At 39.7% G+C, this 275,518-nt stretch overlaps 49 protein-coding genes and 1 long non-coding RNA gene across 71 annotated transcripts in view; 31 read left to right on the plus strand and 19 right to left on the minus strand.

Moving 5' to 3' along the window:
- The first annotated feature begins 6,964 nt into the window (after window positions 1-6,964).
- On the plus strand, window positions 6,965-11,653 carry LOC128258054 (peptidoglycan-recognition protein LA). Of its 3 annotated transcripts, XM_052989426.1 has the most exons (6): window positions 6,965-7,148; window positions 7,618-7,923; window positions 10,159-10,380; window positions 10,433-10,668; window positions 11,173-11,379; window positions 11,449-11,653. In XM_052989426.1, exons 2-6 carry the CDS (start codon window positions 7,632-7,634, stop codon window positions 11,590-11,592), a joined length of 1,101 nt encoding a protein of 366 aa, XP_052845386.1. In that variant the 5' UTR covers window positions 6,965-7,148; window positions 7,618-7,631; the 3' UTR covers window positions 11,593-11,653. The 3 variants fall into 3 exon arrangements, with proteins under 3 accessions (XP_052845386.1, XP_052845387.1, XP_052845388.1); XM_052989427.1 differs by lacking the exons at window positions 6,965-7,148; window positions 7,618-7,923 and adding an exon at window positions 8,912-9,471; XM_052989428.1 differs by lacking the exons at window positions 6,965-7,148; window positions 7,618-7,923 and having other exon boundaries at window positions 10,241-10,380; window positions 10,445-10,668.
- Window positions 11,654-14,188: 2,535 nt separating this feature from the next.
- Window positions 14,189-23,801, plus strand: LOC128258052 (peptidoglycan-recognition protein LC). Its single transcript, XM_052989425.1, is given in 6 exon segments — window positions 14,189-14,348; window positions 15,928-16,439; window positions 16,441-16,909; window positions 19,816-19,983; window positions 23,101-23,429; window positions 23,431-23,801. Coding segments are annotated over 5 exon segments (1,512 nt in total). The 5' UTR covers window positions 14,189-14,348; window positions 15,928-16,094; the 3' UTR covers window positions 23,632-23,801.
- LOC128258055 (peptidoglycan-recognition protein SD-like) lies at window positions 22,095-22,664 on the plus strand. The gene has a single exon (XM_052989429.1). The coding sequence runs from the start codon at window positions 22,241-22,243 to the stop codon at window positions 22,607-22,609; it is 369 nt and encodes a 122-aa protein (XP_052845389.1). The 5' UTR covers window positions 22,095-22,240; the 3' UTR covers window positions 22,610-22,664.
- A 463-nt stretch (window positions 23,802-24,264) lies between the features above and the next one.
- On the plus strand, window positions 24,265-25,474 carry LOC128258260 (peptidoglycan-recognition protein LF-like). 2 transcript variants are annotated; one of them, XM_052989784.1, is made up of 3 exons: window positions 24,265-24,403; window positions 24,461-24,594; window positions 24,664-25,474. In XM_052989784.1, the coding sequence occupies exons 2-3, from the start codon at window positions 24,481-24,483 to the stop codon at window positions 25,054-25,056; spliced, it is 507 nt and encodes a 168-aa protein (XP_052845744.1). In that variant the 5' UTR covers window positions 24,265-24,403; window positions 24,461-24,480; the 3' UTR covers window positions 25,057-25,474. The 2 variants fall into 2 exon arrangements, with proteins under 2 accessions (XP_052845744.1, XP_052845745.1); XM_052989785.1 differs by lacking the exon at window positions 24,265-24,403 and having other exon boundaries at window positions 24,444-24,594.
- A 452-nt stretch (window positions 25,475-25,926) lies between these two features.
- Window positions 25,927-27,973, plus strand: LOC128258208 (peptidoglycan-recognition protein LF-like). Its single transcript, XM_052989715.1, has 4 exons — window positions 25,927-26,270; window positions 26,340-26,491; window positions 26,913-27,297; window positions 27,358-27,973. The coding sequence occupies exons 1-4, from the start codon at window positions 25,934-25,936 to the stop codon at window positions 27,807-27,809; spliced, it is 1,326 nt and encodes a 441-aa protein (XP_052845675.1). The 5' UTR covers window positions 25,927-25,933; the 3' UTR covers window positions 27,810-27,973.
- On the minus strand, window positions 27,940-36,047 carry LOC128258207 (UTP--glucose-1-phosphate uridylyltransferase). Of its 2 annotated transcripts, none has more exons than XM_052989714.1 (8): window positions 35,837-36,047; window positions 30,862-31,048; window positions 30,706-30,797; window positions 29,799-30,145; window positions 29,508-29,733; window positions 28,877-29,015; window positions 28,404-28,813; window positions 27,940-28,336 (listed from the first exon to the last, which is right to left on the minus strand). In XM_052989714.1, exons 1-8 carry the CDS (start codon window positions 35,861-35,863, stop codon window positions 28,229-28,231), a joined length of 1,536 nt encoding a protein of 511 aa, XP_052845674.1. In that variant the 5' UTR covers window positions 35,864-36,047; the 3' UTR covers window positions 27,940-28,228. The 2 variants fall into 2 exon arrangements, with proteins under 2 accessions (XP_052845674.1, XP_052845673.1); XM_052989713.1 differs by lacking the exon at window positions 35,837-36,047 and adding an exon at window positions 34,532-34,808.
- LOC128258209 (uncharacterized) lies at window positions 31,045-32,692 on the plus strand. The gene is given in 3 exon segments (XM_052989716.1): window positions 31,045-31,451; window positions 31,453-31,758; window positions 31,816-32,692. Coding segments are annotated over 3 exon segments (927 nt in total). The 5' UTR covers window positions 31,045-31,319; the 3' UTR covers window positions 32,305-32,692.
- A 100-nt stretch (window positions 36,048-36,147) lies between the features above and the next one.
- LOC128258210 (small VCP/p97-interacting protein) lies at window positions 36,148-37,081 on the plus strand. Its single transcript, XM_052989717.1, has 3 exons — window positions 36,148-36,350; window positions 36,426-36,596; window positions 36,659-37,081. The coding sequence occupies exons 1-3, from the start codon at window positions 36,288-36,290 to the stop codon at window positions 36,671-36,673; spliced, it is 249 nt and encodes an 82-aa protein (XP_052845677.1). The 5' UTR covers window positions 36,148-36,287; the 3' UTR covers window positions 36,674-37,081.
- A 731-nt stretch (window positions 37,082-37,812) lies between these two features.
- Window positions 37,813-39,579, plus strand: LOC128258278 (pyridoxal kinase; the record flags this gene model as incomplete). Its single annotated transcript, XM_052989827.1, has 3 exons — window positions 37,813-37,962; window positions 38,032-38,131; window positions 38,550-39,579. Coding segments are annotated over 3 exons (963 nt in total), but the record flags the coding sequence as incomplete, so codon positions are not given.
- A 127-nt stretch (window positions 39,580-39,706) lies between these two features.
- LOC128258277 (uncharacterized) lies at window positions 39,707-40,310 on the plus strand. Its single transcript, XM_052989825.1, has one exon. It carries the CDS (start codon window positions 39,707-39,709, stop codon window positions 40,214-40,216), a length of 510 nt encoding a protein of 169 aa, XP_052845785.1. The 3' UTR covers window positions 40,217-40,310.
- LOC128258275 (kinesin-like protein KIF18A) lies at window positions 40,186-45,375 on the minus strand. The gene is given in 6 exon segments (XM_052989823.1): window positions 40,186-40,576; window positions 40,646-40,777; window positions 41,167-41,297; window positions 41,299-41,957; window positions 43,727-44,807; window positions 44,866-45,375. Coding segments are annotated over 6 exon segments (2,415 nt in total). The 5' UTR covers window positions 45,171-45,375; the 3' UTR covers window positions 40,186-40,469.
- LOC128258276 (ribosome-recycling factor, mitochondrial) lies at window positions 42,547-43,516 on the plus strand. The gene has a single exon (XM_052989824.1). It carries the CDS (start codon window positions 42,616-42,618, stop codon window positions 43,381-43,383), a length of 768 nt encoding a protein of 255 aa, XP_052845784.1. The 5' UTR covers window positions 42,547-42,615; the 3' UTR covers window positions 43,384-43,516.
- A 705-nt stretch (window positions 45,376-46,080) lies between the features above and the next one.
- LOC128258576 (protein FAM76A) lies at window positions 46,081-49,032 on the plus strand. 3 transcript variants are annotated; one of them, XM_052990267.1, is made up of 6 exons: window positions 46,081-46,298; window positions 46,603-46,667; window positions 46,751-46,864; window positions 47,213-47,306; window positions 47,551-47,964; window positions 48,278-49,032. In XM_052990267.1, exons 1-6 carry the CDS (start codon window positions 46,212-46,214, stop codon window positions 48,668-48,670), a joined length of 1,167 nt encoding a protein of 388 aa, XP_052846227.1. In that variant the 5' UTR covers window positions 46,081-46,211; the 3' UTR covers window positions 48,671-49,032. The 3 variants fall into 3 exon arrangements, with proteins under 3 accessions (XP_052846227.1, XP_052846229.1, XP_052846228.1); XM_052990268.1 differs by lacking the exon at window positions 47,213-47,306 and having other exon boundaries at window positions 46,140-46,298; XM_052990269.1 differs by lacking the exons at window positions 47,213-47,306; window positions 48,278-49,032 and having other exon boundaries at window positions 47,551-47,897.
- Window positions 49,033-49,047: 15 nt separating this feature from the next.
- Window positions 49,048-49,854, minus strand: LOC128258577 (adrenodoxin-like protein 1, mitochondrial). The gene is made up of 3 exons (XM_052990270.1): window positions 49,622-49,854; window positions 49,483-49,534; window positions 49,048-49,421 (listed from the first exon to the last, which is right to left on the minus strand). The coding sequence occupies exons 1-3, from the start codon at window positions 49,734-49,736 to the stop codon at window positions 49,070-49,072; spliced, it is 519 nt and encodes a 172-aa protein (XP_052846230.1). The 5' UTR covers window positions 49,737-49,854; the 3' UTR covers window positions 49,048-49,069.
- Window positions 49,855-50,229: 375 nt separating this feature from the next.
- On the minus strand, window positions 50,230-51,206 carry LOC128258232 (heat shock protein 67B3). The gene has a single exon (XM_052989742.1). The coding sequence runs from the start codon at window positions 51,028-51,030 to the stop codon at window positions 50,431-50,433; it is 600 nt and encodes a 199-aa protein (XP_052845702.1). The 5' UTR covers window positions 51,031-51,206; the 3' UTR covers window positions 50,230-50,430.
- A 674-nt stretch (window positions 51,207-51,880) lies between these two features.
- LOC128258234 (rhodanese domain-containing protein CG4456) lies at window positions 51,881-52,795 on the plus strand. Its single transcript, XM_052989744.1, is given in 4 exon segments — window positions 51,881-52,362; window positions 52,422-52,523; window positions 52,526-52,580; window positions 52,646-52,795. Coding segments are annotated over 4 exon segments (417 nt in total). The 5' UTR covers window positions 51,881-52,157; the 3' UTR covers window positions 52,701-52,795.
- An 813-nt stretch (window positions 52,796-53,608) lies between these two features.
- Window positions 53,609-54,559, plus strand: LOC128258233 (heat shock protein 22). Its single transcript, XM_052989743.1, has one exon. The coding sequence runs from the start codon at window positions 53,857-53,859 to the stop codon at window positions 54,379-54,381; it is 525 nt and encodes a 174-aa protein (XP_052845703.1). The 5' UTR covers window positions 53,609-53,856; the 3' UTR covers window positions 54,382-54,559.
- Window positions 54,560-54,803: 244 nt separating this feature from the next.
- Window positions 54,804-55,927, plus strand: LOC128258231 (heat shock protein 27). Its single transcript, XM_052989741.1, has one exon. The coding sequence runs from the start codon at window positions 55,114-55,116 to the stop codon at window positions 55,714-55,716; it is 603 nt and encodes a 200-aa protein (XP_052845701.1). The 5' UTR covers window positions 54,804-55,113; the 3' UTR covers window positions 55,717-55,927.
- Window positions 55,928-56,292: 365 nt separating this feature from the next.
- On the minus strand, window positions 56,293-57,623 carry LOC128258230 (heat shock protein 26). Its single transcript, XM_052989740.1, has one exon. It carries the CDS (start codon window positions 57,088-57,090, stop codon window positions 56,455-56,457), a length of 636 nt encoding a protein of 211 aa, XP_052845700.1. The 5' UTR covers window positions 57,091-57,623; the 3' UTR covers window positions 56,293-56,454.
- Window positions 57,624-58,512: 889 nt separating this feature from the next.
- On the minus strand, window positions 58,513-60,515 carry LOC128258380 (heat shock protein 67B1). Its single transcript, XM_052989967.1, has one exon. It carries the CDS (start codon window positions 60,110-60,112, stop codon window positions 58,781-58,783), a length of 1,332 nt encoding a protein of 443 aa, XP_052845927.1. The 5' UTR covers window positions 60,113-60,515; the 3' UTR covers window positions 58,513-58,780.
- Window positions 60,516-62,479: 1,964 nt separating this feature from the next.
- LOC128258381 (heat shock protein 23) lies at window positions 62,480-63,337 on the plus strand. The gene has a single exon (XM_052989968.1). The coding sequence runs from the start codon at window positions 62,588-62,590 to the stop codon at window positions 63,146-63,148; it is 561 nt and encodes a 186-aa protein (XP_052845928.1). The 5' UTR covers window positions 62,480-62,587; the 3' UTR covers window positions 63,149-63,337.
- Window positions 63,338-65,593: 2,256 nt separating this feature from the next.
- LOC128258398 (heat shock protein 27) lies at window positions 65,594-66,621 on the plus strand (the record flags this gene model as incomplete). Its single annotated transcript, XM_052989994.1, is given in 3 exon segments — window positions 65,594-65,906; window positions 65,909-66,051; window positions 66,053-66,621. Coding segments are annotated over 3 exon segments (654 nt in total), but the record flags the coding sequence as incomplete, so codon positions are not given.
- Window positions 66,622-67,089: 468 nt separating this feature from the next.
- On the minus strand, window positions 67,090-78,342 carry LOC128258368 (uncharacterized). 2 transcript variants are annotated; one of them, XM_052989953.1, is made up of 6 exons: window positions 77,684-78,342; window positions 71,368-71,599; window positions 71,035-71,188; window positions 70,761-70,881; window positions 68,760-69,436; window positions 67,090-68,611 (listed from the first exon to the last, which is right to left on the minus strand). In XM_052989953.1, exons 1-6 carry the CDS (start codon window positions 77,761-77,763, stop codon window positions 68,010-68,012), a joined length of 1,866 nt encoding a protein of 621 aa, XP_052845913.1. In that variant the 5' UTR covers window positions 77,764-78,342; the 3' UTR covers window positions 67,090-68,009. The 2 variants fall into 2 exon arrangements, with proteins under 2 accessions (XP_052845913.1, XP_052845914.1); XM_052989954.1 differs by having other exon boundaries at window positions 71,044-71,188; window positions 77,684-78,341.
- A 709-nt stretch (window positions 78,343-79,051) lies between these two features.
- On the minus strand, window positions 79,052-91,209 carry LOC128258399 (uncharacterized). Its single transcript, XM_052989995.1, has 11 exons — window positions 90,916-91,209; window positions 89,964-90,828; window positions 89,068-89,237; window positions 87,989-88,957; window positions 85,123-85,949; window positions 81,471-81,629; window positions 80,337-80,638; window positions 79,871-80,250; window positions 79,702-79,801; window positions 79,509-79,596; window positions 79,052-79,446 (listed from the first exon to the last, which is right to left on the minus strand). Exons 2-11 carry the CDS (start codon window positions 90,402-90,404, stop codon window positions 79,283-79,285), a joined length of 3,600 nt encoding a protein of 1,199 aa, XP_052845955.1. The 5' UTR covers window positions 90,405-90,828; window positions 90,916-91,209; the 3' UTR covers window positions 79,052-79,282.
- On the plus strand, window positions 84,612-86,010 carry LOC128258916 (uncharacterized). Its single transcript, XM_052990924.1, has 2 exons — window positions 84,612-84,760; window positions 85,118-86,010. The coding sequence occupies exons 1-2, from the start codon at window positions 84,728-84,730 to the stop codon at window positions 85,865-85,867; spliced, it is 783 nt and encodes a 260-aa protein (XP_052846884.1). The 5' UTR covers window positions 84,612-84,727; the 3' UTR covers window positions 85,868-86,010.
- Window positions 91,210-91,452: 243 nt separating the features above from the next.
- On the plus strand, window positions 91,453-94,227 carry LOC128258910 (cleavage and polyadenylation specificity factor subunit 5). Of its 2 annotated transcripts, XM_052990908.1 has the most exons (5): window positions 91,453-91,818; window positions 91,878-92,142; window positions 92,440-92,605; window positions 93,816-93,930; window positions 93,995-94,227. In XM_052990908.1, exons 1-5 carry the CDS (start codon window positions 91,673-91,675, stop codon window positions 94,014-94,016), a joined length of 714 nt encoding a protein of 237 aa, XP_052846868.1. In that variant the 5' UTR covers window positions 91,453-91,672; the 3' UTR covers window positions 94,017-94,227. The 2 variants fall into 2 exon arrangements, with proteins under 2 accessions (XP_052846868.1, XP_052846869.1); XM_052990909.1 differs by lacking the exons at window positions 93,816-93,930; window positions 93,995-94,227 and adding an exon at window positions 92,775-93,758.
- Window positions 94,224-109,005, minus strand: LOC128258906 (alpha-tubulin N-acetyltransferase 1). 2 transcript variants are annotated; one of them, XM_052990904.1, is made up of 7 exons: window positions 108,462-109,005; window positions 99,740-99,917; window positions 99,497-99,652; window positions 98,756-99,151; window positions 98,095-98,257; window positions 95,959-96,017; window positions 94,224-95,343 (listed from the first exon to the last, which is right to left on the minus strand). In XM_052990904.1, exons 2-7 carry the CDS (start codon window positions 99,844-99,846, stop codon window positions 94,830-94,832), a joined length of 1,395 nt encoding a protein of 464 aa, XP_052846864.1. In that variant the 5' UTR covers window positions 99,847-99,917; window positions 108,462-109,005; the 3' UTR covers window positions 94,224-94,829. The 2 variants fall into 2 exon arrangements, with proteins under 2 accessions (XP_052846864.1, XP_052846865.1); XM_052990905.1 differs by lacking the exon at window positions 94,224-95,343 and adding an exon at window positions 95,412-95,854 and having other exon boundaries at window positions 108,462-109,002.
- On the minus strand, window positions 96,293-97,851 carry LOC128258907 (mediator of RNA polymerase II transcription subunit 15). Its single transcript, XM_052990906.1, has 4 exons — window positions 97,545-97,851; window positions 97,392-97,487; window positions 96,773-97,336; window positions 96,293-96,710 (listed from the first exon to the last, which is right to left on the minus strand). The coding sequence occupies exons 1-4, from the start codon at window positions 97,623-97,625 to the stop codon at window positions 96,480-96,482; spliced, it is 972 nt and encodes a 323-aa protein (XP_052846866.1). The 5' UTR covers window positions 97,626-97,851; the 3' UTR covers window positions 96,293-96,479.
- Window positions 104,796-106,474, plus strand: LOC128258909 (phosphoserine phosphatase). Its single transcript, XM_052990907.1, is given in 2 exon segments — window positions 104,796-105,160; window positions 105,162-106,474. Coding segments are annotated over 2 exon segments (813 nt in total). The 5' UTR covers window positions 104,796-105,097; the 3' UTR covers window positions 105,912-106,474.
- An 883-nt stretch (window positions 109,006-109,888) lies between the features above and the next one.
- LOC128258627 (SHC-transforming protein 3) lies at window positions 109,889-111,533 on the plus strand. Its single transcript, XM_052990335.1, has 2 exons — window positions 109,889-110,212; window positions 110,274-111,533. Exons 1-2 carry the CDS (start codon window positions 110,031-110,033, stop codon window positions 111,295-111,297), a joined length of 1,206 nt encoding a protein of 401 aa, XP_052846295.1. The 5' UTR covers window positions 109,889-110,030; the 3' UTR covers window positions 111,298-111,533.
- A 1,554-nt stretch (window positions 111,534-113,087) lies between these two features.
- LOC128258645 (40S ribosomal protein S17) lies at window positions 113,088-114,460 on the minus strand. The gene is made up of 3 exons (XM_052990364.1): window positions 114,355-114,460; window positions 113,861-114,012; window positions 113,088-113,413 (listed from the first exon to the last, which is right to left on the minus strand). The coding sequence occupies exons 1-3, from the start codon at window positions 114,355-114,357 to the stop codon at window positions 113,173-113,175; spliced, it is 396 nt and encodes a 131-aa protein (XP_052846324.1). The 5' UTR covers window positions 114,358-114,460; the 3' UTR covers window positions 113,088-113,172.
- A 681-nt stretch (window positions 114,461-115,141) lies between these two features.
- LOC128258550 (uncharacterized) lies at window positions 115,142-116,763 on the plus strand. Its single transcript, XM_052990212.1, has 2 exons — window positions 115,142-115,860; window positions 115,931-116,763. The coding sequence occupies exons 1-2, from the start codon at window positions 115,216-115,218 to the stop codon at window positions 116,678-116,680; spliced, it is 1,395 nt and encodes a 464-aa protein (XP_052846172.1). The 5' UTR covers window positions 115,142-115,215; the 3' UTR covers window positions 116,681-116,763.
- On the minus strand, window positions 116,764-118,212 carry LOC128258551 (60S ribosomal protein L10a-2). Of its 2 annotated transcripts, XM_052990213.1 has the most exons (3): window positions 118,093-118,212; window positions 117,627-117,782; window positions 116,764-117,323 (listed from the first exon to the last, which is right to left on the minus strand). In XM_052990213.1, the coding sequence occupies exons 1-3, from the start codon at window positions 118,095-118,097 to the stop codon at window positions 116,831-116,833; spliced, it is 654 nt and encodes a 217-aa protein (XP_052846173.1). In that variant the 5' UTR covers window positions 118,098-118,212; the 3' UTR covers window positions 116,764-116,830. The 2 variants fall into 2 exon arrangements, with proteins under 2 accessions (XP_052846173.1, XP_052846174.1); XM_052990214.1 differs by lacking the exons at window positions 117,627-117,782; window positions 118,093-118,212 and adding an exon at window positions 117,416-117,579.
- Window positions 118,213-119,183: 971 nt separating this feature from the next.
- On the plus strand, window positions 119,184-120,928 carry LOC128258342 (serine/threonine-protein phosphatase 4 catalytic subunit). Its single transcript, XM_052989927.1, is given in 4 exon segments — window positions 119,184-119,325; window positions 119,456-119,557; window positions 119,828-120,849; window positions 120,851-120,928. Coding segments are annotated over 2 exon segments (954 nt in total). The 5' UTR covers window positions 119,184-119,325; window positions 119,456-119,557; window positions 119,828-119,973.
- On the plus strand, window positions 119,184-124,904 carry LOC128258549 (NADH-cytochrome b5 reductase 3). Of its 4 annotated transcripts, none has more exons than XR_008267974.1 (5): window positions 119,184-119,325; window positions 122,650-123,303; window positions 123,381-123,480; window positions 124,158-124,423; window positions 124,497-124,636. XR_008267974.1 is itself a non-coding variant. In XM_052990210.1 (4 exons), the coding sequence occupies exons 1-4, from the start codon at window positions 119,302-119,304 to the stop codon at window positions 124,667-124,669; spliced, it is 951 nt and encodes a 316-aa protein (XP_052846170.1). In that variant the 5' UTR covers window positions 119,184-119,301; the 3' UTR covers window positions 124,670-124,904. The 4 variants fall into 4 exon arrangements, 2 of the variants coding, with proteins under 2 accessions (XP_052846170.1, XP_052846171.1); XR_008267975.1 differs by lacking the exon at window positions 119,184-119,325 and adding an exon at window positions 121,491-121,650; XM_052990210.1 differs by lacking the exon at window positions 124,158-124,423 and having other exon boundaries at window positions 124,497-124,904.
- A 1,802-nt stretch (window positions 124,905-126,706) lies between these two features.
- Window positions 126,707-134,662, minus strand: LOC128258713 (G2/mitotic-specific cyclin-A). Of its 2 annotated transcripts, none has more exons than XM_052990515.1 (7): window positions 134,032-134,662; window positions 133,132-133,325; window positions 132,821-133,067; window positions 128,182-128,405; window positions 127,866-128,070; window positions 127,558-127,805; window positions 126,707-127,495 (listed from the first exon to the last, which is right to left on the minus strand). In XM_052990515.1, exons 1-7 carry the CDS (start codon window positions 134,221-134,223, stop codon window positions 127,336-127,338), a joined length of 1,470 nt encoding a protein of 489 aa, XP_052846475.1. In that variant the 5' UTR covers window positions 134,224-134,662; the 3' UTR covers window positions 126,707-127,335. The 2 variants fall into 2 exon arrangements, with proteins under 2 accessions (XP_052846475.1, XP_052846474.1); XM_052990514.1 differs by having other exon boundaries at window positions 133,132-133,328; window positions 134,032-134,661.
- On the plus strand, window positions 129,142-131,128 carry LOC128258716 (RIB43A-like with coiled-coils protein 2). Of its 2 annotated transcripts, XM_052990520.1 has the most exons (3): window positions 129,142-129,160; window positions 129,490-129,705; window positions 129,767-131,128. In XM_052990520.1, the coding sequence occupies exons 2-3, from the start codon at window positions 129,580-129,582 to the stop codon at window positions 130,784-130,786; spliced, it is 1,146 nt and encodes a 381-aa protein (XP_052846480.1). In that variant the 5' UTR covers window positions 129,142-129,160; window positions 129,490-129,579; the 3' UTR covers window positions 130,787-131,128. The 2 variants fall into 2 exon arrangements, with proteins under 2 accessions (XP_052846480.1, XP_052846479.1); XM_052990519.1 differs by lacking the exon at window positions 129,142-129,160 and having other exon boundaries at window positions 129,405-129,705.
- Window positions 134,663-144,403: 9,741 nt separating the features above from the next.
- LOC128258724 (alpha-ketoglutarate-dependent dioxygenase alkB homolog 7, mitochondrial) lies at window positions 144,404-146,201 on the minus strand. Its single transcript, XM_052990535.1, has 4 exons — window positions 146,042-146,201; window positions 145,778-145,971; window positions 145,548-145,715; window positions 144,404-144,972 (listed from the first exon to the last, which is right to left on the minus strand). Exons 1-4 carry the CDS (start codon window positions 146,100-146,102, stop codon window positions 144,613-144,615), a joined length of 783 nt encoding a protein of 260 aa, XP_052846495.1. The 5' UTR covers window positions 146,103-146,201; the 3' UTR covers window positions 144,404-144,612.
- Window positions 146,202-149,506: 3,305 nt separating this feature from the next.
- Window positions 149,507-150,955, plus strand: LOC128258723 (uncharacterized). Its single transcript, XM_052990534.1, has 3 exons — window positions 149,507-149,811; window positions 149,879-149,914; window positions 150,115-150,955. Exons 1-3 carry the CDS (start codon window positions 149,587-149,589, stop codon window positions 150,694-150,696), a joined length of 843 nt encoding a protein of 280 aa, XP_052846494.1. The 5' UTR covers window positions 149,507-149,586; the 3' UTR covers window positions 150,697-150,955.
- Window positions 150,956-151,100: 145 nt separating this feature from the next.
- Window positions 151,101-152,270, minus strand: LOC128258722 (uncharacterized). The gene is made up of 2 exons (XM_052990533.1): window positions 152,252-152,270; window positions 151,101-152,186 (listed from the first exon to the last, which is right to left on the minus strand). Exon 2 carries the CDS (start codon window positions 152,180-152,182, stop codon window positions 151,319-151,321), a length of 864 nt encoding a protein of 287 aa, XP_052846493.1. The 5' UTR covers window positions 152,183-152,186; window positions 152,252-152,270; the 3' UTR covers window positions 151,101-151,318.
- Window positions 152,271-154,588: 2,318 nt separating this feature from the next.
- Window positions 154,589-155,071, plus strand: LOC128258726 (uncharacterized). Its single transcript, XR_008267989.1, has 2 exons — window positions 154,589-154,719; window positions 154,788-155,071. It is a non-coding gene; the product is annotated as an uncharacterized LOC128258726 (long non-coding RNA).
- A 534-nt stretch (window positions 155,072-155,605) lies between these two features.
- LOC128258719 (uncharacterized) lies at window positions 155,606-158,937 on the plus strand. Of its 6 annotated transcripts, XM_052990527.1 has the most exons (3): window positions 155,606-155,912; window positions 155,966-156,062; window positions 157,513-158,937. In XM_052990527.1, the coding sequence occupies exon 3, from the start codon at window positions 157,519-157,521 to the stop codon at window positions 158,518-158,520; it is 1,002 nt and encodes a 333-aa protein (XP_052846487.1). In that variant the 5' UTR covers window positions 155,606-155,912; window positions 155,966-156,062; window positions 157,513-157,518; the 3' UTR covers window positions 158,521-158,937. The 6 variants fall into 6 exon arrangements, with proteins under 6 accessions (XP_052846487.1, XP_052846484.1, XP_052846488.1 ...); XM_052990524.1 differs by lacking the exons at window positions 155,606-155,912; window positions 155,966-156,062 and adding an exon at window positions 156,994-157,045; XM_052990528.1 differs by lacking the exons at window positions 155,606-155,912; window positions 155,966-156,062 and adding an exon at window positions 156,999-157,038.
- An 8,892-nt stretch (window positions 158,938-167,829) lies between these two features.
- On the plus strand, window positions 167,830-169,931 carry LOC128258720 (kelch-like protein 40). The gene is made up of 4 exons (XM_052990531.1): window positions 167,830-167,926; window positions 168,257-168,301; window positions 168,374-168,809; window positions 169,116-169,931. The coding sequence occupies exons 2-4, from the start codon at window positions 168,291-168,293 to the stop codon at window positions 169,647-169,649; spliced, it is 981 nt and encodes a 326-aa protein (XP_052846491.1). The 5' UTR covers window positions 167,830-167,926; window positions 168,257-168,290; the 3' UTR covers window positions 169,650-169,931.
- A 2,176-nt stretch (window positions 169,932-172,107) lies between these two features.
- The window catches only part of LOC128258709 (uncharacterized), a 103,644-nt gene continuing 233 nt past the window's right edge, over window positions 172,108-275,518 (minus strand). Inside the window, 4 exon segments of the mRNA XM_052990509.1 lie at window positions 172,108-174,498; window positions 177,048-177,676; window positions 273,821-273,841; window positions 273,843-275,369. Coding sequence (XP_052846469.1) covers window positions 173,601-174,498; window positions 177,048-177,676; window positions 273,821-273,841; window positions 273,843-275,234 — 2,940 coding nt within the window. The 5' untranslated portion in view covers window positions 275,235-275,369 and the 3' untranslated portion in view covers window positions 172,108-173,600.
- On the minus strand, window positions 195,445-196,122 carry LOC128258725 (mpv17-like protein 2). The gene has a single exon (XM_052990536.1). It carries the CDS (start codon window positions 196,032-196,034, stop codon window positions 195,447-195,449), a length of 588 nt encoding a protein of 195 aa, XP_052846496.1. The 5' UTR covers window positions 196,035-196,122; the 3' UTR covers window positions 195,445-195,446.
- LOC128258714 (uncharacterized) lies at window positions 206,287-208,385 on the plus strand. 2 transcript variants are annotated; one of them, XM_052990516.1, is made up of 3 exons: window positions 206,287-206,301; window positions 206,364-207,377; window positions 207,432-208,385. In XM_052990516.1, exons 2-3 carry the CDS (start codon window positions 206,774-206,776, stop codon window positions 208,199-208,201), a joined length of 1,374 nt encoding a protein of 457 aa, XP_052846476.1. In that variant the 5' UTR covers window positions 206,287-206,301; window positions 206,364-206,773; the 3' UTR covers window positions 208,202-208,385. The 2 variants fall into 2 exon arrangements, with proteins under 2 accessions (XP_052846476.1, XP_052846477.1); XM_052990517.1 differs by lacking the exon at window positions 206,287-206,301 and having other exon boundaries at window positions 206,329-207,377; window positions 207,432-207,869; window positions 207,921-208,385.
- Window positions 208,743-211,777, plus strand: LOC128258712 (stage VI sporulation protein D-like). The gene is given in 7 exon segments (XM_052990513.1): window positions 208,743-208,837; window positions 208,896-208,918; window positions 208,920-209,339; window positions 209,873-210,567; window positions 210,995-211,247; window positions 211,307-211,568; window positions 211,633-211,777. Coding segments are annotated over 7 exon segments (1,851 nt in total). The 5' UTR covers window positions 208,743-208,767; the 3' UTR covers window positions 211,761-211,777.
- Window positions 216,617-218,299, minus strand: LOC128258717 (peritrophin-44-like). The gene is given in 3 exon segments (XM_052990522.1): window positions 216,617-217,087; window positions 217,090-217,811; window positions 217,864-218,299. Coding segments are annotated over 3 exon segments (1,032 nt in total). The 5' UTR covers window positions 217,871-218,299; the 3' UTR covers window positions 216,617-216,784.
- On the minus strand, window positions 256,341-258,408 carry LOC128258711 (succinate dehydrogenase [ubiquinone] flavoprotein subunit, mitochondrial-like). The gene is given in 3 exon segments (XM_052990511.1): window positions 256,341-256,534; window positions 256,536-256,604; window positions 256,606-258,408. Coding segments are annotated over 3 exon segments (1,956 nt in total). The 5' UTR covers window positions 258,340-258,408; the 3' UTR covers window positions 256,341-256,381.
- On the plus strand, window positions 262,167-272,512 carry LOC128258710 (T-related protein-like). The gene is given in 9 exon segments (XM_052990510.1): window positions 262,167-262,509; window positions 267,955-268,303; window positions 269,408-269,528; window positions 269,872-270,015; window positions 270,078-270,087; window positions 270,090-270,872; window positions 271,336-271,667; window positions 271,669-271,733; window positions 271,813-272,512. Coding segments are annotated over 8 exon segments (2,109 nt in total). The 5' UTR covers window positions 262,167-262,509; window positions 267,955-267,959; the 3' UTR covers window positions 272,123-272,512.

Here is a 275,518-nt window from a genome sequence, read left to right on the forward strand (position 1 = left end):
TATATTATGGTTAAAAATATCTAGAATGAACTTTTAAATTACAAATAAGTGGTGTCTCGCTCGGTATATATAAAAAACAGTATGATAAGATGACAGTTTCTTAGCCAAACAATCATCGACTTAAGCTAAAAAAAATATTAAAATTTCTCCATGTGCATCCCATGTTTTTGTCTGCCCTTGTTGTGGTTTTCATTTTCAATATGCACAAAAAAAGAGCCCGGAGAGTTCCGGATGTTCATCAGCCAAATGAGGGGATAGCTGGCCAAGAAAAAGACCCAGAAGGCCAGTGGAAAAGCGGAAAATGCTTTCACTCCGACTCTGGGCCGGGGTCAGGGGTCGCAGAGAGTCGAGAAGGTCGCTGCGCTTACAAATTTCAATTTGACTAAAATTGGTTGACACACATTGCAGCAACTGCAATGCACTCTCTTTTTTTCCTTTCACTGTCCCAGTGTTACTGGTATGTGTATGTGTGTGTGTGTGTGTGTGTGCCTCCAAAATATTCATGCAAATGCACTTAAAACATTTTAAAAGCGTTTCTGCGGTTCAATTTGCATAATTCCAGCCACACTCACACTGTAAAAATGCACAACATTTTACCACTAATGGTGCATACACCAATGAGCCAGTGTGTGTGTGTGTGTGTGTGAGCCTGCACTCTCGCACACATGTGCATACATTTAATTATCGAAATGGCAACTGCCCCGCCCTCTGCCCCTTTTTGCCGACTTGAACTACATTTCAGTGAAATTGACCAGAAGCAGACATTAAATTGCACGTGGCAAGTAAGCGGAGAAAGGCGCCTTGTTGTCCTAGTTGTCGGGATTGCGAGAAGGACACACGATATCCTGACGGAATCGGCCGAATCGTAAACAGTTTATGCAAAATCCAATTAGGCATATTACCAAAATATTCAGCACTGCTCTGGCTTGAAAATCAAATGGAATATACATCTTGACAATAGCTTGCACATTTGAATGTATTTCCAGACGAAAAGTAACTTAAACTTAAGCTTTAACTAATTAGAAATCATAGGACTGAACAGAAACTGATAAAATGCTCAAGATTGGTATTTTTAACAGATCGAAGGGAACTTTTTTAAAAAGCACCAGTAGCAAAAATTGGTATATGTCAAGTACAGCAAATTTTCGGAAGATTAACATAACTACATCGTTATAAGCAAATTATTTTTAATAGATCAAAGGGATCTGTTTTAGAATTCACCTGTAAAAAAATTGGTATAAGACTTGTACAGCAACTAGTCTGTAGATTAACATAACTACATTGCCATAAGCCACCCCTCAGACCTTGTGGATCCAAATAAATAAAATAATAAAGCATACTATAAAACTGCAGGGGTTTTGCATAGCATTTTTTTAACATAACATTTTTTTGTGGATCCAAACAGATAACATTACATAGCTGCTTATGAAACAGAAGTTTTTTAAATGGCTTTAGCATCTGCAAAAAATTACATTGATGTTAGTATGCCATAAACTACCCCTTCTGTACTTTCACATAACAGCTGCAGAGCCGCACTACATAGCAAACTACATTCCTTTTTAAAAGTAACCATAATCCACCCCTTCTGTACATGTGGAACAAAAGATATAAAATAACATTTCTGTTAGCATTCTACAAACATTCGTTCCACTTTTGCCCCCTGGGAACAGATAAGAAACGCATGCGTTACCAAAAGTGTTCTCATTTTGTATTTAAGGGGAAGCCAGTGCTGTTAAGAATAACATTTTAAACCTAACATTTATTATATATTTTATCTTTTAAGGAGCTCAAAAATTATACATAATCATTCGACAAAATACCCAGTAAGTTAACCAAAGTCACGCTCCAAAGTCTGCAAGTACTTGCGATAATTGTGAGAAAATGCTGCCCGAGAAATTGACTTCGACACGCAGTGCATTTGGAAAACATTTGCTTAAATGCCGCAAACCAAAACTCAGATAGCTTAAGAATGAAATAGGCACATATACTATCCCGTCATGGTGCAGCTGCGTTACGTGCACGTTTGTGCCACATTTGCAACCCACCCCGCCCCAAATTCCATCCACTCGCGGGCTCCAACTCAATGGTGCACCACAAAACGCGCAGCCAATACGCCCGCGGCTCCCTGGTAACTTGGGATCAGGGGGGTATTGGGATATGAGAATTGGTATCGTTGTTGGTACTCCACAGAGAAATGAGAATGTTCAAAGTTTGCATACATATTAAAAAATGTTTCAGGGAGAAAAGCTTTTTAAATTTTATAATATTTAATATTATAACACTATAAATTTGTAACGATATAATGTTTTAGGAATTTAGGATCAATACTAATTTTTCTCATTTTATTTCTTCATTTTCCACCAAAACTAATTTTGTGTTTTCAATCAGTGAAATAGTGTAAAGCATACAAAAAATTATAGAAACATATAAAATAAAATTAAAAGAATATATATGAAAATATGTTACGATAATATTTAAACGGTAATCCAATGTGCATTTCCTTATATACAAAATTATAAGACTCGAAATTTAATTTAATTTTAATTTTGTTATGCGAATAATATCTGTATGTTCCATTTAAATATATAAATCCTGCAAAGTCAATACATCTAAACTTAAGTGTATTAAATGAGTATAATTTCAATATTGTAAGAAAGAAAATATGATGATATTAATTAGGATGATTAGATTTTTTTTTTCTCTGTAGGGCAACGGTATTGGTATTGGAATGGATGCCAACTAGCACGCGAGATATTGATGTGCACAAAATATGCCAAATATCAGCGTAGAGGAAGGCCCATACATTATACAATACATACATGGGCACGAGTGTGAGCTGCCAAATCAAGCGCAAGCCCAAAAGTAGCAACAAATAAAATTTTATGCGCTGTGCGAAAAGTTTTCCTTTTGCATAACGCCCAGCAAATACGACGGCCACAACAGGAGCATCATTGGGGAAGGCAATGGCAATTTACATGTACAATGCAAAAGTTTCGATTTTATTGTGTGGGTTGTGCTGGGAAGGATAAGGGAAGGGGGACGGGGAGGGGTAGCGGATTGATTTTTTTGAAAATGGGTTGGTTGAGATGTCTGCTTGTTTTCACTCTGACAGTCATAGGAGATCGAAACGTTCTCCGCTCCACGAGCCACGATAAACACAAAGGGCGGCAACATCGAGCGATTGCCGCCGCTGGCGATGGCCAAAAAGTCAAAAATAGTTTCGAAACGCCATTTGTTGTACTTATTTTCGGGAATGGCAGTTAAGTGGAGGGACTTCATTTGCCAGCACATACTCGAACAGGAGCTGAACGAACTTTTCGTTTTCAGTTTTAAATGGTTAACCAACTTAAAGTGGAACATTTTCTGTGAAACTGCTGCTCTTTGGACATTAAATACTGATGCAGATAAAATATGGAGTTCTGAAATAATTATAATGCGTTATATAACAAATGATAATCTAAACCTGAGCTTGTATTTGCAATCTCCGTTTGCTATGAATTGAAACCTAATACACGATATGAACATTTATTAATTTCACTAAAATTTTGTAAGATATCCTAGTTGGATAAGTAATTTTCCATCCTGTATCTGAAAGTCACCCCTGGGCGAGTAGAATTTTTCCCTTGAAACAGATCGTGTGTCATTTTTAAGCGAATTACGTATCCTAAAATGGTTGCAAAGCACGTTTAAAAGACTTAGCTGGGATAAATTGTTGGCATATTCAATTGTGCCAGACATTGCTTTCTACTTATCCGCATTAACTCAACCCGAACAATGAATGAGATGGACGTATATACACATATATGCGCTCTAATGTAGTTTATACCCACAATTTAACATGACCAGCTACCGCAGATGCAAATGCAGATGCCGTGCAGTGCAGTGCTTGGCTATAGCTAATTTGCATATTGTGTGGGTCAATTGCATTACAGACGCAGGATTCCGGGCGAGTCCTAATCAATTGGACTGTTGTGTGTTCATAAACCGAAGACTAATAAGTCGGACTAGCCTTGGGATACTCAAAAATTAAGGAACTGGTTCCACTACGAAAACAAGATATTTGACAGAATATTTTGTGGGTAGCTGAGGCACACAAATCCTTGCAATCCTTTTCAAATCTGATTAGATGAAGCTGTGCGAAGCTGTAAGGCTCTGTTGAAGGGGAACGAGTCAAGGCCTCTAACGTATTAGCGCACCCATGACAGCTTAAATTTCCACAGGGCCATTTTTTGTGCAGCCTTTTTGTTGCATATTTCAGGGCGCCGTTGCCCATTGCACTTGTTCGCCAGGAAACACAACGAACTGCCAAATGGCCTGCACAAAGCGGAAGAAAAACTAAAACAAATGTCAGTCTTAGTTGACGCGTTGCCACCGAGCACCGGCCACCGGAGCGGTCCCAAAGCGCCCCCTTCTCGCCGGGAAAACCCCTGCCCCTGCCTCCATCTCCATCCCCATCCACATTCCCGCTGGCTGCCTGGGAAATGCAAATGTCATTTGCAGTTGACACTTGACTCAGCACTTCGCACTGTCCTAGGGCACTTTGGGGTTTTCACCTGCGTCTTCGCGCCCGCTTTCGCCACCCCACTCCACCCCATTTACTGCATTTGGTGGCACAATGGCTGCATCCCCCACACTCCCGCAGACACCCCGCAAATAAAAGAAAGTGGAATTAAACAAAAGTTGGGGGGGCAGCTACAAAAAAAAAAGTAGAGCTTAGCGCGAGGAAAAGGGGGGAAACTAATGCCAACTGTACATGAATAAAGTCGTGGCCCTTTGGGAAGCTGCTACCACTGCCATGTCGTCGTTAGTCTCGTGGTCGTCATTAGGAGGGCAGACGTCAAAGTATGCGCTTTGTTTTTGCTGCGTGCCATGCAGCGTGTTAATAGCCAGGACACCGGGCTCCGCCAGGCAATACACAGAGAGAAAAACGCCAAAGTTATGCAGCAATTATAGATGTTGCCTATCTAACAGATTGAAAATAACTCAACTATTTTTTGAACAATATAATTCTCAAGTTTCCTTAATTACTCTAGTAATACAAGCTTTTCTAAGCTAAAACTGGAAAGCTATTGCAAAAATTTAATATTATTGAAAACAATTCAATTTCGATTTATATGCGTATATGTTTAACAAGAAAGGAAGCAAACTTCGGCAAGCCGAAGTTCATATACCCTTGCACCTATTGCATAAATTAAATATTCTTGAAAACATTAAAATTATGATTTACTTGCATTTATGTTTAAAAACATTGAAGCAATGATGATTTGCAGCTCAGTTATCAGAAAGACAACTTCTGAAAAACTTTCATGCAGATAGCTTTAAAACTGAGAGACTAGTTTGCGTTTAAACTGACGGACGGGTGGACAAACGGACAGACGGACATGGCTAGGGTACACTTTTTGGTTGCAAATGGTTTTACTCAAAAAGCTGAAATGCAGAAAGTATAATATTTTATGATCAAACTTAACTTAACCAAGTAATAATGTGCAGATGACAAAGTTTGGTGATTTCAATACGCATTAAAAAATACCTGATTTTTGTTTGATTAACTATTAAAAAAAATATAAATAAAAATGTTTACAGAAAAATTGTCTGCTTTCAATAATAAAAACATTTTAAAATGTAACAAAATCTTTAAAAACTTCGAAATATATATTTTTCTAGAATTATTTGGCAAACTCTGTTATAACTTCTCTGTGTGCAGCACCGTGAGGCATGAAACCGCTTCCCGCTTAACAGCCAGAAGCCGAAGTTGACAGAATCTGGGAGGGGGCGTGGCGAAGGGCAGGGCGGCCCACGTGGACCTGGAGCCACGGCAAAGTCAAGTGCTGCAGTCGCCGTCGTGTGGCGAAAGTGAAGCTTACACAGCGTGCAGCGAGTGGCTGACATCTCGTGTGGCTGTTGGCTGAACGTTGAACACATTTAATTGATGCGCTTGATGCGGATTACAAAGAATATCGAGCTTAAAGTTAGAAAGTAATTGAGAAAAAAGTGTAAAACACAAATAGTTAAGCTCAAACAACATAGACCTTATTTTAATTAAATATATTTTGTAATTAATAAGATTATTAATTCTGAAGGCAATCAAATAAATGGGCAAGTCCAATGGTGCGTATGCGTTATTAAAACGCCATCTAAACGGATTTTTGGCGAACAATACGAAAGCTTTTTTATTAACTCACATTAAAAGCCACTAGATGGGGGTACTAAAGCTTTGTTTAAATTTTGAATTTAATGGGTTCCTTTCATAAAAATAGTAATTTAAATACTATAATGGCCTTATTATTGAAAATAATTACGATTTTTTGGAGTTTAAATTTCTTTATTATTTTGTTTTATTTTATATATTATTTTAGTATAACATAAATTATTTCATTAATTAGTTAATTTTTAAGTCCTCCAGCAAGTCCAATCGAATTTTTTCTTTCAAAGAAAAATCGCTATTAATATAAGAAAGGTTGCACTAAAAAATAAAAAGGCATTAAAACTATTATACAAATATCTATATTTTACAAAATTTTAAAAAAATTGGGAAAGTCGCCTTGGGATGACTTTAAAGTTGAGAAAAATGGCTTAAAATGTAGAAAAAATTTGCCCTTAAATAACTGGCCAATAGTTCAAATCCATTTAAAGGCGAAAATTTGTATCAGTGTAGGTAAGCCAACTTTCCCAAGAGAACAATTTTACGCTGAGTTAATATTCACCTAGAATATTTTAATGATTTTTTTTCAGATTAGCTACAGTACTGTTCCACAAATATTCCATTCTCTATGCAAATCAGTGCCAGTCATAGGCTTGCAATTAAATATCGAAATATGCATGATTAACTAAAAAATTTCCCCGTTCAACTGATTTTCATCCCATGACAATAAAAAGACCAACGCAAAACTTCTGCTCAGAGAGTGAGTGGCAATGGAATCGCAAACACTGTAGGGCCGAGCAAATAAGCCAAGAGAGAGGACTCGATATTTTTGTTTAATTTTCAAATCCATCCTCACCCGGGGGAATGCAACGTTGAGCAGTTCTCGTTTGGCTGGCATGCAAGCGGTACATAAAGCTTCGCACTCCGGAAACGATCGCGTACTTTCTCGGATTTGATCACCCACACTTATAGAGGAAATATATCCCTCAGATCATCACTCAAATCGGTAATCCTTTATTGCAAAACGAGTCATTATATATGACATTTACTAGGACTTTCAAAGTGTAATAATATTTGCACTTCAGCTTTTCTTTTGACCTATCTCAATAAATAAAATAGTCGGGCATATTCCAAACATTCAAATAACTTGTTGTTCTTAAAAAAGCGCTTTTAAAATTAACTGTACATGGTTTTGCATTTGGTAAGAAACAAACTTTTATCGCTTAACGATAACGATTAAAAGATTACTGTAATTAAAAAAGTACTTAAAAATTAATGTGTTCATGGTTTTGCATTTTTAAAACGCATTTGCATAAAGTGAGAAACCAATTTTATAACCATTAAGATTTAAAGGTTTCTGTGATTTTAGAATAAACGGAATGCAAAAATAAAATAATACGTTTTTAATAAAAAAAAATTGTTTTACATATTTGCTTAGAATTTGTTCTAATAATAAAGTTTTTTTATTTTCGAAGTAATATAAATAGTCATGGATAACAGCAACCCAACGACCGATAATGCGCTGTGGACACTTCAGGGTCGGGAAAGACCAAGTCCCGCCCAGAGGCTGCACAACCTTACCTCGGCCGCCGCATCGAACTCAACTGCCGGCCTGCCCCTGCCCCAGAATATCTTCACCAACCCAGCCATCCAGCCGTCCAGCGTTATCAACCTCAATCACTCCACCGACGTGGTGATCGGTCCCATGACCCAATACCAGGGACCGGTATCCATATACTATATGGACTATATGGAGGCACACGCCATGCAAACGGCGGCAGGTAAGTCCCCAATCCTGAATGTAGTCGGTAACAATAAATACAGTTGGCAATCGACAAACTCAATAAACAGTAAATTGATCATTCGAAATCTACAATTATTTTTGTGTAGCCGTTATGATTTTATAAACAATCATTATAAACAAAAGTATTTTATAAAATTTTTTAATTTGCTACATTATTGAAATTTACAAATATTTTTAACTTTTGTGTTACTTCCATTTTAAATGTAATTTTGTACTTTGAAATTATGTTTTAACTAGTCAAATAGTGCTGGTCGCGGTACCTTACCTAATTTTATGTACCAATAATAACTTTGAAATCACATTTTTCACAATTTACAATAGCATAGTTTATGGAATCCAGTAAATTTTGTATATATTTTCAGTTTTAATTTAATCGTTAGAATATTAATATTAATATAAAAAGTTTTGTATTTATATTATGTGTAAAAAGTGCATTTATCTCGAACATTTTTATTGACAATTGTAAATTCCTGGTCTGATCTGGTCTTAAACCAGCTTGGAGTGAAAGATTTCATGATGATTTAAGTTGGTGTGAAAACAGTTGGTGGCAATTAAATTCAAAACTCGATCCACTATGACATGGGGGATATGGGGTCAATAATTTATCGGGAAGAACAAAACAGATTAGTGAATAACCAAGCTAATTGAAATGCAAATCGTGTGTCGGGATTCGTGGAATCCCCATTAAAATGATTGCGGGAATTCGAGCAGAAAGAGAGCACTCGCTCAGTTGCACTCAAATATAGAGGGAGATACGGCTACGGCTATCCAGTGTTTTGTGGATCAATCTTTAGCTTTTGCGATGCATAGCGCATATTGCGCATACGTCACGTAGTACGGAAGAGAGAGGTAGAGAGAAATACGATAAGTAAGAGTGCAAAGCGTAAGTCTGTAAAATGTGATATGGCAAAAAAAAAAAAAAAACAACAATAACAATAAAAGGCCGGCGGTACCATGACGCACCCCCACCAACCCCCTCCCTCTGCCCCTCCCGCTGCCCCTTGGCCTTCCTTCCATCACACAAACAAACACGAAACATGTCAACCAAGGGTAGAGCGAGATGGCTGCTTTTCAGCGCTTTTGCCATTTCAGTTTCTGTTTCTGTTTCTGTTCCATCGACAGCTGCGCCGCATTTCAGTTGTTTGTGCGACGGGTTCAGGTGCGGTGGCGGTACTAGTGGCACTCCGTCCGATTATCGGTCAAACCCATTATAAAACAATAAATATCCAGACCGCTTCTGTTTCCAGTTTCCAGTTTTCAGTTTCCAGTGTCCAGTATTTGAGTATTTGTGCAGCGCCCATTTAGTTATGTCGATTCCGATGATTCAACAACGGATAATTACTCATGGCAGATAGCTCCCTTATAATGCCCAGTGTTACGAGTGCCAAGAAGTTGTGATAACCAAGTGTGTCCGCCACCGTGGAACAAAGTGCCATGAAACTGCTGCTGAAAGTGCACTCGGAGCGCACGGCGCGCAGGCGACGAACTCCAGAGCCCAATGTGACCCCCTCCCGGGACTCATCAAGTATATAAAAACAATCGATCACATCATATAATCACCGACTTTCAACTGCAAAAAATTATATTTAGTTGTAGCCATAAAGGGTGTCAGGCAAATCTTAATAATACCAAAAAAAAAAATTTTACCCAAGAAATTTTTTAGATAGATTTACCGTTTCTAAAAAGGAGTTTTTGAAATATTACAAATCTGTAAAAATATATATTAAACCGATAATTTTAAAATAAAAGAAATTATAATTTAAGCCAAGCAAATAAGCTAAATGACTTAAATATAATAATAATATAATGATATTTATATTATCTAAATTTTCATCTATATTTTTGTTAAAATAAAATTAGTCGAATCATTTATTATTTTAAACGATGAAACTTCAAGATTAAATGTAATAAGCAAAAGATATTAAAATATTTTATATTTAGAGGTTTAGACAATATCAATGCAGATGCATGACAGACAGATAACAATAACGAATTAAAACAACATGTTAATATATTTCTCAAAAGATTTACATACGTACTGTTCGACTTTAGATTAAATAATTAATATATTGTTATTTCTTAATATTAAAAAGATTCCCTCTTTTAATATGTAAATCCAAAATACTTTTTTAAATAAGTCATATCCATTGAATTGATGCCATTTTAACACTGTCTATACCAAATTTTAATTTATTGACTTTCGCTTATTTAGGAATCAATAGCCACAATGCCAATGGCAATGGCAACGTAAATCGCGGTCGCGATAAATCGCCATCGAAGCGCGTCACGCGGAACACCATCCTGCTGATCACGCTGATCCTGCTGGTCCTGGCCACCGCACTGGTGGTGCTCTACGTGGAGCTGAATCGCTCACGGACCGAGTTGCCCAGAAAAAAAAAAATCTACTTTGGCAACAACTACGACCACGACACGTGTAAGTGGGCCGGACTCGGATTGTCCTCTCAGCCAATTCATCAATTTTGCAGTTCCGAATCTAGGAAACGGCCACCTGGTCATCGACAGGAAGCAGTGGGGCGCCGCCAAGACCTCGCGAGACTTGACCATTCCGCTTAAGTCGCCCATTCCCTACGTCCTGATCACCCACATCGGAGTGCAATCGCTGCCCTGCGAAAACGTCTACAAGTGCTCCATTAAGATGCGCACCATCCAGGATTCCGCCGTTGCCGAGAAGCATTTGCCGGACATCCAGTCAAATTTTTATGTAAGTATTTTAACAAGGTATACGAGTTTAGGGTTATTTGTTCACTACTTTCACTTGGTCGATTAACAATGTTTTTTTTTAATGGAAAACCAATTGTATTTTCAATTTCCACTGATATTTTAGATTCAACCTTTAGATAAAAGTGAAATAAAAAATTTTTAGATAATAGTTTAAAGACTTTTATTTGCCAATACTCCCCTTGATATTTTAAAACACGCTCTTGGTGCGTATCGTTACTACAAGCAATAAACGTAAAAATTCTTCATTTAAATAAAAAGTTCCTATTTTCAATAATTAATTTAACCTTTGACAAATAAATTTTACACAAAGTAGTACAACCATTTTTTTTTTATTTTGGGAAACTAAAATAATTATTATTCAAGTGTGGTAGAAAAAAGAAATACCGGCGCGTGCATTTGTGTTCCCGGCACGTTCACGTGCCATTTTGGGCATTTTGCTTTCCGCTTACGCAAATTGTCAAATTTCCGAATTCGTTTCGACCAGGTTTCGGATGAGGGCAACATCTACGTAGGCCGCGGCTGGGACTGGGCCAACACGTATGCTAACCAGACGTTAGCCGTTACCTTTATGGGCGACTACGGCCGGTTTAGGCCCTCGGCCAAGCAATTGGAAGGTGTCCAGTTTCTGCTGGCCCATGCAGTGGCCAACGGAAATCTAGAGGTGGACTACAAACTAGTGGCCCAAAATCAGGTAAGAAAATAAACTGAAATGATACTCTTAAAATATAATTTTTAATTCATTAATTTTGTTGACTAACAGACCAAGTCGAGCAAAAGTCCGGGCGCCTATGTCTTTGAAGAGATCCGGAACTGGCCGCACTTCTACGGCTGCAACATGGACGGAGCACCGGCCTGCGGCATCGAACTGGGAATGAAACCGGAATCGTGGGATAGCAAGCAATAGCGACAGACTTCTTACCACCTATGTGTATCCAAGCACAAATTATATTTAATACTTATACTAAGGCGAAACGGGCTTTCTTTTAATCGGTTATGCTGGCTCGAAAACGCAGTAAACCGGTTGGGAGCGGGCGGTTTATTTATAGAGCACCTATCTCCCTCTCTTTCTCTGAAGCTGTTTGTTTGTTAAGTGTCGCTCAAAAAGCTGGAAATTTCCAAGCGGCAGTCAACCTATCAGTACCAGTACCGGTGCCAGTGCCAGTGCCAGTGCCAGAACCCCTCCGCATACCCCTATAGACGGGCTTTAACACTCAGCCTTTGTGCCCCAGTACAACATCATTATCGGTAGCCTCTCTTCACTTGAGTTAATGGTGTTGCGATCACTGGGGCTGCCTTTGTCATTTATCTGGTTTTTAAGTTAATTAATATGCAATAAAATAGAGAGATTGTTTCTCGTTTGGAATGAGTACTTTCTTTACTTAATGGGAAATTGCACAGAATCTTATTAATATATTGAATATTCCCGAGTTGTGGGTGTTAAGATATCATCACTGACCTTTAGTTTAAAGGCCTCAAGGAGTTGCGTGCATATGTACCCCCAACATTGTAGCACATGTACATTAAATTGAAAATAAAAATATTGGATATTTCCCAATTGTGGGTGTGTACTCTAACCCCCTTATCACCACCGACCGTCTGTTCAACCCCCTTCAAGAGTGACGTACATCCATTGACTAATTAAAACCACAACGCCTTGAGAAAAAGTTACACCTACTCTCCGTATCGTATTTTTGGCTATAAACAATGACAAGAGTGCGGCACGTGTAGCTACCAAAAAAAAAGGCGAAGATTGAACCAAGCAAAGAGAAATAATGAATAATAATTAAGGACGGAAAATGTATAAAGCTAGGTATATACAAATAGCTATGGTGATTGATTTTGCAGCCGATGCAAAGATATTGTTAACTGCTTCATCGGAAATGATTTACAATAATTACTGACGTTTTTCGCAATAAAATGGGTCAACAAAGAATAGATTGCCTGGCTACAAAGGGCATAAATCATTAGATGATGTTTAAGTAAGAACTTGAACTGCAGTCATAAAACAATAAATTTAACAGGTCTCTCAAAAGCTTATCAGTATTTCAAAAAACACTTAGAAATGAGACATTGTTTACATTTATTAGCGATACAATTTTGTCAAGCTTTCTATTTATTATTATATATTTTTTTATTTATAAAAAAAAGAGTATTTTGATATCGTTCCGCCAATTTATAGCTCTTTACGATTTATCCATTAACAGTTTCCCGGCGCCCTTTTTGGACTATCAACGATTTGTTCATAATTACATTAAATATTTTTCAACGCATGTACAATGGGTCAAGCTGGAGTTGGGAGAGAAAAGGCCTGTACCACAAAGTGAAATAGCCAAAACCGATTGCGGGCCACAAACAAAACAATTCTCGGAAATGGTAGCGCAATTTAAAATGTTCAAATTTTAGCCCTCATTGCACTGTCTGTGCCAAAAGTGTTCGGAGCCGGGAGAGAGCCGGAGATTTGTGTTGTTTATTGGTTGAACAAATAAAAAAGTATAATACATATACACCGCTAATATCTGTCGGTGTGGTGTGGACGACTAAACAAAAACAAACAGTCATCGTCAGGTGGAGAACTGGAGAGCCCGATCCCCAGCCAAGGGGCGTAGCTAGAAGTATCATTATAAATTTGACTAATATCTGGAATATATAAAAAAACCCGAAATAGAGAACAGGTTCCTCAACTTAGTGACGCACCGAAATACCGAAAAACGCAGCTCTGAAAATGCAGCTTCGGAATCGTTTCAGATTCTTAAGATCACTAACTTTCCGCTACAAACCCGTTTCGATCGGGGAAAAGCTCCTAAGTAACTCGATTGCACCAAATTCGAAGAACGAAATGAAAATCAATATCACTATCTGGCATATTAAGATCATTATTTTCATTGTTTATTGTTTAGCTCGTGCTTTTTAGTGAAACAATTTTTAAAGATTATTTAATACCGATAATTTTTTTTTAAACAAAACCATACGTCTTAAATAGCTAAAGTCTGCGGTTGAATTGCTAGCAGCAAAAACAACTTCCCCTTTTTGCCTCGTTTTTTTTTTTTTGAATTTATCTTTAAAACAAAAAAATTGACAAAATACAACAATTCACAAAATACCGGGCTAGAGAGGTGTATTGGCATAATTAAAATCATTTTTATTATGACTTTTTAACGCCTTTAATTGCAGTTCAACCATTTTTTATATACTCCATTAATGTTAATACAGATTTATTCTGAAAACTGCATCCATACTTTAATTTTTTTTAATTTTGTAGGACAAGGTTTTCCAGATGCTTTATGAAAATCTTTTCAAAAAACTTATATTAAAATGCAAATCTGTAGCGAGACGTGTTGGACTGCCTTAAAATCGGACTCAAATCAAACAACTTTGGTTAAATAATAAAAAGCGGATCGCTCTCCCGTTCTCACTCTCGTTTTTCTCAGCGCTCTACTCTCCCTATCGCGCTCCCACACGCAGCCATTATGGACGCTCCAGCTTTTCAGGCCGCTGCGATTTAATCGCCGCTCAGTTGATCAGAGTCACTCGAACGCGCCGCTGCTCAACGATTCCGAATTGGCGCGAAAACAAATACAAAAAAAATAAAGTTACAAGTTTTGTATATAGTATAAACGCTCAAATATTTACGTGCTGCATCGGATTCGTCGGCGATTGGAAGTGCGTAAAAAATAAAACATATATAGAGCATTATACACCTCAGAATATCCAAGTTTTATATGGTTAAAGCACTTAAAAATATGACCACAAATATAAATCATTATTATTAACCAATTAAAAATGTGCCAAAGTGTAAACTAGTTCATTTGAAATGTATGCAGTTTACAAAACGTGATTTTTCTTTGGAATGTTAATAACCCTTTCGTAAAACCCCAAAGGAAACGGAATATTTCCTGGGAAAAACAAGCTATCGAAACACCGATCAAAAATCAATTAATTTGCACATAGGCCATATTTAATGATAATTTTAAAAACACGTAAAACACCAGAGTTGTTAATTATTATCGATTCTCCAGGCAGAACGAATTCAAACAACAAAGAGACACCCATATTGCGCTGTTTTTGTGAGTGTATAAGTGGCAATGGCCGCCGCTCAAATGGCAGTGTATTGGTGCGCTCAGTAATGGCACTCAATGTGCCATACGGTTCCTCATTTTTGTAGCCGTTGTCGTTGCTCGGCATTCCATTCCGTGTTATCTCAAAAGTGCGCTCTGTGCCAACTCTGGCACATCGATACTAACATATAGTATACAGTCAATATTCTTTCGGGTTTATCAGAGTTCTGAGAGTTCTGGGAATTATATCAAAGAGAGTTACTGTCTTGCATTTGGGCAACCTCTTGGGGAAATTGAAAAACTTCCACCAAGACGTCTTGCCATAAATATGACGATCTTTGATCTATCGATAGACTTGCATATATCCCCGAATTGAGTAACAAGTGTGTTTTGTGTTTCGTATTTCTCGGAATCCACTTAAGTAAATTTACTACGTCAATGATTATAGCTAATTTGCATAAGCCTTGCTTTCGTGAGACCTTATTGACGAACTTTATGAATCGAATTGAGCGTTATACTATATTGTATTGTACCTATGTGTGCTGAGCAGTAAACTAAATATGGCCGTGCACTATTCGAAAACCCGCATGTCTGAATTACACAAACTTCATTGCTACACAGCAGCCACACAGCAGCCTCACAGCTTTTCATTCGCGTTTTATAAACTGTATAGACGGGCCCTCAGGCAATCGAGCTTATCAACAATCGTGTATACATGAACTGGAAGCGTTGATTATACGTATAAAGCACTAGGAAACTGGAAAATAGTATGCCCTAATGGACTGTGATAACAATAAAACAATTGTTTAAAGCATTTAAAGATCGTAAAACGAAATTACAAAAATCATATTTTATATATTTACATTAAAGAGATAAAAAAAACCAAAATTAATTTGATTAATAAATTAGTAATAAAATATATTTCATTCTGACTTTAATTCAGAAATGGTGTTTTCGAAAAATGTTATCAACCAAATATAACATAAGATAATGTTTGTTAAACTTCATAAATAAATTGTATTTAATATAAAACATTAGGTAAATTTAAAGTGAACCCAGAGTGAAGCCACAGTAAAACTCATTTAAACTCAGTACAAACAATGACTTTCTTCGAAATTTATCATTTGACTTGCTCATTATCAAGCAGTTAACCGGGAACAAAAAAAACGTATACTTATTTGCAGATGCTCACGATGTGATGTTTGCCCAGAGCTGCGCCCAGTCAGCCGATCTGCCATATAATAATCTAATCCCTGGCGAAAATGTTCTACCCAATCTGCTAAGTAGGAAGGCCAACACATAACACAGAGGAAATTGAAATCTGGTTACGTGACTGTTTCGATCGGTCGACATGCATTTAAGCAATGAAACGGAAATGAACCAATGTCCCAAGACGAAACGTAGACTCATAGATCCTTCTGCCCCCAAAAACTGCAGTACTTCGTCGACGGACTCGGGTGTTATACTGAACGATAATGCGGCAACATTCCGGCCGGAGAAGGAGACGAAGAAGGAGACCAAAGACGGGGGGTCGGACGAAGGGCAGTTCCAATCAAAATCGGATGCGAAAACGGAACCCAAGCGTATCAGCATCGAGCACACTGTGAATATAACAAAGGAAAATGCTGGAAAGTCATCTTCGCCGACGGTTTCCATACGGAGCACCACCATTTCCATTGTGTCCATCGATGAGAACTGCGATCGACTCCAGTTGTATTGATAGTGATTCGGAGGCCGACGATGCCGAGGATTACACGGTCCAGAAGCTGGGTCACCAGGTCACCTACCCGCCCAACAGTTCCCACCTGCGCGACCTCAATCAGGGTCTGACGGTGATCAGTCACCAGGTGGGTCCCGGCCAGGCGTCAGTCCCACCTCCGAATCCCATGGAGGCTGGTGTCGTGGCCAAGCAAATATTGAACGGCAGTCTGGCCGTGGCCACGCCCACTTCTCCGCCGGGCGGAGCAGCCCAGGGAATCGGGAGCATCGCGCTGACCAACTCCACGGACGTGACCTTCGGCGACAAGCATTTCTACGAGGGACCCGTCACGATACAGCAGTTTCTCATCGACAATCGGGACAAGTGGAAAGCGGGCGAGGGCCCAGGAGGCGGTCAGGATAATCCCGCCTTTAATGGTGGCGCTACAGTGAATGGGAGTGCGCCGGGTAAGTTATCATGTCACAATCAAACCAAACTAAATGTATACGAATGAATCAGTGAACTTAATAATATTATTTGATGATGATTTTGATAATACCAATGACTTTGTGAAACACGATATTTATATTTTTATAATTTTTGAATGGTAAAAAACGTTTTATATTAATACACCCAGACAAAAAACATGACAAATCCATATATTTTCACTTCGAAGTAAACATTTTCGGTAGTGACTTTTATTTTTAAGTGAGAAAAAATGTAGTTTTAAAATGAAAAAATACCATGTTTTTAGTTTATTTTAGTATATATTTTGAAAAACAATGCTAAATTCAAACATTTTAATGTTTAATTTTACTATTCCGTTTTTCTCTGGTTGTACAACAATAACAATCTTACATTAAATAAATATTAATTTTGATTCTTAGGAAAAATAATTCTTGAAATAAATTGAAGTGGTACGATGTTAATTTTATAATTACTTACTGCATATCAAATTCGACGAAATAATATTAATAATATTTTAACAAATGTGGAAAATTATTAGATTTAAATAGTTCCCATTTGATTAGGCTGAATTTTAATTGACATTAATTAACATGGTTTAATTTCAAACTAAATTTACATATTAATATCAATTCTGAAAATAGTCAAATGAAAAATGTTTAAAAATTTAGTACGCATTTTAATATTTAAAATCACTAAAAGCAACACCGGATAAAAATAAAAATTAAAAATATTTAAGTTTAGTGCAAAATATTTGTAATGTTATAAGAATATTAAAAATATTTTACTGAACACGTTTGCACATACATCTTGATACCTTTTCTTCGATGCATGTCCTTAATATATTATCGTTCCTATTTCCTGCTGCTTTTGTGAACATTCCTATTCTGTCTTCACTTTGCCTCGGTTTTATTTGCTTAATTGGGCGATACGAAGCGCATGTGGGGATTTGTTTACCCAACTCAGGCAGACAGTTGGCCTGGTCTAACGACCGTTCTGCGAATGGTAGATTAGCAGATGGCCCACAAATCGCTTGAATTTATGAGATACGCATAGAACAAATGCTACATTGTGCTAGAATAACAAAATAAGTGCATTTTAGTGCTCAAGTTCACAGAGTCCCAGAAATGTGCTCAGGAATTTTTTTAAGCAATAACAAAATAAATAAATTAAACCAGGGGTTAACTTCAAATATATTTTGAACTTATTAAGTAAACCAATTCCGCCATATCTTTAATATAAGGAAAATACCATTAAATTTATTTATAAAACTAGGATTCTCAATCCATTTTTTTGTCGAATCTGTTTTTTTTAAATTATTTTTTAAGTGGCTTTTAATTTTCCAAATATTTGTATGCAAGTTTTTTTATACATCAAATCGTTAAAATTAATTTAATTATTTAAAGTCAAACAACTCAAGCTTAATATTATGGCAACACACGAACTAAATCGTTCTCCCATATAATCTTCATATTCATGAGAAAAGTTTTGACAACAAGAGTATTGGAAATTGTTCAAGTTAACACACTTTTTGTTACCCCTGTAATAAAAAAATATAAGAATAAGCCAATTTAACCCGTTATGCTGTATTTATGCTAATGATTAGAATCTATTTACAATGAAGACGCAAAGAACAAATTCATTCACAAATAGAAAATGTATCTCAGTTGATCCAAGGTCCCTTAGGCCATAAATCAAAGCGGTGAAAACTCGCGATAAATACTAGAACAACAATAGCAGCTGCCCACATGCAATTGTTTACTTGAATGATTTTCACAATTACCATAATTAAAGCGGAAGAAAAAAATCAAAATCCCATTGGATTTTAACTAGGCGACTGCGTGTAAATTTAGTTAGCTGTATTTAGGTTCTGGTATTATATAGACGGGTTATTCCCCTGGATCTGGCAATAAATACGATCGTGCCTGTGTAGAGTAGGGGATTTTTTTTGTTGTCTACTTGTGTGCCTTAAATACTTGCTAAATGAAAAAATTAAAAAACAAGAATGAAACAAGCATACGCACGAGTCGGGAAAAGTACCCACCGATCGGCTTCAGTTGTTCATATGGAGCGATCGGACAATGTCGAGGAACGCGCTTGAAATTTGCCTAAAGTGTCACGAGATAATCGTGGATAATGGCAGTCGAATCGAGTGTGATAATGGGCTGTGCGGACGGTTTTGCCATCGCAAATGCTCGGAATTAAGTGAGGATCAGCTTAAAGTGCTTGATACGGTGTCCAATTTAAGGTGGAAGTGTGACTCCTGTCTGGGCAGGTTGAAAAATGGAGCGAAAATGAGCCAGTGGTTAGAGAACGCCTTGCGAGAGCACGAAAAACGATTGGAGATCCTAGAGCAAGGCCTAGAAAAGAGTAAGAAAAACCTTTTTATCTTTTCAAAATTTTTAAAATTTTTGTTTCCTTTAAAAACGATAATTTATTTTATTGAAACCAAATTTTGTACTTTTAAGTACAAAATATAGATATCCTTGCGATGATGTTTTAAAGATTTTTAGAAAAATGGTATTTTAAAATTATTGTTATTATTTTCTAGCCTTGCATATCAATTAAATAGTTACTTAAACGAATACTTGAAGGAAAGTTTTCCAAAGTACAATCCAAAAAAAAGGAAAAACCATAAAATAATAAAACATTTAGTTTAGTTTTTACCTTTTCGCAAAAATATCTTTATATAAAGAGTCCTTACTATTGAAAAATCTAATATCACCTTTTTTTACATTGAGCAAATGTTTGAGAAAAGGTTTATCGGAAAAAATTTTAAATTAAAGAACATGTAAGCAGAACTCATAGGAATCTTAAGGCATTTTATTATTTAATTTTTAAAGAGAGAAGACCTTTAACTTCCTCTAACGACCCTTTACTAACCCACATTTTCACGCGCATTTTGCAGGTTCCAAATTGGATGATCCGGCGCAGACGCCACCTCTCTGCCCCTTTCTACCCAACACTATTGGGCGCAAGGCCGTCACAATAACGGTGGTTTTCGTGCTATTGACCACTCTGCTGGGCATTGTTCTGGCCACAACAACCAACATCTTCGGCAAGACGTTGAACCAAAGTAAGATCGGCGATGTCGACGATTCCAGACCAAATATTCCAATCAATTCAACAATAGGTACAGTTTTGTCCCCCACTAAGTGTGCAAAAGTGCTTCCGACTTATCCAGAATCGAATTGGCGACTGTGCTCTAACATATCCTATCTCACCAACCCAACCAGCATGTAAATAACCCATCCTGTTGTCATCCTGTATATAACAAGTCATTGGGAAAATGTGTGTCTATGTGTGTCGGTGCATTATACATCTAGCTGTTCGAATTGCGCGTTTCTGATCGCTGGATCAGTGTTGTGAAGTGAAACATGAATCAAAAGTGTGGCCTACAGTTCAATTGAATGGAATATGCCAGTGAATCCAATTTTACCACCAAACAATGGTAGTTTGACCAAATTTTGAAAATGAAGAACTTTTTTTAATGTTGAGCGCAAAATGTTCTTGCAATGGGTAATTCTAAAGAGGTATTTTTGTAATACACTTCCGAAACAAAAGTGTAAGCTTTAACTTCTCATACTCACTTTAATTTACTTGCAGTTTAACGATGGCAGATTAGAGTTAGTTACAAAAAATATACTTTCTTAACACGAAAGTCTCGTAGATTTTGTTGATCAATCGTTTTAAAATTGTTTCTTTTAAATATGAACAGTATTTTAAAATAATAAATTGGTAACTTTCAAGCATTTAAAATCCCCAATATTTTGAAGTCAGCTAAAGTCTTATTAAAAGTCTTTGCTTTTGGAAAGGGTCACTACCATTGTTTTGACGGCTTCTGTGCCATGCTAATCCCAAACTTTAAATGCAGCCAACTCGGATGTCGTCGAAAATGGCACCTTGGAACTCTTGAAGGTGGCCCAGTGGGGCGGCAGGCCGGCCAAGAAAAAGCTCGATGAGCAGGCGCTGCCTGTAAGCCGGGTTGTCATCTTGCACACAGCCGCCGAGGGCTGCGAGTCGAGGGTAAGTTGGTCCCCCATCCCATGTCCCGCCCATTCATCCTGTTAATTATGTTAACACTCACATTCCCCATCGAAGGAAGTCTGCTCCGCGCGGGCTAAAGTAGTCCAGGACTTTCACATGGACAGCTGGAACTGGGATCATGTCGGCTACAACTTTCTGGTGGGCGGCGATGGCGTGTGTACGAGGGGCGTGGCTGGGACTATGTGGGCGCCCACACTAAGGGCTATAATGTTGGCAGCATTGGGATATCCTTTATTGGAACCTTCACAAAGCGGAAGCCCGACGAGCGGCAACTCAAGGCCTGTCAACTGCTGTTGGAGGAGGGTGTTCGGCTCAAGAAACTGGCACCCGACTACCGGCTCTATGGCCATCGCCAACTTAGCGCCACGGAAAGTCCCGGAGAGGAGCTCTACAAGATCATCCAAAAGTGGCCGCACTGGTCGCACACAATCTAATAAGTCATGTATTATATAATATGTATCAAGTAAATAGAGTCTGTAGAAATATGACCAACAGATGCACTTTATTTAATCTCATTCCCTCACCTATCCCCCTCAAAAATTTCAAAAGGAAGCAAATATGTTCTAGTGGTTGAGTTGAATGGAATATCGAGCTGTTCGTGATGCATTAACCTTTTTAGGAGACATATAAAGCAGGCATGCAAGCCATTAGGAAAATTACAAAAAAAAAATAGTTGTTATTTCCTATTTCATACTTAAAGTTTACAACTTCATCATTACTTTACTTTTATTTGATATACAAATAATTCAAAAGTTTCTAGTCTACTTTTTTCTAGAATGTAGATTTAACTGCGGATAAGATCGCCAGGAAATCTATTTTGTATGAGACATAAAGGTTTTATTATGTTTTTTTTTATTGATTAAGTTTTTTTTTTGTTTGCCGTTTTAAATTGTTATAGTTGTATTCTGGCATTAAGTGAATTCCTTATTAAAAACTGTTTCCTAAACGGTTTCGCATTCATTCCTTTGGAAAACTCCCAAGGCTAACTAAAACAGCTGATTTTTTTAAACCAGCCGATGATTCCGAAGTCCATGTTGACGGAAAACTAGTCGTGATCGGGATAAAGAGTTGGAATGGCTTGGCCACTAGGGGAACACTATCCCCTCTCAATCTCCCGGTCTCCAGGATTATAATCTCCGATACTCAGACCGAAATTTGTGAGACAAGGGTATGTAAATGGAATATACATATTTTATTTTAGGGAACCACTTAACAACCGAAGAACGTTCTTATTTTCCATTTAGGAGTCCTGCTCCTATTGGGCCCGAGTCACCCAGAGCAGGCACATGGACAACTTTAACTGGCCTCAATTGGGATACAACTTCCTAGTGGGCGGGGATGGACGTATTTACGAGGGGCGTGGCTGGAACTACGAGGGCGCCCATACGCGGGACAACAACAACAACAGCATCGGTATTAGCTTTATGGGAAAATTTCAACGCAACGAACCATCGCAGAAATCATTGGACGCCTGTCAGTTGCTCATTGATCAAGGTGTCCGCCTTAAAAAACTAAGTCTCGACTACCAACTTTTGGGACATCGGCAGATAACAGGCACCTTAATGCCTGGCGAGGCGCTCTACAGGATCATCCAGACTTGGCCGCACTGGCTCAACTTGACAAAGACGGGACCCGACCTACATATGACCCAGTAGATTAGATATTTAGATTTAATCAAATTAAGATTGAATAAAGGTGCCAAAAATTACACTTTCTGAACCTTTTTTATTCAACAAATTATTCATTGATTGGGCTTAGACTTTAATCTCTAACAATAGCACCAAACGACTCATAAAAACAAAAGTTTATGGCATAATTTAATTGTTACTAATAAAAATGTTCAAGATTATGCTGGGACAAGAATTAAAATATAAAGGGAAGCTCGATATTTATAACAAAAAGGGGGTTATTGGTCATAAAAGTTTTTGGAAGAATTGGTATAAGTTCAAAATAATACAAATAACTTGGTAAATGGCCTAATAAAATTCATATAACAAATATGTTTTAAATTATTTAATTATTATTATTATTATTATTATTTCCTTTTAACAAATGCCGCTTTAAATGACCTAACCAAAATTAAAAATTGATGTTAAATCAAAGATTATATAACTAAAAACTAAACATAGCCCTGAATAATCCACAGATCTGGACAACATTGGTGGCGGCTTGATACTGCGGTTTGTGGAGCGTCAACAATGGCTCGCCCAGCCGCCGCAGAGGACGGTACCGGATCTGGTGCAGCCGGTGAAAATGGTCATCGTCCTGCCCACCAACTCGGACAATTGCACCACCCAGGCGCAGTGTGTGTTCCGAGTGCGCCTGCGTCAGTCCTTCGACATTGAGTCGGTGCAGGAGGACGATATAGTCTTCAACTTCCTGATCGGCGGCGATGGCAATGTGTACGTGGGACGTGGCTGGGATCAGGTGGGCGCCCACATGCCCGGCTATAACTCGAAGAGTCTTAGCCTGGCCTTACATAGGATCGTTTCAGACCCTCAAGCCGTCGGACAAGCAGCTCAGCGTCACACGTCTTTTGTTGGCCAAGGGAGTGAAGCTGGGCAAACTCGACCCCAACTACCGACTCACAGCGGCCAGTAAGTTAGAGCCAAGTTTGACCCAGTACAAGGCGGATGCCCTCTACCAAAGCTTCGGCAATTGGACTCATTGGTCGTAAATAGTTTTCTATAGTACATATATGCGCAGCTTCAATTTATGGATGTTCTCATTCATTTTCGTCTTGATATTGTAGCATAGGTGTTCTCTCTTTAATGTGTGGCATATTTGATTTAGCTAGAATTACGATTCGTTTGAAAAAATGTGATATTAAATAAAGAAAAATAATAATCAAGTCACTGGGTCAAAATCTAGCTGATAACTGGAATCGGGGATTTTTCTTAGGTGCCGCCGTCTGAAGCTGTTCGAAACGGGAAAAGGTGACTTACAAACCACACATGTAAGATGCCGTGCTAACTAGGTTTTTGGTCTTTCATTTCGTTGATTAAGTATTTTCGGGGGACTCCCCACTTTTTTAAATTCTACCTGTTATCTATTATTTGCTGCTGCTCGTTTGCTTTGTGCGATTACGCCAAAAAAAAATTCTTTAGAGATTAAATAATATATAAAACCGTAAGTAAACAATTCTGAAATAAATGAAAACACTGATGCTGAATGAATATACATAGAAAATAAAGAAATGTAAAGCTTTTTGCAAGGTAAATACATATACATACATACATTATCAATTTACGGCAGACTGATCTCAGTGCGCATTCTGCTGTCGTTTTGAATAGGTTTCAGCCTGTTATTGCAATAATGGCAGATCTTGAGTTGAACGGCCTTGAAGAAAATCGGGAAAAGGGAGTGAAAATCAAGCGGCTTTACCTGGTAATTTTCCTGTTTCTTTTCATAACCATTCCAGTTGGCTACTACTTTTGAATAGAATAGAAGTAAGTGTGAATCAATAATTTAGTTTAGTATCACAAATACTTATCAGTTTAGCTTAGGTCACAGAAACGATCTTTATATGATCGATCGTGAAGAGTGGGGAGCTAAGGAACCCATATCCAGGGACTATTTAAATCTGCCAGCTCAAAACGTGGTTATTCATCACACAGCAACTGAGCAGTGCCAATCGAAGGTACTATGCATAGAAAGACAACTTCAAGTTGATAAAAATTCGATTACATATTATATATTCTGTTCCTAGGATGATTGCATACACCGCGTGCATACTCTGCAAGACTTCCACATAAGGATCAGGGATTGGCATGATATTGGCCTAAATTTCCTTGTGGGCGGCGATGGAGAGATTTATGAGGGGCGTGGCTGGGATGTACGAGGTCAGCCATTGAGGGGTTTCGAATCCGTATCCATTAGCATTGCATTTATTGGAACTTTTACAAATGTGGAGCCACCAGAGCAACAAGTGGAGGCTTTGAAACGACTCATGCACGACGGAGTTCGGCGAAAGAAGTTGCAGCCAAATTACATGATCTACGCTCAGCGTCAATTTGAGCCCACTGAAAGTCCTGGCCAGAAACTTTACGAGCTTATGAAGCAGTGGCCCCGCTGGTCAACCATTATGAAGCACATTCATTAAATGCCTAACTAACTTTAATATAATTGTTACTAAATTTTTAGAAAAAATTAAGAGAAACGCATTTTTGGTGTATTAAAAAAAATACATTCTTTTGGAAAAATTACTTTGCCTCCTGACAGGCAAATACAGTAACATTTAACAATTAAAGACACTAAAAATAAGATTAATTGCATAATATTTTCAGACTTAAAGATTTTCGCTGCCGGATTACATGTCAATACTGACCTTCAGAGGAATATCATTTTTTTTCAAATAAAATTGACATAAACATCATAAAGAAAGAATATATATCAGCTGCCATTAAACAATTTTCACTTTTATTTAAGAATTTAAGCCTGCTTCGAAAGGCGTTCAGGTCTCCTTCTTAAGATAAAGTTACTTAACATGTTTTCATTATTTCAGCAACCAAAATCAAATAATAGATTAAAAAAATACAAGATACAATCAAATGAATTTTAAAATAAACATAAATATGTGTTTGAAGGTTAAATACATAATAACCAGTGAATCTCAGCCACCAGAAATGATCTGTACTATTGTATTTACATATATATCGAGCGTGACGTGTGGGATGCAAAGGGTCCTAAGGCAAAGGACTTTCTGAATCAGCCACTCAAAACTGAGATTGTTTAGCATTAGATGTAGATCACTCGAATTCTTAAGCGACGTTTGTTCCTATAAACCGGAAAACAACAACAACAACCGTCTTTTAAGTCTGCTTAAGAGACCTAAAAGCAAGTATACGCCCCCTTGGCAAAAGATCTAAGAATCTCTTTTAATCTCAATTGGGCGCGTTTAGAGATCACCCACCCTGCTGGCAAAATAGGCACCCTGTATAAAGCTTTTAAAGCTCAAAAATATAAACTTATTTATAGGCATGAATATGTCTTATCGGAGAGCTTACGAACTGCGCTGCCACTGCGCAGTTTTGAGTGTCGGGGGATTTTTTTCAGACGCCAACAGAAATAAGCAACAATTAGGCCAGCTTTTTAATGGGTCCGGCTCAAATCAGTTGGCATCGGATTTTCGTCTGGAGAGGTTCGTTGGTAGCAGGGTTCAATCAATACAGTTCAAGATGCAGAAAACCGTGGTAAATGATCTCCCAGAAGAGCCGAGAATTAACGTGAAAAGATTCCCCCGCGAGCTTCTCTATCTCTGTGCAATTCTCCTGATTTTGGTGGCACTGGTAGCCGGATATTCCCTGTGGATGATGAGTGAGTTGTCTTAGTTGATCGGAAATGGATGGAAACTTAATTCCCAATTCAATTGTTAACCTGGCTTAGCCCAATCCACGAGTTCTTCGAACAAAGGTTTGCACATATTAGACCGCAGCGAATGGCAGGGGGAACCACCGAGCGGAAAATACCCGCACCTAAAGCTGCCCGTATCCAATGTGATTATCCACCACACGGCAACCGAAGGATGCGAACGGGAGGTGAGTCTGGAAGTCTGGTTTAATATTAATTTTAATTTTAACTGATTGAAACTTGTTATTATCCTTGGCTCACTACCATAATTCCCTATTTAACAAGATCATTTTTAAATACATACTCTTTAACTGATAATTTCTTTAAATTGAAAAGTTTCTTTAAAAATGTTCTCATCTGTATAAGTATTTAGTCAATATTCCACTGGGAAACCCCAATTAAAAAAGCTAAATTATTTAAGCTTAAAAAAACCCAGTTTGGTTAATTTTGTATGCCATGAGCCGACAGAGTTTTTCCCCTTTTCTCCCTTCTATCTTAAACTAATTCTCATATTTAAAGTGCTTTGGCAAATATTTACCAACCTAAAAAGCAAGTCATAGCCACTGACTTACATACTTATGTGTTTTTCATTATTTTATATTTTCTTAGGACGTTTGCATATACCGCATGCAGGTCATCCAGGCATTCCACATGAAATCCTTGGGCTGGGTCGACATCGGGTATAACTTCCTGGTGGGCGGAGATGGTCAGATCTACGTGGGTCGCGGCTGGCACATCCAAGGTCAGCACGTCAAGGGATATGGCGCCATATCGATCAGCATCGCCTTCATCGGAACTTTTGTGAATATGGAGCCACCTGCTCTTCAAATTGAAGCAGCCAAGCGACTGATGGACGAGGGTGTACGACTGCATAGGTTACAACCGGACTATCACATCTACGCCCATCGCCAAGTTAGTCCCACCGAGAGTCCTGGCCAGAAACTATTCGAGCTGATGAAGCACTGGCCCCGCTTTGCGCCCGATGTAACTTCATGTAAGGAAACTGAAAGATAGAAACGATTTGAAGGTGTTTAATTTTATATACTCTTTTTAGTGCGCCTCCTAAGCAATTCCAGCTTGAAGTTCGTTACCCGACCTTACTGGCTAGCCCAGCCACCCACGGTGCCACTCAATCCACTTCAACTGCCCGTTCAGAGCGTGAGATTCGTGGCCACCAATACTCAACCTTGCTCCACCCAAGCGGAGTGCATTTTTCGAGTACGCTTGCTGCAAAGTCTTCACATCGAGAGCATTGGATATAAGGATATTAACTATAATTTCGTGGCGGCTGGAGACGGCAACATCTACGAGGGCAGGGGCTGGGATCACAGCTGCCAATCCCCGAAAGATGCAGATCATCATCAGGATTCCAAAGAACTTGTCGTGGCCTTCGTTGGCCCTTCAGCTAGCAATAAAAAGCTAGCCCTAGAACTAATACAACAGGGCATTAAACTGGGCCACATAAGTAAGGATTATAGTCTAATAGACGACTCAGAAGAATCTTAGAAAAGCGGAAGCAGAGGGAAGAAGCTGAACCAGTGCCATCCCTGTGCCATCTTTCAAAGTGATACTAGTTTAAGAACAATTAAGGACTTCGAACATATCTCATATCGAATACGTCACAATTTATCCAGCATTAGAAATAAACATGCCTTTATTGAGTTTCAACAGCTGCTATCTTTTATATCTCATTTGAACGACTACGACTAACATTTTTGAAAACATATTGCGATTCGTTTTTGATTTAAAAAACCCTGACTGGCTTCTACTTAACGATATATACAGATGACACACTTTGTGCTTACAACAATTGGCTAAATGAAATTCGTAATTGGAAATTGGGAACGCGAACATGGCTACTACATAAAACTTAGAAAATTAGGCTACAGTTAGTGAGACGATCATCCAATTGCAGAGGATTTGGTTTAGTGGTCCAAGATGCGCATGTTGCCGGACACGATCTTGTTCTCCAGAATGGCACCGGCCGGGATATCGATACGGTCGCCATGGTTGGCAATGATGATCACAGTGCCCTGCGGAGTCGAGTTAATAAAGTAAATTAAAATAGAAGACATCAAATACAAGGCATTTGACACATACGCGCAGGGAAACACCACGACCGAAGGTCACATCTCCGCTCACGGTCAAGTGATCCAGCTCAATGATGTCCGGGATGTTGGCGAAGCGACCCAGGAACTCCTTCACCTTGGAGAAGTGGTTCTCGCCCAGCTTGACGAGCGGCGTGGTGGGGAACATGCGCTGCGGCGACATCACCAGGCTGCCGTTCTTCAGGGTGTACAGATTGGACATGACCAGCAGCAGATCAGACGATTTCTTAACGGGCAAGAAACGCGAGCGGGGCACATTGCAGCCGATGGCGCCGTCGAAGCACTTCATGGCCGCACCCACAGCAGTCTCCAACTGAATGACACGAGTTCCATTCTCGAGCGTCTTGTTGTTCACAATGATCTCCATGTTCAGGGTGCGCTCACGCAAAACGCGATCAATTGCTAAGGGAGGCAAAAGGAATGCGGAATTTTAGGCTTTTCCTTAGCATGAATTACATTACTCACCTGCCAGGTTGGCCCAAATGTTGTTGGTGTTGAAGAACTTGAAGGTCTTCACGGACTTGAAGTCATCCACATGCTCTGGGGGCACCTGGGCGATTTCCAGCAAGCGCAGCTTGTTCTCCATTTGGATGAGAGTACCACCCTGGATAGAGATAAACATAAATTTTTACAATAAACATAGTGCTTTCTAATGTTGTTTAGAGAATATGTACAATTTATTTAACAGCTAACAATATTTTGGTAATTAAAATATTTCTTTTGGTTTTCACTTTGAAATTTTTCACTCGATTTGGGTACCTGTTCCTGTTTTCACAATACGAATGACTTTTGGTGCTACTACGCAATTTCTTAAAAATAATTGTTGAGAAATTTATCTCACATTACATTTTACAATCAAAACTTGAACTCAAATCTAAGGTGAGTTTGGAATGTAATGAGACACAAAATTCTCCAACTTAATTCTTCCAGCTTTAATTAGTTCTAGATTTTCAGCTTCAGATAAAAAGAAATATATATATTTATATAGAGACAACTAAATTTGTATAAGAATCAATTTCTGGAGAAAAAAAGGAAATTATTTTGTATGTTCTTCTCCGTTAACGCTATTACTTCATCTAATTTAATCATATCTCACCTTAACGTCAGCACGGGTCTTGTCGGTGACCTCCATGACAAACTCCACTGGAGTAGTGGCCCGCTCCTCGCCGACCAGTTTGTTGAGGATGCTCAGGTCGACGGTGGCGCCCAGGTTATCGATGTTGGACAAGAAGCAGTACTCGCGGCCCTCCTCGATGAACTTCTTCAGCAGACCAGAGTTGCGGAAGGTGTCGTAGAAGTCACCGTGACCAGGTGGATACCAACTAAGAGCAGGAATTTATATCATAAATTTAAGACATTAATCATTCCAAAGTTAGTAAGAACTCACGCCTCCATATCCTTTTCGATCTCAAAGTCCTTGGCCACCGGCAGGTAGTGCTCGCGACTGATGCGCGGGAAGCAGCTCTGGTTGAAGGTGTGAATCTGAACCCGGAAGCCCTTGTACTTGCGCACAATCTTCTCGGTATCCTCGTCGGTGTTGAAGGAGTTCATCAGGACCAGCGGCACATTGGCATCGTAGGTCTTGTTTAGGTGCTCAATTTGCTGCACGGTCAGATCGAGGAAGGTCAAATCCGATCGCACGGGAATCACACTCTTGGGACCATGGCAACCCATCGAGGTGCCCAGACCGCCATTCAGCTTGATGACCACCAACTTGTCCAGCATGTTGCGGATCTAAATTCAAATCGAAAGCATTAGTACATGTCCTTTAAACATTAAACGGGATGGTATGTTAGAGAGAAGAGGAATGGATTAAGCAGCAGTGATAGCCGAATTTCATTAGGGTTTTATACTACAGCGCAGTGCTTACAAACTAAGGCAAAACTAATAACAAAACAAGGTCCAAAATCTAAACAAAGCGTCCAAAGCCCAATTAGGTTAGATTCGAGCCATGTTCTCAAGAGACACAGAGCAGAAGCGAGAAATATACTGAGAGTGAGAGTAAGAGTGAGAGCCGTGAAGCATAGACGTTTAGGTAAGGGAAAACGCTTTACCTCATTCTAGGTGCGAGACACACGATTATGCATAGTATTTATAGGCAGACATAGCCATATTCAGTATTCAGTATTCAAATCAAAGAACATGAAAGTATGCAAAGTTGGTAAAACAAATTAAGAGAGTTGTAATATCATCAGGATGAGTTCGATTCGGTTTTTGATTCGGTATCGAGATGTGATTCTTTGGCGGGATAACTTGGAGTTTTGTTGGGGTCTGAAGACAGGCCCTCTGCATACCTGCTCGTTCTTGGGCGCCTTAAGGTTCGAGTAGTTCATCACGGCGTTTTCGGGCAGCTTCTGGATCTTGTTCCAGTCCAATGCGGGACCCTCTGCAATCGAGAAATACTTATTAGGTTGTGTCTGCCATGAATGTTATGCTCTAATAGGACTTACCCTCCTGGATAAAGCGTCCGAACAGATCGGCAAAGCGTCCCATCTCAGCCTTGAGAGCAGGCTGGCGGGCCAGCTCCGTGGTCTCCAGCAGACGGTCCACATCGTGCTCCAGCAGGCGCAGGGCATCTCGCTTGGTCACCTCGTGAAACTCCTTGGAGTCCGATGGTGCTCGCTGGTGGCCGCGCACCTGTAAAAATCATCACATCACACATAAATGCCATGAGTTACACTTGGAGAAACTTTAGAGCCGCATCGGCCATTAGCGTGGCCAGCAAAGCGCATCTGCCAGATGCACTCAAGTGACAAAATTAGTGGAGGAAACGCTGACAAAATTGTTGCTATTGCTTGAGCTGTCGTAAGTCCAATTACAAGCTTGGGCTGTCACCCAGACGAGGGCGTTTCCAAAACACCAACAAGACACTGGCGACGTCGGCGACAGTTTTTCCCCAAGCCTTGCGATGACAAGTCGCTGGCTGCTACTGAGTTTGCTACTCTATTTGGGTGGCCAAGAGGCCTCCACGGGTGTGGTTGAAAACTTCAGTGATGGCCTGAAAATGGCCGGACAAATGTTTGGCATCAATACGGCCGCAGGATGTGGCCAATCTGGTGGCCAAAGCCTTTGCCGGCAATTCGATGACTAAAGTACCCAATCTCGTGGGCTATGTACAGAAAACTTTTCAGGGTGCGCAGGAAAACAACGATGATGAGGACCAAGCGGAGGAATTGGAAACGGAAAGTGCCCAGGAAGAGCCACCGGTGGAGAACAGCACCCGCAGACCTCCTCCACTCTCCTTCGACTCCGGGCAAATATTCACGAATATGCTGAGGATGGTGGGATTTGACACCCGCAAAATTGGAGCTCTAGCTTTGAATGCCTTGATCATGATTGCCCAGGCGGTAAGCTTTGTCTTTCCAAATTCAATTGCTTAACTTTAACGATGATACTCTCTTTAGATTGGCGGCTCCCTAATGCAGGTCACCCGAGGAGGCGGTGGATCCTTGGTAGATGCCTCGGCATCGCTGTTCGAGCCCAGCGACCATCGACCGCGTTCTCTGTCCATGGGTTCGCCAATCGATTGGTTTATGCAACGCAATGACCGACATAGCAAAGGACTAATCAAGGATATCATGGATCGGGATCTGCCTGAATACATTGTGGACATGATCGAGGCAAAGGAGAAGCCGGAGGAGGGACAGAATGCTGGCTGTTTGAAGCTTCTCATGTGCAAGGGCAAACCCATAATTTGGGGAATGCAGGAATCGCTGAAGAAACGTCTGGCTGGTGAACCCGAACCACAAGAGGAATTCGATAGCTACTTAAACAAAAGAATTTTCTTTAAGTATCTGCCCAGCCTTGAGGATTTCAGGGTGCATAGTGCTAACTGTGAAACTAAATACCATGAGGAATGCCCTAAGAACGCAACGACCGGAAGTTTTTTTTAAAATAAATAAATAATTTGTTTTAATTTATCTTGGGGGAGGATAACAAAAAATAGAATAGTTTTTCGTTACCTCTACTATTTGGTATTCTATTTTAAATTTTTCTTTAATTGATTTGATACCAAAGAAGTTATCCACAAAAGTATTGCTTTTAATAGTTTCTTTGAAAATAAATATTGTGAAAAATTTTTACTTTTTATTCAACAAATATTTATAAAATACAGAAATCCTATGTATATTTAAGAATGTTTAAAATTAGTCAGAACGATTTTCCACTAATCACAATCAGTGAACCGAACAATCCCCGACTGTTTAACCGTTTAATGATGAATTTGACATTACAATGTAGTCAAGGATGATTATGGAGATAAGTTTCAATCCGATAATCAAATTCCAGCCTAATGTACCATGAAACGACCTCTAAAGATGCAACTGCCCTGGCAAGTTGTGTAATAATTTGCAAAATGGCAATGTTGACAACTACCGGCTCCTTTATTATCACCCTTGGCTGATAACTAATCTTGAGGCATTATAAAACCTCACCGCGGCTTTACTATTTCAAGTTCTAATCACTTAATCTGGGCGTTCCTACAGTCATGTACCAATAATTTCTATGTCACATTAATATCTCGAAAGCGTGCCCTGATAATCCAATTTAGATTTTACCATCAAGAAAGTACTGAGGGCGATGAAATATGGGTCAATCAACTTTGGTAACTTGCTAAAAAAAATACTGTTCTTGGACGTTTCGTAGTAAGGTACCTGCTTATCGATGATTGGCTTGGTAATAATGACTTGGTCAATATTCAATGATAAAAAAGGCTATTATTGTTGCGTAAATATTTACAATTTATGTATGGTTTTGACATTGAAATTCAGACAAGGTTGTGGCATAAGCATTTGCGGATGGCAAAGCCAACATTTTAGTGGTAAACAAAGCTAAAACCCAAACCAAAACATTGGGAAGCAAAGAGACTCCACAAGACAGGTGACGAAAAGCGCCACCTACCGTTCGGATTGGCTTCAAGCCTTGTCAATCAAGGCAGACAAATGCATTTGGCTTATGCAAAATAATTGCCGTAATCGCTTTTATTTTTGCTATTTACTTTTCGAAATCATTACGCAAAAGGCGGTATAATGAGCAGAGGGTAGAGTGAAAAACACGTGCCACGCCCACGGCGCCTACGACTATGCCAGACGATTGCATGTGGGTTATTTATAAAGCAACCGCACTTGCCGCCGATGAGCCATTCGAGCCCCATTCGAGATAAGCCAAAGTCAGAGGGCAGGTGTTTGAACTTCGGCAAGGTCAACATGCTCAAGATAATTTGCTAACTTTTCATTGATGCTTCTTTTGGCGCCGTTTTGTATTTTGGTAAAAGGCTTATGCAATTCATTATGAATTCATAACTGAGATATCTCAAAGATTTTATTTTTATACCATGTACTCGTAGTATGTACGGGTATATTGTGTTCCCACTGAAGTATGAAATAGGAAGCAAAAATAAATGGTAAGAGATAAAAGAATACTATTTTTCAAATCGCTATAGCTTGCCACATAATACATTTTATACAGATCGGATGACATTTAGTTATTTCCAAAAAGTTGAAATTTCTATACTTATTCCAAAACCATCGCAATTGTTCTTATATTTTGGAGTCTGTCTGAATCCGGTAATTAAAGAAAATTAAATAATTTTTGCCTGTGTTTTATTTGGTTTCTCAGATAAGATACGAATTCAGTTCCAGGTAAGGAAGTGCAGAACGATTGGCAGAACATCTCAAATTAATGAAATCTGATTGTTACAAATAAAAAAAATTTTCTTGGTGAAATCAGTTGTTCTTTCGAAACAAATGAAATTTTGTGATTACCGGACATTAGAAACACGTCTCAAAAGAGATAGAGCAAACACAAATATGTTTTTGTTTAATTGTAGGTCGCAAAAACTGATAACATTTCGAATTTACGCGTTAAATATATTACATGATACGAAGTTATATACAGACAGAGGTGTGTTTGGCATACATATTTTTTGGAAATCCAAAAATTTGCAATTACACTTCCTGGTTCAGTGGAATTGGTAGGAAGCAATTAGCTGGTTCTTAAAGAATTTTCCGATTTAAAACACATTGATTTTGCTGCAGTTTTTAGAGGCATAAAGTTAACCCATTGAACTTGGCCCAAATATCGTATTACGAAGGTAGTCTCGGTAGAATTTAGAGAACTTACGCCGGCGCGCTCCAGCAGCACATCGATGGGTCTTATACCGGAGGGCATTGTGAACTATGGAGCACTACTATAAAAATATATCTCACAGCAAAAATCGGAATCTTAACTTTTTAAGTGTTTCGCGAAGCACTCGCGGCAAGAACGAGAGAAAAGAACGCTAAGAGCGGAGAGACGCGAAACAAAAAACGAAGCTCGCTGGTCGAGTGTGCAATTGAAAATAAAGCTGGGATCCAAACGAATTTTGAATTTCAATACAACATTTTTCCAACACGCGGCGACGCCGACGTTGGCGTCGGCAGCGACAGAACAGCAATGAAAACGCGGCGACAAGTGAAGTGAAGCCAGCAGCAACAAGTGATAGCGAAATACAAAAAAAAACTAAAGAGGGAGCTTCTTAGCTTTGGCTAGCCGAAGATTAAATACCTTTGCTTAGTAAATATTTACATGAATATTTAATAAATGTCGAAGTTATGCTAAATCAATCTAGGTTTGATAATTATAAAAGTAAAAAAGCAATTCTTGAATCGCTTAAAACTACTATAACCTGCCAGTCACATACAATTATTTTCAAAAAATGTTGAGGAATTTCAATTTTAATTCTATTATTCCTAGATCATTTGTTCAAATAAATTTAGGAAAAAAATAAGGCTAGGTTTGTGTTCAGCGGAATTTAAAAGCAACAAAGTTACTGTTAATTTTTTTAATGTCCAAAATAATAACATCCTTTGATAGGGTATTTAAAATACAACGGCTGATGCGGCAGAGTGTTTGTGTAAGTGTTGAGCACAACAAAAATTAAACAAAAGAAACAAGTGGGAACAACAAGCGGCAGAGAGTCGCGGGTGCTTATCACTAAAATAAAAACAAACCGTTCACTGATTCCACAACTACATTTCTATGGGCATGTTCCAGTGATAAGAGCCCAGCAGATATATTCCATGATTATTCCAACTGACAACAAATACTAAGCTAATTTTTGGCTTCCCAAAAAGAAACACACGCACACTTACAAACACATCGCGATGAAGGCGACACACGCCCGTACTTAGAGGTCAAATGAAGGTTAGCGCTGAGCAAGTGCAATACATAAAGCAAAGAAAAAAGCAAAAAACCAGTCAAGAGGGCAACTATAACTAAGGAAATTGGCCAATAAACAGAGCCCGACTGGAACCGGCAAAATGCGTTGCATACAATACACTGGAATGTGCAAGCTGCACTCACACTAACGCAGCAAGAGAGACTTGGAATGAGAGACCGGAAGTTTTCTTTTTACACCAATTTATAACTGTAAACTAAAAAGCTCACCTTGGCTTCGTGTGGAACATCCAACATTTTTAAAGTTTTTTAATCAATTTGTAATTTGTCACTTAGTAGAAGTAGCTTAACAATTAAGCTTCACTAATTTTTCCGCACACACACACAGAGAGAGAAACCACACTAAGCCCGCAGTTGTATTTGATTAAATAGGATTTCCCAAGTTGATTTGGCACTGCCCCGAGCCCACGATACCAACAACAAGAACGCTACGATAATAATTTATTGGACCAATTTTGAAAGATCTCAGCGTTCTCGGCTGCTTCTTCTTCTTCGCCACTCAAAACAGCTGTTGTGTTGCGCCCAACAGCTCAGGAATTCAACATAACAGCACGCTGTTAACCAATCAGCTGTGACAGCAAAACAAAGGGTGAAACAGAGACCGACAAGCTACGAAAAATTCTAAAAGAAGCCCTACTTACTCTAAAAAAAAGTGAACAATATGGGTATCTGTCTATCCTGCTGCGGCCAAAGTGCCGAGGAAACCAACCTAATGCCATCGCCTGTAAGTTTGGATACCTCAAAAAAAACCCTCTGAAATAAGGAGCAAATCTTTGGAACACCCCTTTGATTTTTTCAGGATGAGCGCCGCCAGCAACAGTTGGATGCGGCGGAAAAGCGTCGCCAGGAGAATGAAAATCGGGGCATTAAAAATCCGGAGAGCGTAAGACGCCAGCAACAAAAAGCGGAGGAACTGCAGCGGCGGGAAGAGGAGGCCGCCCGCCAGGGTCAAGGACAATCCAATCTAAGGGTGATTCACCAAAAGACCTTAATATCAACAGTTCCCAATACTAACTAATCGTCTATTTTCAGTGGCAAACGAGCTAAAAGGAGGAGGATCCACATCCTGGTATTGCTTATAAAGCATATCCACCTATTTCCCTCTATGTTAACTGCCCTTTGTCCAGCCCTCTTTATACTACTCCGTATTTGTACTGTCTATATACCCCCCGTATTCCGATCTTTATATACACCTTCGTCCGAGAACTTTTAGCTGGCGACCAAAAATGTACAACCAAAAATAAAATTAAAACCAAATTGTTATCAGTGATTAGAAAATTTGAAAGAAAACTTGAATACTTTTTACACGGATTAGTTTGACTATGTCCGGAAAGAAATATAAATATTCCTTAATGGTTCAAGTCTATTTTGTCATTCCTGTTTTAAAAACTTTACTATTGTGTTGTACATAGCACTTAAATCTTGGAATAAACTCGTTTTACATATCAAAATCAAGAGTAAAATTTTAAATTCTTAAGAAACAAAATCAGAATTTGAAAATTTGTGTCACAGAAATGTTTTTCGTAGTATCAAGGTGTATCCTGTCTATATTTTCTTGTTTTTGACTATATTTGCTTTTAAAGGAATTTTTACTATAACATTGTCAATTTGTCGAAATGGCATTATTTTGGAAGTGCAATGTTTGTAATATTCAAAAGTAAGTCAAATCAGGCAATTCGAATTATGTTAGTAACTTTTGGTTTTTTAAATTAATTTATTTTTACCCCCATCTAAACTGATAGTATTATATATATAATAATTAATGTTATTTTTTGAGTGATTTTAACCAGTGACCAATCCAGATACATTTTCTGGCTAGGGCGATAGTTTTGTACGATGTTTTTTTCCCATTTGGTGGTTTCCATCTGGCTACCTGGTAACACTGCATCATGGGGGTGGCGATAAAAGGGGGTGTTGTAATGGATTTGATTGCATTCCAAGGCCGGCCAATGGCGACTTGTTAACCAATCTCTCTTATAATTTGTTTACGCGAAGTCATCCACTCCCTGTTTACACCCGTAATCCCCGCCCGAGAGTTTGGACCACTCATCGGATACCAGTTATCAGTTATCAGCTAGAGCTAGAGAAGCTATGAATTCCCGCTCCCTCGCTGATAACATGGTTACGCTTATCTCTGTGTGCGTGCGCGACTTGTAGGACCAGAGGTAGCTCCGTTCGCTCATTGATCGCCGGTCACTCGACGCGGAAAGTTCCACGGAAAAGCACTGAGAAAATGGCAGAGGCAGCTACTCCGGGACATCAAGCGGGTTCTATCCATCCAGAGCCATGTGGTCCACGGCTATGTGGGCAACAAAGTGGCCACCTATCCGCTGCAGGTCTGCCATCCAAATGAATTAACTACCGGAAAATTCCACTCACTTCTGCTAACTACTTTCTATCACTAGTTGCTGGGCTTCGATGTGGACCCGCTGAACTCGGTGCAGTTTTCCAATCATACCGGCTATAAGACCTTCAAGGGTCCCGTCTCCAACGAGAAAGAATTGGGTAAGGTCAAATATAGTCAGTGTATTTATACATACATACAACGGTTCAAATATATTTAAGGGATTTCTGAGAACTACCTTAAAAAACTCAAAATTTGTTTACCATAACTTCAAATAAAAATATGTCCTATCAAAATTACTTTTATCTTGATTATCCATGTATGAGTCAAATAAAATACTATCATGAAGTCTCTAAAGAGGCTTCCAACTTCAATTCTCCTTAAGTTCTTAAAGTTTGTTAGCTGATGGTGACTTGAGATTTATAAGTGTTATATACATATTTAAAAAAAGAAAATGTGTATTAAAACAATACATAGTGATACTTTTATCTGAATCAGACCCTTTTTAGCTTTACTGTATTATTAAAACCATAACTGTTACATCAATCTACGATCATTACTAACCTTAATCTCTTACAGCTACCATTTTCGAGGGTCTGGAGGAGAACGAGCTGCTGCCGTTGTACTCGCACCTGTTGACCGGTTATATCGGAAATCCCCTGTTCCTGCGACAGGTGGGCCACATTGTTAAGAGGCTGCGACAGGCGAATCCCAATCTGGTGTACGTCTGTGATCCTGTGATGGGTGACAACGGGGAGCTGTATGTGCCCAAGGAGCTGCTTCCCGTGTATCGGGACGAGATCATTCCCCTGGCGGACATCCTCACCCCCAACCAGTACGAGGTGGAGCTGCTCACGGAGAAGGAGGTTCGCAGCGAGGCGGCCGTTTGGGAGGCCATGGATTGGTTCCACAAGCGCGGCATCAAGACGGTGGTCATCTCCAGCAGTGACCTGGGCCAGCCAGGCGTTCTGCGGGCCTTCCTTAGCCAGCTGAATGGACCCCGCCTGGCCATCGATATACCGAAGCAGGGCGGCAAGGATCTGGTCTTCACCGGCACTGGGGATCTCTTCGCCTCGCTTTTTCTGGCCCACAGCCATGTCAGCAAGGACGTGGCCAGTGTCTTCGAGAAAACCATCGCCAGTCTGCAGGCGGTGATCAAGCGCACGGTGGCCGCCCTGCCAAATGGAGGAAACGGTCCCGTGAAGGCTGCCGAGCGGGAACTGAAGTTGGTGCAGTCCAAAGTGGAGATCGAAAAGCCTCAGGTGCTGCTGAAGGCGCAGCGACTAAACTAAACCTGGAGGGAAGCCAATCAGATCAACGATTACCTTAAATATATGTGCTCATTGTACTTGTTCACGGACAATAACCTTTTGATACCTTAAGATCGGCATTTGTATGCATTGTTATAACGATATATTATCATCTTAAACCGGGAGAGTGACAAGTTAAGTACCATAAACAATTGATAAACAGTTGAGAACAAATATATGCCTATTGTGCTCATGATGCGGACAAGCTTTGATACCTTAAGTTAAACATTTATATGCATTATTATAACTATCTATTAACTATACAAATATATATGTGTGTGACCATTGTAAAACTAAAACTGACAGTCTGTTGACATCTTAAAAATCCCAAATGATACGGTTGTTGCCCTTGGCGATCAACAAGTGCCTATATAAGATTGCAGTCGGCCGGCGAGAAAAACAAACCCGAACTAGCAAACAGAAGATATGTGGCTGCCGCTTATCTTTATTGCCTGTCTAGCCGGCGTGAGTGGATCCGTGGGTGGCGAGGGTAAGCCACCAGTGGAGCAGTCCTTTATGCCCCGCTACACGCCGGTGGCCGAGGGCAAGCGACAGGATCTGGATTTACCCGCTGAAGGAAGCCTTGACCAGCAGCAGAGACCTCCTGCGGGCGACAAGAAACCCTGGCGGAGAGTGGAGTACGGCTACGATGGCGTTTCTACGGCTTCCTGGGCGGCTCCCTCGCCTTCGGCGGCCATCCTGTCCATCCTGAATCCCCTGCTGGCACCGGGAATGCTGCTCTTGGGCGTTAACCTAGGAGCCCTTCTCTATATGCTGCTGGGCCTCCTGGGACTGGCTCCCCATCGAAGCGGCGGCTCCAGCCGGGTGGCCCCGCATCCGGATGCCAATAACCACTTCTGGCCCGACGATCCAAACTTCTACCGCCGAGACAGGCACAATCTGGGTGAGGGCAAGGAAACGGCTGTATATTTTTAGATATAGCGCGTAACGCAAAGCTTTCTTTCAACTTTCTTTATCAAAAAGTATATAGGAAACGTACATAAATAAATTCAAAGGTTAAGAACTGAAAGCGAACTGGCGTAAGGTTGGAGGGGTTAGTGTACTATCTATAAATATGGTTATAGCTATGGTTAACTTGGACATGAACATATGTCTCGGTCCTTCCAGAAGGAGTGGTAAATCAAGGCAAACGCAAGTTGCAACTAACTAAACGATTGGGTGTCCCTTCCTACTTCTTCAGGCGAAACGAGGCTGCCCGATTGAATTTTACCAGAGGCGGCTCCTTACTCGAAGATCCGAGCGGCTTTCGCGTCAGCGTAGAGGTGCCTGCAAGGGCTGTCAGAGAAGAGGAGGAGGGAGATTATTTTCATCATCGATTGAACCATTCACGTCTGTAAAACTCACCTTTGGCCATCAGCGCTCGAGGACTCTTGCGCACATAGTTGGTGTTGTATTTGACGTTCTCCTTGGCCAAAGAAGCCGCTGCCAGCGTTCTCTGAAGGCCTTGGGCGGTAAAGTGATTCGACTTGAGCAGAGCTGCAATAAAACAACATAGTTATAAAGTTGAAAGTATGAAAAAAATATATAAATATAACTTAACAAATTAATATTACTCGAAGATGTAGAGTTCTCAAATTACCAAGTAAAATAGTTTACCATCGACAAAATTATTATAACGAGCATAGAAATTTTAAAACTGTTATTTAATAAACTTGCCCTTTCAAAAAGAAAAATGGTTTTTAAAAAGTTTCCAAAATATTTTGAAACCAAAACTACCGAATTGGTAATGCAAAGTGAACAACAAGTTTTTGAATTTGTGTTAGTCATAAGAAGCCTTATTAAATCAGTTTTAGTCAAAATAAAATAAAGTTTTCCCAAAATGATTTATGAATACTTTCTAATACATTTAAAGAGCAAAACCCTACCCTTCTTGATCTTCTCGTTGCCGCCGCGAACATTCTGCTCGGATAGCAGATCGCTGACCAGGCGCTGGTGGCTGTTTTTCGGCTTGGTGACCGTCGCTGTGAGAGGTTTCCTGGCACTACTGCTGCTGGGGGGGGCCAAGGACCTGCGTCTCGTTTAGATTGCGCGGCCTCTTAAAGGTCAAGTGCAGATCCTCTGTGTCCGATTCGGTGTCCTGGCTGTCGAATTCCTCCATGCTCAAATGCAGATCGTCGTCGCTGTGGGCGGCCTGCCTCTGTCGCTTTTTGGCACTGGCCGTCAGGCTGCAGGATTGCTCCTCCTGCTCTTGGCCGCTGCACAGCTCCTGCGGCACCACCAGCGTATCCATCACGGCCATTTTAGTGTTGGCCTCCGAGTCGGCGAAGCGCATCTTCCGGTGCAACCTTTCGAACACCGCCTCAATCTCCGGCGTCAGCTTTTGTCCGTCCTCCAAACGGTCGTAGGTCTGATTGAGCACCTCACAGGCTGCTCGGAAGGACTTCCGCATCAGGTCCAAGTTCTCCACCAGTTCCTGGTTAATGGCGTTCACGTGGCTGTTGAAGATATTCTGCTTGGTCAGCTGCAGTTCGAGATCCTTGTACTTTACGTATACGATGAGGATCTGGTAGGCCTTCGACTTGTTAACCTCTCGCTTCAGACTCTCCAGATTCTGGTAGGCACTCTCCATTTTACTCAGCCAGGCGGGTAACTCCTCCTTGTACTTCTCCATCTGGCTGGTCAGCGTGCTTATGTAGTTCGCAAAGCGCCGATAGTCCTGGAAAATATATTTAAAATATTAAGCATAAAATATATTAAATATTAAATGTCCACTGCAATGTAGAATACAAAGTGAGACACAAATGCTCCAATTAAAAATGCCTTAAGTGAAAAATAAATTAATAAATAAATACACAATAAATAAAAACAATATAACATTTAAATATCAATTTTAATTATAACGGACATTTTTATTTGAAGTTCGATAAGTTCTTAAAAATTGATTTTCCTTAAAACTTTCGTTTTAATGCCTTTAAAGGTTGGGTTATATTTAATTCAAACTTACATAATTTTCAATTCACAAAAATAAATAAATCCAGAAATTGAGGTATGACACTTTATTCGAAATTAGGCATTTTAATACACTGTCAATAAAACACAAAAAATTACAACCGTAAGAAAATCTTGGTTTTCAAAAAAAATCTTTAAATTAAATAAACACATTTAAAAGAAATTTAATATAACATTGAAATAAACTTTTCGATTAGATTATTGATGACTTAATGACTTTTAAACAGCCCGCCAACGTAAGCCTTACGTAACGTAAGCAACACAACGTAATAGGCATTGATACGAGTATCAAAAACAGCTGATGCTGTCCCATCGAAAATCACTGCCGCATTTAATCCAAACAAAATAGCTTAAATTTAAATAAAATGCTGCGAAATGCGGTGCATTTAGCCACCCTAGGGGTGCGCCAGACGCGAGTGACGAACTGCTTGCCAAGATTACCACTAATCCTGCAGAATAATCCACAAAACGCGATAAATGTGCAAGTGGCGCGCGATTATGCAAAGGGCAAGGACAAAAAGAAGGAAAAAGGCGGCAAGGGAAAACCCGGTGGCAAGGTGGAAATCAACGAGCAGCAGCTGCGCGAGATCCTCAACCTGGATGGCCTGAACAGCCAGATGCAGAAGTCCGTGATGCAGATGAAGGACGACTTTGTGAAGCACCTGTCGCTGCGTTCCACCAGCGGCGCCATCGACACGCTGCGCATTAAAGTCGATGGCCAGGAGCACGAGCTGCAGGAACTGGCACAGATCTCACGGAAAAACCCCAAGACGATTATAGTTAACATGATTGGCTTCCCGCAAACGATTCCCGATGTCCTGAAGGCCATCGAAAAGAGCGGCATGAACCTGAATCCGCAGCAGGATGGCACCACTCTGTTCATACCCATCCCGAAGGTCACCAAGGAGCACAGGGAGAATCTGTCCAAGAATGCCAAGGCTCTGTTTGTCAAATACCGCGATGCCATTCGTGGCGTCCAGAACGAGCACATCCGCAAGCTGAAGAAGCAGCCAGAACTGGGCAAGGATGATGCATTTGCCGCCCAGGCTCAGGTCACCGCCATTGCGGATCGCTTCATCTCGGAGGCGGACAAGCTGCTGGCCAGCAAGCAGAAGGAGCTGCTGGGCGAATAGAACTAAGACCAAGACTGATCCTACTCCAAAAGCCTTAATAAATCTAAATACTTATGGAAACTGGCTCGTTTTGATTCTGAGAAACCGATCCCGCTTTTACTGACTAGAAACTTAACTTTCATGTTTAAATTGTCCTAGTTTTCTTAACACAAATCAGGGTGATACATGCATTAACTAGACAGTTTAAATTATAAACATATCTCATATTTTTTCTATGAACTTGAAAACTAAAGAAAACCTCTAAGGACCAGTTTAAATAGTTGTTAATTGTTAATAAATCACCAATATAAATCTGTTCTTCATGCTCAAACCGAAAATTCTAAATGTGAAGACGTTAACTCACCTCCTGACACACTCGCTGGTCCACGCACATCAGCTTCCTGAACTCCTCCAGTTCATTTTTCAGCGTCTGCCTGTAGTTGATGTTCTTGATCTTGCTGCGCATACCGAGGACGTGCTCCTGCAGCTGCCTGGCGGCCGCATATACAGCGTCTATCTTGCTGTACCACGACTTGAGCTCCTTGGGATCGAAGCCATTGCTGCCGGCGCGCTCCAGCTGGTTGGCCTTGGCCTCCAGCGCCTTGTTGCGCTCCTTGAGTCGCTCGTTTTCGGCCACCACCTCGTCGATCTTCTTCACATAGAACTCGGTGGGCATCTTGGACTTCAGGACATTCTGCTTCAGCGTGGTGCGTATCTTTTTGGCCCGACTGGCATACTTGAGGGTGTTGTAGGTGTCCTCGTAGGTCAGCGAGCTCATCGAGACATTGGCCACCATCAGGGTGCGGCAGTTGCCGCCCAGCGAGTCCTTCAGAATGCGTGTCAGGTTCGAGTCGCGGTAGGGAATGTGCTTCAGGCCATCGGCTAGCTTATTGATGCAGTTTCCCAGCGCCAGGAGACTTTTGTTGATGCTGGCGCCCTCCTTGAACCGCACTCCAATGCCCTTTGTGCTGGCTGCCCTTTCACTGCCCGCCAGATCGATCATGGAAAGTTTTACCGTCCTTTTTGTGTCCGTCTTGCGCTCTGTGATCCGGATGTGCACCTGGAAGATGGCATGTGACCGGGAGCTCTCTGCATTCGCATCTGTTGGGTGCTGGGTGCGATGGGAGTTGCCCAGCATCAGCATCTTTAGCAGCTCCTCGGCACTGTAGATGGGTGTCAGGCAAAGGCCACTCACTACCACACCATTGCTGTCCTCGCGAAGTTTCAAAGGACCCGTTTTGGTCAGCAGGTTCATAACATGCTCGTTGTAGACCTCTAGATACGTGACACCCACATCGAACTTGCGCACATCGCTCTGGGCCTGGATCTTGTCGAAGAGATCTCGCATGGTGAGGAAGGTCAGACCCGGATGAGCTTCGCTGCCCAGCATGGTGAAGGTTTTCCCGGCGCCTGTAGCTCCATAAACGAACACTGAACAGTTGTACCTAAGCACAGTTATCAAAGGATTAATGTGAGTTTAAACAGGTATAAAGTGTTACTAACCCATTTAGCACTGAGTCGACCAGCGGCGCGGTGCACTCCTCGAACAAATCCTGGTTGGAATTGTCTATGTCGAAGACTCTATCAAACTCCATGGTCAGCTTCTTGTTCATCCGCTTGGTGATGTCGCGATACGGCTGTTTGGCGCCCTGGAAGAAAAACTCGTCGTCCTCCTCGTCAGGATCGAAAAGTATTGCCGATCGATCCATCACCTTGATGATACTCCGCTGTTTTTGCTCCATTTCCCGGACATTATACGGCCGTACACGCACCGCCACTTTTATATTTGTATGCTGCTCCGAAGGCATTTTAATTTAATTCTCCCAGTCTGTTATTTTTCTCTGTCTTTTATTTATTTTTGTTTTCGTCTTTTATTCCGAGATTTGAGCCCTCGCACAAATAATTTTCTCGTACAGCCTGAAGTGATCGTTGTTGTTTGAATCGGGGCTATTGGCGCTTGCGCTTTAGGGGCATCTTTATCAAATTTGCTTTGCGCGTTCGTTCTCGACTTCGAACTGTATTTCCAGGGTTGCTTGGCGGTAATCGATAGTCTTGGCAGGGCTGCAATATTAGTTATGAATGGGGAATTTCTTCAAATGGTTTTCAACCGTCGTATGCGACACACTGAGCTTCTCTGACATCTGAAAGCCTGAATTTGTTCGTCACAAACGGCCGATGGTCGACCAGAACATGGGGCGTCTTTAACTCCAAAATCTCCAAGCCTGAATTTGGAAAACCAGCGCTGACATTGGCGATCACTTTTGGCATCTTTACCATACACTTCGCACAATTTTTCGCGAGCTTCGACCGCTTTTTTCCCTTTTCGGAAGTAAAAAAAGCAAAATATCCCGAAAATGCTCACATTGGTCTTCCATGTTTAATTTGCTATAGCTTCCACAAATGTTATCGAATAATTACCAAATTTTCGTCGGTAGTACCTAAGACAATAAATAACTTATAAATAGAAAATTACATACATAAATTAATGTATTTGCATTTATATATATGATTTTATGAACAAGCTAGTTTATAAGTGAGTTGAAAGCAACTAATTTAAGCTCACATATTTATTTAATTTTACAAATAAAGCAATGATTGAATGCTTATCAACAAAATGGAAACAATTTCAAATTAGGTAGACTTCCCTGAAAGTGCAGCAAAGGTAACGATTGCTAAGCTACTCAATCGTTATCGATATGATGCCTATCGCTTCGACCATTGCCTCCCCTACCATCTCTAGCAAAAAGAACCATTTTATTTAAAGCAGCAGAAACAACAAGTTTTTTTAGGATCCAGCACAAAATAGAAACAGCCAGAATCGAAAACAAAGCCGCCGAACGCCCAACAGAATGAGTGCAAAAGTATTATTCGCCTGCTCCAAATGTTTTTCGCGCCATCCGTACGAGGAGCTCTCCTCCGGCCAACAACTATGCAAGGTTCGCATTTCACCCAAAGAAAATAAAATAAACTAAAAGAATGTACACCATTCCAAGCCGACGCCAAACAAAGTGCAATGTCAGCATTCAGTTCAGTGTGTGTTTTTGTTGGTTTGTTTGTTTGTCAGCGAGAAAAATGACGCGGCGTTGGCCAACAAAAATTGCTGCGCAAAACCAGGGAAAATGCAAAAGGCAAGAAGAAGCAGCCAGGCGTCGCGTCTAAAAATGAGTTAAACAACAAACAAACAGAGAAAAGCATATAAAAACAATCAATTAACCCACGGATAACCTTGATTTTTTTCAGGGCTGCCGCGGTTCTACCTCAGTCGGTAAATGTACTTACTGCCGCTCGGAGTTTCAACCCGCCACGTAAGTACGATAATGCTGGAGGCTATAGCTAATGCCAAACCTTATACCCTATATACATATATATATTTATATATATTCCGCAGCAAATCACAGAGTGCCTGCAAGAAGTGCGAACATTATCTGGGGAAGTACGGAAAGCCCAGTGCCTGCGAGTGCTGCAAGATTGTGGCCGCCTTCGGGGGCTCCAAATGCATGCGGTGAGTTGTGCCGACATCGGCAGATCAGGTTCTATATAATCCGTAAGCAGATCGAATAGACATTTCCCATGGTAGTCTTTTCCGCCGAACCACAACGGCCGTGTAACTTGAATGCACAATGGAAGAGCTTCGTTATTTGATTACTCTCAAATGGAAAAACAACAAACAGCTACCCCAAACCCAAATTGTGCCTTCAAAGTACATGACTCCGCAGATACTGCGGCCCGATCTCTATCCTCGGAACACCAAGCAATTCAACCGTCTCTTATGAACGCAAAACATTTCTCTTCTTCTCTTTTCTGCCTGCCAAACAAATACAAACCATAACCCTATCGCATCGAAATATAGATGCGCCAGCTACGAGGCAAAGTACGGACCGCCGGTGCAGTGCGATGAATGCAAGCTGCGATCAGCCTTTGACAGGCGCGACGAGAACAAAAAGGTCAGCTCACAGCTCAAAGACAAGCTAACTGGAGAGGATTGCTCGCCACGGAAGCAGCCCCTAATGTTAAAACCCTAAAATTAAGCCAAACGAATGTAGAAACTTGAGCATGGGTGAACTGTACCCGAGAATCATGTACTTGCGTTCATAAGAGACCGTGTTTAGTCTAAGATTGTACTACCTAAGCCTTTGCTGTGACCGCTCGTAAAATTGAAAATTTTGATTTACCTTTTGTCGCCGGCAGGTCAATGGCAAACTCCTTTGCTGGCTGTGTACCTGCGCCTACAAGCGAGCGCTGCTCAAGGCCCAGCAGGAGGGCAGAATACCCATGTCTAAGAAAAGGCCACACGAGAAGACCTCGTCCTCGCACAGAGACAGTGCCGCGGCCAAGAAGCCATCGCGCAGCGAGCTGGGCAAGAGTGGCAGTGGTGCCAATAGCTCCGGCGTGAACCCGGTCAGCGGAGCCGGACTGGATCTACCCGACAAGATATCGCGCGGAAATGGGGGGAACGGGACCATCGCAGCTCCCGCTGCCATCACCGTGGACACCAACTCGTCCGATCATGTGGTAGCCATCACATACTTAAAGGAGCGCATCGCCAGCCTGGAGAAACGCCTGAATCAAAAAGACAAAGAGCTGCTCGAGAAGGATAAGCAGGTGGGTGTTGCAAAGGAAGGGTGTGACAAAGGTTCTGGAAAGTTTTTCACCCTATGAACTTAATTCCTACAATCTTAAACTGGATTTTTTTTTAATCTGAAAAATGCCATCTGCCATTTTCAGTAATCACTTTGCTAGATTTAAGCAAATTTTCTACTATTGTTCGTTATTATTGGAGCAGTTGAATGTGAAAGCTTCTTGTACGTATTAAAGATACAAGAGGTTTTTACTTGACTTAACTACATTTCAAGTCAGGCTTCTTTGAAGAAAAAGACAAAATAATGTTTACAATAACTTATACTCTCTTCCCCAGCTGACCGAACTGAAGGGCAAGAACTTCGAGAAGGAGAATGACATGCGCAACCGGCTGAAGGAGGTGGAGCGCCTGCACGACATGAAGGTGGACAACTTGAACCGCAAGATTGCCAGTGTGCTTAAGGAATTGGCGGTACTCAAGAAGAGCAGCAACAAGAAGAGCGCTGCCCTCACCAAGGCCGAGAAGGAAGCCATCAAGCGGGAGAACCTGTCGCCCAAAGAGGAGATCCTCGCGGCGGCGGTGCCAGAGAAACTGAGCAAGGCGGAGCCGGCCGATCTGGACAAGGACGAGAAGAGTCGCGATCGCGACGAGGAGCGCAGCGAGCAGGAGGATCGGGCCAGTGTGCGTTCTCGTTCCGGCTCCAGCAGCCCCACGCCCTCGTCCAACTGAGAGGCAACGACTTCCAGCTGCAGAAGCGGCAGGCCAGGATTCAGGATCTAGGGAGTCTGGATGCCGCGCCCTTTTAGTTTTTCGCTATACAAATTAATATTTTTGTACTTCTGCTTTAATTGTAATATAGTTTTACAAGATTGTTTCATATCACACCTTTTTTATGAAGCTCATCCCTGCCGCCCGAGCCCTGTCCTTCCCCTTCAAATGTACCCCCAATCATCAGTTAGAAAATGTAATTTGATAGGCTCAACTTAACGAATTCTTCTTAGTTTAATTCACGATGGAACAACAAAAAAACCGAAGCATTGTTTATATCTTAAGAAATATACAAGTTGGGAAAGAACCAAGTGGTATTTCAACAGTCGTTAGAACTAATAATATGTGATAACAATGGTGTTAGTGGGGCTTGGGCTTGTGCCCATCGACGTAGAAATTCCTGGTGGCCTTGGGCAGCTCCAGTTCCATGCCCTCCATGCTCTTGTCCAGTAGAATCTGGCAACCGAGGCGGGAGTTCTCGCGCAAAAAAGGCGCCATGTCCAGCAGGTCGTCCTCCTTTTCCTCTGCCTCATTTAGCTTCTGGAGGAAATCGTAGTGGACATAAACGTGGCAGGTGGTGCAGGCCAGCGAAGCCTCACAGGCGCCCTCCATTTCGATGCCATGGCGATGGGCCAAGTACAAGACATTGTCGCCCACTTTGCCCTGCACCCTGGTGCGTTTTCCATCCTTGTCCACATACGTGATGTTTACGCTGGGTTTTTAGAGTATTCTCTGGTTATTGGGTGTACACTTAATAACTTTAAAGGACTCACATTTCCTCCGGGGATTTGGGATCCTGCCATTCGAACTCGCCATGCCGCCGTGCTGCAAAGTCATACGAATTTCATAATCTCAGTGGAGGTTTTAATATCAAAACAACAATGATTCTACGGGTTTATAGGCTCTACTTACGTATTGTGGTGTGAAGAGCATTTCGGGGTGTGTAAAACGCGGGCTTGGCTATCTGTTTACTAATTAATTTGCAGGAATTATGAACTGCGGATCGCCGCAAAAGTAAACAAAACATTTTTTGAGGTTACAGTGCCAGTGGAGATGGGCAACTTGCGATATGTCACGGGTTCTTATAAAGTAGATTATAATCAGATCAGTCAAAAATTTAGATGTTTTGCAACCCAATAAATTTTATTGAGTATATTAACTTTATTTCATAGGTTTTTTTATACAACACATTATACTAGAGACTTTTTAATTTTTTTTAACTGTGACTGTTATAATCGTTTTTGGGGAACTGTGACTAAAACCTATCGAACAATCGTTATCGGAGCTTTTGGCGGGCTTTAATTTAGAATTCAAGACGTTTATCTGATTACACCTGGGAAAAGTCAAGCCAAAGCTTTATTAAATAGGATTAACATCTGGGGACCTAATTTAAATATGCACAGCTTTTAATGCCCGCATAATTGAACAAAAGAAGTTGAAGGATAACAATATTTTCTTTATGCCATTTAAAATAATGTCTCAATGATACTCCAATAAATAAATAAAAGACGTTTAATAACTGATACATTCATATTCCTTTATTAGTACTGGTTTTGGTAAGTCTAAAAATTGAATTGGACTTTTAAAATGTAGCTATTAATAAATAAATTAATAAATATAGTAGGATGCGTGCGTAATTTACGTGACTTTTTTTAGTGCAACGATGAACGAGAGTCTTGGGAAATCACTTGGCTGCTAATGCTGCTATTTTTAGGGGATCTTTACTTGGCTTCCGGAACTGGAGCGGAAGCTGGAGCGGCTGGCTCCTTGTGGCCATTTCCGTTCTGGAAGAGATCCGATGGACCCACATGCTTGATGGGTATAATCCGCTCCTTGAGCTCCTCCTTGGCAACCAATGGGGGAACTGTTATATTGAGCACTCCATCCTCCGACAAACTGGAGACGATGGCATCCGAATCGTACTCCTTGGACAGCGGATAACGGCGGACAAAGTGCCGGGAGACATGACCATGGTCGTCCTCTCGCTCCTCGTGCTTTCCCTCGACCACGATGCAATCGTTCACCAGTTTGACCGTCAATTCACCTGGTTGAAAGAGACCCACGTCTAGGTGAATCTCGAAGTTTCCCTTCTTATCACGGGCACCAGCACCACCCAAAGCAGCCAGGTCGCCAATCCTCTTATTGGCCACCAGGTGATGAGCATGGGCACCCATACGGGCAATTAAGCCCAGGGTGTGCAAATCCAAATCATGGTGCTGCCGGGAATGCAATCGTCTGTACATACGATTCGGGAACATGTCGTGTCCATAGTATATGGAGTCCGGCGAGTCCAAATTTAAGACAAAGGGAATATCTGGCATTTTTCCTTGTAGCTTCTCTGTGTATCTGGCGGAAGTTCGATGAACCGACGACCTGTTTTCCTTTTCAAAAAGTGCCCAAGGGTTAGTTTGCCAGCGGGGGGTAGAATCTACTGTTTCTGCTGCAATTTGGCGCACAATTCACCTTGACTTTTCCGACTCGAATGTGGAGTTTTAAGGGTTCGCTGCACCCTTTTATAGGAGCAGGAAGAGCTTTCTCCACCGTCGCCGAGCTTTTCTGGAGCAGCAACTGGATGTTTCGGTGATTTGATTCTGGGGCGACATCTGGGAACCTTCTGGTGGCCAAGCTTTCGGATGTGTCGCGGGCCAAACCGCAGACAGCATTCGAATTTGATCTGCCATAGCGTATACGCTCCTACAGTGGAACGCCTGTATATTAAACCCTTTGGGGACAAAGCCAAAAGACATTGTTTGATTTATTTTATCCATAAATTTTGGTATAGGTTGTTTGATATTTTTCCTAGCTTCTTTGCTATTTGGGTTACATAAATATATTGCATAGGTAAAATAAGTAATATTAAAAAAAAATTAATTTATTAAACTAAACCCGAATATAATTAAATAAAATAAAAATAGTGCTGAAATTATTATTTTTTTAACTAAACTCGAATAAAAATTTTTTTGGTTCCACGTTTGATACACTTTTTTAAATATTTTACGGTATGCTTAATTATTAATAAACGATTCCCTTTTTTTGTATATGAAAAGTACCAAAAAATCATAAAACATTCGGGGATTTTGATTTTTTTTAACCATTTTATGTTTATAACAATATATGGATAATTTTAATGACATAAGAAATTTAATTTTTGTTTGACAAAAGAAAAAAGTATTTACTCTTGCAATTTTCACAAAATTTAGTTTGCTGTAGAGCAATTCCAGATAGCAAGCTCCGTCTGGGGGACTATCCCAACCGATTTGAATTTGAAATTCAAAGTGAAATCGGATCGAGAGACCCGACCGGCGCCGCATCCAGCGGAGAATTAGCGGCACCTCCAGTGGCGACGTCAAGAAAACTAACTAAATAAACAAGGCGACACCACAATAATCAGACAGCGATAAGCCGGCGTGGGCAAATACACCCGAATCGCGAATCTCGCGCCCCATAAATGGATCTTCTGGGGCCGGCTGGCAAGTCAGTTGTTATTCAGCTGGCGAACCGGATGAAATTCGTGCTGCGTCCCATAACCACTATGGCCACCTACGAGCAGGTTAAGGATGTGCCCAACCATCCCGAAATCTATCTGATCGACGTTCGACGCAAGGAGGAGCTCCAGCAGACGGGTTGCATTCCAGCCAGTATCAATATACCCTGTAATCCATCACTTTCATCTTATTTTTAGAAAATTATAAACAATTCATGTCTTTTTTAGTGGATGAGCTAGACAAAGCCCTAAATCTGGATGGTGCTGCATTCAAGAACAAATACGGCCGATCCAAGCCGGAAAAGGAATCTAAGATCATATTCTCCTGCCGGTCGGGAATCGTGTTTTGGAAGCTGAGAAAATTGCCAAGGGCCAGGGATATTGCAAGTGAGTTTTCACAACACATTACAGTTGAAGTGTTCTAAATGGTTTAACTATCGAATTATTTTCAGCGTGGTAATCTACAAAGGATCCTGGAATGAGTGGGCCCAGAAGGAAGGACTTTGAACTCGTCCGTTTTTATTACATTTTGGATTTTAAATTATTGCGTAAACGAAATAGCACATGAGAAATAGGTTTGGGAATAAAGACACATTAGCCAACTTTCTAAGATCATTTTTATTTAAGTAGAATTTACTTAAAGATTTATTAAAAAAATTTTGAATGGATATTTAAAGATTCGAGGATTTTTAAACACTTGTTTATTGTTTTTTGTAGTGTTCAATTAATTATATAATTCCTAAAAATCTAACAAGTTATTTATTTATTTCAATCATCCAAATTTTATAAAGACACATTTGCCAGCTTTCTAAGATAATTTTTATTTATTCTTTGTTTATTATAATCAAAATATATATGATTTCTAATAGCCTAACACTCTTACAAATAATTAGGGATTATTTATTTCAATAAGCTACTTTTTAAACATTCCAAATAAAATACTAAATTTTCAGCTTTGTGCTAGTGAGTCTTAAACTCTGCAAAACCTTTCCAATCTAGGTATAACCTTTTTGACTACACCCATGGCCATGCTTTAATAACACATATAAACGTACAAATACACCAGCACTAGAAAGCTAGACACTCTCCGAAAATTGCTCTCTTTTGGAGCTCTCTCCATCTCTTTCTTTCTCCCGTCATAAAAACTGACCTTCCCCAAGGCGCCAACGGGAGAGAACTTCGTTAAGCGTTAAAAAAAAATGTAAATACTGAATACCCAGAGTACCCGAAACTTCTACCATGTTCTCTAAATGCCAAACAACCACCCCTGTTTAAATGCCATTGGCCGATTTCAGGCAAAGCGGAAAATTGCATCAGCAAAGGGCGAAGAAAATTCGAGAGAGTGCCGGTGGTTTCTAGATTATGTGGACTCGCTCACTGCCGAGAGTATAAATAGCAACCGGTGGAGCGCCTATCTTCTCAGTTCAAAAAAACCAAATCAAAAGTAAACACCTCGCAAAAAAAAAAAAACAAAATTAAATTTCATCAGCTAAAAAACGGATTGCAAAGTAAAAAATTAAAAATTTTCGATATTTGGAAAGATAATACATCAAATTCAAAGAATATTTTAAATAATATATTTTTATAAATAAGTGAATATTTTAAAACACAAAAAGTGCATTAAAAATAAAAAAAGTCAAAACTTTATCACTTAAATTCAATAATGCGTTCCCTACCGATGTTCTTGCGTATGGCCGAGGAAATGACCCGGATGCCACGCCTCACCTCGCCCTTTCAAGCCTTCTTCCACGAGCCGCAGGTTTGGAGTGTGGCCCTTCCGAGGAACTGGCAGCAAATCGCCCGCTGGCAGGAGCAGGAGTTCGCCCCACCGGCAACCGTTAGCAAGGATGGCTACAAACTCACCCTGGACGTCAAGGACTACAGCGAGCTGAAGGTGAAAGTGCTGGACGAGAGCGTCGTCCTGGTGGAGGGTAAATCGGAGCAGCAGGAGGGCGACCAAGGAGGCTATTCGTCCAGGCACTTTCTCCGACGCTTCGTCCTGCCTGAGGGATACGAGGCCGACAAGGTGACCTCCAGCCTGAGCAGCGATGGCGTCCTGACCATCAGTGTACCCAATCCTCCGGCTGTGCAGGAGACACTCAAGGAGCGAGTGGTGCCCATTGAGCAGACTGGCGAACCGTCAAAAAAACCTGCAGATGAGCCCAAGAACGAGACCAGTCAGCAATAATACCCTTACTTGCGAATGGAAAAAAATAAATGCTAGTGAAACCCTTATGTTTAGATTTCCCCATCCTTACCAAATTCAAAGACTTAAATAATAAGTTTATTCCTAAAAGTTTTAGAAATTTAATCCCCTAGTTTTTATTTAGAAGAAAATAAATGTTACATGATTTGTAAACAAAGTATTCGAATTTTTTTTAGATATTGTATTCCAAACGATGATGCACAAAAATAAAATATGTTGCTTTAAAAATTAGACAGTTTTGTATATTAAGTTTAAGCACCTGCGTGTGAGCAGATACAAAAACAATTTTTTTAATAAATACAAATTAAAAAAACTATTCCTTAGATGGAAATACTTTTAATAAGCGCCAAAAATACTTTCTGTTTTCTTTTGGCACCTTGGACCCATGCATTGGCCATTTCGCCTACCTTTTTCCGCTTCCTTCGTTGATTCCGGTGACGTAGCCACTTGACGCGGGTCCAACTGGCCATAGTATTGGCGTGTGCACCTCGTTGGCCTCGCCTTCGCCGCTGCACTTGGCCAATCCGATTCGTTTCGATCCCGTCCGATGCGCCTCGTCCGTGCAGCATGAGTCATCCATCGTCTCCGCCATCCGCAATCCGCATCCGGCGAGGCCAGCCGACCATCTATAAAAGAACTGACGGCGGCGGCGACAATTTTATAAGAATTTCGGACTCGAACGCAAGCGAATCGTTGCCCTAATCCCGGCGAGAAATGTCTCTGGTGCCCACCACATATCGCGATCTGGCGCGCGAATTTGATCGACCACGACCGCGCTACCAGCCACCGTATGATTTCCAACTTTATCCGTATTTGTGGGACGATCCGCGAGTCTGGTGGCCAGCACATCATACCAACAGGAGTGAGTTTTTCCGACCCCTGGATGAACTGGTGACGAGACGCGTGAAGAATCAGTTGATCCAATCGACGCCCTACGAATGGGCCCATCCCATGAGGTGGGATAACTACTATTCCGGCGAGCGAGTCCACGTGGATGAGAAGGGTTTCCGGATTGACATAGATGTCCGGCAGTTTCATCCCCACGAAATTGTGGTCAAGACCAACGACGACTATGTCATCGTCCAGGGCAATCACAATCGCCGGGACGAAGGCTCCAATGGACTGGTGGAAAGGCACTTTGTGAGAAAGTACCTCCTACCCCGCGGTTACAACGCCAACGAGGTCATTTCGGATATATCCAGCGATGGAATCCTCACCATCAAGGCTCCACCTCCTCCGCCAGCCAAGTATTATACTCCCGGGGAGCGATTGGTCCGAGTCCATGAAACCGGAAAGCTGGCCCTGCCCTGGAAATAGATAATCTGTTCAAAACCAGGAAACCAAACAGTGAATGTTTAGCAAACCAAAAACGCCACCCATCACAAGCGCCTTACTCAAGGTGAACTATTTTCGGACGGCAAGCAAGTGCAGCCGAACATTGGATTTAAATTGGATTCAAACATAAATAAAATACAAATTGTACTCGTAGGTAATATATAAAATGCGCAATAAATATTTAGTAGAAACATTGGGGTGAGCGGAGGGGTCTTGGTCTGGTCGCGCCCAAATGCAAGCGTCAATGTTATAGATGGTGGAAAAATATTTTCTCATTACCCATTGCCACTGTTCTTTAATTTATTTTGTTAAAAATTCTATGACTGAAACTGAATCCATGGCAGTATACAAAAGAACATTTTTAATTAAAGAAGTGTAATCCTCAACAAGTAAAACACTTGCTACCCACATACTTTCCATATTGATATAAAACCTTCTGTTTTTTTGTTTTACAAAAAATATTCCTAAATAAGAAATATTTGGGGTTGCTTAACCACACAAGTTTCTTAAAATATTCCCCTCAGCCCAACATCCAGCAATCAAAAGACACAAAAATCGTTTAAATTTTTCACACCAGGTGTACAAATGGTTTAATAAGTTTTCTTCAAGTCTTTAGCTCGTTACAAATGCAATGCAATAAATAAGGAACATACATATATGTGGGGGAATGATGGGTGACTTGGAGAGTACAATGCTAAGATGATCCTGGCAAAGGTTCCTCTATTTCTTGGCTGCTCCGTTCTCCTTGGCGGCTCCATTTTCCTTGCCCTTCGTCTCGCTGTCATTCGACTTTACATTGAGATGAGCGGGACCCACTTGCTGGATCTGAATGACCCGCTCCTTGGACTTATCTTCGATGGCCTGCGGTTTGGGAATGCTGACGGTCAGGACGCCATCGGAGGAGAGCTGGGAGACCACCTGGTCCGGCTTGTAGCCCTCGGGAACCTTGTAGCGCCGGACAAAGTGGCGCATGATATGGCCATGGTCATCCTGGCGCTCCTCGTGCTTGCCCTCGACCAGAATCGAGTCGTCCACCACCTTGACGTTAAGTTCACTCGGCTTGAACTGGGCCACGTCCATGCACACCTGGAAGCCATCCTTGCCCACATGGGCGGTGGCTGGCCAGTGTATGTCGTTGTGCTTGGACATCTCGCGACGCAGGGCCATCACCTGGCCGGCGGGCGACGAAGGGCAAATGGGCGAGGCGCAAGGACACCCGTTGATCGAGCGGCGATGTTGATGTCCATGCGGCAGGAGCAAGCTGGACTGCGGATGCATTCCCAATCCAAATTCGTAGATGGGGGTGCGTGACTCCTGGAGTTCGTCCACCAGCGAAAGAAGTGTGGATAGCGCCATTTTGACTTTGACTTTTTAGGTTAGATTTTCGACAGGGTTAAAATATTTCTTTCTTTTGGTTAGGTTGAATGAACTTGTGTGTCTTGCAAAGGTCTTCCTTTTCTTTATTCCTTTTCTTTTTTTAAGTTCTGCCTTTAAGGCTGACTTGCGACATAGAGTAAGAAATGTATAGAGGCACCATTTGCTCTGCCGGACCTCTGCCCAAGCTCTGCTGAGAGCCATGTTCGAAGCTAACCTTGATTTCCCACCCCACTTTTCAGTTTTTGGATCGAACTTGCAATTCGGTCCCATGGTGAATTTGCAACTGCACTGCTCGCACCAGCCCTTGGCAATGGGAGCGAGCAGTTCAGATGCAGAAACTCACCGCGGGACCGAATTACAAGTTCGAATCGAACCGTGAGAGACTGAAAATTTCCCCTGTTTTAGTCTAGGTGGCATCACTGGAAAAGTCACTCGAGAGAGCGGCAGAGCAAATGGTGCCTCTATACATTTCTTACTCTATGCTTGCGATGCGACTCTGTTGACTTTTAAATTCGATCTGTGCTCCCTTTGCAAAGCAGCGCTGCTTTTATAGGCGCTGAGCTTTTCTAGAAGAGTCCAGAAAGCGGTGGAGAGAGCACAGGAGAGCAAAAGATAGAGAGATAGAAAATACGATAGGCGAGAGAGAGAAGAAAGAGAACACCCAATATGAAAAGTGTATACACAGAAAACAAATACTTTTGTATTATCGGCCCTTTTCCAGTTTTTACTTCCGAAAAATTCGAACGGATTCCAACATTCCAGACTTGTTTCAAGTTTTCAATTTCGCCAGCAAAGAAATCAATTGTTTTAAAATAAGTTAAGTCCCCTCTGTTCATTTTCATGGTACGAAATAAAGTATTTTCCCTTTCCCTACCAGAAGTTTACAGCACTGGTTAAGTAGCGACTGATTACATTACAAATGTTTGAAAATTTATATTTCTGGCAGCCTTAAGGCAACAATACTCTGACAAATATCGGACAACTGCCAGTCAGCTGATTTTGTGTTTGAACAAAAGGGGCCAAAAGGGAAATTGAGTGGCAAACCCCCAAATGGGAAGGGGAATTCGATAACGTAAAGGGAAATCCAAAAATATTATCAAATTAACTTCCGAATGAAATCTGGAACAGGCCTGTTTGTATAATTTGCATTTCAAAATTCGACAACTAGAAAATTTGAAATTTGTTTGTTACCATTTGTTGTGATACGTGTGAACGTGAGCGTAAAAAATGAGTGAGATATAAAAAGTGAGAGAAATAAACTTCTAGAAGAGTCTAGAAAATGTGAGACAATCATCAACCACGAACTAAAGAGAAAGTCCAAGAGAGCTGTCATTTCCTATGTCGATTAAAGAGAGAGCTCTAAAGAGAATCTAAAGAGGGGCAATGAAGACAAAACGCCAATTTCTTTTATTTTGTTTTTCCTCTTTATTGTTAAGTACATTATTTTGTGTTTCTGTCTTTAAGTTTTACTGGAATACTTGTAGTTGTTGTCACATATGTTTTTAGGAAATCATATATCGTTCGCTATCTTCCACGCATAGTAATTGAGTGCTTTCCCATCAGCTTTTCTCTAGCTCAAAAAAACAAGAAACATTTATGGAATAAAACGCACGCGTACTCGTGCAGGTTATTATTTGTTCTTAGTTATTATATTTTTTTTATTCAGTCTTCACTTGGCCAGTTCCTCGGTTTTGGCAGCAGTGGCACCGTTTTCGCCCTGGTTTTTGGCCATGAGTATGGCGGCATCCACGGCGGCCAGCTCCTCGCCGCCTTTCTCCTCAACCTTCTCTACTTTTTCCACCTTCTCCGCCTTCTCCACTTTGCTGTCTTCTGTGGGAGCTTCGGGTTTTTTGACCAGCGGCATTTCCACATCCTCGGGGGCTATGACAGCTCCATTACCGTTATTGGAGGCTATGGCCACTTCGTTGGCATTGGCATCCTCTGTTTTCTGCTCGCCTTCGTTGCTCTCTACGGGATCGGGTGTGGGGTCCTCCTCCTTGGCAGGCTCTTCGTTTTTGGCAACCACTTCCATGGACTCCGGCTCTGGAACGCCATTGTTGGCGCTGGAAGTGTTTACTGCAGTGGAAGGGGTTTCCACTGCAACAGCGGCAGTGGCAGCAGCCTCGTTGGAAATAGAGGGAGAGAGAGCAGTTGTTTCTATCTCCTCCTGACCATTACCGTTGCTCTCGACGAGAGTGAGCGAGAGCGTGGCAGTGGGAGTGAGAGTGGGAGTGGGTGCAGCAGCATTGGGAGTGGGAGCACTAGCTGCCGTCTGCTGCTCTGCCTCTGCTGGTTTCGGCGGCTGCGCATCCTTTTGCTGCTGCGACGATATCTGCTGGATGTCCACGATGCGCTCCTGTCGTTCCAGGCCGCCTTTGGAAACGGGAAGCGGAGGCGGCGCCTTGACCGTTAGAATCCCGTCCGAGGAAAGAGTGGAGTGCACCTCGTTGGGATCATAGCCCTTGGGCAGGATGTACTTGCGGATGAAGTGGCGCGAGATCACCCCGTGGCCATCCTCCTTCTCGTCGTGCTGTCCCTCGACCACGATGCAGTTGTCGATGGTCTTGACGGTCAGCTCTCTGGCCGCGAATTGCTTCACATTCATGCTCACCTGGAAGCCATTCCTGTTGACCACGGAGTAGGCCGATTTGCTGGCCGTCGGCTGGCTGCCACTGCCGGAACTTCCGCCGGAAGTGCCCTTATCGCCCAGCTCCTTTTCCAGTTCCAGCAGCGACTTATTGCAGCACATGGTTTTGGCTCCAGCCACACGATTGTACGGATGATGACGATGCTGCTGCTGCTGCACCGGGGACTGACCCTTAATGGGCACCCACATCATGGCATTTCCACGCCCCAGGCCACGACTTATCTGTGGCGTATGTGTAGTGGCATCCAGAGGATACAGCCCAAATCCTGCCGAGTCGTCTATATCCATGGCCAGACTGCGATTAAAGTCATGCAGCTCCTCGGCCAAATCGAGTATGAACGGTATCAGCGACATTCTCACTTTTATCTTCACTGTCTTTCAGAGGTTTAAATACAATTTTTTATGTTTTTTAGGGGATTAGTTTCTTCTGGGAACCGGCGGCGATCCGTTCTGGCCTCCAACTGGACTGCGTTTGAGCCCTTATGGCTGAATGCCGGCGCTTTTAAGCGGCCGTGCAGCGCTGAATGGAAAACCTGGTCGCCGCTTCCAGTCAGTCCAGCCTTCCAACCCAGCTCCCAGGCGAAAAACTATAAAACTTCTCCAGAGAACTCGAGAAGGGGGAGGGATACCCATAAAAACAGTCAGGCAAACCATGTACTATTCCATTTTCTGGTATATAAACCGAAATAAGAGATACTTTTACTATATCACAGATAGCCAGAGAACAAAGAAAGTACTCGTATTCCAGGGCGAAACCAGATAAACTGCAGCGCTGCAAAAAATAAAAGAGGCAAACCGGCTTGTAACCGAGGGATATATGCACGAAAAACCCCCCAAGAGATGCCATCTCCCTTATAGTATATAAAACTGTATATATATATATATATATATGTATGTACGGATGGGGTGTATGTAAAGTGGTCGTGTTGCAGCTGAATTCCCATTGCCGGCATGGAGCGAACAGCTGAGAGTCTCGTGCCGGTTGCCGAGTCGCCGGCTATAAACAACTACAACAACAGCTGAGGCCGGCTGGAAGCGTAAAATCCGCTGGAGTCGCTGGAGCTGGAGAATTGGCAATCGCAAACCGGCGTCGCGTAAACATGCGCAGTGTCAGCGTCTGGAGGAATACATATGGTCTGGCCGCATATACATACATATATACCCTGCCACACAGATGATGATATGCTGGATTGTATTCGTTACATACAACCGGTTGAAAAGCTCCAAAGAGCAACAACATCATCCAGACGAGGGCCAGACAGTGGAGACTTGCTAAATTTTGGTGGGGCCCCGAACTTAACTCTTGGGATACATGTACATATCCCAGCTGCAGTTGGAAAAGAGCAAAAACCTTCTGGGATTGCTGCGTATGAGATGTGCCCCTCGATATGATATACCTACATATTACATACCACACAATCCCGCAATGTACTTGCTTTCATTTACTCAAACGAGGGGAAGAAATCCGCCAGACGAGCATTCTGGTACATTATGTGACCACCTTTCGAATAGACAACTTCCATTGCGTTGGCGTTGGATTGTGTAAACCCCGGGCACATACCACACGTACTTCTGGGATGAACACAAACAGAACAAAAAAAATGGGGCCATAAATTAAAACTTGAATGATATAACAAACAAGGATCGGGTTTTGTAGGAATCCATATATATATATATTAAGGCTCAATAAGCTCGTTATATTAATAATTTTACATAGGTAATGCACCGTAGTAGACCTAAGTAAACAAATAGTAAACAAAGTAAAATATCTGGATAAAAGTATGTGGACATCAAACCAATAGATAAACTGTTCTTATTTTAACTTAATTACTTCCATTTAATTTATTGAATTGAGACTATAATAGCGGTACAAGTACATCACTTAAATTTTACTGTGATATGCATTTCTAATAAAGTGATTAATAATCAGATTAAAACCTATTCAAGAAAATGCAATTATCTTGAAGATTTTAGAAATTTGTAAATTGCTACAAACATTTTCTTCTTTTAATTCGTAACTTAACTTATAACATTTATTTACTATCACATCACATGTTTATAAACTAATTGTAATAAATTAGTAGGGACATTAATCAACAACTGCGTTAAATTCTATTTGAAATAAAATATATTTTAAAACTTAAAAAACCCCAATCTTCTTTCTTTAAATGTTGTAAATGTTAAATTTAAACTTTATACAAATAAGAAAACTTATTTACACTGGCACTAATAATATATTCATGTCTTTTAATTACTTACCCCTGCCTTTAGAAATAACTTCATTAAATGTCATTAATTAAAGTAAATAGCTTGCCATAAAAGTACTGCTATGCAGTCTCGATGTTTCGCGAATATTCTCCATCCTCCGAGGTCTATTCTCCCATTTATCTGGTATACATACATATACACACAATATTTGTTTGTGCCGCCGAATTATCACTCCACCTCGGCCCACCCATCCCACTCTCCTCCAGTTTCCTCATTTTCCGTAGCGATACTCTCACTTTCAATGGCAGATAATGCGTAATTCCTGCAAATTCGAGAACTTTTTGCGATATTTTCAGCCCGAGAAGTTTCGTGGCTCTTCTAGATGTTTGTGCCCCAATGCACACAGATACGACACACACACACACACACACACACACCAGTGACGACACTAGCACAGATACAAAAATCACGCACACAGCCAGAGCGGGTGGTTGTATAAATAGCCGGCACTTTCATTCAACCGGCGTCAGTTGAATTCAAAAAGCCAAAGCGATAACAGCTAAAGCAAAAGTTCTACATCAAAAAGAAACATTTACAAAAGTAATCTTAAAGTGTTTAAAAATGGCAAACCTACCATTGTTGTTGAGCCTGGCCGACGATTTGGGCCGCATGTCGGTGGTGCCCTTCTACGAGCCGTATTACTGCCAGCGCCAGAGGAATCCCTACTTTGCCCTCGCCGGTCCCATGGAGCAGCAGTTGCGCCAGCTGGAGAAACAGGTGGGCTGTTCGTCGGGAGCCTCGGGGGCCGTTTCGAAAATTGGAAAGGATGGCTTCCAGGTCTGCATGGATGTGTCGCACTTTAAGCCCAGCGAACTGTCCGTCAAGGTGCAGGATAATTCCGTGCTGGTAGAGGGTACTCATGAGGAACGCGAAGATGACCACGGCTTTATTACCCGGCACTTCATACGGCGCTACGCACTTCCCGAGGGCTACGAAGCGGATAAGGTGGCCTCCACTTTGTCCTCGGACGGAGTCCTTACTGTGAAGGTTCCCAAGCCGCCGGCCATCGAGGACAAGGCCAACGAGCGCATCGTTCAGATCCAACAGGTGGGTCCCGCCCACCTCAATGTCAAGGAAAATCCTAAGGAGCAGCTGGAGAAGGATAATGGCAACGAGAAGTAGGACCATTCGTTGCTAAGGAGACACTGTATTTAACCATTATCAAAGTCATATATCTGTTTTATAAAAAGTAGTTAACCAGGGGCACTCTACCCATACATACATATAAGACTTAAGGGAGTGTCCTGCTTTAATCATAGTTTGAAATATGCATTCTGTAATTGGCTGATTAAATATAAATAATAATAATAATAAATTAAAAACATACATTTTTGACGTGTTTTTTTAAATTGAATTGGGGGCTGTTGAGATTACGGATTTCTTAAACTGAATTAAGAATGCTACGGCCGTTTTCAGTACATTATCCAATTTTTGTTATACTTCTTCTTCCAGAAATAGAAAAAAACGACCAGAAAAGTACTTTGCGTAGGAAATATTTTTTAAAAATTTTGCTTGTTGGATTAAGTGTTTTTTTGCTTTCATGAAAAATAAATATATTGTTGTATATATACATAGTTGTATATAGATATGTAGTTATATATAACATTTTTTCCTAAACTTTTTTTTGGTCTTTTTGATCTGATCTGATCCTTTCTTAAAATATTTATGCCAGAGACGAAAAATCCTCAATCATTTAATTTTAGCTTAAATTAAAACCAATTCTTTGTGTTCCACAAATGACGTCTTAAAGCGTTTGCCCTTACTGACCATAATTTCAAATATTTTTTTAATGGTTTGTGTTGAACATTTTGTTGTGCTTCTGCACACCTCCCTTTAAGCTACCTACATACATATGTACATATGTATATTTGGTAATTCCATAAAACTGAACCTTTTGATAAGAGATTTATGTCAGAGTAGAAAAAATAAAGAATATACATATATCCTGATTCATTTAACTCTAGCCTAAAAATGTTTGTAGCAAACAAAAGAGCGGCAAACATGGAAACAGCACAAAACAGACCAGGCAAAACGAAAGTTCAATGCACCTTGCCAATGAAATATCAGCTTGGTTGCACTCCGAACAGAAGTCCGATAAGAGAAGAAAATGCTTTAAATAAATATTGCACTGCTGTTTTACTTTTTTTTTTTTTTTGCAGAGGAACTCCGAATGCGTTAAGAACTTTCGAGCTCTTTCTTGCTCTCTCTATAAAATGCCGGCTGTGCTAGAAAGAGCGAGAAGATGCGAGAGAGTGTGCTTTGAATTCAGGGGCGTATTAAAAGGGTATCAGTTGATATGTAGTTCCCTCACAAGGTTTTCGTAGCACAGGCTATAATTTAGCATATCACTTCTGTCGAAACATATTTTATATTTATGTTTTTGTTTTTTGTTAGATCTAATAATATTTAATTAATTAAATGCTGTACGAGAAGAACGAATAAATAAAAGGGCAAAAAAATGAACCCCCTTTAACGTTGCTTTTGACCCGCCCCTGATTGCGTTACTCTAGGTGTGTGACCCGGCGTCGGTATAAAAAGCGTGCGTCGACGTCGACAGAGCACAGTCGAAATTCGGAAGTTAATTTGATAATATTTTTGGATTTCCCTTTAACGTTATCGAATTCCCCTTCCCATTTGGGGGTTTGCCACTCAATTTCCCTTTTGGCCCCTTTTGTTCAAACACAAAATCAGCTGACTGGCAGTTGTCCGATATTTGTCAGAGTATTGTTGCCTTAAGGCTGCCAGAAATATAAATTTTCAAACATTTGTAATGTAATCAGTCGCTACTTAACCAGTGCTGTAAACTTCTGGTAGGGAAAGGGAAAATACTTTATTTCGTACCATGAAAATGAACAGAGGGGACTTAACTATTTAAAACAATTGATTTCTTTGCTGGCGAAATTGAAAACTTGAAACAAGTCTGGAATGTTGGAATCCGTTCGAATTTTTCGGAAGTAAAAACTGGAAAAGGGCCGATAATACAAAAGTATTTGTTTTCTGTGTATACACTTTTCATATTGGGTGTTCTCTTTCTTCTCTCTCTCGCCTATCGTATTTTTCTATCTCTCTATCTTTTGCTCTCCTGTGCTCTCTCCACCGCTTTCTGGACTCTTCTAGAAAAGCTCAGCGCCTATAAAAGCAGCGCTGCTTTGCAAAGGGAGCACAGATCGAATTTAAAAGTCAACAGAGTCGCATCGCAAGCATAGAGTAAGAAATGTATAGAGGCACCATTTGCTCTGCCGCTCTTCGAGTGACTTTTCCAGTGATGCCACCTAGACTAAAACAGGGGAAATTTCAGTCTCTCACGGTTCGATTCGAACTTGTAATTCGGTCCCGCGGTGAGTTTCTGCATCTGAACTGCTCGCTCCCATTGCCAAGGGCTGGTCGAGCAGTGCAGTTGCAAATTCACCAGGGACCGAATTGCAAGTTCGATCCAAAAAACTGAAAAGTGGGGTGGGAAATCAAGGTTAGCTTCGAACATGGCTCTCACGCAGAGCTTGGGCAGAGGTCCGGCAGAGCAAATGGTGCCTCTATACATTTCTTACTCTATGGACAGGCTTGTGAACAAAAAAAAATAAAATAGTCGATTGTACCCTGTTGCACTTGGCCCGGGAGTTGGATCATGATTACCGCAGCGACTGGGAACATTTGCTGGAGGATGACTTTGGATTTGGCGTCCATGCCCACGATCTGTTTCATCCGCGTCGTCTGATGTTGCCCCACGGCTCGCTGGGTCGTCGTCGCTTTTTGCCCTATGAGCGGAGCCTTCATGGCCATGGCCACCATCATCAGTTGATGCCACGTCGTTCGTCGGGAGGTAAAAATTCCCTGCTTCCCGCGGTGGGCAAAGATGGCTTCCAGGTCTGCATGGATGTGTCCCAGTTAAGCCGAACGAACTGACGGTCAAGGTGGTGGACAAGACCGTTGTGGTGGAGGGCAAGCACGAGGAGCGCGAGGATGGACACGGGATGATCCAGCGCCACTTCGTGCGCAAGTATACCCTGCCCAAGGACTTTGACCCGAACTGATGTGGTCTCCACCGTCTCCTCCGACGGGGTGTTGACCCTCAAGGCTCCACCGCCGCCCAGCAAGGAGCAGGCCAAGTCGGAGCGCATTGTCCAGATCCAGCAAACTGGCCCTGCCCACCTGAGCGTCAAGGCTCCCGAAACTTCCGAGGGAAAAGCCGAAAATGGCGGCGGCGAGAAAATGGAGACTGGCAAGTAAGAGAGAGAGGGGTGCTGAAACCAAGATTCGCTGGCGAAGAATGAGAAGAAGAATTTAAAGGAGAAACGGGAGTGTTGCAGCGCTGCTCGGAGAGTGCAAGACTAAAAAGGAAACACCACAAACACACACCCATTGTATTACTCTCTCACAAACACACACACACATCATCACATCCTAGACTTAAGCGATTTTAAACTCCATTTATTATAAAGGAAAAAAAAATAACATTTTAGTCTGTATGATTAGGGTAAAAATTGGAGAATTCAATGCTCCCTTTTAGTTCATACTTTTTGTAACATGAACAGGCGCAACACTCGGAGGAATTATGCATTTCATTTGTGAATAAAAGAAAAAATATACAGAAAAAATCAGCTGGCAGTTTTTGATTGTTTTCCCCTTTGGCTGCTCGTTCATTTTCCCAATCTGCAAAATTTGCATATCAGGTAAACTGGTTTTACTGGGTGTTGTTCTTTTTACAGAGGGCCTTTGTTCTTGATTTGCAGTGAAGGAAAAATGAAATGGTTCTAGTCATTCTTGTGATTTTTTAAGTTTTCTTGAACCAATTACAAATGCAACTGCAATGCAAAATGGATTCAGTTGACAAACAATAAATAATACTTTGGCATTTTCTAAATTGCCTTATGCAAAAATGTCATAAGTTTGCGTTTTTCATTTATTTTATTTTTTTTGTTTTAATTTGTAAATCCCAGTAATAAATTATATTTAATTGTTTTTTAGATGTAAACCAACCCCTGGTAATTTATAAAAAAAACATTTTGAATTGGTCGCAAGTAAAGTCCTCGATAGTAGCAAGCCCCAATAAAAACACTTCTTTCAACTAATTTGATCAATTGTTTGCACATATTTATTTAAATATTTAATACATAATAAAAAATTTAGTTGCCCGTTTTTGTTTATGCTCGTAACTTGTAGCGATCATAAGTATGTTACTGTTTATGCTATGTCTATATCTAAAACGGCTTTCATTCATATTTCTCAGCGGGGTCTTGAGATACATATATATCCCGATTTCTTGGCTCCGTGGAGCTTTCGCTGTTAACCGCGAAAAGCTTTTAGTGGTTGTCATGTTGCTGTTGTTGGTTTTATCTTAATTGTTGTTAAGTAAAAATTTTATTTTTTTTCTACTGCTGCGGCTGCTGTCAATATGTTTTTGCTTGCATTTATGCATGTTATGTATGTATATTCAATGACGCTTAATCACAGATCAATTTTTTAAAATTTCATTTGACTTAGAAGTTAAGAAACAAAACACACATCCTACACTTGGACTAAATAATTAATGTCTCTGGTTGGTTTTTGGGCTTTTTGGTTTGGACAACTTAGTGGACATACACATGTGGGATCGGAGGCTGGATGATACACGAATACAGGATAAATTATACATCGATTTAGCGACTAAATCTAGATTCGCCAACTGCCTTGCTCTAAACATTACAATATTCATTTCTCTTAAGTTTTGTCGTTTGTGTTTTGTTTTAATCATTGCAGTCTCAAATTGTTTATGGGCTTTGCTTTATAAAGAGGAGAACATAGGGATTGTTTGGCCGCCGGCCACGATCTGGCTTTTGAAGCCCCTTGGTGTGCGGTATAAAAAATAGTATTTCGTTTTTACGTTCTATGTGGATCTGGGGTCTCCGTCGACCAGCGGTGAATACTTGAGAGCAGAGGGTCAAAGGTTAAGAGGGCAGAGAGAGAGCGCGCAGATCATAGTGGATCACATCAGACCAAGACTAGTCCCTCACTTCTGGATGAGACTTTCGCAACTGCTGCTGAGATTTGGCAACGACTTGAAACTGAGCCGCGATCGATCCATGTGCGCGTCCGAAGCACCATTTCCCCTGCTGCTCCTGCTGTTGCTAACCTTATTCACGCCTCTGTCGAAGGAGGAGGAGTTGACCAGCGGGTGCGGATGCGGATGCGAATGCTTCTGTTGACTGGCATAGGCGGCAGGTGGCGAGAGCGGCGATGTGGGCAGATCGATATCCAGTACGGTATCCGCCTCGCCGGGCTTCAGCTTGGGATCCGAGTAGCGGCGCAGCTCCTCCTTCGACTGCTGACCACCCAAACAGTCGGTGGTGCAGCAGCCAATGGGCAAGTCCACGCCCATCATGCCCGAATGGCGGTAGTCGATCTTTGGCGGTGTGCTGTAATCGTACGGATGCACGGCAGTGTCCGGACCCACGCTGGTCTGGTCGCTCAGCACATCGCGGTTCTCCAGAAAGATGGACGAGTTGGAGTAGCGCTTTGTCTGGTGCGGCTTGTACACGAATCCACCGAGTCCATTGGCCACCGCATGCGACACTCCGGAGCTGATCGAGGGCGCCTTGTGTTCGCCACTGCCTGCAAACAAATATTGCTGATGAGTGAAATGCAGGAATATAATATATATAATAATAGGCAGTCAGATCACTTAAAAGGTAGTACTGTGAAATGTATTTTTTTTTTTTTAGTGACTTGTAGGGCTGCCCATCGGTGATTCTCCACTCACCACTGAAGCTGCTTAGCTGCAGGGCATGCTCGCGACCTGTGTCCGTGGAGATGCCGCTGGCACTGAGATCCTGCCGTGATCCGGCACACAGATCCGTGGCCGAGCCGCGACTAGAGCCCTCCGAGTGCTCCAGCACGTTGTGTATGGAGTCGTGGAAGGGTGTCATGCTGCCCGATCCCTGGGGGCAGGGCCGGAATGAGGAGATCTGAGAGACGACGTCGTCGAGGGCCCAGTCACGATCGTAATTGTGCTGTGACTGCGAGCACTCGATGTTGGCGGCCACCGCCACCTGACCCAGTTGCTGGCCGCCTTGCTGCATCTGCTGGTGCCGCTGATGGCCATGGCCATCCTCTGTTTGCGTGCAGGCACTGCTACTGCTGTGGGGCACCTCCAGTTCAGCGGCCAATTGCAGCATATGATGCGGCGAGGCATTCAGCAGCCGCTGCATCTGCTGGTGTAGGCCCAAACCCGCACCGCCGCCTCCGTTCTCCATGGACGCACAGCTAGCTTCGTGGACACAGTGTCCTCCGGCCGCACCGCCGGCATTGATCTCCACCGCTCCGCTGGCCGATCCGGCATGGGCCAGCGGCTCGCTGAAGTGCTGATGATGGGCGGCCACTGGGGATGGAGGTGCCAAGGGATGGATCTTTTCCGGGGCATTCTGAATCAGCAGAATTCTGCAAAAGATAAAATAGATGGTCAGCATCATTTCCTGAATTCAAAATCAATTTTTAGTATGAAAACCCTAAGAATTCTTATTAAGAACCACTGACAAAATTCTATTGCTAATTCATTTTTTGGATTACTGTGGAATGCCAATTCTTAATGCAATTTAAACAAAGCATTAGATCATTCATTGCCACATTGCCTCTTAGTCAGATATAATTGATTATTTTTGATAAAATGCTTTAAAACCTATGATTTCATTATTTAATTTATTAGTGACTCAAAATTATTGTATTTCCCCCACAACTTAAATGGAGGAAAATTAAATCTCACTATAGAATAGCCTCTTAAAAGTTAAGTTTCTCTAATAAATGATAAAATACCTAATTTAAAAATGTTTATAAATTTAATATCAAAGTTTACTAATATAAACACGTAACTATAACATTAATCATTATTTAAATTGCATTTAATTACAGATTACTTGTTTACTACTTTAGTGAACATTGATTTACAACTTGTCGAAAAATGTTAAATCAAAAAGCGGAAAAGATTTTTAATTGTTTATGTGAGAGTGTTCACTATTTTAAGATTTACAAGGAACTAACAATGTTAGCAATCTAATAAATAAAATCCAAATCTGGCATATGAAAGCATCAGCTATATTAATCACGAACGCATACAAATACGTTTCCAATTAAATATTCGACTACTACTAACAAGACTTTAAACAATGGGCTCATTCAAATGGATAATTTGGATTTTGTAATAATTTATGATTGTCTCCGCTGAACAGAAATGCGATTTTTCTTTGTCTGTTGCACACAAAGCGACATAAAACATCAATCGTTTGTATGGGATAAAATAAGACAAAAAATAAGGAATTATTCCAGACTGTGAAATTGCATGTTGGTTATGATTTCGTTGAATTATATTAACTTCCCAAAGCGCATAACAGAATACTTTACACATTTTTAGGATTTGAAATAGAATAGTTTATAGAAAATGTATACATAATGTATAATTTTAACTAATGTTCGACTATAGTTTCTGAATATAAGGAATTTTATTATTAGTAAGACTTAATGTTCGACTATAGTTTCTGAATATAAGGAATTTTATTATTAGTAAGACTTATTGTTTGTATTATATAAGGGACATTATGTTACTAACTGCAATCTGACTATATTATCTAATTGCAATCCTTAGTTTAAGCATTCAATTATTTAATTCTTGTTCCCAACTAATTCGAATCTAAAATTTCTTCTGAATGAGCCGAATGATCCCATTTTTTAACATTTTCGAATATACAATCGTATAACCCATGATCTTAACCTGTTGCGTGCCTTCCAGCGGTGGCAAAGATGCAGATACGCCTTGCACTGGATGTACATAAAGACTATTCCGCCGGTAAGGCCCACGGTGACAACGGCCAGTTTCGTCCAGAAGGGCCAATCTGAAATGGCGAGGGAAGGGGTAATTAGAATCCGTTAAGAGTAAACAGTTGCTATAATAACAGCCCAGGTTCAGGCTGGTCAAGCAATTATATAATTACTATTTTCGCTGAGCGGTTATTTGACCTGCCCGAACCCGAGACTCGAGTACTAACACCCCGCACCTATTAGGCCACGTTGGACATCGTCGGCGGCCCGCTCGATAAGCACACACAGCGACCAGATGACGCACAGGGCGGCGGCACAATGGAACAGCACGGAGCAGCACAATCGCCGCCTTTCAATGCCGGAGATGTCAAGGCTGCGCCACTGCAATTGCCAATGCAATGCACAACCCACCCATCCCAATTCAATTCAATCCAATCCAATCCAATCCAATACAACCGCAATCCAATCGATTCCGAAGCCAAACAATGCAAAGACAAAATAAAATAAATTAGCTGAATTTCGACTTTCGGTTATGAAATGTGACAATGCAAAGTACCCACCTCGTTGAAGGGCTTGATCTTGGTGTGCATGATGAAGGGGAACTTGCAGAGCTCGCAGGAGTTCGTCTCGGAGGCGGTGAGCCATTGCTGCAGGCAGGCCTGGTGCACGTACTTCAGACTTCCGGAGCAGTAGCACGGCGTGAGCAGCGGGTTCTGCGGATCACTCTCGCAGTGGCAGATGCGGCAGATGTCGCCGCTGTTTTGGGAGGCCTGGCTGCTACCCGAACCGAACCTGGAAGAGATTAGGGGAGGATTAGACTCTTCTTAAAGCACATTAATAAATTTTTGACATTTTGATAATTTTTAACTAGATATTTTACAGCACAATAATTAAAATGCATTTAAAGCTCTATTTTGTTAAGTTATAGTACGGATCTGAAGTCCTCATTCGTTCACAAATGCACGAACATAAGTGATAAATCAAATCATTTGTTAAACATTATATTTAAGGTATGAATAAAATAATATAACATTTGGTCTTTCTATATTTCTTGAATGATTATAAATGCGATAATGTTTTAAAGAAGAGAAAAAAAAATAAACCCAAGATATCGCACAAATATTTTGACATCTACAATTCAGAATCACAGATTTGTAGATAAAGAAAGCAATTCAGACAAATAGTAATAAATGTCAATAAAAAATATGTGAAAATTAGGTCCTTGTGTTGTGTGACGTCTCTGTTTCGATCCCATAACTGAAATTTGAGGCTATTTGTGCGCGTTTAGGTATAATTGTGGCTTAGAATGTTAGCTCTTTCGTCAGCAACTCTGGAAGCATCACGAAAGCAGTAAATCAAATAAATTGTCAGAAATCAAATAGTAAAATAGAGAGCCTTTTCACCCAAATTTTGTATTTATTAAACCCATTAGTATCCATGCATGCTGAAAACCATTAATCAATTCCAATCGATGCAGATAATGAGATGTAATTGAATTATTACATCATTATTTATGGGAAAATCGATTGAAATTACTAACTAGCTAGCTAACAAACGCAGTCAATGAATATGTATTATTCGTCGTATTGACAATGCAATTATTCTTACTATTCCCGCTGTAATCAAAACACCAATTAAAAATGTAATCGAATTAGGCAAGTCATCAAATGTGTGATAATCGTGTAAGCTGAGTACTGCACTTATCCTAACGACATTTTTAATTTTCTTAAACTAATAGTTAATATACTTTGAGTCAGGAAGAAATCACATGATGCAAGATGCCATTCCACATTTTCCATTAATTATTAAGCATGAATTTAAATAAATGATAAGGCAGATGCAGTTGGATGCGAGTGAAATTTTAAAGAAGTCATTGACATTTGTTGATTTAATGGGATGTGAAGCGTGGGCGAAAATGAGTGTATACATTGAATCAATGATTCAGACGTATTTATCAGACTTTTTACAAACACCCAATCTCACGATCTTCTGTTGAATGTATGTACATATTGGGATTTATATGTTAAACACAATAAAAGTTAGTTCACTAATACACGTAGTAAAAAAAATCTTTGGAACGTTTTGTAAACAATTAGCTTACCAAATGGATGTTAACTATTTAAAATTATTAACTCGACTATTAATTTTAATTTAATTTAGGAAGTTATATCCTCAAATTAAGAGTTTTGATTTTGTGGTTTTAATACGTTTTTACGTTTTAGTTGAGAAATATTGTAAACATTTTTAAACGGATTTCTTTAATAAACGCTGCAGTTTTTTTTCGTTTGCCAGTTTTCAAATAGTGTTTTATTTTTTTTTAATTTAGAAATGAACAATTATAATTCTTGGTACATACAGTGTTTACTCGGTTTTATTAAAATAGATGGACACTTCCAAGAAAATAAACATTCAAGATTTTTGGGTTTTCAATGTGACTGGTAAACATTATAGAGCTGATACACTTTGGCCGCAAACAGTTATTCAGCTTTAAAAAATAAATCAATTTCTTAGAAAAATATAGTTTTGAAAATCCGGTTTGCGATTATCACTAAATGCCCACTGCATTTTGCAGCTATATCCAGCTGTGAGCAAATGCATATTTTTATGGAGAATGATTGGATGTATACTGTGAGAAACTAATTCTTTCGCCATAAAAAAGAGTATTCACTTTCGCACCCCTCCCCAAATAGTACACACATATCAATTAAGTTGTGATGTGGTTCCCTTTGGACTGCGGCAATCTGGTGCTGGTTTATGGCGCAGGCAATTAGCTCCGCTGGCCGCCCTATCATTATGGCTGGCGAACGCCCACTCAGCACCTGCGAGGGGTTTTTGGGGGAGGGGTCCGGAGGAGGGAGCCCGTGTTTCTAATCAAACTAGCGAGCAGTGGGTGGTGAAAAACTTTTACTTTCTACCACAATGCACGGGAGAAAACGTCGATATTTATAAAAGTGTGTCGAACAGAAATTACTTTCCAAAATATTACAAAAATAACATGCTCAATAAGCCAAAAATTAATTTAATAATGTTAAAATTAAAACTTTTATAACTTCAAATATAATATACAAATATATCTATAAAATATTAAAAACATAACATTTCAATCGTTTTTAAAAATTCTTTTTTAAATCTTACTGATTAAGTAGATTAATAATTATTTATTAAGTAGTAAATTTAATTTAAACATTGTGATTATGTGTCGTAAATAGGGTGTTTTTGTTGCCAAATTGATGATAAAGATTTTGAAATATTAATCTCGTTGTCTTAGGACAAAATGTATTGATGGCTTAAATCCGTAAATTAAGCTTCAGTGTACTATGGCTTTCCCCTGCCAATCTGCACTGTCTCGATTACCACTGTACTTGTGTGTGTCTGTCTGTCTCTGTGTCCTTTTTAGAGTTCAGGCAGTCAGTGCGTGATTGAGGCGAAGGACAGGCCAGTCAAAGGGTCTGCCAGCACATTTGTTGTGGCTGTCGGCATGGTCATGAACATGGACATGGAACTGGACACGTCCTCTCTTCTCCTGCCATGTTTTTTTGGGCCAATCGACTGGCCTTGGATCGATGGAGCGCGTTTGTGGCCTACACCGCAGAAAGAGGTTCATAAAGTACACAACCGCAAGTACACATGCTTGTCTATCCCCGGGATGGCGAACGTTATCCTTTCTTGGCGCTTCTAAGAAGTTAAGGACATGCGTAAGTCTCAAGTTCTACGACTTCATTAGACGGCAGACAGTCGCCGGTTGGCCATTTCCACACCTCTTGGAGCCACTCAAATGAAACAGCCTTATGACTTGTCATTTATGGATCTTTGGGGAAGGCAAGTTGCCTTTTTCGACATTGAACACAACAAATTTCAACTCAATTAGAACGGAAATGTCGATTCAAATCCATAAATTCACGCTGTACATATGTAAATTCCAGTCGATCACAAAAACAGAACCTCTCGCAAAGATCTCTCACATTATTGATCGGCCTTTTTGTTTGTTTTGTTTGTTTTTGCCCTCCACAATTTGATTAAGCGATATCAAAGGGTATATACTATATACACACACATACCAAACGCTATCGCATTACCAGGTGAAAGAGAGAACGCGAGACAGGTGCTTTATTTCAGCGAAACTAAAAATAAAAAACGTTTTCGCTCTCGAGTTTAGGGTTTCAAGTGCAAGCTGCAGTTAAGCATTCAGTGCTCATTATACCATTTTTTTAATGGCATTTGTTGCCCCTGATAAAGTGCTTCCGTTGGAAATCAGTAAGTTCCGCGAAATTAAACTTTTCGGAATCCAAATATTTTTGGTCGTTAATCTGGTCGTTAATGAGAATTTCCAAATTTCTTATCAATGAAAAATGTATTTAAATGATGACTAGTTCCCTGTTTTAATCTACGTATTAGAGCTAATAAAAAGCCCGAACAATAAAGAGGGGATTACTTCTTTCCGTGAATGAAAAATTTATTTTAATGATGACTAGTTCCCTCTTTTAATCTACGTATTAGAGCTACTTAAAAACCCGAACAATAAAAAGAGGATTACTTCTCTCCGTGAAATGGACTTTTAAAATCGTTGGGCTAAAATAAATTTAATCAAATGTACTTTAAAGTCAAAAAAGCTTTAAAAAATTTTTTTTTGGGCATTTAAAAAGACGTTTTGCTATAATACAACGAAGAAATAAATTGTATTTATGAATCACTAAATTCAAAACATTTGTTCCATTTTAAATTAAAAATTTAGAAATGATATAATTCAGAAAATCATGTTGATAAGTATTGACCTAAGTACTTCTGAATGATTACAAAAAACTAAGCTCATTATTCTATTGTGTCCAACATAAGGTTTGACCCAAAAAGAGAGCATTATATCACAATAATCCAAGGGTCGGTCGGTCGGGAATTCAGCTTTGAATCGTTTTATATATCAAGGGCTCTTCATGTTTTTTGCGAAAGATTTAAGTAATTTTGAGCACTTGATTCTCCGCCGTGCCCTCTTTTAATTACAACTAAATTAGCGTATTTTAATAAATTCCACAACAGCGCAACGAAACAGGGCACGCCTCTCTTTCTCAATGGGACCAGATGAAACAAGTAATCTTCACATGGCGCAAAGCACCGGGTGAGTCCGGCGGATTTGGAGGGGTACGGATGGAGAAATCAGAGTCAGCCGGGGTCCAATTCAACTGTTTTACGCTTTGTTTTCGCTGCTCCGCTTTGTTCCAAAGCTTTTTCGATATTTTGCGCATTATTTTTTGTGTGCTGTGTAAAACTTATTTTTAAGTCCCAACTGGTTTAAGTTCGAGGCAATAAATGCTTAAGTTACGATGGCGGCGCCAAATATGCACGTTTCGCCTTTGTTTGAAAAAACCTATGCGAACTGCGGGTTGCCAATACTTGGGAAAAACCACATCTTATCAGTGGTATATTTTCCGCCTCGCTCCATTTTACATTTTCATTATACTTGGCAAATATTTGATCGTAATTGCCCAAGCCGCCACACATAAACAGCAACAATGCCAATGTTTATTTAACAACGACACCTGAAATAACAAAAACACCATCCACAGACACATTTACACACTCCGATGACAGATTAGATTTGCAATGGTCGACGGATGATAAGCTTCATCAGGGTGTTATCTAGGGTGTTGACTGGTCCGTATAAGTTATATATAAGTACATTCACAAATATTTTTGAAGCATCGCAAACGTAAAACATATATTTGTGTACATTAAAAATACACATTTCATATTGGTGCACACGAAAGCAATTAATAACTGGTTATCAATTGGCAAAATTAAAATACATTGCTTGTTATAAATAAACATTTTAAATAGGATATAAAGAAACATGTTTTAAATATGTATTGGTCATTTGTTTATTTTGATCTGCGTATAAATACATTTAGAAATTATTTTTAGATATTAAAGCAATGGGTTTGTTTACTGAATAGAATGTCACAATCAAATAAACAATGATACTATTTAACAAAACATATTTATATTATTTTTCAAATGCAAAATCAAATTTTTAATATCGGACAGGAAGTTTAACTTTAGCATGCCCGATTTTTAATGAAGATTTAATTTGCCCTAATAAAATATTTAAAATCGAAGTCATTGCCCCGCAATCTTGTCGGATTTAATTATAAATAAATCGCGAGTAATTTATAAATTGTCAAACAGATAACAACAGGCGCCGGTGCTTTGTGTCAAGACCTGACACTTGCCCAGCATCGTTCAGCCCATATTTGCATTTTAATAGGCTTAGAACAAGTATGGTAAGTACAAGTCAATGTTGTTAAGTGATGCTTAATGGTTGTAATTAACTGGCGTTGAGTACGGATTATAAAGATAAAGATCGGAACTGCTTGTAGTGCGCATAAAATCAAAATGAAATATGTATTTTAATTGGAACAGACAAAAGTGGTATCGTCTTGGGATGAATCATTTTCAGCTTTAGAGAAGTGTTTTCGGTTTTGCTCAATGGCTTATCTTATCTGCTTTTGGCTCTTTCTTGGGGGTGTTGTGATCAAAGTATGGACAGCTGGATTTGGGTATTGTGAGCCAATAACAGACTCTACTTTTTAGCAATTACTTGTGCGTAGTCTGCGTTGCAAATTAAATTATTTTATTATTATTTTCCCCAAGCGACAGAGTATCAAACATTTAAATCATGTCCGTTTCCTGGCTATAAATAAACAATGTTGTCCATTGCCAAGAAGAATGGCAACCATCCCACGATTTTTCAATTGCGTGCTTTGCACTTGTTTTCTTTTTATTTTGTGTGGTGTACTTGAATAATTTATAGGGTTCTCTTTTTTTTTTTGGCCATGTCAAGGGCATTTAAGACCTCAATAAAACAAAACAAAAATTAAAACTCACCTGACATTTGCATAGTGCTGGCCCGAGTTCCAGTCCACATGCTCGATATCCGACGAGGTTTTGGCGTTGTCGCAAGGCATTTTGTTCGTAGCTCTCTCTCTCTCTGTGAACTAAATTTCAGGGTATTGCATAGTCGTTGCGATCCGGCATCCGCTATTCGAAGAGGGGTTTTCAACCCCAAAAAGGGGGGCCTTTGTCTTTTATGCTGGTAGTCTTGCGCTTTTGTTATGATTTCTCCGCTGGTTATTTGTTTATTTCCAACGATAAGCAGAGGCTGTCGCCCGTCTTTATTTTTAGAGACCCTGTTGGCAGGGGCTACTTCGATTTTTTGCACAATGTTAACCGAATCTATTGCACTTTTATTTTCCTTTCCTTTATTTTTCCTTTCAACGCCAACGAACTTCTGGCCGTGTGTTTGTTTGTGTTGGTAGGTCTATTATTATATATTTTTGCATATGAGCGACGAACGGCGACGTGAACGTTGTCGACTTATGTTTTTTACCCAGCACCGCGCCCAGTAACTACTCTACGCCTTATATATATACTTTTAAGAATTACACATATATTTTATGTATTTTAACAAATTAAACACGGAGACATATCCCTTCCCGACTTTCATTTTCCGACGCGACAAGCAGTGTGTAGGGGTGACAAAGCAGTGTGTAGGGATGGGAAAACATCGATGCCAACATCGATTGGTCGAGTGGTTGAAAACCTCGATGGTTGAGAACTTAGCTATTCGAAAGTTAGCCGATGTTTTTTCCCCCCACTCCATACCTAAAAAAACGTTGGGATTATGTGAAAATGTGAAACTAATATTTATACAAAGCACATACACCATCCGAAAACAGCTGACCTGAACAGCTGTGACGATTTAAAACCCATACAAAGTCAACATTTTTTGTATGTTTTGATGAGCCACAGCTGCTCAGATCACCTGTTATGGAATGGCGGATGTGCTCTGTGGGAATTGAACTTATCGGACTTATCGATACATCGATAACGTGAAACTTGTGGTCACGTTAGTAACGTATTTTTTGCAGGAAAAATAATTCCAAATTAGGATTCCTAATTTAGGAAGTATGGCAATATGAGCCTATTATAGGCTGACCAACGGCCCAAAAGGAATTTTTTCAAAACTAATAACACCACTTTTACACTGTATGAACATTGTCGAAGACAAAAATTACCTATTTTTAACATGAAATGAAAGTTTTAGCATATGTACGTTATTAACTGAACACCAGGTAGTTAAAGCACGATACATCGCTATTATATTTAGTATAGGTCACCCTGTAGTGATTAGAATTAAATTAAATATATATTGGCAGCCAATAGATTAACGATTCCAATTCAAAGACAATAATATCCGGTTTTATTATATGTTTTTTATTATACTTTTCCGTTAAATCCAATATTGACAATGACTACAAAAAGCAGATATTATGCTTGCCGATTTTTGATAACAAGGGGTCTATTCCGGATTCGTTACGCAAGTCTTGGACAAGAGTTACGATCATTCGCTGATGTTTATAACCATAAATAAAGGCGACACAAACTAAACTCTGAGGGATCGGATGGCGGGCGAGGTGCGGAAGCCTACAAGGTGTAGATCGATTTGACGTTGGAGCCCTGCTTGACCATTGTGTCCTTGTGCAACTGGTATTGCAGCGAGTTGTTGCGTCCCAGACGCAGGGCATCGCGCAATTTGTGGCCAATCTCCAGGGCAGCTTCCTCGTTGTTGCCGTTGGCAGTCCAGATGGCTGAAAAGCAGGAGACGTTGAAGAAAGGAATTTAAAAAAAAATTGGAGGTGTGGAAACGTACATATCTTGTTGCTCTTGGCGCGAATATTTACGACAGCACCACAAATCTGATCGGAGTGATCGAAGGCCTCGCCAATCAAGCAAAGCAGCTGCAAAAAAAATTCAGATAGTTAGTCATGCAGAACACAATAGTAACCTCCTTATTCTATTAAAATATGACTATTATCTCAAGCCATATTATTTTCTATACTTACCACATCAAGCCATAGGTTATCCAGGTCGCTCTTGGAGCTTTTGTTGAGGGTAATGACCCACCGACCGCCCTGCTTGTTGGCAGCATCCTCCCACATGGGACTGCATATAATAAAAGTCAATAATTAGACAATGACTATGACGACACTAAAGAGACAAACCCAAACCCACCGAATGTTCTTCTTAAAAAGCGAGTAGTCACTGCCCACTTTAATCTCTGATGGCGGCTTGATGTGGTTGTACAGACTCCAAAAGTCCTCGACGGTGTCGAAGCTGGTGATCTCGTTCTGCATATCTTCCCAGGACTTGGATCGATCGTTTTCGAGGTACCACAGGGTCCACACATTCATGAGCGGGTGTTTGAACAGGTGCTCGGTGCGCACGGCATCGTCGCCAGCTGGGGCGGTGGTCGATGCAGTGCCTCCAACGGCCGGCTCACCAGCCTCCTGCGGATCCTCCTTGGGCTTGACATCCTTAACCTCGGCGATCTTCGCGGGAGCAGCCGGAGTGGGTGGTTCCGGACGACCCTGCTCGGTGCTTGGGGCGCTGGTCTGCGGGGGAAGATAGCGGAAGAGACCGGGGGGATGTTCACGATTAGATTAGCTTGGCTTGGCGACAGGCGCACTGAGAGTATTACTTTGAACATGGACTTGGGATTGGCAAAGTTCTTCATTCTGTGAAAGTCGCTCTGCATGTTGGCGGCCGTGTTTTTGGATGCGTTTGATGGTAGGATCAGTTCCGGAGAGGATTCGGATTCGCCGTGATTCACTTGCCGCTCTCTCTGTCGTGGTGTTTGTGATAGTTGTGGTGGTGGTGGTGCGTGTGTGTGTGCGAGAGAGCGAAGCTTTTGATTTCTGTTCGAGTGTGTGTGGATTTTGGATTGTTTCTTGATATCTTCCCTGCAGTTCGCTTTTTCCTTGCGTATTATTAACCAAAAAACTAAGTAATGATAATACAAAAATCTCGTTAAACTTGTATGTTGAGTGGGGTGTTTAGTATAGTGAGTATGTGAAGTATCCTGTTTCACTTTGGGGACTACTGGTAAGTAAAAAAAGAACAACTGTCCCTAGCGAACTCCGAATCGAAAGTGACGATGGAATTACAGCACACACACACACGCGCACGTATTTGACATAAAAACACAGATTGCCTGTTGAAAGAATTGGAATTGTTGATTTATATTTGAATTAAAGAGTTTTTTCTTGTATTGTTGCGGCTAAAATTCGAGTCTGCGAGTGCGAGTTCAAAGCAGCGGCGCGTTTAACTGAAAAAATTGAAAGAAAGGAGGTGGAAAGTGGAGTAGGAGAGATTAACCAACGGTTCTCGGGCTGCAATGGCCGACAAAATTATGATTTAACTGTTGTTCGCGACTGCTTAATTGCAGTAATTCACTCTTTTTTAATTTTTCGTCTCTCTGCTTCGCCTATTTATGTAGCAAAAAGAAACAGAAACCCACACACACATCGAGCGATTTCTTGACAAATTCCAGCCACAGAGAGAAAGAGCGAGCGAGAGAGAGAGAGCAGTAAAAACGTGTGGTATGCAAATGCGAGAGAAGGATAGAGAGCGAGTGACCGCGAAAGCGAGATAGATTGACAGAGACAGAGAGAGCGATAGCTATGACGTAGACAACAGCGTGCAAGTATAATATTTAGCAATAATTGTGCGAGAAATTACGGCTGCTGATTTTGGGGAAAAACGGGTGAACAATAATGAGATGAAGCCACGCCAACTGCACACTTTTTTCTGCTCGACTGTCTTGTGCAACAACCCTGTTTTTGTTGTTCCTGCCACGGCTCAGTCGAAATCGAAATCGAATCGAAACCATGCGGCTCGATTTTTCTCCTTTTCGCCTTACCTTCTCCGTCTCCAACACTACCATGATTTCGCTGTCGCCGTGTGGAATCCTTTTCTCTGTTACGCACTCGCACTGCGTAGGTTATTCGGCTTAATTATTATAAGAATTATTTAATTCTTTAATTAAGTTTGGGCTTTTGGTGGCCAGACACGGTGTGACCAGAGCCAGAAGGGTTTAATTTACCAAATTAAACCGAAATCTAGTACTGACAGGCACAGAGCAGTTATCAAACAATCGGTAAAACAGCTCAGAGCTTGGCTGTCGCAGGCTGCTTGCTCTGAAACTTCGATGACCGTCAATTTAAAATAGTTGTCGTTGATTTAAAAAAATGTAAGAGTTTTAACAAATCCTCTGAAATGGAATTAATTTTTGATGTGGAACTCAAATAAATAAGACAAATATTTTCTGTTCAGAAATTACTTGGAAAGAATTCTATTAAAATGTGAAAATTTGTATAATAAAATTTTGTTTGTGTTTTTTATAGATTGTGTGATAGAATTTATAATTTTTTACAAATAAACAAATAAATTAATCTTGCCAATTATAGTATAGTTCACTTCCGAATATTATACAAGAAGTTAAGGCAAACAATTTTATGTTTCAGGGGTATAAAGCATGCTTCCACACCACGGTGTAGAATTTATTTTTAAAAAGATACAGAACCATTTATTATAAATATAATCCTGAAAATATTATTCAGAAAAACAATGATAATTTAAAAAATTGATAAAACTTCAAGACAGGTTTGGTATTAAAATAAAAATAAAAGCGCATAATTTAAATAGAAAAAAATTAAAAATAACAGTAAAATCTTAATCTTGAACTTTTATTGGTCATATAAAACCCGAAGGGAATTTTAGTTTAAATAAACGTTAAATTTTATTTCTTCTTGTTGTGCCTTTGGCTAAGACATTTAAATTACTAGGTTTAATAATTTCTAAGTCAATTATACCATTTTAATGAAGCGGTTTGGAAGAACTTCTTACTTCTTATTGTTCACACATAACTTTCAAAAACTAAATAAATTGCTTCCATAGACACTCTTTGATTTATTAATTTAAAAACCATAAGGAAGTTAGATAGTCTGATAAAATTTATCTTGGAGTTTATCTCAAAAATATTAATGCAAATTAAATTGACATTTCATCTGTTACCAACATCACGATCGCCATCAACAACAGCGTCAGCGTCATTTATCAAACGCAATTATTTGATATTTTAAAGGCAGCAAAAAATAACAATGTATTATAAATAATTATCAACCAAATTTAAGGCGGAGAGGCCCAAAAACCTGATTCTTGGTTGGAAATTAGGTCTTCGTTTTTATTTAGACTTGGCATCATCATTTGGAATTCAATAACAAAATAACAAACTTAAGAATGAATCAATGAGTTTTCCATATAATAAGATGCTAGTTTGTTTATTTGTTTTTAAAGCGGATTCCAGAAATTGCCAGAATAATAAAGTAAATTTATGAAGTGACAAAGTAACCAAATTACTTTAGCTAGAACTTTTACGTCAGAGTTTATGATTTTGCCACATAACGTATACTAACCTGTTAGTGAATCATAAATAAGCTAGAACCTTAGTTGTTTCTAAAGTTGTTTAGTATTTGGAACCACCTAAATTCTTCCTCGATATTGGCTCGCCTTTGTCTGCTTTAAAAATAGCCAAAAGACCCCAAAACAGTGGGAAACACTCGGCAATGGATGATGATGATATGATACTACTTATGAGGATGGATGATGGCGATGATACTACCGAGATGATGTGGCGCTTTGGATACGCTTGACTTTCAAAATAGACTGTTGCAGTAGTCGCCATCCGTAGATTCAAGATGTTTACGGACCCAGCCTGGAACGTGAAGCGGGCTTATTATTTAAATAGTTAAGTCATTTTGTAAGCGAACAACTGCGCAGTTGCCCTTGTAAGCGCCTAATAAACGCCTTTCAAGAGTTTGGCACGATCGCTGCTTCGAAAACCCTTCCCAAAACCCAAGATCCATGGTCTCTAATTACACTTGAGCCGGGCTTATTGAACTGACATTTGATCGCCTGGCCGAGTGACGTGTATAGCCATCGCATCCTCTATTGAACTCGCATCGCATCTAATTATGCAGCAGTCAATTGGACTTCAAGTGCTTGGCGCATGTCTAAACAAAAAACTTCCGCCGATCTACAGGAAACCCGGAGCCAAAGTTAAACCTAAAGCGGTAAAATTTGCATTAATTCAAAGTAAAAAGTGATTGGGGCGCTCAAAGATGCTTAATTGTAAATAAATCATAGCCAAGCGGTTGGAGTAAAAAGGTAAAAATGTACGGCTTCGACGACTGGGTACCTTGTACATTTTTAAATCTCTCTAAAATAACAAAATAAGTAATAATTAAATTGCTTTGGTTTTTAAAACATTCAAATTAGCAGCACGACTCTTATACACAGATATAATAATTATAAATGATATCATAAAATATTTACAAACTCATCAAAAATGTTTAATTCAAAGTTGGCACCCATAAAATGTAGATTTCTTGCGAATTTAATAACAAACATGAGCTAAACAATCAAGATAAGGTAGGCCAAACCAGATTTGAAACATTCAACCACCTTATATGCCTGCCAGATCAATTTCTAGAGGCAAAAACAAGAGTATCTTTGCGATACTCGCCACCGACAGCCAATGAGGTCTGAAAATGCCACTTGAATCGCGGCTAAAAGGGTTCTGAAAATGCCAACAAAAGATGGGTAAGCCACATAGCTATTAGATAACTAATTGACCAAGCGGCATACTTACAATTGATGATGTTTTCATAGTTGTTGTTCCAGCATCTCTCTGAATATATCCGTAGTTTGAGTGTGAGAAGTGCGAATTTGAGCGACGTTGATAATGAACTTCAAATTGCCGCCACTGGCTGTGGGATGCGAGATTCTAAGTAAGCTGAGTAAGAAACCGGACAGATGAAGCTCAGTCTGCTGGTCAGTGAAACACACCAGCACATCTTCATTCAGACTTATGCAAAACGCAAAAAACAACAATACCGCGTTGCCAAGTTAAAAGTTAGTATATAAGCAGTGGCTTTCGATATTCAGTTATTAGTAGCCCGCCAACTGCAGAACAGCGAAAACGTAGTGATACCTGGATATATATAACTCAAAATTCGATCGGAATCCATAATGAAGTGCTTCATCTTGGCTGCCCTGTTGCTGGTAAATGCAGAGAATTTGCATAATTAAGCTGATATTTACGGTCATCTCTGAATAGATCCATCCGAACCATTCAATTAAAATCCGGGTTGTGACTCTATAAATGTCAACTTGAACGGTGTGCGGATTGCAAAGTGCAAATACGAAAAGATATACAATGTGCAAAAGTTAAGCAAACCCTGGGTTACATGCCAGATGAGACTTAACTTAAATCAATGATATGACATCATCATCTTTTTTTGTGATCTCCTCCTCCAGAATTGTGTAGCGTGTTAAATTGGCCATAAAGTCTGCCTTAATTGTATGCTTATCTTAGTTTTTTTTTTGCTAATTATTTTATCGCTTGACTTATAATTTTAGGCCACCCTCGCCAGCGGCGAGAACATCTTCAAGATCAACATAACCCCCGAGGAAGCTCAGCAGTTTTTGAATAGCGCCCAACTGCGCGGCATTGGCGACATCGAGTATGCACCCAAGACCGGAGAGAACCCGCTGCCCGAGGCCCGCAACGAGCAGGGACAATTCGTGTACATGGGTCGGGTGATCGAGCACCCAGAGGATTATGTGGAGGAGCACTACGATGCCCATCAGTACCATGGCCAGGACGGATTGGGTCAGTTCGCCTATGGCTACAAGGACTGGAACCAGGGCAAGAACGAGAGGCGCGATGAGACGGGCAAGGTCACTGGATCGTACAAGTACGTTCAGCCACATGGCCGTGACTTTGTGGCCAACTACTATGCGGATAAGACCGGTTTCCATGTGGAGGACAACCGGCCAGCGCACCTGAAACTGCCGGCGACCAAAACTCCGGCTGTACTGAAGGCCGAGGAGGAGCATTTCAAGCTGTGGGGTGAACTGGCCGCCGCCGCTGGTCACAATCCCGATCCCTATGCCGCCGAGTACCAGCAGGAGGGTCGCTATCAGCCCGCTGAGCCAGAGTACCAGCCCTACGTCCACGAGGAGCAGCCATATGTTCCCGGACCGGAGGAGACCGGTGAGCCCAAGGGCTTCTTCTACGCCTTCGACTACAATGTCCCATTGTTGCGCAACAAGGAGGAGCGCGCCGAGCTGGAACGTCTGCGGGCCGTCAACAACAAGGATGAGTAGGATGATCCAGATCCTTGCGGATTTAGGAGATCCATCGCATCCATGGATCGCGTTGTATAGTAGGTCGTTCTGTAGAAAGTAGCTAAAAAACATTCCACATATTTATTGAATACTTCGCAAAATAAATCGCAGCTTCGAATACACTTTTGTCAAATACGATCTTTTATTATTACATACATATACATATAAAAATGTGTGTTTTTTGTGTGTTGGCTTTTTATCTGCAAACGCGTGTTTGTTTGTTTGCTTGTAGAAGTTTTTCCGGGGTGATCCGGAAAACACTAGATATTTCAGAGGCTAGGATAACCAAAATTGGTAAAATTGGTAGGTAAAGATTACTAAATAAATATATAAAGTATTTGAAGACACATCTCTACAACTCAAAATTCTAGAGTGTTCCAGTACCACCCCTATTGCTGTCAACTCGCCACACGCATTTTCATTATAATTTTCTTGCCCAGTTTCTCTTTTCAAGTAAAATTATTGCTTTTTGTTCTTCGCTTAGAAGACTTGAATCTTAAACTAGTTTAATTTGTAATTATAGTGTTATGTTGTTGCCGTTTTTGTTGTTGGTTTCGTGCTTTAAATTAATACAAATTTTACACGAGCATTTATCATTTACAACCAGTTAAAAACTAGTATTTACTTTAGGGTTTTCGATACTCATTTCAACTTTCAATTAAGGAAACTCGGGGCTTATATATAATACCAATTGGATGCAATCAATTTTGATTAATTCTCATACACTCCTGCTGTATGGCACCTTAAAAAAAAACAAAACACAAAAAGAAAGTTCCTTATGTTGGGATTTCCACGTACGTGGGGTTTTTCCTAGCAAACAAAATTATATTTTATTCGGTATACGTTGTGTATGTGTTTTCAGATCTTCAATAAAATTCTTCGATGTGGAAACAAAATTAGATTTTCGATTGAATCACAATTGAAATTTCGTTCTTTTATGGAAATATGTAGCTAACTTTATATACAAAGTCATTACATGTATATACTTTTATATGGCAGCATTGTTCAGTCCGATATTGCAGTTGAAACTATTTGTTTTCCCTTTTTTTTTCTAAGGAGTTTCCCGAATATTTATTCGAATTCTAAGTGATTTACTCGCTTTAATATATATGATTCGTGAGTGATATCGTTTGAAGTTGAGGGAATTGGGTTAGCACAAACAATAAACACAGTATAAGGTTAAACATTCCAACAGTATCAATTACAACACAACAAGCACGCACGGAAAATAAATAGAAGGAGAAGTAGGTTTCCCATTCGGTATTCAATAAGAGGAACTAAAAGTTAAACTTTAAAAAATAAAATATAATAGCGACATTGCGGATTTGTATACTGTTTTCGCATTCGGGTATACTAAGGTACATAAGTTAGTTGTGGCACTACAGAGCCGGCTTCAAAACACACCCATTTGTACTGCCCCTCAACTTCAAAGCGTGGAGATCAATCGATCCAGGGTCAGGGTGCTTGGATCAGCGAAGATTTGTAATACTTTTTCACGGATATGGACTGGGAAATGTATGGTGGGTGGTTGCCGATGAAGTGATAGGACAATTTGGGAATGGAGCTAGTAGTTAGTCTACGATGTGGGTGAGTGCTGGGATGTTCATTTGGCGCATGAGTTTCATTCGACGATTGGGTGTTAAATACATTAATTCTCGAGCTTATCAACTGGTTCTTGCTAGGTTCTTGTCGCTTGGGCTTCTTGTTGTATATAAGGCAAACTGTATGCGAATCATACATATATTGAACTATGTAAATACGTTTATCAGTGTGTCAGTTAAATGCCGGGGAAGATCCTGGGAGAAGCGCTGTCGTCTATGAATGTCAATGAGCTGGAGCATGGCACAACTGTTAGTTCATCTAGTCCTGACTTTGAGTGGCTATCCAAAAAATTGACCAACGGTGTAAACGGGTGTGTGAGTGTATATATATTCTGTATATATAAATCTTGTATATGCTACACGAGTCTATCCACGACTCTAAGCCCTAAATGCTGACTCAGTGACTCACTGGTTCACTGGCGAGTGCCGCCTCCTAATCTTTCGTTCTACCTCTCACTTACCTACGAGATTTTTGTGTGTGTAAATTCAGGATTATCTCTACTTGGCCGCCGCTGCCGCTGCTGTGGCATTGGCCGGCGACACTTTCAGCTTGATAAACATGCTGTTGTCGCCATTGCTGCCGCTGTTCAGATCCAGCTTTTGCACCTCGCACTCCAGATTGTTGATGCAGTTCTTCTCGTACTGCGTGGTTCCATTGTCCGAGACGGCTGCCTTCTCTGGGGGCTGCTCACTGGGCGCCACCTTCTTCTCCTTGCTCTTTTTCAGTGCGTTCAGAAGGGTCTTCTCTTTGCTCTTGCCCTCTTTGTGGCTGCTATCCTTGTCTTTATTCTTGTTGTTCTTAAAGCGCGGGAAGATGCAGCCATTGGGCAAGAAACCACCCAGTTTTTCCTTCTTGGCGGGAGCAGCAGGTGGAGGAGTTGGTGTAGCAACAGGAGCAGGAGCTGGAGTTGGACTGGAAGTGGATGTGGCTGTTGCGGGAGGAGTTGAGTTGCTGGATGTGGGCGTGCTGGCTCCATTGGTGGCTGCCGGTGAAGCAACCTTCGCCTCTGATTCGGTCTCCACCACCGTTTGATTGTCCAGCACCGACGCTGATCCATTCGCTGAGTTGCCCGCATCCGTTTGATCCACACAGGCTTCCTCCAGTAATGCTGATTGCTCCTGCTGTTCTGCATGCTCGCTGGCCACCTTGTTGTCCAGTTGCTGCGCAAATACGGCCAAAGTGATACCATTCCCGTTCCCATTAGCGTTTCCGTGCTCTGCCAGCAGCGGCTCAGACAGGTGAGCCGGTGGCGGGCTGGCCTCGTTCATGGCAGCACCACCACTAGCTGCCCGCACTGCATCTGGCGACTTGGGAAACATCTGTTGGGTGGTGATGTTCTGGTAGTGCTGTTGCTGGCGCTGCTGCATCATCTGCTCCTCTCGCTCACGATCGCGCTGCGCCTGCACTGCGTTCCACACGTCCTTCAGTTCGCCTGAAATGTCGCGATCCTTGAGTATTACGGCGTTTCTGGGGATTAAAAGTAAAGTATTAGTTGCCAGATTATTTAATCATTGTTTAGCTCAAACATATTCAGTAACTGCATAAATTTAAATTACAGACATGTGTACAAATAATACCTGACTAGTTTCACGCCTGGATTCATAGCCTCCACAAAGTCACACATAAGCTCCACCATGGCACGTCGCTCCTCGGGATCTTTGCTATGGCGACCGGAGTCCTTGAGCACTTCCGGATTAGCCATGACGGCAAAGACGATGGGAGGACTCCTGGGGCTGCCAGGCGGAACCTGGAAGAAAGATTCGGTTAATTTAATGTGTTTAGTTCGTTTTCCCTTAAGGGGTTATACCTATAAAGTTATAGGTACGAAAAAAATTTAATTGGACTGGATCCTCCGAAATTAAAAAATCAAAAAAATGTCGTTAAAGTATAGTCTTATCTTAGTAATCGAAGGAATAAACAAAATTAAATGTTTTGACAAAACGGCGGTTTCTCTTAAAACCAAAAATTGCTTTTTGAGCAAAATTTCGGTCTTAAACTGCTTAAAAAAATATATATGTACATTAACAAAATAAAATAATAATAATAATAACAATAATAATAATAATAATAATAATAATAATAATAATAATAATAATAATAATAATAATAATAATAATAATAATAATAATAATAATAATAATAATAATAATAATAATAATAATAATAATAAAATTTTTTTTTTAATTCTAACTGTTTAACCCCCTTAGACAAGATTTTAGAATTTGAAAGTTTTTTACGTAAAATGTGCAATCAATTTCTCTAGTAAGCTAAACAAATTTAGTTCCTTTTTTAGAATATAAATTACAGAGAGTTGAGACAAATTGCCCTTAAATATTAAAAAAAAAACATTTAAAATTGGTAAAAATTAAAATTAAACCAGAATTTGTCAATAAATATCGCTTAACTTTAGTAAAAAATCCTGTCTAATATAATATATTTCTTATTATTTTGGGAAAAATTTATAAAAACTTACCCGCATACCCCCGTAAAGAGGGATGGGATCACTGGGCTCCTGCGGTATCACAATGCGCGTCCAGCTTAGGACGTTGATGAAAAGCTCCTCGCCGGATTCTGTGGTGGTGCGGATGCACATGTGCGGCTGGGGAGGATTCTTGAAGTGGCGATAGGCCCGCGAGTGCCGGTAGCTGTGCGGCGGCGGTGAGGAGTTCATCAGGCTGATTCCGAGTCCTGAGAGCCCATTGTTGCTGTTGCCCTCGATTTCCAGTTGCTGCGGTTCGTGGTGCATTTGTAGCTGGGTTTCCGTATCCAGATTATTGTTGTAATTGTTTGTTGTGGTTGTGTTTTCATCGATGGCAGTGGAGTTTGTATTTGTTTCTTCGCCCTGCGATTGTTGTTGTTGTTGGGGTTGTTGCTCCTGGGCGGCAGCCTCTGCCTCAAGTTCCGCAGCAGACATAGTTTCGGATTATATATAGCTTAGCAGTCTTTATTTTTAATCAGTTTTAAAAGGATATCCTTTTGTTTTTCTTTCAATTTCTGCCGGCGAATTCGTGTTGCGGCGAATTCGTTTAGCCGTGTTTTTCGTCCTCTTTGTTCTACCACGCACTCACACCAAAACACCAGACCTCTCTCTTTCTCTCTTATACAGGCTCGCCGCCTTCTTACAACATTATTATTGCTCCTTAGGTCCTGGCTGCGGGCCTAACTTTGACCTCTGGCATAACTAATGGACTTGCCTGCATATTAGGGGCTTTTGCCGTGCTTATACCACTCGGATGACACTATAGTATCCTCCAGAAAGTCAAAGTCTTTTATCTGGCACGCACACCCAGGCAAAACACCCTTTTGCCGTTACACACGTACAAGTGGGAGTTGGTTGTCTGCGGGAGAGAGGGAGGGGGAGAACAAAAAACGAGGTGAAAACATGAAAATGGAAAAGTTCAAAGCGTTTGCAGTGCCACACTTACACATTTCACTGCTTTTCATTTATAATAATCACTTTTCCATTGCACCATGCACACAAAAACACACACACGTACACGGGCACAATTACATACTTATATATATATACACACACAAGATGCGTTTTTCTGACTCGCACTCACATAATTTTCCATTAAAATGGGAAAACAATGCAGCCAGCCAACGTATGCGCTGCGCTGATTTTTATATTTAGCTTTTTAGCAGCTTTTCATAGCAGACGGACACACGGAAAAACAGCCGATTTTTCCGACAACGTCCCAACATAAACAAAAAACTAATGGACAGGTGTGGCCAGATGGTTTTGAAAGAAAATGTCAGCATTGCCAGATGACAACAAAAAAAACCAGGGCAGTTATTACTTACAAAGTATATTTAGTTTTTAAAGGAGATAAAACATATGTTAAAAAAAAATATGTTATAAAAATTCAACACAGAACAATTATCTTAAACTTAATTTTATTAGAAAAAGTCACAAATCGATAGATTCCATGAACCAGTTCCGTCGATAAGAACTTAATCAATACATTTGCAGCCCTGGTCCAGCCGGTTAATTTTTTGCAGAAGCGCTGGACAGAAAACTGAAAGAAAACGGCCTAAAGCAAAGTTTAATTAATAACTACAATTGTAAATAATCAGTTAAACTCAGAACCATTGTTGAAAAATCAGCTTTCAACGTGTAAACAACAGATTTGGGAGATTGGATAGTCGACCAGATTTCTCTCGGGCTGTGTGTATAACAAAATGGCGTCCTCGCAAGTCTCAAACAAATCGGGCTCCGGATGGCCGCGCCGCGGAAGCCAAGGCCAAGCGGATGCAGTCAGCAGCAACAACAACGGCACCCAAAAGTACACCAACCAGGCGCTGACCATCAATCGCACCATCAACCTGTGGGTATAACCATATACATGGAAGATATAATAGATTATTGGTGGATCGTTCTTTCTAGATATCCCTTGACCAACTACACATTCGGCACCAAGGAGCCGCTCTTCGAGAAGGACCCATCGGTGCCATCGCGATTCCAGCGAATGCGAGAGGAGTTTGATCGGATCGGAATGCGCCGATCCGTCGAGGGAGTGCTTCTTGTCCACGAGCACGGACTGCCACATGTCCTGCTCCTACAGCTGGGCACCACATTCTTCAAACTGCCCGGTGGAGAGCTAAACGCTGGAGAGGATGAGGTCGAGGGTCTAAAGCGACTGCTCTCCGAGGTGAGCGGAATATATAATTACCTAATAGAGTCCCCAAATGTGTATTAAGAATGGGTTATTCAGAAGGGCTTGAACAAAATTCGGTTTATTAAGCAAGTGTTTAACAGTACGACCAAAATTAAGTTAAGACAAATAAGTAATTTGCTATATTTTAAGGGTTTTATGAGTACTGTTTTTTTTTTTTGTAACTAACATTTCGCATTACGTTTACTGCTTTTAGTTTCAGAAGTTTATTTATTAGAAATCTAAAATGAATTTAGCACATAACTTATTACAGTGCTCAATTGTTTTTTATAGACGCTGGGTCGTCAGGACGGCGTGAAGCAGGAGTGGATTGTCGAGGACACCATTGGGAACTGGTGGCGGCCGAACTTTGAGCCACCGCAATATCCGTACATTCCGCCGCACATCACCAAGCCCAAGGAGCACAAGCGGCTCTTCCTTGTCCAGCTACATGAAAAGGGTAAATATCCGCAAGGGGTTTCTATGCCCTACGCGCAGGTATATCGAGCACACCGTGTATCCAGAATATCCATCTCTTCATGTATTTTATATAACCTATAGAATTTTTTTGTTTGCCAAAGACGAATACGCTAACAAACCTCATGTCATATCTTTTCAATGCTGTTTAGATACGGACGGGAACGCCAGTTACGATGTACCCTGAGCTGTTCCATTAGCGCCGTGTGTGTCGTATCTACCCAACTCAACTCTCAAGAGTGCAATGCCATAGAACAACAATCGAGCAAACAGAACATATCAAACAGAAAAGAAACAAGCAGATCGCAAAGCGGGCGCAGGCGACCATCTTAGATAGTTTTGATTCTAGTCCAATTGTACAACATGTCTCAAGTTTAAATTCAAATTGTATTTTTGCTCAGGACTGCGTGTTGGCATATTTTGTTGTTTCCGACTCTTGTCATTCGAAATTCTATGATTGTTCTTGTATTTAATTTTGTAAATATGTCGACATTATTGTGAGACTGAGCGCAGACATGTTATCCTTCTATTTACATATTTATTTATCTCCTAGCTTCTACTCTTACTTTTGTCAAGTGTCATGTGTTGTTCATCTTAAGGTTGTTGTGTATTTACTCAATTCAATCCTCCGGGCAGGCAGCAGAGAGCATTGTAACGTTGCTGGCTGTCGCAGTTATGCGCCCAAATCTCGCGTGTTTTGCAGATTTGCGTGCATGAAGGACAGCCAAGTCGCCAGACGGTACTTAAATTAAGCACTCGTTTATGTAAACACAAGCAAAATACTCTGTTTATACTTTCCATTGGCCCATATTTCCTAATGCTTACCTCTTTGTTGTGCGTTGAACTGAATTGAAGCATTTCAGCGCACAAATCAAACCGCACATATCATGTATAATGTTGCTCTTAATTGAAATTATGTTCATATCTGAAATTAGGAGACTTCGCTGGTCCAGCAAAGTCAAGTTTTCTTTGCAGGTCGCAGCGAACTCTAGTAATTAGTCTAACGAATCCAACTATGAATGTATAACATAACGCATACGTCTCTTTTTATAACATACGACAGCGAAATGATTTTGAATATGTAATTTGTACAACCGATTGTAATACCCTTAGATAATATATTCTAAGAACTTGAATGCTTGTTGCTATATCTACATACATGAATTCTGTCTCTATCGTTTTCTGTAATCTAGCACTATTTGCTGTACCCAAAAATTATAAACTTGTTGCTGCGCCATTGTTCGAGCTATACGACAACTCGCAAGGCTACGGACCGATCATCTCATCCCTGCCGCAGGCCCTCTGCAGGTAAGTCCAGCGCTTTCGGTTCTCTGTTCCCAGTTCTCCCATTAATATATTCATTCCCCTATAGATTCAACTTCATCTACATGTAAAGGCAAACAGACGGAGGGATCCACGTCCAGCAATAATTAAGCAACAGCAGCAGCGTCACCAACGATAGCTCTACCTTATAGATTTCAGCACCCCAGATCAGCCCGTAGATTTCCATTTCATGTGTGTGTGTGTAAACGTACATAATTGTATTGCAGATAAAATGGAAAGCCAGGCCCTTATACTTGGCAAATAGAGTCGACAAAAAATGTGCTTTATTTGTATATCTTCATCTTTAATCTATTTGCTTTTGGGGAGTGTGTTATAGAAACTAAATGTTAGACAATGTTTGAGAAATATTTAGTATAGTTATGAAGTTGGGTTCTGGCCAACTGGCCCTGTCCCTATAGCATGTACTCGCCGTAGATTTGTTCGAAATATTCGCGTTTTCTGTAATTGGAAGATACATACGGTTTGGGTTACAATAAGGTGTTTTGAGATTCCACGGTACAAAGCAAAATCGTAAAATAAAAGGATTTGCTTAACCCAAATTAAAAGTTTTGAAAATTAACTAGCTCAGTACCGACGGTAATTACTCTACGTACATTTTAATTAGCTATTGTTAACATTACTTCGTGAGGCTCTACGTTTACAGTTGCTCTTCGGAGTGCGTGGCTTGTAACAAATGAACGAATTAACAAAAGTCTGAGAAGAAGCTCACAACAAAACCATCGAACTGAAGTACAGGAACCGTTTGGTGTGTGGTTTTGATTGGGTAATACATTCTTAGTGTCTAGATTAATTTTGTTAATTATGCTTATGCCACACGTACAAAAGATGCTAGCAAATATTGCGTGCTTGTCGGTTTGTGGTCTTTACCACAACTTATTATGATAGAATTTGAGATCGTAGTAGCCCTGATCAGTGAGCCCGCCACCACCGCCGCCGGAGGAAGCGGTGGACATGGCATCCGTGTTGTCCTGGCCGGGCGAGGTAACGTCATGACCGGGTGGACGGTTGATCTTTACCACGCCGAAATCTTCGCGCTCCATCTGGTCGAACTCCATTTTGCTGCTGGGCATTACGGCCATTCCGACGCCGAACGAGCGATTCTTCATGCCCGTGTGCTGCTTGCTCAGTTGGAAAGCCGGAGCTCTTCGGTTGTCCCCCACGATGCTCTCGGCCACCTCCGGGGATCGCACGGAAGGAGGTGTCGGGGTGTGGCTCTTTGGCGGCGGTGATGGGGGAGTAATGACCTCCGGTTCGGGTTCGGGCACAATCTCCGGCTCGATTTCAGGCTCCGGTTCAAAGCTGTTGGCCTCCAAGTCGTCCAAACTCTGCCGCTGCAGTTGCTCGGCAATCTCTGCAAGATCATGGTTACCATTTCCGCTGTTGGGAGAGTTTTTTAAAGCGGTTAAAACTAGACTATATTATAGATACTACGAAAACAACAACACTCAATTATATCATTGATTTTATTGCTCGAGAAAAACAACGAAAATAAGTTACGACCAACAATTATGTAGTTAAATGATAAGTTAATATGTTGTAATCACAATTTGTCAGGTATTTTTGAATGTTTTGTGTAACATTTCCGATTTAGAGGGTTGATACTCTTTTCAGGTTTTTTGTTTTCTTGTGTTGTGGGTGGTGGTGTTGGTTTTGGTGGTGGGTGGTGGCATGCGGCAAGTGCAGCTTCTTCTGCTTGTACTCGTACATTAAGTAAATTCATCGATTGTATAAATTAACTAGGCGAAAATATAAATAATTTGCTAAAATCAAAGCTTTGTACAATGGTTGTAAATGTTAATATTTCAGTTTATCTAGTTTTAATTTATATTTCTTTTGTATGTGAAGCAGCCGTGTGCAATTTTTGTGGGTTGGCTTTTTCTATTTGATTCTGAAAGACAAACGAAAAGAACAAAATGATACCCAAATGAAGACCATACATAAAATGATATTGCTTGGACAGTTGGTATTAGGTGTAAATGGTTGGTGTTATACCTGTTCGATTCTGCACTGCCGTTGCCCTTGCCGCCCTTCGAGCTGCCAGCATGAATTATCTGAAAATAGAGAAATTTATTAGGCCAAATTCGGGGTGAAAATAATTAGAGATAAGATCGGTCTATTAACTTATATTAATAGCCACTTCGTGGGCCATACAATTCAATGAATTTCTCTATTAATTGCCAGCTACACAACTTAATACAAGCCTAGGTACAAAACGCAAACTAGTTTATGTTCCCCCAAAAAACAACCACTTGGCACGCAGCCAAAACACCACGATTTTGGGTTGGATTTCACCCCTGTTGACCCACTGGAAGTGAAATCCAAAGTATTACTTTCGATTTTCCTTTATTTTGATACAATTTAGAGATTTGGCCACAAGACGATTGTGTGAAGACTAGTAGGTTTTAACCAGGTCTTAAAAACATTTAAACATTGACGTCGCTACGTTAAAACTAAACATGGAAGAGTAATGCACTCGAAATTTGGTGCATTTCACTCGGTCTTGATTTTATATTTTACTGAACAGGCATGCCGGCATCTCCGTGTCCAAGCTCTGCGGTTCGCACTAGATAAATGGTGGTCTGGCAGTTGGGGCAAGTGGTGCACATCTCGGCATCCGGTGGTGCTGCGCCACCACCGTTTTCTCTTGGCACATTGCCACCGGCTGCTCCACCTGGAGTTGCTGCTACTCCTCCGGCTGCTGGTGGAGCTGCATGCGGAGCACCGGTTGCTGGTGGCTGCGTGGGCTGTGGGTCAGGTCGGTGTTAAATATCTTCAAAAGGTTCTCCATAACCCTAGTCATATTTACATATCCATGCTGGGGCATTTGATGTTGCGGTTGCAACTGATGCTGCTGCTGGGTTGCATATTTATTCTGCATTTGAGCATCTGGCTGGGCTACTTGCTGCTGCTGCTGCTGATCGTAGCCCCCTTGTTGTGGCATTTGCTGCTGTTGCTGCATCTGCTGTTGCATCTGCTGCTGATGGACATGAGCTCGTCCCGAGGGTGCTGGCTCCAGACGAGTTGGCTGTCCAGCAGCCGGTTGCATGTATTGCTGCGATGGTACAGCCCCGGGCGAAGGCATTTGCTGCTGTTGCCCAGCATCCGGTGGAGGCATTTGCTGATACTGCTGCTGGTTAATAATGGGAGCCCCTGCTGCCAAACCTGGCTGCCCTGCAGATGCTCCTCCGGCAGCTGCCTGCGCCATGTTTTCTTTATCCAGGCCGGAGTGACGAACCCTGAGCGGCCGGGCAAAGGCATTCGAAGCCAGGAATGCATCGTCCACATCCTGCAAGCCAGAACGACGCTGGAAGGGATTTTGGTTGCGTACAATGCCGCTTCGACTTAAAGCATCCAATGGACTCTTGCGAGGCTGTGATTGGGTTTATCATTCGGATTTAACACGCCTTATCAGCAAGGTGTCTTACATTTTCCGGATTCCTGGCCTGGCTGGGCGTCAGACTGACCTGACTAGGCTGCTTGTGACCCACGGCTACGCCTCCACCACCACCTCCATGGCGTGACTATAAACCAAGCTAGTCAGTCATCATTTTAAGGAGAGTATTATTTGACCAACTTACAGCCACGCTCGTCTTGGAGGCATGATAGCCACCACCACCACCTTGGCGTGCCCCGGAGGCATTACCACGTTTGGGATCCATAAATTAAATCACTGGAAATTAGTAAGCCGCACGAAAAACTTGGCACAAATCGCGACGAAACTAGTTGATGATTTCTTTCGGTTAAAAAAAAAAGGTATAAAATACAAATATATTTTTGTACACAGGAAGTCGAAAAAGATATCCGACTAGTATCGAGTATAAATTTGAACTGAAGTAAGGCTGGAGCTATGTGGGGCTTTACAATCGACCATTTGAGAACTTCAACCCAGCCAACTAGGGCTGTGATTTTATAAATTCCGATTTAACACAATATGTTTGAACTTTTGTTTAAGGTGTTCAATGGCTTTAAATTAGTCCCTGTATATTATAACAATTTTTGGATATCTAATTTTTACAAGGTATATTCATCCAAAATGCTATTGAACAAGTCAATAATATCAATTTAAAACCCCCATTGCTCAAGAAAATGGGTCTTGAATCTTGGCAGTCAATAAAAGTGTTTCAGTACCTCGGCCATGCTGCAGGTGGGACGAGGGGCTCCATATCGTCCGGACGGAGAGATCTGTGTTATCTGCTGAATCAGCGAGTTTGGGGTTGTCTGCTGCTGGGAACCACGCCGCCGGTTAGAATCCTCGCCCAGGTAAGTAGCACCAAAGAGCTGTGTGTTAGGACTGTTGACGATGTGTTGTGATCGTTAGTTATCATTGGTTAGCAATTAGCGCATCATGTGGAAAAAGATTAAAGCGTCATTAATGACTTAGTATAAGCAATGATATAAGTAATTTTAAATATCTGTATTCTTTGGAAGCATTTTCAGTTAATGAGTTATTTTATTTTGGTGTCTTAAGAAAAAAGAGCTAAGCTTTTCCAAACAAGTTTTCTTAAGTAACCAAACATGTATCTGACAGGGATTAAAAAAGCAAAGCAAGCAACAGGCCACCATTAAAGTTATTAATCAACTCGGACCGAGTTTTATCGATCAGCGGGCTTCCTTTGGCAAACAAACAAACAAATCTAGGGTCCGATTTGCATACGATATGCAAATGGGGCCAAAAGAAATGGCCAACAGAGGCCGAAAGTGAAATGTTTCCTGCAGCGGCGAAAGCAACGCCTTAATTGCCACGGACTGCGCCAGGTGGGGAAATCAGAAAAAAGCGACGCCTCCTCACCTGTTTGTGATGTGCAGGCCATTCTGGGTGCGCTGCGGCGACTGGGCGTGGCCGTGGGCATTACCATGTCCATTTGCGGAGGCCGCATCGTTAAAGAATCCCTCGTAGAGTACAAAATTGTTCGCCTGCGGAATGATGCGCTGCAAGCCGTAATGCTTGCTGAGGAAACCCAGAAGCTTTTCCGACGGCCTGTCCACGGAGCACTTGAGTGGCGTCCACTGCTCTTCGCTTAGCATTGTCTGGAAAAGACGCTTTCCCAAGCCGGCGCGTTGGCGGGACTCGTGGACATAGAAGTCTAGAATGGATGGAGCCTGCTCCACCTTGCGCGTCTGCCCGGACTCGTCGAACAAATAGAGATCCTTGGTGCCCACTTTAAGCAGACCCGTCACGGCACCACTGAAAAAGGTTATATTTTTTTTTTAATTAACATTTATCGGGTTTATTGTGTTTATACAAAAAATAGATTAAACTAAAATCATAACATTTCAGTAAGAATGGTAATACCTTAGTTTCATTAAATGCAATAGAGAATAAAAAGCTATTTGATGAATAAATTATTTGTTTATTGTGTTAAAATGCCTTTATAAAAAACGATTTGATGAACATTGCTTAAAAATGGGTTTATTTGAAAAGGGTTTTTAACTACAAGTAAAAGAATCCCAACAGATACAAAATATTAGCTTTAGTAGCTTTAGTATAAGGTATGTTTGATATTAGTGATCCTCGATCAGGACTACTTACTTGTGACCCGCTTCACTATCCGCCAGCAGATAGATGGTCTGGTTGTCGGACATCCGCAGACGTTGAGCCGTGGTCACCGGCTTGCTGAGACCCTGCGAGGTGGCCGAGAGCTGGCCCAGCCGGTCGATGATCTCCGACATCTTGGAGGTGGCATCTCTGCGCGCGTGGGTGAGTGTGGAAAGCGTATCGGTTAGTCGGATCGGGAAATTTAGATCACACTCCGCGTACAATTTCAATACTCACAAACACTGACGCCGATCACCGCGAAATGTGTGCGGCAGGAGGTTCGATGTCACCTTGATAATTGGCTGCGGAAACAGCGGCTTGATATCGAAGCGGAACTCCACCATTATGTTGCCCCTCGATTGCTCTTTTAGTCTCTAGTTGGTGTACTAAATGTGTGTGTCTCTGTGCACAGCCCCTGCAATTGAGAAATGAGAATTGCGAATTTAATGGAGCGTTGCGAAAGCGGTGCGCAAACAATTTGATTATCAGATGCCGCACGAATCAGCCCGACCCGGCTCACAGCTTTGTCTATTTCGCTGTGGGAAACGCTGCACATGCAATCAATCCAATCATTGTTGCTTTTGCCCGCGTCCCGCCTTCATCAATGATTCAGCAGATGCAAGCAAGCCCACACGTGTACACTAAGGAAAAACACAAAAATCAAATTTGTAAAAGTGCCTTAAAATCAAACAAGAGATAGTTTTAATACAAAAAAATCGTTTTTGGATGCTCCGTAAATTTTATTGAGGAGTTTAAGCGGAATAACTGAAAATTAATTAGGAAATTAGGAGATTTTAAAAATAAATATTTAAATAATTATTAACGTGGCTTAACACAATTAATTATTATTATTTTTTAAAGGTCATTAGAAAACTAAGAACTCCTAAACGTTTTAACACTGATACAAGTTTTTTTTTATAAATAAAAAGAGCTAGGAAGGTAAAGAGAACTTAACTAGAAATGTTATTTGTAAATAAGTAAAGGAAGAATTTTTTAATACATAATTTCCATTTTATTGCGATATTCCTCACCGTGTTTTGACCTAAATCTAAAACTTTAAATAACAACCTTATTTATCCCTAACTTTTTAGGTTACAATTTAATTCTTAGGTCATACTGTAGACCCACAATGAAGAACCAAGACTTTAACCAATTTGTAAAATTTAAAAATGTAAAAAAAAATATATCTCTGACTATATTTCGCGAGTGTAAATTTGGGGGCAAAGCCTTAAAATCAGCATTTATTTTGTTTAGGTTACCGACTCCGCCTGTTGACCCAAATCATCGCATTAGGCTCGGATTACTATAGAAACTGTTGCGTTCGGCGGGGATTCCTTTGCGACAGGACTAGGGATATATTTAGCTTCCGTTTCGGGGGCGTGTCTGTCAGGACGAAACGTTAGTCGCTTGCATGCCACTACCGCCTTTGTTAATATGCGGAGTGCAACGAACCCTGAGAACTCAGAGAATGACGATAACGCAGAGCAAGAGCTTTCAATTGTAATTACCTTTGATGGGGCGGGCAGCAAAACTTTTTCCCTTTGTTACCGTTTTGTCAGGGGAAAAGTTAAACAACTCTCTGCCAGCTTCGCAGCAAGCAGCGCTGCCCGAGTTTCCAAAGCGATAGCAACAGAAAAGCCGTTCTCGACAAATGACGTGTTTTCATTTCATTTCTACATATCAACAACACCCACAGCTGTGTTTATAGTAATAGTACTACAGAAGTTTTAAACCGTTTGTGATAAGTCACTGAAATCATAAACATTAATACATAAACACACAAACAGAAAATCCTAGCTTAAAAAAATTCCTGCAAATGTTTGTTCGAGAGAACCCCCTGAAAATATTGTTAAGAACATTAAGTTAAAAGTAATTTAATATTTTTCACTAAGGAAGAATTTGGAATACTGATTTTTTGACCTCGGCTGTGAGTTGCACATCTATGTATGTATATGGCCCCCAGCAAAGGGGACTACCTTGTTGTTGTTATTGCAAAGGCTGTTTATTTTCCAGTGCATAACCGTTGACGTTGCCATACACAAAATCAGCCCACTTTGTAACTGTTTATAAGCATTCAGCAAGCGATGCAATAAAAAAAAAAAAAAACGACAAAAAACGAGAACAACAAAGAAAATCCACGCACCGCATAAGGAGTGAGAGCGAGAGCAATTCTTGAGCTCCCCTTTTTGCTCCACTTGTAAATGTGTCAAGTGAGCATGTCTCTCTCTGGCTTACATACATGAAGGTGTATAGTTAATGTGAGAGCGTGAGAGATTTAATCAGCGGAATTAAAATCGCGTGCAGCCGTAAACAAGTCGAGTGTTAGAAAGGAAAGGGGGATCGTCACCTGCAATCTTACGGTTAATCAGTAGACGGCACAAAAACAACTCGGCATGGAAACAACAGCTGAAAAACAAATCAATCGAGAGGTGTAGACAATTGGCAACCAAATATAAAAATAGTAATTTCTCTATTAATCTGCCTGGTGATGAAAATTAATACATCAATTTCACACAGCCTTCTGTCTAGAGCTATAGCTATTAGCCTAGCCTATCAGCTTTCGGCTGGAAAAACAATCCCTCAAAATGTCGTGTCATTATGCAAGCCTCGAGCGTTCCGATTCAAAGTGGGCGGTAACAGTTGAGGGTGTGGCCTGGGGGCACAATTACGGGACAGCTGACAGCTGCCTCACTAAATTTCATGTTGCTGTTAATGGATGAGCAGTAGACATTCTATAAACGTAACTTCTACAAGAAGTTTTTTTAAACATAATAATTTACTGGCTTGTTTTCTTAAAACCAATTATCTTTATATCATATATCATAGGTTTGAACATAGTTTAAAAGATATTTATATATTTGGTTGACATATTCTCCAAAAATCTTCCAAATAAAAAAATGTCTTTCTTTAAAATTATTATATGTAAATATCTTTGAAATATAATTTTTGAAAACATCTTTGATATAAGACTTTTAACAGAAAGTTAATTCTGAATTGTCAGACGAAATAACTTTTTCATATCCTTATAACTCTGTTGTTGTCTAAAATCCACTCTTTCTAAGAAACAAATTGTTTAAAATGGTATTAAAGGGCCTGACTTAATAATAAATGGAATCCTCAATGAATTTTTCGTAAATTAGAAACCATTATCGCGTCAGGCACTCGATGGGCATAATAAATTAGCCAGCTCAGGTACTTTGCCATGCGTTTCGGATCAGGTGACGAGCCTACCTCTATACTTTGAATGCCCATGGAAAGTATACAAAATGGAAACGGACTTGGTTGAAAATTTATGCAGCAACAAGGTCAATCAATAAATGCAGACCCAAGGAACACCCAAAACCCAAGACGAGTTGCCAAGGCAAGGAAAACCTTAGACTTAAAATAAAAACAAAATAACGGTAAACGACAGGTGCCGCAGCCGCTGACAGGCTCAGGTAAAGGTACAGGTGTGGTTTCTTCCGCTCTTGCCCCGCGTTTTCTTTTTCCTTTTAGGGTCTTTGGTCGCTCAAGGCAACGGCAATTAAAAACAGTCAACTGTATACGGTTTTGTTTAGTGTAAGTCGTTGGCCGAAGTAAGCTTTAAATATGCATGAGTACATGCTCAGGCATGCACATGCACGCACAGCACGCAATAAATTGTTTATCGTTATCGATAACATGTCATCGCTGGCAATGAAATACTTTTTGCGGTCTCGCTGCCTGATATAATGTTGTTTTTGCCCTGTTTACCACAAACGAACGATCGCGAACGGTCAAAACAACTTGTTATTCTACAATTGCAAAAAAAAAAAATTACCATAGCAACGATAATAACAACAATAAACCGCAGGGGGAATTGCATTTTCAGAAGTTTTTGTTGTTTTTGTCGCTTGCATTGCAGGCTTCTTTGTTGTTGATTTGTATCTAATTACTGGAGACCAAAACAAGAATCGTGAGTTTTTATGAAAGAACAAATTAGAGAAGATTCTCCATCTTGCGTTACAGCTTACATATGTATGACGTTGCAATACTAGCTTTAAATTGCATCAGAATGTCAGACAGTTTAAATATAATTCCCGCCGTTTTAAAAATACTGAGAGTTTATACCAGCTTTAATCTGCTGAGATTTCGGTTATTTTCCACATCAATGATTAAGCATAAATGCAAAAAGAAAGTATTGAAAACAGGGGGATCAACCTGACAAAAAAGTACACTGCCCCTTAAAACTGATAAGCGCCATTAAAAATACAGACGAATTCCGAGAACTACCGATTAAATAACTATTTTTTTTATGATAAGCCTGATAATACAATTTGTATTAAGGGATAAATAAATTGGAATTTGTTTTACATGATACTTGTTTGCTATTTTAGTGCACTTTAACCAAACTTTTAAAAAATTAATACAAAATTGGAAGTTAATGAAGGGATGTGTAATGAAAAAGGAGTTCGGATTGGGAAGGTTCGTGCTAGAAAGGTCCAACCGTGATTACAATTTTGCAAGACCAATTTCAAGAATCAGGGTCATAAATGCCACACTTGTTATTTGTTTTCCGACAATTTTTGAGGTAGTCTTCCGATGCGTAGTCTTAATACCCGTCTCCTGCCAATCGCCCAGTGTTAAATGGTGCCAGAAAAGATAAGGCATGATGGTCTGCTGCTGGAAAATCCAGTTCTAGGCGGCTCTCCTAAGCACTCGAGTGTCGCGAGTTTAATGACAGCTAAATCATAATTGTTTCTATAGTTTCATTTTTTTGTGATAAGCAGACATTGTCGCATTCATGCAGCACATGTTGGGTTCAAAGGTTCATGTCTACCCAAAGCTATTCTCTTTCAATTGAAACTGATTAAATAAGAATTGAGCGTAATTCGAGGATAAAAAACGAAAAAAGTGTAATCTAAAAGTCGTGGTGAAAATAAAAAGTTGTAAATTCGTTACATACAAACATGTGTCACGCACACTTGTAAGCTTATCGTTCGATCGTTGCACACAAAAAAATAATACAAATTTAAATCAATTTCATGTTGATATTACAAAAGTAATTGAAACTATTGTATAACATTTTGAGATGCAAATTTCTTGCAAAGGATAATTTAATCGACCGAAATCAGATTAGATGCTTTTGTTAAAAGAAGACCGAGTATTTTGAATCAAATTTTTATGGGTATATACTAAAGCTGGACTTCATCATGAAACTGACCGCCTTATCATGTCAATTTTCTTTCTGTGTGGTCAGTGAGAAAAGAGAGAACGACAGAGAGAGAAACCTGCTTTTGTGTGCGTTGAGCGGGTTTTCTTAAAAGGGCGATCGAGTGTTTTTGAGTCACTTGTGAAAAATCAGTCATCGTGAGCAGTTCGACTAAGAAAAACTCCGCTAGCAAGCAAAGCAAAACCACTTATCAAACAAAAACAAATAACAGCTGGGCAGCAACGCGAAGCGCGTGTGCAAAAAGAAACGAGAAAACATACACAAAAAAAGCACAAGATATAGAGATACACAAAAAAAGAAGCAGCGGAAAATTTTGGGGCCCAAACAAAGCCGAAGCTTTTACGTCGAGCGGTATATACAAATACAAGAAATTCCCAAAAATCACAACGTGTTCGCCGGTCAAGATGAGCGGTTCCGTTTTGAGTTTGGCGCGTCCTGCAGCAGCCACAAATGGCCACCATCTTCTAGGCCAAACAGATAAATTGCAATGGCAATGGCACCTCGGGAGGAGCGGCCAAAACCACTGTGGCCTCGGCCATAACACCACCCAAACAGCCCCAATTGGCGGCCAAGGTCATCCAGCAGTCGCAGATCGTCTGTTTCGATGTGGATTCCACGGTGATTTGTGAGGAAGGCATCGACGAGCTGGCCGAATATTGCGGCAAGGGAAGCGAGGTGGCACGTGTCACAAAGGAGGCGATGGGTGGCGCCATGACCTTTCAGGATGCCCTCAAAATAAGATTGAATATCATACGGCCCACTCAACAGCAAGTAAGGGATTTTATCCATGAACGACCCAGTACACTGAGCAAAAATGTGAAGCGTTTCGTGGCCCACTTAAAGGCGGAGGGCAAGCAGGTGTACTTGATCTCCGGCGGATTCGATTGCCTCATAGCTCCAGTGGCCAACGAACTGGGAATTCCCCTCAACAATGTCTATGCCAACAAGATGCTGTTCGATTATTTGGGCGAATACGATAGCTTTGACATTACTCAGCCCACTTCGCGTTCCGGAGGAAAAGCAGAAGCCATCGCCCTGATAAAGAAGGAGAATAGTGAGGGTTCTATCATCACAATGATCGGCGATGGAGCCACCGATCTGGAGGCCGTGCCGCCAGCCAACTATTTTATTGGTTTTGGTGGCAATGTCGTTCGACCAGAGGTCTATCGCCGGGCCCAGTATTACGTAACGGACTTTGAGCAGCTGATGGGGCAATGAGATATAACGACAGCGGTGGAGTGGCGAATTTAGTATTTGAAATCAACGTGTTATAGCTCTTAGTGATGCACATGCTATAGTCAAAGTATGAGAATGTGTATAATATATGTACTATAGTTTGTAATTAAATAACAATAAAAAGCGATAGTAAAAATAATGGAAAACGAATGAGTGAAATCGCACGAGGTGAATTTGTTACAGAAAATGTTAGCCGTGCGCTGTTAATGACGCAGCACAAGTTGTAAAAATACAGGGTGTGCCATAATCTAAGCAATTTTTATCGTAAAAACAAAATTTAAGTTTTTAAGAATTAGCAAATATTTAGAATGAAAAAATTTCAAGCAAATAAAATATATATAAAATAGTTTTATTGTTTTTTGGTGAATGAAGTATTGTTTTTTATTTAAAGGGATTAAAAAAATTAAAAAAGTTTTTAAAGAACTATCAAAAAAGTTTTATTTCGATTTTAAATGTTTCATTTAAAAATGTTAGTGTTATGGCAACACAACAAATAAGTCATAAAATAGAACAAAATAAAAAAGGTTACATGTAGAAAAAAAAAATATTTTATTAAAGTTTTTTTTGCTGGAATTTAGTTTATTGTCCTTTCTGTTATTTATGACTAGAAAGGGGTTTGACTAATTACGTACGTATACGAATGTTATACCAAATATGCACTAAATGCTAAAAGCTGTTAACGCTTGTTATGAACGTTCAGTAGGTTAAAAAAATAAAACCAGCATTTTGTTGTTTTGTGGCTCAATGGTTTTAGAAAGCAGTTTTTTCTTGTAAACAAAGTTAAACCATAAAATCGATAAAGCATAGATCACTCAAGTCTATTAAAAACGGGAAGCCCTTTTAATCCTAGTCTTTAATTATACGCCCTTTAATCACAAATAGAAAAGTTAGAAAACAGGGTGATGTTGAAGATCTATCATAGGAACACAAAAGCGAGGGAAAGTCTTCATAAAGAAAAATTATAAAGGTCACTGCTACCCAGAGAAATTTCTACAGCTAAACATAAACTGTAATGTCTTTTGGTTCGCCTATGTCACAATAGTGCTAGCACTTTATTTTTAATTACTTTAAACTGTTTTTCTAAAGTCGAACTAATGAATTTTGTGGATAAATAAGCCGATAATGTGGATTTTCAGTTGAGAGATTCGCACATAAAATTAAACTTATAGTATTGTCCCTCATCATTGACCCATTGCATAAACAGCTTATTTCTTCATTTACCATTAAAGACCAAGCCCTTAATTGTCCAAGCTTAATTTCCTTTCGACTTTAGCACGAAGGTGTTAGCAATTGGCGGCTCAAAGGCCGTAAAAACCAGAAAACTACACCTTCTGCAGCAATTATCAATTGCTGTAATCGACGCCCGCAGAGTTGAAACAGTTGGTTAGCTAAAAAAAAAAAAGCAAGGCCGAAACGTGGGTGTCAGCAGCGAGCAGTAAACCATGAATGGAACGGGTGGTTTGGCGGTCAACGTCATCGTGTTTAATTGGCGGCGGGAAACGCTTTGAGCCAGTTGAAATGTGGACCATATTAGGCGTGATTGGACTGCCGTTTGAACGGCATAGGGGCGTGAGTTTAGGCCAGGCTGCAGTCGGACGCAGAACGGGAAGAAAGCAGCCGCCGATGAGATCACCTACCTAATGAATGCGGCTTAAATGGGATCTGTTATGCCCTGCAGCCCTAATGAATCAACTTTTTTGGAAACTACAGTAAAATATCTGTAAAGAAGACTTCAAGAAGTTACAACTTTTTTATGCTTCACATTTTTTCGAAAGGATCGTGGTTTTAAAAAGGCAAAACTTATAATTATAAAATTCTTGATGTCAGGTCATAAACTAACCATTTTTTGTGAAGATTTTCTTTGAAATAGGTTTTAGATCTGTTTCATCATCTATAAACTTGTAGTGTCATAAAGGATATATTTGATTTGAAGTCAGGTCCTTAACGAGTTGGTTAACGACTTTTTATCTCTATGACTTCTGCTTTTGTTTAAGTAACGACCAAACAACTTCAAGATTATTCAAATTCAAGAAACCAAAATAGAATGTTGTGAGATTTATTGAAGGTAACGCCACTGCAGATACTTTTATAGAAATTTCGTAGTATTTTGGTATTGACATCAGAAGCTCCAAACAGAGCACAATACATATTCAAAATTCCCACCAAATAGTGGTTTCACTTGCAGAATTTCCACTGTGGATGCAAATGACGCACTTTTTACCCCAACTTCAGTGTCCGTTAATGTGTCTTTTAGTTATGACATTTTAGAAGTAACTTAGTGGATTGATTGATTTATCTAAGCTCTACTGTAGATGCCATGCAAATGAAACACTTTATGCTCATATCGGAGTGGCCGCTGCTGTCTTTTGGTAATGACTTCAGAGCTCCGTCGCATGACGTAAAGATGTTTTATTTATGTGCCCACTGAGCCACAAGGCAGCGGCACGAACGCGAAAGCGGTGGGCAGCGGAATGGAAATGGATTTGAAAATGGCATAAACGTAAACAGAAAGCTTGACGAAGGCAGACTTACCGCAACGGTGAAACAGTAAAACAGCAACCTCGGAGGGATTGGGCTTGAAAATCTGTCTCACGGCTATACGAATGCTCGTTCCAGTTTCCAGTGGGGCTATGGATGCACTGCTCCGGCTTTTCTGGTGCACTTTTCGCTTACGGATGCTGCGCGTTGAGATGCGGGCGTATCTGTGTATCTCTCTGTTACCCACACACTTGCGTTGGAGAAGGGGTCTTATATTGATTTTGAATTTTGTTTCAATCCGGCCAAAAAATGTACACAAGGGCTGTGTCTCTTGTATTTTCGTATTTGTTTTGCTCTAACACATAATTCCACACCTGGTGATTCGCCGCTGGTTTGTTGCTTTTGTTTGTTTGTGTATGTATACGCGGCGTGGTAACTCGGGAAATCAGAGCAAAGAGCCGGATGGCCGTAGCGTGGAAATTGCACGAAAGTCGGTTAAAAACTGAGCAGCGTTTGCGGCGAGCACAGATTTTTGGGGGTGAAGTACTTTGGAGCCAGATGCGAAGCTTTGGCTTGCCACACAGAGATGGCAAGCTGTTGATCGACCAATCGATAGTTTGGCGATGGGAGTTTTGGAATTTGTTTTATTATTTTTTTCATTGGCAAATTTAAATAAAAAATAATACAAAACAAAAGTCATTAATTAGCGTTTATTTACAGTATAGCTATAAAATGTATTGAAAGTCAGTTTTTTGAGTACCCAGAATGAGTCTGCAGTCTATTTTTTTAAATCTGTAATATGTTTAATCCAACCAAATTAGCTGTGAAATATCTTTGTTTTTCTTAATCTGGCTTCAAAAACCAGCGTAAAAAGTTTATTCTTTCTAGTGTGATTGATTTTAGTCTTACGGTCTTACTTTCAGTTTGCAAATATCTTTAATCAAAACAGAAAAAAAAATCTAGCATATAAATGGATTGGGAATATCTTGTCGTAAGCTTTGTATTACTTTAGTACATTTTTCTGATTTTTTTGGGGTGCTCCGTCTATTATTTAGTCCGACAAATACTTAGCTTTGCCAACTCCAGCCTCCAAAGATTAAATATTTTATTCTTAACGCATGGGCCTGGCGTTCGTTCACCCAGAGAAATCTGCCAACGCCTGTTATTTGCCTCTCGCTTTCTCTCATAGCTGGCGTACCGATTTCGCCGATCTGAGCACTAGGATTTAACAGAGACTTTAACTGTCCGACAAATTTCAACAAACACAACAAATAAGCTCAATGGTGCTTAAAAACTAATGTATAACAGTTTACAGTATATTAATATATAACATTTTTAATTTGAGTAAAGTTAATTTATAATGTTTTGTTTTCGTTCACGACCGAAATTTCTCATACACTGGAAAACGCTTTTCATAAAACCCTGGCTGTTAAGGCCCCCACAAAAACATTTTCCAGCTCCACCTCTGATTAACTATCGATATGCATGCATCAGCGGTCACACTTCGCCAATACGGTCCCACCTTGAGTAATATACGAATTACTAATAACAAAGGCTGCTTCCGCGGAAAAAGGACCATCGAGGACGCCCGATCGCTGCCACACGCCGAGAGCCTCCGCACAAATGCCGAAGAATGGTGACGCCGGCAACCGGAGCGGTTCCGGGACAACCAGCGACGGCTGCATCTACCAGGACGACGTCATTATGGGCGTGGGTGTTGCTTTCAACGTCAGATACACGGGCTGCGTGGAGGTCAAGACCTCTATGAAATCGCTGGATTTTGAAACCCGAACGCAGCTGGCCCGGTAAGTAAGCCTATCCATGAATCACCATCGGAATTATCATGTGTTTTCCACGATCAAACAGGGAGTGCATCAATCGGGTTTGCGAGGCGGCTGGCTTAAAGTCTGCTGGCAAGCGGAGATTAACCAGCTTCATATCGGACCGCCCCAGCATGCAGCACGCCGGCACCAACATCATCATCAATGTTTCCAGTCGAGCTTTGACCCTCAGCAATGTGGAATCGGGCGAGGTTATAGCCAATCACAACATGCCGCGTATATCATTTGCCTCAGGCGGTGATAATGATACCCTCGACTTTCTGGCCTACATAGCCAAGAACGAGGATGAGTGGCGGGCCTGTTATGTTCTGGAATGTGCTGGTGGCCAGAGCGAGGATCTAATAGTGACCATTGGCAAGGCCTTTGCCTTGCGCTTCAACGCTCTCAGTCGGCTGAATGATGCTTCAGGGGATTGCAACACCAACCAGAGCTGCAAGGAGAATGTGAAGGAGTACTACAACGATTTGCCCAACAAGTTGCCGCCAGAATTGCCGGAACAACAGCCGGTGCATCAGCATCGTGTAGCACAGCTGAACCTAAAGAAGCCACGCGATCGCTTGAGCAGCAACCTCATCGACCTCAACTCCCCGCCTCCCGATCAGACGACCAATAAGCTGGGCCACTTTGATCCCCTCCAAGCGACCTCGGCTGCCAGCTCCGTTTTGGCCACAGTGCGCGATGTGTTCGATGGACCACAGTGTCCACTCACGGCGGAGGTGTGGTTCCATGCGGGCATTTCCAGACCAATTTCGGAGCGCTTGCTGCAGCAGGATGGTGACTTCCTGGTGCGCGAGTCACAGGGAAAGCGGGGCCAGTACGTGCTTACTGGACTGGAGGGCAAGACGCCCAAGCATCTGCTGCTCATCGATCCCGAGGGCGTAGTCCGTACCAAAGATCGCATCTTCGACAGCATAAGCCACCTGATAAACTACCACTGGGCGCATGCACTGCCCATCATATCTGAGGATTCCGAGCTGGTCTTGCGTAACCCGGTGCGAAGACCTCAGCAAGATCCAGTTGTGGGCCCCATTACAACAGCATCTTCCTGAACAATCATACGTATACTTACCACAATTCATATACCTAACATAAAAATATATATACTGGCATCTGCATACACACTTAGATTTAAATATTGTGCACTCGTAGAGAATATCTTTTATATATCGTCTGTATAGCAACGAACCCATATACTTATGAATCGAATCTTAGATATTTACAAATATGTGCATGTCTACAGTATTTTCCATTCGAATGTGAATAAAGAAGAGAAACTGAAACCGAAGCTTGGGGTTCTTAAAATTCTTAAAATACGACTAAAAAGATTTCCTCTACTCCAATTGGAAATGATTTTGGCAAAGAAGTTTAATGAAATACTTTTAAGTCTAATTTGGTCTGTGCTCACTTATGCTGTTCACCAATATTTCTCGCTTTTTAGGCTTTTACTAATTAGGCTTACAAATCGACCAAGTCCTCCAGGGATTCAACCTTGATTTCCCGTGCAGTTGGACTCCCTGATTTAGAAAATAACACTCCAAATTTTTTGGAACTAGTGTCACTTCTGATGTTATTAAAGATATACAACCAAGACTTGAAAGTTTTTGGATCACGTGTTTGGTTTGGGCCCTCATATAGGGCCTGAGAAACCCCATCTGCTCCACAAGGTCTCCACTCGAATTTTGTCGCCTGATTGTTCGCAAAAACCTCGCCCGCAATGACTTCCACTTTGAAATGCAATCTACAACTGTATAATTTCATATTGAGATTGCTTCTAATTTATTTATTTCCTGACCCTTCCTCACATCTGCGATCAATTTAACTTCTCCCATGTTTAACTAAAGATGTGTTGATGATCGGGGTAAGTAAGGCGAACAGCTGACAAACGCTGTCTTTGTCGGGTCAAAGCCTTTTAATTAGCCTTTTAATATAATTAACTCGCAGGTAAGCGCAAGCACAACCCCTTAGGTTTTTATGCTTTTTTCGTATTTTTGTAAACCTTTGTGGGTCAATTTTCAATATCAGACTTATCATATTGATTAACAAGAAAGGAAGAAAACCAAATATTCTTTTAAAAAAATCAACATTTGAAAGTGTTTAACAACATTATTGAGAAGCTATGATGACTTTTTGATAAATATTCAATCGTTATTTTAGCAATATTAATACCGTCATTCGGAATAATATTTCTATGTATCGAAGTATATTTAAATTCATTGAAAAATAGTCGTCCAATTTTAACAAATTTTATAACGCAATTTTAAAATTTTTTCAGTATTTATTGTTTAGATGGGAGCTTTATGATTTAGTCGTCCGATCCAGTTCGTTATAATAATAACAGCGGCACAAAGACAACTTTGGGTAAGTTTTTTGAAAAATAGCTTTAAAACTAAGAGACAAACGGACATAACTAGGTGGGCTTTCCTGGTGAGAGCATATATATATGTTATAGCGTGGGAAATGTCTTCTGCACTGATTGCAAAGCTTTGACTGAAATTATAATAGCCACTGCAAGAGTATAAAACGGAGCCCTAACAATAGTAAAACACTGTTTAGAAGCTCATCTTTTTGTGCGCAGGGATAAATTTATAATCTTCTATTCATATCCTACACTGAGAAGTTTAAGAATGTCCTTTTTAGTAAATATATCTGAATAACTGCAGATTACTTTGATAACGACACTACATTGAAAAAAAACTGCGAGTGGTTTTGTATATTCTTCTTATAAACGTATCACCTACTTATGAAACGAAAAATGTCACCCAATATTAAGTTTACTAAGGGGAGGAGCTCTACTTTTATCATTCAATAGGAACCGATATTAAGGGATAACACACATATGCACACTTCAAATGCACTTCACACAAGCTGGTTTATTGTGATTCCATGCAAATAAGAACATCATCGTCTACGCGCTATAAAAAATCTTAGTTGCGACGTCCAAAGTTGTTGGTGTTGGGCTGGGTGAGCTGCAGGCCACGGATGTTGTGGAAGTCCAGCAGCTTCAACATCTCCTTGGTGTCGGCGTCGACCTCGATGATGTCCTGCTCCAGAGCGGAGACGGCCGGGACGTAGTTGTCGCGACGCTCACGCTCCTCCTCCTGCAGCTTGATGGAGATGCCACGCACCTGGGAGTGACGCAGACGGCCCATCAAATGGGTGACATAGCTGAAAAGGAATCAAAGGGTCATTAGCTACTCATTAATTATTCCTCTTCTAGCCAGTGATGTAATGTAAAAAAAAAAAACCTAGCGGAAGACAAAAGCTTAATTCTTTTATGCAAACCATTAACAGAATGTGGATATAAAGCAATATTGAGATATAATTCAGTTATATTAGCTTAAAACTATCCATAGAACTAAGAGTCTCTTATTTATGCTAGGCAAAAGAGTAAATTTAAGCCTACTTCTAGCTCTCAATTCAAGACAAGCCACTAGCCACTTAGACACTTGAACCAATTATACAATTTAAAATTTTAAAAAAATATTTCAGAAAATTTGTTTGGAACTTAATAAAATCATAATTTTTAAATTCTAGAATGTACAATCGGCAGCATAAGCATTATTTTGATAAGCATTCACATCACTGAGCTTAGATTTTCGCTGCGAAACTCACCCGGCAATCTTGTTGCGGAGGGGCTTGGTGGGGATGATGGCCACCTCCTCGCAGATTCGCTTGTTGGTGTGGAAGTCCAACGTCAGGCGAGTGTAGTACTTCTCGATGATGACCTTAGCGGCCTTCTTCACCGTTTTGGTTCGTACGCGACCCTGTTTGCGGAGGTAAACAATAAGGGTTAATCCTTGAAATCATATTTGGTTTGTCCCTTATTTGATGCCAGAAATAAAGCGTTCGCTCTTCACTTTTTTCCGGCATCTTTCTGTGCACTTTCACTTGGCAACAACTTGTTAGTTGCTTGCAAACGATTTTTCTTAATTATTGCTGCGATCCGATGGGAATACAGAAGTCACAGACAGACACCGCACACAAATTTTTGTTTTTAGGGTAGTAATATTTTTTAATGCACGTGGGCTGCTGCTGCCGCAGTTGATGTTTTTGGTTATTTCCCGGTTCTCCAAAATATTTTTTCCCGATGTCTTGTTGAAACCTACCATTATGTTGCTTGATGGTTATTTTAATCACCGCTAAAATGAGAAATTATCAATTATTTTCTAGAAAAACGTGGATAAACGAAATTTGTGCACATACCTCGCCGGAAACGAAAGAAAAAGAAGGATGCAGTGTGACCGGGATTGGGGTGTGAAAAATATACTAAAATATACCGCAAATATACCATACGTGTAAAAATCCCAAAGTTTTATAACTGCGATACTGGGGAACATAACTGGATAACTCGGAACTTAAAATGATTCTTATAGATAACAATAAAAATATATGTATATATATGAAAAAAATAGCAAAACCTAGAGTATCCCAAGTGTAGACGGTCGGTCATTGCGTTAGCTCTGATATCGATTGGCGTAAGTGTGAATAGAATGTGATGGATCAGTTATCAGTGATCAAGTTTGTTCTGCTGAACGCTTTAATTAATTAATTTTTGCTTGTTTTGTTTGTTTTTTATTTTTGAATTGCTTACACTCTGATTTTTCTGTGTATTCTAATTGATATTTACACAATCGATATAGGCCAGCAATAAAAGGTAGCGTACTATTTGTTGTTTTTTGCTGATCATAATGGAATAATTTTTGCAACATGCTGAATACGACCAATGTTACCGACGCCATTAAGTCGCACATATAAAAATATATTTTCGTTCATATTTAAGATGTTCTTTCCTCTTTTTTTTTATTTAATTCACTACAAATTTTTTTTTTCGTATTGTAATCGAAACATAAGCAGCTCATGCTTAACTCGATATATCAAGTTTGCCAAGTGTGAACATTTATTCGGAACTGTGAAATGTTCATGCACCAAAAACTGTACGGTCCATCTCTATTAAAAATAGAAACAAAATGAACGAGGAATTGGAATTAATTAACAGCAACCTAAACAATGCCCTGGCCAAGTTGAAAAACAGCAATGGCGAAGGTCCTCAGGACCGCAAGGAGAAGATGGCCCAGCTGATTCGCTTGCACCTGAAACACGTACAAAGCACGGTGGTCACCCACAGGCGGAGGGCGCAGCAAAGGACCAGGAGGCAATTCCGGAAGTTGCGCTCCTTTTTCATGCAGCAGATGATGGAGATGCACTCGAACTACCTGCAGATGTACGCCATGCTGCGCCTGAAGCATGCCCGCTCCGAGGACACGGACTCCGAGCCCAGTGATGTGGATGTGGAGGAAGAGCCGCAGGAGGAGGTGGGCATGCCGACGGACTTCTTCAACTTCGATTCGCATTTTTTCGAGCATGTGATCCCAGAGCTGAGCGAGGAGGAGTTTCTCAACACGCTCCACGTGACCCGGGGCACCTTCGATACACTGTGCAAGCAGTTGGCCCCCACTCTGCGGACAGCGGATGAACTGGCTCGACGATTGCCAGCCATCTCGCCCGAGAAGTGTGTGGCCTTGGCCCTTTACTTCCTGGCCAGCGGCGAGCGGCTATCCTTGATCGCCGAGCGGTTTTCCCTGCCCCGTCCAAGGACCATCAAATGCCTGAAAGTAAGTGGATCCCCCAAAAACTGCTAGAAAAGGCAACTTTACACAACAACAACTATGATTCGATTCGAAGGTATTCTGCAACGCCGTGATGTCCACTTTGGGACGAGCCCTGCGCCAGTTGCCGCAGCATCCGGTGGACTGCAATAGTGTAGCGGAGGGCTTTCAGCGCGAGAGTAACATGCCCGCCGCCCTTGTAGGCGTCCTGGGAGTCTGCTCCATTCCCATCCGTGCCAATGGCGATGTCAAGCACTCGGTGCTACGCATGGAGTATCTCCTAGACGACCGGATGCTCTTTCGAGAGCTACAATTGGGTTGTGGCCAGCGGGCCACGCTGATGCCCATGTTTTCGCACACACCCAATACCCTCTCCTCGCTGCCCAAATTCCGCATCAATTCCCGCCCAGTCCCGGCATTCGTCTTGGCCCCGGTGTACCAGAACTATCCACTGCGTCCTTGGCTGCTGCAGCGCTACGCCGATCCGATTGCCCCGCACGAGCACGACTTCAACGAGGTGGCCGAGCACCTGCAGGAGTTGAGTGACTGCGCCCTGCATCGCCTCATGTCCCGCTGGAGTTTCCTTAGCCAGCCGTTGGACATTAGCTTCCAGACAGCATCCTGCATCATCACAGCCGCTGCCGTGCTGCACAATCTGCTCGAGGAACTGAGCGAACCACACATGTTAGAATGGGGCAACTCGGTGGATGTTGCCAAGTTCAGAGCAGAACCGCTGGAAGATATGCCCAATGATGAGACACCGTCCCATTCTGCACTTGAGGTGCGCGATTTTCTAGCCAGAACTATCAGCTCCACTGAAATATAATTCCAATAGTTTGTAACAGATTAACCTTAACCAAAACAATACGCTCGTACCGAATAGCAATCACAATAAAAATAACAGACAAATAAGTTACACTATGAAAATGTAAGGTCTCATTTATTTCAAGATGTTAAAAAAGATAAGCAGCCGCATTTAGTAGAGGCGCTGGGGTGGGCCCATGGAGGACTTGACGTGCAGGGAACGCACGTTCTGCCAGTTCTTCTTCAGCAGGGACACCAAGAAGTTGATCGACAGGTTAACGTTCTGGGCCAGCTCGTCGGACTTCATGCCAACGTGGCCAACGGCGACGGACAGGCAGAGCACCTTCTTCATCTGGAACTTGATGGTCGACTTGACCTCCTCGATCTTGCCGATCATGGACTCCTGATGCGACAGCAGGGCAGGGAACTTGCCGGCCTTGTTCAGACCAGGGCCGAGCAGACGGGGAATCTGCTTGATCAGGGACTCGGAGGCCAGGAAGGCATCATAGGACTTGGCCAGCTTCTTCACCAGCTTCTTGTTCTTGTTCAGCTTCTTCAGAGCCTCGGCATCCATGAAGTCGACGTTGTTGGCCTTGGCCTCGTCGCAATGCTGCTGATCGCCAAGGATGCACACCTTCATCTTGGGACGGGGGATGTGCTTCAACCTGCGGATTGCAAGAAAGTAACCTTTAGTTAGCCTAGGTTTCAATAGTTCAAATGGAAGTCGAGAATGGTTGGGGGCAGGGGGAAAACTTACAAAGCTCACGGGGGAGCACGTTTTCAATTTGTTTTAAAAAGGGGGACGGTGTCCATTGCTGGAGACCTACTCAAATTTTAAAGACCCTGAGTGCAGGTCCGCCGAGATGTGTCAGCCACAGATGCTCGACTACCTGATGCCGTGGTGGACGACTCCACTCCCGGGGGAGTTGGTCTCCAAAACACGTGCGCAGGTGATTTAGCCAACGTACTTGACGGTGCCGGAGAAACGCTTGTCCTTCTGGGGATCGTAGTTCTTCAGGCCGATCTGCAATTCCACCGTCTCGAGGAAGCCGCGCTTCTTCTTGGCCGAAGCGTCCAGGAGTCCATTGACGCCCTCGTAAAGCGTATCACGCGAAACTTTCGATCTGCAAGTTGGAATACATTGTTAGCCATTTTACGGAAATTTCACTTCACAACTATTTTGACTGGCTGTTTTAAATGTCGAACTAATGCGCAAATGATGACAGCCCACATATTAGTTGCATATTTAGCACAAGAATCACGTTTTCTTTTGCAATCATTTCCAAACTGATATGGACATGGAAAGGTCTAAAAAGCTGGTTTCTGATTGCAAATAATAAGAGCTGACTTAATGAACAATTAAGGTTTTGATTTAAATTACAAAATAAAATAAAACTTTTGAGATGCCTAGTAATTTCGAGGATTAACACTTACGCCATCTCAACTGTTCAACGTGCAATTTTAGAAAGAAAGAAAGAAGAGGAAGAGGAACGGGGGTTATAGGGATGACACGCCTGTCACGATAGTGCCGATATGCTGGTGATGTGTTTTCAGTATTGAGGTGCTTTCGATAGTAGAGGTAGAGGTATTCTTGAAACTAATAAGGGGACCCTTAAAAATAATTTTAGACATTTGGGTATTTCCTAAACGACGTTATCTCTGAATTGTTGAAATTAAGTAAGTAAGCTGTTACATAGAAATGAAAATTTCGTTGGGGTAGTCACTATTAAACTTGGAAAGCATCCCACAACTGACTGACAGCAGTTTAAACGGAAAAATCTTAATAAGCATAGAATACTTTTAATCTCTAAGTTTAAACTTTTAAGCAAGAGAGTTTAAGTTTAAACAAGCTAGAATGACGATTAAAATTTTCACTACAAAAACTTTTGCATTGAATTTCTTACAATATAATATTTACTTATGTTAGTTTTTAAAAATCAAACTTTTTTAGATGGGTTTAGCCCCCCTAACTAGTACAACAGAACAAGTTAGGTAAAAATATATTAGTAAACATTTTTATTACTCATATACAATTATTGGTTTGAGATCTTAAACTATGTAAATAGGAAGTGTTTTTGAAGAAGAAACTATAAAAGGTTAAAATAAATTGACCAACTAAAATAAACAAAGTTTTGACTTCCCCTACTAAATCTAACAGCTGTTAGGTTTGTTGCGATGTTTTCTGTGCTGCCAACTTGTATTTATATCATTTAGTATAGCAGCCCTGGAATTGCGGCTTTGTTTGGAGCTGAGAAAATTGTTAATAAGTATTATTATTTAAAAGTGCCCTACTTACGGCTCACGTGCCTGTGAAAGCACAACGACTGGTGCTGCACAATCGGTGGGTAAATATCTTGATCTCTACTTTTAAGTAGCTCGTGAAAATAACGTATTTTCTTTCAGCAAAGAGAGGGTAAAGAGGCCCAAAGAGAGTATTTTCGACGACAGAGAGCTCAATTTTACGCTCTCATCAACTGAGAGTGCGTGGAAATAAAAACATTGCTTTCACTATCTCCGCGATTTAGTCTGCATATTAGTTTAGTCGGCGTTTCTGGTAGATATTAAATAAGTGCGTGCTGCCGTTGCAATTGACGGATTATATAAGGCGTTTGAGCCGCGGCTGCATTGATTTTCCATTGACAAATGGCGCGTCTCGTCGAGAGCAATGTAAGTTAATTGCAATCTATTCGCTTCACTGCTGTTTTTACATAACTCCTGTTTCGCATCTGCTGCCCCGCCCCCATCTTTCTCCACTTTCTTCTGTTCTTCTCGCCTTCTGCCATTTCATAATTGTCAGCGGAAGATCTTTTGCTATTCTCTTGGCCAAATGCCTCGGTGGTTTTGCATTGCCGTTCATCGTTGGTCAACAGTGATGGATACTATTTATTCATGTTCTTAGGTATTATATGTGAGAAACATTTTATTTCTGTTTGGTCTAAATTGGTACATTTTCATGGACAAAAAAATGTTCTAAGTATTAGGTGAATGTTATCTTAGTACTTTCTGTCAGTATTAGGGAGTTGTACACAGATTAATATAAAAATCTTTTCATTTTATAGTTGTACCAAATTTACATACTATTATGTACATAAAAACTCTGTAAAACAGAGGGAAAGTAGGCCAATACATTTTTTCAATAGTTTCGAGTTTGACTATTCACTCTTTACAGAGAGCTCTGAATATGGCAAGTACCTTTCCACAGCAAAGATGTGGCGTACATTTTACTAGCAGCATTTGTACCTTGCCTAGTTATAGCCAAAACTTGTATCATTCCCATCACTGTTGGCCAGTGACGTCGACGGTTTAAGAATAGAGATGATGTCGGCCTGGTGACTGAAGAAGATGAGTGATGCGGATCGTCTGGTGGCCAATCTGCGCCGGGTGCCCGTCCGTCTGCCGAAGGAAATGGAGGTTCGCCAGCTGTGCCGCTCCCTGAGTGACTTGCTTGCCGGAGAGTCCAATCTGCTGAGCCTGCAGAGTCCGCAGATCGTGTGCGGCGACATCCACGGACAGTTCCAAGATCTGCTGCACCTGCTGGATCTGGGCGGTTCGGTTGGCGAACATAGCTACTTGTTCCTGGGTGATCTGGTGGATCGAGGCAAGAACAGCGTGGAGACCTTCCTGCTGCTGGCTGCCCTCAAAGTCAAAAATCCCGGGCAAGTGAGCCTGCTAAGGGGCAACCACGAGTGCCGCAGTGCCACTCGGTCCTACGGATTCTACGAGGAGTGCCTGGCCCAGTATGGTTCTGCAAATGTCTGGAGGATGTGCTGCCGAGTCTTCGATCTCTTGCCCCTGGCGGCGATTATCGATGGGAAAATCTTTTGCGTACATGGCGGACTGTCGCCCCAAATCCAGCAGTTGGATGAGTTTCACAAGCTGGATCGCTTTCACGAGATCCCCGAAAGCGGCTGTATAGCGGATCTTCTTTGGAGCGATCCCCATGAAGCATCCGGGTGGACTGCATCGCCACGCGGACATGGACAGCTCTTTGGCAGGGATGTGGTGGAGGAGTTTAACCGGAGGAATGGAATCTCTCTCATATGCAGGGCACATCAGTTGGCAGCTGAAGGCTTTCGCTGGCATTTTGGCCAACAGCTGGTTACCATCTGGTCGGCACCCAACTATTGCTATCGCTGCGGCAACAAGGCGGCCATTCTGCGTCTCAATTCAGTCGGGGATTACGGTTTTGTAGGTGTTCGAGGCGCAGGCGCTGCACACCAAACCGCAGCCAAAGAGACCGAAAAAGCGGTGCCGTCAGTTTTTCCTATGATGCAATCTACCCGTGAATCTTATCCCAAGATACAATACAATGTCAAGTTCGCAGAGAGGGAGAATCAGCTAGTTGCAACTAGTCGTACTCGTACACCCCATCTCTCCCTTAAAAAAACTCTGCCATTCCACATTACTCTTAAGCTCATAATCAATAAATAAATACTCAGTAAAACATTCAGGTAGATTTCCCTTAACCGTAGTTGGCTCTGGCAATGGGTCTCTTAAGCTATTTATCTTATCTATACTCTTTTTTAACCCTGTAGCTTTATCTGGCCGACAGCAGCGCTTAAAATTATAGCACTTTTTGGTTAGCTATGAATTTATCTTTAGCTTTATCTGGAAGATTTTTTTTCAAACTAATCTTTTGAGAAAATATAATGAAGGGGTTTGACCAACGGCTTGCTTGTCATAAATTTTTTAAAAAGTTAAATTAGTTTTTATTACCAGCTACTTTCTAAGTACTGAACCAATACTTTTTGCAACCACAGTGCTGACTCGAGCTGACTCTGCATTTTAATCTGAGAGAGAAAGAGATTGGAAGGGAGATTGTTTTGTATCGGCGGCTCTTCCACGCGACGACTTCACTTCATTTCAATTGGAAATTGGAATCGGCAGCACGCGGTCACACGTTTTCGCTCGCTTTCAAGTTCGGTGTGCAATTCAAATAGCAAATTAGCCAGTTTACAACAAGTGTTTTGTATTTAAATGACGGAATTCGATGTAAGTTCAGGTGAAAGCTTTCTCTCTGTACCCCAATTCGCTCTCCAGTTTTTTTATGGGCCGGCTCTCTGTTTATCTAGGCAGTGGTTGTGACGTCATGGATAATTCGTTTCGCATATGTTTGCCAAAGCAAAAATATATAAATATGTATAACCCAAGGTCGACTGTGATATGGGGCCAAAGTTTGATGTCACAAGCTAGTAACCCCAATTAGCTGCCGGTTTTTAAGGGGCTTCGCAAACCAAACTAAAATCTGTCTGAAATACGAGTGGTTTGGTATTACTTATTTTCTTATCACCACAGCTGACTGGTGGAGGTTTCCGCTCGTCATCGTGACCTTTTATTAGGAATCAGCCCATCAAAAGACCAACAATAATATCAAGTGCTTACTCCTTTTTTAAAATTAGTTTGGATGGCAAATATCTCAAATATCTCGGCCAAGTTAAATGTGTTAGCTTATGAAAAGTACATTACGATAAGTAACGATTTATATATGTTCATTCGTGGGTTATCATTTAGCCGATTATTAATTGAATTAGGATGTTCATTAACTTAACATTATAAAAGTGTAGTGCTTTTACGTGACAACGTTTAAATAATATATTTGTTCATACGCTTTAATTTTCTAACCGTGCATTTACCTTTTTCTCACGGTAGTGTTTTTTATTGCCCCTTTAAAAATTCAACTACTGTGCATTTATATTTTACTTGCGTAACATACATGATTATTTTTAGTAAAAATCAAAGATTAAGCGATTAACAAGCTTTTTCACAATCAATTTGCCATTTGCTTAGAATGAAATTATAATCAGATAAAGGTAAACCTTCAATTTAAAGTCTTCCTGGTTTAATCTACTTATTACTATAATATTGGGAGTTATTTAACAATGTAAACAGTAATTCTGATTTCATTTTTAAATCTGATTTGGAAAAGGAGTTGCTATTTATTTGTTGATCAAAGTCACTTACTTATCTCATTTCTGCTCTATACTTTTTCAGTTTGTTCCCATCGCCGTGGGCGTAGTTGCAGTGGTTGCCGGCGCCCTGATCGTTCACTATCTGCTGAACAAGAAGTCGACAAAGCCACGGAGGGAACCCAATCGCACCGCCCGCCTAAGGACACTGGTGGACCCCAATGACAAGTATCTGCTGCCACTCATCGAAAAGGAAAATCTCAGCCACGACACCAGGCGACTACGGTTCGGGTTGCCCTCCAAGCAGCATGTCCTTGGTCTGCCCGTTGGTCAGCACATCCACCTGATCGCCACCATCGATAATGAGCTCGTCATTCGGCCGTACACGCCGATTTCATCTGACGAAGATGTGGGCTACGTGGACCTGGTGGTCAAGGTGTACTTCAAGGACTCGCATCCCAAGTTCCCCGCCGGCGGCAAGATGACCCAGCACCTGGAGCAGCTCGAATTGGGCGACAAGATCTCGTTCCGCGGCCCATCTGGCCGCCTTCAGTATCTCGGCAACGGCACATTCTCCATCAAGAAGCTGCGCAAGGATCCGCCCAAGCACGTGTCCGCCAAGCGGGTGAACATGATTGCCGGCGGTACTGGCATCACTCCCATGCTTCAACTGGCCAGAGAAGTGCTCAAGCGCAGCGACAAGGACAAGACCGAACTGGCGCTGCTGTTCGCCAACCAGGTGGGTTATTCATCAACATTCTTGCTAACCAAGTTTTTAATTTCGAAATTTATATTATTTGTTTTATTCCTTCACAGAGTGAGAAGGACATTCTACTGCGCACTGAGCTTGACGAACTGGCCCAGAAGCATCCCGATCAATTCAAGGTCTGGTACACCGTCGATAAGGCCGGCGAAGGTGAGTTGCAGTCTTAATGGAGCAGAGGCAGCCTAAACCACATGATCGTGCTCATCAGATCGCATCATTTGTTCATACAAGTTTCTTTTAAAGTTATACAATTTTGTGTAGAAAATGATTATTAATCAGAACAGTGATCAAATGAGTTTGAGTAAGGCAAAGATATATTTAATTCAGATATTAAGATAATTAAAATTTAATAATAGGAAGAACATTATTGCAAATGTGTGTGAGTGAGTGTATTCAAAATGCTTAAAGAGCTAACAAAAAAATAACAAAATTAATATTAAATTGATCTGGACAAATTGAACTATAAAGAACAAAATTCACATCTAAGATGAGTTGAGATGTTAAAAATTGCCTGAGAAAAAAAGAAATTGCTTCGCTTTACGCGACAACAAAAACTAAAGCCAAATCATAACTTAGACTATAACATAAATACTTAGACCAGAATATACTCTTTTAGACTGCACCAATCTTTCCCTTGACTCGAAAATTGACAGCCACCTTAGATAGCATCATTCGCATGCAGCATCTTCATCCGCATCCAACACCAACTGTTAGGCGATCCACTAAGCCATGTGCCAAGCATCTATTATGTTAAGAATCTTGTGTCTGCCCCTTTGTCCATGCTGCTCATAAACGGATGCCGCGAACGGGGAACGCGCGGTTTGTAGCCTGGTCCTACAACACCGGACACGTTAACGACGACATGATGCAGCAGCATCTGTATCCGCCGGATGTGGATACGTTGTGCCTGCTGTGTGGTCCTCCACCCATGGTCAACTACACGTGTATTCCGGGCCTGGAGCGACTTGGTCACCGGGCCGAACAGCGTTTCAGCTATTAAGATTAGCAGCTTCAGCTGGCAAACTAGAATCTATCCCTGAGTTTTGCTTTCATTTCACAATGCCAAGCCAGTGGGAAAGATTGCGTGCAGCAGGTCTCACACTCTGAGTATTATTCCGTGAAAATTAAGGCTAATTATATATTTTTGTTTAAAACTCTTCTTCTAGGATGGCCGTACAGCGTTGGCTTCATCAATGAGGACATGATCGCCGCCCACCTGATTCCTGCCAAGGACGATACCATCGTGCTGCTCTGCGGCCCACCGCCCATGATCAACTTTGCCTGCAATCCGGCGCTGGACAAGCTTGGCTATCATCCGGACACCCGATTTGCCTACTAGAAACGATCGCCCGGGGCGTATTCCTGCGAAGCGGAACAAAAATTGCATTTCGGTTTTGTCATTTTCCATATTTATCTGTTGCCCCATACCAGCTCATCCGAATCCTACGAAATTCTACGAAATCGCGGCCTGAGATCGATGGGAGTGAACGCAAAGCGAATGAAAATAACATCGATGCTAATTGTTGAAATTCTTTTTTATGATTTGTGAATAAATAAGTGTTCAAGAAAAGTAAGCGGGTTGAAATTCCATTAATGCTTGAGCAATTTGCTGGAATTCACCTTTTTGATCCCTTAGCTACCATTTTGGTTCAAATCGATGAATGGGTATTTATGGTAATCCTACTAATTATACATTATACACATTGTCGCGAACTCAACAATTACCGCCCTGTGTTAACGAAAGAAAAAATTGATGAGATGATTAAATCCTAAAGTAAAATTAAAGTATTTGAAATATAATTTAACAGACCAGCAAACTTGAATGAGTATGTTAATTTCTATAAGCTAAGCTACTTGTCTCAGCAATGCTTTCAAGTTTATAATGTTAAACTTTTTTTGTTTATATTGGCTCCATGAATGAGCACTAAAATGTCATTTCTGTTCTATTATCCACGAATTATTCGGTAGAAGCGGGTAAAAATGTTTTTTAACCTATTGTGCGGTGTTACTTCAATAGTAAAGCAATAATAAATTTGTGTTTCAGTTATTTATTATTATTATTAGAATCTTAATGCTTAGTTCTTCCTGTGGGTCAATTTTACGACAGTCTTGTGGCACCTTTTCGGATACTTCAGGAACTACCTATCTAAGTGATTTGAATCCATGTCGAGTTATGTTTTGCTAGAACAATAGCACCTTATTTTATAGTAATCCGCTAGGTTCAGCACCAAATACGTTCCTCATTGGGTTTCATTGGGCACATTTGCCAAACAATAATTCTCGAAAAGATTTCCTCAATGTAGGGGGAATACGGTTATTAAACATGTATCAATATAAGATTGCTGCCGAACAATCGAATATTTGCCATACACAAATAACGCCATATTGTATACTTAATTTTAAAACCTTATATACATTGACTGGCCCACATTGAATTAAAACACCCAAATAAGCAACAATATCTACATTAAGCAATTTAATTTTTTTAATCAAAAATTTAAATTGAAAAATACTTTTACTTGTAGTGACTTGTTTCTAACAACTTTATCGCATGACTTTTACTGGGAAGACTTGAACGTAGTTTCATATAATGGTTTGAGTATTCGCTAATGCGTAAAGTAAAATATGAGTGCATGTAGAATGTATGTATTGTTGAAAGTATTGAAAATAAAAAAAAATAAATCTGTAGATAGAAATAAAAAAAAAGGAATGGAAACTTTTTAACTCAGTTTTTTTTTTTACAAATGTAATACAAAATTAAGATTAAATAGTCGCAAAGTTGATTTTTTAAAAACAAGTTAAAAGTAGTATTTTAATACTACAAAGTTTATGTATTATTTCTATCTACAGAATTAAACTTATTTTGTTTTTCAATATATTCTTGAATGATTTTCTAAATCTTCTGGTTCATTTAGTTTGAAATCCAATTTATTCAATAGTCTGGCAAGCAAATACAAAACCCTCAATAACTCCAAATAACAATTAAACCAAATCAGCAATTTTTTGTTGTGCATGTCTTTCACAATTTTATTAAATACAATAGGTATATGGAATATACGGCTTGCGAGCACGACGCACTCGGCAATGCTATATCGAATTACATTGAGTAGTTAGTACAATCATATAAATTATATTAGCGTAGAACCTCGTCAACTCGGTTTTTGCATTAAGCTATCGCTCTGTTTATGCTCTCAGCAACATCAATCCACCTACCGACCAGGAAGATTAGACTAAGTTTAGTAAACATTTAGTAAGCGTCATTAGATTAACATGAATACGAGTTAGGCAGCAATTCAGGGCTGCCATTTGAACCAGATCGGCACGATTGACGGTGCTGCTGTTGGGGTGTTTGTGTGCGTTTTGTAGGCGGCTTAAGTAAGTGTCTTTTGTAAAATTTACGATTGTATTTGTTTCGTGGTTCACAGAACATTCATGGCCTAATAGTTAGTATATAAATATGTTTATGTAAAATAATTCTTCAAGCTAGCTGTTTCTGCTAAAGACACATTGTATACATCCACATGATTCAATTTATAAATACATAGAGAACAGAGATTGATGAAGCGGTAACGTAAAATATAAAATATCGGTAGCCTTAGCAGAACCACACTAGGTTCGGTGTGTGACTGCTGGGGGGTCTTCTGCTTTTTAGTTTGGCTCGTTGTTGGTCGGTTGGTTTTCCAAGACTGCCGCAGTTCCTTCTGCTCACGCTTGGCGTGGCAAGCTCTCACCGTGGACAGACGTGAATGTTGATGGTGGAAAGTGTGCGTACTTGTTGGCAACTAATCTTCTATATGGCGCGCATATAGAATTGTCCAGTACTTGTTACTTGTTACGGGAGCTTGCCAATCGGCCAACCAATGCAGAGCTTGGATGCAACTGGTTTTGTGGCACCGAACTGCGATTCGATTCCTCCATTGTGTATACTTAAATCTAAAACTACGAAATGGTACATGGAAACACTAAACTAAAATAAAATTTGACCATGGCAGCGGCACTAAACACTTAAAACTTATAAAACAAATTCACGTTCGATTTGGAATTGACCTCCTGTTGCTGTTGCTGCTGCTGCTTCTCATTTTGCTTGGCATTGTAGGCCTGGCTGAGCTGATCAAAGTCCTCCTTGGTCAGCTCAATTGATTCGATCATAGCTACCTTATTGTACCTGGTAAGAAATGCGATAGTTAGGAAATGCTTATGCATGTGTTTTAAAGTTCTCTGGCATACTTGTCTCTATTGTACTTTTCCCGCATGGCCTGCGTGTTGAGCTCCTTCGCCGATTTGTGGGTTTGACAAAGCTGCAGGACCACAATTTTCATGTCCTCCAGTTTGTAGGTAGTGATCTCCTCCAGCCGCGGCGTCCACATCTCCATGCCCAGAATGTGACGAGCCAATGCGAGTGATGCGGACGACATCAGTGAGGGCAAATATTGCAAGTACGTTTCTCCCTCCATCAGCGACAGTTCGGATATGTACTGCAGATGGAAAATGAGTTGGACAATCTTTCGATAACTTGTATTTGCCAAAAAACCTACCAGCGTCAGGAACCTCAGCCTCTCGGGCATGTCGCACAGCACCGCGTACGTGTTGATAAAGACATAGGCAGTTGGTGTGCACAGATCAAAGGAGAGAATCTTCAGGATGACCTGCTCCATGCGCAGCACTTGGGCCTTGGTGTAGCTATCGTCAGTGAGGAACACAAACTCACCGACATCTGGAGGATAGATCTCCTCGTATTTACTAGAAAAATAAATTATGAATTATTAATGGAATAATTAAATCATATCAACATTAACTAACAACCAAAAGCCACCACTTCTGCCTACTTTGGGTACCTAAATGACTACTTACGAGGCAATGTACATGGCTGCTGTGCCCACCAGCTGCAATTTTGAGCGAACCACCGCCATCAGGCTCAAGAAGCGATCCAGATAGAAGACGGATAGATAGAGCGTCTCAGTGTCCAGCTTGTACTCCTCGGAAACTTCCACCAGCCAATCAATCAGGATGGAGCGCATATTGTGACTAATGTCTTTCTGCCTGCGCATATAGAGTGGCTTCGGGCGATGATTCTTCTGCAAAATTCAAACAAAAGATGGGGCCGATTAGTAGGGTCAACAAATTAGCAAGCAGCCGCCCATAATTTGTAATTACTAAAGCAAACTTTGTTTAGCCATGGATACTAACACTTTCGGTTGGGCATTAAAAGATTCTAATCGTTAACATATTTCGCACAAATTTTCGTAATGTTTGAGATGCCGCGCGCAAACAGCGTATTTATTTCCATAAAATTGTTTAGTTTGCAGCAAAAAACTGTGGTCTACACTTTACCAGCAACGAATCGACAAATCTATACCTCTTAAACAAAACGTCTTTAATGTTTTGTAAAAACTTAGTTTTAGTTAGTTTTAGAGACTTATATTTTGTAAATAAGTCAATTACTTTCAATATGCCATAGTATATAAATACATAACTTAATTTTTCCGGTTAGGGGGTACCATAAATGTCCAAATTCTATGGTCCTACCTGGGAACCAAATTCAGTTTAGTCAACCCAAGCGAATCCCATGGGAGGAGTGGCCAGCATACGCGAGCGGATCGAATTTACCAATTTTTATTTGTTTATTGGTTATTTCGTGGTACGTGAGCCGCATTCAAATTCCCAGGTCAAACGTGAAAATCTTTGCCAAAACGCCTATGTGGGCAATATGTACATTAGGTGTTTATTTAATGGCCGCTTTAACGATTATTGGACACGTCAAGCGCCACGGTCTGTACAAATGGAGGAAATGTTTAGACCATTTTGCTTTCAATTGGAATGGAATCGTACGGTTGGTTTTATATTTATATATATATATATATATTCGAAAATTTATTTATATCAAGAAAAGAAAGTTAAATAAAAATCACGTGAAATCAGACCAAAAAACATAGATAAATATTATAGTTCTGACAGTGTAACATGTCCATTAATTTGTAATGTCCTTATTGGCTAAGATCCATTAACATATCCAGAAATGTTATATACGAAAAGTTTCCAACCCAGAAAGGCTGACTGTACAAGCTGTATTAGGCAGAGGCAAACAATAAACAAAGCACCCGGCAACCGGGCAAACAAACTCAACCGGAATTCAAATAAAATACACATTTTTTCTTCCAGGGAAAGGCAGACATTATTCAGACCTTACTGATCGAACAATATAGCCACTAAATACATATAGCTGTGTATATTTTGTACAATACCGACAGGATGACGCTCAAAATCGGAATATGCACCAAGCAGGATCTCGACGAGGCGATGAAGCTGCAGAAGCGGGAACAGTACGAGGATGAGCGCAAGCGACGCATCTTTAATGCCAAGCAGCGCCTCTATGGGGTGAGTAATCCGCAGAAGTCTTGATGAACCAAATCCTCGAAAGAGTTAAATCGTCCAATAGCTCGACATCGAAATGCTGGATCGCCAAATCCTCGAGAAAAAGAAACAGCAAACCGCGCAGATGGAGTGCGACAAGAAGTTCGAAGAGCAGGAGCAGCTGCAGAAGCGCCTGATCTCCGCCCAGGAGAAGGAGCTAGAGAAGAAGCAGCGCGTGGTGGACTCGGATCTCAACTACTATCGCTGCCGCTATCAGCGCAAGGAGCAGCGACGCGAATTCGACTTGAATGACCCGGACTTCCTGAAGAAGGCACGTCCAACACGAGTGGCCGACGATGATATTGCGCTGGGCGTGTCCAGTGCCCAGATCTTTCTGGGCGAGGATCTCTACAACGTTGAGCGAAAGGTGCGGCAGCGGGAACAGCAACGTGCTTGGCTGGATCAGCAGGTGCAGGAGCGCAAACGGGCGGAGGAAGCTCGCAAAAAGGCCGACACACTGCAGATGGAGGACGTCGGATGCAGGGACAGACATCTCCAGGAGATGGCCAAGTCCGATCACCAGATGCGCAATCAGGTGATCCAGCGCGTGCGCCAGTTCAACATTAACATGGCCAAGCAAAAGCAACTGGATCGCGAGCGGGAGAAACGCGAGAAACACGAGGATGACATGGCCGAAATCTACAACATGCTGTCCAGCGATATGCTCACCGAAAATCCGGATGTGGCCCAATCGCGTACCGATCCGAACAAGAAGATTGCCTTCATGTATCGCGGCATGACGCCGGAGGAACTTCGCGTGTTCCGCTTGGGCCAAGAGCAGCAGCTCCGCTTGGCCACGCAGCGCAAAACGGAGGCCCAGATGATGGACAAGCAGTGGGAGCAGTATGCCATCAACATGGACCGCACCCTGGTGCTCCATCAGATCGAGGATGATCGCCGTCGTAAGGCGGAATTCGATGAACTGATGCGAGCCAATTCCAAGTTGGCCGTGGAGCAAGATAAACAGCGCAAGGAAGCCCTGGTCGGTTTGAGCAATGCCGTCTCCGACGATTTTTACGATCAGTTCAACAAGAATTCACGTTAGTTATTATGACAAAGAGTTCCCAACCAATAAAAAGCATATCAAGAATCGGAATATGGTGGCCTGGATGCGATTGGAGAGCTGCCTCGCAACTTGGATGTGGGACACTTTTCCACTCGTGTCCAGGACACATCAATTTTGAAAGGAAAATTCTAATGTTCATGTTCAAAGCGTATGACTTCAAATAAATACAAATTATCAAAACGTATTTAACTATCTTAAATATCACAGGATTTCGTGTAACAGAAAATATCTGAACAACCGAACAATTACAAAAAAAAGTTGTATTTTATTATTTACAAAATAAGACATTATAATAATAAAACATCAAAAATAACTCACACAATTTTTCGCAAAACGCAAGATAAGTTATATTAAATTAGTTCGGTTAATTCCCAGCAAATATAATGCAAATGTAGTAATAAACGATGAGTTTCAGTTATTTAGCAATTGACCAGAAGCAGATTTATAAATTAAACTTATTCTATGTTAATACTTAAGTTATAAACAACAATATACGATTTATGTATTCTTAATTTTATAAAGCCAAAAAACTCCTTAACTAAAACCCTATTATTTTAATAAACTTTTGTTACTGCTATGCAAACTATTTAAAGCCAAGTTGCTAAACAAGTATATTCTTAACGTTGGCCAATTTAGCCACAAAAGAACCCAAGTAAAACGTGTCAACAACAATTATGACTATTTTCACTTTTCGCTACCAGGAAAAACATGGCATGGCCACAAGAAAACAACATCAATTAGCTGCAAGTCAAATTCCATTAGTTCCGAGTGTTCCACGTCTGTTCTCGGAAATAGTAAGCAATGCAATGCACAGCGTCGAAACGAGCAAGCGAAGAGGAGTCAATAATACCGCCGAAGGATGAGACGCTGGCGAGCGTTTCCCGCCCGATAAACATGTGACGGCGTTTGGTGTAAAAGAGGGAAGAGGGAACGGGAACCCACGGACTTACGGACCCACGAACCAGAAACACAGGCAGCGTTGCGTGAAGTGAAGGGAATGCCAATGCCACATTAGGGTGCGACAGGGTCCGTCTTCCTGTTCGGCTACCCCCCTCTCCTCATGAATAGAGAAATTACGTCTGCCTGCGTCTGCACACAAATATGAAATGCACATGGCCAAGGAATAGACAGGGGATAATAAAAAGAAAACAACGAAAAACCAAGGCTCTCAAGGGGACAATCCTTACCAGACGACATTTCTTTCTTGTGATATCAAGATTTTTTCCTATCTTAACAATCTTGTCTGCATAATGCTTTAAAAAAACTAAGTTAAATGACGGGACTTATTAAAATCAAAACGTATTACTTTTTATTAATTCCCCTCAGCTTTATATATATCCCTGTTTTTCATTACTTTTTAATTAGATGTCCTCTTTTACTGTCAAAAAGTCATTGCTGGTGGTGTGTTCTTTAAACACATTTTCTATAATTTCATTTATATTCTCCAACGAATTGCTTGTGAATTTTTGCAAATGTTAAATTTAACAAAAGATGACGTAATATACGTACAGCCTAGGGAATTGAAACTCTCGCAATAGTCTTTTTGATCGGTCAACTTTATCGGATGCGTGTTCGAGCATTGGTCGACTCGATTTTGTTGTTACAAATTTACTTGCAATTGAAATTAACATATAAATATAAAAGAGTAAAAACATCATATTTCTTTATCAAAAACAATGATTCAATAAAAATCCATTAAGTTAAAAATGGTAGGAGCTTAAACCTCCAAGATATTATAGTAAGTTGTCACATATTTCATTCCCTTCATATTTTACACACATTTCTTAGTTTTCATAGTGCTGACAGGTAAGTTGATTTAAAGTTATAAAGTAATGAAATAAATAAATTCGTTACTTCGTAGAAGTACGAGGATTAATTAAGTAATGATAGATGTCAAATTAATTTCGATGAAAATGAGAATTATGAAGACACTGATATTGATACCGTTTATCCAAAATAGTTTTAAGGGTCTTTAACAGAATGGCATTTAAAATAAAAGTCTGACGGACTTACCTCGCTCTCCCGGAAATTCTGGAGTATATCCATTTGGTACTGGACCACTTCGAAGAACCGTTCGCGATCATTGCGTGGTGGCAGCTCCTTGACTTGTTCACCTGGCGTGGCCCCCGATGCGATGTCGTCGGTTGGCTGTATGCTACCAAGAACCGAGCGATCCACGGACATGGGTGACATTAAATCCGTGACGGACATGGGCGTGCCATCCAGATCGCAGTCAACTAACTCCTTTTCCACCCCATCGCTATAGTAAGTTTGAAAACAGTCAAGTATGCATAATATAAACAGTAACATCAATTAAAACTTACATCTTTACGGCGTATTGGTTTTCTTTATCGGCCATGGAGGCCAATGATTTGCCGGGTGGCGCCACCTGAGTGTCGCAGTTATCCTCGTATACGGAGAAGGTCTTGAACTGCTCCACCACGGGCACCACATTTGATTTCTTGGCGGCATATTCCACGTTTTCATCGACATTGAGGTTCCTTACGTCACGGAAGACCTGCTAAAAGGAGCGTAAGATAAATAGATTAAATTATGATTAAAATTAAGATTAAATTGAAGGTTTTCAAGTGTTTGATATTACTTAACAAAAAATATTACAAATTTCTAAGCAGCTTCGGTATGTGAACCGGAATTTTGTTACCAGGGCACATGGCCTATGCTCTCAGCTTATTGAGTCATCCGAGATTAACGAGTTAAAAATTGATCCCGACTTAATATTATTCAAATAATAAAATGGAAAAATTGAAATAACTGTTTTAGCCTGCGCATTTATAGAGCTGCAAGAACAAGACTTCTTGATTCCCCTTTCCCCTTGGAAAGATCCTGTTATTTAGTTGCGCGCCTTTCCCTGGCTTCTGATGGTGCGCTTATGTGTGCGTGAGATTGCGGGGGTAATTGCATTTGCTATTGCTTTCCCCTTTGCTCCCCTGATTTGCTGTTGCAGTTTGAAAAAGGCGCGCATTTGCAATGCATTGTGCTACTTTCTAGGTTAGTTTTTAGTTTAGGCGCGGAAATTAGCAAAGGTTATCTCAAAAGAGCAATTGATAAATAAGGAAGAGAGTAGGGGGAGGAGAGCGGGGAAAAGGAGAGCGAACCACCACCACACACACACACACCCAGGCGCACTTATGTGAAGATCCCACCACCATAAAACATAAACGGCAGCTGCATAGGAATTAAAGGGAAACGGGAACAGTACTTACCACTTTCCCGGTCGGACGCGGCTTGTTGTTGCCATTGAGCACGGCGAAATTCGCCCGCGGCGCAAGCGCATTTTTCTCCGATTTCGCAGCGATTACACCCAGCGGTTGCTTGGCGTTTTTCACTCCGGCCGGAATCGTAACGCCCGGATTCTCCTTGTTGCTAATGTCTTGGTGGATATGGAAACTGGCCATCGTGTGCTCCTTTTTGTTCCTTTCTTCGTCTGCTAAGATGGAGTCTTGTCTCGCCTTCTCTTTGTTCCTCTCTTTCGCTAAGCGTCGCTGTTGTTGTTTTTCTTATGCTCGGCGCTCACACCAACACACACTATCACAGGCTCATATGCTCAACGACGCACACATGTATAAGCGAAGGCAAATTTTATCATCAAAAAATTGACGCTTGAATTACACGCACACACACAGTTTTGTACAGAATTCATTTGACTTTCAATTTCTACAGCATTTTGCGTCACGGGAGCGTTGGAATTTGTTTCCTCGTTTTAAATACGCTCGCACAGACTCTTCTATTACTCACTATTTTTAAGCTCCGTACTTGTTGTGTGGATCGCGGCTGAAATTCAATTGCTGGCTTCGTTTGATTTTTTCCCGGTCAACACGTCTTACGAGGGAGATGGCAATATTAGGTTATCGATTAGAAGAGGAGAAACATCGATGCCGTCATCGATGCTTTTAAAATATCGGTTTCATCGATGTTCGGGGGGGCAACATCGATGTTTTGCCAGCACTGTCTACTCATCATCATTTGGAAATTTATGATCTAAATGTTAGGAAATTTATGATCTAACATAAAAATGTTAGGAAAACGACTAATTAACATTGCCGTTACAAAATCGACGATTTTGAATTTCGAACTTTGAACAAAACTGAGCAAAGCTTTGGACACCGATTCCGGTCAGTTCTAGAGATGCACCCTGGACATCGTCCAAGGGCAACATCGATGTTTTTCAATCTCCCACTGCGGGCAAGAACCATGTAAATTGAAAGTATATTTAATATTTTCACTTGAAAATTATATTTTGTTCAAATTTAATGTTTGTCGATGGTGTTGGATAAATTTCTGAAAAGTAAGTTGTATTTATACAAACTGTCTTTACATTTGTACATTTACATGGAATCGCAGCTTTAAATATAATTTTTTATAGGAACGTCAAATTTAAATGAAAATTATGAGGATTCGGTATCAAAAAAAAGCAGGAAGATTCGATTGTTTGGGACTATTTTAAAAACAAATCTTTTCGATCATATACAAAGTTCAACTGCAATGACTATGCTCGCAAACGCTAATGGAAATGATAGCTTTTGATGTCTAACCATTCAGTTGTGTAGAGGATGATGGGTTGTTAGAATTTTATTGAGGGGATCTCGGTGGAAAAGCATGGCTTTGTTTAATTGTTCCCGGTCAACACGTCTTAGGATCAGCTTATCGATTGTTGTCGGTGCCTATCGATGTGTGCGCTAGTGTGATCATCCAGACGTTAGGGATTTTTATCGCTCGTGCCAGTGTTAATAACTTACACAGGGCGGAATAATTAAAACTACTTTAAATAGCACTTAGCTTACAAATTGCGAAATTTAATCGACAATTTCCATCGGCTGTCCGTACGTTTAGTTCTACGCAAACAATTCCCATAGTTGTAAAACTATTTGGATGAAACTTTGCAAGAAATCATCTTTTTTTCGCAGGTAGTATGAGATGGAAGGCGCCGGATTGCCCTAGTATATCATATAGCTCCCATAGGAACAATCAGGGAAAAAAGGGGAAACAAAATTTAACTTAACTGTTTTTTTAACATAAATCCATACACTCCGCAGTATAACACTTTTTAGCGTTTTAAAAATTACGGTTATAACTTTATTGTAACAATCAGAAAAAAAAAAAAATATATATATATATATATGTATATATATATATATATATACGTATACGTATAGAAACATTGGCGTCTTAATGAATATTTAACTATTTTAATATCTGCAGGGGTATATAAACTTCTGTTTGCCGAAGTTTGACCTTTTTATGTATTGTTAAAGTTTTGTCGGTCTCTAGCATATACTATAAAAGGCGAATCCTTTAAAAAAGTATGCGTAAGTTGAAAAAGTTGCAGTTAAATGATTTAACAAAATTAAATCAATTGTTCAATGCTAAAGTTTATTAGTTTTAGCTGCTAAGACATTCGACTCATTATGACGCAACAAAAATAGTATTAACAATGGTAGCTATTTTAAAATTCTAGTGTCTTGCCTTTCCTTTAATCCTATATCTTTAATGCCCATAGAAAGTGCTATTACGGTGGTGTTTTTTTTTTGCAATTTAGGGACATCTTCGGCTTGTCCTTGGGTTGAATAGTCGAATTTTCCAAAGGTTATGCTCTTTAAGCGCCTTTTCTGGACATAAACGCCTCGAAAGGACACTCGTTCGCCGGCGCTGCAGATGCTTATAGCTTGCGCACAGGACAAACCGCCGCAGGACTCCTGGTTTTGGCATTGTCATGGTATCAAGACCGTAGACTGCAGAGGAAAACGGCAGGCGACTGATGGACATCACCGTTCGTTGACCCAGTTGCAATCTGGGATGAGAAAGGCATAACAATTGTTGTACCTAGATAACTAATAAATTGGTTGACGACAGTCGAAAATTAATTTTACAAACTTAAAAATATCATTTAAAAAAACTTTGTATTATTCTATAAAATCCATACATATTTCTATTTTGATGGGCACGTATTTTAAGCTAACAAAGCTATATGATTGTTGTTTAAATAAAGTATTAAATTGGAAATCAGTTTAAAATGATATATTTTCGAAGGTCTAAATACATAAAACTTAATTAAAACTATTAAGAAAAATGTTCTTCCTAACATAAAAGTATCTTTTTAGAAAAACCTTGTATTATTCTATCAAACCACTACATGTTTCTATCCATCTATAAGGTTATATTTTTGTTCAATAATTTAAATATTGTTCCTATGACAAATATATTGCCCATTTGTACCTATATATTTACCCAAAATAGAAAAAAAAATAGATTTTTGAGTCTAGTCTGTTACACCATTATTAAATGTAAGTATTCAAAATATATTTTTAATATAAAATTAAGACTAGTTGAGTAGGTACCAGGTACATTAGCAATGTGCCTATATAGAGTATAGGTACCATATTTTGCCCTCCACTAGTTGCAGTTGCTTGCAGCTAGGACTCGCGCTCTAAATGCAATTTATATGTATGACTGTGAGTCCATTGTCCTTCTACCTGGACTCCAGGACCCTGGAGGTCGGTTTGCATTTGTGTTGACTCTCCTTGCGAGAAGCGGTTGTGCAAAACGCATGGAATGTTGGCCAAGACTGCGGATACGTGAGCTGTTTTCCATTATTTGTAGGGATTTTTTTGCCTTACTCACACATGGATGTCCACAACGCTCATTGTTTTCGCATTTCAGTAGTTTTCTGATGCAACAAAGTTAGTTTCCGGGGCGGCATTTGCAAGATGTCTTGTGCAGGACAATGCAAAATCTCATACACCTTTCACTCACTGTCTTAAGGCTATTCAGCTGCTCCAGAAAATTGATTTTTTTCACCCCACAAACAAATTCTACAGATAAATAATAAAATTATAATTGCAAATCGTTTCTTTTTTGGTACATTTTCCATGAATTTATTCGCTCAATATCATTTTATATATTAAGGGGAATATACATAACCAACATTGATTAGTTACAATAAACTTGTATTAAGTGTTAAGGTTTTTAGATTAAATGACCCCTAATAAAATGTGTATCAACAAAAAATATGGAATCAAACAGCACGCACACTTATTAATTTAAATTACTTATATGAAATATTATGAAAATTAAATAAAATAGTCAGATACACATGCATCAACATTCTTTTTATTATGTTAAAATGAAAATCAATAAAAAATTTGCATCTATATAAGTACGTTTAATTTTTTTTTTCAATTTAAACCGTTTTTTTTTCTTAAAAAAAGCACGAAATGATTTTAATAGATTTATTTAATATAAGCTAATATTAATTATATATGTTGAAAAATACATAAAAGAGTCACAAAAGACAAATTATCGTTTTGATTACATACATTAAAAAAGTCTCTTTTTTATGGCTTTAATGAGTTATACAAATTTTTAAATACTTGTTCGTCAGCCATTAAATCATTAAATAAGCGAATTAAGTTCTTTCTGTCTGGCCACGAAGAATTTTGGGACTTAAATGTGAACATATACGGGTAAGTGGGAAAGCAGACAGACCAGACATTCTCTTTTTTTTGGGTGGGACACATTTATTCCGGCGGGAAAAGTTACCAGCTCCATTTGCTACAGAACTATTGATTGACATCTCACTTGTTGTGGCCAGGATGGGAAATTCGACAGAGGGACAGACTGGCGCCAGTTGGTTTTGAGGCTTTCGGTTAAACAATCGCACCCAGCAAAAATAAAAACGAATTAACCGCAGAGCAGAAACTTTTGAATCGGCCAACTGTTTCTGGGCTTGTAGAAGTCATGGCCAGAAACTGAAAATGAAACTTAAACAGGGGCAGCCGCAGAAAGTTTTAATCGCCGGGCAGACCATGGCCACCAGGGGGTTTGATCCCGACACCGGATTGGGGACCATCTAATGGGGATTAAAGTGTTTCTGTTTGTCAGGGAAAAGAAAATTTCTATGCTAGTTGGTTGATTTTTAAAGCAACTTAAACTGTTGCCTCTTTAATTATACTATTTAGAATTAGCTTGCTATGTAAGGGCAATGTTTCAGTGAAACTTAGAGATATATAATTAGTTTAATCACTGGCTAAATTAACACATTTTTAAACACCTTTTATATCTTGTAGTATATTTTCTTATTTTAACGAAAATAAATTTAATCGTTTGAATACTTTTTTTGATCTAGTACTTTATTACAGGACTTTAATACTCTCTTGGCAGGATCAAAAACATTGATATTCCAATATTGGATATAGTTTTAAGTACATACAAAATTTAATTATCAAACCAAATTGTTTTTTGACTATTCAAATTATGTTTTTCATATAAAAAGTAAAGAAAATTGAACTGAATTTATGTATGTATTAATATGAATGAACAAATTATTTTAAATTAAATGATTGAGATAAAACTATTAAATTTATCGCCAATCTACCTGTCAAGATTGGCAATTTTTATTCGCTTAGCTGGTTTTTCCATACACTTATTTTAAATTCACTACGTGTATGTTAATATTCTGGACTCAGTGAACCGTGCTCAGTGCGTGTCGAAGTGTGAAAATGTGGCCATAAACCATCGCAAATCCCATCACTCTCCCTCGAAGACCAATTCAAACCGATGAAATTGTGCCAGGCAAGTTAAAATAATTACTTATTAATGTGAGTAATAGCGCCGAACCGTGGGGAACACTGCGAAACAGGCTGTGGGCCGTTTCTGATTTCAGTTCGAAATAATCGTGATTAATGGCCGTGATTGCCGGCAGGTGACAGCAGTTAGCGGACTGGGTCCTTCCGGGGTCCCCCATTCGCAGGACCTCGCAGGGCAACGCAAAATAACTTAAAAGTCTATTAAACATTTCCCAAGGACACTCTGCTTGGCTTTGCCCCTCCTGTTGCCTTATATTTTTCACAATTCACGCCACTCCAGCGAAGCGCAATAAAAATTTATGCTCAATTAATCTCGGCAAGCTGAGTTTTGAGGAAGGGACAAAAATCGATCATCTATTCCCCGGTCAATGGTAATTCATTGCTACGCCCCACCAAGCAGTGGACCCTATTCGACTGAAATCTCTGCAAAATTAGCGACAATTGATGGGTTGTAATTACATTAAGTCCGGAAAATTCGGGACCCGGATTTGGGATACTAAAAGCCAAACTGTAAACGAGTGTTTTAAAACGTTGATGATTCTAAACAGAAATTGTAAATGTTTATACTTCTGTCCGGATCGTAATTGGTTAGTTTTGAAAATCATATTTAATTCCACCTATAAGTAGTAAACATAAATTCTAGTGAAGTGCGAGTATACAACACCGATAAAAAATGAAATAGTAAAAATTATTTTCTGACTATTGAATTCAAAGTTGTTTACCTTATATTTAAACAAAATATTGAATCAGGATTTTAAATGTACTGCGCATTAAGTTGCCAAATTTAATATTCAATACTTTGATTAATGTTGAAAATATTATATTTAAAATAGTTCCCATTGGACTTAAATAAATTTTGATTAATCTAAATATGGTTTAAATATAAATTTAATTTTCAGATATTAAAATTAATTCCAAAAAAAATAGTCAAATAAAAATTTTTTATATATTTTTTTTTTTTTTTTAAATAGCTGAATACCGCAATGGATGGAAATCAACGGGGAAAATAGCAGGTTTTTTAAACCAGTGAAACTTTTGGTTTACGGTAGCGTTTTGCAAATAAATGAAAAAAAATTATAACTTTTCTGTTTTTTATTTTTTTGTTTAGTTCTTCGACATTTTGTAATGGTTAAATATTTCCGATTTACGGATTAAATTTCATCAAAGTCGGACGACTATATCATATAGCTCTCATAGGAACAATCGGAAAAATAAATGAAAAAAATTATAACTTTTCTGTTTTTTAATTTTTTGTTTAGTTTTCGACATATAGCAATGGTTAAATATTTCAGAATTATGGTTTAAATTTTATCAAAATCGGACGTCTATATCATATAGCTCCCTTAGAAATAATAAAAATATATAAAATAACTATCAAATAATTGAGCTGCAAATCATCATAGCTTCAATGTTTTTAAACATATACGAAAGTAAATCATAATTTTAATGTTTTCAAAAATGTTTAATTCTTGCAATAGCTGCAAGGGTATATGAACTTCGGCTTGCCGAAGTTTGCTTTCTTTCTTGTTTTTATTTATATTAAATTGTTGTTTTATTTTTATTATTTTAGAAAAAGGTAAACAGACATGAAAACGACTTGGAAAGGTAACTCTAAATTTAAAAGCCTTGCGATAATAACTTCACAATAAATTAATATTATGTTTTTTAATTAGCCAAAGATAAATTGTTTTGCAACATACTAAATATCGAACTTACAAACTTAAGTATTTTAATAATATTGAATACATTTCCTCCGTGTGCACTTACATATGTCTTCCTTTGATCACAGCTTTCACTGACTAATCCACCCATGACATTAAGTGGGCAGCTTTGCAGGTGTGAAGTTATTTACTTAGCGTATTAATTTCCTCTGCCACTGTACTTGACTGAATCCCTGGATTATGGAATTGTCAGAGTGCGAATTTGAGCATTAAGCTCCTTGTCCATCGCTGATGCACTTTCCCCTCCAGTAAAAGCGCAAAGAAAACGCTGCAAAAGCGCATGGGACAACAAAAAAGAACTTCATTTAATTGGATTTTTTATTTTGGCCCTGCTGCCAAGGACTTGCAGAGCGTATCAACGGCAAGGAGCATCAGTTGTCCTGCCCAACGCTTCTCAAAAGAAAATATTTGGCAGCGAAAAGTCCGCGGAGTGCGAGCGTGTCCCTTCGAGTCCTTCGACGCAGGACGCAGGACAAAAGCGCCGCCCGAAGCGCATTTTCCGCTCTTCCCCACATCGGCTTTTAAGTTGAGCTAGGAATTTCTTAAAGCAATGCGGTCGAATTTCACGAATCCTTGGGATTACTAAAAGATAGAAAGACCCCAGTCTAAAAATGGTAAAATAAAAAAAGGCACTTTTTTTTAGTATTTGCTTAAAAAAATTTAAATTGTGAAAACTTAAGAATAAACCAAACTATTACATTAACTTTTTAATAGCAATTTAAAATTTCAAAAAAGATAGCTACTAACTAGTTACTCTGCTTAAAGTTATATATGTTTAATAATTTATTTCTATATTTCCATTTGTTGGGCAGGCAAAGAAAATGATAAAAAATTTTCAAATATCATTATTAGGCAAATTAATACCTGCATGTTAGATATTTACACTAATCGCTATCAAAGGAAGAGAATAGAATGGTGTCCTTTTTTGGACCCGTTTTCCGGTAGTCCAATTACAAACGGGGTCAAAATCCTGTGGAGTGAAGTTCGAGAACTGTTTCAGCGAAATAAAAAACCAAAAGTTTCGCCCAACTTTTGAGGGGGGACCGCCACAGAAAGGGTGAAATTGTTACGAGTGGATGGCAGGCAAATAATAATAATAATAATAATAGCAATAACCGAAATAAAGCTCCGAATAAAAGTTGCTTAGGGTTTTGTTGGCCATTTTTTTTTGCGGGCTGCCTCTTGAAATTGTCGCCGAGATTATTGTTGTTATTTGTGATGTTTCTGTTGCATATAGTTGATAATTTGTTCAGAAGTTCGAGTTGCCACTTTGTTGGCCAGAACGAAAATGGCAGGAAGGCGAAGTCCCTTTTACTCTTGCCGTCCTGCAGATTTGAGCTTGGGTCCATTCTGTTTCTGGGGCAAAACAAAATGTTGATGCCTTTTTTTTATCGACTCACCTGCAGAAGCCGTTTTTCTTCATCTGGCTTTCATTTCGAGCCACTCGAGTCCTGCTTTTCCATTTTCTTATCCTAAACAGTCCTTTTGCTTTCTAGCCATTTCTCCACTTGAGTCCTGAACGTTGTTCAAAAGTCCTTAAACCGTTGATGAACTGAACACCTGAACGAGGAGCAGGTGGCTTAGAGTTGCTTCTGACCATAAACGAATTGCATTCTTGGACTATTTATTCGGTGCTGCTACTTTGTTAAACATTTTAATTGAAAGCTGCATTTGTACATTTGTTCAATTGATTTGATTGCTCTTTTACTTATTGGAAGCAGATGCTTCAAAGTGAAAGAAATGTTTTAAATTGTGAATTTACATACATATTAATTCGTTCGAGGGTGTCCCCTTGATAAATTGCTAAGAAACGTATATTTGTGCTAAGCAATTGAGGGAAATAACTTAGTATCAAGTATTGTATTGGTAAAGTAAGTTTTAAGGAAAACATTTTTTTTTTTTTGAGTTATTTATTTTTTTTAATTTTTTAATTCAATAAATAGTGTTTGTATAATAGTGTACTGTATAAAATAATAATAATAATTTTATATTGTGAAAAGAAATGTAACAAGACACCATTAAGTTCACTATAGGCTCGTTATCTATCTTTTTGAATTTAAAAGTGGTAGTCTTTTAATGGGTTTGTTATACCAGAAAACAAAAGTACCATATTTTAAAAAAGCCCTCGTATTATTGAGCCCTATTTAAACATCCTTGTAATGCTCAAGTTAGTAGTGCCGATTAATGCTCGGTGGAACTAAAGTGTCAAACTTTCGTTGACTTAAACATATTAACAGCCGTGTGGATGGCGTTCTAACAGCGTAAGAGAAACTAACAGCGAGCTTTTGGGTCAACATTACTCCCCCTCATAATTTAAAAACACGCCAAATTGCGAAGATGTTTTATCGCCGAATGATATGCGTTCGTCACCACGCATTCATCATAAACAATACGTATGTATGCGTACACCACCCAACTGCCGTGTTGCTTGTAAATTTATGACATCATTTGCAAATCGTCATGTTTTCTTATCGGGGCGCTAAAAATAACGCCCCCAGATTTATATTTGCGCAGGGATTTGCTTGGATGTCTTCAATCTCCTGCGCAAATAAGCCAAGGCAAGCAGACCTCTAATAAACAAACAAAAATAGGCTAAAAGGCGTCAAACGTTGTGCAAACGAATCCCACTAGCGCTTATTTGTTGTTTTTCAAGCTCTTAACTTTTAATCAAAGATACACCTCTCCATCGCCCATTTCCACTTCTCGGTTAGTATTCTATACGTATTGAGAAAATCCGAGGCAGTCGAATCGAAAGTTTAGCTTTTTGTATACAATTCCATTTAACTGCTTGATGCATTCGAAACTTAAACTAGTTGGCAAACAAATGCAACGTTAGCGTTTTTGAAGGGGTATTAAATTCTTCTTGCCGTGACTGGCGGAAACTACTTATTTGACTGTAATTAAAGAACAACAATTAGTGCCAAACTTTACAACTTTTTAACGAGACTTTTGTCAGCTTATAAACTTCGCAGTAAAAATTCCAAATTTTGTTTAGTTTCCAAGCTAATTTATAGATATTAAATAATATCTTTTTAAAGAAAATCTAAAAAATTTGAAAATTTTAGTTATTAATAGTAAATAAGTTGTCGAAATTGGTTAAATATTTGAAACAACAAAATTTGGAAGATTTCTGAAAAGTTTATTCCTTATGTATCTTTATGAATATAATCTCCAGATCTAACAATATCAACCTCAAAAAAACCAAAATTAAATAAACTTGGACAGAAATTTAATAAAAATAAATAAGTAATCAATTTAAATTAACTTTAGGATAGCAACTAAAATTACTGTACATGCTTTGGATTTATTTATCGTTTTTTAAAAGTTCCCTTACCCGAATTATTAAGTATTATGTACAATTTATATAAATATAGTCTGCGAAAATAACCTTTGGATAAGTTCAAATGTCTAAAAAAAATAAATATAAATCTAGACTTCAGCTGCACCGAAATACATTCTCCGACAACAATAGATGATAGTCTTAGGGTTCGTTGCGACAAATGATGGAAATGCGACGTGTCTTCGGCACCAGCGTGCCCTGGAACTCGGATTGCTCCTTGGCCAGTATCTCGTGCGTGAAATTGTAGCGAGCCGTGTGGCTCATTATGTACAAGGAGCGACGTGGCAGCAGCAGATCTGCGTAGAAGTTGTTCTCCAGCGACGCCTTCGGCTGATGGCGATAAGCTGCATCGGGTTCTGACCCCTTGGATTCCGATTCCGATTCCGGCTCTGTTGCAGCAGTGCCCGATGATTTCTGCTGGTAACGCTGGGCATCCGTGCGCACAAGTCGCATGACACTGTCACTCAGCAAGCTTATCCCAGAGATTGTGGTGCCACAGTACTAACAAGGGAAAAAGATTGCATTGCATATTAGTTTGTGACATAAATTATTCAATGGTTTGCTTTGTTGCTAAAAGGCTGACAGAAGCTAGAAAATAGGGGTATGCTATCTACAAATTTTAGGCTGGTGTGATTTGCCTTACATTTTTTTCAGTTCTGTCTAATTTCTAGGGAAAGGTTTCTTGCGAAAGAAAATTTAAGGGCCAAAGTCAAGTCGTTTAATGCTAGCTCATAATAATTAATTAACTATACAATTAGTAAACAAAACATGTCTTTAAATAGAAAACACCAAAGTTTAAGTTCTTTTTTACAAATAAGGGTTTAACAAATAAATATCTTTTTTTACCTTTACCAAGAAATTGGGGGATGGTGTTCTATTTTCTTTACCAACTTATTCAATTTTAACATAGCTACTTATTCAAATGACATTTATTCTTGTATGGAAGGTCTTAAAGACCAAGAAAGATATGTAAGTCTTATATGCTCTCAAAAAAGCGAATATCTAGATAATCTTATCTGTAGATTAATTTTATAAAAAATTTGTATGATACATGAAAATGATGTTTCTCAACTTACACGGGTGCTATCTACGTGGGCCTTTATAACGCCATCAGGCGCCAAATCCAGGATGTGGACGTAGGGCATAATGGCACCATCGAAGGCGACTTGGCGCACGCGTTCCAGTATTTCTCGGTTTTGGGGGAACCACTTCTTGCGCTCCGTCTCCCGGAATCCGTGAATGGCCTGCAAGTTAGTAAATCTCATCTTGAACACTATATATATATCAATATATAATCTCTACCCACATCGTCCCAGTGATCGAATTCGTAGCGCAGCCGGCTTATATAGGGTTCGATTTCCTCATGAAGCTGCTGCTCCTCCGTCTCACTGATGAAGTCCGTGATGATGCGCATGTGCTGCCGGAATTCCTGCTGCTCTTTTTCGGGCCATTTCCCCAAATATGCGGTTAAATTTGCCTTGTTGCTGCTGTTTTCAACCGCTAAAAGTGGTTTATTTACAAAAAAATGCTCTATTTACCATTTAATCAAGTTTTTATTATTTCTACTTACCCTGTCGATGACAGCGTCTCAAAATCTGTCTTATAGGCGAGCATCTACACAGGATTATCATTTCTCAGGTAATATTAATGTTTTGAAAGTTACGTGCAATTGCAAAAAATTCCGACAAACAGCTGTTTGATAATGGCCAGGCGTTGCCACCCCGTCGACTGTCATTAGCTGTCACTGATATCTGTTATCAGTTATCGGCCGTTAATTTCAAAAATTACCTTGGGCAATAAATTATTCTGCCACTCAGCAATGCAATTACTTTTAATTGTCATTTAATTTTATCTTGTTTCTAGATATTTTTCCACTCCTTTGGCTAAATAGATATATGCTTTTTTGTGCATGCGCTGCGCCATAGGCGCTTTTGAATTTTTTTATTTTCTTTTGCTTTAACAGTGGCCTGCACACATAAACACCTTTGTGGAAGATGTGTAATAAAACCATCAACCATTCTTTTGCTTTTGTTTTCAAGCTTTTTCAACGCGTATTCGTACAGTTTCACAATTGTTTGAAAGCCTGTTGCCGACAGCATGGAACTGGAGTGAATGAATCCAGTTGGTTTCCATTCAAGGATGCGCCGGAATGGAATTCAAATTAATCCGGCTATTCTACATCCTTGACATAATGCATGCGTCCGCAAAATGGTTCCATTTAATATTTGTTGATTTGATTAAAAACTTTAACATAATATACCTCTTAAAATATAACAATTTTTTTTGGTACAAATACGTAAACGTAGAATCAAAATTGATGGAACAAACGTTGCAATTTTATCACTTTCGCTTGGGAACCAATTACATTTTCACTTTCCCCTCTGAGCACTGAAAAATTCACGAACCAAAATCCACATTGCCATCAGAGGAAATTTATTGGAAATATGGGTACACAACGTGCCACCAGAAATGAATAGAAATTCGGGTAAAAAAAAAAGTCGAACGAAAAACAAAGGAAATTTGTGAGAGACCCAAAAAAGAAGGACGCCAGCAAAGTGCATAAAAACAGAGGGGCGAGCAACAATTGAGCGGAAAGTTGGTTGGGGATTTTAAAACCATTTGCCGAACCGACCGCAAAGTGATTTAATCAATGCAAATGACGGGACCGATGTGCCCATGCGCCGACATAAAGCGTTAATGGAATTTCTACCGCGGGGGCTCGGCACTAGAATCCCAATCCCATCCACCCCCCAACAAAACAACCCATCATTTGGCCATGTTCAGACTGTTTTCCCGTGCGTTGGTGTGTAAATGATAAATGAGGCCACTGTCGGTGGCTCCGCGTGCAACTGTTCCGGCCGGAATAACCGGCAACAACACCAGCCCAGGACCAGGTCCAGGTCCACCGACACCCGACACCACAACGGACCATTAGGTGCTGGCAGTGTCCTTTTTTGTCCGTCCTTTTTTTTGCAGCCCCAAAAAGTGCCTCCTTAACCATGGCATCGCCAGGATAACAGCGACTATTGTTCTGTCCTGGCCCATCTATTGTTGCCACGCCCGTCCTTTGAAGTCACAAGATGAATATTGCCCGGCATTCAGGAGACATCAGTTATATAGACTCCCATTACAACTGAAGTACGTGGAGTGCTTCGCTCACGACTTTTATTATTAGCTTTGCGATATTTAAGACGACCCTTGAATTGGACAATAAAACATGCAAACAATTTGGGAGGAAAGTTGATCGAAATGAACACAATTATTTAAATTAAACACATTTAATGGAACTGTTTACGTAAATTAATTTGATCAAATTTAAGAACAAATTTAAAACTAATAAAAAGTTTACCTGTTTTGCAGGAAAGCGTAATCCTCGTAAGATGTAAGAAAACAAAATAGGTAAAACTTAATTTAGGATTTAATTTAATTTAAGCAAAATATAAAAATAAAAAAATGTTTTGAACTTTAACCGGAAAACTTCCCATAGCAATATTTAACTTTTATTCAAGTTCGAGCCCTGACCCGAACAATTGTCAGAATTGTTTCGGCTCACATATATAATTTAAGTGAGATTTTACATTTAAATTTTAAATAAAATGTCAAAATATTTAATGTTTACTGAGTTTATTTATTATTAATAATATAACTATATATTTTATAAATTCTTAACGCACAATACTTCTATACTAAAATTTTTGCGTTCGTCATAGTTCGAAATATTTCATTTTTTTAATTATACAATATTATAACTGGTGCTATATTATTTAGTTCGATGTATTTTTATTATTAATTTTAATAACTAATTTTTTTTCTTTTTAATAATTTCTTTTCTCTTTTTCTTCTATTTCTATGAACTGTACCGCTGATAATTAATAAATAAATAACTACCCGATATAACATTTTTGACTCAATTAGAAGTTTTCTTAAACCAGACCAAAATTAAATTTCTCTGATTTCTTTGCGAGAAACTAAATGTTGAAGTAAAACCGAGAGACAGGAAAACGCAAGGCATAGCCTCTAAATATGCTTGAGCTGAAAGCCAACTTTAGATTTGGCCAAGGAAGAGCTTATGATGAGATTTTAGCTGCATCTGTTTTGGCCGTTACCCATTGCCGTCCAAGATTTGTTGCGTATTCTGGTTGCTTTAGCAGTGCCAAAGCCTTTTGAGGATTATGAAGCTCCTTCGGCAGACCCTTTTGTGGTCAAAAGTTTTCTTGCCAGGCCAAAGAGCTTTAAAGTTGACGGAGGATATTGCAAAACAGGAGGAAAACAAAAGTTGGCAGTTGAGGAGCCTCAAAAGCTGTGCAGAACAGATCTATGAAACGTAAGGACTAACTTTGTCTACATACATATATGTTTTCTTACATACAATGTATGTATGTAGGTTTTTAGTGAAATCAAAAGGCATATTGTAATGTTTCGAAACAACTGAAGAAAATTAACATTTAAACCACTCGATAAATTCCAATTTCTTCATTTACTTGCTGCGATGCTTAATTGAAATGGACACAGTTTCCCATAAATTTGGCACGTTTGTGAGTGATCAATATGTGAATAATTAAATAGTAATGAATTTATTTACGCACATGGTTGAACAGAACTCAGCCGCAGCCGTACACTATCAATCATATTTACTGCCAAAACACAGCATTGAGCCTGGGTTGACAGCTGTGCCTGCTCGGGTCGTAAATTGGGGTTTCCCATTAATTACCGGTCATCAGAGGTCACAACATGGTAGTTTCAAGCGCTAAACACAAGAAACCATTAAATAAATTCACTGATCTTAGTAGAAAGCAGGTGTTAATTGTGACTAATTTGTACTAAATGTTGCTAGTTGGAATTGATTAAAATAAGTAAAGAGTTAATTATTTTATTTATTATCTCAAATTATTAGGATTACATCTTAGCAAAACCAATACTCTAGACCTCAATTTGAATTCGATAAATGAATAAAAAACCAACGATCGATAAGTTTCTATCGAAATCACAGTATTACCACTAAATATTTTTTTCCGACTTTATATACTCTGGTAACACTACTAATCAAGAAGCCGCAATTTCTGGCATCAAAACAAACAAATAATAAAAAAACGCAAAACATATTATTCACATGTGATGGAGGCCATTAATTTCAATGATTTCACGCCCAAGGAGCGCTATGAGATAATCAAAGACTTTCTGGTGAAAATGCGTAGATCCGATTCAATGCCAAGCAAGGATTTACATGTACAACGATTCTTCGACCACTATTTGCGAAAATTCTACAAACTGCCAAAGAAGTTGGTTAACGATATTGCCTACTGCCAAAGGGCCATGAAAACCCATCTGGCGATCCATCAGGTATGTGAATCATATATTTATGCACCATAACATCCTTCTTTTAAATATACATTTTCGATTCTTGCAGACAATCGTTAGTGTTTTCGGAACACAGGCGGATGCAGTAAGTAATTGTTTGTTATCCTGTGAGAACGTATTTCACAGTATATGTATGAAATGAACACATTTTAAACCAATATAACTAAGCGATTGCATATAGAAATAACTGTATGTTCCTCTGATTCATAGGCTATAATGTTGTAGTCCTTTCTGAAATGATATGTAAAAGTTAAAGTTTTGTAATAGAATTATCCCATCTCACAGGATCCCGTGATCAAAAACAACTACATCAATGAACTGGAGGAGATGCTGTACGAAATGAATGCGGAATGTAACTACTTGGTGCTCCGCCTCCAGGACGACATAGATCGTTTTTGCTTGGCCTTCACGGAGCAGGACCTTAAGCCCAACGAACTGGTGATTAGGGAAATCGTAAGTGAAGCCATTGTGCCGCTCATCATTGACCCGGAAATTTCCATAAGACCGCAATTCGTAATGGAGCGACCCACTGAGAGCCAGTTGCTTAAGAAGTATTTCATAATAGACGGTATAGAACCCGGCGTAGATGTTCAAACACCTGCTATTGAGCCTCCGAAACCACCGCCCCCTTCAAACACCAATCCGGAGGTGAAGAAAAGTCGTCTCAACCTGCAAGCAGCTCTTAAACGGGCTCGTTCCAATACCAAGCCAACAGAGAAGAACCAAGAAGAGGAACATCCTCAACATTCCAAGGATTTCTTTATGCAATCCGTAGGTCTGTGTACGCATTTAGAGCATGAACGCCAGAAGTTATCGATGGTTTTGCACCAGAAACGTAAGCCTAAGCCAACTGAGAAAACCAAATAGTTTCCGCCATCACTTAAAATGAAAACGCCACTTTTGTTTTGTTTCCAAAAATTATTATAAGAAGATTATAAGGCTTGTGTGACGAAATCACAGGGTAAAATGAATAAACCTGTAGAACAATTAGGGTTAATCAATCGATGATAACTAATGTGCCATCTTACAAACTTCCAATAATATTCGAGAATTATAAAATTATATTTTTAGTTACTTTGGCCATTCAATTTTAAAAATGTATGAATATATGTTCAGATACTGAAGTGGGTTTGCACAATATAATACAAAAAAGGCATAACCCCATTTAACTTTTTATTTTTTTTGCGCTCAACCCTAATTTGTGTTTTGTTAAGTTTTAACCCCTGCTGAAAATATTTAAAAGTGTAAGCTAGGAAAAGAAAAAACTAGACTTACATTGAACCGAAAGGAACTGAATTTTATTGAGATAATTTTAAAATGTTTATACAAAAGACTGAAAGTATCTAATGAATATTGTACTGCGACGTGTGAACTATTCTCGTTGGGGATTGCTACAGTTGGTTGGTTCAATGTGAAGAAGAATGGCTTGGCCAGTCTCAAGTAGAGTTTTAAGTCCGTATTCATTGTAAATATAAAATCTTTGGATACCTCAAATCTTTTCGGTTCCTGATTTCTGTACCTGAAAATTAGCTGCACACTTCATCGAAACTTTTTGCTTGCGACTCTCCTCCTTGCTGTTGATGTTAAAGGCCAGAACCTGCTCGACCAGCTTGTCGTAATCATCACCATCGCTGTCGCACCGGCGCTTTGCTGGAGCCGACTTCCTTAGGAAAGTGCTCCAAACCTTGAACTTGTCCATGTCAAAATCCTTGCCATGCAGCTTGTACATTTTGATGGTCTTTTTGACGATGGAGGCCCGCATCTTTAGATCCGAAACGGTCTTGATGAGGGCCACCAAAGCGATGTGGCAGCGACTGTGCTCCAGATAGTAGCCATCCGTTTGGCAGCTGCTGATGACGGCCACCACGACTTCGTCAAGTGGTTCGCCCAGAGCCTTGGCCAGCTGGGGCATCTCGAATTTGGAGAACACGGCTCCAGCCAGAGGAGTGAGCACCAGTTCGCCCCGCTTCACCTGGTGGGGAACCAATTGGCAATACTTCTCGACCGCCAGCAGACTGGCCTGCTTGAAGGACAACAGCAGGAGACCCCGCATCACGAACGGCTGGTTTTGCGGCGGTTCGCGGACCCAGTGCGTCTGGATCTTTACCTCGCTGCGAATGGTAGTCCCGCTTTCATTTTCCACATCCAAACGCATCGACCAGGACACGTCCTTTTTTTTGGATTTGGCTGCAGCGGCCTCCTTGCTGTAGGTGAAAATCACCTCCTGGGCAAAGCGACGACTAACAGTGGCCCTCTCGTAATCGGGCTCCTCCTTGAAATCCGGACAGAGCTCGCCGAACGTCTGCTTCAACTTCTCGAAGTCGAAGACGAATTTTAACTTGGGCTCAGACATAGTTCTGCAAGGAAGTATATTGTTTAAAGGTAAGTATTTTTATATACAGTCCAATTTTCTTAAACTGACCGTTGTCCATAGATAAGATAACTTCGAACTGTAGATATTCGACTTAATTATCAAAAGAGTTAGAAATATTATTGCACATAAGTAATTGAGCTTAATTTAATAGAATTTATCTATGCAAAAGGCTTTGAATAAACTTAAAAAAAATTAAATGATGGAAATATATAAACATATTTTAATACTAAAATTTTATTATCTTTTACAGCTCGTTCGGTAATTGTAAATACAAAAGTGAAAAATAGACACGTTCAGTTTGTAGGAAACAGTGCTCAAGTTTCTTTTCTACACACAAATTTCCTTTTGTTTCAGCAACGTTATTTCAAAACTAAATTAGATCACATTTAATTGGAATATTATTACAGAAATATCATTAAATAAATTAAATAATTAAATATCCACAAAACAAGGAGGAAAATCATTAAATCATTACATATATTCCTAAGCTAAACAATATTGGATTTTGGTATTATTTCGTAATCTTTATAGACATTCCGACTGCTATTATATGTACATTGTACTTATATAGACATGCACATAAGTCAGCGTTTTGCCTCAAATTGTTTACTTGCCGGTTTTCTCTTTCAGGCGTATCGAATTATTATTGCGTGCCGAAACGCTTATCAACTTTAACTTTGCTTGCATATAGCACTGTGTTTACAGAATTCAATGAAGAACAATAAAGAGTCGCACATGAAGTCTTCAAGCATCTATACCAAATAATATAATTGTAATGGGACACTACTTAAACGAATTATTTAAATTAATAATTTAGAGTAAAATTCATATTCATCACTTTAATGATATTAATATATTTAATAAATCTATCGAGGGCGTAAAATATAATACTTTTAAAACGCACTTTTATTTGTGTGAACGCAGCACTGTGTGTATATTTATCTTACAGATATATTTTGGAGTAACAAAAACAACTCAGCGCTAGGTCGAGTTTGCAAAAGACTCAAAAACTGACTGAGTTCTGATCGGGGCAGCGAACAAAGCCGTATGCAATCTCACAACCCCAACCCTAGAATCACACCCACAACCAAATGCAACCACACATGAATGTATCCGATACTTCACAGTCGTTCATTTGTATTTGTAATTCAAACAGGGCTGGAAAAATAGCTAAATAAATATACAATTTATACAAAGCAAATCAAAACAGTTCCCAAATAGATATAATTTTTATTAAAGTTTAGAGTATTAAGTGCGATCTCTGAATAGGGGAACCACCGTCATTTAGAGTTCTTAGCTGGAGTTAAGGTCTGATTTCCAAATTAGATGTAATTTAATTGTACCTTTTTGCTTTACTATCGTACAGAACAACTAGATTCTATTATAAAATTGTAAAAACATTTGATTTTGCCTTTGGGTTCGGTTCATTTTAAAATTTATCATTACTTTAACGATTGGTTTGTTTTTTTTAATTTGAGAGAACAGCTGTAGCTTCGTTCCCAATATATATTTTTACTAATACTAGGTCTTAAAATACAATTAAAATAGAGTGTACTATGTGAAAAAAATTTTAAATCAATCAATTGAAATTTTCTCAAAAATATTCTGTCAAATCTTTTTTTTTGCTTCTTACTTAAAAGTCTAAATAAGTTAATTTATTTCCAGAAAAAAATCAATTAAGCTTATTTATTATTTATTTAATTTTAAAATCTTATTGGAATTTTATAGAAATTTATATTATAAAATTAAATAAATATAATAAATAATAAATAATAAATATATAAATAAATAAATATAATATATAAATAAAATTAAATAAATATAAAATAAATATAAATAAAGATAAAATGAAAATTAACTTGTTTTAAGAATATTTCTGGTAACCAAAAAAACAAATTTAAGTTTATATAACGAAATAACTCATACCAGTAAAAAAAAAACTCTTTTTCAAAGGTATTTGAAAGTACGACTAATTTGGTTGCTCCATAGATGGATTACAATTGTACGTTTAAACATTGTTTGACTAAAAATAGTGTTAGCACTATAGATTACAAGGTGCATAAATCTTGATTGTTAAACAACCGATTATTTAATATTTAGATGAAATGGAATAAGCTGAAGATTGTACCTCTGCTGGATGTGGGCAGTGTGGGCGTGGCGTTATTTGCATATGTATATGTACATGTATATGTGGATTGCGGCATGGGTGGTCGTCTTTTTTTATTATTGACTTGCCAGTCTCAGACTTGCGAGCAATTTGCATACGAAATGTATCTGCACATCCCCGCATCGCCTGCCCTATTTCGTGGTATTGATATATCGAAACCAAAAAATGCACAGCATGGGTGGAAAACAGCAAGAGCAACACAATGGACTGTGACCAACTGACAAGTGACACTTTTTCAAATTGAATTTCCCCCAACCAAACCCCACTCGGTGGTGATGTGGAAACCCGACAAGATATTGAGAAGTAGCCCTGCAGGGCTTGTCAGCCGAGATGTCATAAATACACATGAGTACAACAGAGATCGAGAATTCCAAATTGAGCACTAGTGTTTTATTTTCTTAAATTTCCAATACCCAGCTGCAGGCGGATGAAGTACAATGGACGGGTGCTACAACGACATTTTAGCACCCCTAATCCTGGCCATAATGGTGGCCAATGGACATCCACTCACCCTGGACGAGATCGTTGACTCACTGATGGACGTGATCAACTCTCAAACTGATTTCGCTGGTGTTTCTGAAAATCTAGGCCACAAGATGTTTGATTCTAGAAGGGGCCACTAAGAGAAGCTACATTTTGGAATTGGACATCCAGTGAATTTAAATAAAATAAATTTTCCATCAAAAATTTGAACAGCTTTACATGAAGCAGCTTTCAGTTAATTTTATTTATTATCTTAAATTTGTTTTCCTTTTGACGCTATTTTTGACCAATGGTTCTTTGATTGTAATCTAAGGCTTTAAGTTAAGTTCTTTATGAACAAAAAGTTTTGGTGCTAATTGTTAGCTGAGAAATAAAAAGAATATTTTGCCAAGTTGTTTTTTTCATAAAAATAAACTGATTGAGAATTGAAAGAATGAAATGTAATTTCAAAAAATTATTTCCTACACTCTGCTGAGTATAATATTTCAGCATAACATTATTTTCTTCTCATATTTGTCACGTATCATTTATAACTTAACAAAGCAAAGTCTAGCCGTGTTCTGAAATTTTAGAATTGCGATCGAAATTATAAATTATTTTCACACTCAAATATAAGTTTATTTGCATCCATATAATATTTCAGCTATAAAGCCTTAACTTTAAGCTTCACCTATTACTTCTTAAAGGAATTTCTGTGTTTCAAGCTCAAAAGAAGATGTTGTTTATATTTTTTCTACCTTGATGGCGTTTATTTATGTAGGTGGAGGTAACCGATGCAGAAACACGTGTGGAAAATGTACGGACCGAGCGAGTTAAAAGTTTTTCAGCGTCGCGAAAAATTGTTTATGTTTCGCCTTAAAAGGAGCTGGGTAAAAATTTTGAATATGTGTAGATGTGCGGTAGACGGCTGGCAAACAACGGAATCGCACCCATGTGGCCATGTCGGTGCGCCATTGTGGATGCGGATGCGATGTGGTTAAGTCGGCGAAGGAGAGCACTTTTCCGGGCGTGTGTTCGGGGAATTGTCAGCACCTGTAACCAGCCGGAAAGGAAATTTCGGTAAAGAATCCTACACGTACGCCCGTTCGCCTAATAATCACGTGCCGTGGAAGCTCATTAAATTCGAAGGTGAAAAGCAGCCTCGTCCTGTCGCCCGTCGCCTGTCGCCAAGTTATTGCACACATGGCCACATAATATACCCCCAGGCAGGTAAGTAAAAGCTGTGAAGCTCGATTACATTGCTTACTCTTCTTAATACCCAGTGTGGCAACGAACACATTTCACCATTAAACTTTATTTATTTTTATAAAAGAATTTTTACTACACTGAGGCTGTTCAAAAATAAAAAATGGAAATCAGAAAAGCTGTTATAGTTATTAAACTGTAAATGTCAAACAACAATTGTAAATCCAAATCAATAAAAATAAGCGAAGGTGCAAAATTTGGCAATGCGACGACTATATTCCCTTGCAGATATAACAAATATATAATATTCTATAAAACGACTATATTTTTACGTCCCTTTATGTATAAAAGCAATGAAGTAGTAGCTTAAATACAAAATGGAATAGTAAAGATAAACATCTATTGAACTAAAAATTGTATAATGCTTATTTAAATTAAATATTAAACTAATGTGTACAAAATTAGATACTAGTTCTTATTTGATTTAAATGCATTTTATTTACGTTAAATATGTTTAAAATGTAAATTAAAAGCTTAGCTATTATACTAAATTCCAAATAAAATTAACATAACCAAGATCCGCAATCAAAGCGAAAAAATAATTAAATTAAGTAAAAAATATTTAGATTTCCTATGTTTTTTGACCAGTGTGTGTCGATTTTTCGCTGAATTTTTCATTGTTTCTCTTGGTGATGCTGATCAAGAATATAGAGTCGCATGTCTCTCTCACTGCGTTGCAAGCTTTTCACTGAAATTATTACACCCTCTGCAATTTGTTAATTTTTATGTAATCTGTGTGAATAAAAAAAAGGGACATACGATTTTTAATTTAACTTTTTTGTATACACATTAATCGATTTATATAAATTATTTTCGATAACGTTCTCGATCAGTTTCCATCCAAATATCAAGTTCGGTTGAGTAGCAACCCAACAGTTGCAATCAGTTTTTATCCGAGAGTCAAACGTTTTGGAGCTGCGCAATATTTCATTTCTTGCTTGTATAAAGCACGTTACCAGAAGTGTTTACTGAAATCAGAAACCAAGTCTCTTTGTAAACAGAGTTTCAACTTATATTCATATTTACAAACAAGGATTTCTGCGAGATCAGCAGTACCCAGAAAAAATCTGTTTAACACCGTTTGAAAATTCAATTTTCAATTTGATTTATAGTGTAGTGTATAAAATAATTAACTGCAATTTGTTTCAAAAATTATTTTGTTTTACCTCTGCATTTAAGAAGTTGGTGGCATATAACCGATTTGGTTTTTTCCGTGATTTTCCTTTAAAAACATCAAATTTTATGTACAAAATTTATTATATTATTACGTTGAAACTTCTTTACTTTGAATCTTTGATAAACAATTAAATTTAGGTTTCTAAAATATATTATTGATATATTTTATGAAATTTTCTATCTGTGTACAACAAATACAAGGCCGATTCAAATTATTCTCTGACTCGTTCGTTTTTAGATAATAATGGCTAGCGGCTCCCGAAGAAGTACAAAAGAATTCGACTTTAATTTACTGTGCGAAACCTTTGCCGAGATTTGCCCCGACTTTCGAGATGGCCCGGGAACGTATATGACGGAGAGCCTGGACTTTGCCAATCGGGTGATTTTTGAGTTGGGTCCCAGGATGCGGCAGCTGAAGCAGAGCGGCAGGGATCAGATGTGGCGCCTGGTCTTCAACGGCGGCGGATGTGTCTATATCTACACGTACACTTTCCAGAAACCGATCAGCGGACAGCCTCGATTGGGTGGGGGCAAGCTGTATTTGACTCTTAAGCAGGCGGGTTTGCTGGCGGTTAGGAAGATTTGTGCCCTGTTGCCAGTTTACCATGATCCGCGCCACAAGATTCTGCTGACTCCGCTCGCCAGAGTCGTGTTTGATCCCCCGAATATTCAGAAGATTGCCTCTGCGCTGTCTAATCTGCTTGGGACCAGAGTGGACTGTTCCGAGGTGGTGCGGGCTGTGATCAGCAGCTGCCAGAGCGATGGCTTCCACTTGGAGCACAGCCAGAGCCACATCGCCCTGGTGGCAGTGGGTGCGACTACCCGAGACTTTGGCGAACGCAAAAAGCAGCGAAGAAAGACCGTTAAACAGTGCACCAATCAAGGGAAGATCTTCGATCTCAATCAGTACAAGATTTACGCCAGATTCTCCAAGATGTCTGATCAAATCGCAGCGGAGCCACCACTTCCCGATCCAGATCCACCCAAAGAGAAACCACCCGCACGTATACGCAATGTGAGTGAGGTGTTGCGTTCCATTGCCAAGTCCATCGATGATCCACTGAGTGGCGAAACCATCAACATGAAATTCAAAGCTCCATCGAATCCGGAAAAGAAAGAAGAGGTGCAGGATATGCCAATCTCTATGGATGTCCGTTTGCAGGGCACCAGCATGGATCGCATGAGATCTAAATTAATGGCACCAGGTCAAGGCCAATCATCTGGTTGGTCAGCTGGGGGCTTGTAAAAAAAAGAACATAGATTTTGGAAACAAGCTAGCAACAAACACTTTGTTTTTATATGCCATACCATATCATATGTTCAAGTTTGTTCAGTGCAAAAAGTAATAAGTGAAGTCAAGAATATGGTATATCAACTAACAAGCAAATAAATAGGAAGAAATGTCGCCATGTTCATAAAATATTAAGGTTTTCATATAAAGTTTTTGAAGAACTTTTTACATACAATTCCGTAGGACTGCAAAAAAAAGATCATTAAACAAATTATTTGGGAAATTGCACGGTTAACCTTCTAGTAATTTTTAAAACTTGAATTCGATAATATGGTTTGGTCAAATATTGCTTTTACAAGAGTTTCAAAACTCAAAAGTACCATTTTGTATTTTAAATACACATGTAGTTTTAACCTTTTTTATTTTCCCAGCTTTTTGTAGACAACATTTAAAGGTTTTAATAATTAAATAAAAATGTGTTTTTTTTTTAATAAAAAAATATAATAAGCTCTAAAAGTTTTAAGTCTCCGTAAATTTAAGAAAAAAAAAAGAAAATATATAATATATAGTATAATATATAGCTCCTTGTGGCTACTCGATTCGATCGTACTATTAAAATAGAACCAAGTACACAATATAAGTTTTATGCTTTCCCATAATGTCATAAAAGGAGTGTTGCGCTGAAAATGAATGCTTTGAAGTATCCACAAGAACCACATAAAGTGTTAAATTTTGTAATTTCCGCCGTGTCCTCGCTGCGCTTTGATGGTGTCAATCAGGCATTAGTTTCAAGTGTTCAACAATATATGGAACTCGATGGCGATACCGATACCGCCTCGCAGTCCTAAGGAGCCCGTAAAATTTTATGGGCGCAGCCTTGTTTTTATCATCGAAGGGAAGCTAAACCTCCGCCATTTCGCTGCCAAAATAAAGGCAAGTGCTGAAAAAGGGCGAAGGCGGATGACAAGTTCGCAGTTCATAAAACGGCAGACGGGCTGCCGCGACAACAAAGCAAATTGGTGGACATGGCCAGCCAGGACATGGAACTTCAGCTCCGATGAAGGATATCCGCATGTAGCGAATGTTCTCCACCGCAGAGTCGCTGCTGCGGGCGCTCGTTTTTACGGTCATCGGGTCACCAGTAAAAATAATCTTATGACCGCTTGTCTGCCCTTCCGAGTCCTTTGGCCTGCCATCTGCACAGTCCTTTCAGCGCGAAACTCGAGTGTTAAATCTCTTCCGCCTCCCTTTTATTCATAACTTTAAAGAGACGCCTAAATCATAATATTTGATAATAAACAAGTAATTATAAAGTAAGTTTTGAATTGAATTGCAGCAACAACAGATATTGGGGGTGTTATATGAGTATGCAAAATATTTTTTTTTGTATTTTGGAACTCCGATAGATTTATAACGCTTCTATTTTAATTCTATGCTTGTTAAATTATTTAAAAGCCCTATTGATTGCTGTCGTATGCCAGTTAAAAACATTTTCGTAAATAAAAATTCTTTGAGCAATGGGTAAGATTTGTTATATAATTTCAGTATGTGTCTTAGATTCCGAAACGCTCAAATTAATACTTGGAAAAATAATTCGAACAAAACTCAAACCAATACACGTTATTTCTGTTTAAATGTTTTACTTGAAAACTTCTTTCGCAATAGGAAAAATATTGAGCACAAATAGGGAAACAAAAATAAAAATGGTTCAAAACTCCCTTGTTTTATTAATATCTTTGAAGTGAGTGTACAGTTTATTGCGTGCACTAACATTGTCAGTCTATATCTAAATCTGCACGGGATGCAAGCTGACTCCTCCATTTCCCCATCAAATGTTTCACTTTGTATGTGCACAGGTATGGATGATGGAGGCGAATCCCAGTTTGCCGACCAAGAACATAACGTACTTTTGAAAACACAAACCAAGTTTGCAATGTACACATGTATCTATGCGATTGGGTTTCACTTTGGCCCGTTCTGAGAGTGAATGGGTCCCGTGGGTGTATTTTGGAGGATTCTCAACGTGGCCCACGATGTGCTGACATAGCCTTGGGCGTGCTAGCGATACAATTTCTCAAATTTTAATTGATTCCCTGTACCTTGATTCACACTTTGCCTACCCCAATGTGTCAGCATGCGAAGGACTATTTATTTCACAAAGAACCATTAAACGTGTGCCATAGTCATTTAGATAATTGAGGCATCAATTCATTTGGACAAATGTTCGGTGTTTTACTGGCACAGCAAGGAAAATGTATTTAAATGCATGAATTCATTTAAATGAAAAGGCATTCTGGAATTCTCAGATTAAATTGTTTGCTGTTCTTAAGGCTTTATTGGTTAATTATGGGGATAAGCACTGGATTTTAATCATTATCATAGAAACACCTGATAATTTAAAATGAGGGGGTGCTTTAACAAAAATCCAACCAGTATCTCCTTTTTTCCCAAGATATTTATTGATTTGCCTTCGCCTTCGCCAATTGACCCACTCTCACAGCAACTTGGATTTTCGTTTTTCCCATTTAATTTTATTGGTTTTCGGCGTGCTGCCTGTTTTTTATTTGTTTAAAGGGAACAATCTGCGAGTTCGCCATTAAACCGTATATACATATATGCTGGTACATTTATTGGCGTATCTGCATCTGTGTATCATTTACAATTTCAATGGTTTTTTCTGCTTTGTGTATCACTGATTTCAGCTTTTCATTTCAACTGTCTCGCCATCTGCAATAAAAACGTTGATAGAAGTGAATTTCAGGGCAAGAATTTCATTAGACAACGCCATTGCACAAGCAAAGAAAATACAAAAAAAAAAAAAACAGTACTAAATGTTATGGATATATTAAACCAATTTTTTAGTTTAATTGATATTTAAGCAATATTTTTTTTAAGAAAATGAAATTTAGTAATGGTAAATAGAAAAACTAAAAAAGTTTAAAAGAATGATCAAAATATAGTAACTTTTACGGCTTAAATCAATTCAAGATTGTTTTAAGATATGATTTATAGTCGAGAGCATGTTAAAAATAATCTGTGGGTATATTTTCTTAATCGGTTTTTCTGAAGTGTAAAAAATCGTATTTTGAAAGGCAAACCACACTTACATAAAATGGCGGTTCACGCTCGTAAATCGCCCAAAAACACGCCCCATGCATAACCAGACCAAGAGGTTTCGCCTCGATTCGGGGCCAAACACGAAAATCAATCGAAATGTAATTGAATTGCAGGCACTTGAGAAAGAAAACCGCCGAGGAAACGCATGCATATTTTACGTGAGCGATTTGCTGAGGCGCTGTGGAAAAAGGGAGCCGCTCTATGGGAAAACGAAAGCCACAAAGTTGGAGACGTCGTTGCAGGGTGTGGAAATCCTTTTACCCAAATTGCCCGCAAAATATGCAAAAGCGAAAAACAAATATCGCCCTGGGAGCTGGAAGGCTGGTGCTCTTCAAGTTCAAAATATTTCGCGGACGTGTAAGCTGGGATGCCGGGCGAGTCCTACGGTGCGTATGAGTAACGTCGGCGGCACGTACACAACGTATTCGTCATACGCCGACGGGACACAGTCTCGGGCAATTGGCAAAAAATCGAATCGAAAATGTTGCCTTTTTCCGGACTCCAAGGGCCCCCCAAAGCGTCATCGAGTTGCCAAAGAAGGAAGCGGAAATGTAAGCGATGCACACTGGGCCTAAAACATATTTTGAGGGAATTTGTGATAGTTTTTTTAAACAACTTTTTTAATTTACATTTTTTTAAGTAACAAACTAGAATATTAAAATTGATAATGCTGAACAGATAAAACATTAAAAAAATATTCAAAACAAATGTACTTTATAAATTATTTAAAGGTAGATAATGACACAAAAAAAAAAATTAATTCATAAATTTTAGTCCTTTTTGTTTATCCTAAAGTATGAAATACCAGTTTTTTGGCCAAAAAATTATTTTTCTGGCCCATTGTGCAATGGCAGCTATATAACCGAATGGAAAGCGAAAACATTGGCGTGGTCATGCATGAACGGCAAAGGACTACGGCCGTATACAATTCCGCCGGATGCGCAGCGAGTGCACGAACGCGCCAAGGAGAAGATGAGCAAATTAACCGTCTTCACGGGGATGAGTTTTTGTATAAGCGCCTCCCTATTTCCTTTACTGTTTCTTTGGCTTTGTAGAAAATCATTGATGTTCGCCTAATTGAAAATGCAAAGCTTTTGACTGATAAAAGGAAATCCAAAACATTAAATTTGATTTGGCATCATTCTTAAAGTCACATATTTGTGCCTTCCTCATTTGCCAAAATTTTGGGAATGTCGAAACAAAATATAAATAATAGTCATATGATAAGTGTGGTTTCAATGTTAAAATAACTTTCTTCTTAATTCGTTAATAAAAGACTTATCACAAAGACTTGCATATAAAAAATAATTTTGATCGGTTCAATATTCTAAATTGTCTTAAATGTTTGCAATCTACCATATTGCTTAAATATGATATGAAAAACTATTTTTCTCACTAAAGTTAAATTTAAACACAAATTCAAATAAATATGTAAAACAAATTTTTTTAAAAAATGTTGACAGAAATTCGCATTTAAATTTTTTGTACCTATGTAAATTCAAATGAAAATATGTTTCGTTGTGAAATTTGCATTTTGCGTTTTTAAAAGAGTAACAACAAGAAAGGAAGCAAACATCTGCAAGCCGAAGTTTATATACCATTGCAGCTATTGCAAAAATTAAATACTTTTTAAAATTTTCGATTGATATGCATATAGGTTTCAAAGCATTGAAGCTATGATGATTTTAAGCTTAATTATTCGATCGTTCCTATTGCAGATATATCAGTTAACCGATTTGAATAAAATTAAAATCGTAGTTCTGAACTATCAAATTAATTATACGTGAAAAAAATTTTATAAAAATAAAAAATTGAGTAGTTAAATATTTTTTAAGTTTACTTTGTTTTAAATTTTGATTGTTCCCATGATATGATATGATAATTCTGGAATATTTAACAACTAATATTGCTCGAGTGATGCTGATCAAGAATGTATTTACTTTATAGGGTCGGAAATGTAGCCTTCACTGCGTTGCAATCTTCTGACTAAAATTATAATACCCTCTGCAAGGGAATAAAAATAGACAAACAAGTTAAGTTTAAAAGTTTCGCCTTTAAATTTGAAAACAGTTTAAAACCCCTTTAAAGATCAACGCGACGAAGAGTTAACTGGCAAACAACGTTGGGCTCAGATTACACACAAGCACTTTTGAGTACTACATAATCATACACACTTTGCCTACTATGTAGAATTTCTCATTGCAGTTGAGTGGGTGGGATTGGGTTGCTCCCAACCTCGCGAAGTGTCACTGGGAATTTGCGCTTGTTTGCGTATGTCAGAGTTGGTAATTCATTTTTAATATTTTCCTTATGAATACTTGCATGAGCTTGTCTCGCACCAAAGCCTCAATCCTTTCTCTCCCTCGTGGGTGTTATATTTTGCCCAACTCGATTCCGCCATTATGTTGTCCACAGACGTGCGCACCTGAGTGCCGGAGTCCTTCAGCCCGGCTTCCTTCCACCCACATTTTAACTTCGTCGCAGATTGTCATATTTCTCTATGTAACGACCAAGAAGATGGACAAGTCGACAGCTAGACAGCTATATGTGTACGGGGAAAAAACAGAACGTCAAATTTTTATCTCTTTAATATTTGGGATTTTCTATTTTGCCTAATTTTATATTATTGAATTTTTATTGATTTGTTGCTCAAATACGTTGTTCAATAATATACAGTGCACACCACCTTTAACGCAACATCCAATTTTTTTTGTATTAAAATATCAATAGGAGTGAAATACTTTGGTATTACGAATTTTGTGACAAATTTGCGGATATTTTTTTCTCTCTGCACCTACACCATTGCTTACATGGTGATAATGGGCGGCTCCTGTAGCATCTTTTCCTTGCCGAATGCACTTTGGAGGCGGAAAAACAACAAAAAATTGTTGATGGTGCAGTTTCCCCCCAACAAAAATCAGCCCATCTTCTTCTCAACACAATGTCATTCCTATTCTCGAAAGAAAAGTGTGTAAGAGCGTTGTCTTCAAGTTCTTAACCGTAACAAAAATTACCACCGTGATGTGGTGACTCTTATGGGGAAATTGTCAGAACTGATATGTCCTCCAGTTTAAGGAGAAATAAAAACGATGTGGAATGTGATATTTCAAACTTCAAGCGGTGAATAATGCTGCCAAAGGCCATATTTTGTATAATGTTTAGTTTTTAAGATGAGCCAACACAACTGTAGGCCTCTTATAACCAGTCAATTAAAGTCAACTGGATTTGTTGGTTATTGCAGCAAAGAAAAGCTTACTCAAAATATAATTTATTTAAGTTGCTTGTTGTTTTCACAACAAAAATCCATATCCCAAACTTTTCTCATCAAATTACATGAATTAAAATTAAACTCATATGTCTTGACCAAAATGGCGAAATATTCTTTTAAGCTAGGTTCAAAGAACCTTTGGCCAAGTCGGTACCTAATTGATTATGAAAACGCCTTGAGCTAGCTGCTCTCAACCCACAATACTCCTTTTCACCTGACAAATGCAGCTTCCACCCGTAAATAACCCAATTCACAGACATTGGAACACAGACAAAAGTCAAATTTATGGCACCACAGAATTAACTACACTCCGGGGACGCTTAATTACGAGCGTGTTCTGTTGGCCAACTCTTACAAGCCAAGTCATTGGCTGGCCAAATGAGCGTGCCAAATTGGCCTGCAGCAAAAGTAAATCAATTTCAAGTAGTACGCACACAGAACACACATGCCCAAAACATTGGGCCAATAACTTATTGGCGGTCTCAAATCTATGAGGCTGGGCATTCGGTATCCATTTACGCACACCGATACGATACGTGTTAATTTTGAATTCGTTATGTCTATAGCCTACTTTTATTTACTCAATAATTAAACTAAAGATTTAAAATATTTAGTTTCTTAAAAAAAAAATGGCGTCAAATTTGTTTGGTTTTAATAAAGATATTTCTACTGTTAGCTGGTGCTAATGGTAAATCCCCAAATTATATGCAGCATACATAGCGCCCAGTTTAGCAAACGAATAATTTGTAATCCTACACCCAAATGCTATCGGTAAATATCGAAGACCATGGTCAAATATCAATATCAAGTGTGTAATGGCTGACCAAGATGAATTATTATAAACGGATAAAGGACGAGTTGTGTGATAATTAACTGCTATTTGTCTTGCAAACACAGTCCTTGGCGAAGTGTTCGATGGGAAATGAGAATCGTCTGTGTGCATAATGCGGTTTCGGTTTCCAACGTCGGGATGCGAGGACTGGCAGCAAGGACAACGACAACGACAACGTCAGATTTGCAGATTCATGTCCGGCAAATGGAACATTTTGCAAATTTCCTAATTACTTACAGCTGGGTGGGCGGTGACCGTCTAACAATGGAGTTGGTCAATTGTCTAGGACCGGGGCAGGACCACAAAATTTACTACCGGATTTCCCAGGACACAGTACGAATTGATGTCTTTGACATACCATGGAATGGGCAGTGTTGACCACCAAGTGGTCCACTGAAGCAAACATATTTGCGATAATTTATATTTGAGTTGACCAAACAGCCAACACTCGTTGCGAATTTCACATATGTCTCTTGCGCGGTGGAATCTGTTTGAATATTTGAGCCCACTCAAAGAATTTGAAAATACATTAGAATTAAAAATTAAATGTTTAAAATTGTTTGTAGAACAATAGGGCTATATTTTGAATTTCAATCACAAAATAATTTATTTAGTAGTTGCATATTTACAGGAAAATGGGATTACATAAAAAACTGGTACGTAAACTTTTATTCCATTAAAAATATATCTTCCACAATAAAAAGCTGCGTTTTAAAAAGATGCTATGAATGCAATTTCTGCATAAGCATTCAATAAAGGGCTGGAGTACTCCGCACTGTTGGAAACTAATACTGACCGACATCCAAATAAACAAACTATTTATGGTTGTATATTGATGCGTAAGCAGAAACCTATACGTGGGTGACACAGATATCTCTTTGGCTTTAAATTCGGGTAAACTTTATATGTATGTATGTACATATCTAAATTAATATAGGCTGCAAATTTTAAACAACTACCAAATTTCTAAGTTTGTCCAAACATATTTTAATTTAATTTATTTATTGAAACCACCCAAAATTGTTCCTGGTGAATCATAAAAAATTTTAATACCGTAACTGATTTATTTTTAAATTTTTTTGATATAAGAACATGATTCATTTTCCTTTTTGTTTATTAATTTTTTAAACTAATCGTAGCCAAAAAATAAGTTATTTATGCTCCCTTACTTTATATAACATTCTGCGACACTAGTACACTACAGGGTTGTAAGATCTTTTAGTGAACAAATTTTTCAGCCATTCAACAACCATAAGGTTTTTGAATTACTGAAATTATTAAATTTGTATTCCCGTTTAGGGAATACCCTAACCATGGAAAATACCCAACGTGTAAATCGTCTCTCAAAGATATCGAACTAAAAAATAAAAAAATATCGATGAATCGATTCAAGAGTCGATGTTGCTTTCTTCTCTAGCTTGAAAGTTCCGCGTGGTTTTAGTTGGGAATATTCCAGTGAATCGGAAGGTCGAGATCAAGATCGCATAAAAAAGGTATGAAAAACTATTTAAATATTCAGTTGCTGCTTTGATCATTCGAACAAGAGACTTCCCTGAAATAAATTTCCTTGAAGTCGTGGAAACAAGACAATTGTTTACGGCGAAACTAAGCTTATCATTCTTTAAATTCATACATGCATACATATCCATGCATAAATATGTACAACTACCAAATTTGTAAGTTTGTCCAAACATATTTTAATTTAATTTATTTATTGAAACCACCCAAAATTGTTCCTGGTGAATCATAAAAAATTTTAATACCGTTACTGATTTATTTTTAAATTTTTTTTATATAAAAACATGATTCATTTTCCTTTTTGTTTATTAATTTTTTAAACTAATCGTAGCCAAAAAATAAGTTATTTATGCTCCCTTACTTTATATAACATTCTGCGACACTAGTATACTACAGGGTTGTAAGGTCTTTTAGTGAACAAATTTTTCAACCATTCAACAACCGTAAGGTTTTTGAATTACTGAAATTTTTAAATTTGTATTCCCGTTTAGGGAATACCCTAACCATGGAAAATACCCAACGTGTAAATCGTCCCTCAAAGATATCGAACTAAAAAATAAAAAAATATCGATGAATCGATTCAAGAGTCGATGTTGCTTTCTTCTCTAGCTTGAAAGTTCCGCGTGGTTTTAATTGGGAATATTCCAGTGAATCGGAAGGTCGAGATCAAGATCGCATAAAAAAAGGTATGGAAAACTATTTTAATATTCAGTTGCTGCTTTGATCATTCGAAAAAAAGACTTCCCTGAAATAAATTTCCTTGAAATCGTGGAAACAAGACAGTTGTTTAAGGCGAAACTAAGCTTATCATTCTTTAAATTCATACATGCATACATATCCATGCATAAATATGTACAGCCATGGACGCATAAAAAGTGCTAGGTTCGCATAGAACTGTGGCAACCTTTGTGTTAATTATCTGTGCATGTCTGTAAATATGTACATATGAATGTATATATTTATATATAAATACATTTTCATCTTGAGGTATTAATTATCTAAGTTTGCTTTTGCAGTTTTCAGTGCACTTCCTAAAATCAAATCAAAAAAATGGATAAATGGTAAGAGTGAAAAAGTGCATGTAAGAATCTAAGAACTTTAAGAATTCTTACGAATTCCATCTTATGTTTCAGGCTTCAACCTTTTTTTGCCAATCTTATAGAGAACAAAAAGTTTTGCGACTGCCATATTTTGGTGCAGAACCAATCTTTCGAGTGCCACAAGGTAATTTTGGCCAGTGCATCGGATTTTTTCGAGCGCATGTTTTTAAGTGAGTTCAAGGAGTCCAAATCAGGGAAATTCCATTTGAGCGAGGTGAAGCCGGAAACGTTTGCCAAGTTCCTCCAATATTTGTACACCTACAACAAGAAGAATTTGGAGGAGAGCACCAACTCGATGTTAATAGAGCTTCTCAGCTGCGGATCCACCTGGCTGGTGAAATCGATCATCGCCGACTGTGTGGCCATCTTTCAGGCACGGGCGCCCAATATGGTGATCGGTGATCTTGTCGAGCTCTTCCAGCATGCCCATAACATAGACCATAGTGGGCTCATCAATATTTCTGTGCAGGTGGGTTAGCTATGATTTATTGTACAAACTCATCTGCAAAAATACTTATTTTATGAGTATTTATGAGTATCTGTTGCACACAAGTGTAATAGAATATTTAATTTCTCTGCCTGTGATCAATATTGAAACAGTTACAACAAATTAATCGTATATTTCAACATTACAGAGAAATTTCTTAAACAAAAAAAAATTGATTTCAATATAATTAAGCTAATGTTTGCTTTATGTTCGATGTAGTATTGAAATCTCCTGAATTGTTAATATAATATTAAACTATTTACTAATTTCATATTGTAATTTTTTTAGCACCTAAGAGGCCGTTTTGGAACAACCATGAACTGCTACGACGTCTTGGTCCTGACTTCAGATGTCTTCGAAAAGTACGTCATTATGTCAGAGGGCTACTTGCCGGAGGTAGAGAGGTTCAAGATGATCGAGACTTACGTTACCGTCAATGGATTGATCAGCGATGAGACGGTCGAGGATGTGGATGATGATTCTAAAGAAGGAGGTGATAGTGGCGTCGGTGATATGGAGGAAGCAAAAACTTCTTCCGAAGACAACGAGGCAGAGCCCTCAGAATCTGATGGTATGCCTGGTACTTCTACGGCGATTTGCGAAAGAAACGATGAGAAGGGATCTGTTGGCCAAATGGGTAGTCTTCGTCCAAATGAGCGAAATGATGGCAAGATGAAAAACATTCGCCATAAATATATAAAAACATTGTTGAGCTACGTCAAGTTCAATAATATGACTAAGAAAGATTTTTACGAAGTAGTTGGCATGTCTGTTTTGTTAAGCTACAAAGAAAAATACGAAAGTCTATTCTTAACCCGCTAATCCAGTTTCAAAATGTCTTTCGAAGCGGCAGTATTTAATCATTTCTGAGCAAAAGGTTTCACAAAAATGTATGAAAAACATTTGATAATTAAGAGTTACGTTCCAGAATCTGTTTCATTTAATTGTTTTCCTTAATAATGCTAATGACAGTGTACAATTTCATTAAATATGCTGAACATATTTCCGTTAAGTTAAGCCTTCATATGTGGCAACAGTACTATTAAAGAAGTAATGTTATTTTTCGATAAGACCTAAAGGAAAATAAAATAGTCGGTTTCTATAGTTTCTTCTCTTCTTTTCTTTAGAAAATAATTTAATTTAAAGTCAATTGTTGCCAGTGTTTAAACTGCCATCCAAGCTTCTGTAATAATGTCTTTAAAAAATAATAAAGCTTTTTGGGGAAGAAAAAAAATGTTAGTGGCAGTGGGGCAAGTGGAAGTGCACAGATTTATGATGCCATGAAGCGCAAATTTTGGCCACATGAAGCGAATTTCCACTTATCAACAGCTACAGCGATACAACATGGGCGAAAAGCAACAACATTTTGCTCATTATAAATGTCATCAGGCATTATTTTGTCCATCAACTCGTCGCAGTTGTCGGAGCGCATTGTTTATGGCTTTTTGCCTTGTGGGGCAAAAAGCCGGAGTTGGTAGCAGAATCTGCTGGCACCGGCTTTTCGGGCCATGCAGACAGCCATTTTTAATGAAAAGAAAAATTAAACAGGAAATTGAAACCGGACTGGCGTGTTAATGAGAATGCGATTCCATGCCGCTCGTCTCGTTAACGCCCAGTTCTTAATTCTCGCCTGGGGACGCACATTGTGTCCTTTAACGGCCGCCAACTTTTAGTGGATTGTCGTGCCTGTTTACGTTGAGGTGTCCGTGAAATTGGGTAATTACTTTTTATGGCCAGTGTTACCGTAAACGAAGTAATGACGATGTCCTCAAGTTCCGAGTTCTTAACTTCACGCTCAATTGGGCCGTATAAAAATCGGTTGTTCTATCTTGGTGTACCCTTGTGTTCCCAAAAAATAAAAATACCTATGTTTTCTGAAATATTTATAATTTGTAGAGTAATGACCGAACTATCTGAATTATGTGAAATTATCAATATGCGCAAAAAAGATTGTTAGATTTTAAAAAGAGTTTTCAAATTAATAACTTGAGAATTAATAAATCATTATTTCCATCATAAAATTTGATTTTGAGGATTTTAAAAATGTTTTTCATTTTTTGTTTAAGATAGTATTTTTTAAATGTTATTTTAGAATAACAAATAATAATAATTTACAATAAAGTTATTGCATTCATTTTGAAAAGTGTGAAGTGTATTGAGTTCCTACGACGAATCTGTAAACATTTTCCCGCAGACCAGACAATGTTCGCTTATTTTCGTGAGATTGCTAGAAAGCTTTATCCAGCAGTCCCCTTGTCTGTACACAACAATTAGTGACTCTATTAAGTCGTCGCAAAATCAACAAAATTGAACAAAGCCCAGCGGAATGCTCGGCGAGGGGGTCCGAAGCCAAGCAAAAGCAATCAAAACATAAACTTGTAAACAAAAAAAAAATTATGAGAAAGAAAGCTGATATTAAAACTGGATGGCGTCGCAGCCGACAAACGAAGATGTGGGGTGCTGTCTGGCCCACGAAAATGATTGGGATAGGTTTTTTCGGATGGAAGGCGAACGCTTAGTTTCATTAAAATTTAAGCAAAACTCAATGGACTGCAAATGCCCGAAATTGGATTGACCCACTGCGAGGATGAGAATGAGGATGCTCCGCTCCAACTGCTCCCGCCGCCAATTTCCGGATCTTTTGGGAGTTCCTTTCTGTTCGCCCAAGAGTATCTGGAAATAAATACCAGGGAGAGGACAATAAGACCGAATAGGCGAAGGGACTCGGTGTCGTCGCAAAGTAGTAAAAGAAAAACTTTGCGAACTTTCCCGTTCTTGCACAATTTTGATTTACGACCACTTAACGTTTTTTATGGTCCCAGTCTTGGCGATGGTGTAAGAATTCGCGTGTGCATGTCAGATTTTCCTAATAGCTAAGCTAAAGTCTACATTCCGGCCCTTAGGAACTTTCCAATGTACATATAAAAACTAAAGTATACAATGCCATTGATTGATTAGGCATAAAATTAAGTAGTTGAGTCTGCAAAACTATACGACTTAAGATAATATTACAGGACCAAAATGTTAAGAATAATTAAGTTTTAAAATGTACTATCAAGTCTTACAAAATAGTTTTAATGCTTATTTGATGTCATTGAAATAAATGCTATTAAACTATCTTTAAAAAACCCCATATATTTAACTTTAATTTTCAATGGCAAATTTGGATTCTCTTTAAAAGTAATATTGAGTTTCTATACACAGTTAAATCTATTTTAATATATTCTGTTCCCAGAATGGAAAAAAAGCACAAAAACCCCAGAATAGGAAAGAAAAACACACAGCACGATTTTTTTACTTTCGATTTATTTTTATGGAAATGCGTTTCTCTCTATTCGATTACACGCTTTGCTTTTGCTGGAATTTTAATTTTATTTCTTTTTTTGTGTGGTATATATGTAGCTATGCATATACGAACAACAATTCGTGTATTGTTTTTTTTTTTTAATTTTGTTTTTTCTTTGTAACTAACCTAGTACAGAAATTAAGATGGATTCACATGCAACCAGGGTGAAAATGTATTTTTAATTGCATTCGCCAGGAGGCTGTGCTTTCGACCGATTATGTAGTGCGTTTTGTTTGACTTTTGAGCCTAACGTTAATGCCAACTGTGGGAAATCTGCTGCAATTAATTAATTTTGATGATTTATACTCGAGTGTCTTTGTGATGTTTTTAATTAAATATATTGCGCTTAATTGCGACTATTAGCGTGAATCATTGATGTGTGTGCCCTACATATTAATATATAATACAGTCACAGACAAGCCAAGAAATGTTTTGGTTTGCGGTTCGGTTCGCAGTTCAGAGTTAGCTGCGTCGCGCATACGCCCTGTGGTACAGCAACATCAATAAGTATCCGCACTGTGCATAAATAATGCATAGCCACAACACCAATAAGTATAGCTGTAAACAATTATGGGCTAAATACTAGTATATTTATTATTATTATTATTTATTCATACGCCTATCAATGCATCCTTTGGAAGTATATTACGAGTACACACTAATTATTCACGAGGGTCGACACGACAGTTGTTTACTATTTCAGCTGAGAGCGAGTAATGGCGACAAGAGGTTCAGGCAGGCTAACTTCTTAGCTAAAAACATCTTACTCTACAGTTGCACGAAACAATACAAAAATGTATATACATGTTTAGTTATTTATTGATGGTAAAAAACCACCATCTTTATTTGCCACACACTAAGCAATTTTTAAGAAAATTAAATAATTTTGCCTTTTACTTTAAGCTTTTTCATAAAAAACATTTTAAGATATTGAAAATAAAGAATACAAATATATAATATCTGATTTTAAGTTTATTTATTCCTATCGGATGCGAATAAAAATTATCTCTTTGACATAGACTCTCAAAAGTATCAATTTATTGGTTTCAAATTAATATTATTGTGTAATTTAAATGACATTTGGATTTTTAAATACTTCAGCTTTAAATGTTGCCCTGCACTTGATCGATATTTTGATTAATGATCATTGATTTATTACCCGCTCTCTATCCCCTGCAAACCGAACCGCCAGCAACCAAAATCCCTTACATTGAATTGCCATCCAAAGCATTTCACTGGAGCAGTTCGCTGACCGTAAAACTGGTGGCCGAGGCCGCGATGACCGCAGGATTCGAGTGGTTGGAGGCGGAGTCCTTCGATTCGGGACTGCGGTTCCAGAAGTCCGCCCCCGCCAGCGATGCGGTGGTGCGATTGGCCCGCTCCGTGGGCGGCTCATCCCGCCGCTGCCTCACCGCCTGCGCCTGCGGTCACGAGGACATGTAGGTGCACTGCGTCTTGGGCTGCGGCTCCGTCTGTTCGATGGGCTGGATGGCCGCCCGCTTCCAGTAGTCCCGCACCGTCTCCACCGTCTCCATGATGCGCAGGAAGTTCCTGCCCGCCAGCATGGCCACATCCTCTTCGCTCCAGTTGTGATCCTCCAGCAGGGCGGCCAGCAGCTCCGGGTATTTGGACACATCCTCGAGTCCCAGGGGCGGCAGCTCGATGCCATCGTATCCGGCGCCCAGGCCAATGTGTTGGATGCCGGCAATGGCCCGCACATACTTGATGTGCTCGATCACGTCCTGGAGGCGGGCCTGTCGTCCGCAAGCCACGTCCTCGGAGTCGAAGCTCAGCATGATCAGGCCGCCGTTCTCGGCCACCAGGCGCAGGATGTCGTCCGGCACGTTCCGTGTCGAGTTGCACAGCTGGCGGGCGGCGGAGTGGGAGAAAATGACCGGGGCCCGGGTCACCTGGAGCACATCCCTGGCGGTGGCATCCGAGCTGTGCGACAGGTCGATCATCATGCCCAGCCGGTTCATCTCACGCACAATGGCCTTGCCGAAGGGCGTGAGTCCCTGCTCCGCCGACGAGGCACTCGATCCCGCCCACGACACGTCGCAGCGATGGGTCAGGCTGAGATAGCGTGCTCCCAGGGAGTAGAAGGAGCGAAGGACCCCCAAGGAGGACCCAATGGTGTGGCCCCCCTCCACCCCAATCAGCGAGGCCAGCAGGCCCCGGCGGTGAGCCTCCACAATGTCCTGCGAGGAGGTGGCCAACACCGTCTCCCGGGCATACATGTCCGACAGGCGCCGCACTATGTCGATCTGCTCCAGCGCCAGCTGGACCGCGTCCAAACCCTGCGCCTCGCACGGCACATATGCTGACCTGCAAAAGGACAACAAAGGTGTAAGGGTTAGGGCAATGCCAATGCACAAAGAAACCAGTTGCCAAAACTTTAAATGCTTTGTAGCCTTACAATATTCCTAAGCGCTTTAAATTGTTATACAAGCGTTTTTAATACACCTTAAAAAGAAGTAAACGTTTAGTTTTGAAACACTAAAAGCATTATTAATGTATAAGTATTAAATAATATAACCACTCTTTTTTTTAATTTAATTTCTATACCAAAGGTTTAAAAAAAAGGCCACAGACGAAAGTTTATCTTAGTCCTTTTTTTTAAACCACATAGGTTTTATTTTGATACTCTCGCGGTAGTTATTTAATACTCATCCTATTATCATCTTATTTTTTTACGAACGCTACTAACAACTTAAAAATTTGATTAGGAATTAATTTTTTTTTTAATAATAAGAAATATGTTTTGCCTTTAAATTTTTTGAAGTTAAGCCGCTTTTTTCAGTTGTCGTTAAAAATTATCCTTAGCATTCTCTAAAAATGATTATATTTTCCAAAAATCGTAAAAATGGTTAAATTTTCCAAAATTTGATTTAACATGAAAACAAATTTACTATAACTCATTAAACAAAGTTCTAGTCCATGTAGCACCGACAACTACAATTTTAAGCACACCACGAATGCCGTTTAATGGGGAAATGCAAATTGAAAGTGCCAAAGTGGTTAGTTAGCAGCGCCGTTTCGTTTTGCCCCATAGTTGCCATTTGATATGGCAATAACCGAGCCAGGGGGCATCGGAAACTTCGCAGAGAGCGGAAAAACCAGAGACCCTGTTGGTTTGGCCCAAACTCCAAACGAAGTTCGGCAAGGCCATCCAGCGAATTGAAATGCGAAATTGGTGAAAAGTTACACTTGCGCAATCTGGCGGTCACAGCAATGGGCGGTGGGCTGTGGGTGGAGTAGTTTCCTTCCAAAATGAAGTCAAGTCGAATGCCCATCAGCGTTTTTCCCAAACTGCAGCTGTCTGCCGCCTGTCAGATTGTGCTCCTCCCCTTTTTCTCTAACCAAATTCGAAAAAAGGTGTAGAGTGGGTGTGTTCAGCTTACACAGAAAATGGAAAAACGGTCTAAAACAACTTGTTAATTTTTCAAAATATTTTGCATACCACAAAGGCGTAGGCTAGCTTGCGAATACAAACATTTAATAATTAAATAAAAATTTTACGTCACTTTAAATGCTACATTTAAATAAATTAAATAAATTATTATTATTTCGCAATGCATGTTAAGGTCTAGCAATGCGTTCAATTGCTGTTTTGGAATCATTTCCTATCTTAATTTCATGTTAAAGATTTTGGTTTAAATTGATCGGGGGTCAAAACGAAAATTACAAAGAAGAACAGATTTGTGCGTCAACAAAGATTGTAAAGATTTATCCTCAAATTGTGAAAGGAAATATGTGCTGTTGAACAATTTGACTGTAGGTTAACTTTCCTTACAGTACGCAAACTAGAAACTTAACAGGAAGTTAAAAAATCGGACCTGAGAGGTCTAAAAAAGTAATAAGCAATATAATTATGTATTATAAATTTAGTTTTGCCTAAATAAAACAACATTTGTTATTTAAAGCATATCAAGAACATAACTTATACGATTTGCATATTATTTTCTCTTAGTGTAAGCATTGTGTAGGGAAAGGCTGAGAAGGACCAACAGCAGACAGGTTGGCTGCTTGTCCTGGGGCTTCCAGCCGGTTGCCAAATTTTATTTTGCAGTCAAATTGTTGGCAGCATTTTATTGCCGCACGGGGGAAACGGCGCAGGTCAGGAGTGGGCGTATGTTTGGATGCCTCTTTGGTGGGCGTGGCAGCTTGCTGTATGTTGCCATGTTTTGGCCAGCACTCGAATGCATGGTAGATGGGTCAAATCTCTGACCCGGGTAGATGTCGCATCGGCCTGATTGCAGTTTTATGTGACTTTTCAATTTTCATGACTTCGCCTGGCCGCTGGTGGGCGAATTTTCATTGCGTATTCGCACCATTGAACATTGTAATTCCAGTTAAGCATCAAAATATGCTCAATTGGATTTATATATGCTTTACATAAAATTAAAATTAAAAAAATCAAAACAAAATAAGGCAACATAACTTCAGGCTTTTTAAAAGTTTTAAAACGGAAATCTTAAATACAAATGTAAAAAATTAGGCATGCAAGTAAGAACTCTGCCTTCTTTTTGAAAAGATATTATAATAACTTTTGTCCTGTAGTTTACGCGTCCTTTTGACAACAAATTAAACCAGATATCCTTTCTTTTGTATGGAAAATGTATTATGAAAACCTTTAATTTAATTCACAAAAAAAATTATTTTCAAAAATCTAACTATTTTCAAAATAAGTCCAAATGACCAGTATTCCGAAAATTACAAGGAAATAGGTTTGTCTGCTGATAAAGACTTGATACATATGCATGTGCTTGTACTGTATGGGGTCGGAATATTTTTTCTACCGGTTGCAGGTTAAAAAAAAGAAATAATATAAAAATGTTATTGAAATTTAAAATAGGGCTTTTCCAAGGACTAACCACACTTGAACGCTGACCAGTCCCTGTTTCAGTCGCTCCATGTCCGTTTGCGCCCACGCCGGCCGCGCCCACAGCGACTTGTGGTCGACGTCGTGGCTGAGGTGCAGCTCCAGGCTGCTGTGGGCGTACTTCCGTACATTCCAGGCATAGTTGTTGTGCCCGTCGACCAGCGGCACCTCGCGCAGGATGCGCCGGACGATTCTCAGTCTTTGGGCGTGCGAATTTCGGCTCGGCGCCATGAGGAAGTGCTGGTAGGCCAGGGTGGCGGCGATGGCCAGCAGGCAGATGGCGCTGACCAGTGTGAGGGCCACCAGCCAGGAGCCCCTCCGCCCCTTCTGCCCGCCGTCCGCTCCGGCGTTCGCTTTTCTCGCGGCCTTTCCCTTCGCCTTCGCGGAGGCACCGGCTCCCGCCGCCGAACTGAGCGATGTGGGCGACTTGGCGTCCAGACCCACTATGTCGCCGCCCACAACCACGCCCCCCGCCAAAGGATTGCCAAAGTTTACCTTTGACTTCTGGATGCTGGCTATCTCGCCGCCGGAATCGCTGTTCGAGATCGAGTTCTGGCGGGACAGTGTGCGGCGGATGTTTGAGTGCTCGGTGACGTCGGGCAATCCCCCGAACCCAGTCGTCTGAAATGGGAAATTGTTTAAAAAACGTATTAATATTATTATATACTGTTATCCCTATCCTATCGAAAAAATATCTGTTATCTACGGAGTTGATTTTTATAAAACATTTAAACACATTTTGTTTTATAACTGCGTTGAAGATGACATTAAATATATTTTTTTTAAACTGGCTTGTTTATTTATACAAATTTTATAAAGCCTTAAAGCCGATCATTCAATTGTCAAAAGTCGTTTTTGTTTTTAATATATTATTTTGTTAACAGAGGTTTTTGTCCCCTTTTGGTTTGGTTTTGCCTTTCCGTAAAACAACAAATTTAAATAGAAAGAAAAATTGTATTTATTTATTGCTTTGACAAAGTATTGTATTCTTGTTATGGGTTTTAAGCCATTTATAACATTCCAAAAAATCACTAGGGTTTTGAAATTAGATAAATATATAAAAGTATGCAACCATAAAGACCATTAAACACTAAATTTTTATTGAATTTATTTCTTAAGGCGACTTCAATTTTTTTAGGGCATAGTTTTAGAAATTTTTAGAGGGACCCTAGTTATTTTTGGCATACCCTCAGTTATAATGTTTTCCAATTTTTACTACTTTTAACCAAGAATTTTAAAGTATTATATGCCGGTTCAGTTAGCGTTTTTCTTTGTCGGCTTGGTATGGTACCAAGCTGGCTTTCATTCCCGGCAAACACAATGGTTAACTTTGGAAGGGGTGGTGAGGCGTTGACTGCTGGGTGATACAACCGTTCGTCGAAAAGTTGCTTCATTAAAAGTGCGTCAAAGTTTCTTCGTTGATTTTGTGCCCTAATTAAAACTGCAGCAGAAGAAGCAAACTTCCAGGGCACGGCTATATTCATAACTTGCATGAAACATCAGCACGATGCGCAGGGAAACTTTTTAATGAACCGAATAACCATATCAGAATCAATATAATGGCCCGGCCACCAGGTTCCATCCACCCTATTTCCCGTACCTTGTGCCCAATCCCAGTGACGGAATCATGGCTGCCGGGCTAATCTTGGCCCGACATAATTAAGCCTTAGTCATAATTCATGGACTTGGGCCACATGTGTCCCCAGGTCCGAAGAGCTAACTTCTCCTCCGACCCTACTCGTTCCCTTGTGGGGGCGTGGCATACGCCCTCGCATACGTAGTAAGGACAAAAGCGAAACTTTGTCGTGTGAAAGTTGTGACATAAAGTTTGTCGAGGGCAGGCAATGATTTGTTTATATTGCGACTGCCTGAGGAATTATGCCAAACTGTGCAAAGTACAAATCAAATCTACATGCGCACGTTGTTCAGCACAACCCAGGGAATTCCAAGATGAAGACATTTTAGAGCATAAAATTAAATTAAAAAAAAACTTAAAACATTGCCCAGAGAAAGAGTCAACTACTCAATTGGATGGGTTGTTAAATAAATGGAATTTATGCATGAGAAAAAGATTCTGTCGGACGTAAAAGTTAATACATATTTGCTCAATTAAAGCAAAAAAATAAATAGTAATTTTAGATTTTTACTTAAGCCTGGGATTAGTCATTCGATTACATTTAAATGCTTTTTTTCAATGCATTTCAAATTGAGTTGCAAAGCTTGTTAAATATTTATGCTTTGAGTAGGTAATTTTCAACAAAACGCGTCACATGTCACGTGAATTAATAATACATAATTTAACACTAAACAAGCTCATTATACATGTGTATAATAAATTTGGTATTTTTATTTGTTTTCATCTGTACTTTGCACAATAACCAAGTTACATTTTAATAATTAATATTCTTCTATTAACGCAATGCTACATTTTTGGACAAAACGAAAGCCACTGAATGGCAGCCTTTTGTGAAAGACAGTGACTCACAGAGTTTTCACAATGTTTTTTTTGAGAGCACCCGGACGATGGCTAATTAGCCGAAAAATCCGGACCACACGGCGTATGAGCAACGAGCGTAATGAAAAATAAAGCTCTATATTTTTTTGGGCTTTAATGGAAGAAAAAATATTAATTAAATTAAATATGCCCAGTAAAGGACAAAGTGGTCATTGATAGCCTGCTACATTTTCAACTATTTTTGTAATTATGAATTTCAAACATCATGAAGCAGGCAACAGCGAAATTAACTTTCATAAAATGCTGCAAACTTTTGCGCTGCTCCGCGAAAGTAATAAAACGATAACCAGATGACTGAGGGGAGAACTTTTGGCAGCGAAAGAAATATTCATCTCAAGTTATTCAATTTTTAATAAAAATGCAAATATTTTACGTGCTTCCGCTATCGCTGGCACCCTCGCATTGCATTTTTTACAAAGTAGCATAATTTTTCCCTAGATTTTCGTGTTTGAAAAAACTGCACGCTAAAAGTTTTGTAGCCACCGTTCGCTGCTTAAAAGGCGCTCTTTCTACAGTGCACTGCGCTTTTCCGGTTTTTCGAAGGACAAGGCGGGGTTATTCCGGGACAGCTTGGTGTGACGCTGAAAGTTTGTTTGCCAACGGAGGTCGCATCATCGTCATCGTCGGCGGCATTTTAATCCGGGCCCCAGATTTGGCCACATTTCCCCAGACTTTTCTCGCAATTTGGCAGGCTCTGCAGCGGACCGAAAAATGCATGACCATGAGCTCCCGCAGCCGCAGGAGCAGGCCCACAGGTTTTCTCTAGTTTCGCCAAGTTTATAATTAGTTTAGACCGGGTCATGCCCACTGTTGACTTGCCACCAAGAGCAACATTTATGGCGGGAACTTGTTCGCCGTAGATGAGGCAGCTAATTACCCCCTAAATATCAGTCGTTTTGCACTTTAAAATCAATCAAGCGCCAAGTGCCAGAAAAATGAAGTTTATCGATGTAACCAAAATTGCAAAACTATTTTTAAGATTATATGCTAGGAAAATGTAATAATCTTTATTTCTTAAGAAGTCTACTGAACCAAAATAAAAACTAAGTTAATAAAGATAAAGTAAATAAGTTCTAGTACACAGATTTTTAGTCTCAAGTACATGACGGTAAGTTAAGTTTATTAAAATTAAAATTGTACATAAAATGTTTAACCTTCATTCAGTTTATACACCGAAATAGCCACTTTATCAGGTTTTTAACACTTTATTTATAAGCGTATGTGCTACCATTGATCATCACATGAAATAATTAAAATGCTTTAACAATTTAATAGGCAAATAATGCACTCCATTCATAAAATTGTATGCTGAAATCTTTAAAGAATGATTTTTTATTTTTTTAAGAAGATCTAAAAATCCCACTTAGCACTCTATTTTCACCCACATAAAGATGAGTTTTACCTCTAAACTGAGTGCGATAGAAACGGATGATGATGGCGTTTGTGCGTCAGGCGGACGGAGTACAAATTGGCTTCATTGTTGTTGCCTGTTGCCTGATCTCCGACGCAGGGCAGAAATTCGTCCAATTGAGTTTTAAATAAAAATGAGCAGACGATGCGGCAACAACAATGGCAACAGCAACTCCATTTTCCCATCAGCAACAGCAGCAACCTGCAGCACGTCAGCAGCAGCAGCAACATCGGCAGCAGCAGCAGCAACAGCAACAGCAACATCAGAGTCATTCAGCTCACACAAAAGGCGAAAGGAGGCGGCAACAGGACCAACGTCAACAAGGACAATAACAATGAAAACGGCAACGGGAAAAAAATAGAAACGGGAGCAAGAAAAAACTGTTACGGAATGCTTTATAGTTTCCGCCATTATTTTCCCTTTTGCAGCTGCAGTTTTTAGTAGAACCTCTACATATATTTTTTTGTGTTTTGTTGTTTTTTCTAGCAACACCCTGGCTACGAGAATTTAGTCCGAGACTAAAAACAACTAAAATCTGTGCCGCATGTGCAACAGCCAAAGGGGTTCGCAATGGGCGGTGGACAGGAAATGCTCTTTGCTGTATGCTGAAAAGTATTTGTCATGCTGTTTCTCATCCCCGCCACGGACATATATCATTTTATACGCGGCACTCGTGGGAAACAAAGCAAAGCAAATCCATTCCATAAATAATTCCCCCAGAATTTCGGAGGAGAGGAATGGAGATGTTAGCTAGTGCCAAAATATTCTCACATACTCGAGGGATAGAAAAAAAGGTAAATTGGAAGTGTAAAACTAATCTCTTCCCTTCGGTTAGCTTGATTTTGCGAAAACCGTTTCACTTTTAAACGGGTTAACATGTTAATACGGGTATTTTCAAAATTAACAATGTGCTTACCAAATGGTGCTTGTGAATATTGGATTTTAGAAGAAGACTTAAATTGGGAAAATTGTTAGTCCACCCGGAGATCTTAGTCTTCTAATAGAAAAACTCAACATGTCTTGCCCATTTCTCAATAGAAAATGTAGCTAAAAAGTGAGTGGTCTCAAATAGCTCCTAAAAATTTGAAAACCTAGTTCTTTCACTTTTATAAAATAAGTTAAGCCTTATTTGTCAGTCTAAAATTGTTTTACAAATTGATTTTGCTGAACAATTAATTTAACTATATAAGATGAACTGGGAGTTATAAAAAGTTAATTTATCTTTATGGTTATTTGACTCTCTTGTTTCCATCATAAAACAACTTTCTTGGAACATAATAACTTTCGCAGACAATGCAATGAACTTCACCATATCAATTTATCGAATGATTATGATTGATTCGACCGTAAGGAGAAAGCAATGTACAAAGAATTTGCGGTCAACTTTATCAAATCGCCCCCATTGTACGGCGGATGCGATGGAGAAGTCCGGGCCCGAGTCCGAGTCCGGGTCCGGGTACGGGTACGGGTACGAATCCGGATCTAAAGGACCCCGGAGAGTGCGCAGCAGGCATGTCGACAGCCCGTAGTTGTCGAGTGCGGTCGTTGCCAGCTGCTGTTCCTGCTGCTGTTTTTAGTTTTTCAAATGTCATTTGGCCATTTCACGCTGATGGACATCAGTCTCTGCCCATCTCGTCCCCTCGTCGCCTCGTCCCTTCAGCCCACAAATTGCCTTGTGGCTGCCACGTAATTTCTGCCTTCCGAACTGAGGTTGCTTCGGCAACAGCCACATTCAAATGCTGCAATGGTGGAAGGCAAAACCAAAAACCAAAAACCCAAACCAAACCCAAACACAATCCAAAAATGCACAAGGAAAAACTTAAATAAAACTAATTTTTATAATAATAAACTAATAATATTTAAAATATAATTATTATTTGTGTATTAAATGTTAAATCGAATTTTATAGCTTTAAAGTAAAAACGAATCAATTCTTTTGGCATTAATATAAGTTGTCGGGTTGTTGTTTTCAATAAGACTAAATAAAATCGGAAAGGACTCCTAAGATTTGATTTAGTAAGTCATTTTTATATTGTCTGAAAAAGCATTTACCGATAAATTAGTAATACGGAGGTAATAACATACTTTAAACTTTTTAAAATAAGACTTTTAGAACATAATACATTTTACTTTAAGATCAACATATTAGTAAGCAATAATTAATGAAAAATTACCCATTGTTTCTAAAAAAGTACTTGGCGCATAAAAGATGTCAAAAATAAGTTTTCTTTTTAAATATAATATTTCTTTTTTGCCGTGTAGGCCCAGGAGATTGGTCCGAAGGACGGCAGACTGTTGGCCGTCGGCGTTAGCCACAATGGCTGTGTTAGAGCTTCGCATTTTGTTTGTTTATTTTGCCGTCCCATTGCGACTTATGTGGGCGATGACCGACGAATGTCCGCACCCTCTGTCCATTTGCCACACTCCACTACACTCCTCTCGTCTTGTGTTTGTTTTGCGCCAACGGAATCGAAACGTTCTAAGTGTTCATTAAACAATTTAAAGTTGATTGGCCCTGCCTGGCACAGGAATGTGTTATATACCGTATGTCTCAATGGATTTGGCCTTAAAAGTAATTTGTCTCCTGATTGCGTTAAGCGGCTGAGCACTTTCCTAATTATAATGACTTGTGGCTAAATTAATGGCTTATCGGATACATATGTATGTGTCCTATCAGCAGGCAAGGAAGGAAATCTAATAATATTTGGATTGCTTGGATGCTTGATCTAAGATGTTATACTAAAGTACATTGAACAATAATAACTTTCTAATTTATATATTGAATAATTAATATTATACTATTTAAAAACATTAATTTGGAAGAAATTAAGCCAAACATAAATAAAAAAAAAAAATTATTTTTAAAGTAACGTCTCCCTATTTTTATATATATCTGTTTTAAGATATGCTCCAATTGAACCTTCAAAATCTTCTCTTTGTGTATTTCATAAAAGCGGTCGATTGGTTATCCTGCAATATTATTCCCAGGAGTCACGTGCAGACTCATAACAGAGTGTTTCATCAATTCCACACCGCATTCCTGGGTTCTGACAGCCCTCAACATCCGCGAACAGGTACAGAAAGCCGGAGTGCAGGACAATGGAGTTGGAGTGTCTGGTTTTGCCAAACTTGACACGCAGCCACCACGGCCATCAATCAAAACTCACTTGGAGCTGCGGTGGCACAGGCTCTGAAAAAAAACTTCTCGAATGAATGGCAGCTACTGGCCAGAAACTATTTGCACACGAAACATAGGCAGCGGAGTTAAAAATGTTTGACTACAACCGAAAGTGCGGACTGGACGTTTTTGGGCGGTGTCATTGGAAAAGGGGCGGGGTGTTAGGGATTTGGCAACTATTGGCAAACTCAATGATGGGGAGCATCGGAGCGAAGCAACCGATAGGGCACGAACAAAGCACACAGAAAAATTGAAGGAATTTAAGAGGCATATTGTCGTATTAATTTTCTTATAGAACGATAAGACAATACTCTAGGCGGTCAGAAAATACGTCTGTTTCAAAATTTGTTTGGCAAACGCAGTGAGTGATAAGCCAATTATTTTAAATTTTTATTATCGCTTTTGGTTTTTTAACTCAGTAAATAAAAAAACTAGATATCCCGGCAAAAAGCCGCTAAACTGAAGTTAAAAAGAAATAAACTGCCAATAGATTTCTTGAGATACATAAATTTTTTCCATTAAAACCTTGTGTTTTTACAAACTTTAAAAATTGTTCAAGCCATTATTTAATAACTCGGTAGTATGATCAAAGCAAAAACCATTAAGGAAACTCTATTTATATGAACACATAGTTTGAAAAAGTTTAATTTATTAATACAAAATAAAAGCTTGAAATCAGCTATAAATCTAACCTAACTTTTTTGACATAAATATTATGTTCTAAAATGCCAGAAACACAATGAAAAGGAAAATCGAATATATTTGATAACAAAGATTAAGCGATTAATAATATTTTTCTCTGTGTTTCAGTGGGTCCTGAAAGTGGACATGGCAACAAAGCGCGAAATGAAGACAAGAGGTATAAGGCATGTGGGGGAGCTGGAGAATAATGGCGATTTTTATGGCTTTGGCGGAACGCATAAAGAACCTTAGCGCCAAGGAGCAGGAGCTCGAGCTGGACAAATGCCCGGGATGGTGAAAGGCAACTGAAACTGAAAACTGAATCTGCAACTGCAACAGAACGACATTTGCAACATTTAATTTATTATTCAAATGTGAACAAATGGCGCCGGCGACCAAAGATGACAGCGTTCCCAGTGAGTAATGGTTCCGAAGGACGATTGCCCCGGCCCCAGACCTTTCTCCCCCTTTTTTTTTGGGTTCTTGAGCTTAAGTTTGCCAGTTTATTGTTGGTGGCTTTGGCAGTCGGATAGGGATCATGTCCTGGATTTGATTCGCCCTAGTCCGCAGTCCAAACAAATTGAGTTACATGCAAATAATCGTCTGTTCGATTTGGTCTCACGTTAGTGTAAATAAAATGGTTGGTATTTATCATGTTTGGTCTCCTCCGTAGTTTTTCTTTATCTGTCCAATTTCGACAGCCAAAAAATACTATTGCAAAGTACAATTGAACAGTTGAGACTTTGAATACATATATTTACGTAAAACTTTGAATCGTTTAAAGCTCAACTTCAAGGCCTTAAAATGTAATATATTCTAACCGTTTTTTTTTTGTAAAGCAACCAACGATTTTGTGAACTTTCTACCACATATCAGGAGTAGTAAAAATGGCCTTTTTTCCAACTAAATCAATGTAACCGCAAATAATTAAACATTCATCTGATTCTGGTGCGTTATATTCACTTCAGTTTACACAACTTTTTGACTCCACACCTCAAACTCAAATATAACATCTGACACAGGCAATTTGCATATTTCAGCATATCCTCGTCTAACTAAATAAACCACTCCAAGTGCACTAATCAATATATGTATGATAAACGTAGAATATAATTACATATATTTCAGCAATCTCTTGATTTCCTCACTTAAATATATGGTAATTTTGATTTAAATTCAAATTGTTTCCTGTTAAAGGTTTTGTTTATCTGCAGTTTAAGCCCCAATGTCCAATTGTACGCTTTAGTTATAGTAATTTTACTTAAAATCATAAAAATCCAAAACATACCAATATTTTTCTTTGCGCCAGACGTTCTAAAATTTAATAATCTCTAAGCCTCTTGTGTCGTCTCCAAATCAAATCAACTGTGGGGAATATCGTTTAATGAAGGTATACGGATATAGCGGATATGTGCGGCATAAAAATATACGAGCTTCTTTATGGCGGAATCTGCATAACGAATCCTATCTGGCTGAAATAAAACCGGCACATCTCCATTCAAGGCCAGGTCGTTCGATTGTGTGAAGGCAGTTCCTTCACTGTGAAAATGTGTGCTTAAAATTCGTTTACTACATTTTAAAGATCTTTTAAAATGAAGTTTATTTCGTCAACGCTTTTTTTTTATAAATTGTAATTGAAGTTTTCCTTTCTATTAAACTAGTTTACGAACATTATTTTTAAAACCTATCCTATTTCTTGATTGTAAAATCATATTTTTCTCAGTGGTTGTTTTGTGACAGGCGGTGTTGTCAGTGAAATCGCGGCACGAACACAAAGAACCGGCAGTAATCGTAAATGCTTCCCACTCCTCGTCCCAATTCTGTGGGATAAACGCCATGAATGCCAATTACAGAAGCGGCAACGGGTTATCACAGATCCACCCACCTTGCAATTGCAGGATTCGTATACTTTAGTTTGCACTAATGACAAGCACTTCTTAGATTTAATATTCGATTAAAACTTAGAGATGTGACAGTTATTAAAAGAAAGCTGTCTGCTACATTTATTTTAGGTGTACAAATTATTACACAAAAGTGTTTGATTGAGAGCAATCCCTCATTGGAGTCTTTATTGTTAAAAGCACTTTCTCGGTCTATAGAAATTTGTCGAATCTTATAGAGAAAAAAGGATAGGTTTAGGACAATCCCCAGAATTATTTCATAACACGGAAACTTATTTGGCTCTTATTAAGTCAAACAATTTGACTTTAAGTTTAATTTGTTTATTATTTGTAAGAAAACTACCATATACTAATGGTATAATGTGATTCTCATAGTTAAGATACCCCCCTTTTCTATTTCGTATTCCCTTGACCCATCCACCCACCCACCTGGTAGTCCATGTAGTTGTCGAAGTGCATGTAGGAGCAGCTGCCCGCATCTCCTGGCCCCGGAACAGGCATCCCATTCTCGTCCAGCTCGACGGCGGGAGGCGGAGGTGGCGACGGTGGCGGCAGGTTGTCGCCCTTGAAGGACACTCTCTTGGGCTTGCCCTGCCCCCCGCCCGCCAGCCTTCGCCCGCGGCCCAAGGTGCCGGAGCTCATCATGTAGGCGAGCGAACCGCAGCCCACCACTGCGTCCTGCTGATGCTGTTGTTGTTGCTGTGGGTGGTGCTGAAGGGACTGAAGGCCGCAGGCTCCGAAGCGGAAATGCGGCATGCAGGTGGTGGTCATCCCGCCCGCCCCGCATTCACTGCCCTCGAAATCCGACTCGACGTCCGTTACAAAAGCGGCGGGCTGGAAACCACGCGGCAAAGTAGCCGACACTGAGGGGTTTGGATTTGGATTTAGATTTGGATTTAGATTTGGATTTGGATTCATATTTTGAGCCGGCATCCTTTGGCGTCCCAGCGTCCCGGTGCACAGGATATTCATTTGCTGTGGATGCTGATGGTGGATGGTGTGTGGAATCTGTTCGCCTGCCAGGAGCGCCAATTCGCCGGGACCCGCTGTTGTTGCTGTCGGGGCTATTGGGGCTGTTGTTGTTGTTGCTGCTGGGTCGGCCGGCAGGAGGTGGTGCGTGGGCTGCAGCTGATAGTAGTGCTCCAGCATCGCACCGCCCGGAACTCCTCCGCCCACCGCCCCTGCCTCCGAGATGGGAGCCGGCAGCAGAGCCGTGGGTATCACCATGATGGGCATCATGGCCGGCGGAACCGTGGATGCCGACGGTCCACCGGCGGCAGCCTGCAGCATCTCCATTTGGCACATCTCCTCGTAGCTCAGCGGACGCAGGTGCTCCATTTTGGTTGTTTAAGGGCGTGGTTGCCTCGGTAGGTGCCCCCACTTCACTTTCGCTATGAAAATTATTCAACTCGTAGACGGCACTCTGGTTTTTCTGCGTTTTCCACCTGTACACACCCGCAGTACATTTATTTTCGAGGCTGAAGTGTGGAGTGGGTGGGAAGTTTTCGCGCGCGTTCTCTAGGTTTTGCTCACATCGCGCCCGAAAAAAAACTCGTGCGCTTTCGTCCTTTCGGCAAACTTTATTCCGCGACGGTCCTGCAGCAACTGAGCAACTGAGCAACTGTCGTCTGCCAATCTCTGGAGATTGTTGAGCCGCCAATTCGCCGGAGTCTGTGCAGAAATGGCGCCTGCGCCGCCCGGAGTCCGCTGGCCAGGCTCGGCTCTTCGCCGGAGACGCTCCCCTTTACCCCCACTTGACGCGTTTTGTTTTGATTCCGTTTCGTACACAGAGAACAAAATGTACACTAGCAATGTCACATTCTAGCAATGTCTGGGACCGCTGCTAATATTTATTCATGAAATCGCCTTCATTCCAGAAAAAGTGGCTTTATAGTTTGCATGTATTGAAGAATTCAAGAAATATATAACACAAACATGGCAACAGAGTAAACAAAAATATTATCAAAAATTGTGGGATTTTATTTGAATAAACTCATAAAGCGCATACATGGTATATTAACAACTATATATTTGTTTAAAACTATTTTTGCATTGCTTTGAAGCTTCTGAGTTGCGTAACGTTAAATGTATTTGCGTAAATATAAAAAGTATTAAAAATATAATTATGAACAAATATAATAGTCAGACCTATCTCTTAAATGTCTTAGGTAAAAAGCAAACAACGAAATAATTAAAATGGCTAGTTTTGGAAAATCAATTGCATTATACCCTTAAAAAATTAAACAAACTTTACTTTGAAAAAAAAAAAACACTTCTTTTTTTTATGCAACTCGTTTTTCTAACAATTGAAAAAATAAAAGAGATCAAAGCAAAAACAATGATAAATTAAATGGTTTCATAAATTGGTAAATTAAAAATTAAGCTAATGTCGAAAAACGAGCACTATAATTTACTTTTTAAATTTGTTTAAAATTGTTTAAAATGGAATTAAGTGGTGGCGCCTATTCTCCCGGTGTAGGCTTAGCGTAGGGGTTGACGGAGTTGATTGCTCTCGACGTCTGTTTTGAAGCCATGTTGATTTTCGTACGCCGTGGGAAATTAAAGTACTTCCCAGCTGCTCCCGCAACTCGAATACAAGATTTTAATTGCCGCTTGCCGCTTTCCGCTTGCCGAGAAATAAGGTGGCAGAGTCCCTGAGAGTCCCATCCTTTTGGTTCGGGTGCAATGCGCAGATGTGCAACCAACTGTTGGGCCAGGGGACCGGCCACCACCTACAACTATTTATGTGGACGATGAGTGGTGGCCGCCAGTCGGTTTCAGAGGGAATGACCCGGCTGAATGGCCGCTGATTGCACTGAGGTAGCCTACAAATGACTTTCTGATATGCCCAACAGAATATTGACAGCGCTGAGCTCATGCAATCTCACCGCTGTTTCAAACTCATTAGGGAATCGGAATATTACTTGCTGTCGGGCACTGAGTGAAATGGACATTGGTGGGAAAACTGTAATGGTTTTTATCAAATAATCACTGAACTGTAACGGGGATTTAACAGGCTTTGGTTGTGCCCCACTGCGGATGAGTAATATTTGTTTGTTTTACATATGGCCATGCTAGAAAAATCACTCATCCGCAATGTGAACTCATGAAAGGATGTGTTGCTTTATGATGCGGATAAACTATTTATTTTCGTAAACATACATTGTAGTTTTAAGTAATCCGAAATGAAAACTGGCTTCTTATTATTTAAAAAAAAATGTAATAATAATTCTAGTGCCGTAGGTAGCGTTATAAGTATGAACGATGTGAGAGTAGGGTAAACTTTTCCTCTTGGTATTTATTAGCTTTTTGTTCTGTGGTAACTAAATATGTATACATAACCTGCAAGTTTTACCACCTCCTTTGTTTATGCTTTTGAAATAAAAGTTTCACAACAAATTGGGATCAACCTAAATTCGATTGATAACAAAGCTTAGTGCCGGTTACCAACGTAAAACAAACAAAATTGTAAAACTGTATGTGTCAGAACCATTTGTATCTTGACACCCTGGACGAACAGAGCCCGTAAATTTGTACACCATATAAGTGAATTCAGGCAGCATCGAGATAGAGCTTAAGATATTTGTCATAGTCTGCCGCATCGCACATGAAAATCTAGACAAGACCAACATTTCAGTATGTTCGGTAGTTCCCAAACCTCCATTAAATCCATAGCCCTGCGACGCGATTTCTGAGTTTTTTTCTGTGTTTCTGAACCCGGCACCTGCGGCGATGTTCTATTTGGAACACAGAGGTAGATGGAAAAAACACACAGTCGGAGATGTCTTTAACAGATTTTTGAGTCAACGTTTTTGTGCTGTGCGATTTGTTGTGCTGTGTTGTGTTCTTTTATTATTTCTCTTGTCTTTTTTTAGCACACTTCCCAGTGCAACTGGCCTCCCCTTCATTTACATTTGTTTCATCCTATTATCCTGGTTAACCGGCCCGTTCTCAGCACTCCACAGATCCACCGCTTCACCGCTCCACCGCTCCACCGTCGTGCCATTTGTCAAGTTTTGCTCGCAACTTTAGCCCGCGGCTTTTTTGTAATTACACAACTGTGGGCGGGAGGGAGAATCGACAGGGGGTTCTTAGCCGGGTAAATGAAAGCGGCTTAAAAAAGCAGAGCGTTGGGGTTTTGTGGTGCTCGTTAAAATTTGTTGCTCTCATTTCGATTGTTGCTCTGTGGTTGCTGTTGTTGTTGTTGTTGTTGTTGGTGCTGATGTTGCTGCCGTGCTCTTATTGTTGCTGCCGTGCTTTCGGTTCTGGGATTGTTGTTTGCGCCGCTGTTGCCGATTTTAGTGCGATTCCGTTGCCCTAGTAGGCATAAAAGTTCTACCGGGATTGAAGGGATTACCGCTTAAATATGCGAACCGGATTGAAAAGCTCGCATGAAGTTGCCCAGCCATGATTCATGATCCCTTCTGGATGGGCACTTTAATGTTCATTCAATTTTCCAGATCCCAACAATTAAGAGTTTTTAATCATCGACTAGTCCGCACCAGCGGAGGCCCAAAAGTGCCCAGCTGGATGGCGGTTGGCCTTTGAATGGCTCCATTATGCGGTTGATTTACTACCCAAACAGCTGTGAAATATCATGGCCCTCCAGGAAGCCTGATGCCCGATGCCAAACGGAACGGAAATGGGTCAAAGGGATTTGCACATATGCACATGGCTCTCTTTAAAGTTGAATGATGTCTTGTCACTGGGGATTTCCCAGTGATGGGGTTTTAATTGGAAATGATTTCGAAGGGGACATATTTAAGAAACCTTTTTGAGAGCAAACTTTGTTATTTAGGCAGCACTTAATTTACACCAACAGATGTCAATTGTCTTATTTAAAAAATTTGAAAGCAAACATTCTTTTGCAAACGACCCCTTGCAATTTAATTGGTGTGAAAAAAAACACTAAGGCGCAGGGCAGTATTTATTGACGATACTTAACTTAATTTTGTAATATTATTTGAAACAAGGGTTCCATGTTTGGACTCTACTTTAAAACATTTAAATTTGAAGAAAGAAATTTCAAGCCCTGTGTTGTTATACTTCTCGCCCCTTTCCTTTCCTTTCCTTAAATCCCAACTATCTCATTTTCAACTATTTAAAGATTTCCAAGTCGCCGAGTAATGACTGCATTTATTATCCATTTACTGTAGCGAGTTAATGCCCTGATCCCTGGCTTATCTTTGCTTGAGCGCAGCACCAGCAGAAGCAGCTTGTTTACACCCATATTTATCAATGCTGTCCGCAATAAGACTTCGACAGAGCCACGAAATGCCCTTTCTACGCTAAAAGTTTTGAGCAACTCGGCTAGATAAATCAACTGGCATTAAGGGCAGGGGTCTGGCGATGCTGCTGCGGCAAGATAAATAAATTAACTCGTTCAAGTTGGCTGACAGACGGACTTAGTGCCATCATGAAGGGACATGGCCATCATTCCCTCGTCTTGCCTAGTGAACAAACAAGTCGTTAAAAACTCTTGAGTCCTGGCTAATTTATGGCTAATTAAGTTGACGCAACTTTTACGCTGGGCAAGAAGGAGGAGGGGAATTCCCGCCATAAGCAACATATGCCACGTGCTTTGAAGGCAGTTATGTCATTTGTGTTTGAAAAGCGGTTTGGGCTGTATATATATATGCACCAATTTTTCCACCATATACTCGTACACTTGGCAAAACAAAGAGCGCTTCCAGCATTAATTAAGCAGCCTGTTATGAGCAGCTCACCATCGTAATACATTTTTACGATCGCAAATGGAATTATAACTGCTGGCCACTCCCTTTTATTTTCATCTCATTCCGTTTACAAGCAGATGAATTACACTGAGGGGAACATCAAATAGTAAATTGAAGCATCAAATGTTTGGCTCTTTCAGGAACATTTCAACTTAGGGTAAGTAAGTAGTAAGATACATGGTTAAGAAGCTGTTGTATTTTTATAAATCTGAAACTAAGTGATTTAATAAAATTGAATAAAAATATTTAGTTAGGAAAATTAAAACCATAACCTTTTTGTTCTCTGTATTCACACACAATGCCATTACTGGGGCATAGGTTATGGTCGGGTGGGTCAGTCGGAGCCCAGTAGACAGACTCTGGGATTCCGGGTGGATTGCAGAGGAACCTTCAATACATACATAGGTCGTAGGTACGGCGAAACATAACTGAGCACCCAATCCTACTGACGGGGTAATGTCGTAGACAAACATCATTGGCATTTCTGTTTGAAGGCTCTGAGTGCCAATTAACTGAACGTGGCTGTTCCACCTGAACCGGACGGATGGGTAACTGGATGAGAGTTCTCGACCCCGGGAGTTTTCAGGAACCTGTACATATATAGTTGATATCGATCGGAGCCGGAATACACGATACTAATGGGCGTTAATCTAATTTCTGATTGAAAAGTGTATAAATTTGTATCATGTCATTAAGGCAACATGAATGTTGCAACATGATTTAATGTATATGCTGTTTTGCAAATACTGCTAATTATTATTATATTTAAATATAAGCATAGTATTAAAGCAACTTTTACACAATGTACATTTTCCGAAATATCTTAGTTATGTGACTACAATTTGACTTTTTGATTGACAGTATCTTTCCACTGCTGTATTACTCATATTTTGAATTGAAATCACATCCCAATTTCCCTTATATTTAATTATAGCCAAATAATTTAGATGTTATCTCAAAACTTATAGAAATAACAGCCAACAGCTTTATTTTGCACTTCAGTTTTTGCTAGTTGACTTCGGTTAGTCGTCGGCGGTGACTTGGCAAACTTGGTCATCAACACGTAGTCATATTTGGGATACTTTAACCACACACAACTCATCAAGGACCCCAGCAGAGTCGGCTGGCCACGTGCCGAAAAGCCGCCAGTTCCGCCCACTGGGGGGTGGGACTGGAACTGAGCTTTTAAATTAAATCACAAAATGAGGATAGAGCGACTAAGGCAACCGAGGCAGCCGCTAAGCCAAATAAATAAACCCTTTGGCCGCAGTCCTCGGTGTCCTTGCTCCTCGAAGGGGCGTCCTCCTTTTAAGAGATAACAGTAAGGACAGGAAGTCATCTTGCCAACGGAAGGGTAAGAAATGTACAGTGGAAAAAGTGGCTGATTAAGTGCCCATTTTCAGAGGAAAACAATCAAAAGACTTTCTTTGGTGTAAATTAATTACATTTTTTAAATGTTGGCCACTCTTTTTTATGATTTTGAAATTTGATATATTATATTTTAAAAACAAACGATTTTAAAGGCATTAAAATCTGATAAATTATCTTTGTTAACTCTAATTTTTCCTTTACCTTTTCTGAAAATAAAAAGGAAATGGCAACTAAAACTCTTATTTCTTCCACTGTGAAACGGAAAGATGACTTCTCTCAGTGCTTGGCACTTCGGTCGCCAAAAGGACACACGGAGACCGAAAGGGATAATGGCATAAAATCCAACAAAATGAAAAGAAAGCGGCAAATCATGTTAAGAGATTTAAATTGGATTAGTTGACATGTGTGTGAGTGGATGTCTATCCTCGGTGGTGTCAACTGGCGCTGGCCGTGAAGCCATCTTTTCGCCCCTGGATGGATGTGGATGCGGATCTTCTGGCACGGCCGCCACTCGCTCATCTTGACATCAATTTTGTCACTTGATTTCCCTTTCTCTTTGCATTTTTTCATGGCGGGCCTGTGCTTTTATTTATTTTGTATGCTTGACACAATTCCTCGACGAGGGCTTACGGCTCGAGTGTCTCTCCGGTCCTCGATGCCATTCACTCGCCCCGAATCTGCTCTTTCGCAGTCCCCGGCGAAGGTTCCGCCCAGGTTCTGCATTTGACAAGCAACCAGCCTCCCCCGATTCCGCCGGAGGTCACCTTCCATCATCGTCCATCGTCGCAAAAAAAAGGGGATACCCATTTGACACCCGGAGACATGACGTCAGGTTCAGCGGGTAAGGACTCCCAATAAATGTATGTGTCACTTTAAGAAAACCTCTAGTCTATAGACTATCAGAATGATTTATTACAAAGATCGACTTCAACTTACGTAGGCTAAAAATCATTTAAATAATTGCTGATCAAGAAAATTGATAAGCAAAATCAATGGTCTTGTGTATTATCCATAAACAGATATTGGCTCGATGACTTTTTTTTTAATTTTGGTGTTTTATGGAAAATACATACTTATCTAAGAAGTGTGTACAATTTAGTAATTAAACTGTATTTTATCAAATACAATTTTAGATAACATGGGCCGCTGAATTTCATGTGTTATAAATCATTAAACATACACACTTTTTACCATTAATTTGTTTTTCATGAGTGGAATTCTAAATTTTATGAAACATTTCATTTGTTTTTTTTTTATGAAAACCGAAATTTGATGGATGACAATTTAATTTATAGTCATACAAATTTTAAGCACTTGTAATTATCATATGGGTTTATAAATAATTGGTGTGGGGGGATCCATTCAAATCACTAGAATTTTAAAATCTTTTTAAAATGTGCAAAAAAAGTATGCATTAAGAAAGTAATTGCGATTTCTATGTTATATTGCATGCAAGAGTTCCCACCTTTTTAACTTGATTTAAGAACCTGAACCTAATATACATGTATTAATGGTTATGTTTTAAGTTTAAAAATGTTTTTTTTACTTACTATATTAAAAAATAGTAGACAAAAATTTATTAATATTAAGCTCTAAAAATTAATCGTTCTTTGGCTCCGGCTTTTTCCGATACTTCACTTGGGACGTGTAAATGTCGTATCCCAAACTAATGGTGTTATCGTAGAATACCCTGTACTGCGGCTTGATCAGCAAAAAGTTTATGAACTGCGCCAATGGCCACACTGTCCACTCTGCCATGTAGAGGATCAGAGCCTTGTCCCTGATCTCCTCCTGCAGCTCCTCCCACGAGTTGTGCTCCAGAACAGCCATTGTGAGGAAGAACACCGCGATGTAAAAGGGCGAGCAGATGAACTGGTCCAGCAGGATCTTAACTATCACCACCTTGAAGTTGCGCTTTGGAAACAAGTAATCCAGGTATTGATACCAGTAGTGGCACACCACCCCCACCGTCAGCCCGGAGATGCCCATTCGCACAGTGCGTATCCGGTTCCATGCCGGAAGTTCCCCGATCACCCGCTCGTAGGTCTGCTCCATGGTGTCGCCCACCATGCTCAGGCCCACGGAGATGCCGATATTGGTGTACAGCAGGTACTTCGGACAGAAGGCCGCCTGGTGAAACCGGTCCAGGACGTGCTTCACCCGCTTCCAAGCCACTCGTCCGGCCATCTAGGCTCCCTAGTTGGCAGTCATAAGTCTTTCAATGGGCGCCGCCAGCCCGACGGTGAGACACAATAAATGCTAATGTCACTTATTCCATGACATCCTCTAAGAGAGCTTGTGCTTAGTGGCCTTAACGTTGCCAGCTATTCAAGTTATATACAGCTATACAGCTAATACAATTGACTGTATTTCGATTATTATGCGTATATCTTTGAAAACAATAAAGATACATAAGTCGATCTTCCGCAGAATTTTTCGATTGTTTCTAAAGCAACTTTATAAACAATTTTAATACAATAAAAACCGTAATTTTGACATCCTCTACTAGAGCATGTGGTTAGGGGTCTAAACTTTGCCAGCTATTCAATAAAATATGAATCGCTAAACGCTTTACATAAACAAGAATGTTTATATACCCTTGCAGCTATTATTTTTATGAGTACATGTTTGAAGCTATGTCGATTTTCCGCATAATTTTTCGATTGCTCCAATGGCAGATTTATGAACAATTTTAATAAAATTAAAACCGTAGTTTTGACATCATCTAAGAGAGCATAAGCAAAGTGGCCAAAACTTTGCCAGCTTACTATAAAATATGAATCGTTTAACGCTTTACATAAACCAGAAAGTTTTTATACCCTTGCAGCTCTTACAATTGACTATATTTTGATTTTATGAGTATATGTTTAAAAACTATGAAGCTATGTCGATTTTCCGCATAATTTTTCGATTGCTCCGTAGTTTTGACTTTTGTTAAGTGAGCTGGTGTTTAGTGGCCTCAACTATGCCAGCTACTCAATATAACATATGTATATGAGTCGCAAAACGCTATAAATAAGCAAGAAAGTTTATATATCCAGATATTAAAAAACAACTTTATTTCGATTTTGTTGCGCATACGTTTAAAAACAATAAAACTATGTCGATTTTCCTATGGTACCTATGGAACCTTTTAATTAAAACCGTAATTTTGTAATCTTAACCTTTACTATATCTCAAACCTTACAGGTTATTTTTATGTGAGCAATATGATATAGTTTTCCAATTATAATTGTTATATTTTAATTTTATACTAATAATATCATTTGAACATAATTCTTTGCTAAGGGTGTCTGAAATAATAACACCAATTTTAAGTTTGACATCTTATTTGTTTTCAAAATGAATTTTAATTGAGTGTCATGTTTTATGTTTTTCAAAGCTCACTCCAAAATTCCAATCAAAATTTTAATCAAATGGCCGCAGGAATGCCAAAAGTTATTTGTTTAAGATAAAGGCAAAACCACAGCTAGAAAATATTCCATTATAAGAAAGGATTCGAAAGGGATATAGTGAGTTGGCATTTAGCTCCAAAACAAAGCAAAAAACAGGCAATGAATTCAATTTGGCGCCAGCAACACGAAATGAGTTTTCGGAGGATTTGTTGAGGTAGCCTAAGCAGGCTCCAACTTATATCGAACGCCTTGGGGCAAGGACTCCATCCGCCGTTGAAAGGATCAAAAAGGGTTCGCCACCCACACGCACCGAAAAAAAAAGAAATCGCTTCGCTCGGCATTCAAATGAGGCTTTCTCCCCGTTCGATAATACCCACCCCCCACATGTTGCTCCCTGACCCCATCCGCATCCTCCGGCTTTTTGGGGGCAGCCGGGTGTCGGGGAGTTAATGCTGCCAAATCATTCGCACGCGATTCCCAACCGCAGAGCCACAACCCCATTTGCGTCCCCTTGGGGAAATCATATGTGCGGGTGTACAGCCCAATCCCCACTCCTCCGTCCAGAGGCCAGTGAATTGAAAAATATTTACGGCCTTCTACAATCTACGCTAAAATCCAATTTTATTTTTATATTTCGTCGAAATCCGCCATAAAACCGGGCTCCACCAACGCCCCTTTCCCGGTTTTCAGTTCCCGCTTCCGGTTGTCAATTCAAAAGCGGCATCCGTAAATTTGGCTTTGCAGTTTGTTTGCCCTGGGAACAAACCGCCCCTCAATATCAACTGATTCTGACAGCAATGGGAGGTCGGGGTGTCGGCATTTGTTTCATTAACGCCGCGATATTCCGATGTGTTTACTGTTCTCCTCAATTTCGCTGCATGCCATGCATTGTTTGCAGTCGTTAATTATACAAATTCGAGAAAATGTCAGACAGCACGAAATCCAAAATAGTTAACGTAAATATGAAAATAAAAATAAGCAAATGTTTGTAAAGTTTTCATTGAAACACTCCGTGTTTCTCGAAATAAATATTATTTTTGTTATATAATAAAGAAATACAAGTACAAGACTGTTTAACTAAGCTATATAAAATAATACTTATATTTATTTCATATAATTATATTTATAATTATTAATAAATCAAGTCATAAATCTTGTAAAGTTTTCATAGGAATACTCCTTGTTCCTAGTAGTGCATATTGTTTTGGTTATATAACATTACATTTTAGCCCACCTTGATTATTTAAAAAAATTTGTTGTATCATAAATATTAGAACTGTTTTCTTAGTATCTTTTTGAGGTACTTCATTAAAAGCGCTTCTTGTTATTTGCATAGAAAATTCTTTAAGTGTACTTTTGTAGTCTTCCATTTCAGACCCTAAAAAGAGTACCAAAATTTGTTACCTTAAAAAGGCCTTTTAAGCAATAAATGCTGATTCGGTTAGTCCCAGCGCAAAATCTCCGTAACAAAAGCCTTCTAGGTCTAATTCTTTGTTCAAATGAAATGTGTTTACAGCACTGGGTTATTTACATACTAGCACTGCCCTTTGGAGCACCGGAGAGATATGGAGATACTATATTGTGTCGCCTGTCCCGAGGTCTACGGACACATGAGTACGTCTGGCTGGATGGTCGCCAGGTTTCTGGAGCGTGTCGGAAAACTGTCCGAAAAATGGAGTAAGGAAAAGTGAAAGCGGCCATGCCGGGCGAGTGCATTTTCATAGTTTTTCCCACTTTGTTATGCTGATTTTTCACATTTTCGTTTCCTTTCGGTTTTTGCTGCCAGCCAGCCTTGTTCGTTCCGCTCTCAATTTTTTCCCTGGCACGGGATGTTGCCGGGTGTTAGGGCTGGCCCATCGAGTTGTGGGGCTCGGAGGAGCATGTGTGCATTTTAATTGAATTTTTCATTTCGCTCAATAAAAGCAAAAGCCGAATATGCGAGCAGCGAGCCGCAAAAAGTGTCATAATCCACCCCTCGTGTCCTTGGACCCGTTAAATTCAATGGACGGAGTTGGATAGAGACCGAACTCCGGACAAAAGTCCGGCGATTTGGTTGATTTACTCGACTGCGGCTAAGCAATTCGCTTAATATATATTGCAAATCACTCTCTAATTGATTTCAAATCGATATTGAATGGCGCTTTAGTTCATGTTTAGACTGCCGCTCAGCTTCATTTTCCACTGGCTGCCTCGCCTTCAATTCATGCAAATTAAATCGAAATGTGATTTTAATGGTATTTCGGGACGGCCAGACTCAAATGATGATGAGCGTGTTTGCACAAAAGTGGAAGTCAAAAAGTTTAGTCAGCTCTGTGTGCAGAAATCCGTGCAACGGGGAATACGCTCCACCGAGTGAAAGGAAGCCAACTATAACCGCATGTTTCGTTCCGGAAAACTAACTTATTCAATTAGTGGATGGGAAACTTTGGTTGTTTACACTACACTCAAAATATTATTACCAAATTGCATCTACGACATTTTATTAACTGTTCAAAAATAAAATATTGACAATAAGATAAATGAAGAAAATTGTTTTTAAATTTCATAAGTTAAATTCATACGTATTTTTTAAAGGCTTAACAAATGTGTATATATGATTTATTTTACAAGTTAGCCCAAATTTTCATTAAAATTAGTCTTTCTTGAATCCAAGTTTCGACCAAAACTGAATGAATTTATTTTTGATATTGCTTAAATAGTGTTTTCTTTTAAAAGAGATTTTCTTGTATAAAACAAATAAGACTTTCATTGAATGAACTTGTTTAAGTTTCAAAGTACACATTTATTCAGCCCGTGTTATTTCTCAGACACATTATCGATTATGGAAAAAATAAAGCATCATTAATCATTAATTTTCATATGAACGCAATAAATCTGGTTTTAAATATACATTTTTGTTCCTTTAGCAGACAATTCTGCTAGTCAACATGAAAAACTTCAACATTTTTTGTGCCAATTAAGTCAAATTAAAGGGAAAAACAACTGGCGCACATTAGTTCAGATTGATATACGGTAATCATTATACAAATGATATAACTAAGCCAAGAATTAAAATATACAAAATTTTTTGAAATTAATTATCTTTCAGTTTAGTTTAATAGTTGTTTCTAACTGGTAAGAAAAACAGAATTTCAGAGAAGCTCAGGTAATGCCGAGGGCCAATTGGCTTGACTGGTGCAATCAACCGGTTGTGGGTAAAGGAACTGCCGGCATATTTGAATCGCACCGCCGAGGAAAATAAGTCAGCTCACCGTTAACGTAAACGAGCAAATAGCCAAACAGTCAACACGGCGGCCTCGCCACCCGCGCATCGTGCCAATTTCGTTAAAGCAAACGAAAACAAACAACACGCCACTACCCAAAAACCCACACCTCCACACCCCACACCCCAACACCCAAAGCAAATAGAGCCACCCCCTTTGGCAAAGGCTGTCTGGACGATGCGATGCACAAAAACAAAAGAGCAACAAGGTGGAGAGCAGGCAGGGGATGACAGGTGTCCTGGTTCGCGGCACAGGTGCACTTCGGAATACATTTCACCAGTAGTTTACTGTTGAGAGAAACGCAAACATTTAACATTAAGTTAAACTGCTGCTTCGGAAACATTTATTATCTCAATACTATGCTAAATACCGTACCCACTCGTGTGAAGCCAGAACCGGTAGGACTTAGTCGGTCGGAAAATTAACATCCCATTATGAAACCGAATTTTCAAATGTTTAAAAATAAGTTGTCTTTTTAACTTTCTGTTGCCGATCACAAGCTACAACCTTAATATGACATTGAGAAATCGGTCATAAGATTAATTTTGCATAATGAACTTAATTTTAAATTTTAATATCTATGAATACTTTATTTGTTTAAATTCGAATTTTGAATTCGATTTAAGTCCGATTTAAGTCCGTTTTTTTATATAAAGAACAGCCCAGTAAATTATATCTACAATATTAATATGTACATTTTTTACGTCTTATTTTCGTAAAACAAGTATTTCAAGTATAAATTTTAGTTGTTGACTTTAAGTGCAGATGATTTTTTTAAGTGTGGGTACCTTATTATCGGAGGGAGAACACAGCTGTTTATGTGGCGCGAAAATGTCATACATCATGCGACACGCGATGTCAGGTTGCGAGGACATGGGAACCAGGACCCTGGCCGTCTGTCTGTCCGTCCGTCCGTCCGTCCATTCATGGCGCGGAACGAGATGAAATTGGCTTGGCTTGGTTTGCAAAACGGAGCAGCATGCAGAAAACAACGTCGCGGGTTTGTAACTGAGCAGGATTCGCTAACGCCAGAAACGAAAAATGAGTGCTGCAAGGGATGGGGCTCTACGGCAGATAGACTGCATCATCACCTACCTCGCCACCCGCATCTTCGCCTCATCACCACCTTGTGCAGTACTTTACCATCATTATCAGCAGCACGAACAGAAGAAGGAGTAGGAGGAGGCAACTCCTGGCTGACGACTCCTAGCCAGGATAGGCATTCACGCCCAGCTAAGTGGCACACGAAGCGTTAAACTATTAAGCACATGTTGCCACTCGGCGGGTGATTCATGTTCGGGGGAACGGAGGAGCTGCGTCACGCACAGGGAGTGCTCTAACTCCAACCGCTTTTGTTGTGCGGCTCAAGATAAATCATGCACATAAGTCCTGGGCGATGTCTCCGTGCCGTGAGACACGGAGCTTGCCATCACATCTAAAAAATTCATTTTGTCACAGCTTCAGGGTTTCAGGCTGTCCAACTGACGAGTTAGAGGGTCGCAATTTCGCTCTGCAGGTGGCAGAAGTTGTCACGAGTTTTCGTTAACAATAATGTATTATTGTACAATGGAAACATAAAAGCATTTCTAGTTCTTCCAGTTTTTTAAGAAATATGATGAAAAGTAAAAATGTTAATGAAAATAAAGTTGTTTTTTAATGTACTTAAACGCTATAATTTAGATTTGGAGATAAGGATATATAAAACATTAATATCTTTAAAAATAACGAAAAAGCAAATATTCCTATATATATATTTGGTATTACAATATGTATGTTCGACCTTTAGACTGACGGATTTAAAATATTCCAACTCAATTTAAAATTTAAAAGGCAAAATCATTTTAAATGGATTTTTCTTCTACACACACCAACACATTAGCTCTTGGCAAGGAGTGTAACTGCTGGTAAACTAAAGTGCTTAAAGCCAGAAAAATAACGGGCAAATTAGAAACACACACAGACCTCTCTGTCCCACTCACTATCTAACTGAATAACATTTCAAAGGCACTGTAAAGGATATCACGGAGCTGCGGGAGGTGGGGCACTCTAATTAGAATAATTTTGCGCTGCGTTGCGCTTGACAGCGTTGCAGAGGTGGCGCCATCTGGCGGACGACGGCAGGAGAAATGTGATGCCTGCAGGACCTTCACACACACAAACACACACACACATACACTAATGCAGGCCAAGTCGAAAAGCAAACAAATGCACTGAGCAAACTTTTGTTTAAGTTTTAAACTATATATCTTTGGTAATGATAAAATTGTTTAATAAGGATTGCACTCAGTTGTATGAATTCTGTTGCTAGCTAGTATATAAATATTTTGACATTACTAAAAACGGTCCTTACGGAGACAATAATTTTTAAGCAAATATAAAATTTAAAAATATATATTATTTGACATTAATAGTAATGGGCTTTATTATTATTGTATTTAAGTTTCCCAGAATAAATATAAAATATAAATATATATCGTTAAGTAAGAAAGCAATCTAGTAAATTTCAGTTCAAAACATGTTTTCAAAAATTTTTAAATTATCTTTTAATTATTTTACATACAAATCATTCTGTTAAGGCTGTTTTGTATAAGAAGAACACCTTAAAAAACAACTATTTTATTGATATTCTTTATTTAAGGGGTCGATTTTTTCTCATTTCTCTGTTTTTTATACGGTAAATGGCTATATTTGTCGAGTATCTAGTATTTTTTGTTTGTTAATATTTGTTATTTATCCCGTGGTGGCGGTCGGTCGGAGTGTCTTCAAAAAAGTAGCGTCTTGCGGTGCGTAAAGCCTGGACCCGCAGTGACTAACAAAAAAATGTAATTGATTTATTTAATATATTAGTTTATTTAAAATAACGTTTAAAATAAAAACTTATGTTCATCCGAAAGTATTTACTGTACAAAGGATGTGTGCAAAATCATTTAGATAGGACCATTACTTTTTGAGTAAATTTACGAACCGACTTGAAAAAACGTAGTTTTGAAAAAAAGGCGTCTAAAGTTTTTTACATACCGCATAATCGGTATCTCAGCGAGTTTTAGTCTGATCGATCAGAAATTTCCACAGTATATTCCTGAAAATTATAAAATTTTTGTTGAAATTGCAAACCATGCTGTTCTATTTAAAATGCAATATTTTCGGCAGTGCGAAAGAGGCATGTGCACCAAGCCTGCATAGCCGAGCATGACGGTTAAATTGCAGGACGAAAGGTCACCGAACCCAGGTGCGGAGAGCCTGAGGGGAGACCCAGCATAATAATCATGATAAAAGCATCAGCCACACACATACGTAGTACGTGCCGAGTGCAGCCGTAGGAGGCGGTGATGTCAACGGGGAGTGCCTTAAATTACAGAATTTAATTAATTTCGCAGAGATTTTTCATCGGTCGCCGCGCACTTGACTTTGTGCCTTTGACTTCTCTCCAGCGCTCCTTTTGCCTGCCACTAATTTTTCCATCATCTGCGGTTGAGTCGTTTTCATGGGAATCAGCCAGGACATGAGTTCGCCACATGTGCAGGCTTCGCGGAGCTTCATTTATATTTCCATTTCCATTTTCCACAAGCACTCCCGTTTTAATTTTAATTAATTTCAATGGGTATGTGGCAGCTGTGACTGTTGCTCGCCAAGAGTCATGGTATGGGTTCCCCGAGGCAGTCGAGCAGTAGCCGAAATGATTATGAGTAATTAGTTTTAATGGGCTCGGAGCATGTCCTGGCAGAGCTGCAGAATGTCACACCTGTGCTACATAGGTTACAACGTTACATTCGGCCAGGTGGCCTGCCTCTCGTCCTCGAGAGATGAAAGTTTACTCGAGAGCCTGTGTTACCATGAGCTAAATATTTAAGTTGGTTTTAAAAATTACAATATAATGTAACCCTTATACCAGTATACCTTCTGGTTGGCTAACCACCCAAATTAATGGCACTTCAACTAGACACTGTCGATAGAGCAGGTACTATGAAAATATTAATTAAGCTTTAATGGCACACATGCACTTCATACTCCAGAACCAATACCTATCTATGTCCGAAAAGTAGAAATCATAAACTATTCAAATTAGCTGCATAATAAAAATAAATTCACTAACTTTACTGAACTTTCCAGTTTTTTGCATAAATAAATCAATAAAGATATAAATAGTTAGAGTCCTTGACGCTGCCTAAATATGAAACAACGCACACAACCAATTATTAAAAAGGAAAAAAAAAATATTATACCCTAATTAATGACCATTCTAGTAAAAATATATGGTGTAGTATAATTGTTATTGAATATTAAATCAACTAAAAATTACACATAATTTAAAAATATTTGGAGTTTCAGACACACTAATTAATATTAAACAAATGTTAATTTATGACTGCCCCCGAGGCACAGCTTAATCAAACATAATAATAATTGCATTTGTCTACCATTATTGGTAAATTTAATTAGATTCAGAGGAGGTATAAAAAAAACGTATCATAAACCACATATAATCAGCTTTGTCCATGAGTTCCGATCTGTATCAATTCGACTAAGGCTGGATTTGCGAAAACAAAGTCATAAATCAAAACCAATTTGTGCCACAATATAGCTGACATTTCGCTGTTTTTGCGCTTTGATCGGTTTTGCAAATAGATAAGTGTCAACAAAATATTTACAAGGATGCCAGAAGCTTCAGCCAAAAAGGAAACAAAAATCTGGCAATTGACTGAGAAAAAAACGAATCACGGGAATCAAAGCATTGAGCATTGAGCAGAAAGTCAATTTGGAGCACATACAAGCTTGCGAGTATGTAAAGTACTGGAAAAATGAGAAAATGGAGAAAATTCAAGAGAATGCTGGGGAAACTTTGGTGGAACCAGTACAATACAAAATTTAATGGTGCGCAAATTTTGATTGTTTTACTTTGAGAATGGAAGTTTCCTTCCTCCCCTTTTGTTCTCATGTTTTTCTTTTTTTTATGTCCCATTTTGCTTGCATTCGCTATTTATTTATTTCGCAAAGCTTTGAATTCGTTTTCCCGCATTTTATGCATATTTCAGATTCAAATATTTTTCCTGCGTTATTTGCTTTGACTCGTCCCTGGCGTATTTGTTTAGCTGCGGGCACTCATCTATATACATTTAGAATCCTCATCTCACCCATAAAAGAACGTCGAGACTGGGCAATGTTTTGTTTTGGCCTTCAGGTGCTTTTGTTTCCATTCGCATTTCGTCCGTCTAAATGCCGGCGGAAAATTGTTGTCAATGTAATTTGATTCCCACTCCACGGCGGACCGTTCCACATGCTGGCTTCCTTTTCCCGTCTCTATGATTACGCATACGCACCGTTGGGCAAAAAGCAAATTGTAATTAGTCGCTGGGGCCGAACTGCCTCATGCATGCGGACAACAATAAAAGGAAGTTTCTCCCAGAATCCTTTTGTGTCTTGTTATGTTCAACTGATGGCAACAGAAGACTGACCTGAAAGGCGATACTAATGAAAAGATTCGATAACAGTGAGAAACGAGACCATAAAACGACGGCTGTTCTCTCTGTTTTCATTTTAAAGTTCGTACTTCACAAGCAAGAAGAAAAAATTAACTTTGTGCTTATTCAAACAAAAGTAAAAATATATTGATTAAGCAACTTAATAGGTTATATTTTTCACATATGTTTTAATTTAAATAAAATGAGTTTAAGATTTTATAGTTAAGGAATTTATGTGTTTATTTATGATATAGATTATATAAAGGTTATTTCTAGGTTAAAAAAGGCGTGAAATAAAACTGAAGTTCCTTCACATTGATTCAACACTCAATAAGCTGTAAGTCATTTGTGTTAAAAATCTCAGTCAATTTTTATACATTTTGTTTTGTTTTTCGACAGATACCCAGCTTGGACAATGTTGCACAGCCAAGTGGATGCATCCAACGCAGATGGGCAAAGTGAGGAAATTGCAGTCGAGAACTCACAATCGGACAACACAATCAAGTGTCCTGTGCTGAACCTTCAGTCGTCCGAAGGTAATATACCTTTGCCTAATCTCCAGGCATCGGACTTAGTTCAAAAAGTGGAAACCACCCAGGATGAGTCCTTTGAAGTGGTCTGCAACCTACCAAGCTTGCCGATTGATACACTTCTGTCACCCTTCAATATCATCAATCGGTTGCGAAAGCACAGTGAGGTAAAGGACCTTTTACCTTTTCAGTGTGGCTTAGGGGAACTTTCTTTGTTTGGCAAAGCAGATCCATCTTTTTGGTCAAAGTGTGAGAGTTCCGAAAGAAAGCAAAAACACAATGCCGTACTTTATACCGGAACTAGAAATGGCCTGTTCCGACTCACAAGTTGAGCAAATAGAAGAGGTAGCTGAGAATAAGGATACAACTAAGCTGAAGATCGAACTACTAAAAATACAACAAGTCGAAGTACCTAATTTAGTATTAATGAAGGAATCGAATTTGGCTCCGAACGAAGAACAAAACACCCCACAGTTAGAAGAATTAAATTTACTTGAGAACAAAGAAATAGGATTGCCCAGGAATGAAGAATCTGTTTTGCCAGTAACTAAAGATATAAGAGAATCCAAAATTGAACAATCAGATCCCCAAGGACAACAACTAAAATCACCTGGCATCGTAGCCCCCATAACTCTACAGATCGAAGAACTGGTTGCTCCATTAGTGGAAAAAGCAAAGCCAGGACCTAAATTTGGTATTATAAGTTCCCTGGTAGGAAACAAGGCAACTTGGACACCTAATGTCCGGCTTTCTTTTGGGGACAGAGAAACGAGGTGGACGAAAACCCGCCCCAAGGAAATTATTCAACAGGAAGCCTCCAGATCACTTAAGGCACTTATCTTGAGCTTGAATATGCTCAAAAGGTTAGAGGCATCTTTTAATGGTAAGTAGCCAGTATACACGAATTTGGTTGCATTAAACAAAACGTTATTTCCAGACAATTCTTATAAGAACAGATTGAATCGATTTGAAAGAATTAGGAGCTCATTAAACTTTTCAAGAGTGTTTAGGCAGAATATATTTCAACTGACACCAGCTGCAGAGAGCAGCAGAAAAGAAGTTCAAGAAAATTCGATGGGCTGCGGAGAACCCATGATGAGAGGTCCGAGTAAGGAACCACCACTCCCCATAATGTACAGAATAGATGCCAGTGAAGGATTGACTTGCAATGGCTTGAATGTGAGCAAGGATTCAGTTTTTAGTGATGTATCCGAAAGTGATGATTCGGAAGTCCTAAATAAGTCATCTCAAGAAGTAATTGGATTAACAAAAACTATAGCCGATATAGCGGACACTCAACAGAATGGAAGGATACTGTTTAGCCAACCTGTAAGGCTATTCTGTTTCAATAAACTGAAGGAGTGGAAACGGCAAGGTAAAGTACCAGGTTCCGTTGCAAACCCTTACCGTTCCCCCTCCTTCTCAGGCGAGGGTCAAATCGAGATCTGGGAGCTACACGGATTGTATTACATAATACTACATGACCGAATCACTGGTGAACTCATCATTCACATGCGGGTGGACGAAAAGTGGCGCATCGACTACATGTCCAATAGTTCGTATAGCTGCCGCTGGACCAACATCAACTACGCCTTCTGCCGCAAGGGAATCCTGGAGAGGATCGCCTGCTCCTTCCGGGAGCCCAGCCACGCCGCCGAGTTCGTTGCCAGGGTCCGGAACAGTGCGCTCCTATCTCGCTTCGAATAGTGTGTTGAATTGCACATTTTTGTTTTCCAACATTCTAGTTGATTTCCCAGTGAAATCCTTGGTGTTTCTAGCGTTTGAGGGCATGCTTCAAGCTGATGATAAATTAATGTGATATCTTTAAATATATTTTGTAAATATTGTTGTTGTTCATTTTTTGAAAATATAGAAAGACTTGAAAAATTTAGATTTATTTATATTCCGATTGAATTTGATTACTTGAAACAATCTCGCTAAAAACCTTTTTTTTTAGCTTTTACAGTATTTATTGAATTACTTTCCAAAATGAACATTACAATCGATAGGCCTTAGGTTAGAAAAATGTAATATTCCAAGAAATGAAATATTTTTTGAATTATTTTGATAATAGAATGTAACATTATTGATGTTTTTTTTTGTGTAATTATAATTTGTTAAGTAAAGGTACTGTACACTGTTGGTAGCAACCAGCAGTGTACAATGTTAACTTAATTGTTTCCACAACAACTGTAGTATCGATTTAACAAACAGTTCAGAGAGCATATATTGTGACAACCAATTCGAAAAGGGTAAAGCGCACACATGAAGCCATGGAATCGGACAAGTTGAACGAATTAAACCGACAAATAAATGAGATTAAGAAGCGCATTTTATTGGCAGGTGTGTAAGCTAGCATTTTCAATATGTAAAGCAATAATAATAAAACGAGTCCTTGCAGATGGCCAAAAGACGGCTAATGCAGGCCGAGTGGCAGAAGCAGAACCGCATCAACTGCGACACCATTGGCTCCTTGAAAAAGGACATCAAGGAGCTGACGGTGAAGGCGAGTCGACTGCGGAATCCCCTCCAACGACCTGTGGTCATCAAGGAGCCTACTGGGGAATCCCGGAGGGCTCATAGCTGCACGCCCACTTTAATTGTGGGCAAGGCTACGTATCCTGTGGGTGCTAAAAACGCCGACGATGCCATTTTCCTCACTGATCTCAAGATTACCGAGAGTCGCAAGCAGATGGATCTTCTCCGGCATCGCTTCAAATCCCGCCAGCAGCATTTCAGTAAACTGGTGGAGAAGTATCGCGGACTGCTGGCCAACAAGGAGGCACAGAACCAAAACTTGGGTGAAAAGCCCCCAGAAACCCTCGAGGAGGATGCCAACAGAAAGGTAAGAAAAGTACAAAGTGAATCTCTAGGGAAATAGCAAAATATTCAAAATATAGAGTTCTTTGCCTAAAAGTGCCTAAAATAGCAGCAATTATGATTTAATTTATATAAACTTATACTTTATACTTTTTTTTACCATTTGTTGGGAAAAGAATTTGCATTCAAATTCTAAGAAGATTTTATGTTCATCCTGTTTTTGAATATAAATACCAAAATGTTTTACAGAACCTCTTTACAATACATTAGGTATTTGTTAACTTCACGACAATTTTATGACATAAAGAACGAAACAATGTAAAAAAGAAAAGTTGAAAGAGCTTCTGAGTTTTTTAGAAGTCCCATTTTTTGATAATCGTTTAAGGTTTGCTTCAAATTGCTAATTTTTTATAATCTTTAAAATTAATTTTTTTTTTCAAAAAGTTTTGTATAGACCAAGGATTTTTTCAAGAGGCAATTAACTTATTTATGAAAATTATACAGTATCTTTAAATTCAAATGAGTTGCTTGATAACTGATTCCAAAATGACCCCACAGCTCGTTTGCCAGCTGGAGAACGAGATCCACCGCACCAATGTGCAGTGGATGGAGGCGGAGCACATCCGCAAGAAATACCGCTCCATTGAGGCATCCTTGATGACGGATGCGGAGCGTTTTGAGCGGAGTCTGCGGGAACTGGAGGCATCACTGAGTGACCAGAAGGCGGAGATCGAGCGACTGCAGCAGGTGCACAACGAGGCGGTCGAGATGCGGGACGCGGCCAAAGTGATCCTGCAGCGCCAGGAGCAGCAGGCCAATCTCTCACAGAAAACCAGGGAGCGGCAGGCTCTCGACTTCCGCAAACAGGTGGAGGCCCGAAAACTGGAGCTGGAGCGGATTGGGCGCAAGCTCTTTGCCGAAACCAAGACACTGGTCCACCAGGACAGTGTGGGATCCAGTTCGGGCGACCAGCACACGGCCAAGACGGAAAACGGCGAGGAGGAGCCGGTGTCCCAACTGGAGAGCGTGACCAGCGATATGGAATCCCTGTTCAAGCAGCTCATGGAGGCCTCCGGTGCCACCTCGCCGTTTGAGGTCTTTGAAAGGTTCAGCGCCCAAAAGGAGTCCGCCGCCCGATTGAACTATTTACGGAAGGCGGCCGAGGCGGAAAAGGCCAACCTGGAGGCGGAACGCGAGGCTCTAAGCAGCGAACTGGAGGCCTCGAAATTCTCCGACGTCAAGGAAAGTGAAGTGTAAGTGCACTGTTAAAAAAAAGGGATCGTAACCGCTAAAGCTAGTTTTTATAATATAGATCGTGAAATAGTTGTTATTTTCTGATTATTATAAATTTTAAATCGTAGTAAATCCAATTTCAATATTTTTTGTTATAATTTATTGTTTTTTTTAGCTACTTAAAATATGAAATTAAACAACTTTTTTTAACTTTTGATTTTTTTTTTGAATGGATTTTAATATCTGAAAATTAGACTAACTGCATTATATCTTAATTAATATAACCATATCAAACTTAAATATTATTTATATTTAATTAAAATTGGAAATGTAAAATTTCGAGATTCAAAAGCCAAATATTTATTTTTACTATTCCTGTTTACTATTATACTATTATATATCATAAATATGATTTATTTTATATACACATTTCACATTTCTTGTCAGAAACCAAGAGGTCATTGAACAAATCAAGAACAGCATTGCCGCCAAGGAGCAGGATAGCAAACTGGACACTGACGAGGCGGGCAAATCGATGGGGGTGTTGAAGTATCTCAAAGAACGCATCTGCGAGATGATCTTTAAGGTGCAGGAAGTGGACGAGAGCAACATCGAGATACCCGAAAGGAAACTCCATGTGAGCGTAGCCGAACTGCCCAATTTTCTGACCCACACTGCCGAAGATGAGGATATGATTGAGGTGAGCAAAACGGGTTTTTTATGGACTCATATATGTACTGACACATCCTTTCGCACTAGATACTCAAACTAAAGATTAAACGCTGTCAAGAGCTTAGCAAATCCGAGGATGTGCCACCGTTCGAGATACCCAAGTTGGACATAGTGGATGAGGAGGAGGAGGAGGAGGAGATGTACAAGGCGGAGCCGCCCAAGTCCCCATCCGCTCCCGAGGGCGAAAAGCCACAGCCCATGCCCGTGTGCTACTATAACCTGTTCGCAGGGCGTGCTCAAAGAGCTGCGGGCACATCCTCATCCTCTCCAGAACAGGCTCCAGCGGCGGGTAAGTTTGATATCAGTCAACCTGTTTATGTACTTAAACCATCTCGAAAAAATGTTGTCTACAGTTGCCACCACAGAGGACGACAATGAAGTGCCATCCCGTAACTTCTTAAAGAGACAATCTGTACTTATTGTCGATTCGAAATCCCGTCGAAAGCCATTTAGACCTGCACCCGGAGCAAGACGAAAATAAATCTGTTCCGAAAATGTAATTTCATTATTTAAGTCAAAATTTATATATTCAGTTTAATAAAATATTTCCAATACTTTAAGAGGCAGTCTAAAATATCAAATTTAAGCAAACGCAAGGGTACACAAACATTAGTTTTGTGGTTTCCTTTCCTGTTTCTCAACTTTGACAAATTGTCTTCAGTCCATCATGTCATGGTGGAGCAACTTTAAAAATTTTCTAACCAAGAAGCCATTTTTAGTTTATTTCCAAACTTACTCTGACTTATATTCCAAAGATCTTCTTAGTAAGGGAAAACGGTTGAAATTTTAAATATATATACAGAGAGTGGTCACTAAATAAAATAAAGAAACATAACTTCTGCAAGCACTAGAGAAATCTTTAAAACGAATGGAGTTTCACGAAATCCCATTTGTCCATCCGTTCTTGTACTTTATGTGCGCTACAATTTCAAGGCTAGAATAAGCCAACAAAAACGCTGCGCAGTTACTTATTGCCTGGGGGCGATTTAATATCTGAGGCAGCATCAGCATCCTCTGCATATTCGTTCTGCTTACTGCAGTTTCTGGATAAATGTCAGCAGCTTCAGTCAAACGACATAACAAATAGCTGTCCTGGCGATGCATCTACTGCAAAGACAACGACATCGCAGTGGGTAAACAGAATTTACTGCCCCGAGGAGGACGACTTGGGCGAATGGATGCCTTGGTCTTGGAGGACGAGTTTAAGCTGGGGGTTGGGTGGGCTGGCTTCAAATGAAGTGCAAAACGGAACAAAGTGCGGAGCGCGGCTCTTGCAAACGAAATAACCTCTCAAAAATTGTTTACACCACTGGCGTACAGTGGATGAATTTCTGTTTTAAGCTAACAAAATGGCTTCCAAAATAAAAAAAAACTACGACATTTAAGCACGAAAAAACATTTTATTTGATATACCTTTTGTTTTCGAAGAAATTTTGTTAGCCAAGACAGAAAACTTGTTTTTACAAATCAAATTACGTAATACTTCGAATATTTGCCTGTGATTTACTTGTTAAAATATTTACGAATTTAATTTATTTTATTTGGGATTAATGGAGCTAGAAGGATTCATAATTATCAATGACAAAAGTTTCAAACAATTAAGAAAGTACTCATCGATACAAACTAGCTTTAGTACATTACATTCAATCCTTGAACTCCCCTTTGATTACCACCCTTACATTTGTAGAAAAATTTAATTGATATAAATGGTTTATATTAAACAAAATATAATTTTTAGCTAAGCGATTTAAGAGGTTTGTGGTGAAGAATTTTAAATAAATTCGTCATTTTCCTGCCATGGTGTTGCGAAGGACATTCCGCAGAGCAGAATGGACGTTCTGGCTTTTCTAGTTAGCAACAACAAAGCGCACCAGCTGACGATGAACAATCAGGAGAAGGACTGCCGCAGAGGCAGCTGCAAACTTCGGTGGCGATGTGTAAACAAAGACGCCGATGATCCATTGCCCGGGCCTGTTGCCGGAAGTCCAGGACGAGGACGAAAGGGACTAACCAGGGGCGGCAAGGATCCGTGTTGTGTGTGTCAACTAAATGTCAACAACGAGGACATAAACCACAGCAGACGCATACAAACAGCCGGGCAGTAAGATGGAAAAGCCTTCATTCGGCAACTCCTGCAGCTGCATGGAAGGTGGCCCAAGTCAACCAGTTGGAAAAACAAAAGCGGAGCCCGTCGCCTCCAGCTAAATCCGGTGAACGGAGCGAAGAATCTGCGGCTGTGGCAATGGCATTGGCCCTGACTGCCTGCATTGCATTAACCCGGCCAGAACCGAGACTAAACTTGGGGGCTCGTCTTTGTGCGGTTTTCACTGCCATTTGAAGAAAACGCTTGACACTGGAATGTCGCGGCCTGCGGTTGAAGCCAGTCCGCATTGAATTGCACTGGTTCACCCGACCGCTCTTTGTCCTCCTCTGTTTGCGGCGTAATTGTCCTCCTTAAATAAGTATAAATTATTTTTAAATGAGGAAAAGGCGCATGAATGCAAGGGTGAAACAAAGGAAATTCTTTGAAAATTGATTAAAAACTGGCAGCCTGGTAAAAAAATGATTGATATTTAAATGAGGTTTACACATCCTTTGAAAAAGCAACGTTCATGGGATAAAATTAATCGCAGTTTGTCACCGCACTGTACAGTTTATTATGAAGATGTGATCTCTGTTAAACATATAATAATTCTGTATATGTTCTTAAAAATAATTGCGCCTTTAAAAATTATAAAACCAAGTTTGAAATATATTTATTATTATCTTATATTCAAATAAATTGCTTGTTTTTTTACATTTTGCTTAGCTGAAATACGTTAAGCTTAGGTAATTACTTTTTGTAAGTCCTTCAAGAACAAATTGTAAGCTTAGCCGGCGATAGGAAACCTCCATAGAAGAGGGGAACTCCTCTAGATTGAACTTAAAAAAATTAATGAAATCTATGCGAGATATGCCTTTTAGTACCCCATCAAAACTTCACTCTTATTGAAGTTAATTTCCGAGTTAAGCTGAGATAAATGTAAGTGCGGAGTTAGATGGAAGATAACATAAATACCGTCATTACATTTGCCTGTCTCTTTCAGACGTAATTTCCTCTTTTTTGTCCATATTCAGCCACAGAAAAAGTTTTCAACTTTCTTTTGGCATTTACCCGATGCTCTCCAATAGGACACAAGGCCGAAAAGTCCTCTTCAGCAATTACTAAACTCTAATCCCCGGAGTGCGCCGTCGGGTAATCCCCGAACCACAATTAAGGGCGAAGACCTTAAAGGGAATTAGCTAATTAAAGGTAAGTGATGGCGGAACCAAAACGGCTTACTGTCTTGAGCCACCTACATCGTGTGTAATTGGATAGTCACGACTTTTATCCTGCCATTAATTCCCCCTGCCCTCGTTTCAGCCACAGCCACGCCTACTTTTAAAACATTTAAGCGATTTAATCTCTTGGCGCTACCGTTAATCAAACGCCCATCGATTCGCAAGACAACGCCACTAATTTTAAGCCCATCGACTAAAGGTGGGCGTGGCCGGGACGCCATGAAAACCGCAAACAATAAATTTGAATTTCTGCTGCTGCCGCGAAAAACTTTTTAACAGTGCCCGAACTACGGCGCAAAAACATCAATATTCGGGTAAGGGTATACAGAAAAAAATGTGAGCAGCCAAGAAGGTTCACATTCGTTGGCTTTTTTATTTCCAAAAAACTATAAATTGTTTTAGGAATATAAATTTAAAGTTTATTTAATTCTTATGTTAGACCTAAAACACAAGTTTAAAATTTCCTTAACTATTTTAAACAATTTGCAAACAAAACTTAAAATAAAAATGCAGGATTTTGTTTCAAACTTTAAATCTTTGGAGAATATAGGTATACGATTTATTAAGTTTATTAAATCTTAGTTAGTTAGTTATTATTAAGTTTATTAAATTTTATAGTTTCGAGTTCTGGGGGTCTGCTTTAAGAAGGAAACCAAGAAAATATGTATTTTTTAAAAAGAATTATACTTTTGTAATTTTAAAAATAATTCAAAAGAATGCTTTTAGTTTTTGAAAAAAATCAAATTTCCGTTCCGGGCTTGAACTCAGATTGTATGATATTTTCTCTCTGTGTATCTGGGTGTGCGCTTGACAGTGTGGTTAATAAATGAGCGGATACGGAAACGGTTTGGGAGATGTAGGGCTTTCCCTCTCTCTCTCTCCATCTCTCTCCCTCTCATCGCTCTTTGAACGTGTCCCTGTCGTTGGGTCGCCACTCTGCGAATGATAAATAACGTAATTTCTTTACAACTTTTCATTCAAATTTTCGCTACTTTTAACCGCACTCCGGGCTGGGAACCCAGCCTGTTGTTAAGTAAAATAAATTGCGATTCCGTGTAATAAAAGTCAATCATAATAATTCAATGACGCGACGTATTGTTGTGCCTCGTCATTGGGCTGCCTGCAGCCATTGCCACCCAACACCCACCCATTCAAGGGCGTTTACGGCGCCACCCACTCACCCACTTGCCCACCCACCCATTGGTTATTCATAAATACAGCCCCTCTGAGAAATCTTTTGAATTTTTCGTTGATTCATTTGATTTTCTGGCAGACAGTCTTCAAATGAAAGATGTCTCCTGCTGAAGTTGATTCTTCACTTTGGCTTGACTGGATGGAAGAGCCGAAGCAGCACTTGCCATAATTAGCAATTGTAGTCAACTTATCAATCACTTGTCAACATTTTTGAAATACTATTGTTTAATAATGAAAAAAACAAGAAATATTTGCCTTCAGTGATTTTAATTTAAACGTAAATTTTGATTGCTAAACTTTTTAATTAATTGGGTACCATTGCAAATTGTCTTTTTTCCTTTCTCCAAAAGCTTAAGCCTAAAGCAAAATTTGGGAGGAGTATGTCCAGAATCCCGACATAAAAAAAAAGATGTATGAAATTACCTTTTTTTTTTGCCCCAAGCGGAATTGAATTGTGTAATGCAAAACATGCTATGCATAAATCTATTTTCGATTCAAGCTCATACTTTTTGGGGGAGAATCCAACGAATAGAGAATGTGAAAAGAGGTAGTGTTTCTTGGTGCAGACAATTTCCATTTTTTTTCGCAGCCAACCATGAGCAATTAATTACGGGGTTATCGATTGAAGTTAGAAAAGAGAAAATAAACCTGGTAGATAGTTACCAGAAACCTTTTGAATTTTTTTGTGCAAAATGTTCTAAAGGTGAAATTTTTTTTTTTTATTGATTGATAGATCTTTAAAATGTTAAGTATTTAAATCTAAAATAAAATTGTTGTATTCAAAACGAGTGAAAGATAGGAAACGACCTTTAAAATGTTTAATATTTAAATCTTACTCTATACAAAATCTATTTGCATATTTAAATCCAATTTACTATGTGTCATTCTATTAAGAACACTGTTTTCCAGCGTTAAATACATGCTCGCTAACAATTGTAAATTCACATATACAATATTTTGGGAATCCATTCCGTCAATTTTTCATACTTTCTATCCTTCCATGTAGCACACCCTGTGATTGGGAAATTCATTGGTGCATTGTTGCGAAATTTCGTTGAAGTAGGGAAAGTCTTCGTGGCACTTCTCTGATCTCTTCGAGCGAAAATCCTGACAGACCGTGTACTGCCGACAGCCCGTATTGATGGTGGCCACCATTAGCTGGTTCATATTGCCGCAGCGATCGTAGGAGCAGCTATTGTCCTTCGGCGAACCACAGCGCTGGCTCCACCACTCGAAGTGCTGTCCCCAGGGACAACTGCTCCACTGGCCCACGTCGTACTTGGGAGGTGCAGGACGTAGTAGCCGTAGCAGGTCATCATGTCCGGAATGAGCTGCACTCCAGATAGATCCTCCTGGTAGTACTTGGAGCACATATGGGAATTTTTGGCGAGAGGCGTCACCGGGGAAATCTCCTCATCATTGTAGCAGTGATCGGGTAGCCAGGGTTGGCAACTACCCGTTTTTCGGTTAAAGTATCTACCACCGGAGCAGTTTAAGTGGATGCCGAATCCATTGTGGCATTTATAATAGCTACGACAGGTATTGATATCTCCTACTAAGATGCCATCTTTCATATAAGAGCATATATTGTCCTGCGGACAGCCGGAGATCTCCTCCAGACATAGTTGCCGCTGGTTACTGAACACCTGACCCTCATCACAGTCGCTCCAAATGGGATTATTTATGTCCTCGCACTTGACAAATCTCCGACAATCAGCTGGATCGGCCACATAGTCGCCTGGCTGAAAGTTGGCGCAAATCTCCGATAGCTGCGGATGACACATGGCCTCCGATGCCGTCTTGCAGGTTCCATCCCGGAAATTGTACAGCAATCCATCGCTGCAGCTGCGTCGCGCTGTGAGTTTGTTGTCCTGGCAAAATCCCCACGCATGGCAATCACTTGGGTCTCCAATGTAACCTTCTCCAGCCCAGAGTTTGCACTTCTCCTCCATCGAAAATCCTCGGATTTCGGCCAGGCAAGCCAAAAACATTACCCACTGGAAGGCGCACTGCTGAACTACGGTGAGCTATCTTTAGTCTCAGAGCATTTATCACTCCGATTTTGGTACCTCTCATTTTGGTCTGACCGCCACCTCTTCCGGAACTCAACGAACTGAACCAAATTTCCCAATCTATGGCGATATTTAAGTACGGAAAGCTATCTGCATTTTTGTGTCGCAGCTTGTTTGTAGATACCACAACAAGCTGATAAGAAATACGTATTTTAACAATGAAATTAGAAATGTTCTGGGTGAGTGACACGCGGATAAGACAGTATCGAAGACAGTATCGAGCGCCGAAAACAGTCTCTTTAAGGCAAATTGGGAAAAGCCACTTGAACTTTGATGAGGTAGCTAGACTGCCTCAAGGTAAATTAATTAACTGCCATCATTGCTACCCATTAATAACCATGAATAGATAATTATAAGTAGTCACACCCTTTTTTTGTTCAAACACTCAATTACTTTAAAAATACTCCAAACATAAATTTTACTATGACCTCCATGTTAAGTCTTCGGTTTAACTCAATTTTATTTTAAGCAAAGTCATCTGAAATATTTTCCCAAGATAACTGCTTTTCGCTTTTAAAAGAAAAAATCTGTAGCATATTCTGCAACGCCTTGGCAAAATTGCGAAATTCTACAAAAATGCAGCTATAAACTTGCAAGTCAATAAAGCATAAATACATAAGGTATGTATACTGAAAAAAATGTTGGAGTCTGAACCAATAGAAATATTATCCTTGGCTCGGTTAATGGTTGAAACTTTAATACAGTTTCGGGTCAAAGTCTAGGAATTAAATTATATTTGTTCAAAAATGATGTTTTTCATATTTAGCCTACAAGCAGTTTTTTTTTAGTTTAGTTTTTTTTTTTTGAAAAACTGCCTAAATAGTTCTAGCACTGTGTAATGGCAAAGCGAAAATTTACTTATCCAAATACGTTTATCAGAAAATATGGGATGCATGCATATAGATAAGCTTGAATGTGTGTGAGTGTGATTGTGCTTTTCCGTGTCCTTTGCATTGTTAGCGCAGTTCGAGCTGGAAATCGGGGATCGCGGGAGGTGAAAGGACACGTAAGGACTCGGAAAAAGAGACGGTGCCTCAGTGGCTTGTCGCAATGTAAACTGCTTAGCATCGATTGGGTGCACTTATTGACATTTTATGCTTAAGGACATGCTTAATATCCACAACGTGCTATCCCGGCAGCACCGCCACCGAGCCACTTAGACTCGCATCCAGCTCCAATGTCGACACAGTGGGATAAATGAAACATAGAACTAAACTGATGTTTAAAGTGCATATTTTATTGAAAAACTCATTTCACGCTCACTCTTTTTATCCAAAAAAAATATATATTAGTGTACTTTTACTAGTTGGTCAATTTCCAATAAAAAAAAAAGGTTTTAAGTATATAGCTAATTTGATATATACAAAATTAAGCGATAAAGTTAGAAAAAGAGTAATACTGAATATATGTTCTAACTAAAGCCACTAATATATTTAAACTATTTGTTTAAATGTACATTTAGTCTTTAAAATGTTTGTAGAATCTTTAAAATATAAAAATATATATCAAAATAAATTTTTAGTTGATTGAATTTCATGAAAAAATAAAATGTTTAAATTTAAACAGTTATAGAAGGAGTGCACTTAAAGTAAAATAAATATTACCATTTAGATTCTCAAAAGGAATTGAAAATTCCACAGTAAAGTGGGTAAAGAAACCTGCTCGGCGTAGCAAAACGAAATAGTTGCCATCAGCGGATGCTGTCTAGGGGCACAGACATATCTATGCGTACTCTTAAATGCAAATGGCTGGCATAGCGAGCCCTGTGCTTTGGCCCTTTGGCTCTTACCACTTCCGGAGCTCAAGGCCGCTGGTCCCAGTGGCGGCGCCGCCTGCTTCCGTTTCCCTCCCGTCCCCCTTGCTTCTGCAGGACATTTATGCCGCTCATCAGCAGCGCTGTCGATGTGGAGACCATCTGGCGGGCAACTACTTGCCCGTAATTTTCTTTTCAATCAGTGGCTGGCTGCCTATCCCCGGGGGCAAGGGCAGGACCCACTATTTCCTCCGTCCGCCCACCCTGACAATGGCAAATTGTAAGACTCTGATTTTTTTTCAAGCACTTGATACGTTCAAGAAAGCGCACAGTGAGGCCCAGTTACTTGTTTTCAGTTTAAGGAAAAAATAGTTTTGAAGCTGTACATTCCCATATAAATTATAAAATCAAGAAAATATCTTAAAAACTCATTCATAACGAGAAATGGATTTAAAGCGAACAAAATATAAAATGCATGTTTATTTTTTATATGAAATATTAGAATTGAAGTGCATTAGTTCCATCAAATAACTACAATATTTTTCAAATCTTTTAGATTCCGTTTAAACAGCATTTTTTGGAAATTGTCCAACTTTTAGAAGTAAACCATTATAATATTTAAAGGGCTTTCATATGAAAATAAAAGTATTTGTAGGGTTCTCAAGAAGCTACAATTAATTTGTCCTTACCCCATAAAATTAAAATAAAATTTAAAAATATTTTAACTGTTTCGTAAACGCCATAGACCACCGATTTAAAAAATAATTATTTTCTCTGTGTAAGTTTGTGTGTAATGCCTGTTTGGAATTTCTTTCTTCTGCCGAGGGTCCGCCTATCTGTCCATCTACTTTCCACCTCCCCTAATTTCCCTGCCTGAGTGCTGGGTTTTTGTTCGCCTTTTCCGGGCGTTCTTTGTAATTTTCCCCACATGTTCTCGGCTTGAATATTTTATGGGCTTAAGTACTTTCAGTTAGAGCCTTTGCCTGGCCTTGTGTGTTCGGCACCTTGCACCTCCTACCTCGTACATAAATTCATTACGTTAGTTGGCTCTTCGCTCCTGGTCATTGTTTGCTGCTTGTCGTTCAAGGAGATCCACTTGTTGAGAGTTGGCTCCATTAACATACCTGCAATGATAAAAAGCAGGTTAGAAGTCAGTATGGGTAACTGGATGGGTGGCCATTGTAATTTTATTTTTGTTTTCATCAGTGCATAAATCGGGTTTCTTTTATTTTCGCTTTTCGTAGCTGAGCTATAGCAATGAATTTGATGCGAAGGCAATAACATTTTAATTAAAACCAGAAATGTTTACTAATAATACATTTTAATCAAATAGTAAAAACCGCAGAACAGAAATATACATCTTTAAAAGATAAAATATTAGAATTGAAACCGTTATATATGCTTATAAAAATAGAAAATGAGGCTGTTTTGCAATAGATAAAATCATTAGAGTTGCTGATTTATGGAAATTAAAAATATTAATTAGTCGCCGGTCAAGAAAGTTTCAGAAATAAAAGAAAACCATTTAGTATTATTCTTTAATGTTGATGTTTTCATGCTCCAAGCTGAGTTTCTAATCGCTGCACACGATAAACTTTTCAAATAGAATTTGTATTCTACCACAAACCTCAGAAAAAGTTGAAAAGGAACGTTAAACACTTTGTGATAGGGACTTTTGCGGCAACGAAACGTCTTCAGCTCAAGGCGCCACTTGAAGAACAGGAAAAATGAGCTCCGGCAAAGTCAGCAGGTCAAGGATTAACACGCTCTTTCCACCTGTCTCATATAACTCATTTTAATTAGGTTAAATATGCAATGGAAAACTGAAAAGTGCCGAGCTAAGCAAAGCGTGGGAAAAAGGAAAAGGCCAACCGTTCAGGCAAGACACAAGCCCACGAGATTCCGGAAAAATGGAAGCTGGGAGGCGTTCGGAAGCGGCAACCAGCTCAATGAGATGCAAAGGACGATAAACAAGTCTGCCAACTTTAAGGATGCTCCGCTGGCGAAATAAGGTTACGGGTCCTCGACTCAAAGCGCCAAGACTAAGACACGGCGCTCGGCGAAAAAAGGCCGAAGAAAACTGCTGCATGGCCAAAGGCAGCACCCAAGCCGTATTCCTGCTTCTGACCAAAATGAAAACACCAAACAGACACGGAAAAAAGACCCGGACCCGCACAAGCTGAAACAAGAATTATGGAGGCCTCGCTTCGAGTAGAAGGAGGGCGCGAAAAGAGGTTCGGGGTGTGGCACGTACTTGGAGTATTTTGCCAAAATTAAAATTTATGAACAGATAAAAAAGCGTTAATGGCCACTCGCAAAGGTCACGACTGGACAGACATACACTGGGTCGGGGTGAGAAAAGAAAGCTTTTGTTCCAAATTGTCCTGTAACAAGTGATAGTTATCTTAACCAAATACAACATTTATAGCTTCAATAACATAAACTTCTAAACTTTAGTTACAATACAAAATTAAGTTAATTTCCGAATATTATATAAATATAAATATTTAAAATACAAGATAAGTCACTAGCCGTTTAAAAATAATTAGATATTACAGAATTGATAAAACCAAAATTGTATGTCTTTTGTTAATATGATTTTACATATATTATATTAATAAAACATATAGTTTTATATGTTTTATATATATTTTGAGAGTAAAATTTGTAGAAGCTAACCCACTGTGGCAGTGTGGTTTAATGTGTAACAGTTTCCACCGCGAGTGGCAAATGGAGCGGAGTGGACACAGCAGGCGAAGTCGACGTGTCTGCGAGGAAACCACAGCGAGGCAACGACAGTGACCAGCTATAAACGCTGCAATTTTATTGCAAAGTCTTACCAAATTCTAGTTGCCTCTTCCAAGGTCCAGATGGCCACCAAAGTGCTCCTCCTACCATTTGCTGGTGGGTAAGTGGGCAGACATTAGAAAGGGCGATATAGTATGTAGGTGTAGACACTTTTGGCAGAAGCCACGTGTTGACTTAGTGTGGCGCCACCTGGGGAGAGGCTGAGGCAATTTGGCCATAAGTTAGCAGGGTCAAAGTGCATGGGTGGTCGCAGAATAAGACAATAGGATATATATAGTACTTAAGGCAATACTTTGCCTAGTTCTTGTTATGCGCACGTATCTGAATTGTATCCATTGAAGTATTTTGGCCTGCCGCTGGCATGTTTTTAAGGGTGTCTTCAAATAGATTGCTTACAATTTGATAAAAACAATACAAAGGTTACGCTTCAAATAAATTGGCAATACTCTGACATTAAGTCGTGATGTATCGATTTAATAAATTTAATTAAATATAAAAGTTCTCTTCTCTTTTGGTGACAGTTACTTTAGTCAAGAAAACGGGACCGAACAACTATTTGAAGTTAAAAGTGAATATGATGTAGGCCTTTTAGCCGAGCGCATCTTTCAAAGCTCAAACAACTTGATATAGAATACTTGAAATTTTAAGCTAGCACCAATCACTTAAAAACGCTTCCTCCCAAAACATAGTTAGTTTTTAAAATATTAAATATAGATTAAAATTTTGTTGTTGCACTTGAAAGGTTTACAATTTACCCGAAAAATGTACATTTATGCCGACTGAATAGAAACATCTTTGCATTGCAAATTCGGCTAAAACATTCCATAGGGAAATCCTGAACAGGTCTGTATTTGTTTAATTTTTTAAATGTAGCCAAGTAAGTGCTGCATTTGGGATATCATTCACTTGGGTTGTGCCTCCATAATTCAACACCGTGGGACAGATGTCGAGCTGTCATACACACAGTACATGTTCACTGTACGTACATGTTGTCATTGCTCTTGCGATTGCTCGGCCTGCGAGTGCGAGCGGTGTTCAAGGCTTCAAAGTCGCGTTTGTCGCTCTTGAAACAATGTCGAGTCGTTGACAACGTCCTGAAGTGCACCTTCGCACACTCCCCAGATGCTTTGTGCCAGGGCCACGCCAGTCAACTCAACGATGCTAATGGCATTCGCCAGTTGTTGCTGCCGCCTACATTACTGATGTAGCTGCCGTTACTTCTATTGCTGCTGTTGTTGCTGCACTTCTAAAAAATATCGAAATAACCATAGACACTCTACTCAGTTAAGCAGAATCTACAAAAGACTAAGGTACTTAAAAATACTTTAAACCAGTTACAAATTGTGTTCCAAAAAGGAAAATAACATTATAAAAGTCAAAGGAAGTTAAGATACATTTTAAGCTCGTTATATGACATTACCTCGTATTTGTTATAGATACGAAAAATTAAAGTAGTCAATTTTTTTACGTGTTTTAATTTTATTTTTAAATTTCAAAATATGTTGCATAGATGCATCAAATGTGCATTTATTGGAACTTGGAATATTGAAATAATGGAATCAAAATGGTATTTTGCAGATATGCATCACGGTTATATAAAGTTAAGGACATTTGCCTATGTCTGAGTACTGAGAACTTAGTACCTTTTAATTTGGTTGTGTTCACAGAATTATATATTGCGAATTATGGAAAATATTTTTTTGAGTGTTTTCTACATCCTCAGCAGTTTTCCTTTTTCCCAGTCACGCGCCGGTAGAGGGCCTGAAAGGAAAGCCATGGGCAGTGGCGTTGGCAGCCACTTTGTCCAGATGCAAATACGCGTGAGTGGCGCCTGGGTCAACTTTTTGCTGGGAAGTGGGGTTCCGAGTTGGGTTTTCGCCTGGTTCGCCGGGCGGTCGTGTTGTTTGTGGCGTTTAACGACCTTTTAAATGTGCGTCTAATTATGTTTACGTGCTGCCCCGTGCGACACCCAAAACCCAAGAACGGATGGCTAAATTGCCAGGGGAACGGCTGAAATGGGTTAACCGGCTAGGTGGCGTGGGCGGTTTGACTTTGCACAAATCCATTTGCTCACAACTTGTTAATATTGCGAGTTTACGGTCACTCGTTTCAACGTCAACTTTTCTCGGCGAAAGTATTGTTTTAATTTTTAATTGGATGTTGACCCAAGTGGACAAAAAATATAACCTTTATTGGCACCATCTTTTAGGATACACAAATTTGGGGTCTTCAGGAACAGCACTTATACTTTCCCTATTGCAAAAAATTCACTTATTATATATTAATTGGTGTTTTTAAATTACTCCCCTTTGAGTAATTTGACTTACCCTTTTTTTAAGCTATGATAAAGAGGCAAAAAATTGTTAAGATGTAAATGTGTTTGTTTATTTATCAGCTTTCTTGAAAGTTTATATTTTAATCATGTCCTTCAATCGCAAATTGTTATTAATCAAATTAGGAATTCATTTCCATTAACTTTAGCCAAATCCTTTACAAAGAATTATGTAGTTTCTTAAGAAAATATTATTTGAGTAAATTTATCCATTTAATTTAAATCATTTGTTCTAAAGGGTAATTTCTTAAGATTCCATCTTCTTTTAAGAATTTTTAGAAGACCAATAAACCATTTTCACTTGGTCGGTCAGAGAAGAGAAACTTTTATTCCTCAAGGACTAGCCCTCATTCTTGTCTAATGAACTAAACAAAGCGCTATCAAATTACGTTGTGAGTCGGAAAATCCTTCACCGTATCCCTCCAGCCACTTTCTATTTACATTAGCCTCGTTGCGAGCTGACCTCTGATCTTCGTGACTGCTGCCCGGGGACGCGTATTAATTTCTTATTTTAAAAGCGTCCCTCCCATTTCGCAGAGCCCGCCCTCGGGGACTTCCTCAATATCGCGACGCATTTTAAAATAATTTCCCACATTGCCACGTTGTGTAAATTAATAATCTGCATATTGAGGGGGTAGTCTGCAGCCATTTCGCAATGAGATGAAGTACACAAGTACAAAGAAAAGCCCGTTTGAATTATTCATAAATTGAGGACGGGTTGGGCGTATTATTGCTTTTTAATAACCACCGACTGGGGCGTTTGGCGCACTGCCGATGAAATCGAATCCTTTCCTTTGTGCCTGCAACGGAATGCATATATATCTCATGTCCTTGCCTCCGGAACACGCCCTTTTTTACGGGCTTTCGCCGAAAATTCAAGCGTGAATTGTGGGTCTGCCAATATGGGAGTAAAATGATTTCACTGCTTTTATTGCTTTGCCCACAACAAAATGTTTTATTCGCCAGACAATAAACCGTAAATGCAAACATGAAACAGGATCTGCCAAATCTGTGCTGGCATAAAGTAAAAACAGCTGGAATGGAGCTGCCGGCATATATTTCATTCGTTGTCTCCGCGGGTAATTAGAGATTCACGTTTAATGGGGCGCATTAAGTTTATTCGCTCATCTTTTCAGGTTTCTTCGGATTTCCGACAATGTTAAATGCAAATGCCGAAACATTTTCGGTTTATGTGAGCAATTAACACGATGCGAGTGCTTGCATTTCCCTAAAGCTAATTTGAATTTTACAAGCACGTTTTGTAAATCAACCACTTTTGTCAACCTTCGTAAAATATTTTCGTAGAACAAGAAAATACATTGCTGTTTGGAAAGCAACCAAAAGCATATAAATGATGATTTCACATTAGTTAAATCTGAAGGCAACTTTGTTATTGGTTAAATTTTCAATTGTATCAATTTAAATTAAGAATTATCATCTTAATAAAGTTTTAAATGCGGGAAATATACAGATATTTTGTACTCAATTTTAATATTTTTCCTTGATTTTCATCCACTGCAGTTTTTTGTTATTTTAAAAACGAAAATATTAAAAAATTGTAAAATTTTCAATTTGGCTATTTTCGGATATGATGTAAATACCTGAAAATTTAATTAAATTTTAAACCATATTTAGATTAAAGAAAATGTATTTAAATCAAATAGGATCTATTTTAAATTAAATATTTTCAACACTTATTAAAGTATTTAATATTAAATCATGCAATTTAATAAGCATTGCATTTTAAATAGTGATTTAATATTTGATTTAAATATTAAGTATAAAATTTTGTAATTAATAGTCAGTTATTAGTATTTACTATTAATTTTTTTATCAGTGCAGTTTGGGGAAATTACGTTTCCTAACAGACAAAAAATCATAAAAATAGTATGAAAGGCAACATTTCACTTATTTATACCCTTCATTAGGACAACGGTAATATTTAGCACATTTGTTAAGCCAAAAATTATATCTATTGGTTAAAATGTCCCAGATGTGATATATTTTCTCAGAAATCCCTGCTCCTTTCGTGATAATACCATCAAACAGATGGCTTCAACACGCCGGAGTGGAAGTCCCCGAAGTAGAAACGGTACTTTAATGAGAGGAACTCATTTGAGTAAAAGCACAAAGCTAAGCATTCCGCCCATTAAGAGGCATAATAATAAATACTTATCGCCAGACGAGCCTAGCGGAGAGTCGAGGGGAAAAAACGCAGCAAACATATTGTCGACGCACCGCCGCCCACAAACCCAAACCGACCAACCACCTAACCACCCACCCACTTTCTCACTTTTCTCCCGCAGAGCACAGATGTGTGGCAGCAAATGCCGTAAAACAAATGTAAAGTGAAATTGCTTTCGCTGTTGGCAGCAAACAGCGACCACGCCCATCGACCTGTTTGCTCCCAAAAAATGAATGAATTTCTGCCAGTGTTGCCGTATGCCTGTTTATGCACAACGAAAAAATTATTTGCCAACACTTAGCATTTGCATACCAAAATTGGTAGCAAACGAACACAATGATGCATTCTAAACATTTCTTTTGAAATGTATTTTTCTGAATATACAGTATATGACCAAAAAATAAAAGTTTTAATCAAAATTATCTGTGGACTTATATATTCTTCTAAATCAAAAGATAGACATAATCAATTTCTATAAAACAAAGTTTTTTTGAGAGTGTAACAGCTTTTAGTTACGCAAATAAAATTTTCTGAACAAGAAGTTTATATTTTTATTAGCCGGTCAAATAAATATAGTAGTTTTGCTTCATCATTTTGGAATTAATAAATGACAAATATACAGTTGATTGCAAATAAATACAAATAATCAATAATTCCAATCTAAGAATTATATTTCTCCCAGTGTAACCATACTTATGTGTGAGTGTCGACAGACGGATGCGGAAACGGATGTGAAAAGTGCAGTCATAAATGTGCCGCCGCCTTTTCAGTAAGACGTTAATAATTGCGGACCAAAGGCGCTGCGGTGGGTGGTGGTTGGGTGGTTTTATGCTTGGCAAAAAACATATTCGGCAGCTTTGCGGCCCTCTAAAGCCGTCCTGGCAACGAAAAGGAGATGAAATTTTCAAATTCACGCATTTTCTTTTTACTTTATGATATTTCTCCTTGCTTTTCGGATTCCCACGGGCGTGGCTTTGTAATTATGACAAATGCTAAAATATGGCATGTGTGTGTGCAGTGCACACACATTTGACTCAGTGCTTGTCGTTGGGGATTTCTGATTTTTACTTTGCTCGACGGATCTGAGTTAAGCCCCACAGTAAACATAAAAATTCGCAGGAAATCCGCAGACACACAGATCTACTAAATCAAAATTCAGAATCGCATAATTTAAAAAGATTTATTTATTAACGTTTTTATGTTACTTTTGGACAGAAGAATCTATTTTTTTTGTTTAAAATTAAATTTTTCCAATGTTATTCATATATATGTTAAAGGTTGCGTTCCTATTAAAAATGTATAGAGGTTTTGCAGCTAAATTCAAAATGTTGTTATTGTTTCTTAAAAACAAAAAAAAAATTACTTTTAAAACAATTTTTAAATTCTGCTTAACAAAATACAATTCTTATTGATTATTGTTTATTTATTTAATGTTCAATTATTTGACCCAGTCTTTCAGGAAGCTAACAAGTTTACCGCATCCTCAGGGCTTGTCAATCAATTCCATTCAGTAATGACATACCGATCGAATGTTGATGGCAGGATATCAATTTCCATAGCATTATCGGATAGATTTATGACATTTGCATTTGCTTGCTTACTGTTTCTGACTTGGCAGCAATGAAACTTTGCTCTCAGGAGCAATAAATTTGCCGTGTCTGGATGGAAAACTTATTCACAGTTCAATATTTTCCAATTACATGCACGTATCCCCTAGCACTTGGCACGGTGTTCAAGCAACTCCCCTCTTTCCACTCACACACGCACACTCGGCATTGGGATCTGTGTGTGAGAGTTCGGCATTGAAATAGAAAGTTTAAATTGAATTTTTGCGGTTTGTCATTGTTCACATCCGGATTCTGTCTACGGGTACAAGCGTTGCCTGCATATCCCACCAGAGCGCGACCCACATATGTGTGACTGTACTAGGGATGTGCATTGATCATTCATCACGGAAATGGTATCGTAAATCGCACTGTATGCTTTACAAAAATAACAAATAGCTTTTCAGTTTAATTTTTTTTTAAGCAAGTGGGAATGAATATAAAATCTTTTAACAAAATTAAAAACAAATATATATATCTCTTTTTAACTAGGCACTCAGTAAATGGTGTGGCTCAATCTGGCGTTAATGTATATTTTTCTGACAATTTTAAGTTAATTAATAACATTTAAAATTATTTTTTTTTTGTGTTGCTAAATATTGACAGAACCAATCCATACCACCGAAAAACAATTCTCTATCAGGTCTCAGCAATTTCAAATATCGATATTTGTACCATCGCTATTTTTCGTTTCCATTATAAACGGTCACTTTTGTTCGTAAAAATGCGTTTCTAATTCAATTTGCTGTCAACGCGGTGGCCAGAAAAAAAAACAGTAAACGCCAGTTGCATTTTCAGCGGACAAAAATCGGGTGGGCGTGTCATGTTTGCATTGCTATCCGCCCCCGATGACTAACTTTTTGCGGTTTGGAAAATTATTTTGCTGTAAGTGATATCTTTTAATTTGCGGAAATTGCGCCACGTATTGCTGCCGCTGTCAAATGGGACAGCCTCTAAAAGGCATCGACATTGCCATTGCCGATGGAATATGTTGGAATTAAGCGGATTGCAAACGCGAATCTAATAATGAATGGGTCCTTGCGGTCCTCGCCTCCCTTGTTTTAGTCATGTAATGCGATTGCTGCAATTTTGGCGAAACAATAGAAATTTAATTAGAAATTCAGGTTATCTAATTAACCATGGGATGTACGCATAACGAGTCTCGACACAGGTTTCCTATGGCTTTACCAGAGCGTTGTTATAGATATTAATAAAAAATATTTAATATTTTCAATAATATGTAATGTTTCCCAATAAAGTTAGCAACTTTCTCTGTGCTCTGCTTTGTAATTGGTCCCTTGGCAAAACAGTCTAGTTGGAAGGGATTAGCACACAATTTCTGAATGAGTTCTCGACTCCGAACTTTAAATTGGATAATCGAGCTGAAGCTGAAGTTGCCTTTGTCAGTTGGCAAGCATTTACCAAGTGCTTTGCACACATTATGGTTCGCTTATATCAGCCATCGTTTGGCTGACGCTGCGTATGCGTAATTTTTCAGTCGACTCTGGTGTTTACAGAGCAATTTGCATGCGAAGCCAACATTACCAGCCGCAGGCCAAGCATTTATGAAACGAGGTTCCTATCTTAACAGTCTTAACAACGAAAGCCACCCCCTTAAATAAGTAAAAGATCAAGACAGCAATGAGCGGAAATAAAATTGAAATTAACCCTAGGATAAATAAGTGGTCTCTCTTTGATTAAATTATAAATTTACGAAGTTTGTAAATAATGTGATGCTGTCATAGAAATTTAATTTGTTATTTATTGCATTCACTGTCATACTCTTTCCATCATTGAATTTTGTTTCAATTGTTAATCTCACTACAACGAGTGGTTGAAAGACCACTGAAGGTTCATAACACTTAATTTGTTCTTAGACGCTTCTGTTGAAAAGTGTTTCTTAATCTGCTTAAAATCTCATTGTTGACATTTAAGTTTTACATTAAATATATTTGTCAAGCAATTTAATGGTGGTATTTAACCCCTTATAAGCTTTTAACCAAACAAAAAAAGTGACAATTGTAAAGAGTCTTGTCCTTTTTTTTACACAGAAGAGAACATATTAAGTTTTAATTTGAAAATATTGAGTCCGGTCAGCTTAGAAGTAAAAATATCTTTTGGTTCTGGAAAACTTTATATTCTTCTATCATCGCAACCCATTTCTTTTGTCTGTACATTTCACTTCGGGGCTTGCTCACCTTTCCAGCGAACCTGAAAGAGTTCTTCATCAATATAAATTGCAGACATTCAGAATGCAAATGAAATTCGCGGAATTAGGGCGAGAACTGCCAAGAAAACTTGCTTCGGACTTTCTTCACCAATGCTGCGGCGTCTGGAACGTGCCCGCAATTGTGAATCCTGAATTTGAATTTCAATTATTTTCGGTTCGTCAATAGTCATTTGAACGCGATGCGAATGTCTGCCCCACGCGGCATGGTGCCATGGCAATTAAGGAGCATAATTAAGTGTATGCCAAACAGCAGCATCGAGCTCCATCACGGACGTATCGTCGGGTTGTTGTGGCCGAGTTGATGCCAATTTAAATGCAAAAGCCTTTTGAGCCAGTGCGAAGGATGGCAGGCAAAATGTGCCAAACTGGCAGTTTCACTAATTGCGAGGTGTGTCAATAGAGGCTGGGCAGGAAATGATTTCTGGACGAGTCAGCAGGACAGACAATGCTAAGCCACTCGATGCACACAGAAAATATTATGACATTACAAACCTTATACATTTATATTTAAAAAAAAATTCTTGGAATGGATTTAAATTTTAATTTAATACTGAATACAAAGTCAAAATAACTTAAGTCAAGATAGGAAGTGAAATCAGCTAAAGGAATTTGCCAGAAAAACCGGCTCTTTAAATACTCATGGAATAACTTTTATTTTTTAAAGAAAGAAAACTTTCTTTAATAAATTGTTACTATTAAAATATTTACTTCTTTTCATATATTTTTAGGGGAAAAAATATAAACAGTCTAAATATTTGTTTATATTTCTTCCTCTGCATAATTTCTAACACTGAAAAGTATGCTACGTTAGTTTTACGAGGCCTGTGAAAAAGTGAATTAAACGGGGATTTGGAGCTGGCTCTGATTCTGCGTCTGTCTTTTCTTTCGGCCACTTGACGCTGCAGCTGGCGCTCAAATGACCTTGGACCTTGTGGAATTTTTGTAATTAAAACGACGAGGATTACATTAGCACGTACTCGCCAAGGGCGCCACTCACAATCGCACTGGCACTCGCAGACATGGGCCAGCAACTAGTGGTCAGTGGTTAATTAAGGAGGGGAAGGACGGGGGGTCCTGGCCAAACAATTGGGATGCCTCATGGCCCACAGGGTCAAAGTTGTTTTCTATATGAAATATTCGCATTGACAGCCAGCTGGCCGCAGGCATGGCAAACATGTCCAGCATACACTCTGTCCGCAGTCCCACTTCCAGATCCCCAGCAAAACGAGGGTAGGCCCTGCGAACAAACAAAAAGGCGGAGCTGTGTAAGCTTTTACTTTGTAAATCTGACAACGTTTACACATCGGAGCTGGCAAGTTTTTTGCAAAATGCCATTAACTCGGGTACAAAGTTTACCAAAGAAATAAAAGTATTTTGAACAATTGTTTTGTGTAGAATTAGGCTTCTCTTAACGTTCATTTGATATATCCTTAGGTAAAAGCTTTAACTAAGTTTGGAAACTCTTGTATTTTTAATTCTAGTAGGCTAACAATCACTGTTCCTACTTATCTAATATTCTTAAGTTACTTTGATAACATTTTTTATACCCTTGCAGAGGGTATTATAATTTCAGTCAGAAGTTTGCAACGCAGTGAAGGAGACGTTTCCGACCCTATAAAGTATATATATTCTTGATAAGCATCACTAGTAGAGTCGATCTAGCCATGTCCGTCTGTCCGTCCGTCTGTCCGTCCGTCTGTCCGTCTGTCCGTCCGTCTGTCCGTCTGTCCGTCCGTTTATATGCAAACTAGTCTCTCAGTTTTAAAGCTATCTGCATGAAACTTTCCCAAAAGTTGTCTTTCTATTGCAGGTAGTATATAAGTCGGAACGAGCCGGATCGGACGACTATAGCATATAGCTCCCATAGGAACAATCGGAAAAATAAATGAAAAAAAAATTATAACTTTGCTGTTTTTTAATTTTTTTGTTAGTTCTTCGAGATATAGTAATGGTTTAATATTTCAGAATTACGGTTTTAATTTCATCAAAATCGGACGACTATAGCATATAGCTCCCATAGGAACAATCGGAAAAATAAATGAAAAAAAATTATAACTTTTCTGTTTTTTAATTTTTTGTTTAGTTCTTCGACATATAGCAATGTTTAATTATTTCAGAATTATGGTATAAATTTTATCAAAATCGGACGTCTATAGCATATAGCTCCCATAGAAATAATAAAAATATATAAAATAACTATCTAATAATTGAGCTGCAAATCATCATAGTTTCAATGTTTTTTTTTGAGCACATACTCAAGTAAATCATAATTTAAATGTTTTCAAAAGTATTTAATTAATGCAATAGCTGCAAGGGTATATGAACTTCGGCTTGCCGAAGTTTGCTTTCCTTCTTGTTTTTAAATTGTTATATTCTTACTCGGAGTACATTCGAATAAATTTTTTGTTGGAATCATGCCGAAAAGAGTCAGTTAAATATAAAATAAATGTTAACTTTGATGTTGAAAATAAATAATAACGATTCAAGTTGAGAAGCACAGTCTTTTTATAATTAAAATTATGTCACCAAATATTTGCTTAAAAAATCAGCCATTGAAAATTAATGTACATATGAGTATATTTTGAAAACTAATCCCAATGGTGAGTGTGAGCTTTTCGAACGAAAATGAATTGAAAACGTTTAGCTTAGAAGAAACCTTGATATATTTTAAAAGCAGCTAAGCTCATTACAGAATATTAACTTGCAGAAGGTAACTTTCCACTCAATATTCCCCAAGCCGCCCTCGTGAAGCTGCTGCGCAGTGGCATTTGCCTTTAGGACACGTGTTGTTGTTGCTCCGCCAACAGTTTGCGTGTTCAGGTGGGCGGAAAATGCCACCCCATTTGCAGCAAGGCTGCACATGCTCTCGGCCAGGATCCCACTTGTGTGTGTGAGTGCTGCAGCTGCTGTCCATAAGTTTACCTTTCAGCAGAAGTAATCATCAGAAAGCTGGCATCGGACATGACAGGCGATCTGCTGGAAGTATAAAGTATAGTACTGCTGCTGTCGTCCAGCAGATAAAAACGTCACTGCCGATGGTGGGAAATTGAAAAAGCTGCACGTCCCCAATTTTGACGATTCACCCAACTGTGCTGCGAATATCCCACAACAGCCTTTGTAAAGAATTCCTTCACAGAAATATTAATTCTATGCAATTGCGAAAATTCATGTCACTTGGCAAACGCTTTTCAATGTAGGTAAATAATTTATTTCATTGACATGTGCATTATTCACAGAGAGTACCATAACCATCTATGTCCGGATAATACTGTATTCTGTGTGTTGCAAGAACGAAATTTTAGTTGGAATCAAAAGTAGTAAGTAGATACATTTTTAATTATCAGTAAAAACTTTTATATCGATTCGGATGGCTTGTGTTTTTGTTGTTTTGTTCACATCTACAATACTTTATTTTAACACGTTGAAATATTTTATTTAATATTTCAGATCAAAGCATTCAAAATGAAAAACAGGTCATTAAAAATAGAACACCTTTTGGTGTAATAATTTATATTTTCGTAATAACATATTATGAACTCAATACGTACAAAAGCCTAAGATTGAAGCCCTTGTGTGCAAATTCCATGTTAGTGAAGTCTTTAAAACTCAACCGACTTGTATATATGCTAATCCCGACTAACTAACCAAATAATCACATGTATCTACAAAGCACGTGGCCCGTGGCAGAACTGTTATTGTTATTGTGTTTGTCTTATGTCGCAGATACATTGAAGGTCGTCATCCCCACCGCAGATACTGAGGCAATTTAGCACAGTGACAACCATAATTAATTCGAGAAACACGTTTGGCCTGCGGGCCACTTTGACTTCGCTGTTGACATTGAGCCAATGACAGGCAGCCAAGACAAACAAAATCAGGATTCAGCGGCGAATGAGGGGCATAAATGTTTTCACGATGACATCAAATATGGAAAACATATGATAACAAAAATGTAGACCACTCATAATTGGAAAACCTGGTACGCTGCAGGTCTCATCACAATTTATACATTCATAAAGCCTAAGGAATATAAACAAAAGAACTGTATGACTGTTACTTATATGCATAAAACACTTTGTTTAATTATATGAAGAGGCGTATCTTATGGGGATAAAAGGAAATCCAAACAAATTATTTAAGTAATATTGGTCTAAATATGTAAATGAATGTAAATTAATTTAGGTAAGCTTGCAAAACACTAGACTCACGTGCAAAATATTCCAAAACAACATTAAAAATAAATGATAATTTGATATAAAGTCAAAAAAAAAATTAAGCTCTCTAATCAATAAATTTAAATATAATTTCCAAAAGATAAATAATCTTCAATAAGTTATACGTGTAGGGCCTTACCCAAGCAAACACGATAGTTCTGATAACTTTTTGCTTGTGGAGCTAATGAAAGTGAAATTTAAATTAAGCAAAGAAAGAATTAATGTCAACTACGCCCATGTCCTTAAGAACGGAACGCGGACGTGAATCGTACTTGGCTATAAGTACTTGTGACTGGCTAAAATGGCTGTGTGTGGCTGTGTTATGTGCGGTCTTGAAGCTTTGTAAGTTTAAGTGGTAGATATTATTCAAAAGGAATTAAGACTGAAATGAAAAGCTTGTCGACGACGAAAACGACGGTGGTAAGAGGGGCAAGGCGGGAAGGTGGAAAAATGGGAAAGTGGATAAGCGGGGACTGCCAACCGCAGGACGAATGCTTTTAATAAATATGAATGCTCCCAGCGTGTGTGAGTGCGAGTGTGCGGTTGTCTATGTTTACCTTTTGTTTGTTTGTTGATTTTGTGTGGCTGCTTGTGATGCAAATGTCGAAGGAAATGAGCAACAGCTGCTCTTGGCGGCGAAGAGGTGAGGAAGGCCAAAGGATCAGCAGAGTGCAAACTAGTTGACTGACTTGTGTACACACAGAATAAAATAGTCGCCAAATGATATTGAAATTAAAAAAAAAAAAAAATAAAATAATGTATCGTACATTCAAGAAATATGTTATAGTAGAAGATTATGTGAGTAAAAAATGTGGACTACTGTACAAATTTAAATCTATAGAAAATTGGTTTCGTCTTAATAATATTTGGGAAATGAATTTGGTTTGAAAGTTTATTAATATAAAATTAAAATATATACATTTTTGGTTAAAACAATGAAGAAAACAGAGTGCTTGAGAACCTTAAAAGTTTTAAGTGAATCTTATAAAGTATACAAGTATAATCTAAACGTAAGTCAGTACATTAATTGCACATTAAATAATATAAAAATCACTTATTTTATGCAAAGAATATATTTCTTGGTTTGTATTCACGAATAGTTTTTCTGCCTGTAAGTGTGTGTGTTTCAGGAAGAACCGCCGAACCAGCCAACTACAAAGATGTGCGTTGCCAGTTGCGGCGCGCTTAAATAACGAAGCCAAGTGTCAACAGGATAAGTTCATTCCAGCGGGAGCGGAGCGGGGTCGCCAAGAGCCACCAAATGCGATTGTGGAGGATGTGGATGCACCGCCATCGGCACTTGCACAGCCAACAGCCGAAGCCAATTTAAGGACAAACAGCGCCAACTTTGCCTACTGCAGAACCGAACCGGGACTAGGACCCCGTGGGAGTGGGGGTCAAAGGATCGGGGTTAGGTCGGCGGTCTGAGGTCGGGCTATGTGGCCTCAGCCGGCAATGCGGCTCAGAGTCTGGCCACATATTCGCCTCGCTGCGTGCTAAATGAGTTTAGATTGCTGCACATAAATTACCATGGAGTGGCGAAGCGACAATCGCAGACCCAGCCATTGGCACAGGACATCGACTAGGACATGGACAAATGCAGAGACGGGCGACTTAGACACAGACAGAGAAATGTCATTTAAAATAAAACCGAGGGACGGACCAAGTGGCAGGTGGCCCAGGCAGATTAGTCCACGTCGTACAATGGGCTTTGATATGGTATTTTCCATTCTATAACATGAAACAATATTTGCAGCTCATTTTATCAATTATATAGAAAAGAAGCACAAAAATCTATAGCATCATCTCACTTTAAAGCACTTCAAAGTGTTTACTATTAGGTACTAATTGCTTAGTTGCATTGTTATGTCTTAATATTTAATTACCTCTGTCTGCTCTTAAACTAATTCTACAAACTAATCATGTGATGTTTTGCAACTTAATTAACAGCTATGTACTACAGCAATCAAATAGTTTGCTTTAAACTAGGTATATTTCAGTCATAAATTTAGTAAATTACTGAACAGCATGCAGCTTTGCCAATTTATGAGGTTTCTATTTATTTTGAGCTTATTAAATCAGTTACATTCGATTTAAATCAGACGCATAACAATCTGAAATTATAGAAACTTTATCATACAATTACGTTTCATTTAAATGTAATACAATTTTGCTTACGTAACACGAATCATTTGTCAGCTATTGTTAGTATATACAAAATTGTAATCACATTACAGGACTTAGGAAGCAGCAAACAAAATGATAGGCATTCAAATCTCGGAATACGTCAGGCTTAATTGCTTGCCTGGCAGCAGATAAATCAATGGTGGAATTTGCGAGATTTTCGCCCCCATTACCCACTGTGCAGCCACATGGGAAGAACTTCTCACCGCCCACCGAGGCACACATGGAAAAGCTGCTCAAATGCCGAAAACTGGTAAGCAGGACAATACAAATAGGCACACATGCACACGCCCAACCACAAACACTTACGCCCACTAACAATTGGCACAAGGTTGCTCTTATTTACACAGTGGGTGCGTTGTGGGGATGTGTGATGGGTGTGGGTGATGGAAGGGACAAGTGCAACTAACAAACTGCAATCCTGTCAGGAGCATAACCCACTCATCTCAATTCATTAGGAGCCAAGATAAACTGCAGGTGTCCAAATGGGAATAAATCGCACAGAATTACAGGCTGTAACAAAACTGTAGAGCTCCAAAAAAGAATTTAAAACCATATATGGTTGGGTTTGAACAACGGAATAATATTTTGAGAAAAACTAAAATACTTTAAATGTGACAAGTGCATTAAACATAAGTCAATCTTGTAGGACTAGGACTGTTTATAAATATATAACTTATATTTAAGTAAATTATTGCTTATTATAATTTGGAATTCCATTAAAACCACTGTTCGTGATGATTGTAATTTGTTTTTATTGCACCCGGTGCTCATTAAACTTTTACTATTTTTAATTATTTAGCACTAAGATATATTTGCCTGTGCAACTGCCAAGGGAGTCATAAAAGCCAAACTCGTTTTACGGGCACCTATTTCTGACGTGGATGGACCAACCCACTTAACTTCGTCAGTTTGGTTGAAAGTTTTGGCGGCCAAACGGCTGGCAAAGTCGTTTACACGCCTCTCTCTTTAAACTTCGATCAACAGTGCGTATGCGCAATGTTAGTCTGTCAATTACACTCGACTGTCAAATGTACGAGTCGTGGCAGTCACGAAAATCAATTCCCCCTGCCCCGTTGCCTTCAATGGCACTCAATCAATCATAATTAACTTTCGAGCACTTTCACTTGAATCGCTTTTTAAATTGCCTACCACCGCCCGCCCGAACTCCCAACCCAAACTCAACTCATCTGAGCTAAACTGAACTGAACTGAACTGAACTGAACTTGGGACTTGGGCTTTTAAAAGGTCGCCGGTTTGAAAGGGTTGCCATATCATGCGCACGGCAATAAATCTCCATGTAATAAGATTAAATTAGAACAATGAGTTCATTTGTTCCAGTGCCAGCTGACGCAGCGCGAAAGCCGTTTGAACTGAAGGCTAATGGCCAAGGCCAAGCCTTTGAGGGGCTTTTAACGGCTTGGATGGTAAGCAACGCTTGAAATTGGCCCATGTCAGAGGTCAGGGCTTAAGCTGCCGGAAACTTTAAGTTGCCCTAGCCGAGATTTAAGCGTAGGTGGCAGGAAAAAAACATTCAGGTCCTTTGGGGCACACATACATGACTTTTATTTGACAGATTCAAATTCAATTGATTTTTACTCGAAACCACAAACCATTTGAATTTATTATTGAAGCAAATAAAATCGTACGTGCATGGTCTTGTGAAGTTTTATGTATATATATATATTTTTTTTTAATATGCAAGCATGTTTTTCATAAAGCCTAAGTTTCCTTCAAGGACAATCACGACCAGCTTTAGTGATGTGACAAGTATAAAATAACTCAAATCCTATTGGCAACTGTTGCTGAGGAGAATAATCGGGGGTTAAGTTCGTGGACGTTTCAGCTGCAATGTCGATAAATTCGCATAAAAATCACTTGCAGATTCATAAACTGTCATGAACAAGCCAATGGAGAATCGAACGTCCCTTTTCCATGACCAAGCATACGAGTTTTATCCATCCTAGTTATTCGTCGATGGTCACAAGTGAGTCAAGTTGTGCAAGCTGGGTTATGAATAATACGTACGCGATGGCGAAATATTGACAACTGGGAAATTCATTGGCATCACTTAATTTCATTAATTTCATGCGCATTCAACGGCATCTGCAAATTTCACAGACTGCCAACGTTTCCTATTCCAACTCCTATCTCGGGGGACCAAAGTGAGGTATATTTTCCCCCCCATTTCTGAGAGATTTATGCCTCTGTGGGCAGAATGGTTAGGCGACATTCAGAGCCAGTTGACCGGAAGTGACAAGTCAGCAAAATTGGCCCACTTACCTTTGGGGGTGGTATTTTTCCCCTCCGCTGATTGACTGGGGAGTTGGAGGCGAACGGAGCCCAGACGATACATAATGTATGCATTGTGTGTGCGTTGGTGCCTGCCTAATCATCCATGGAGGCGAATGGCAAATGTCATACGAGTTATCGAACTGTCCCTCGTGGTGTGCGGGGTCCTTGCTGTGTTTTGCTTGTCTCCTACTTCCGCATACATTAAGGAATCGATTCACTTTGGTTCGAGGCAATAAAAATTGAACATTAGGTCACCGTTTCCCCCCTGTTCATGTCCTCTTCCTCTGAGGAACCTTCGTTTAGCATTTCTCCCACTGGTTGGGGCACGTTTATGATTTTGATTAATGTTCTCCGGTAGTCACCCAAATGTTTCTGTCCATCAGCATAATCATAATGTCGTAGCTAATGTTGATTTACATTTAATGTGTTGTGCTCAATTTTTTGTAACATTTTTCGTTTACTCATGCATCCCTGCCTCACACCACAAAGTCACACACGGATGGATGGATGGATGGATGGTTTTTTGAAGAGGTAGACCTGCGATTGGTGCAAGTGGCGAATAACACAGTTCTTTGTTAAATGAAAAATGCTATGTAAAATAACTAAAATGTAAATTTATGCGGTTAAATTTAGCGAACTATTTAGAGCAAAAACCACAAACTAATAATGTTAGAAAAAGTTAATTAGTTGATAAGCTTTAGTATTTTTATGCTTATTAAAAGGGAACATTAAGCTAAGTCATCGTTCGACATTTGTTTATTATAATCATTAAACTGTAGCTTTTAGCTTCACACAATTCACATCAGAATTGCACAATATAATATTTCTTTATTTAGCTTTTAGCAAATAAGTCCGCACAAAATTTATTGATTTTTGTATTTGTTCTTTAATATGCTTTTTTTCATTTACAAACCGACTCATAATAAAGAGAAGTACCGAATCTAGTTAAAACCAATTTAACAACAGTCGAAGACTTGCAATAACTTCGCCTTACTTTTGTCCAAGAAAGCAAAAATGTCACCGAGTATGATAATGTTTACTGTTCACTTCCGTTTTCCCCGAATTCGATGAAGGGAAGGAAGCGGAGGCGTGGCCTTTGCCTTTTATTTCGCCTTCCGTTGTGTTTGACACTTGTCCGACGTTGGGTAACTTTTTCTTTTGGCCTCCGCCGATGTCACAACCCCTTTTTCAAGCCCCCACCCTGCGGGCACGTCCTCTCGGACAAACACGGCCATTGTTGTGGCATGTCCTGTTTGTCCTTGCTGCAAATTGCTGCCGCCGTTGTTTTTCATATTTTCCCGCACTTTTTGCAGCGCTCCATTTTTCTTCGTTCCATCCCATTTATCTTTAAGGGCACGACAGCGTCCGGAGATGGGGACTTTAATGGGGCAAGGAATCTCCAGGATCTTAAGGATTCGAAGCTCGCTGAGGGTCGAGTGCAGTTTTAATCTCTTAGAAATAAATATAACTGCGTTTAACAGTCGATTGTTCGCATAATTGGCCAACTCTCTTTGTCTCCATTAAAATGGAATCTCATAAAGTGTTGTCAGAAAACCAGTAAAGGGGCACTGAAAAAGAAACTATTAAAAGTCCATTTCGCATCTGCCATTAAGCAGCAGATATACCTTGGATGTACGAAACTGCAAGTTGTTTTATTTAATGAAAAATAGTCATAATTAAATTCCTAAACTAACAAAAATTGTTAACTTTAAAATGCGCTTTCTATACCCATTTTCAAAATATATTGAAGAACCTACGTTGATATGATCATCATTAGCTTTGTTTACCAGGGTCTACCATAATATAAAATATTTTTAAAAAAATGTTTCGAGGAATTTTTATTTCCGTGCAGGAGCTGTTTGGCAATTTAAGGAATCCAAAGAGCCTGCTGGCCACCCGACCCGACGATTAATCAAACAAATCAATAATTCATCAAATCAACGTCAAGGACGACAATCAAAGCGAGCACTGGACGGAGGTGGTCGGACCGTCTGGACATGAAAAATCGAATCACTTGCATTTTCACATCAATTTGCTCACTTTATCCTGCCAAGCTCCCGAGTTCCAGGGGTCGACAAACATTTAGAATTCGTGCACACATCTCGAGAGCTCTAATTGTGAGGGGGAATCGAAGGAATGTCTGCATCCAGCAGATGCAATCCTTCTTCGCATCGTGTCCCCCCTCCGCAGTCGAGGTACATTGATTGATGAGGCGTAGTCTTATCTTGTGACTGCTACAATATAACAAGTCGGAGCATTTACATTTCTTATTTATTTCGCTTTCACTCCATGATCGGGTTAACGTGGTTTCCCGATTTCATTGACTGCAACGCACCGTCGTAACAATCGAGTCACGTGGGCTGCAATTGAATTTGAAATCATATTTACAATAAATCTGTGTGTTCAGCGGAAAATTCCAGCGGCAGAAAGTAAAAGTTGCAAAGCCCGTGACTTGACATGGGGTGGACTGTTTTTAAACTTCGTTTCCACCTGGGCACAATGGAATTTATGGCGATTTCGCAGGTGTAAGCATAAAATGATTAAATATATTGCTTACTTTTATTTCATTAACCATTAATTTGTAAAACAAAAATAAATAATAAAGTTCTCAAACACTTTTTTAATTGCTAAACCTTAGTAAATTAAAAAACGGCATACACTATAATTTTTTGTATTATTCTCATCTTTTTTATCACATTTTTCAGATCCTTTAACATTTCCTACCTTAATTCAATCGTCTTCTTTATGGCTTAGCTCTTTACAAAGCTCAGTACAAAGTCAATTGTGACTCACTTTTCTACTGCAACTACAATATTATTTTTATTCTATTATTCCAATCACAAAACCTTCCACTGTTCCCTGCTGTTTGAGTTAACAAAACGGAACGTGAAAAATGACTTGCAATGTCTGCCAGGAGGCAAAGTTGTGCGCATTGTTGTTGCCGTTGATGTTGCACTTGCAACTGCGAAGCTCAAAGTTTTTGAAGGAAGGGGCTTGGTTCCGAAAAGGGGATTCTTGGGAAAGCAGGATGCCCGACACCACGTGTCCCTACGTAAAAGCGGAAAATCAATTCTACGGCAACCTGCGACTTTCGCGTTGTTTTCAGGTTTCCCCGCACTGCAGCTGCAGATGATGATGCTAAGGACGGGGATGCTGATGATGATGACTGCGACTATGGCGCTGACTACAGCTCTAAAGGCAGTCCGTTGCAGGATGGACAGTGGCAAATGCAGGCATTTTTTTTAAGGGGCTTTAATTCGGGTTACAACTTATATAGATACAAATTAAGAATTTCAGTAGAAAAGCGCTTAAAAGAGTTTTCAGTAAATTTTATTTAATTATTAAATAAACAGTAGATAATATTTGTATTGTTTGTGGTAAGTTTATTTCAAAAAAATAAACTTACCAAATCTTTTCGGGGGTGTCCATCAAAATTCAGAACTAATTTTTATTGTTTTTGATAATCTTGTTTAAAAAAATTATCACAAAAATTAAGTTGTTCCAATTGCTTTATCAAAAAAACTTAGTAAATATTTAAGCAAACGTTTAAGGCAAACGATTCTTAGTTTAATCAATTTCCTTACTACCTAAGTTAATTTAAACATTTCAAGAAAGGATATATATGTATAAAAAAATAAAAAAATAATCACTAGAACTTACTGTAATTTAAATAGGCTAGGGTAAGAATTAACATTCCTGCTGCATTATGACCAAATAAGGTAAATATTTGCGAACCTCCTTGTGTGCGCCACTGCCGACAGATGGCGGGTGGATGCTGACTTGCAAAATGTTTGCAAATTTATGCAACACTCACCTGTTCTGAAGCTGTAAGCTGAATTACGGTACATACACACACACACACATACACACACACGCACACACATACACACACCCGCACATCCAACATGATTACAGTGAAAACAGAATAAAGACGCGCGGACCGCCGCGGGCAGGGATCAATCCGCTTACATAGCGAAGCCAAAGGAAAGTGTTCCCACACAGTGGAACAAGTAGAACAAAAGTTGGACAAGAGCTCGGAAACTATACAGAGAAAATGAGGTCCTAGTTTTGACACACTTAAATGGTGTGGAAGTATTAATATTGCTGGGTAACATCAAACTTAAGGTTGACATTAAAAGAAACTGATAAATAAACAAAACTACAAATACCTACGATTTTGGTTTAACAAGAATTACACAATTTAAACACAGTTTAAACATTTATTTCTACACTTTCGGAATAAACAAATTTTTAAAAAAACAATAATAGTTTCAAACGAAATATTAATTTGATGTATGAAAAATTGTGATCATAATCATTATTATTTATTTTATTTTTTCTTGTGTATAATATCCTTCCCACCTTTTCCACACAACCCCCTTTTTGATGCGTGGCTATGTCTTTCAAGCAGCGGTAAAAACTATTATGCAAAGCTATGCAAACGTAAGGCATTGCCACACCGTGTGCCTCTTAAATACAGGGAAAACAAACCACAGGAACGAAGGAGGGAAAGTGGTGGCTTAAAAGAAGGGTAATGGCGGTTAAAATTTAAATTTCATTATCTTCACCCGGCAACGAATAGCTGAAAAGCCCATTGAGGAAATTCAATTCATAATGGCCAAAATGTCAAGCTGCGTTGCACAGTGGAAAATAAACACATGGTTTTAGATACCATACAAATAAGTATAAATGTATTTGTATTTAATAAATAATTTGTATTTAATAAATAATATTACTTTTTGTTCAGAAACGGTGTGAAAACTTTAAAAGGCTACAAAACCAGGAGATCAGTGCATTTATCTGCATCATTAACTCGAAAGCCGTGGTTTCTGACTTATAGCCGTATGACAGTAAAAAAGCAAACCCGTCATGAATATTTGCGAAAATGCACGGCATATTCATATGAATTGGTTTACCACTTAAGCTTCAAGGATTCTCCAGCCGAAGACTTCACTTGAGCGCTGAGCAGTCCGCCCGAATATCCTTCCGTCGTGCACAATTGTCTGTGAAGAGCTGCGCCCGATACCGCAGTCCTTCTTATTATCCTGCCATTTCAGCCGAACGGGCTGTTGTTGGTAAATATGCCGACCAATTGACGGCAAAACCAGAAAAAGGCCTCGATGGCCACTTCAGAACTCGAGCGGCGATTTATGGGGCATCGGCTTCAAGGGGTTGAATGGCCCCCAAGGCAGGCCATCTTGGCTTCAGAGGCTTCTGACTTCCGGCATTGATTTTCAATTTGTATGGCGGCACGTGAAGTTGTTCCACTTCATTTGGTATGCTCAGACAAAGGGCCGAATCGGAGGAAGTTACCCAAGTGAGTAAACACCCGCTCCTCCCGTATATCTCATTCCATGTTCTGAAGTCAGTGTTGCCAAATTAGATATTTTCTTTAGTAGAGATACAATTTTTGATAATTTCCACTTGATATCTGCTTTATGTAATGCACTGATGCGCTTATTTGAACATAAATTATTTAGCAGTAATGTGGTAATTTGGTTTTTGGCTTAAATTTAAGGCTTTTAGAATTTGTAACGATTTCAAAATTCACTCAAAAACATGTAAATCTTTAAAAGACAGATATTTAAAAAAAAAATTTAAGTTTAAGGGATATTAAAATTTAAAAAATTTTACGAACACATAAGTTTATCTTTTTTGTTATTCTAAGCACGCGCAGATCATAGTTAGTACCAATTTAAGGCTTTAATTATTTGCATTTTTTTAATACAACAATTTCCTTCTCAAATCTTGGCAACACTGTCTGCACACCGCAACTATCCTGCGATTACAGCCAGCCATTCGAGCGTCGTTTCGAGACCTAAACCAAATAGCCGCCTATCATCTGGGATGCGAGGCACGGAGGTTTCAGCTTCAGGTGAAATTGAATTAATTTGGCAGCATCCACTGAGCTGCTCCCAACCACGGAGACTGTTTTTTCGGAAACGGAAACCTGCATGCAAAGATCTAGGGGAACGGAGAGAAAGGGGGGAAATGGTTCCCTGTGCGCCTCATGGGCTATGCAATGCACTTTTATTTTCACGCTATTGGGCATTTTATGCACACAGAAACAAGCGCTCTTGGCTCTTGAAACTGCATTCAAGCGAAAGTGTAAACAAAACGCTGAAAAATTCAGCTCCTATTCCCAAAAAATTCGACGTTAGCTAATGAAGTGGAAAACGGTTTAAAACTCATATCATACATTGACGCTTGCCTTATTGTTATGCTACTTTCATTTAAGACAAATAAATTAAAATCTAGAAAAATCAGGAAAAAAAAGTTCTTGAAAATTTAAGTAGTTTAACGAAATATAAAATTTACGAACGAATTACACACAACTAAGAAACGAGGTACTTTAATTTACATTATTGCCGCTGCTGCTTTCCAACGGTTTTAATGGCAAAAGTAAAATACACATAAATTGATAATTATATATTGGTCGTAATGTTTTCCTTCCTGACTCATTCATCGAAAAGGGCATTTGCAATCAGCTTTTTGAATCGGGCCGGTGAACAACTTTTCAGTGTTGGCTGGGATCCGGCAACTGCCTGTCACATTCATTCCGGTTTTAATTGGAAACCACATTTAATTTGCCTGTTTTCTTGTTGTTGGTGCTTTTTCAGTTACAGATGCATTGGCATTGGTTATTGTTTCATAAAATATGGAATTCTCGCATTTAATATGTCGCTGATAAATGGATTTCATCGCATGCTCACACACAAAATAATGATGTAGTGGGCGCGCTTAAATTGAGTCACTTTCTACAATTTCGTTTCATTTATAAGCTTAAACCACATTGAAGGTTTTTGCATGTTTCTGAATGCATCTGTATATTGCTTATGGCTGCATTTAATTTTTAATTGAATTATTCGATCAAATGGGCCTCAACTTAATGCGTCGATGACCAGCAATTTATATTTTGCAGGTCCTTCCAATCAAAGTTGCCTGCATTTATAATTATTAAATTTCATTTGTTATGTTAGTATGTACTTATTTTGCAGCAAAAAGTATTTACACAATAAAGGAGAGTTTACCACAGCAATGCCATAGAAAATATATTAAATGTCAGACACCTTAACAACGAGAAAAAAGTTTTTAATTAACTATTTTTCATACTTTTACATTTTGTTGAAAAGTTAGACATTAGTTTGCAATCCAAAATGTGTTGCATAAATTCAAATAACATTATGTGTGTTATAAAGGTACAGCAATTTCTTAATGCCTTTTGGCAATTTCCCTTTAAAATTCCATTCCATTCAGTTTTAGCCTGCCAACAAAATTCCTGACACCGAACTCCAGTTGGAGCTCAAAACTGACAATAAAAATAATTTCGATTAATAATGTAGAAATTCTCCGAATGTCCTTTGGTTTTAGGATCCGCTTGGCTGCAAAATCAATTGGCAATGAACTTTCTGCCCGAACGAAAGTTTCAAAATATTTTCGATGCCAACGAAATTTATAAATAGAATTTTTCATCTTTTTCCTTTACTTGCCGTTCATGTTGGAATGAGTTTTGTCCTCAGAGCAAAAGGGCAAAGAGGAAAACAACAGCAGAAGCTTTTTGTTCCGATAGTTTTCCTCTTTCTCATTTTTTCATTTTCCATTTTCCATTGTGGGTCAAGAGCAGAGTCCCATTCCCCCGTCCTTGCCCCTCGTCAGCATCCCTTTTACAGTCTCAATTACGAAACTAAGCACAAATCATTAAACAAAATAATAATTTGAGTGGGAAACTGACAAATTGCACCACCCACATGGGCTTGAGGATGCCAAGGGTTGGAAAAGGGGCTCCGGACACACCTAAATCGGATGGCCAGGCCGGGTCCGGCCGAATGTCAAGAACAGGGCATTAAATTGTCCCAATGCCAAAAGTACACTTAGCGAAACACAAGAGCTTATCAACAAGTAATATTTTTTTAATTTATCTAAAAACAAAATCATTCGATTGAATAATTGTAAAAAAAATTAGAAATGTTCCTGTTCTTATTGCATACTTTAAGTCACGTTTATAATTGAATATGAAACCCCAAATTAAATTCAATTATTTGGGAAAATATTAAACATTGTGGATTTAAATGTAGTTGTAACTTGAGTTTTAGTATACAATAAAAAATAAACAACAAAATTTCTTTCCCGACATATGATGTGTTATTAAGAAATTATCACAGCTGTCAAATTGTTGAATTTTATTTATTTTTTAGTGCAGGACCAAACACCAGAAGGACGTGATGGGCACTCAGCCCCGGGACCTGACGTCTGCTTTTGGCCAGCCTGCGATTGCTTGGGTATCCTGGAGGCAGGAGGAAAATGGCAATGGCTAGTGGGGAACATTAATAATTTAGCCAACTTTTGTGCGCACTTAGGTCCTCTTTCTCCGTGTCGCTCAAGATGTGGCCAACAAGGATTTGGAAATTGTCAAATGTGAGAAACGCAGTGCCAGCAAAAGAGCAGTGAAAAATGTGAAAAACTTTCCTAATAATTTGCATACTTTTCGACGCGGCATGGAAAACTTTTCCGCACGCACGACTTCTGCCGCGCACACTGTATTAACTGCCACTTATTTCTTGGAAAAACCCAAAAGATGGATCGTAATTTGCACTGAATATTACATGGCAAAAAGACAATTATGGTTGTTAACTAAAAAAATATCTCATGCTCGATAACAATTAAACCATTTTTAGCTACCAACATTCGTTTTCCATCGTTATGCCATTTTATGTCTAAGCAATTTTCATTGGGTATATTTCACTAACGGTTTGTGTTATAATAACACATTTAATAAGGACTATAGCCAAAGTAAAACTAACAAACTTATTATGGATTTTTTTGGTCCGAGCTCCTTAAGTTACCTTATTAAATCCTAAAATAAATCTGCTTGCCCCACTGTGCTATAGCCTAGGCCACAGAAATTAGAGCGGGCGGGAGCTTAGAATAAATTTTCGCACTCTTCGCGAGTGCAAACAAAATTAACGGGCACGCGAACTTTAAGGCAGCCAGCTGACACGCCCTCCCATTCCACTCCCTATCTGTTGTGTTTTCGCCTATAAAGCGCAGTGCAGCACAAAAAGTTGCACGAATGCAAAAACCTTATGCGAAATTGTCACAAAAAGTAGCAGCAGCATCCTACAGCAGCGGACGGAGCCGGAGCCGCAAGTACAAAGCAAACCCGGGCCCGGACCCGTAACCGACCCCTTGTCCGCTTTTCACGCTCCGGAGTCCGGACAGCGACAGCATTTTTACGGCAAAGAGCGCACTTTTTCCCACGGAGCCGGCGGGCGAGTGCCGGCACTCTTTGTTGCCATTCCGCTGCTCTTCCTACTTTCCTGCCAAAAAAATATACTCAACGGATAACAAGTTAGAACTCTTTAATCGTGTGAACCGACTGTAAGATTCCTGGTAGTGAGTACATTTTACTGTAGGTAAATAAATAACTTTTTGTGATACTAACTAATAATTTAAAACATATCAAGCTAGCAACATTTTCAAGTCTTAAGAAGAATTTATTCGCTTAACAGAACTTTCAAAAATAATTTGTCAGTTTGTAACGCTTGTAGCGCTGGCTGACATAAAAATACGCATATAGCCCAATCGGGAATTGTAGTTTCAATTTGATAAAAATTATCATTAAATGGGTTTATTATCCTTATCCTCCTTATCAAATAAATGGGTTTATTGTACGCATATAGCCCAATCGGGAATTGTAGTTTCAATTTGAGTTTTAATTGCTGTAGGAAATCTAGATAAACTTTGTGGGATCGAATATAAGTAGTGTTTTATAAATATATTCTATATATCCTATTATACTCTTACGTTCAACTTGGTATACTAGGTATAGAAACTACAAAAGAGTGTTCAGCCTTGGCACTACTTGGCCCACATTGGAGCGCCAACTTAACCAACTTTTCAGTGGTCAAGCTTTGGTGGGCGGTGGTTGGTTGGTGGGACGGGATGGGGATTGAAGAACGCAGGACCTTAGACAGGCAGCTTGTTGCTTCTTTCCCGTGGACAAACTGCAATTAGCAATACTTTCCCTTGTCCGAGGCAGATGCGGAAATCTTGAGCACAGTTTGCTGGTTGTCTGGTTTTTGTCCCTCGAAAGTTTTATCATTTGAAAGTTGTTGAAAATAATGAACAAGCACGTAGTATTTGATGGTGCTTAAGAAGTTCCCCCAAAACAACTTTCTTGGGTGTTGAAATGTGAGCTCAAAAATGTTCGATCTTCTTACGTGGAGAATTAAAGTTTAGTCAAAGTTTTTAAAGGAGTTATATGATATATTAGAAGGAAAGAAAACTTTAAGCAGGGGCAATAAATAAGTAAAATATTTCCATATTCCAGATTAAAATTGTTACGTCATAAAATATATAATCTTTTTACTGAAATGCCATGCATCTGCGGATTTTTTAGTTATTTATTAAATTTAATTACTGATATAAAGTACGTGGCTGGTCTACTCAAAACCCATCATATCTTTAAAAAATGTAATGCAATTTATACATTGTACATGTTTGACCCTTTAAAATAATAAAAACAAATTTTCAGCCTGTGCCGTATTAAAACATTCAGTAAATCTGTTCCTTGAAAAAATATTTTGTTTAAGTGGTCAGCAACATAAACATACAATCAGGGGGAAGCGAAAAGTATTTAATTTAAATTTTATCCACCCCTTACAACCGAAGCTGATCCTTGTGCGACCTCCCTGGGGTACCCTGAAAATATTGCCTGAATTCCCTATCCAGTAAGGCCAAACAAATACCCAATTAATTAGTTGGAGCCCACAAACTTGGTCATTGTGTTTGGGTTTTCAACGTTTTTTTTTGTTTACCAGCAACCAGAGAAATATTCAACGATAACTTGGAGAACGAATTGGCTTCGCGTCGCTGGCGCTCCTACAAATTTCTACTGCCAGAAATTTCCCCCCACTTTCTGTGAAAATTATACATACACCTAAATACACGTGCACACACCCGCAATGTTTGTTGTTCTTGTTGCTGCGGTTGAGCTGGGTAAATAAAACGGAAAACAAATGAATATAAATGTGAAACAAACTAAGTCCAGAGAAAAAAAGGGAACACGATGCAGGGCGAGCGAAATGGAATTGCAACGGAATTTTGTTGTCCACTGCACGTCAAATAATAATAAGGTTTTTAGTTTATTTTACACATACTTAGTTCCCATACAAGTCAAAAGCTTACTAATCTAGAATCTAAAAAATATAAGTAAAGGTCACACATCCCATATAAATCGTTAATGTTGTTTAAACTGCCCAATCGTTCCCTAAAATTCTTTTAAGTTGTAAATGTTTCTTGCATGTAGCTTTTGCGATTTGTTCAGTGTACTATCATTGCTTGGAGTTTTTCCTGCTCATATTTGCTGCCACAGAGCTGAAAACAAAGGAAAAGAGCAGGGCGAGTGACCATTAATGGAAATCTGCTCAACGAAATTCGCATTGCAGAGCGGGTGCTGTAATAAGGAAACTCCAGACGAAACAGGTCGGCAGACAACACAGCAAAACTTCAATTCTAAAATCGAGTTTTGTGTGCACAATGTGCTCGCATTACTCATGCGCCCCGTTGGCCAGCACGTAATATTCGAAAGTGCGCAAGAAAACAAGACGGCAGAGTGGAAAAACTGCTCCTGCCTTATGCCACCACCGTTCACTTCGCCTTTGCCGTTGCCTTTGCCTTTGCCACAATAAAATGATAAATGAGTACGTGCACTCCAAGCTAAACGTATTTTAATTTGAAAAACGGAAGCAAACTCTGCTGCAGGAAGTACAATGTGGGAAACAAAAATAAACTAGAATGGCTGGTAAGGGCCTGCTCATTTTTCTTGTTTTTCCTTAATTATGCATTCCCAGATAGAACATGAAACTGATTTTCTCCCCAGTACTCCGAACGAATACGAACGAATGTGTACTCCCGGTACTTTCAAAATAAATGGGTCTATTGTACTTCTGGGGACTTTGTAATGAAACAAATATAGAGTAGTTGGCTTACCGACACTCATAGAAAATTTAAACATTTGTTAACCCATAAAAATTATATTACAGATGTGTTTAATCTTAATTTTTATAATAAAAAACAATTGCTTCATTTATTATTATATTTTACGCTAAACATTTCTTATAAAAATGTAGGTCCTAGAATTTAATCATTTTTTTAATTGGTATTAAATAGTTTCATAGTACCGGACAGTTTAAGGTCGAGTCGCTCAACTGAGGCATTCCTAGTTGTTTTTTAAGCAGCTGGTGGCAAGGGACTGGTCGACAATGTTTGTTTATGCAAAACTCATTTGACTCACGAGAGCAAGGCAAACGCAATGTATTTCCAATAGTGTCAACTTGATGTGTGAGCGCAATCATCTTCACTTTCCCCCAGCACATTGTGCTCCAGTCCCCGAACCTTTGCCCAAGCAAAATGTTGTTAGAGACACGGAAAGGCCCCACATGGGAAGGCCTATTCAAATCATCTGCCTTCTCCCCAGAAATCCTGCCATCGCAGGCCTTCTGGACATCTGAGCCGAGTAAACTGTCTGCCTGTCACCACGTTCGATAGAGTATCGACATTAAATTCTTGACTGGCAGTCGATATAAGGACAGGAATTCCCTGCGGCTATAAATTGCTTCATATTTGCTTTCAGCTTGTGGTCAAAAGTAATATGACATTTGTAATTTAGGGCACTACTAATGGTAACTTTTAGAAAGTAGTGAGAGATTTAAGTTTGGTTAACACACGACAGCTAAAAATGTATTTAGATATAAGCAAAATGCTTCTTTGTTTTTTGTAACTCCACGCATTTTCTGTGGGTTGTTATGAAGGCCACTAAAAAGGACCTATGTGTATTTTTTTAAATAGTGTTAAATGGCCTCATTGAAACCGTGTTCAGTAAAACAAATTTTATAATTAAATTTAACTCACACTTAACTTACACTTTCACAAATAAAATCGTAGGTTTCAACAAGTAAGCCAAGCCTTAAACTTAAAAAAAGGCTTCGAAAAAAACCACAAACAAAATCATGAAGCTAACATATGTATGCAAACAAAAACATTCCAAACTAACCTACCAAATCGTTGACGTCACATCGTGCGTCACCTTGCAAACAATATGTACGACTAGAACTGCAGTTGCATACTTTTCTGCATGCGGCCCATGAAAGTAACATTATTTTTTGATGTTATGCTTTTGGGCTGGTTCAAAAAAATATGCTTTCAATTTGGTTGGCTCACAAACAGGAGGCACTCAATTCGTTTTAGATTTGGCCATCAATTTACCGAAAAACATATGTAAGTACCCAGATACACACTGGAAATTCAATATTCCGTACAATTTTAGAGCACTAGTTTACCTGCTCTCGCATTTAGAGCATTCCTCCGGCCGGAACTCACCTGCAAGAAAATAAATGGAAATATAAATGAATTTTATTTTTGCGGAGAGTGTATAATTTATAAATAAATCAAATGTATGCAGACGAAAGTTTTTGGGCGCGTGCTTGTGTGTTGGAAAAACATGTTCAACACAATCCAAACCAAACACAGAGACTCAAAGCAAAACCGAGAAAAGGCCAGAACAAGAGAATAGATCGGGCCGAAATGCAGTTTGGCATAGTTAACTGCCAAAGTGGTCAAGCTGGACGTCCGGATTGGTAGGCCTTTGACTCGGCTTTCTCCCGGGGCAATTCTAATGGAAATTATGGAGCGCCTGGTGCCTCCAAACGAGCAGATGATTGAGTCAAAGGCATGAAAAGCAACATATAAATGATGGGCCACTCGAGCGCCCGGGGCCCCGGAACAGATATATACGCCCCACTCCTGTTCCTGGCAAATCCTTCAAATGCCAAGCCCGGTAACGAGCTAAAGCACAATATAGGACACTTAGAAAAACGAAAAGATTGCAACTTGGTGGAAGGCTAAAAGTTACAACTTCAATCCCAAGTCATAAAATGAAGATGTTTTTAGGGTGAAGCACATAATTGTAGACTGGTGAATTATATTAATTATATGTACAAATTAGTTGGTAATAGCATAAGTTTATGAACTCAAATTGATTATCAAATGTCGGATTTTAACAAGAACATTTAAACTAAATGTCTTTACGAACAGTGTTGAATAAATCTTGAAACACCAAGGTATTTCATTTAGAAGTACATTTCCAAAAATTAATCACACATTTTCCTTGAATCAAATCTGTATGTATATAAAAGTCGGGAAGTATGATTTATTTTCCAAGTGTTTAGTGCAGTTCATTCAATTTTTTCAATTCCATCTTCCTGCGGGGCAAGTGCACTGCACTCGTCACGAGGCTAAAGTGACTGGGTAAAAGCTTAAACTGAAACATTTTGTTTTGTTTTCCGATGAAGTGGAGAATCAGCTTCGAGAGTTTTGGCAAACTTGCTATCCACTACAGCGAGAAGATGCCAAAATACTCGTGGGGGAACTGAAGAGCATAGCAGCCACAAAATAGAAAGCCCGGCAAGTCGCATAAAAATAGATTATAAAATAGCAAATTAGAAATAAATACATATAATTCACCGAATTTTTTTTTATAAAGAAAAAAAATCTGTATACAAAAGTTAGTTTCATGAAGTAGTCATTTTTTTTTGGTGTTTAATATATCCCCTAATAAAATATTTATTTAGATACCTATAAATACAGAGATTTTTTCTCTCCATATTTAATATCCTCAAATTCACATTATGATTTAATAAAGGGCTTAAGCCAAACTAGAACTTTAACGAAGTTCTGCAAAGTTTTCCCTAATACCAAAAGCAGCAAAAAAGAAAGTTCTGCGGTGAACAGATATTAACAAAGTTGCGTGGACAGTTTTTAGTTCTGCACCCACGCAAGTAAATGCTTTTAATACTTTTTTAAGATGCCAATTATGGTTTTTTCAACGTAATAGTTGCCAATAAAGCTAGCAGAATATTTGTAACTTATGGTAATGTTAAAACGGCCCAATCAACAACAAACAACCTTAATCAGGAACAGATATTTGTAATATAATTTAACCCCGAAATGGACGTCCACAGATTTCCCTTCCATTAGGCTCAGTCTGAAATAAACAAATTCAAAATCCCGGAAAAAAAAACACATTCTATCCAGTAACCTCTTCAGGCCGTAGTATCCAACATTTGTTGCCGCAGAAAAGTTGAATCGAGCAAACTATTTTTTATGGCCAAGACTGGGCGAGCATTCATGCAGCATGTGGCGAGGGGATGGGAAAATTGGGAAATGTTCGGTGGCCGGGGAGGGGGGCATCATAAAAATAAATGAAAAGGTCACTTTGTATTGGTTGTGGGACAATTTAACACAGGCAAATGTGTATGCAACTGTAATTTTTCTGTCGGTGGCAGCCTCGCCTGGCAGCAAAACCATATGAAATAGCAACAATTGTATCCACACTGGCACACGAAATACATACCAAATAGTTGGGGCATGTCCTTGGGAGTAGCTGATGGGTGGTGGGCGGTGAGTCCTGGCAAAGTATTCGTGTGGTTCTGTTCGGTTCTGTTGGCCTTTCATTTGCTGTCCCACACACGCACACACAAACATTTACTCATAAGCCTTAACAAGCGCCATTATTATTGGACCCACACACCCCAGCAATTTCCCATTTTCCACACACTCACAAACACCCCAACTCACAAACACATGCTGCCAAATGAACATGTTAAGTTTTCAACAGCTATAAATTATTTCTTTACCAGGCACTCGGCTTTTTCTCTATGCTAAATGCCCCTAAATGAAAATAATTTATTGTGGTCATTAGGGGAGGTCCTCCCATCGGGTCCTCCTTTGAGCGTTCCTCGCATAACCTACAAGTTATTCCTGTAGCGGGTAATTATTTACACCCAGGCATCGGCAACAGTCGCACGAGAGCAGCATCAGCAATCGAGTTGGACCGATAGCCATCTGAGTCTAATGCCCTGTTAGTGTTATGTGGTGGTAACTGGTATTCCTAGATCAACTGGTTAAATTTTATTTCAATTACCAATAAAGATGTAAATAAAGATTTTTACTAGTGCTAGGGAATATTTATATATGTTTATCTACCTTTTAATTCGTTAAAATCTCCGTTCGAAATAAGACCTATAAGTATATATAGCAATAGACAACGTGTTTATTGATAACGTACGTTAATCTTTGCCAATTTGGGTAGATATCATGATACAATAATAATAGTAATGCTTATATAAAATTCTTAAAAAAAAGATTTACAGTAAAACAAGGGACAAATAAGTTTAACTTCAAATTTAAATCATTTCGTCAATTGATGAGGTTAAAAGCTTGTCAGATTCGTGATATAGTGATAAAATTTATTTTTGGTTTTTAGGCTTGTATTTCTTTATAACTAACTTATAAGTTCAATAAAAATATTTCCACGGCTTTAGGCAACTTTCCAAATATATTTCAAATTGTTGTCACAACTTTTTCTCTGCGATTTATTTTTTTGACTTTTCTTGAGTTCACCTGGACTTTAATTTTTTGCGCTGCTTACTTATGGTGTTCCGGATTTACTTTATGTGGTGTATGTGGTGTAGGTATGACAACTTACAACCCCTCTTCTTAAGATTCTAAGATAAATTAAATAAATTTTAAAGACTAAATACATATGTAACAAAATATTATACAATCTCCTCAGCTGGTCCTAAAAACTATATTTAATACATATAAAAATAATAAATGTTAGCTTGTACTTCTTGGGACCTTTCAATTGAAGTTTTTAATACTAATAAGCATTGAGAATTTCCATATCAAAAAACTCAACATCGACCCTACATTCAAAGCACTTTGTTTTACTCACGGATTGTTACTTACATAAATCAACAATGATTTTCGTTGGTGTTAATGTATACATTTATAAATCCTAATCAGCATAAGTAAGATAAAATAAACCTGTTCGAAGTTGCCGTAAACAATCAATAGGTGCGCGGAGCGGGTGGAATAGGGGCCACCGAGTCGTCCAATGTTGTGTCCACCACCGGGCGGTATTTGACCGAAGCGCAGCCCGCATTGTCCAGGACATAGGTCATGGTGTGTTTGCGCCAATGCTCATCTATGGGCTTCTTTTTTCTGCCCGGCCATCGGAGCCCCATAGTCTAGCTCATCCAGGCGGGTCTTGAAATCCTCGCGAGCATGCGAAGCCCCTCGACTCTTTTCGATTTTCCATGGCCGTGATGATGTGAACCGCATTGGCCAGCATATTCTGCAGCTCCAGAGTCTCGACGAGGTCGGTGTTCCACACCAGGGTGCGATCGGTGATCTTAATGTCCTTGAACTGCTGGCACAGCTCGGCGACCTTGAGCAGCCCCTTCTTGAGGAGTTTTCCCTCCCGGAAGACAGCCGCATGCTTGGTCATAGTGCGCTGCAGTTCCGCTCTTAAGCAAGCTGTCGGAGTGTCTCCGTTAGCATTGCGCAGCCACTTGAAGTTTTCCATTGACTTTTCCGTGGCCCTATCATCCACCTCGGGTGGCTTGTCCCCCGGACAACTGTTTTCGGCAATATCATGGGCACACACCCGTCCGAAGATGATCAAATCCAGCAGGGAGTTGGCCCCCAGTCGATTGGCCCCGTGGACCGAGGCGCAGGATGTTTCGCCGCAGGAGTAGAGGCCTTTGACCTCCTGTTCACAGCCATTCTCGTCCACCGTGATCACCCGACCCTTGTAGTTCGTTGGGATGCCGCCCATGATGTAGTGCACTGTGGGTAGAACCGGCACCGGTTCCTTGGTCACATCCACCTTGGCAAAGATCCTTGCGGTGACCATAATGCCTGGCAATCGCTCCCTGATTACCTTAGGATCAATGTGATGGAGCTGCAGGTGCACATGATCCTGGAGCGGACCGCAACCATTGCCGGCGAGGACCTCCATGGTCATGGCCCGAGCCACCACATCCCTGGAGGCCAGATCCTTGGCCTGGGGGGCATAGCGCTCCATGAAGCGCTCCCCCTTGGAGTTCAGGAAGAAGCCGCCTTCTCCGCGCACACCCTCGGTGATCAGACAGCCTGCTCCGTAAATGCCCGTGGGATGGAACTGCACGAACTCCATGTCCATGAGGGGCAGCTCCTGCCGCGACACCCAGGCATTGCCATCACCCGTGCACGTGTGTCCGGCGGTGGTGGAGAAGTAGACTCGACCACAGCCGCCGGCGGCCACCACGGTGTTGTTGGCCCAGAACCGATGGAAGGTGCCGTCGTCCAGCTTCCAGGCCAAGCAACCCACGCAACTGCCCCGCGACATGATCAGATCCAGGACGAAGTAGTCCACAAAGTAGTGGCAGCAGTCGGCGTACTTCAACGTCTGTCCGTACAGAGTGTGGATGAGGGCGTGACCAGTGCGATCTGCGCATGCGCACGCCCTTCTGGCCACCCCGCCCTTGCCGTAGTCCAGGGTCTGCCCTCCGAAGGGTCGCTGGTAGATCCTACCATCCGGTCGGCGGGAGAAGGGCATCCCGTACATGTCCAGCTCGTAGATCGCCTTCTCCGCCTCGCGGCACATGTAGTGGATGGCGTTCTGATCGCCCAGCCAGTCGCTGCCCTTGACCGTGTCGTAGAAGTGGAACTTCCAGTCGTCCTTGTCCATATTCGCCAGGGCGGCATTGACGCCGCCCTGGGCAGCCACCGTGTGGGATCGGGTGGGAAACAGTTTCGAAATCACGGCCGTCTTGAAACCCTTCTCCGCCAGTCCAAATCCCGCCCGCATTCCAGCTCCGCCAGCTCCAATCACAATCGCATCGAACTTGTGATCCGTCAGGGCATACTCTTCCTGGCAACTGGAGTTTCTAGCCGGGCATACCTGCAACCAGCTAGTCACACGTGAACACAGAAGCATCCTGGAAAGAGGCTGTGCTGCCCGCTTGGCGAACAGGCGATTCATTTTCAGTGGTAATTCTGGGTTAACTACGTGGACAGATCGAGTTTTGCGTTATTAAATCTACGAATTGTTTACGAATTAAGGTGAAAAACGCAAAGAGTTTGCGATTGCTAGAAAATTTTTACAGAAATTTTTAATTAAATGGTCTTATTTCTGCAAAAAAATTTGTTTAAAAAATCCTGCAATAATTTCCGTTTATTGTCAAATCAATCAATATTTTTTTCTTTCTGTTATTATTTATCAAAATATATTATAATCAATAACTTTGTACTTTAACACAAAAATTACACTTGTGTATAAAATATATCTGAAAGATACTAGGAATATGAAATACTAAATTTTAAAAGTCCTCGCATTAAGTGGAGAAGCTTGCGAAATTGCGCCACTAATTGCAGAAGTTTTTTGTCAAAGCTAAATCAACATTGTCACAGGCGGACTTCGTTTGGTGTTCCATCTAATGTTTGCCGAGTCACGCCATTTTCAAGTTTGGTGCTCGTAAAAGCTGGAAATTTCCACGAAAATCCTGCCGCGGCATTGAAGAGCAAGAAGTAGACGAGCGGCAAATGGCCAAGATGGTTAAGATGGCCAAAAGCAAACACGGAGAGATCGGACCGGGCAAACATACTTGAGCGCAGCGAAAACAGCAGAAGACGAGCAGTATATGTAAATGAGTCTGGGTTTTGGGTCTGCGTTTGGGTTTGGGTTTGGGTTTGGGTTTGCGCTTGTGTTTGTGTTTGGGTTCGAGCAAACAGACTGAAAAGGGGCGAACCAATGGGCGGAAAGCCAAGAATGGCGAACGAAAGACTTCGGACACGAACTCGATCGCTGGGTTTGCTCTGGGATCGATGATATCGGCTGGGATATTGGGATTTTCCCGCCGGCTAATTGCGCCCAAAGGACATGCGTACTTGCATGCGTATCCTGTGCAAACCGAATGCCGGCCCCTGATTTTTTCCTTTTTTCGACGGCTGCCTGCTCGGCGATCGCACTCTCGCGTGTTTGCTTTATGAGTTTACAACCTCAGCCTAATTGAGGCGGGGAAATTCGCTTAGGCGGCCATAAAATCGAATTGTTTGCAAACACACAAGCAGAAAGGATTGGCCATAAAGCGGCTACAATGCCGTGCGGTGAATATTTAGGGCAAGGACGATCCCCTCGAAAGGGTTGAGGATCGCGGAGGGTTGGCCTGCTTTTCCGCGTACTCCTCCGCCCGAATTCTTAATGAAAACGTGCGGCAGCCTTTAATGAATGGCCGACGGATAGGTAGCCAGTCAAATCCGTCACGGGTGCGACAACTACATTGCGACCATTCGATTCACTTGTCCATCCGCCAGATACTTTTCTCCATTAGCCCAGCCGCTCAGCCTCCGCCGGCCTCCCCTCCATTTCCATCTACTGCTATTTTATTGAGTTGCCCAGTCTGTTGATTTTTCCCATCTACTCCCGACGAATGGTTGTAGCAGACCTCAAACTAATGGCCATCGCTGCCGCGAGCTGTTTGTCTTTCAGCGCCATAGAATGCCCAACTTTTCGACCGTTCCCAGCCCCCCGGATGAAGTCGGTCCATTGACACGCGGCGATGACTTGGAACCGACTAAAATGCGAGCCGGAATCCACTAAAAAATTCAGACAGCGATTGCAAGCGGCGCGTGATCTCGAAAATCACGGAAAAGCTATAAATAGTTGCCGCTAAAATATACAAATTGTTAACAACCCAGCAAACTTTCAACAACTCGAATTAAATGGCAGCCTAGGAAAACGCTATTCGTCATTTATTATATTCTTTAAAATTAGCACTCAAATTTAGGCAATAATGAATGGATAATTTGTGTATATTTTTAAATATGTTCTTTTTCTTTTTTTCTAAGTAAAGTCATTAAGAAAATATTTTAGGATTCCATTTTAAGTTGAAATGACAATTTATCCATATACTTCCATGATAATTAAAGAAATAAGGAATAAAATATATTAATAACATTTTGTAGTAGGTAAATAAAACAAAGTAATAAAAGTCTTTTATGAAGTGTAAAATATTTTTTTTTTAAATCCTACTATTGAGTCTTTTTAACCTGTGATCGTTACTCAGTCATCCTTGATTTTAATATTCCATATCAAATCGATTTTCGAACCCGTTTAACTCTAATTCTAATGCCAAATATTGTTTGGCCGAGTGTTGTTACGCACCGCCCCAAAAACTAAGGAACTCCGCCCCGGGCCAACTCATATTTTGGCCAAATACTCAAATTGACGCCTTGGAGTCAAATGTTTACAACTCGAAATTCTGCTGAAAAATATTACCAAAAAAAAAAAGTGTTTCATCGGCAAACTCGTTTTGGGCTGCAAACAGACCCCATGGAAAAAATAAAAAGTTTTAATTGGTTGCTTAAACAAAACACGAAACGAGCGTCTAAACAAATCAAAGCCAGTCCGTGGCGTACAATGGATAGGGCCCAACGGACAGAAAGTCCAGACTTCAGAAAGACGGAGAGAAAACAACAATCAAGAACCGAAACCTTTCCATCTCGTTTTCTAGGTATGAACTCTTTTGATATAACTACATAGTTCTAAAAATGGCAGTTGTATTGTGACTTCAATGATCATGTTGGTTATTTCCCAAAGCCATTTTATAAACATTCAAAGTCAATTTATTATTGTGTCCTACAACACAAAAAATGTATTTGTAAATTCAATTCATCAACTCCAACAAAAATATTTAACGTCTGTTAAATTTATATGTAAACCAAAGTTCATATACCCTTGCATTTATTAGAAAACTTGTCAACACAATTATAAAACCAGTTCAAATTTATAAAATTGTAAAAAAATATATTAAGTTTTTAATTCTTTAAACCTGATTGGATTAGTAAGAATTTAATTGTCATTATCGTTTTCGAATTGCCATAACTCCGAATTTACTTTCGTTGAAAACAGATTTTTTGAAGATTTTCACACCTTATGTCAGCAAAATAGCAATGTTGCCTGATCCTTGTAAAATAAAAACCCAGTTTTTGATATCTCGAGTATTCGTTTAAGAACCTATATTGCTATGGCAGTTGTATGATATAGGCGTCTGATCTCGGCTGTTCCGACATATGTTTATACGTACATATTATGTTATTTTAACAAGAATTGTGATTTGTTATAGAAAAATCTTTTTAACCAAGAATATTGAATATAACACCCTCTGCAGGGGTATACAACAACTCAGATATTATAAATAATATTTATGCGACAAACCAACAATTCATAGTTTTCTATACCGAAAAAAGCGTAGTTTTGAATGTTTCTTTGCCAAAAAAGTTAAGCGAACATTGTGGTCAAAAGTTAAGATGATTTTTCTGTGTGCAATAAATTTGAGCGGCTGAAACACGTTTCACTTAATTTTTGGCGCATGCAATATTGATCGATTATCCACGGACGGGGCCAACAGCGGGGCTCAAATAAATCCCGCCTAGGACTCCAGTTCTGAGAGTTGTGCTCGCCCTGAGCGATCCGACCCACCTGAGAGCCCCGCCGAGGGCTCTTCTACCTGGTGGCAAACAGGCTCCCAGGCGATGGCCGCAGATTGACCGGCTGGAGGAGCGAGTGAGAGGCGAGATGGCGAAGCGGTCTTACCTGTTAGAGGGTAGTGGCCTAACCATCCGCTAACCGATCACCGATAGGGCCAGAAGAGGACGGCTATAAGAGCGGGAAAGAGTTTCGCTAGCCGGCCATCACGGGCCAAACAACCGAAAACAACAACTACAACGACAACTACAACGATGTCGGCCAAAGACGAGAAAAAAAGAGGAACCGAAAGCGCGGCTTGTGATGGTTGAAAAAATTAGCACCGATCGTCGATCATTAGCTCGGGAACGGTGGCAACGCAAACACACGATCGGCGGCAGCGCACAACTCGGAACTCGACTCGAATTGAAAAACTTAAAAACCTGAAAAAAGGCACGCGGTCTGCGGCTGTCTCTTCCTTCTCTCATCTGATCTTTTCGAAAGTGATCCGTGGCGTTTTTCCCGTAGTTAAAGAGATCCCCGGAAAAAACAGTGTTTAAATAAGTGCGTGATTTAGGTGCATTCCAAACTAAACTTTAATCAAAACCAACCCATCTTGAGACGGAGTTTTTCAACTGGATTATATCGAAAACGCCGAATTACGGCGCGGAGCATTTTTCCAAATATGTAAGTTAACTTAGATTGAAATTTAAGTCTAACAGTGATTATACAAAAATGTCATTATCAGATTTTATTGTACATTTTAATCAAATCCGTGGAAAATGCAAAAATAGATAGGATAATTACCTATAGGTATAGCATCCCCGAAAAAATGCCAACTTAGTGAATATTTTTAAGTGAATGAATAGTGCAAGACCATGAGCTTAAGACATTTATAAAATACTAGAACCCATAAGAAAAAGTATCTTGGCTGGCTTATATAAAAAAAAGTTTCTTTAAGTAGTTTCGTTTGTGAATCGACAAATTTTTAATAATTAAAATTAAGCTTAGGAAAAAATTCGGGTATATTTTACATTACAGAAATATTTGTTTGAAACATATTTTTGACGAAAATGTTGCATACAACCAAAACCCGTCGGCAAAAAAAATATATATTGACTTATAAATAAATAAATGTACTTGGGACTATGATATTATATTATGTTACTACATAAGCACATAATGTTTTTGGGAAGACCTTTATTTAGAAAAATCTAATGCTTATGATATAAGATATCTAATAACGCTTTAAGCGTCACTTATAAATTCAAATATTGCAAGGAGCTTACTCTTTTACTAGTTGCCAAAACTCTGTGAAAAAAAGCCCGATCACCTATTTTGAATCCCACAAAATTTAGCAACTATAAAATTAAATGACCCCAAAATCAAAAGCCGCCCAAAAATGCATATTTCACTATAGTCCCTTCTCCGAATCGAGAGCTGAGAGATCATAAAATGTCAGTGCTTGTTTCTCTGTGTGACATATGGCCATAAACGTAATCAAATAGCAAATTGGCAAACCTATTTAAGCGAACGTGTGAAAATCAAATGCCGAAACCAAACAAAACCACCAAACAGACACTTTTTGACACTTGGCCAAAAAAAAGTGTTGACGAGCCGCCCGAAATCCAGCGGGCAAGTGACAAAATCCCCCATTAACGATCCTAATAATACCTCTAATGACATAAAACAGCAGCCGAGAAGGGGGCGGGAGGAGTTATATTTCTGTGGCCGTGGGCGTGGCAGACGTTCACACGCAAATTAGTGGGGACATAAGAATTTCAACGCAGACTTTCAGACATGGATTGCCAAAAAACACCAAGTCAGATCGATCGGCCAGTCAATTACGACGCATGTGAAAATTATCCTATTAAATGCAAATCAAAGATGCCCATAAACAGACCGAAGGAGCCCCCTCCGCCCTACCGCCCCTCCCCCGCAGAGCGTTTAGTACTTGACAAATGCTTACTAATTAATTACAGTTTGTACAAAATTTTAGTACGCCGCTCATAAAGTGCGCCTATCAGTGTGCCGTGCAGTGCAGAAAACAAAAGTGTGACAATCGGCGTGAACGACCACGCCCACACCGCCCCCCCCCCCAAAAGAAAAAAACAAAGGTAGCCGGAAAAAGCAATCAACTGGCTCTTTCTCAAGGCGTGACCTTTGACATTGTCCTCCGGAAATATGGCGATTGGATTCCCCTACTTCGCTGGCATTTCCGTTCTTTCGCTGGTTCGCAGGTTCGCAGGTTCGAATTCAGTGCGCCCCCGCAGTGTCTAAATTTAAATTCGGTTTATTTTCATGCGAAGTGGTGTGTGAAATTTAGCAAATTTGGTTTAATCGCCTCCGATGGGCTACCAGCAAACACTTGTCATCGATGCCACCCGCAAGCATCCTGAGCAGGTGCGAAATATAATCCTTTTGAGCAAACCGCGAATCGAAGTGGATAAATCCGTAGCCTAGCGAATAAATACAAGTAACAATAAACGTGTAAGAATGTTTGGGGGGATATTGCCAGGAGTTTGGGGGTCATTGAATTTTTAGCTGCGTAATAGCAAATAAGTTAAATGGTTGCTCGTAATTCAGTAATATATTAATTACTAAAAGAACATAGGTATGTGAAAAACATTAGGCAATCATAAGTAAGTAAGATAGATATAGATAGTAAAGAACCAAATGAAGTTTAAACAGGTAAACAATAAAGGCAGAGCAATTTTCGTGTTGTGCAAAGTAAAACAATTTAAACACACTGAAATTTTTCTAATTAATACAATATCATGTTAAATTTGACTTTCTTAATTTAAATAGTTATAAATAATTAATACTATTCAATAAAAGCGAAGGCTTCATACATTTACACCCAATAAAAGCAATTTAACAGGTTCATAAAAAAACTAGTCTTTTCAACTTCATTTAAATAGGAATAAATTAAGGAAATAATCCAATTGCTGTGCACCCAATTAAAGCTTAACTATCACTATTAAATGCGGCTTGATTTTTCAATGAATTTAAATGAACTTTCTATGGTTTCTGAAAAGCCAGCTTAATAAGAATTCATATTTGATGAGCCGGCACTCCCTCTCCTACAGTTTTAAGATAAAAAAGTGCAAACGTGAATGTGTTTTTATTCACGACCATTAGTACGTGTTCGTTTGTGCTAGTACTTTGAGTACGTAAGCGCCATATTACAAAAGGTTCGGTTCGATTTCGAATAGCGCGCATATTTCATACGAAAAAACCTCTCAAAGCGTCTGAGTAAATATCAAAGTCACGAAATGATTCAAAAATCAACAAAGCCAACAACAAAGCGGATGGGGAAAGAGTCGAATGCAAACCCCAAAGCCGAAACCCGTCATGGCTGCCATCAAAAGTCAAAGTATATACTATACCACATAGACAGGGGCAAACAGTCACACACGCTCCCGCTCCCTCGGATGAGGAGACAACACACAAAAACAGCTTTTCATTAAGCTTAGTGATGGGACCAAAGACTTGGAGGCTGGAGTGGCGGTGCGGATCGATGTGGAACACAAACACGGCCATGAGCCATCAGCCATCAGCCATCAGCCACCAGCCATGTGGGGAACCATCGTCGGCACCGTCATGAAGAGTGAATTTTTATGATGTCGTCTATTGGGGACATGAGAAAAACGCGCCAAGAATCGCGTGAAAATTAGGATAACGCGGCGCGAACACGAGCGGGAAAAACGGAAACCCTTCAAAATCCATAAACTGAATTTAACTTTCCGCCAAAGGGTTAGAGTGGTTAAACTTTTAAATTCAACTGATTGAAATCAATTTTATGGGGGAAGCTCTTGGGAAATTTTAATTGGGTGTAGATTAATGTTTATAGATGAAAGCAATCTTTAACCACAGTTGTTATTACTTAATTGTTTGAACTATCTTTAATAAAATATTTATTAGGAATCATACTTGAACAAAAGGAATAGTGTTAAAACCCACAAAAATTGAGTACACTGATTTATGTTCTTTCAAAAAACACCACATTGATTGATTTGCTTTTCCCGCTTTAGAAGCAACTAGGAAGTATATCTACTGATTGATTGTGGAGATGATTTTATGTGGGTCTCACCTAGAACACTAGAAAAAAACCTGTTCGCTTGACACCATCAAATTAAATGGTTGACAAATACGAAAGACATCAAACCGCATTCGGTTACTGCCATTTTTATGATGGAAGATGGGTGAAGAAATTTCCCATAAATCAAATCTGGATCCAAGAATCAAGAACAATCAGTCTTAGGTATTTGGGGTCGTTCCCATAAAAGAATCCTAGACGGCGGCACTTGGCCTCCAATTCGTGGCCCAATAAAAACAAACAAAACAATTAATACATTTTGTTAATTTATGATTACAAAACATTGCGAGAAACACTTTCGGTGGAGGGGGGGCTAAGAATTTAGACATCAGCCGAACCGGCACATCTGAGGGGTTTTCGAGCATCCGAACCGTACAAATGACCCTGGCCCAAACCCGACGCAAAACAGAGGTGTTTGTTGCCGCGGCCATAAATAAAAAGGGTGCCCGTTGTTTATGGCCAGCCAGCATCTCAGCCATCTCAGCCAACTCAGCCAACTCAGCCAACTCAATCCCAGTTCCAGTCCCAGTCCCAGTCCCAGTCTCAATCCCAGTCCCAGTCAGACGCACTCGCAGACGAAATGCCAGGCATGGCTAAAGTGTGCAATATAATTAAAAGCCGACAAGAGCGCTGGTTGAGCATTTTCTAATGCTCCTGGGACAGTGCTGTAAACGCATAAAGCCGACACTTCGTCTTCTTCGCCAGGCGGGTGAGATTGAGATTGCTTTGATGTAATGCCCATGCACACTGACCACCGCCACGAAACCATTTTTTTTGGAACCCGGTTGCGAGAATGAGTCAAATAACACCGAAAATCAAAGAAAATGTCTTAATCAGGGACCGTAATGATTATATGTTTTATTAAAAAATTACTTTTCAACGATTATTTTCGAGTTTTACGATTTACAGAAAAAATAACAGTTACATTTTGAGTTTTATAGTAATCTCAATAACAACGATTATATGTTCGGTTTTATTTTCAGCTCTACAATTTATGATTGTTCTTTGAGTTTTATTTTCAGCCTGACTTGATCAACTAAATAAGAATTATTCCTTAAGTTAAATTTTTTTGATTGAAAATAAAACTTAAACTCAAATTTTTTTGAATATACTCTTATAACCGATTGTGGAAAAAGGAAAATGGAAATAGACTAAGTGGACTACGGCATTTCTACAACAAACGAAACCCGCATGAATATGAATGTTAAAAACTCTCCAAGGCTAGCGTTATTTGTCAAGCTGAAAATAAAACTCATAGAACAATTATTATTTGTGAAACTAAAATCGTTAGATTTAAATAATACTCAAATAGTAATTGTATCCCTCAAGTTTTAAATTTAAATTGAAAAAATAAAATGACTTGTAAGTTCGATTAGTTCTAAAAATAAATAATTAATATTTTCGGTCTTGTTTCTATTAATTGCTAGAGTAAAATATGCCTAAAAAATTACTCTACGTTTTTAGGTATTAAAAGTGTTTACAATTCTTAAAATCCAATAACTACAAAAAATGGCTAAGAATTCTAGAATATTAGCCTTTTTAGGGCTATATTGATTAGGAAAACTATGAGAATTAGTATTATTGTTTGAGCTAGAGTTTGCCATTGAGAATTTAAGATTTATTTATTTTTTAGCTTTTATTAACAACAATTTAAACGTTTGAGAATCAAAATGTTGAGAACAATTTTTTTTTAAATTGACACAAACTGAAAAACTATAACATTTTTTTAGTCATTATTAAATTTATCTCACAGATCTCTTTAAATATTTCCGAATATGATTTGTAATTACTATTAAATTATCCTAGGACAGTGTAGGAGACCTATGGATCCTGGGCCGATCATTTTTATGAGACGTTTAGTGAGCAACAAGTTCTCTCTTTCAATCTTTCTTAACACAGGAAGTGCCTTTTGGGAATCACAAGATAAATAAATCAAGTGAATTAAAAATTTTCAACATAATTAATATTATTAAACGAATTTAATTTAATGTGAAACTAAAATGTTGATTTATCATTCTTTCTGTGCATTGCAGCTGACATGACCACATCGCACATCTTGTCCGCCGTGGATCCAACAACCGGACTCAGTGGCAATGTGTCGGGGGGAGGAGCAGGTGGGGGTGGTGGCGGCGGAGCTGGTGGCAGTGGTTCGCCCCAGCATGTGACCCACAACGGACATGGGCATGGTCATGGAATGGGGGGCGTGGTGGTGGGCACAGCCGGCGGTGCCGGCGTATCCGGCAATGGCGGCCATCGGGTCGTAGGCGGAGCAGGAAGTCCCAACGAACTGGATCGAAATCTACGCATCTCCTTGGACGACCGGGAGCTCTGGTTGCGTTTCCAGAATCTCACCAACGAGATGATCGTCACCAAGAACGGCAGGTGAGTCAGTGAAATTTTCTGGGGGCTGTTCGAATTTGAAATGTGCTAAACGGCGATGGCGGCGCATTTTGTTTTCCTATGCAAATTGGCAATGAGTTTTTGCGCTTTTGTTTTTGCTGCATCAGTTTTCCATAGTTTTCATCTCACTGCCCGTCGTTTGCAAGTCATAATGAAGCGATAACGTTTTCCCAGTTCAGGTTAAAATGAATGCACTCGGAAAAAAAATGCACTTCTTTGTTTTTAAGACAAAATTAGGTGCAAGAGTGGTAGGAATATTTGAATACCAACAATAACCAAGGATTAATATTTGAAAAAAAATGTACTAAATTAAGTTAAGTTAAGTTTTTTTTTTTTTTTTGAAAAGCTTTCCTTTAGATCTAACTACTTGAGAATACTATAAACCCTTGTTTATATCTAAGCTAAAAAATCTGTTTCTTAAGCTTGTAAACTAATTCATAAAAAGCTAATTTTTAAACAACTACTTAATGGAACTATAAGGCGAATTTAAAAATTTGTGCAGAAATATGTTTAAACTTAACTAAAAATGGCGTAGGAAATCTAAACAAATGGGAATGATTTTTTTCAGAGTGTATAGAAAAGGCTGTACATGTGTTTATTTACATGCCAGCATTTCTTGAAATAACTAAAAATATTTACCAATTTACGGGGAGTGTGTGTGTGCGCGAAACGCGCGTTTAGAACTTGGAACCGGGCCGAAAGACGAGATCCGAGATCCGAAGGGAGGAGAGACGAGGGTCGAGAGTCGGTCTGCTGGCCTGGTCAGGTGCTAATTAGCGTGGCCCGGCAACAGCCGCCATCTTGTACTAATTGTTGTGGAACAGAGCCCGCATGAGCAGTTCCAATATTTGCCCGCAACGCAATCCGGACCGACCCTCTTCCCTCCGCCGGCTCCATCTCCAGATTTGAACTCCGCCTTTGGGGGATTTCGGCTGTGGTCTGGGCCAAAGGCAAATGCAATGGCAAAGGTAAACGATTCGTGGCAGTTAACCATTTGCGCTCACTGTTTGCCCACTATTACGAATGCATGGCAACTGTTATATAACTGTTATAATTGCTAATTGCGATCCCCGTTGTCACACACAGGCGCATGTTCCCCGTGGTGAAGATCAGTGCCTCGGGTCTGGATCCCGCCGCCATGTACACCGTCCTCCTGGAGTTCGTACAGATCGACTCTCATCGCTGGAAGTACGTCAACGGCGAATGGGTGAGTCTTTTTGTCTTAAAGTTCGGTTTGAATCTTTAAGCATATAACAAGATCGAAGTCTGACAATATAATTTCTTTATTGTATAATTTCACACTTTTTATATATTCAAGTTGGAATTTGGGGATTTTTACTTTGGTTTGTTTAAAAAATTTGCTAGTTCTCGAGATGTTTGCTTGAGATCAATCTATTTTTATAGAAGCTTTTAATAAAGCGAAAATTTCAGTTTCAGTTTAACTAGACTCTTAAAATTTAATTAGAACACACTCTAATGCCTTATATTTTCCATAAAATTTCTTATCAAGTTGAAAATATATTTATTTATTTATTTTCCCCACTTTGTAGGTTCCTGGTGGCAAGGCGGAAGTTCCCCCATCGAACCCTATTTACGTACACCCCGAGTCTCCCAACTTCGGTGCCCACTGGATGAAGGAGCCCATCTCGTTTGCCAAAGTGAAGTTAACCAACAAGACCAATGGCAATGGACAGGTGAGCAAGCCTTGAGACCTTAACTACTTAAGCTGTGATTACAACTAGCAATTCTCCCCCAGATAATGCTAAACTCTTGCACAAATATGAACCGCGGGTGCATTTGGTCCGAGTGGGTTCCGAACAGCGGCACGTGGTGACCTATCCGTTCCCGGAGACCCAGTTCATAGCGGTGACCGCCTACCAGAACGAGGAGGTCACCTCGCTGAAGATCAAGTACAACCCCTTTGCGAAGGCCTTTCTCGACGCCAAAGAGCGACCGGATACGCTGTATCCACACGACACCCACTACGGCTGGCTCATACCTCCGCCCACCCACTATACGGCTGCAGCCGCCGCCGTGGCCGCTCCGCCGCTCTCCATTGCCCAGAGCCACGGGCTGGTGGCCTCGTGTCCCAGTGTTTCGTCGGCCGGTTCTGTGGGTCCCTCCTCGGGCGCCACTTGCGATCGCTACGGCAGATCGCTATCCGTGCGCAGTGCGGCACCCACTCGCACCACGCCGTACAGCCGACCCAGGGTGGTTTCCGGGTCCGGATCCAACGGAAGCGTCGGCAATGCCTCGTCCACGTCGCCCCAACCGCCGTCGGCTCCGCAGACGCCCACCAGTCTGCACTCCTCGTCCACTGGGTCCGTGAGCACCAGTGTGAGCAGCTCCAGCGCCGCCGGAATCGGTTCTGCGGCAGGTGCCGGATGCTTCAGCAGTTCCTACGCCCAATCCGGCTTCATGCCGGTCGAAGCGAGTCCCACGGCCTCCGTCTTCTCCTATCCCAGCAGCTGGCAGAGCAACGGCAACTACTGGAACGCCACCAGCGTACCAGGACCGATGCCCATGAACGTGTGCAGTGGCCGCAATATCTGTGAGTAATCCACCAGGTTGCCCAAGAGATGACCTTTTGTTTTCATTAAATATCATACAATATCAAGACTACCACCATTACATATGATACAAAATGTATATAATGGAACTGTTGTAAATCTACTGACGTCTTGTTAAACATTTTAAAAGGTGGCAAGCTAATAGAGATATAGAATTATATATCCTTTTAATTGATTTAAACCAACAACACTGGCAGACTAAAAAAGGCCCAGACCAAACGCTATTGATTCTGAAAGGATTTTATCTACAGATGTTGCTTAAACTTCGTTTTAGATAATGTTTTCCATATTTTTGTTTGGAAGACTCAAATCTAAGGCAATTATTCCTTATGTTAATCCAATTTAACAGACTTTTAATGGGCAATTAACAAAAAGACCTGGCAAAATTTCACACTTACGCCACAGAATGACCCCATACTGACCTCCGCCCGTGTCCACTTGCAGCCTCCCACAACTCGCCGTCGCCCACGAACGGATCCCCCAGCTACACGACCTCCTCGCCCAGCTACACCATCCACCACCTGACGCCGCACAGTCACCAGTACAACATGGCCCAGACGGACATCTACGGAACCGGAGTGGGTGTTGGCCCCGGGGCCGGGGTCGGGGTCGGGGCGTCGGGATCTCCGCAAGCGGCGTACGGAGCAGCCGCCCACCAGGTGTACCATCCCACGCCGACCTCGCCCACCCACCAGCTGTACACGAATGCGGTGCTGAATGCGCCCTCGGCCCTGAGCTATCCGGCCAGTGGCTGGCACAACGGATCCGGGGCGGAAGTACGGACTGTACCAGAACGCCGCGGCCGCCTACTACCAGCCGGAGTACATTCCCCTGGAGATCGGGTAGGTTGAATCGGTGGGGAACTGTGCGCTCTTACCGCTAACGTAGCTATCAATGAATCCCCGCCACCCCGCCTTGCAGCTACGCCGCCCATCCGCTGGAGCCCGTGGAGGTATCGAAGACGCTGGACGATCCGCAGGCCGCCATGTACAAGCCGAGCGACGAGCAGGGCTCGGTCATCACGCTGGAGTGCGCCGGTGCCGCCCTGAAGAGCTCCCACGACATCAAGATAGAGTCCTCCTCGCTGGAGCACTCCGTGGAGCGGGCACCCGTCTCCGGCGGTGCTGCGGTTTCAGTGGTTTCAGTGCCCACCGCCGTGGTCAGCGGAGCCGCGGCAGTCGGCGCCGATACCTGGACACCCCTTACACCGCCCCAGAGCACTCTGCAGTGATCGGATGCCACGGATAGACACCACCAGCCTTTAGACGCATGACCGCATGGATGTTCGATCAAATTAGACGTAAACGCCCTATGTTAGTAACGCTACTAGTAAAGTAGTAAAGCACACCCAACCGCAATCGCACCTATTGTAGAATTATCTATATGCTGTAAAACACTCTCCTATAAAGTCGTAATCAAAGTACACAACGGTTTGGTTTGAAAAGGAGACTGGGAGTTTTCGAGTTACAAAATTTAAGCTCAGTGGCTCAATGTTGCATTAATCTTTGATCAAAGAAGGCTTCTGTTTTGGACACTTTGTAACATATCTACATACTACCTATCATACGTTCAATGCTCAAACATTTTAGGAAACAATTTGATACTATGTAATAAGAATACATTTGACATGGAAAATCGTGTAAAACCCTTTTTAAGCTTTGAAAACGTGTAATATGCGTTTGAATCCAAAAAGCCAGAAGGAATTATTTCACTGTTTCAAAATATAACGAGGTAAGATACTTACAAAACAGCACAGCACATTTCCCAGCGTTTAGATTTGATGTTTTGGAATAAAGTGTAATATTTAGTAGTAAAATATTTGTTCGTGCTAGACTCCTGTAAGGATTTAAGCAGTTTCCCAGGCAGTTTTTGCCACCGTGTTGCACCATAAAAGTCACACAGTCCGGGCCACAGAGTGCAGCATTGCATCGCCATAGTAAAACAAAAGATAAAGTCTTGAGTTTGCGTGGGGTCAGCGGCGAAGTGACTCCTTTGGTATTTGGAATGGCAGCTATTAAACTTAAAATCGTCTTAACAATTACGGACAATAACGATGTGAGGCCGGGAGAAACCCGGAAGCCAAGCTTAACTCAGGCATCCTGCTCATTGTTGGATTCAAAGGGGTATTCAATTCAGTTCAAAAGTTTGCCCCATCCTGCGGGCCACTCGCAGCCAGACAATGGAGCAGTGAGCACTTGGCAGAGTCAGTGCCCACGGGCCGATCTCCAGGCGGCAATCTGCCAGGACCAATCCAGCCCGGAATGAGCCCGGAATGACCACAAAGGACCTCGGTGATAATGAGTTTGGGTTATACGCGTCTGTTGGCCGGGCCGACACAGTGCATTAGAAAGTGGATGGTAACGGCCACTGAATGTGCCGCCATTCACCTGAATTGCCGGACACCCGCACGGCAGAAATAGTTGGTGCAATTAAAATTACACGGCGGAATCATTTGTGGCGGTTTAGAATAGAATGGGTACACGGGAAAAAAATCTGCATTCTGGCAAATTGGGAAATACATGGAATTCCGAATTTAATTAGAAGGAATTTGGGAAAATGTTTTAGATAGAACGGTACACGGACAAAAAAAATCTGCATTCTGGCAAATTGGGAAATACATAGAATTCCTAAACCGAATTTAATTAGGAAGGAATTGGTGAAACTATTTTGTTTTATTAAACCAAAATTGTACTGCAATGGTTAACTAAGGATTTCAATTCAATTAAAATTTAAATTGTAAGCCAGTATTTATTGCATCTAAACTTGGATAAATATATATGTTATATAAATGTTGCCAAAGTATATGCCAAGTGGCCCTCAAATCTGTAGAATCCTTAAGGCCATTCAAAGTTTTTTAAGTGATTTTCCACCAATTTATCATAAAGACTCAAGAGATTTTTGAAAAAGCTTTAGATATCTATTTACTCACCTGATAGTCCATTGAGTTGCCAGTAGCCCATGTGATTGCAGGAGCAGGAACAGTGCTTGATATGCTGCTCCAGTTCGTCATCGATGACGGTGGCGCCGTTGGTGGCTAGATGTCCGAGTGCCTCGTGATGGAAGTGGACGTGGTCGAGTTCCCAGTGATCCCGCTGCCGGAATCGATTATCCTTTGTCGGTTCGACCAGCTCCAGTTGATTTGCAGTCTGATGTTGCTGCTGGCTTAGATGTTGCTGATGGGTCTGTGGTTTATGTTGCTGATGCTGCTGCTGATGCTGCTGTGATTCCCCGGGCCAATCCAAAGAGGAGGACTTGAACATCCGCCTGCCCACCGAACCCGCCGTTGTGGATTGCGTTTCGCGACCAGGACTGTTATGTGGACTCATTGCATTGGCTTTACCGTTATCGCTCTCTTGCACTGTTAAACTGCCGACTCGCAAGAGAGCGCCGCGCTCGAAGCTTTTGGTGGATGCCTGGTGGAAAGCTTCGTACGCAACAGTTTCGTCCTCCTCAGCGTCGCTGGCGTTCTGGTATCGTCGCCCTGGCAGGCCGCCACCAGTTGCTCCGGTCACGCTGCCGTTTCCAATGGCCGCCGCCGTCGGGGTCACCGTGACCGCCGAACTGGCCGCACTGAGCATCAGACGCAGTATTTCATTGGTGTCCTTCGAGGGCAGGGGCACGCTGCAGGATCCCGTTTCCGCTTCGGAGATTTCCTGTGGCTCCGAATTCACTTCGTCCGACCCGTTGCAGTCCTCCACTTCGATCTGTTGCGTTTGGCGGGCTCGTTGGCCCACTATCGAGGCAGCCGTCGAGTTGACTCCGTACTTCCAGTAGGTTTTTCCAGTGCCAGCGATCCTTTGTAGGTGACTTCCGGCCGCCTGGCGCTTCCGCTCCTGCAGCTGCTGGAGATTCTTGAAGGCCTTGCGAACCGGTTGCGTGTGATGCAGGGTGGCACATCTTCGCATGGGCGGCGGTGTGTATACCGGGGACACACTGTAGCTGTGCGAATGGCGACCGGGCGACAGCGAACCACTGGATTTGGCGCCCACCAAGCGGGCCTTCAATTTCCGACCGAGGCCAAGGCCATTTCCGCTTCCGGTGGCCATACCGCTTCCGGTTCGCGAGGTGAGCGAGTGGGCGGACAGGGAAAGAGCACGGCTGAATCGCAGGGCCGCTGACCTTTGCTGCTTCACGGCCATCAGTTGGCACTCATCGATCGTCGGCAACTTCAGCAGGTGCGGATGCAACTGGGCGTAGGTAAGCGATGGCTTCGCACTGGCCGCATCGCCGGTGGGATTCGGCAGCGGATCGAAGAGGTTCCTCTGGCTGAGGGCCAGGAACTCGCGCTGCTCCTCTTCCTCGAGCGCTTTCAGCGCCCGCAGGTCCCACTCGCCGGAAGACATCGTTGCGCAAAATGGTTAGTCACTCATTAGATGGGTTGGATTATACCTATTAGGTATCTCACTTTTATTAACAAGGAAAGTTATTGTCGGTTGGAATATGTAAAACTTTTATTTCAACACCATCATCTTAAAAAACTAAAAGAACATTCAATCATTATATTTACGCATTTTATTAAATGAAAAGTCTTACAGCAAAGAAGATATATATTCAAAAACCCATAAATTTCGCGGTAGAGCAATATTCAAATGACTTGTTTTAATAGAAACCAAAGTTACACAATTTG

This window comes from Drosophila gunungcola, assembly GCF_025200985.1.
Source record: "Drosophila gunungcola strain Sukarami chromosome 3L unlocalized genomic scaffold, Dgunungcola_SK_2 000003F, whole genome shotgun sequence".
Taxonomy (NCBI): Eukaryota; Metazoa; Arthropoda; class Insecta; order Diptera; family Drosophilidae; genus Drosophila; species Drosophila gunungcola.

Excerpts from the sequence above, each read along its gene's own strand:
- LOC128258910 (XM_052990908.1), top strand. The coding sequence starts at position 91,673 with ATGGCGTCCTCGCAAGTCTCAAACAAATCGGGCTCCGGATGGCCGCGC. Across the intron at positions 91,819-91,877 it reads ATCAATCGCACCATCAACCT|ATATCCCTTGACCAACTACA; the intron begins GTGGGTATAACC and ends CGTTCTTTCTAG. Across the intron at positions 92,143-92,439 it reads TAAAGCGACTGCTCTCCGAG|ACGCTGGGTCGTCAGGACGG; the intron begins GTGAGCGGAATA and ends TGTTTTTTATAG.
- LOC128258380 (XM_052989967.1), bottom strand. The coding sequence starts at position 60,112 with ATGTCGCTGATACCGTTCATACTCGATTTGGCCGAGGAGCTGCATGAC.
- LOC128258645 (XM_052990364.1), bottom strand. Across the intron at positions 113,414-113,860 it reads CTCCGCAACAAGATTGCCGG|CTATGTCACCCATTTGATGG; the intron begins GTGAGTTTCGCA and ends ATTCCTTTTCAG.
- LOC128258577 (XM_052990270.1), bottom strand. The coding sequence starts at position 49,736 with ATGTTTTGTTTACTTTTGCGGCGATCCGCAGTTCATAATTCCTGCAAA. Across the intron at positions 49,535-49,621 it reads TGCTCTTCACACCACAATAC|CACGGCGGCATGGCGAGTTC; the intron begins GTAAGTAGAGCC and ends ATGACTTTGCAG. Across the intron at positions 49,422-49,482 it reads CCCAAATCCCCGGAGGAAAT|CGTAAACATCACGTATGTGG; the intron begins GTGAGTCCTTTA and ends CTAAAAACCCAG.
- LOC128258627 (XM_052990335.1), top strand. The coding sequence starts at position 110,031 with ATGCCGAAGAATGGTGACGCCGGCAACCGGAGCGGTTCCGGGACAACC. Across the intron at positions 110,213-110,273 it reads ACCCGAACGCAGCTGGCCCG|GGAGTGCATCAATCGGGTTT; the intron begins GTAAGTAAGCCT and ends ACGATCAAACAG.
- LOC128258551 (XM_052990213.1), bottom strand. Across the intron at positions 117,324-117,626 it reads CGTTTCTCCGGCACCGTCAA|GTTGAAGCACATCCCCCGTC; the intron begins GTACGTTGGCTA and ends TGCAATCCGCAG.
- LOC128258277 (XM_052989825.1), top strand. The coding sequence starts at position 39,707 with ATGTGGCTGCCGCTTATCTTTATTGCCTGTCTAGCCGGCGTGAGTGGA.
- LOC128258550 (XM_052990212.1), top strand. The coding sequence starts at position 115,216 with ATGAACGAGGAATTGGAATTAATTAACAGCAACCTAAACAATGCCCTG. Across the intron at positions 115,861-115,930 it reads GGACCATCAAATGCCTGAAA|GTATTCTGCAACGCCGTGAT; the intron begins GTAAGTGGATCC and ends TTCGATTCGAAG.
- LOC128258916 (XM_052990924.1), top strand. The coding sequence starts at position 84,728 with ATGAAGTGCTTCATCTTGGCTGCCCTGTTGCTG. Across the intron at positions 84,761-85,117 it reads TCTTGGCTGCCCTGTTGCTG|GCCACCCTCGCCAGCGGCGA; the intron begins GTAAATGCAGAG and ends TTATAATTTTAG.
- LOC128258714 (XM_052990516.1), top strand. The coding sequence starts at position 206,774 with ATGCCGTACTTTATACCGGAACTAGAAATGGCCTGTTCCGACTCACAA. Across the intron at positions 207,378-207,431 it reads GTTAGAGGCATCTTTTAATG|ACAATTCTTATAAGAACAGA; the intron begins GTAAGTAGCCAG and ends CGTTATTTCCAG.
- LOC128258368 (XM_052989953.1), bottom strand. The coding sequence starts at position 77,763 with ATGCCTTGCGACAACGCCAAAACCTCGTCGGATATCGAGCATGTGGAC. Across the intron at positions 70,882-71,034 it reads TGGCCTAATAGGTGCGGGGT|ATTGGCCCTTCTGGACGAAA; the intron begins GTTAGTACTCGA and ends TCGCCATTTCAG. Across the intron at positions 68,612-68,759 it reads GCAGCTAAGCAGCTTCAGTG|GCAGTGGCGAACACAAGGCG; the intron begins GTGAGTGGAGAA and ends ATTTGTTTGCAG.
- LOC128258716 (XM_052990520.1), top strand. The coding sequence starts at position 129,580 with ATGACGCTCAAAATCGGAATATGCACCAAGCAGGATCTCGACGAGGCG. Across the intron at positions 129,706-129,766 it reads CCAAGCAGCGCCTCTATGGG|CTCGACATCGAAATGCTGGA; the intron begins GTGAGTAATCCG and ends ATCGTCCAATAG.
- LOC128258549 (XM_052990210.1), top strand. The coding sequence starts at position 119,302 with ATGGCGCGTCTCGTCGAGAGCAAT. Across the intron at positions 119,326-122,649 it reads CGCGTCTCGTCGAGAGCAAT|TTTGTTCCCATCGCCGTGGG; the intron begins GTAAGTTAATTG and ends ATACTTTTTCAG. Across the intron at positions 123,304-123,380 it reads CGCTGCTGTTCGCCAACCAG|AGTGAGAAGGACATTCTACT; the intron begins GTGGGTTATTCA and ends ATTCCTTCACAG.
- LOC128258231 (XM_052989741.1), top strand. The coding sequence starts at position 55,114 with ATGTCTCTGGTGCCCACCACATATCGCGATCTGGCGCGCGAATTTGAT.
- LOC128258055 (XM_052989429.1), top strand. The coding sequence starts at position 22,241 with ATGGACAACTTTAACTGGCCTCAATTGGGATACAACTTCCTAGTGGGC.
- LOC128258207 (XM_052989713.1), bottom strand. The coding sequence starts at position 34,579 with ATGCCCTCCGGTATAAGACCCATCGATGTGCTGCTGGAGCGCGCCGGC. Across the intron at positions 29,734-29,798 it reads ATCGAAAAGGATATGGAGGC|TTGGTATCCACCTGGTCACG; the intron begins GTGAGTTCTTAC and ends TCCTGCTCTTAG. Across the intron at positions 28,337-28,403 it reads GTCGTGGTGTTTCCCTGCGC|GGCACTGTGATCATCATTGC; the intron begins GTATGTGTCAAA and ends TCGACTCCGCAG.
- LOC128258722 (XM_052990533.1), bottom strand. The coding sequence starts at position 152,182 with ATGTCTGAGCCCAAGTTAAAATTCGTCTTCGACTTCGAGAAGTTGAAG.
- LOC128258233 (XM_052989743.1), top strand. The coding sequence starts at position 53,857 with ATGCGTTCCCTACCGATGTTCTTGCGTATGGCCGAGGAAATGACCCGG.
- LOC128258713 (XM_052990514.1), bottom strand. The coding sequence starts at position 134,223 with ATGGCCAGTTTCCATATCCACCAAGACATTAGCAACAAGGAGAATCCG. Across the intron at positions 128,406-132,820 it reads AGAATTTCCGGGAGAGCGAG|AAGAATCATCGCCCGAAGCC; the intron begins GTAAGTCCGTCA and ends TGAATTTTGCAG. Across the intron at positions 127,806-127,865 it reads GGCTGAGGTTCCTGACGCTG|TACATATCCGAACTGTCGCT; the intron begins GTAGGTTTTTTG and ends TTCCATCTGCAG.
- LOC128258724 (XM_052990535.1), bottom strand. The coding sequence starts at position 146,102 with ATGATAATCCTGTGTAGATGCTCGCCTATAAGACAGATTTTGAGACGC. Across the intron at positions 145,716-145,777 it reads AATTCGATCACTGGGACGAT|GCCATTCACGGATTCCGGGA; the intron begins GTGGGTAGAGAT and ends ACTAACTTGCAG. Across the intron at positions 144,973-145,547 it reads CCCACGTAGATAGCACCCGT|TACTGTGGCACCACAATCTC; the intron begins GTAAGTTGAGAA and ends TTCCCTTGTTAG.
- LOC128258232 (XM_052989742.1), bottom strand. The coding sequence starts at position 51,030 with ATGCCAGATATTCCCTTTGTCTTAAATTTGGACTCGCCGGACTCCATA.
- LOC128258576 (XM_052990267.1), top strand. The coding sequence starts at position 46,212 with ATGAGTGCAAAAGTATTATTCGCCTGCTCCAAATGTTTTTCGCGCCAT. Across the intron at positions 46,299-46,602 it reads CCGGCCAACAACTATGCAAG|GGCTGCCGCGGTTCTACCTC; the intron begins GTTCGCATTTCA and ends GATTTTTTTCAG. Across the intron at positions 46,668-46,750 it reads TCGGAGTTTCAACCCGCCAC|CAAATCACAGAGTGCCTGCA; the intron begins GTAAGTACGATA and ends TATATTCCGCAG.
- LOC128258381 (XM_052989968.1), top strand. The coding sequence starts at position 62,588 with ATGGCAAACCTACCATTGTTGTTGAGCCTGGCCGACGATTTGGGCCGC.
- LOC128258208 (XM_052989715.1), top strand. The coding sequence starts at position 25,934 with ATGAATATGTCTTATCGGAGAGCTTACGAACTGCGCTGCCACTGCGCA. Across the intron at positions 26,271-26,339 it reads ATATTCCCTGTGGATGATGA|CCCAATCCACGAGTTCTTCG; the intron begins GTGAGTTGTCTT and ends AACCTGGCTTAG. Across the intron at positions 26,492-26,912 it reads CCGAAGGATGCGAACGGGAG|GACGTTTGCATATACCGCAT; the intron begins GTGAGTCTGGAA and ends ATATTTTCTTAG.
- LOC128258907 (XM_052990906.1), bottom strand. The coding sequence starts at position 97,625 with ATGGATCCCAAACGTGGTAATGCCTCCGGGGCACGCCAAGGTGGTGGT. Across the intron at positions 97,488-97,544 it reads CCTCCAAGACGAGCGTGGCT|TCACGCCATGGAGGTGGTGG; the intron begins GTAAGTTGGTCA and ends CTTGGTTTATAG. Across the intron at positions 97,337-97,391 it reads AGGCCAGGAATCCGGAAAAT|CCTCGCAAGAGTCCATTGGA; the intron begins GTAAGACACCTT and ends ACCCAATCACAG.
- LOC128258230 (XM_052989740.1), bottom strand. The coding sequence starts at position 57,090 with ATGGCGCTATCCACACTTCTTTCGCTGGTGGACGAACTCCAGGAGTCA.
- LOC128258260 (XM_052989784.1), top strand. The coding sequence starts at position 24,481 with ATGATCGATCGTGAAGAGTGGGGAGCTAAGGAACCCATATCCAGGGAC. Across the intron at positions 24,595-24,663 it reads CTGAGCAGTGCCAATCGAAG|GATGATTGCATACACCGCGT; the intron begins GTACTATGCATA and ends TTCTGTTCCTAG.
- LOC128258276 (XM_052989824.1), top strand. The coding sequence starts at position 42,616 with ATGCTGCGAAATGCGGTGCATTTAGCCACCCTAGGGGTGCGCCAGACG.
- LOC128258399 (XM_052989995.1), bottom strand. The coding sequence starts at position 90,404 with ATGTCTGCTGCGGAACTTGAGGCAGAGGCTGCCGCCCAGGAGCAACAA. Across the intron at positions 88,958-89,067 it reads CCAGGCGTGAAACTAGTCAG|AAACGCCGTAATACTCAAGG; the intron begins GTATTATTTGTA and ends TTTAATCCCCAG. Across the intron at positions 80,251-80,336 it reads ATCCCAAGTCCATGTTCAAA|ACCAGCGCCCCAAGCACCGA; the intron begins GTAATACTCTCA and ends CTTCCCCCGCAG.
- LOC128258054 (XM_052989426.1), top strand. The coding sequence starts at position 7,632 with ATGGATAACAGCAACCCAACGACCGATAATGCGCTGTGGACACTTCAG. Across the intron at positions 10,669-11,172 it reads ACATCCAGTCAAATTTTTAT|GTTTCGGATGAGGGCAACAT; the intron begins GTAAGTATTTTA and ends CGTTTCGACCAG. Across the intron at positions 11,380-11,448 it reads AACTAGTGGCCCAAAATCAG|ACCAAGTCGAGCAAAAGTCC; the intron begins GTAAGAAAATAA and ends GTTGACTAACAG.
- LOC128258719 (XM_052990527.1), top strand. The coding sequence starts at position 157,519 with ATGGCTAGCGGCTCCCGAAGAAGTACAAAAGAATTCGACTTTAATTTA.
- LOC128258725 (XM_052990536.1), bottom strand. The coding sequence starts at position 196,034 with ATGGCCGGACGAGTGGCTTGGAAGCGGGTGAAGCACGTCCTGGACCGG.
- LOC128258720 (XM_052990531.1), top strand. Across the intron at positions 168,810-169,115 it reads TCATCAATATTTCTGTGCAG|CACCTAAGAGGCCGTTTTGG; the intron begins GTGGGTTAGCTA and ends TAATTTTTTTAG.
- LOC128258723 (XM_052990534.1), top strand. The coding sequence starts at position 149,587 with ATGGAGGCCATTAATTTCAATGATTTCACGCCCAAGGAGCGCTATGAG. Across the intron at positions 149,812-149,878 it reads CCCATCTGGCGATCCATCAG|ACAATCGTTAGTGTTTTCGG; the intron begins GTATGTGAATCA and ends CGATTCTTGCAG. Across the intron at positions 149,915-150,114 it reads TCGGAACACAGGCGGATGCA|GATCCCGTGATCAAAAACAA; the intron begins GTAAGTAATTGT and ends CCCATCTCACAG.
- LOC128258210 (XM_052989717.1), top strand. The coding sequence starts at position 36,288 with ATGGGTATCTGTCTATCCTGCTGCGGCCAAAGTGCCGAGGAAACCAAC. Across the intron at positions 36,351-36,425 it reads CCAACCTAATGCCATCGCCT|GATGAGCGCCGCCAGCAACA; the intron begins GTAAGTTTGGAT and ends TGATTTTTTCAG.
- LOC128258906 (XM_052990904.1), bottom strand. The coding sequence starts at position 99,846 with ATGGTGGAGTTCCGCTTCGATATCAAGCCGCTGTTTCCGCAGCCAATT. Across the intron at positions 99,653-99,739 it reads GGTGATCGGCGTCAGTGTTT|AGATGCCACCTCCAAGATGT; the intron begins GTGAGTATTGAA and ends CCACGCGCGCAG. Across the intron at positions 99,152-99,496 it reads GATAGTGAAGCGGGTCACAA|TGGTGCCGTGACGGGTCTGC; the intron begins GTAAGTAGTCCT and ends AACCTTTTTCAG.